This window comes from Mirounga leonina, unplaced genomic scaffold (assembly GCF_011800145.1).
Source record: "Mirounga leonina isolate KUSES-001 unplaced genomic scaffold, KU_Mleo_1.0 Mir_153, whole genome shotgun sequence".
Lineage (NCBI taxonomy): Eukaryota > Metazoa > Chordata > Mammalia > Carnivora > Phocidae > Mirounga > Mirounga leonina.
The window spans coordinates 13327684-13553487 of NW_023270387.1; the positions used below are offsets into that span (position 1 = coordinate 13327684).

General features: G+C 49.5%; 7 protein-coding genes and 2 pseudogenes across 16 annotated transcripts in view; 6 read left to right on the top strand and 3 right to left on the bottom strand.

Moving 5' to 3' along the window:
* Positions 1–3391: 3391 nt before the first annotated feature.
* On the top strand, positions 3392–19500 carry SIDT2 (SID1 transmembrane family member 2). 3 transcript variants are annotated; one of them, XM_035009009.1, is made up of 28 exons: positions 3392–3638; positions 4151–4525; positions 6145–6266; positions 6567–6731; positions 6823–6868; positions 7257–7358; positions 7469–7552; positions 8467–8566; positions 8761–8826; positions 9709–9802; positions 10158–10210; positions 10944–11015; positions 11169–11240; positions 11410–11472; positions 12235–12353; positions 12695–12768; positions 12869–12935; positions 13439–13512; positions 13639–13762; positions 13965–14082; positions 14572–14708; positions 14871–14979; positions 15235–15311; positions 15488–15534; positions 15809–15914; positions 16520–16630; positions 17850–17963; positions 18058–19500. In XM_035009009.1, the coding sequence occupies exons 2-28, from the start codon at positions 4343–4345 to the stop codon at positions 18118–18120; spliced, it is 2562 nt and encodes an 853-aa protein (XP_034864900.1). In that variant the 5' UTR covers positions 3392–3638; positions 4151–4342; the 3' UTR covers positions 18121–19500. The 3 variants fall into 3 exon arrangements, with proteins under 3 accessions (XP_034864900.1, XP_034864901.1, XP_034864902.1); XM_035009010.1 differs by lacking the exon at positions 11410–11472; XM_035009011.1 differs by lacking the exons at positions 3392–3638; positions 4151–4525; positions 6145–6266; ... (9 more) ...; positions 11169–11240; positions 11410–11472 and adding an exon at positions 11562–11798.
* Positions 19501–21422: 1922 nt separating this feature from the next.
* TAGLN (transgelin) lies at positions 21423–26586 on the top strand. Its single transcript, XM_035009023.1, has 5 exons — positions 21423–21539; positions 24845–25036; positions 25146–25323; positions 25583–25685; positions 26002–26586. Exons 2-5 carry the CDS (start codon positions 24857–24859, stop codon positions 26144–26146), a joined length of 606 nt encoding a protein of 201 aa, XP_034864914.1. The 5' UTR covers positions 21423–21539; positions 24845–24856; the 3' UTR covers positions 26147–26586.
* Positions 26587–27619: 1033 nt separating this feature from the next.
* On the bottom strand, positions 27620–51732 carry PCSK7 (proprotein convertase subtilisin/kexin type 7). 2 transcript variants are annotated; one of them, XM_035009012.1, is made up of 17 exons: positions 51629–51732; positions 49773–49892; positions 49169–49648; positions 48379–48513; positions 47612–47777; positions 46338–46428; positions 45493–45547; positions 44873–45011; positions 43933–44033; positions 41174–41341; positions 40371–40478; positions 39829–39931; positions 30494–30650; positions 29838–29932; positions 28916–29009; positions 28595–28712; positions 27620–28295 (listed from the first exon to the last, which is right to left on the bottom strand). In XM_035009012.1, the coding sequence occupies exons 3-17, from the start codon at positions 49634–49636 to the stop codon at positions 27930–27932; spliced, it is 2364 nt and encodes a 787-aa protein (XP_034864903.1). In that variant the 5' UTR covers positions 49637–49648; positions 49773–49892; positions 51629–51732; the 3' UTR covers positions 27620–27929. The 2 variants fall into 2 exon arrangements, with proteins under 2 accessions (XP_034864903.1, XP_034864904.1); XM_035009013.1 differs by lacking the exon at positions 51629–51732 and adding an exon at positions 51420–51441 and having other exon boundaries at positions 27930–28295.
* Positions 51733–53170: 1438 nt separating this feature from the next.
* Positions 53171–102151, top strand: RNF214 (ring finger protein 214). Of its 5 annotated transcripts, none has more exons than XM_035009016.1 (14): positions 53171–54047; positions 56312–56822; positions 57532–57591; positions 60982–61122; positions 64800–64939; positions 90393–90489; positions 90705–90793; positions 91362–91452; positions 91654–91752; positions 91995–92371; positions 92511–92643; positions 92840–92944; positions 93229–93324; positions 94216–102151. In XM_035009016.1, exons 1-14 carry the CDS (start codon positions 53932–53934, stop codon positions 94279–94281), a joined length of 2121 nt encoding a protein of 706 aa, XP_034864907.1. In that variant the 5' UTR covers positions 53171–53931; the 3' UTR covers positions 94282–102151. The 5 variants fall into 5 exon arrangements, with proteins under 5 accessions (XP_034864907.1, XP_034864910.1, XP_034864906.1 ...); XM_035009019.1 differs by having other exon boundaries at positions 56312–56357; XM_035009015.1 differs by having other exon boundaries at positions 93229–93427; positions 94216–94339.
* BACE1 (beta-secretase 1) lies at positions 94843–118826 on the bottom strand. 3 transcript variants are annotated; one of them, XM_035009020.1, is made up of 9 exons: positions 118096–118825; positions 104977–105065; positions 103295–103511; positions 102653–102790; positions 101617–101751; positions 100539–100640; positions 100031–100180; positions 99603–99774; positions 94843–98963 (listed from the first exon to the last, which is right to left on the bottom strand). In XM_035009020.1, exons 1-9 carry the CDS (start codon positions 118354–118356, stop codon positions 98722–98724), a joined length of 1506 nt encoding a protein of 501 aa, XP_034864911.1. In that variant the 5' UTR covers positions 118357–118825; the 3' UTR covers positions 94843–98721. The 3 variants fall into 3 exon arrangements, with proteins under 3 accessions (XP_034864911.1, XP_034864913.1, XP_034864912.1); XM_035009022.1 differs by having other exon boundaries at positions 94857–96544; positions 118096–118826; XM_035009021.1 differs by having other exon boundaries at positions 94861–98963; positions 102653–102715; positions 118096–118826.
* Positions 118827–120338: 1512 nt separating this feature from the next.
* On the top strand, positions 120339–120577 carry LOC118013070 (annotated as a pseudogene).
* Positions 120578–120744: 167 nt separating this feature from the next.
* On the top strand, positions 120745–121589 carry LOC118013482 (annotated as a pseudogene).
* A 4316-nt stretch (positions 121590–125905) lies between these two features.
* On the top strand, positions 125906–189476 carry CEP164 (centrosomal protein 164). The gene is made up of 32 exons (XM_035009027.1): positions 125906–126008; positions 131286–131403; positions 135719–135830; positions 143774–143978; positions 151069–151224; positions 151638–151772; positions 153026–153097; positions 160389–160757; positions 161716–161796; positions 163688–163771; positions 167289–167374; positions 168276–168443; positions 169327–169473; positions 173589–173789; positions 176985–177116; positions 177198–177414; positions 178392–178469; positions 178702–178833; positions 179168–179290; positions 180340–180483; positions 180917–181000; positions 181149–181217; positions 181543–181718; positions 182037–182163; positions 182440–182507; positions 182954–183161; positions 184178–184285; positions 184839–184953; positions 185408–185755; positions 186500–186566; positions 187402–187530; positions 187706–189476. Exons 2-32 carry the CDS (start codon positions 131322–131324, stop codon positions 187800–187802), a joined length of 4320 nt encoding a protein of 1439 aa, XP_034864918.1. The 5' UTR covers positions 125906–126008; positions 131286–131321; the 3' UTR covers positions 187803–189476.
* A 30479-nt stretch (positions 189477–219955) lies between these two features.
* The window catches only part of DSCAML1 (DS cell adhesion molecule like 1), a 321326-nt gene continuing 315477 nt past the window's right edge, over positions 219956–225804 (bottom strand). The window contains exons 26-31 of the mRNA XM_035008726.1: positions 224189–224219; positions 223938–224056; positions 223502–223654; positions 222683–222877; positions 221944–222255; positions 219956–220431 (exon numbers count right to left, since the gene is read on the bottom strand). Of these exons, the coding sequence (XP_034864617.1) occupies positions 219956–220431; positions 221944–222255; positions 222683–222877; positions 223502–223654; positions 223938–224056; positions 224189–224219 (1286 nt within the window). The remainder of the gene's footprint in view (positions 220432–221943; positions 222256–222682; positions 222878–223501; positions 223655–223937; positions 224057–224188; positions 224220–225804) is intronic.

Below are 225804 nucleotides of genomic sequence, written 5' to 3' on the forward strand. Positions count from 1 at the left end.
TCTGATGTTGATTCCAGCACATGGCCGCAGGGAACAGGATGCAAGGCCTGAATGTGGTGTTCACGTTTCTCAGTCTGAATGGTGAAAGCCCAGGAAACGAAAAGTGGCTGATGTGTCTGTGGCAGAAAATTTGCCCCCTCAGTCAAAACTGCTCTTCCTGACTCCCCTCCTACTCGAGATAGTAGTTCAGGATGACGAATGCAGCCAAGCCCAGCTCCCCTGCGCTGCATTTAGGAGGTAAATGGACATAAGACATGACTCTTGAAGGGTCAGAAAGTTTAATTTGCCTACGATGCCCAGTGCAGGGACTTACACAGAACTTTCTGACACAAAGTCCTTTCTCCATAGTACCGTGAAGCCATGTGACGGGTTTGAGACCTGAGCCCCAGAATGATGGAGTAAATACTCTGATTCCTAATCTGATACACATCCCATTTTCACTGTCCTTGGAGAGATGACCAAACCCAAGGGCAGCCCTGAGAAAGAACAGCACTTGCACGCTGAAGAGAAAGAAGGGCTGTACAGTGTTCTTGCGCTGCGGCTGCTGGGCAATTCTGTTTGAGCTCCGCGTGGATACACTGAGACCCTTTTATGGTCGTGATGAAAACAGGGAACTTAAGTCCATTTCCTTTAGAGGGCTTGGTTGTGTAACTTCTTTTTTTTTCTGGGTAAAAGTTACTTAGTTCTAAAGTCGGGTTTGATCCTGGCACCCACCCACAGGCACGGCCACTCTCGACCCCCTGTGGAAAGCTGGGAACCTCATCAGCTGCCTGGTTAATGGTCCTATTTCCTAGGTCTTTTCTGCACTCAGGATCGGTAGGATGGCCCACAGGGAAATAGAAGGAAGTCATCTGAGCATTGTGACCCCACCCTGCCCTCATTGCCAGGGCTGGGGTTGGGCTTTTTTTTTTTTTTTTTAAGATTTTATTTATTTGACAAAGACACAGCAAGAGACGGACTACAAGCAGGGGGAGTGGGAGAGGGAGAAGCAGGCTTCCCGCCAAGCAGGGAGCCCGATGCGGGGCTCGATCCCAGGACCCTGAGATCATGACCTGAGCTGAAGGCAGACGCTTAACGACTGAGCCACCCAGGCGCCCCATGGGTTGGGCTTTTTATATAACATGGCAGATAATGCAGTAGCTGGACCAGCACAGAAAGCCCAGGGGCCTGCCCCAAGGCCTTGACGTCTCCTCCTTTGCTCTCATAAGTCTGGCTTTGAGACCCAGCACTGCCCTTTTATGCTAACTGCTGTAGCCGACAAAAAGGCCTTCTCTCCTCAGCACTGCCAGACCTGAGAAAGGACCTATTCATAACTGGGTTTTGCTGTTCCCTCCCTAGGGGGTGGGGCAGAAGGGCTGAGGAAAGTTCTGCAGACCTGAGAACTGCAAGAAAGTATGGGGCTGCTGCCCTCCTACCCTGTTTGAACACAGAGGGTGCTGAGGATTCAAAGGTTAAGCCCATGAGCCCTTGCGAAAGGGAAGGATCCCTTCTGGGTTTATTTAGATAGATTTCTCCTAAGATACTGCTAGAAGAAAGGGAGCAAACAAATACCAGCAGTCCCAGTCCCAGTCCCAGTTGTCTGGCCTCAGAGCAGTGGTTCTCAAAATGTATTGTGCATATCAAGCTTCTGGAGTGCTTGTAAAACCCAGATTCCTGGGCTGCACCTCCAAAGACTGCAATTCAGCAACTGTAAGTTGTGTCTGGATATGCATTTTAAACAGGCCGGGCAGGGTTGGGGGGGAGCACGTTTTGCCCCAAGGCCTAAGAGGCAGAGTTGGAATGCCCCCAGTCTGGGCTTATTCAGTACAGCCCCCGGACCAACCAGCCTATAGCTGAGACTAGTGGTTCTCATAGCACCCAGGAAAGTTGCAGAAACCAGTTAAATTACGTCAAGCTAAGTGGGGAGCTCAAACTCAGAGTGGGAGTATTTTCTTTGAGTTCCAGATTTACTGGCAAGATGAGGAGGAGTTCACTTGGAATGTGGAAATCCTACATCGACTACCCCAACTGGGCTGCTGACTGCATGGGCTTATAATGAAAAATCTTCCTGTTATCCCGAGGGTCCTCCGATTCAGGTTTGTCTAGACGTGCTGGAGTCTAGTAAGCTACTCACTACCTGTCTGCACAATGAGGGGTTGGTCGAGGAGTCTACTAAGGTTCCCTTTGGTCTGACTTTCTAGGGTTCTCCGGAACCTGCAGCCTGCTTCTGATCTTCATCCTCAAGTGTGACTGCTTGGGCAGGGGGCCAGGTCTAATTCTTGCACGCACCATTTGCCTAGTATAAAAAGAACAGTATTTGCACGTAGTAGGTGCCCATTAAATATGTATTGCAGGAATGAATAAATATTTATAATTGGCCATGAGATAAAATAGTCCTCGTTGGAACAAAGCCCAGAGAATAAGGCAGGGGCAGGAGCTGCGGCTGCTGGAATCTTGGGAGCAAGAGAATTTTCACAAGCCTCTGGCGCAGGTGGCTTCATCCGGGTGTCTGCCAATTTCAGAGGTGGCCATGTTCTTTCTTTTCCTTTAAACATATCTAATTTGTCTTAAAAACCCATGTGCATAGTAGAAAATTTATACATTTTTAAAAGGTATAAAAACGTTTTGAAACCATCCACAGTCCAGTGATTTTTCTTCTCTTTTTGGTACTTTTCTATACTTTTGGAATTAGAGGAAAATGACACATGCCATTTTAAAAATCATCTGTAATTCAAAGATTTTTCAACGCTTTTCTATGCATGCCTACGTATTTGGAAGCCAGACCGTTGATACAGTGTCATATTGTGACTTCTCTGCTGACATGTTCCTCAAAGTCTTAAGCATCATTTTCGATGGCTTCATGATAATAGCACCTTTAACCATTCCCTCATTATGGACATTTAGGCTGTTTCCTTTATGCTTTATATTATAAATATTGCAATAATAAGCATTACTGCCTACCCATTTTTTTTTTAAGATTTTATTTATTTATTTGACAGAGAACACAAGCAGGCAGAGAAGCAGGCAGAGGGAGAGGGAGAAGTAGGCTGCCCGCAGAGCAGGGAGCCCGATATGGGACTCGATCCCAGGACACTGGGATCATGACCTGAGCTGAAGGCAGTCGCTTAACCGACTGAACCACCCAGGCGCCTGCCTACACATTTTTAACCTGTATTTCTTATTTCCTTAGGATAGAGTCCCAAAAGTGAAATTACTCTGTCAAAGAGTATAAAGCTCTTTAAACTTCTTGAAACACGGGCCAAATGTTTTGTAGAAAAGTTTTCATCGATTTATACTGAAAGTCACTAACTCAATGAGCTTTTTAGCTGCCTCTTCAGAGAAGAGGAGAAAGCCCTGCAAGCTTCCAGGCCTCCCCGAAGCCTCGCGGCCGCTGCAGTAGAAAGTAAGAGGACACAGAGGTTCCGTCTGTCGTTGTGCCTCAGCCATCCCTCCGCCGGGAAGGCGCCCGTCCTGTTTCCTGATTGAGTTCTTCCTTTCTTAATGGCCCAAGGATGGAGGATGTTGGTGGTAAAGGCAGTGAGGGTGGAGGTGGATCCTTACGTTTGAGCAAAGAAGACTTTGTCAACAAGAATCCCACACTCGGAGATCCTTCACGGAGACATCCGTCTATTCCAACCAAAGTGAGCCTCCAGAGACGGGTAGGTTGACGAAAGAGGAGGTGGTAGCAGGATAGGAGTTCGAGGCGGCTTCCAGCTGGAGGGCTGTGGCCCCTTTAAGGCGCAATCCGGGGCTTGGCCCTTTAAATCTGTGTCAGTTTCCCCTGACGTCAGCGGGCGGGCCGGCCGCCCTGCTGTTTACCGCCTCGCGGCCCGGCGCGGTCCCCGGAGTTGGGAGCCCCGGGGCTGCGGCGGCCGCCCGCCCTTAAAGGGCCCGCGCCCCCAGGAAACGCGCCGCGCCGCGCGGCGTCGGGTCGCTGCCACCTATCACGCTCCTCACCCTCAGACCCTCCTCCCTCCCCGGCCGCCCCCGCCGCCGGCTTCCGTCCCTCCCTCCCCTTTCCCCGGCGTCTCCAAGCTCCCAGCAACCAGCCGCCCCCCGGCTCTCCCGGCCCCCGCCGGCGGCCGCGGGGTCTCCGGCCGCGCTCGGCCCCTCGCGAGCTGGCCCGTACCCCACACCCTCCCCTCCCTCTCCCGCCGCCCCTGCTCGCCAGGCCCCCTAGGAGCGTCTCTGCGGCTCCGGGGAGGAGACGTTTCCTAATCTCAGGCCGGGGTTAAAGTTCTGGTCCTGGTGAGATGCTGGAAGCTGCGGCCGGAGCCGCAACCCGTCCCGGAGGTGTTCTGTCGCCTGTCACCGTCCCCAGCACTACCGCCGCCGCCGCCGCCGCCGCCGCCTTGCCGGGGCCATGTTCGCTCCGGGCTTGCCCTTCTTGGCGCTCTTGGTGGCCTCGGTCGAGAGCCATCTGGGGGTTCTGGGGCCCAAGAACGTCTCGCAGAAAGACGCCGAGTTTGAGCGCACCTACGTGGATGAGGTCAACAGCGAGCTGGTCAACATCTACACCTTCAACCACACTGTGACCCGAAACCGGGTGAGGGCTGGGCTGCGCTGGGCTGGGGGTTGGTGGTGAGTGGGTGAGCGGACCAGGGCTCCGCGAGTCAGTCAATCCTCTACTCTTTTAGGAGGCCCATGAACGCCACACCCCACCGGGTTTCCTTTTCCCAGAACCGCACTGGACTCTCTTGACCAGTCCTCCTTGCTTTGCCACCAGCGTCTCTCTGAAGCTCCCACTGGACAGTTTCTAAAGTTGTCTCCTTCCCATCTTCTCTTTGACCCCCTCCTTTCCACCAGCTGTGGTCTGAGCAGGGCTGGTCCAACACCCCAAATCTGATAGCCTCACTCGTCAGGGTGCAGGGGGAAGCAGGCTAGCCACTGGGCTTGGCCCAGAAAACCCCAAGGAGATGAGACAGGCCGACTGAAAGGCTCTGCCCAGCCAAGTTATAGCTGAGACTCCCCAGGGAGATGAATGCAGGACTTCCCAGCTCTCTTTCTGCCTTAGAAAACCAGCTGGCCTTGTAAGTGGAAGGTGGTGGAGATAAGACCAACTCCAAGGGGGATGGGAGGAGAGAGGAAGTTTCTGTCCAATGAGGAATCTACCTCACCCTGACTTTCTCTTTCATTTTTTCCCCAGCCACGAGTTAAATGTTGATTGAGCTAGATCTAGGAAGTCTAGACCCTGGGCAGAGCTGAGATTTGGAGAATTCTTGCAGCCTGGCTCTGTGGTCTCCTGCCTAACACTCTCCATGATGGGGTTTACTAAGAAGGGGTAGAGCTGATAGTAGCAGTCTGATTATTTTTCAGGATGGGGCGGGGTCTGCCTTCTGTGCCTGTTTCTCTGAAGTTTGATGTCCTCCTGCTTGGAGTCCTTTCTTCCTTCTCCCCCATAACTGGGGTCATCCTGAGAGTTATGGTCTTCTACCCCTTAGGGAAACGTTGCCCTAGGGCTTGGGTCTCAGCAGCCCAATACCAAGCATTACCAGGATTGATATTACTGGCTCCCACTGTTCTGTGTATGTTCCTCCATGTGCCAAGGGTGAGAGTGTCTGCATTTTACAGAGGGGGATATCAAGGCTCAGAAGTGTGAAGTGACTTCTCCACAGCTCTAGCCCTTGGTCAGAGCTAAGGATAGAACTTGGCTTTCTTAGCTTTCCACAGTCTCTTTCCCCACCTCCCCACTGGCTCTGGCCCCCAGATTAGTTGTTGAGTGGGGGCTTCCTGGCTCACAAGGAAGAAAATTGAGGAACACTTCTTGCTCTCCTGTGTCCCCGTGTCCCTATGCGTGGATATCCCAAGAACATGGATAGGTATGGGGTATCCTGCGGATGTCCAAGGTCTCCGTTGTGTTTCCTTTTGGGAAGTGAGGCCCTGTAGTTGTGTGGATCCCATTGCCCTGCACATACCTGCCAGCCAGGACAGGGCCTCTTCTAAGAGCTTCTCTAACTCGGGGCAAATCCCTCCTGGAGACTGGGGCTGATGTGGCAGAAGAAGGGGCATAGCTTGCTGCCCAGCCTGACTGGGGGTGGTGGGGGGGGGGAACAAAGCGGTCAGCATGACGGAGGGCAGGGCTCAGTGTCTGGAGCCATGTGTCCCGAGGAGCCGAGGTGGAGTCCTACAGGCTTGACTGAGGGGTGTTTCCGTATCATTCTGCAGACAGAAGGCGTGCGTGTGTCTGTGAATGTCCTGAACAAGCAGAAGGGGGCTCCTTTGCTGTTTGTGGTCCGCCAGAAGGAGGCTGTGGTGTCCTTCCAGGTGCCCCTAATCCTGCGAGGGCTGTGAGTAGGACCTGGGGGTCAGGGAGGGGGGTAGGCTTCGGCCAGGCCAGGCCCAGAGCCTCACCCAGGGCCTTATCCAGGGCCTCAGGCCACCCAGGAGCCCCTCTGTTTCTCTTCGCTGTTCCCTGAACCAAGGGGCTGCTCAGTGGCAAGCCTGCCAACTTGGAGCTTGTCAGCCTAGCTGGGTTAGGAGTAGGGAGAAGCTGGAAAGCAGAGTGGGGGAGTTGGGGCCTTGCTCCTGTGGCGTGGCTTGCTGGCTGGGACAGTAGTAACGTCCTGGCTTTCTGCTTTGGGCTATAGGTATCAGCGGAAGTACCTCTACCAAAAGGTGGAGCGAACGCTGTGCCAGCCTCCCACCAAGAACGAGTCCGAGGTCCAGTTCTTCTACGTGGATGTGTCCACCCTGTCACTGGTCAACACCACCTACCAGCTCCGGGTCAGCCGGATGGACGACTTCGTGCTCAGGTGTGCAAGGACAATGCCAGGGGACCACGGGCCTGGCCTCCTTGCCAAGCTCAGGGAGTGACCGTGATGGGGGGGGCTTTTCTCCCTCCAGGACCGGGGAGCAGTTTAGCTTCAATACCACAGCAGCCCAGCCCCAGGTAAGATTTGTCAGGCAACAGACCCTTGGGAGGAGAAGTGGTTACATGGGAGTGGGAGTGGTCGGCAGACCCTGCTGGGAATCCCAGGTTGGCTGTCCCCTCGCCATGGAAGGACTCTGGCCCTGAGGTGGTCAGGGGACAGGCCGCGTGGGACTTGCAGAGGCATGGGGTCTGGCCGCCACCTCTCCTCCTTGCCTCTTGGGACACTATCCTGAGTGCCCACCTGAAGTTGAGGGGAGTGATGTAATAGGGCTGCTTAGGGTCAGGGTCCTTCTCCCCAGAGAGCTTCCACTGCCCAACCCTGAGAGGATATACACTGTTCCCTTCTAGAGGGACAGAGAGAGCATCCTCATGAGATGGGTCTCTCCCTGCCCTCCTGTGCCCTCAGTACTTCAAGTATGAGTTCCCGGAGGGAGTGGACTCGGTGATTGTCAAGGTGACCTCCAACAAGGCCTTCCCCTGCTCAGTCATCTCCATCCAGGATGTCCTGGTAAGTTGCCTGCCCTTTCTTGCTCTCCACCAGCGGGTAGCAGGGCTGCTAAAGAGGGGGCCCAGGGCCCAGGTTCCTGCCCATTCGCCTCTCCCCTCTTCGCTCTGTAGTGCCCTGTATATGATCTAGACAACAACGTAGCCTTCATCGGCATGTACCAGACTATGACCAAGAAGGCCGCCATCACTGTGCAGGTAGGAAATGCGCATGGCCCTGTGGGAGATGTAGCCAGGTGCTGAGCTTTCCAAACCCTTGGTCCTTCACCCCTACCCCATTTCTACTCTACTGATAAGACTGAGTCTTGGCCTGCCAGTCCCTGAGGTTTGGGGCTCTGCAATTTATGTGAGGGTTGAATCATCATCCCAATCACCTTGGGGAGTAGGAAAGAGCAGAGTACCCTTTCTGGCTGTCATATCTATTTCATTCACTGTAATGATAGCTAAGAGAGGGAAAGGGGGGGCGCCTGGGTGGCTCAGTCCGTTAAGCATCTGCCTTCAGCTCAGGTCATGATCCCAATGTCCTGGGCTCGAGTCCTGCATCAGGCTCCCTGCTTGGCGGGGAGCCTGCTTTCTCCCTCTGCCTGCCATTCCTGCTTGAGCTCTCTCTCTCTGTCAAATAAATAAGTAAAATCTTTAAAAAAAAGAGAGAGAGAGAGAGAGAGAGAGAGAGAGGGAAAAGGGCCCTGGCTGATGCTGAGTGTTGCCCTTGGTGAAGGCTAAAACCTGTGCTGGGGGCAGGGTGTGCAAGCCATATTATGTTCACTTCACAACATGTGAGTTGCAACTCTTAGGAGGCAGTAGGGGCCCCTCCACTTGTTCTCCTGGCTGATGCCCAGACCGTAATGGGGCACCCATGGGCTTCACGGTGGTAGGTCATACACACATTTGCTCACCTGGCTAGAGCATAGGGTCATGGTTTGGGCTCTAGAGCCAGATAACTCTACCACTTACCGGCTGTGTAACCCTAAGGCCTAATAGGGATAATGATAGTACTTATTTTGTAGGAATCTTAGTGAGGGCTGAGTAAAATTATGTGTGTATTTTGTTGATTGATTTTGATGATGATCGATGGTGATGACGGTTTTATCATCATCATCATCATCTTGCAGCGCAAAGACTTCCCCAGCAATAGCTTTTACGTGGTGGTGGTGGTGAAGACTGAAGACCAGGCCTGTGGGGGCTCCTTGCCTTTCTACCCCTTTGTAGAAGGTACACGGTGTGCCCTGGCCTGGCCAGGGTTGGGGAGGGCTCAGTCGCTCCCCGGGAGGTAGAAGAACCTGTGTGGCTGATGCGGGGTGGGGTTTCTGCCGGGTTTGGGGTTTTGGCCCTGGACTCTCCCAGGCCTGGTCCTACAAACTTTAGCCAAGCTCCAGGCGGCTACTTGTTTGACATTTTGCTTCCAGATGAACCGGTTGATCAAGGGCACCGCCAGAAAACCCTGTCCGTGGTGGTATCTCGAGCAGTCACGTGTGAGTGTGGGTGGCTGAGTGGCTCTGCCTCTCAGACCTGGGGGAGGGGGAGGGAGACCTACATGGCAGACTGGCGGGCCTGGAAGGGGGAGTGTTCTTGGCACCCTTCACGATGGGCGGCCCAGAGGTGGGTCCCTGAGTGATGTGGTAGAGTCGAGACTAACAATTGATGTACTGAGTTCCTGTTCTCTCTCCGCCCCTTGTGAGCAGTGCAATCTCACTGAGCCTCAGTTTCCCTGTCTCTATCGTGGTGGGTAATAGGCTCTGTCCCGGGGTCTTACCAAGTTGTGAGGTTTAGCACAAAATTAGCAGGAAAGTAGTAGGCCCCTTAGTCATGCTCGATAAATATTTACTGAGTGATTGGATGGAGCCCTTTGTAAACTGGAAAATATAAGATAAAAATAAGGGATTGTAATGGGAGGGGAAAGAAGCTGCCTCTCTTGTATGGATTCTTCATCCAACAAATATTTATCGAGTACCTTCTGTGTGCCGGGTGTTATGCTCTGGCTGAGTCCTCTGGCTCGCAGCATTCTGAGAGCTATGAAGGGCAAAGGACAGGTCACTGGGACCACAGGACAGAGCAGCTTTCCTGGAGGACACAACACCCCCCCGCTCCCCGAGCTGTGTTTGGAAGGAAGCTGTGTTTGAAAACAGGATGGAGTTTTTGAGGAAGAGGGAGAGGAGAAAATTCTAGCAGAGGGAGCAACAGGAGTGAAGGCAGGAATCATGTCAGAGTTTGGCATATTTGGGGACCTGCCTGTTGCTCACCCCACCAGGTCACTGAGGGAAGAGGTGGGGGGAGCTGTGGCTGGGCCCTCGTCTGCCGTGACGGGTGGTCTTGGAAGGTTTGGTATGCTCATCTTCCTCCTTACCCCCCGACAGCTGAGGCCTATGTTGGTGGTATGCTCTTTTGCCTGGGCATATTTCTCTCCTTCTATCTGCTGACTATCCTCCTGGCCTGTTGGGAGAATTGGAGGTAAAGCGGGGCTGCCGGGCGTCCCCCTTTACTGGGGTGGGTCGAGCAGGGGAGCTGGCCTGGCAGGATTTGAGCCAGCCCGGGGTCACGGTCCGCACCATCATGGGGCATAGGAAGACGGGTCCTAACTTTTAGGGTCGGTGGTCCATGGGCCTCTCCTCTGGAAACCAACCCCTGCCCTCAACCTCCTACCCAAGTAGGGAAACCGCGCATTGCTTCCCAGCCTGGGAGGAACCTTAAGATCACAGATGGAGGACAGGGTTATGGGGTGGAGAGGGTGGAAGGCAGGCCGGCCCAGCATTGGAGGGATCCTCATCCTGCCCCTCTGGTTTGCCTCTGGATTCTGTTCCTGCAGGCAGAGGAAGAAGACGCTTCTGGTGGCCATGGACCGAGCCTGCCCCGAAAGCGGTACCTCCAGAGGGCCTGGGCAGGGAGGGCAGAGTTTGCTCTGTGCTTTGCTGGATGGATCCCTTGGGGGCTGGAGGAGGAAAGGCCAGCTGGGGCTTCTGGATATTCAGACTGGGAATAACACTCTACAGATGGAAACGGGCCTGGGCTGTTGTACCCCTGTGACCCTAACGTGCCCACCTTAACGGCTGCCACTCGATTCATTCTCTGGGTCTGGCTACACTGTCTGCCTCAGGCGATGTAGCTCACCGTCTGGGCGATGATTAACTTTTCATTCTCTTTCCTTTTCTTCCATCCTTCCCTCTCTGTCTATCCTCCTTCCTGCTTGGGACCTTCTCTCTCAGCTTCTCTCCTTGGTAAGCTCCAGGTGCTGTGGGCAGAGGAGCTGAGGTCCAGAATGGGGGAGGGAGCGGACACACCGGGGTGTCTGGGTGGGACCTGGGCAGGCCGATGCTCGCTGTCCTAGCTGGCCATTTAGACCCATCGATTCCTTGACCTCCCCCCCCCCCACCATAGCAAGGACAAAGGATGGCCAGGGTTTCCACGGGGACACAGTGGGAGGTTGGGGCAGCCTTTGGCGGTGGGAGCGAGGTGTGTTTGTCAGGATAGGTGCTTATTCTTTGCTGCTGCCGTGGCCCCTCCGTGTCTCTCTGGAGTCTTTCTTCTCTCTTCTCCTTGGCTTTTGGCCCCTCTCTGTTTCCAGAGCTGAGGGGACCTCGATTTCTCCTTGCAGGTCACCCTCGGGTGCTCGCCGACTCCTTCCCTGGCAGCTCCCCGTATGAGGGCTACAACTACGGCTCTTTTGGTACGTGTCGGCGCCAGAGGTTGTCCTTGCCCACTCACAGCCTGGCCTCCTTGGACGTCCCCCTCCAAGGCGGCAGAGTGGCAGCGGGCCCCTCCCAACCCCAGCGTCCCCGCGCCCTCCCACCGGCCTCACGGCGTCCCGTGTGCCCCGCAGAGAACAGCTCCGGGTCCACGGACGGCCTGGTCGACAGCTCGGGCACTGGAGACCTGTCCTACGGTTACCAGGGTGAGTGAGCCCGGCGGGGCCGAGCAGGCTGGGTGAAGCGTGGTGAAGGGCACCAGCCCCTTCTGGCAGGCGCTGGCACCGGGAGAGGGGCTGCTGTCTCCTCACCCCCTCCTCTCTCCATCTTGCCTCCTTGGCCCCACTTCCCGGTAACTTTCCCTTTCCTTTGAAGGGCACGACCAGTTCAAGCGGCGCCTCCCCTTTGGCCAGATGCGGCAGCTGTGCATTGCCATGGGTAGATGTGGGGTGGGGGGGTGCTGCTCCACCAGTCAGCTCCTGCCAGGGGGCCAGGGAGACGCTTTGTGCATGGCTTCCCCATCTAATGCCAATAATCGCCCGCTCTTGTGTCTTGTGAGAGAAGCAGGCACTGGCCTCGATGCTGGTGGGCTGGCACCCAACCGCCCCCAGGCCGGATGTTGTGGTTTGCTGCCAAACCCTCACTCCCTGGCCTGCCGGGGTAGGGCCCATGGGCAGGGGTGTCATGTCCTGGCCTCTGGGGGCTCCGGTCAGGCACGGTCGCAGGAGGAAGCTTCTGAAGGCACCGGAAAAGAACAGGAGCAGGTGCTCTTCCTAGAGGCAGCCTGTCACCCTTGCCTGCACCCCAGAGCCCACTGGGTCTCTACCCAGTGGGGGCCAAGGCAGTGTCCTCTCAGAACCCACACGGCTGGGCACCTAATCAGCATGACTTCTGCTGAATTCAGTCCTGTTGCTTGTGTCTGGGGCCCAAGGTCTGCTCAGGGTCCTGGCCTGGAAGTCCTACTTCAGTTTGGTGGCCCCCTGTTCGGTGGCCTCTTCCCAGAACCCACCCTTGTTCCCCTCAAGGACTTAGGAGCACCCAATACCTTTGCCCTGGGCCTGAGCCCACCTCCACCCCTGCTCTGAGCCCACAGTTTGCCTCTTCCCACTGCCCAGTAATTGTGACAATTGCCCCAGGTGGGTGGGGACAGACCTTGGGCTCTGTGCCTACTGGTTAACTCTTCCCTCCTGCCCACCCCAGATCGCTCCCTAGACCCTGTGGGCACTCGGCCTCGCCTGGACTCCATGAGCTCTGTGGAGGAGGATGACTACGACACATTGACTGACATCGATTCGGACAAGAATGTCATTCGCACCAAGGTCCGATGCCATGCGGGCTGGCCCTGGCCGTGGGTTTCCCAAAGAAAGGAGATTCTGTGTTCAGGCCCCAGCACATCTCCCTCTGGGGTGACACCTTAGGGGAACAAAGGGAAAGAGCTCAACTGGGGCAGGATTGATTCCAGGGGAAGCCGACTCTGCTCCCAGCCCTTCCAGACTAATCGGCCAGCAGCAACGGGGTGGCCTTGAGCCATGCCCTGCAGAATTATGGCCTGTGGGAGGGGTGGGGGTACTTCTCATGTCCTCCTCTAACCTGGGCAAGAGGGGCTTCTCCCAGTCTCCCGGGCGGTGGGAAAGCGGGGCTCACTCCAGCTTCTCCCCAGCAATACCTCTACGTGGCCGACCTGGCACGCAAGGACAAACGCATCCTTCGGAAAAAGTACCAGATCTACTTCTGGTGAGCGGGCCGCGGGGGCCGGGCTTCCTGTTACTGGCAGGGTGGTGTAGCGGCGGCGTCTCGGGTCCTGCCTCCTCACCGCCGCCCTCCCACGCCGCAGGAACATCGCCACCATCGCTGTCTTCTATGCACTTCCTGTGGTGCAGCTGGTGATCACGTACCAGACGGTAAGCAGCTCCCCTGGGCCTGTACAGAGCGCCCTCGCCCAGCGTCCCAGCTTGGGGCTCTGGCGTGCGTACAGGTCGTAGGTCACAGGACCCGGGTTCAGATCCTAAATCTGCCTCATGGGCTGGGTGAGCTGAGCTCCCTGAGCATCAGTGTTCTCATCTGCAAAATGGGGCAGCACGCAACAGTGACGGCACTTTCCGCAGCTTGTCACAGGGCTTACGCAACTAGGCCCATGTGACTTGGTAGGTCTCGGTTTCTCTTCCCTTTTCTCTGTGCTGTGAGGCAAGACCCTCTGTCACGGTCATGCCCCATGATCTTGGGCTCCACCTAGCACTGGGGGAGGGGGGGGCAGTGAGAGAGGGCTGGCCGGGAGCACCGATGTGCCCGCGAGCCGCTTGCCGCGTGGGACTGTGTGGTGTGGCCCGGGCTTGGGCCTGGCTCCCTCTCGCCTGGGCTCTGGGCCGAGTCAGGTGCTTTAGCAGCCCCTGCCGCTCCCCTGCAGGTGGTGAATGTCACCGGGAATCAGGACATCTGCTACTACAACTTCCTCTGTGCCCACCCCCTGGGCAACCTCAGGTGGAGATCGGGGCTCAGCTAGGGTATGGGGGGAGTGGGGGCCGGCGCTCTGCCCAGAGCTGCCTTAGGTGGGGAAGAGGCCAGAGTATGGGGCCAAGGCCAAGCGCCCCCTGTCGCCCCTTCCAGCGCCTTCAACAACATCCTGAGCAACCTGGGGTACATCCTGCTGGGGCTCCTCTTCCTGCTCATCATCCTGCAGCGGGAGATCAACCACAACCGGGCCCTGCTGCGCAATGACCTCCATGCCCTGGTGAGAGAGCACCTGCCGCTGAGGCCGTGGCTCCAGGCCCTTCTAGCAGGCCGGCCCCGCCCGGCCCTGCCCTGCCCTGCCCACATGCCTCTCCATTCCTCTCTCCTGCTCGCCCTCTCTTCGGTTCTGCCCTTTCTCCCTCCGCCCACCCCCCCGCTCCCTCCTGCCTCACCTCCTCTTTCCCTTCACTTCTCCCCAACAGGAATGTGGGATCCCAAAACACTTCGGCCTGTTCTATGCTATGGGCACAGCGCTGATGATGGAGGGGCTGCTCAGTGCCTGCTATCATGTCTGCCCCAACTACACCAACTTCCAGTTTGGTGAGTGGGGCCTCCCTCTTCCCCGGCTGCACCGAGAGCCAGGCCCTGCCTGAGGTCCTCCCTGCCGGGATCCCCAGCACTCAGCCCTGTGGGAGACTCCGGAGCTGGGCTTCCTGTGGGCACACATGTCCTAGTTTATAGAAAAGAGGCAGCTCGGTGCAACCGCACTCGTTCGTTGTGTGTTCTATGGAAAGGCACGGATAAACACCGAGAAAACGAACATAATTGGGCTATGGTCCCTGACCTCAGGGTGCTCAGACTATGGCCCGTGTTGTCAGGGGAGGTCAGGCTGGGTGCCGGCCAGGGGGCGGCGGTGCGGTGTCCTAGGGACAGTTACGGGACTGGAGTTCAAATGTCAGTGCGCTGGCTCCGTCTGTGGCCACGAGAAGGCGTGGGAGCTGTCTCTGCCACCCGGATTCTTGGGGCTGCGGGCCCCCTGCTGCGGTTCGGAGGATGTGCTCACAGCTCACGTCCCTGTCCCCAACGCAGACACGTCATTCATGTACATGATTGCCGGGCTGTGCATGCTGAAGCTCTACCAGAAGCGACACCCAGACATCAACGCGAGCGCCTACAGCGCCTACGCCTGCCTGGCCGTCGTCATCTTCTTCTCCGTGCTGGGCGTGGTGAGGCCCTGGCCCATGGCGCCCGCCCCGCCGGGGAGGTGCACACGTGTGCGCGCACCCGCGGCCCCTGCTCCGAGCCCCGCTCCTCGGGAGGAAGGGCGGGCTAGGGGAGCGGCTCTCCTCAGCGCCTGCTCAGCCCTGCCAACGGCGGCCCCCCGACAGGTGTTCGGCAAAGGGAACACAGCGTTCTGGATCGTCTTCTCGGTCATCCACATCATCGCCACCCTGCTCCTCAGCACCCAGCTCTATTACATGGGCCGCTGGAAGCTGGGTGAGGGCATGCCCGGGGCAGGGCGTGGAGGGGGGCAGCTGGGCCCCACAGAATGAGGGTTCGGTGGCCTCGGGGACCCAGACTCACTGCCGACTTTGGGTTCTGCCCTCTGGCTGGGGGCCCTGGAAGAATCAGAGTGAGGAATTAGATGAGGGTTGGCATAGCCGTGCCCTCTGAAGGCCTGGGCTTCTCTCTGCTGCGCGGGCCAGGGGCCGGGGAAAGAGGGGTGCCCGTCAGCACTTGCCCTTCTTGCAGACTCCGGGATCTGCCGCCGCATCCTCCACGTGCTCTACACAGACTGCATCCGGCAGTGCAGCGGGCCCCTCTATGTGGTACCAGCCCAGCTCCCCAGCCCACCTCCTCCATCTGCTCTTGTCCCTCGGCGGGGGGGGGGGGGGTGCCGCTGAGAGCCCAGGGGAGGGTGGGGACCGGCTGACTTGGGCCTTCTTCCACTTTTCTCCCTGTCTCTCTTCCCCCTCTCAGTCCCCGTGTCTCTGCTTCCCTCCAGGACCGCATGGTGCTGCTGGTTATGGGCAACATTATCAACTGGTCACTGTGAGTCTGGCCATTGTCTGTGGTAGCCTGGCTGGGTGGACAGCTGGGGACTGGGCCAGCCACTGGCTGCCTTGGGGTCCACAGACAAATTCTAAGCTTTGGGCGTGAGAAATGGGGGCTCAGGAGAGAGATGTTGGCACCTCGGGTTCTAGAATTTCTGTGGGCCTCTGAACCCAGGCTCACATCATAATAAAATGTGAGGTAGGGGTGAGGGAGAGCCCCTTTCTTGCTCTTGGCCCTCCCCTGCTTCACCAGCTCTTCCTCCCTTTGCCAGAGCTGCCTATGGGCTCATCATGCGCCCCAATGATTTCGCCTCCTACTTGTTGGCCATTGGCATCTGCAACCTGCTTCTGTACTTCGCCTTCTACATTATTATGAAGGTGAGTGGGGGCTGCTGAGCCTCCTCCGCCAGGTGCCCTGCCTTTGCAGGACGGAGCTGGGTACAGCCTGCTTCAGGGTAGCGTTGAGAGGGAGTGGGAATTTTTCCTTCATCTCTGCCAATGAGGTCTAGGAGGGGAGAGGCCAAAGTCTCTTGCATGTATTCCAGCTGTATCCAGAGACCCTTCCCTACTCCAGGAATGGCCCTGCAGGAGGGAAGAGCCCCATGCGGTGCAGAGGGGTTTGAGCTGGGGCTCACCAGGTCTGCAGAGGCAGGGGCCTCTGACGGCCGGGCGCTTCGCAGGGACCCTTCTGCCTTCCAGTTTTGAGAGGAGCCTCTGCCCAAGGAGAGCCCCCTGGCCAGTGTACCCCGCCAGCATGGGGCTCTGTGCACATGGAGGCCTAGCCAGGGTGGACATCAGGGGTGAGGACACCAGGCTGCTGGTGTGGGGCAAGGTAACTGTGTAGCTATTCGAGGTGAGGGTGTGAATCTAGGAGGGCTTCCTGAAGGATCCATCCTGTATGCTGAGAAGTGGCACGAAGGGCAGGCAGGGAAACGGACTGGGCCAGGGTCTGGCCCTCAGGCTGTTCTTCCCTCCCCGCCCAGCTACGCAGTGGGGAACGGATCAAGCTCATCCCCCTGCTCTGCATTGTCTGCACCTCCGTGGTGTGGGGCTTTGCACTCTTCTTCTTCTTCCAGGGACTCAGCACCTGGCAGGTGAGTAGCGATCCCGCCGGGAGGGTGGGGAGTTGCCCACAGGCTCACTGTGAGCCGACGAATGGCCACTTCTCTTCACAGACATCGTTTGTGAGCGCTAACCATGCTTTCACAGCTGCCTTCCCACTTCACCCTCCTGACATTCAACATGCCAGCATGGGGGGTTCCCCTCATTTTACTTATGAGGCAACTGAGGTTCAGAGAGGCCAAGGGACCTGCCCAGGGGCACACAGCCCCCGAGTGGCACAGCTGGGGTTTGAAACCAGAAGTACCAGGCTCTCCCCTCTGCCTCATAGGCACCTGCCATGAATCACGTTTCGATTCTGTGATCAGAACCAAGTCTGGCCGAGTCTCTGCCTTTGAAGTACTTATAATCTAGTTCAGGAGAGAGAGAGAGACCATCAGTTCCTGGACTGCTCTTTGCAATATAATACACAAGGCAAAGCATATAGACAAGACGGGAAGGGGGAATGGACGCGAGGACAGAGGAGGTCCAGGAAAGCTCCCTGGTGGAGGCAGACCTTGCTCATGGCCCTAAAGGCCTTGGGTGATGAGAAAGGGCCCTGTGGCCCAGCGATGCTGTGACCGGAGTCATGACCCAGAGGCAGCACTAGACGAGGCAGATTCGGGGTCAGCGAGAGCAGGAATTTGGGAACTGAGTGAGACTGTGAACTCCCGAGGGCAGAACAGTCGCTGTCATCTCAGCATTTGGCACGGACGGCCCCAGACACGGTGCTGTCTGGTCGGTGTTGGTTGGATAAGGTTATGGGGGAGCAGGGAGGACCCTGAGCAGCCTTAGGTCGTGGCCCACAGTCATGGCTCCTGTTGTCCTTGGGCGGGGAGGGGGGGTGACCCGCCGAGAACGCTCTGGAGAACGAGTGAGCCTGCAGGTGCTGATTCCAAGGCAGGGACCCAAGGTAGGAGGCTTCCGAGGTCTTCTAGCGTCTCGAGGTAACTCACCCCGCTGCTTGGATACAGGGCAGAAGAATCGGAGGGAGGAGGGTCTAAGGGAAAGGAAAGGGCAGAAGCCAGCATCCTCGGGGAGAAATCTGCAACAAAGAGCCGATTCTCAGATGTGGGAGACAGGGCAAGGGTGAGTCGGGAGGAGGGTGCGCGCGCCTGGCGCCGCAGCAGGGCGGATGCAGGGAGCCGCAGGCCAGGTCTGGCCCCGGTTGGGTGGGCCGCGTCCCAGGTGGCTCTCCCCGTTATCCCTCCCCAGAAAACGCCTGCGGAGTCACGGGAGCACAACCGCGACTGCATCCTCCTGGACTTCTTTGACGACCACGACATCTGGCACTTCCTGTCCTCCATTGCTATGTTTGGGTCATTCCTGGTCCGTGAGGCTGCCCTGCCCCAGCACGGGGGTGGGTAGAGGCCCAGGTTGCCTGGCGGCCTGCGCCTGACTCGGCGTCCACCCCCCCCCCCAGGTGTTGCTGACGCTGGACGACGACCTGGACACCGTGCAGCGGGACAAGATCTACGTCTTCTAGCAGGAGCCAGGCCCCTTGCTTTCCTCACAGGGGCCCCCGAGCTCCTCTGCCTCACTGCCCAGAGCCTCCGTAGCTCTGGGGGTGTGAGTCCCCGCCCTGCGGCCCAGTGTGGGTGGTGGCGGGACAGCGAGGTCTAGCCCACGCTTGGCCTGGGACAGTCGTGGCGGGGGCCGTGAGCCCTGCATCTGCCCTCTGCCGGGGAGGAGGCCTGCTCCCCTAAAGCCCCAGATGTTGGCCACTGGCTTCTGCTTCTCAGTGTTGAGGGCCTCTCACGGGCCCTGTCCATTGGCTCTCCCATCTGTCCCTTTGCAGGAGGAAGGAGGGAAGTGGTGTTGCCCTGCCCATCTCATCTCTTCTGCCCGTCCTTCCCTTCTCCAGGAGCCTGTGACCCCAAGCCCTTCTTCCCGAGCTCCAATCCAGGGCCTGGTTGGGCCTGATTCTCTGTCCTGCGCCAGGGTCCCACCGCCCTTTGGGCTGTCCCTGACTGCCATCACTGCCCATTCAAGTCAGGATGAATGGGGGTGAAGGATTTTGGAGGCCAGCCAGCTGGTGCCAGGCTTTTGGTGCTAAGGCCTAAGAGGGGCTGCAGGCAGTGCAGCCTCCCCCCTCTGACCTGTGCTTGGGACCGGCTCTGTAGTAGTAAGAGTCAGTCCATGTGGGAGAGTCGCCTTGATTTGAGGGGCTGAATTCAGAGGTCACCTTCCTATCCCGTCAGCCCCCAGACTGATGTTGGCACCAGGATTGGAGGGAGAGACAAATTCCCCCCTTCCCTTCCTTTTTCTTTCCAGCCCTCCGTCCTGCCAAGCCCCAGTTGGGGGCCTTCCAGTGCCATTGACACTGCCTAAGAATGTCCAGGGGCAAAGGAGGGGTACATGAGGCACCCAGCTTCTCCTGCCTCCTCACAGCCGTGGGAGCCCCGGTGCCTATCTTAGAAGGAGGCTCAGGAAGGGACACGATGCTCCCCTCAGTGTCCCTGGTCCAGCCTCACTCTAGGACCCAGGGCTGGCTTCTGTGTTTCCGTCCTGTCTTCGGCCAAGTTTTGTGTTAGTCACACACACGTATGTGTAGGAAACTTTGGAGTTTACACTGAGTTGCCCCAGCTCTGGGCCCCTAGCTGCTCTGGTCCTTCGATCCCCGTCACCCTACCTGGTCCATTCCAGATGCCAAGACTGGGGGAGGCCAGGTTGGGCCTCTGCCTTGGGGATGGGAGTGTGTTTTATTCTGCCCAACTTGTTTTTATAGCTCTCCCTGGAGCTGGGGAGAGGAGGTGGATCTGGATCTCTTTTCAGAACTCCATTTAATGTCTGTTTCCAGGCTGTGGTTGCATTTCTGTTTTCTATGAATGAGTCTGCATTCAATTAAAGAAACAGCCAGACGCGGTTCTCGGGCCCCTGTTTGCTCCCCCGTTCTGGGTGGAGGTGTTGAGAAGCAAGGGTGGGACAGAGGCCCTCCATTTCCCAGCTCTTGTGGTCTGCCTTTCTCTTTTCAACAAAAGAGAGTCTCCCTTGTTTTCCCCATGTGTCCTCGAGTCCCCCGTGTCTCTCCTCCCCTTTGAGCAACTGCATCAGCTCAGGAAACATGTATCAGGGGCCTGCTCCGTGCCAGGCACCGTGTTGGGCAGTGAAGATGGTGGAGTGAAGAAGTTTTCACGCCGCCGCCGCCCCCCCTTACCTGGCAAATGGCAGAGCCTCTGCCCACTTGGCCCCTCACCTGCAAATCAGGCCGGCTTCCCTTCTGGCCTGAGCCTCTCCCAGCCTGGCCGGCTGCGAGTGCGCCCAGTGCTGCCTGATGTGACTGTAATGGCCAGGAGAATGCAGGCCAAGGCGGGGCTGGTCCTCGGGGGACCCAAGATGGAGACTGTATGGTGGCTAAAGGTGCACGCAGAGGGCAGGCGGGCTCCCAGAAGAGGGAATTTGGAAACGACCCTAGAAAGTTGATTTCGGTTCCAACAGGCCTAGGAGGCCAAGATCTGGGGGGCCAGGAAGCTGGTGAATTCAGACCTAAGCAGAGGGGCACTGCCCTCTAGATCCCCCGCCCCTTCCCCTGCACTTCCCAGCAAACACCACTGGGGGGCACTCCAGCTCTGCGTCACTGGGCTCAGGCGTTAGGAGGCTGGCTGTGGTGGGCGTCCCCTCCGCCGCCCACTGCCCAGTGCCAAGCTCAGCTGCCCCTCTCCTGGAGGGTGTCCAGGGTGTGGTGGAGAGTGTTAGCTCCTCCCTGCCAGGCCGCCCTAGGGAAAGGGGTGGGGTGCCCTCACAGTGGGCAGCCCAAGAGACCCCACTGGTAGTCTCACCTTCTTCGGGTACCCTTTCCCCAGACCTTTGAGGCCAGGTGCAAGCCACATATGAGTGGGTCTCCTTCCAGGAGTGATAGAGCCCAGTCTGTTCTCTAGGGTAGGTAGGGACTGTTCCACAGGGAGGGAGGGAGGATAGCAGCCTCTGAGCCTCCCGCCCAGTGTTGGTGTCTCAGCCCTGCCAGGCCTTAGAAACCGCCTGGATAGGAGTCAGGGTGGACTGAGCTGCCGCTGAGCCCCCAGATTCCACCCGCAGCTAAAGCAGGGAACTCAAGACCCACCCCCACCGAAAGCTCTCAACCTGAGCAGGGTGGGACAACTGAAGGAGTGAGTCTGCCAGCCAGTCCCCTCCCACACGGGGGCCAGCAGGGACACCCAGCTTCCGCCACTCGTGCGCCCCCCCCCCCAACCCCCCGCACGTGGCCTGGAGCTTACTCAGGCACTCTGAACCTGTTTCTTTATCTGAAAATGAGGTTAGTAATTATGCTCCCACGATATAGCCCTGAGGATTAAATGAGAGCATTTGCAAAGCATTTGCCTGGCATGTCATAGGTTCTCAGTAAAGGTTAGCTCCTATCTCTAAGGAGAGTGAAACCCCCAGGACAGGGTGGCTGGTTGGTCCACCACCAGCCTCAGGGATGGATTCCCCACAGCTCTTTCCCCTCTCTCTGGCCAGACCCTTTTGAATTTCCCCTGCCTTCAAACTAGGGGGCAGGGAGCAGTGAAGAAGGAGCAGCCCTAAGTCCAGAGAGCAGGGAAGGCCTTCATGGTCCTGTCCATAAAAGGCTTTTCCCCGGCGGCTTCCCGGCCTCGGCAGCTCAGCTCCGCCCCGCCCGCTCCATCTCCAAAGCACGCAGAGAATGTCTCGGGCAGCCCCCGGCAGACTGCTCCAACTTGGTGTCTTTCCCCAAATATGGAGCCTGTGTGGAGTCACTGGGGGGGCCGGGGGTGGGGAACAGGCTGGGTTCTTCTAGCAGGGAGGGGGCCGAGGGGTGAGCCAGCGGGGGAGGCTGACATCACCACGGCAGCAGCCCTTTAAACCCCCCACTCAGCCAGCGCCCCATCCTGTCTGTCCAAGTTCAGACACGGAGAGCTCCTTCCCTCCTGCGAGCCCCGAGGAACCCCTGTAAGTGCATGTATCCCCGGGTTGGAGGGAAGGTAGGCTAGGGCTTAACGGTAGCAGTGGGTATACTGGGAACAGGGCCCTCAGAGGTCCTGGTCTCCAGCTCCTCGGCTGGAGAAGGCCACCCTCTCCATCAGCGGGCATTCCTGATCTCCAGATGGGGAAGTGGTCCTACTTGATGGGGGTGGTGAGGTTACTAGAATCCCATATTGCTTGGACTGGGCAGCCTCAGGCTGGTTGAAATGTTTAGGATGACTTGGCTGATGCAGACGGATTGATGGTGAAGACCCTGACGACGGGTGCGAGGGGGACTCCCCGTATTCAGCCCTTGTCATGCCTATGGGGTGGGTGATGGGCTCGAGGTGTTGGGTTAGACACAAGGCTCTGTTTGGTGTCCATCTAGGAGGCTGTACAAGGAGGCGAGGAGGTGTGCGAATACATCAGTGCTGGAGAGCAGGGGCCCACGGGCGGGTACCCAGGGCCTGAGCAGCGAGAGAGAAGCCCCGGGGAGCCACTGAGGCAGCGGGGAGGTCCACAGGCAGGCGTGGCAGGGCGCGGGGACCTGCATGAGAGCCGCTTTCCGGACACAAGGCTCCTTCCATCCTCTGAAAATGGGAGGTGACCCCACTGCAGAGAGAGGGGTGAGGGGCGGGCCCTGCGGGGAGCTTTGCAGCGTTGGCCTGAGTGGGCCTGGGACCCTGGGCCCTTCCTGAAGGGTCTGGCTGCTTCCCGTTCCTGCCATGTCAGAGATCCACAGATGCTCGACGCTCACTCCTGTTAGCTGTGTCTTCTTTCGAAGAGAGAGGGGGCCCAGGGGTCCTGGAGAGACCCCTGGTTCTGCTAGTTGTTGTGGGGTCCTGTGGTAGCAGGTGCACGCTGCCCCTTCACAGCTGGACTTTATTCTTTCTCTCAGGGGAGGGGAGGGGAAGCTGACAGGAGCCACAGGGCAGGAGGATCAAAGCGCAGCCAGGCTGTTCTGCCTGTCCTGTCCCAGGAGGCTTTATCTAGAAAGGCCTCTGGGTGGCTTGGCCGGCAACCCTCTCCCTCTCCTCTTCCCTGGGGAGGTCTTGGTCAGAGGACTGAGAGGGATTTCTTGGAATTCTCCACTTCAAGACTCTTCACCAGGAGGGAGAAGGGTGGGGGTGGGGTGCCTTTCATCCCCCTCCCTGTTCTGATCAAAATCCAAATGTTGTCTCTAGAACTAGGGGCTGCAACTTTGTGTCCTTGTCACCGTGAGCCTCGATACCTTCACTGTCTGCTCTGAATCTCCTAGACTGAACGCTGGTGGGGGTGGCGGGGGGTGGGGGGCACTCTGCTTCCGTCCTGTTCCTCGCAGGCCCAGCCCACCGTCTGGGAGGGAGGGCAGATGGGAGGGCAGGTGGGGTGGAGAGTGCCAGGAGGATAGGCTTGTGGAAGGTGGTGGGTGCTTGGACCCTTGGGACGCATGCTGCCTGCCTGGGCTGGTGGGGTGAAGGCTGAGCCGGGGCCAGGATGAAGGATGGGCCGAAGTCACCTGGTCCCAGCTGACTTGTGGGTTTTGACCACTAGTCTTTGACCCCCAGTGATTGGGAGGCAGGGTGTGAGACACACGGCAGGGTGGGGAAGGAAGGGGCTGAGCTGTTTATAGGGAAACAGAGCAGAGACTGCTTTTGGATTCCCTGGGGTCAGCTGGAGGGGGAGATGGGTGGTGGCGCCCTCTGGGTCTTTCCAAATCCGAGAGAAGTGAGTTGCCCAATAGCTGGAATTTAGATGAATCCATCTCGTGTTCTTTGTCTCAAGCTTTGCTGTCCCCTCAGGGGATGACTTGGAAAAGGAGTGGAGGGTGGCTGGGAAGAACGCTGTTTCAGTCCCTGGGTCAGGGGCCGGCTCCCCCAGGTCACCAGCAGGAGGCGATGCTGGGAGGGAGTCCCAGACAGTGCCTGGGTGAAGGCACAGCCCTCTGAGATGGATCACATCCTCCTCCGTGCACAGATGGGGAACTTGAATGCAGGAAAGTTGTCAGCTCTGGGGGAAGGAAGCGTAGGGCAGCTGACTGGGGACCATGGCAAGTGAGGACGCTCACTCTGCTTTCCACGGTGGTGAGTGGGGAGAGGGTCTGATTGTGGCAAGAGAGGGAGTCGGGGAGCGTGCGGACTACCCCCATCCTCAGACCACTCTCTCCCTCCCAACCTCTGACCTCTCCGAGGCCAGGTGATGGGTCTGGCCTCATCTGGTCCCTTTCTCGGAGGGCTCTCCCAGGGAGCTCTGGGCACCACCCCCCGTGACACCTGGAGCTCTCCCGAGCAGTGCCAGCCCCAGGCCTTCAGGACAGCAGCTGCTGCTGGTCTGCACAGGGAGGGGCTCCCCATGTTCTGGCTGGCAGATTCTTGGCTCTGGGATGTCCCCCGAGGACTCTGGCTCCTCGGTTACTCAGCTACTAGAGTGGCGGGACCTGGGGCACAAGGGAAAATCCATGGGTCTAGCAGTTCTTTCTCTCCTGGCCCACCTGAGGAAGTGCAGCTTCTTGGCCAAAGGCTCGTGGGTTTTGCTGGCTTCCTAGACCTTGCCAGAGGTGGGTAAGTGTGAGCCTCTTCGGCAGCTGCAGGCCAGAGGCCGGGCTGATCTGGCAAAGAGCTGGGTTTTGGAGTTCCAGCTTTGGGGCTAGAGGATAAAGTGGAGGGAGAGGTAAGAGAACTCTGTAACTTAAGGCAGAACCCACAAACCACCTCACGCCTACCTGGACAAAGAAACCTGCTGCTTTATTTTGGCGCCAGGGGGAGGGGGGCAGTGCGGCCTCCTCTGGAAGGCATCTCCAGTGCCTCTGTGGCCAATCTTGGCAAAGAAAGAATGCTCTAGACCAGCGCTTGTCAAACTCTGGCCCATACGCTAAACGCAGCCTGCTGCTTGTTTGTGTCAATAAAGTTTTATTGGATCAAAGCCATGCTCACTTGTTTACGTATTGTCTAAGGCTGCTTTCATGCTACAATGGCGGAGACCATATGTCCAGCAAAGCCTAAAATACCTACTACTCTCTGGTTGTTTACAAAAGTCAGTTTACTGATCCTTGCTCTAGACTTCGAAAGATCTGGTCTCCCGTTTCTCTGGTCCCTAAGTTCAGAGAGGCTCCCTGGACAGAGGGGATGATGGGCAGTGCCATGAAAACAAAATGAGGATACCAGGGGAGGTAAATACATGTCTAGGATGGATGGGCACCCCCCCACGCCCCGCGCGTCCCCCTAGGAGCTCCAAGGCCTGCCTAGCACAAGTGAGAGCAGAGCCGGTTCTCTGATCCCCTGACCTTCTCCCTTCTCCGGCTGGTGCTGCTTTAGCTCTCCCACAACATGGCCAACAAGGGTCCTTCCTACGGCATGAGCCGCGAAGTACAATCCAAAATTGAGAAGAAGTATGACGAGGAGCTGGAGGAGCGGCTCGTGGAGTGGATCATAGTGCAGTGTGGCCCGGATGTGGGGCGCCCGGACCGCGGGCGCCTGGGCTTCCAGGTCTGGCTGAAGAATGGCGTGGTGAGTGGCCCTTCACAGGAGTGCGGGGGGGCTGGAGCTTCACCATCCTGCTGGGCTTGTGGGGCAGGCGCCCCGGGCGGAGAGCCACGCTGCCTTCTCTGCCCGGCAGGTTCTGAGCAAGCTGGTCAACAGCCTGTTCCCTGATGGCGCCAAGCCGGTGAAGGTGCCCGAGAACCCTCCCTCCATGGTCTTCAAGCAGATGGAGCAGGTGGCTCAGTTCCTGAAGGCAGCTGAGGACTACGGGGTCACCAAGACTGACATGTTCCAGACTGTTGACCTCTTTGAAGGTACAGAGAGAAGAGGGGTGGAGGAGGCAGGTGGAGGACAGGAAGCTGAGGCAGAGAGGACAAGGGATGACCCAGGCATGCCACGACAACAGGTCTGCAGAGTGGGAATGCCAACCATACTCAAGGGCATCCTAGGATCTACGGCAGCCTCCTTAGCCCTTGGGGTTGGCCAGTTTCTGGAGAGGCGGGGCAGGCCCTGCCATGGAGTCCCGTGTACGTGGTCCTGAAGGTTACCCCCCACCCCTTTTTCTTCTTCCAGGTAAAGACCTGGCAGCGGTGCAGAGGACCCTGATGGCCCTGGGCAGCTTGGCAGTGACCAAGAATGATGGGTACTACCGTGGAGACCCCAACTGGTTTATGAAGTACGTGGCCACCAGGGGTTCCTTGTGCACTAAGCTTGTGTCTCTGTGTGAGATGGGGGGTGGCCTGGGCTAACCGCTAAGCCAAGGGAGGCGGGGCAGCAGGGTCGGAAGGTACAAAGTGAAGGTCTAGGCGAGGGGGAAGATGGGTCCCGGCTGCTTGCCAGTGTCCCTGGCCCCGGGGGGCAAGCTAGGTGAAGGAAGCAAGAGAAGTGAGATGGGGCACATGGGATGAGGCTAGGAAGTGACAGAGGAAACAGAACCCAGGTGGAAAATGTGCAGTCCCGGTGAGTCTTTATCCTGGTTTCCCCGCCTCTAGGAAAGCCCAAGAGCATAAGAGGGAATTCACAGAGAGCCAACTGCAGGAGGGCAAGCATGTCATCGGCCTACAGATGGGCAGCAACAGAGGGGCCTCCCAGGCTGGCATGACAGGCTACGGACGACCTCGGCAGATCATCAGTTAGAGGGAGAGGGCCAGCCCCCGGCCCTGCCTGTCCCCAGCTCGCCGGCCGCAGCCATCCTGCCTAGCCTGCCTCACCCACACCCGTGTAGTTCCTTCAGCCCCGGCCAAGCTTCGAGGCTCCGTCACTGAGCAAAGGTGACCGCACTTGGGCAGCTCTCCCCCACCCCTCAGCCTCAGCCCAACTTCTTACCCCGAAGCACCACTCCCCTAACCCTCCTCCCAGCTCCCCTACCGTCGCCCACCGTCTTTCCTCATCCTGGGCCGGGCAGGGGGGAAGGATGTGGGCCGGGGGTAGCTGGGCAGGGGGCAAGTCCACCATCCTCCTTGGCAGCAGATGCCCATTGAAGGAAACCCAGCCCAACCTCCCCCCATTTTTTTGCTGGAATATTTTGGGGGTTGAAATTCAGAAAAGAAACAAATATATACATCAATCTTTTCTCAGGCCTGGCTGGCAGAGTTTGATTTGCCCTAGTCACTTCTGGTTGCAGGAGGTATGAGCAGGCAAGAGGCAGGGAACATTTACGGGTGTTCCTAGCCGCCAGCTCTGAAGGACCCCCGAATTCTAGGATCCCAGGGGGGTCAGCTTCCTTCAGAGGCCCAGGCAGAGGAAGGAAGAGAGTGGATCTCAGGAACCGGGGACCGAAGGCCAAGAGGAGCGACTTGGCAACTTTCATGAGCTCTGGGAGGCAGATGAAAGGGGATGGGGAGCGGCAGAGTTGCGTGGAAGGTTTTTATTTTGGAAAAGCTGTGCAGAAAAACATTCAACCAAATGTTGCTGTGAAAAGAGGAACCCAAATCTTAAGCGTAAAAAAAAAAATTTTTAGATCAACCAACTAGCTCAGAAGAGGGGAGGAGGCCCAGGCCGGTAGGAGTCCCAGCCGGTCAGGCAGATGGCTGGCCTCCGGCGGGTAAGGCCATTTCCCTGAGCGCTTTGCAGAGGAAGACAGGGTGGTCGCAGAGCTGGAGTGGCAGTGGCCGACCCCTGTCATAGTCCTGCTGCAGACCCACCTAGTGAAGCCGCGCAGGCCCTGGGGAGCTGCGCCCATCCGCGGCTTTGCCAGGAGCATTGTACCGATCCTTCAGGATGGAGGGTGGGGGGCGATGGTGAAGGAGTCAGGGGTGTGTTCAAGGTTGGCTTCTGATCAGGGCTCAGGGAGGCAGCTGCTTTCAGGGCGGGTGTGCTGGGCTGAGGGCTAACTGCCATACCAGTAGGTCTGAGGTTCCAGGCGGAGGCAGAAAGGGGGGGAGGGAGAGGAAAAGACTGCAGTTTCTAGGTCCTGGGTCATTAGAAGGACAGGCATAGATCCACGGGCTCTTCTCAGCCTTCACCCCAAGCCCTCTTCCCGAGGGACCCCGGTGACATTTCTGTGGAGAGGCTCTTCTGGCCATAGCAGGCCCTGTCCCACCCATGCATGGGTGAGGGTCCCTATGACCCACATCACCAGCTTGCCCAGGAGAAATGAGGAGGCAGGCCTGCCCAACTGGGGGGGGGGGCGCGAGCCCTTGTCCAAGACCTTGTCACCAGAAGCTCCTGTTCAGTCGGAGGAAGATCCAATGGCGTGGCCACACTATTCTCTGGCACGATTCCTCTGTCACTGCACCTTAAGAAGGCCCTCGCCCTCCCTGAGTGTAGTCAGAGGGTGCTCTTTCGGCCTGTGGATTCCTGATGTTAGCATCAGGGCTGCCTTCTCCCCAGAGCTCCCGGGACTTCGGAGCAGCCTTCCAGGCTTCCCCAGCTTTGGGAAGGAAGAACCTGTCCCATGTCGAGCCTGTTGAGCCTTGCATCAGCAAATCTGCTCCTCTTTCCCCTGCAACAGGTCTGGGGCTAGGTGATGATGAGGGCAGTTCAGGGTACTCCTGTCCTGGGACAGGCCCCAGTCCCCTCGATCCAGCAGGTCTGGGGCAAGGAGATCAGAGGTGGTGGGAGGGCCCTCACTTTCTGTCTCCACTGCATCTGGATCCTTGCTGTTGTAAAGTGGCACTGATTCTAGTTCTGTCCCCTCCTCTCTGGCTTTTTGGCTTCGTTGGGGCCAGTGGCAGGGTCCATTCCTACAAACTTGGTGAGAGGCCACATTCCTCTGGCTCAGGTATATTTCCAGCATGTAGTAAAGGGTCCAGAAGATGGCAAAACTGCCCACCAGCACCAGAGTCTGGGAAAAGTCAAGCACCCAAGTTAGGGATGGTTTCCCAAAGTCTGTGGCTTTTCTCAACCCAGAACAATGAGCTCAGAAAGTCTGTCACCTTCCAGGGACTGCCTCTCCCGCCCCAAAGCACTCGCCTCCCCCACCCAAGGAGCGCCCTCTCAGAGCTAGCTAGTCGAGTGGGGACCCGGCCAGCTCCTCCGAACCCCCCACTTCTCAAGTCACCTGGAGTACCCCAGCAAGGACTAAATCCCCCAGGACACTCCTGCCTGCCCACCCGCCTGGAGCTGGAGGCTGGGCCCTCGCACCTTGAGGGTGTTAGGGGTGATGGTGTAACCGTCCTCCTCGGGGATTTTCAGCCCGGGAGGGCAGGGCAGAGTGAAGCCATCATGCAGGTATTTTCCACTCATGGCACTTTCTAACAGTCTGTGGAGAACAAAAGAGATGAGGACGCCCTCCTGAGCTTGGTTCTCCCACCTCACACCTGGAGAGGGAGGATGCCCCACAGCAAGAAGGGGCGGGCGTGCTGCGGGTTCCCAGGGAGGTGGAACTCCCTACGTGGCCTCTTCCGGCCCCAGGAGCTGCCCCCCCCCCCCCCCCCCCCCCCCGCACCTGCACCTGGCACCCACCTTTGCCTGTCCCTGATGTCCACTGGACTCCACACAGAGCCGTAGAGGGTCAGCTGCCACTGCCGGAGGGTGCCAGCCCTGAGCAGCTCGTCTCCTAGAGCAGCAAGCAGGGCAGTCGTGAGGCCCGCCCCTCCGCCGGCCGCGCCAACAGCCCCGCCCGCCCCGCCGCCTGGGGGCACTCGACCGCACATCTGCCGCCGCAGTGGTCTGTGTCCCACGGCCCAGGGGTTCTGCAGATGTGCCTCGCGGGGGGGGGGGGGGGGGCCGGGGGGGGGGGGGGGGGGGGGGCCTTCAGGGATGGAGACGGGGAGGCTGAAAGGTGTGACTCCGAAGCAAAGACGTTCTGCCTTTCTCTCTTCCATATTTTAGGGTTTCAGCTGGGATTTTGCTTGGGAAAAAAAATGTCCTTCTACTAAATTAAAGAAAGGTTTGAAAACCAGCAGTCTAGTGAATACCTAACTTGGCTGGAAGCCAGGAGAGTTGGGTTCGGTTTCCAGTCTTCTCACTGGAATATTGTATGACCTTGCACCAGTCCCTTCAGACCTCTGGGTGGGCCTCAGTTTAAAAACAGCAAAAAAACAAACAACAGAAAACAAAAACAAAAAATGGCGAAACTTAGTCCTGCCCGTACCTGCCTACCAGGGCTGGTCGAAGGATGGTTACATGTGAAAGGACTTGAAATGTGTTCAACAAGGAATTTTTGTTGCTATCCTGCGGAAAAATGGATCCGTCACGTCTCCAAGGACTATGCGAGGTAGTATCAATGGACAATCTTAGATTTCAGTGCCCATATTTTGGATGGGGTGTATTTCTTGGCATCTACCCTGTCGGTCCAATGGCAACCCTCGGTCTCCTCCGTGGGATGGTTTCTGCGGGGACTCTGAGCTCCAGAGGGACCAGACGGAAGGGCAGGCAGCCTTACCTACATCCCTGATCACGAGTCTGTAAGTCCCCTTTGCTCTTTCCCCCCAGCACCGCACAGTGGAGAAGGTCCAATCACTGAAGCCACTGGGATCTCTGGGGGAGAAGAAAAGAGGAGAAAACCCGGAAGGCGTGGGGCAGGAAACCGACCCTTTGCCCACAAACATGATTTCCTAACTGTAGTAGCCATCAAGACATAGCCGTTGTGGCCTGAGCTACAGCCACTGGGGAGCGTGCCACAAGGGGTCCCCAAGCGCTGTCCCTTTCCCAGGGCTCCCCTGAGATGAGGGACTCCTGTCAACATGTCCTAGTGGGAAAAGCAAATGTAGAGAGAGCACAGGCCGGGGAGCTCGAGAGATCTAGGCTTAGTGTTACTTCCTCAGGCACTTACTAGCTCTGTGACTTGTTTCCTCTTTTGTAAAAGGAGAGTAAAGTCTCCTCTGCATCGTTCTTGTAAGGATTAGAGAAAGTAAAGGGCAGTGCTTTGCTCGTTGTAAGCGACTTCTACAAAGCAGGGAGGAAATGGCTTCCCGCTGCCCTGGCCAGCCCGTGCCAGGACAGCTGAGGACGTGCCGGCGCCCACTTTCCCTCTATCCTTTCCTTGCCAAGGCCCTCGTTGCCCAAAAAAGCTCAGAAGGCACGGGCAGGCATACGTACGAGTCCATGCTGCGGGGGGCGCCGATAAGGGACATCATGCCACTGGGGCAAAACAGTTTCAGTTCCAAGCTGCCGCGTCGTGGATGAGTGATGGAGACGGTCACTGCCACATGCTCGAGTGTCTTCAGCCCCGACATCTCCAGGTCCGTCCTGCTGACTGTGGGGAGTCAGGCTGGGCAGCTGGGAAACCGGCCCCATCAACACTTACGCCCTCACTTCCTCCCCCCACACACAAAGGCACATACTCACCGAACCCCATACACACACCTAACGCAGCCCTAACTGGGACCCAGTGCGCGCGAGTAAACGGGATGTCGTGGCCACTTTCGAGGGGCTGACAGGCTAGTTTAGAGTCTCATTGGGAAGATCACATATTCAAGACACAATATAAGAACCAAACAGAGCAGCTTCCACCATTCATTCATTCAAAAAAGAATTTACTGAGTACCTCCTGCATTTCAGGCACTGTACTAGATGCTGGGGATAGAAAGTAAGTTGGACATGATCTCTGCCTTCTACCTGCAAGTGGAGAACGAGATGGTGTGAGGAGTACCTAACAGACAGGCTCTAGGCACAGGGCAGGGGGACCGTCCGCAGAAGGAGATGAACGCAGACCAGTAGAGTGCTGGTAGGCAGTGGTACGTTCCAGGAGGGGAGACAGTCCAAATGTGGGTGGGGAACGAACGAGTTTCATACGGAAGGCAGTACAAATTTCTAAAAAACTACTCAAGTGAATACACTTGGAGGAAATCCTGCTGAATGAAAAGAAGCCCACCTCACAAGGACACAGAGAGCGTGACTTCTGTTGTGTAATACTCATGAACGACACAAGCGTGGAGACGGATGCCAAATGAGTGGCTGCCAGGCACGTGGGATGGGGCCGAGGGCGCGGGCACGGCCACAGAGGGGTGACATGATGGAGTCTAGTGAGGCTGGGGTGTTCTGGATCTTGGCTGTAGTGGTGGATACATGAGGCTACACGTGTGGTAAACCTACAGGGAGCCCCGCCCCCACCCGGACACACACACTCGTACAAATAGGAGTGCGTGTCTGGCAGGTGAGATCTGAATATGCTTTATGGACCATAGCAATGTCCTTGTACTGGTTTTGGTACTGGACCAGAATTGTTTCAGACATTCATACGGGGAGAAGGGTGCGTGAAACTCCCCTGAGCACTGCTTTGCAGTTCCCTGTGAATCTACAGGTATTTCAAAACAAAGTTTAAGAAAAACACAAACGACTGAAGGGCAAGACTCAATTGGGGAATATTAAAAAATTAGGTGGTTGGGGCGCCTGGGTGGCTCAGTCGTTAAGCGTCTGTCTTTGGCTCAGGTCATGATCCCAGGGTGCTGGGATCGAGCCCCACATTGGGCTCCCTGCTCGGCGGGAAGCCTGCTTCTCCCTCTCCCACTCCCCCTGCCTGTGTTCCCTCTCTCGCTGTGTGTCTCTCTGTCAAATAAATAAATAAAATCTTAAAAAAAAAAAAAAATTAGGTGGCAAGGAGAAACAATTCTTTCTAAAGCACCTCCTCCACGGATCCATTCTGACGGGCGAGGCGGAGACCAGCACCTGCACCTTCCAGGGAGAGCATGCACAGCTAGGATGGAAGGAGGAGAAGCAAAGGGCAAGAATCTGTGACACCACCTTCCGTCCTTCAGAGGCCCCCTGCCCGCTGGCCTCCTGCTCAGCCCCCTACTCTGCGCTCGCCACCGAAACGCACCGGCCCCCCCCTCGGCGCTCAGGTGCTCAGGGGGCTGCTGTCCCGCATCGTGACCTCATACTGTTTATCTCCTCGGTCCACCCCACGTCCGCACCCACTTCCAAGACCACACCCCAGGCCTTGTCCTTATCTGGGACTGCCTCACTTCTGAAGGGTTTAGAAACTCTCATTGTGGGTTTCATCAGATAACAATGCAAATTAACTGACGGCCAATCAGGAGAATAGCTGAGCAAAAATGACAACAAAGAAGCTCCCCCACTTCCTGATAACATGTTGGGAAATAACAATCTTGACCTCTCTCTGGGTACAGATGTGTGCACGAGTGAATGGCCTTTCATTCCATCTGGCAAGTCTTCAAAGCCCATGCCCCACCTTCTCTGAAAACAAGGACATCTCTCCGCGTTCCCCACACCCTTCTTGATCCCTTCCTTCATTTCCTTGAGTGCCATCCAGCTCCTCTTTTCCTAGCGTCTAAGATCCCGCAGCTCGGCTCTCCAACACCCTCTTGTTTACTCTCCCAGGCTCCTTCGTTTTTTCCTTTCACGTAACTGGTTGGCAAGAGTCCAACATCGGACCAGCCCCATTAGCCATCTTCTTGGCTGGATCTTCTTGCTTATGTCTTTCCTACCACAGATGAAAAACAAAAACAAATAAACCCTTTCTCAACTCTTCACTTTCTTCTGCCCACTGGTGTGAAGAACATGGGCTCTGGAGCCATCCAGACTGGGTTCAAGTCCCAGTCTGCCCTGTCCTAGCTCAGAGAACTGATTCCTTATCTAGAAAACTTGGATAGTAACAGTACCTACTTTGTAGGGTTGATAGGAGGATTATATTAGTTCGTACACATAAAGTACTTAGCACAGTACTGAGTATTAAGACCATGTAAGTATCAGATATTACTTTTCCTTTACTGGTAAAGTTCTTGGAAAAGATGTCTACATTCACTATCTCTACTTCTTACCCTCCCATTCATTCTTAACATTTTTTCCTGTCAAGACAGTCTACATGGTTTTAAAAGTAAAAGAACAATTTCCTACCCCATTCCTCACCACCTTTGTGAGCCACTCCCCAGAAGCAAACACTTCTTATTGCTTTTGGTTGTTTCCTTCTGGGATCTACCTTCATGTTTCCAAATAATAGGCATGTGTGACTATTTCATGGTTTATCAGTTTCAGACATTATTTATCGACTTCTAGTTAAAGCAGATGAGGATTTAACACCACACCCAGACCTTCTTCCTACCCTGCCCTCCCCTCCATCCTCTCAAAATAATTACATCACCACTTTTAGTTAATCTTTTGTTTCCTTACTATGACCCTATAAATATCATATGGAATTTAGCCAAGTAGTATATAATGATTATATTTCATTTTCTGAACAATTTGCTGATGTCCCCTCTGGCGTTAATAATTGCCCTGTTTTTTGGTTTATTTCAACTCATGTCCCCCATTACTCATTCTTCCCAAACTGCATAACCTATCTGAATACTATTTCTTCAAATGAACAAACAGATCAGAAACTCCCTCAGTGCCACTTTCCCCCGGAGACTCCATCTCTGGCTCCCTGTCTCCTGTTCCTATCCGCTGCCCCTGGGTTGGGATGTTCCTCTCCTGCCTTGGGCTCTGTCTCCTCTCTGTCCACACTCCCTCTTTTTCTCCCCCATCCTCTCCTTCCCTTGGTTTATCCTTCCTTGTAGAACAGCTGCCTCTCCCAGCAGTTTCAGACAATGTCTGAAAGTATCCTTATTCTACTTTCCCATATATCCCTCCCCGTACTTATCCCATATCCCAGGATAATCAGTTCAGCTGAGTTTTAGTGACTGAAAACAATCATCCTCAGGATTTGGAGGTTTTTGTTTTTTTTTTTTTTTTCAAATGGCTAGTGATCCCTATTAGCCTGAAAAAAAATTTTTTTTTTCCAGGGCGCCCGGGTGGTTCAGTTGTTAAGCGTCTGCCTTCGGCTCAGGTCATGATCCCAGGGTCCTGGGATCGAGCCCCACATCGGGCTCCCTGCTCCGTGGGAAGCCTGCTTCTCCCTCTCCCACTCCCCCTGCTTGTGTGCCCTCTCTCACTGTCTCTCTCTGTCAAATAAATAAATATTAAAAAAAAATTTTTTTTCCCTCAATTGCCAGTGATCCCTATTAGCTTAGAGCCAGTTGGAAGCTCTAAGCATGGGTGGAGTTTTATACTGGTAGGCTTCCCTAAAGTTAGTTGGCCTGGTACCTGACTGGTTCATGGAGAAGCCCTCCATATCCGCATCTCCAAGTCTTTCGATGAGGGGTCCTTCCATTGCTCCAGAGAGGAGCCACCGATCTCCTGGCTGCCAGGGCCTTGGGATCTGGGCAGCTGGCTTGGAGGGAAGGGTCCCCCTCTCCCAGGACACTCCCTGTCCCTGGAGAATAAACTTCCCAACTCCTGCTGGCATTGGCATAGGGAAGGGACATCACCTGGCTGCCAAGGATGGGAGAAGGTGCCCTGGCATCTATCTTTTCACCGATCCCTATTTTCCACCTCTTACTTCATCTCTGTCTCCTGGAGCACATGGGACTTCCAAGTCCTGAGGCCATTGGCACTGTGTGGCATGAAGGGGCTTATTTCTTAGTATCATCCTTGCAGGCATTTGGTATGCAATTTCCTCAGCCCTGCTCACTTCTCCATTCATTTTTCATCTTCCAAAAATGTGAAGAAATCTCTCATTTGCTGAGGTCTCTCTCCCATTCTCTTTGTCCTTGTGCTTATACAATTTTCATTCCTTTATTCTTATTTTGGTGAGGTTTTGGGAGAAAGAGGAAATAAAAGAACATAACAATTTGCCATCTTTAACCAGAAATCTTCTCCTGCCTCCATGAATTATTCAACCAGGTACGATGGAGCTTTTGCCCCTGTGAGTACCCAGAAACAGTTCTCGAGGGCACCAGGGGCCTGTGTGGCAAACCCTGGGCCGCCCCTTCCGTCCTTGTCTCCTTGCCCTCTCTCACTGAGATAGCCCCAAATTCCCACGATACCCTCCTCCTGACTTCCTCCTACCCCCCACCCCCACCGGCCCATCTCATCGCTCCTGTTTTCCTTCGGAAGCGGCTTTCCTTGGTCCACGCCTTTAATGTAGTCTGTGTCCCAGGTCCTCTTTTATCCTTTTCTCCTTTGTCAGCCCACCAACCCTGGGGACCTCACTCTTCCCCAGGCCTTTTCTTCTCTTTTTATGCTGGTGACTGCCAAATCATTGCCACCAGTCTAGACCTTTGAACTTATTTCATCAACCACTTTCTGGATATAACCTTTAGATGTTGCCCCAAGAAGCTGCAAACAGCAGAGCCAGATTCCAGGCCTTGGTACTTCATACTCCCCAGCCCTTGCCCAGATCTGTTCTTTGGCCTGGGTTTTTCATCTCATTTGATGACAATACTAACTAGACAGTTGCTCAAGCTCAAAAACTTAGAAATCTTTTTATATATTAAAAAATATAAATGCTCATATAAATATATTTATATATACATTCATATTATATATACATTCTTACTACAGAAAATTCCAGGCATATATAAAAAATGGAACAGATGTTCTCAACACCTAACTCCGATAATTATCAATATATGGCCAATCTTATTTCATCAATGGTCCCCACTTCTTCCCCTTCCCAGAGTGGTGTGAAGGCATCCCCAGGCACCCTGTTATCTTACCAGCAGAGACTGAGTATACAGCTCTAAAAGACAAGGGACTGCTCTCCTTCACCCTTCCCTACCAGCAACTGGTGACAACTTATCTTGAAGGCTCCGCACACACAGACTTCCAGGCCAGGTCCCTGCAGTTCTATCTGGCCCTGCCCCTCACACCCCTGCCCCAGACATACCACACGACTCGAAGCTCCCCGAAGCTCTGTCGACTCTGCATGTGTGGCCCCTGCTGTCTGGATGTCCCTCTCCTCCCCTCTTCCCCCAGCTCAGGTCAGTCCCTGGCTTCTCCGAGAGCCCTCCTGTCTTCCCTGGGTGGGAGCCGTCTCTGACAGCCGTGTCATCTCTACCGCAGACGGGCTGCCTTCTGCCTACCAGACTGTGAGCTTCTGAGGGCAGGAATCCTGTCTTATCTCTGAATCCCCAGAACTTAATACAGTGCCTGGAATGAGGTACGTCTCGCATTAGCAGAATGAATGAGTGAATCAATCGAGAGACATTTCAGAGAAATACGTGAGAGACTCCATTGCAGGGGAATGGACAGGGGAAGACCTGGGGAGAAGCAAGGGATACAGAGGGGCTGACAACCCCAGAGCTTCCAGCGTGTGAGTCTAGGGAATGGCAATGGCTCTGACAGAAAATGGGAGAAACCTGGAGAGCAAGCTGGCTTTTGAAGGGTGACAATGAAATCTGAAATGTATATGTGACGGGCCACGTGTTGGTGGGATACCCAACAGCGCACGGTGGCGTAGGCATAGAAAGCTGCAGGGAGATACTGGTGGCATGGCTGGAGGAGAGCATTAGCGTGGCAGACAAGGGGCTCACGGAGAGTCAATGCCATGTTCCAGAACATTATGGAATAGAATGGAATCCAAAGAGAGCCCTGCGAGAGCCCGTCTGTGTTAGGATGTGTGAGGGGGTATGCTACATGCCCTTACTGGTGCGGACAGAGACTTAGGTGACCGTGCATATGGGGCCGCTAGAACCAAGTGAGGTACCACATTAAATGAAGGAATACTCAGAATAGTGCGTGGTTTGTAAAAAGCATTCAAGTCATTTTGATGATGATCATCTTAATATTCTTATTTGACCTTTGGTAAGTCATGGTCTTTTTCGACTCTCACCCCTTGGCCAGAAGGTCCTGGGGCTCCCTTTGCTCGTGATGTTGCGGAAGCTATGATAATCTCTAACCCTCCCACTGTGAGGGATCAGAGGAAGAGACTGTGAGCTAAGAATCACTTGTGGAGAGGTGGTAGCTGAAGTCATGAAAACCACTGCACGACGGAGGGAGACACGCAAGGGAGGAGAGAGAACAAGGGCGGAGTCTGAAGAGGCACTCCTGGTCTGGGAATGGTGACCGAGCTCACAAAGGACATGAGGACCTCGGTGGAGAAGCCAGGAGAGGGCTCTGGAGCAGAGGAGGTCGTGGAGGCTGCTGCCAGGGCCCCATGAATAGGGTCAGAGCCGCAGAAAGGTCGAGAAGGGTGAACTCTGAACTAGGCCCTGGGCCTGACCAGGGAACGTGGCACTGTGAGCAATGAACCAAGTCTTCAGTGGTGGAGAGAGGGGGTGATAACAGTGAGCAGTAGCTTTAGTTCATTCACTTTTAAGGGTTCCAGGTTAAAGGCCACCAGGGACTTTCAGTTGTTTCCCGGTAGGTGACCCGAGGATGTGTGACGGCAGAACGAAGAGTCATTGGAGACGGAGAGGGTGGGTGACGGGGGAGGTGTAAGTGAAGGAACAGGACTCTTGCCTACGCAGAGGCTTAGCCAGTTACCCTCAGGCTGCAAACAGGATGAAAGGGCAAGCGCAAGGGGTTTCAGGAAATTTCCTGAATACATGCAGACTCTCTTGTGTTGTAGACGCTCCTCCCAAATCCCACTGTCCCTCCTACCCTCTGGTGGAGATTTCAGACCCAGAGTCAGATCTAAAGGAACCAAGGGGCCCCCACCCCTGTTTCGCCCTCATCCTATCTGGCCCCAGCACTGCACTGCCCAGTCCGGCAGCCACAGGCCACGCGTGGTTATTCATTCAAATTTAAATCTAATACAATTAAAACTTAGCTCCTCACTCACATTAGCCACATTTTAAGTGTTGAATAGCCTCATGCGGCCAGTGGCCTCTGAATTGGGCAGCACAGATAGAGAACATTTCCATCGCTGTGGAAAGTTCTGCGGGACACCACTGCTCTAGAGTCTTAGCAGTACTGCACCCCCTCTGTTCTCTCAGCGACGTTCAGCTCCCTGCACCCGACAGAAAGTTCACTTTGGGCCCTCAGACACCGATTCACCCAGGTCTTGGGAGAAGAGACCAAAGCTTGGTCACAGGGGCGTATCTGTATTAACTAGACTCCCTTCGGCGTCCGAGCGTGCCCACAAGCTTGTACTTTCCGTCCTGTCTGCTTGGGGGCTAAGCGGAGTCCCAACAGAGGGGAAGGCACCTTTGCTGAGCTCAGAAACTCACAGCCGTCCTGCCTCCTGCCCTCCACACTAGAAAACTCGGGGCCTACGCCTTCTTTTGCTTCACCCTCTCTTCCCACTACCCCATTTCCCACTCTCCTCGGCGCAGGACAACGTGTCCTTGCTTTTGTGCTTCCCAGTGACAAACAAGCGGTTGCTGGGAAGGTCTGTCACATGCTGGGGCAATGTTCCCTGGTCAGTGGGAAGCAGAGGATGATGAGGCTGGAAAGGCCCCCAACCCTCTTCTAAGTCAACTCCCATTTGACAAGTGTGCCTATGCATTACTTTGTTACTTAAAGGACAGAGGGGGAGTCCTGGGTGAGAGGTCCCAGTTAAAAGGCACGCCATCTCCAAGACCCATCAGTGCAAAGCCCGGGGGTTCCGACTGAACTGCATTCCCAGGAATGTTCCTGCACTTCTCTGCCTTGGCTGATGCCCTTTCCAAGATAGCATTCCTTTTACGGAAAACGCGATGAACCGGGCCCATGGATTTCCTTCCACGTAGAGGGAAGCTGGGCAAGTGCTGGCCATGGTTAGGGAGAGAGACAACAGAACCCTTCTCAGGGAGATCTCCACCCGAGGGAAGCTGTCCTTGCCCCTCCCTTCTGGGCTCCCTTCTTTGGCCATTCCTCCTCTGTTCTTGCTCTGGTTTGATCACTTTCTAGGAGCAAACCGGGGTAAGTGAGCACGGAGTTCTAATTTGGGCCCAAAACATGGCATGCTTCAATCTTCACAAAAAATAAGCAAATAACTCTGCCTGCCAAAATTCTTCAAGGGAAAAAAAAAAAAAGAAACCCCCCCCCAGAGCTGGGAGTAGGGAAACTCTCACACGGGAACTCGGGGGAATCTGCTGACAGAGGCCCAAGCATCCCCATCCAGCTTCCCTCTTCTCTGGGAAGGGGTCCGACCTCGGTGCTCGACGCAAACCCCATCTCTGGCCCGAAGCACTTCACACAATGCCACTGACCCTGGGTGTGATGGAGGCGGGGCAGGAGACAGACAACGGCACCCCAGGGAGACATCCGCACCCTCCTGTCCCGCCCTGAAACACACCACCCGACTTCTGTATCACCCAAGCCGGAGAGTCAAAGGACGAGATTCATTTACTTCATCCAAAGGCCACTGGGCTGAAGAGGATTGCCTGGCAAGCTCCTGGCATGGGAGTCAAAGCAGCGTGGTTCAAGTCCTGCCTCGTCTGCTCAAGTCCCAGGGCCACCCCTCCCCCCCTCCTGCCCTTCTAACCGGTTGCTCAGCAGTTCCTTCCACTACTAGTAACTCAGGAGAAAGGTCTTATTTAAGCAGCCAGGGGGCCAGCCAAGTCAGAAGCAGCAACATGTCCTAAAATGGTCAAAGAAAACTCCACAGGTCTGGCTGGAGCTCAGCTCCTAAAGGAAGGGGGTAGAATCGGGCAGGGACTAGGAGTTTGACTTCCCGGGCACCCCGCCCCAAACCTCAGGCCCGAGATTAACCCCTTCTGCTGGCTACTTACCATTCCACAGGACCTCCAGTGAGTGGGGGGACAGCGGGATAGCCTTGTTCTCTTTTAACACAGGGCTGACATAGGAAGCTAAGTAAGGGACAGAGGTCCAGATCTATTAAAGGAAAGGGGTGGTGGTGAATGAACAAGACGGACCACACACACTCATCCACTCGATCCTTAGGGCCCAGCTGTTCTTATCTTTCCTCTCCTCATCACCTCCTTTCACTCCTGAGGCTCCTGCTGACACCCGGGAGTGCTCCCCACGGCACCGAAACACAGAACCAGAGCGAGCGGCTGGATCCAGGGTGCAGGAGGAGAACCAGAGCACCCTGACAGCCCCAAGCTACACTCTCTACCAATAGTTGAGAAACTTCAGTGAGAATGTTGAGCCTGCTTCTCTGTTTGAAAAACGGGTATCAGCTGGCATGAGGGTAAACGAAATGAAGAACATTTATTAAGTACCTATGACGTGCCAGGCAAGGTTTTAGGCATTTGGCCCCCTCCCTCGGTCACTCCATGCAGGGGTCCCTGCCCTGCCAACACCCGTTCACCTTGGCAGCGTTAACGAGTCTCCAGGCATTGAGCAGGCCAAATCCGTGCTGGTGGCTGTGGCTGAAGCCAGCCTCGTTGGTGACCCAGTCGGCGCGGCGGTCCTCGTACTGAGGGAACAGAGGTCCTGCTTAGTCTCTCGGATTCCCAAATACACGTGGCCCTCGGACAAGTTCAAGGGGCGCTAACCCCCTCCTCCCACAGTGGAAAATCCATGTGTAACTCTTAACTCCCCAAACCTTAACTACTAATAGCCTGCTGCTGACCAGAAGCTTTCCTGCGAACAGAAACAGCTGATAAACACAAATTTTGTATGTTACATCTATTATATATTGTATTCTTATAGTAAAGTCAGCTGGAGAAAAGAAAATGTTATTAAGAAAATCTTAAGGAAAAGAAAATACATTTATAGCGGATCCACATGTCGTTCAAGGGTCAACTCTAAGGTCAACCATGTAACTCTGGCTTCCTTGCTGGCCCTGCTGGCTGACCCAGGCCAGACTCTCCCACTAAGGCCGCGAGGAATGGGTTCCCCAAGGAGAGCTGGGACGAAAGGTCAAAGCCCCATGATGTCACCAGCCCCCGGAGTAAGGGAGCCCAGAGTACTCCTCTGCAGGTGAAATGGCTCAGGCAGAACAGGCAAGAATGAGTTCAGGCCTGCGATCTGGATGGGGTGCCCACACCTGTTCTGTACATGGGCAACTCTGAGAAGCATCTGGCACCACACTTTCGGGTGAGCCTGAAGCCTCCCGCTCCCTGCAAGTCCGCGGAAGCAGAAGCGGGGGGAAGGCTGCGAGGGTCTCACCTGGGTGGCTGTGAAGACAATGATGTGCTGGACGTCCCGCCACGTGAGGCAGGGCCGCACCTGCAGCATCAGGGCTACCATGCCCGCCGCCAGGGGCGCTGCGGCGGAGGTCCCTGTGTGGCCCTCGGTGCAGCCTGTGCCCTTCTGAAGGTCCCAGTCAGTGGTCACCTGGGCAGTGGATGGGGGGCGGGGCAGGGTTAGACACGGAGTTCCCAGGTGCTGCGCAGAGGGGGATGGGGGACGGGCGCTCAGAGTAAGCCTGTCAGGTGGGCCCTTCCTTTGTGAGAGCTGAGTCTCTGACCAGAGGGAGGCCCGCTAGCGGGTCAGGACAAAGGAGATCCTTAATCCTTCGAGGCCCCACCGGACAAGCTCTGGAGAACTGAGAAAAGATGAATAAAGACTAAAGAGCTACTTAGAAGGGTCTGGTTGTGGGCAGAAAGGAGATGGAGCTGTGGGAGACGCCTCAAGTGCAGAGGACAGTTTTCCCGATTCCTGCTCCTCTGTAACGGTTTCCCAAATTCCCCACCCCAACCCTCCAAGCCCCGCAGCCATGCTAGACAGAGGAAGTGGCCAGGGGAGCTCCCGGGCCCCAGCTGGAGCTGGGACAACAGTGACGGCACCATTCAAGGAAATCCAACTTGGCAGCTCAGCGACAGGGGCTGGAGTGACATCAGTGGGAACAAAGGGAGTGTGTTCCCAGGACACAGTTTCCTCTTGTGTCCTTGCCCACCCCGTGAGCTCAGCGTGGGCTTCATGTCTACACGGCCTGCCCGCCCTGGCCCAAACTGCCTCACCGCTCTGGGCCTGGTGCCTCAGTGTGGTTCCCATGAGCCCCCCTTCTCTACCTGTGGTTCTGAGGTGGGAGGCGACAGTGGGGGTGGGGGTGGGGAAGGAGAGTTACCTCGAGGGGAGAGATGGCCTCAAGTTCTCTTGATCAACCCTGGACCCACAAAGGGTTTGCCTAAATCTGCTCCACGATGTGGCTCTTTGGATCTAGGACATGGTGCCAATGTTAAGACTAGAGAATTTTTTTCTTCCAGGCTTCTCTTTGGGTCAGATACCAGGGTGCTGACTTCTGCCAAGAACTGCCCTTTCTCCGTTGTACTGACTGCTTCCCTCCCAGCTGTTAGAGCAGTTGCCAAGAGATGTAATTTTCACTCCCACACCGTGCTCTCCCAGAAGAAAAAGGAAAAAACCCTCCAAGTTGTAGTCTCAATGAGACTGGGAAGGCTGGTCTGTGCCAGGGAGCAGATGGGGTTTTTCCTCTTAAGGAAACAGCGTCACGGGGACAGTCTCGTGTGTGGCTGTGAGGGCGGTGAACATGCCAACGGCGGCGGGAGCCACGGGCAGCCCTAGGAAAGTCCAGGGGAGCGCCCCAGGCACCCCGCAGGGGGACAGCACATGCTCATGCCCTGCTCCCAGGAAGACCGCTGCCCCACACAGCTGGTCACTGAACAGACCCTGGCAACAGGCGGTTTCCAAGGCAAGGACATCCAAAAGTTGGGAGCTTGGCTAAACAAACTCTCTTTTCATTTCTGGACCAGTTACAGTTCAGAGGGAAGGTGGAAGGTGGGGAGTGGGGCATGAGGGGGAGGGGAGTTAGGAGAACAGCCAGGCACTGCTGAGCACCGGTCACAGCCATGCTAGGGGAGGCCTTCCTGGTGAGTGGGTCCCCCGGTTTCTGCCAGGGCACCAAGCGCATAGTTTGCTCCTGCTCTTCCTCCTCACCCAGCCTGGCCTGGGTGGGGGAGGTGCGGTGCCCTTGAACCGGACCCCTGACTGCTGGGCAAAGCCCCTCTGACATGTTCCCTTTAGCCCACTCCCTTTTTCTTTCTCTCTGGGCGGGGGAGGCTGAGGGCCACAGGCCCAGGGCCTTGGAACTGTGTGTTGGCCAGAAGTCACTTATTGGCAAAACTGAGTATCAGTTTTGGAGAATGAATGTGACCCAGCAGGAGGACAAAGCGGCCTGATTCCCAATGGCCCCAGAGAGACATCCATACCTAGGCCACTGGAGAAGGACAACCCCAGGCTCCAGCCCAGCTTTTCCCTGGAGCTCCTATCCCCACAGCACTCTCTTCGCGTCAGCAGGGACAGGCAGGGAGCTCTGGGTCCCAAGCCAGAGACCTGGCCTAAGCCTGGTGGGATGGAGCTAAGCCAGCTGGGTGTGGGCATCAGACCCTGAATTCTTTAAAAGGCTCCCCAGAGTGAGAAGCCCCACTCCCCTGCTCCGATCTCTTGTTAGATAGGGCTCCAATTCTAGCTCCAAGGAAAGAACTGTTTCTTAGGCTGAGAGACGCATTTCCCAGACTCCTTTTCCCGCCCATTCCATGAAGACAACCACTGGCTTTACTCCTGATGGGGAACGTGACCAGAACTCACAGTGTTTACGTAAGGGCTAAAGAGCAGTGGAATGAAGATTTTTTCCCTAAGCCCACAGGAATCAGCCAAAGCCCAAATTCTACCAAAGGGAGACATTTCAAAAGAGTTCTTTAATCAGTGTGATGCGTACTAGTCCCAATAGCAAAATATATATTTGTAAGTTAAAATGTTAAAGGTAAAAACCATGTGCAGGTTTGTTTAGGGTCCTCAGCTCTGATTTCCCAACAGTGGCATACCCTCTGAGACCCAGATCTGCTAGGGAAGGGGGAGGACTTGGAGGGGCGGGCGGGGAAGCATGGACCCAGAGAAATATGGCCGTGCTGCCTGAGAGATGTCTTGTGGGACAGGGGCAGGGAGTGCAGGGCCCAGGAGGCACTCACGATGCTCCGGAGCATCTTGTCCCCACCACTGAAGGTGACCGCCAGCATGGAGGCACACTCCTCGGCATAGAAAGGCATCCGTCCCTCCTCATCCACAGCGCCTGGGGACAGGGTAGGGGAAATGAGAGCTAGGGGCCTGATGATATCAGAGTTGTCATCTGGGAGGCTGTCCTGAGTTTAAAAAATGATCTCTGTGGCCCAAATGCCTCGGCGGGCACGCACTCCTCACCTGAAGAGGCAACCTCAAATGGCAGAGGGGATTCTGGGCCCTAACACCATTCTTTCAGTAGGCTCCATGTAAAACTGGGAGGGGGGGCTCCACTCTATAGCTACTCATCTGTTCACACATTCATCTTCCTCCATATTTATTCACTTATTAATGATCTACTGTGGGTCCCACACCGTGAGAGGCATCAGGGCCACACGGAAAAGGCCACAGTCTTGATCTCAAGGAGCCAAGTCAGGAAGCAAGTAGGGTAAGTAAATACAGCCGGGGCGGCAGATGCTGTGGTGGGGGGCACCGGTGCGAGGCATTTGATTCAGACTAGTGGGGGTCAGGGAGGGTTTCAAGCAGGAGGCAAGGGGCCCGTGGGAAGAGAGGCTGGAGTGGAGGCCTGCCAGAGGATGGGCTGAAAGTGTTCCCGGGGTATGGTGACATCGAAGGAGGGCCCTGAGATGCTCCGAAGCAGGGCTAGTCCCTCCTTAACTATGACCGGGAAGAGGAGAAGATCGTGCTCATACAGTCAGACACCATGGAAGCCAGGGCACGCCCCAAATACACAACCCTCCACCCTCCCCACTGAGGGACACCCCCCCCAAGATGTGAGCCTTCTACCACACAACCCGTTCGCCACTGAGTCCCACGCACACCAATGCAGAGCCCCTCACCACGCAGTGGCACACACATGCTCTCACGCACACAGACCCGCCAGGCCGCTACCTATGGTGACGGTGTAGATGGAGTTGGCATAGCCATCGTAGTTGCAGTTGTCGTTGTGCTGGCCCCCGTTGCCGCTGGCCACCACAAAGATGCTCCCAAAGCCCCGGCGGCCAGCAATCACCCCATGTTGCAAGGCAGCCTGAGGAGCAAAAAGGTCCTGCGTCAGCTGAGGAACTCAAAGACCTCCACCGTCCATACCAGTAGCCTCCTCCCCTTCTAGAAAGAAAAGGGGAAAAAAGCCCAAAGGCACTGGGGCAACGGGGAGAGAGATTTAAAGATGGAAACAAGAAGGGGAGGGAGCTGTGAGTTGAGCAAGTGTTTGATGTGAGTTCGCTGCTTATCAGATCCGGTGGGGCCAGTGATGGGGGAGGTGGGGGTAGGTCACAAAATCACAGGGAAACAACTCAAGGCACTGTTCCATTTCTCTAAGAACTGGTGTCCCCCACGCTCCCCCACCTCCAGGTTAGGAGGACTCGCCCAAAAGGAGGTGTTGGGGCTGGATGCCATGAGTCTGGCACCACAAACGGGGGTAGGGTGGGAAAGGGAGAGACTTGCAGTAGTTCTGGGACCTGAATGAAGAGGGTGTCCCGGGTCTCGCAATCTTCATGCAGCTCAGTTACCTTTCCAAGCTGATGGGGGCCATCCACTGTCTTCCCATCATCATCGGGTCCCCAGCTGTTGAGAAATACACAGAGGGAAGAGCCAGAGCCCCATTATGGTGGCCCAGCCAGGCCTCCCAGTCCCAACTGACCACCCCCCTGCCTGAGCTCTTCCTGTCCTCCCAAGCATTCCAGTTCAGGCCCCCCATGATTAAAGACACAGGGTGCAAAGGTCCAGCCCTCACTCCAGAGTGGAAAACAGAAGTATGTGACAAGGTTCTTTGTTTCCTTAGAAACGTTCCCAGTTTAGGACTACTTTCACCTGCCCCTAAAAATCCTTTCTCAGGTCCTACGGAGCAGGAGACAATACATATTGGTAGAGAGGGACAGGAGGCCACCCATCTCCTGATCTCAGACAAGGCTTGATGGCAGAGCACCCACAAAGGAAGTACTCCATCTGTGTAAGTTCCTGGGTAAGTGAAATGTATACTGTGGATGATGTCATGCATTTAAGGGGGGTGCTGGTTGGGGTGCCATCGGTGCCGCTCCCCAACCATCGCCAGAACCCGAGGCTGCGGGTGCATTCACGTGTGTAGGGTGGCGGGAACCGGTGCTGGGCATTCGGCTGGGCTGTGGTGGGGGAGGAGCCCTTCTGAGCTCACGAAACAGGTGAACACGGGGCAGACCGGCGTACTCGTCATTTGGGAACCCGATGACTGGGGTGATGTGGGGCGTACGATTGAGAACCCAGCAGCCGGGGGTCTGGAGAGAGAAGAGTGATGGACTTGCGGGCTGAAGCTGGGAGGACCCCGGTCGGCACCTGTTGCCCTGCCGTGTCGGAGGCTTTGTGCCCGGCTCTGCCATACCTGCAGCTGTAGATGTCGTTGATCTGGTAGTGCTTGTTGAATGCCACGGCCTCCATGCTGTCCGTGAGGGGCCCGTCCAGTACCCGGATACCTAGGCAGTGAGGGCCCCATCAGCTCCTCGACCACGCGGGTCCCCCCGACGGGGAGCTGAGTGGTGGCGAGCCACACGTGGAGACTTACTTTTCCCTCTGAGCGCTCTGGTACCCTTGAGGTTTTATACCATGTGTATGTACCAGAATGTTTTTTTTTTCTTCTTTTTTTAACAGAATGCTAAATCTTGGATTTTAAGGATCATGCGGGCTGGTGGGAAGAGGCCTGGGCTAGAATGTAGGTAGCCAAGGTTCCCTTATTTGCATCCTTAATCACATAGAGCCCCGGTGTGGTGCTTGACACATAGAAGGTGTCCAAAAAATGGTACTCATTACCATTACTGCTCCATGGATGCCTAATTTCACCCTCTGAAATGGGGTGGGTCACATCCTGGTGGCCACGTAGGGACAAACGGAGCTTTCAGAAGGGACTTGGCTCTGAAGTTTCTTGCTCACTCTGGAGCTCATTTATGGAGAGGGCTGCTGCCCTCTGCTGGAGAGTAAGAGGAATATAGCCAATCCGTTCAGTCTGCAGGTTCCTCGCACTTTTGAGCAGTCTGGGAGGGCTCCCCCATTCAGGCCCTTCACGTTCTCCCTTGGTGGACAAAGACTGAGAGAAAGAGCCTTAGAACAAGCTCCAGTGGGGGCCAGAGCTGCTCAGCTCTCCTGAAAGCAGGGAGTGCAGACAGCAACCATCAGAAGGGCTGGGAGCTGGAGCGCTAGGAGATGGGAGGGGCGTCTCCACAGACAGACCGGAACAAGGAAGAAAGGCAGGTAAAAGGGTACTTGGGAAATTACGAAAATACAAGTATAACCTAGATAAGGAAAAGGAGTTATTGTTACAGTGAGTCGGGTCATTTGATGGGATGTAACCACGATCAGAAAAAGGGGGGAAGTGACTGAGTGGTTGGGGCTTGAGGCCTCTGTCCCACATCAAGGCCATTCCCCCTTTTATCTGTTTTATATAATAGGGTTTGCGGCTAATGACAAGTTTGAAACACCACTGCACTGAACAAAATCAATGAACTGATATGTCTGACAGACACCTATTACAAGCTTACCCTTTGCCCAATGCCAGGTGTGTTGAGAGTGGGATCAACGCGGTTCAGCGCTCAGGGGAGGGGCAGGCAGGGAGTGAAGACCATCACCACGGGAGGAGCCCACCGAGGCTAGAGCAGAAGGTACCTGCTATGCGGCTCCCGTACGCCACTCCGACCGCACAGAAGCTGTTGTTGGGCACTGCGGCAATCTCTCCCGCACACCTCGTGCCGTGGTGGTTGCCGTTCTCCACATCTGGGTGTGGCATAGGGTCAGGGTCGTTGGAGTTGAGGTCATAGCTGCCCTCGGGGCTCTGAAACATTGGGAGGGACATGTGGTCATTCACAGGTTGTAACGGGTAGGTCCTGGAGTCCAGGGGGAGAGGAGACCTGGGGCAACCTGGGACTTTGGGGCTCCCAGCCAGCGCAACAGGCCCGTCTCTCTCTCTCAGGCTGCAGACATGAGAACAGGACACGTGGGGCAAAACGGAGAAGTGCCACAGGCCTCAGCAAACTTCTCTCTTGTCCATTATAGAAACAGGCCCAGGAGATGGCTCCGTGGCTTGGGAAGCCCAGGATAAAAGAGACTTAGAGCTACCTAAAGACCAGGCTTTGGAAGAGGAAGGTGCTCAGAACTCATGGGGAGAGGGAAGTTGCCTCCAGGGGCCACTCCTTACTGCCCAGGGTGGGGAGCAGCAACCAGAACCAGGAAAAGTGCCACTTGGAGTCCTCTTCCTGGTCTTAACTACCAGACTGGAATGCTGGCTGGGGGAGAGGGGAGGACGAAGAACACCATCCCACATCCCAGGCCCTTTTGGGTGGCCCGGGGACCTGTAAGAAAGGGGGCCAGACTGGGGCCGTATAAAGAAGGGGGTAAGACGCGGGAGTCGGAGGGGGCGTCCCAGGGCCACTCACGTAGTTGGGTGCGATGTCCTGGATGGTGTGCTCCACTCCGTCATCCACCACCACCACGGTCACCCCTCGCCCTGTGACATTGCGTTCCCACACACCTGTCACATTGATGTCCCTGCCGGGGCTCCGCCGGTTATTCTGTAGGAGACATGGGGTCAGGAGCTATTTCCAGAGCCTTGGGAGCCCAGTGACACATGATGCAGCTCACAGACAGATAAGTCAGAGCTAGCTCGGCCACCATCAAAGGGCCGGGCAGTGGCTGTAGACCAACAGGTCTAGGTGGGGACAGAGGGACAAGGGAGGGCTTTGCCACCACCTCGCTCTCCAGAAGGCCTGGCATCATTCACCGGTGATACAAGTGAAATGGTGGCAAGGACAAGGGTTGGAGGATACAATAATTAGGCCGTATGATGTATAACCTATGAACATTACATAACACCATGTGGTACCAAGTGTTCACCAAGCGCGAGGCACACATATATGAATTCCCTTCTCCTAGCCAGAACTCCACCAGGTACATAATGTTACGATCTTCACGTAAGTGACGGAGCAGGATCTGAGCCCGGGCAGCCTCGCCCCAGCACCCACCCCCTCACTTCTGCAGTCCACTGGCTCTCCAGAAGCGAGCACAGGGAAGGTGGAGCCCGAGGGCAAAACACGCCACCGAAGCCAACAGAAATGTGTCCTCAGGCAAAGGATGGGGGCCACGGGAGAGTAATACAAAAGCCCTCTAGAGAACAGAGCACCCCAAACTTCTCCGCCTGGGAGCTGAAGACAGCTGGGTCGGGCTTACCAGGTGCCACTGCTGCGGGTACTTGGGGTCATTGAAGTGGACGCTGCGCTTGGCCCGCTTGAGCAGCCTCTGCTCCGAGTGCCAGTGGACAGCTTCGTGCCCGGCTAACACAGTCTCCGCCCGCCGCCGGACGGCCTCCGCCGGCAGCTCCTGCTGCTGCCCGGTCGGCTGGACGAGGAGGTAGTACCCCTGGAGCTCCCCGATGCGCCCAGCGTTCAGCAGCCCCGCTGCCCGGGCCAGGGCATCTGCCTTCTGCTCCAGGGTCTCTTCCGGCCCCTTGCCTTCCAGGCTGTCCAGGTGCACGGCCCAGCTTAGCCCCCCTGGGCCCTGCGCTCCGGGCCCATGCGTCCCTGCCAGGCCCATGACCCAGGGAACCAGCAAGAAGAGCCCGGCCAACTCCAGCCAGGGGCAGGCGGGGAGGCCCAGGGGGGCATCCAAGTGTGGCACTTTCTGCCTCCCCTTCGGCATCAGAGCAGTAGGCTGCAGACAAACATAGAAGAGACCTTCTTCCCTTATTCTGAGCAGACATCAATCTTCCCCCCAGCTGACATCTCAGCCCAGTTGTCCTCGGGGCCGACTCTCCACAAGGGTGCCCCAGTCCTACCTGGACTCTGTGTGAGGCTGAGCTCCTGGTCTGGCTAACCACCTCACGCTCATTTTGTGCAAATGGAGAAAAGGCATCACTTTCACCGAGGAATGTTGGCTCTGAGCACAGACTGCAGACCTGTGAGTCCCAAGAAAAGAAAAAAGAAAAGAAGAAATGGTGTCATCCCAAACCCAGTGGAGCCAGCAGAGGCTAGCCATGACCTGTGACCAAGGGAAGTGGCCAATGATCAAGTGTCATTTCCAGGGATCTCAAGTGGGTTGTAGACTGGCAGAGAAACCCTACTTCTCATCTTAACCATCATGCCACCCTCTTTTCTGTGTTCCCCAGAGGCCCGGAAGAGGGCTTGAACTGTTGCCCAGACACCCTCCTCGAGAAGCAGATAGTCCTATTTCCTAGAAGTCGAGGTGAAGCTAACTTCCTGATTTCTGTATCTCTGACAGATGCCAGCGAGGTAAGAGTAGGTAGGAAGCAGAGGAAATGGTGAAAACCCGAGAATGCAAACAAAACTGAACAGGCCTAAAAAGCAAGTGGGCAAGCGGGAAGGAAGAAATGATGGGAGAGTTGGAAAGCAGCACCAAACTCGGCTCTCCTTAGGCATGAGCTTGGCTGGGTGGCTTGCAAGTGAGGGCTCAGGCTCTAAACTGGGGCTGGCACCCATGGTTTGATTTCAGAAGGGCCAGCTTTAGAACTGGTGGGCAACTGTGGTTCCAGGGACGGGTGAGGTGACAGCAGAACGTGTGTGTACCTATTGGCAACTGGGCCTCTTTAGAGTCATCTGCTCTGTGCTTGTGTCACCCTGAGGCAAGGCTTTGTACCCACACACACCCAAAGGGATCCAACTTAAAACGTGATAGAAAAATAGGTCTTGGGCGCCTGGGTGGCTCAGTCGTTAAGCGTCTGCCTTCGGCTCGGGTCATGATCCCAGGGTCCTGGGATCGAGCCCCGCATCGGGCTCCCCGCTCCACAGGAAGCCTGCTTCTCCCTCTCCCACTCCCCCTGCTTAAGTTCCCTCTCTTGCTGTGTCTGTCTCTGTCAAATAAATAAATAAAATCTTAAAAAAAAAAAAAAAAGAAAAATAGGTCTTTTACTGAAGTCTCTTTGGAAAGGGAGAAGACAACTTAGGTCACCTGACTTTTCCCTCCAAAAAACTGCCTTCCACATCTCCTTAGGCTCCCGGGCACATTCCCTCTCAAATTCCTCCCCACCCTCCAGTAGCCTCCACCGTCCCAACATACAAGGAGGCCTTTCCCAGACCTCACCAGGTAGAACACCATCTTGCGAGACAGCCAGGTAATGCCCCACCTAGGCAATCCCCTTCAAGTCCCCTAGATCCCACTACATTTCTGGAAGAGAAGAGAAACCTGACCACCACTTCCTCCTCTCCCTCTGGCAGAGCAGGACCGTCTCCCATCCCCACCCTAGGTTTCTGGGAAAGGAACCTTAAATACTCTCTGAAAGCAGCTCACAACCTCACCCAACTGCTGTGCGTATCTTTACGGCTCTTAGGTGCCAAGGGAGGAAAGAAAGAATATGGGCAGCCCTGAGTCCTGGGAAGAGCCTGTCCCAAGAGGCTGCCCTCCTCGAAGCCTCCTCACCAGGTTCCTAGAAACCAGGTTGCGTCCCAGGTCAGTTTCATGGACTTACCTCTCCCCGGCCTCGCCTGGCCCGTGCACTGTGTCCTTCCTCTCAAGAGGGACCCCTGCTACCCTGGGATCCGTGACCCCGGTGTCCCGACTCCGGGGCTCCCCCACGCCGGGGCTGAGGGCGCCCTCCGTGCGGCCCCCCGCGCCCCGCCCCCGGCTCTGGGCCGCTCGGACTGCCCCTGCCCCGCCCCCACCGAGTTCCCAACTCACCGGCCCGGCCGCAGCTGCCGCCGCCGCCTCCCTGCGGAAACTCGCGGCTTCCCGGGAGCCCGGGGAGCCAGTGACAGTAGCATCACTTCCGCCCGGCGGCGCAGCCAATCAGCGGCGGGGCCCCGGCCCGGATGAGCGGCCCGGAGCAACCGGCGCTAGGGGGCCGCCCGCTCCGGGCATCCTCCGCCGAGAGAGGGGCGTGAGGGCGTGGTGGGCTCCGCTCGCCTGGCCCCACCGCCCCGAGTGGTCGGGGCGTCCTCAACGGGGGCCCTGCCCGGAGGGACGATCTTGCCCTTCATGGCGTCCTCTGGAAAGGGCGTCTCGGTTGCGACCTTTTAAAAACACCTCGTTCCTCTTCTCTCTCTGATCGCCATGGCCCCGACTCTCCCTGGGACCTTCCCAGAGGGGCTCCTCCCTCCGCCGGGTCTCCTTCCTTCTCGCCGTCGCCTCTCTTCCTCCCCGCATCCCCGGGAGGGTCCCCTCGTATGTTAGGGGGCTACCGCGGAGTCCGCGGCTCCGTCACGGTGCCGGCGCTGGCCGCCAGAGGGCGCCGTCGGGGGCGGCGAGGTGCCGTCGCGGCCGCTCCCCTCCCGGCCGAGCCTCGCCCGCTCCTCTCGCGCCGCCGGAAGTGGGAGGTGCGGCGCGCGGGCCGGCGCTCGACCCCTCCCCCCGAGGCTCGGCCGCCCCCTCCCCCCGCTCCGCCCGCTCAGGTGCGTCCCGTCCCTCCCCCACTGCCTCCCGGGGGCGCGGCGCGGGAGGTGTGTGCGGGGCGGGCGTGCGGGGGGGGGGCTGCGACGCCGGGGGCCGGGGCCGGGGCGGGGGGTCGAGGCGGGGGGGAGTGGAGGGGGCCCGTGCGGACGGGGCGGGGGTCCCGGCCTAGGAACGGGACGGCGCCGGCAGCGCGGTGGGCGGGGGGGCGACGGAGAGGTGCAGGGGGCTCCGGCCCGAGGAGGCGGCGGACTTAGCGGTGCCCGGTTGAGGCGGCCGTGGCCACCCGGCGCCGCTTCCCCCATTGTCCCTTTCGCGGCCGTGCCCCGTTCTCCCCCAAGCACCCGTCGCTCCCGGCGTCGCCGCCTCGCTGGCGGTCGCCGCAGGGATTCCCTTGATACGTTCGACTTCCCACCCCGCGCCGCAGCCTGCAGCCCGACGTACCTGCCCCGCTCACCCTTGGGCTGTAGTGGCGGAGTCTCACGTAGGACCCGTGCCCTGCGGTTCCGTTTGCCGGGCACCGAGGACCCCCGACCCTGGGCTCCGTCGGGGCAGAATGTTTGCACCCGAGGGAGCAGTAATGGCGATTTGGGCCCATTTTCTCCTAGGAGCTTTGTATAATGGGGGAAACTGAGGCACGGCGGGGTTCCCTGGCCTGTGACTGAAGTGTTGACAGAGCCCGGTCTCCATACTTGCCCAGGGCGAGCTTGAAGGTTCCGGGCGGTGGGGCGGGGTGTGTGTGTGTGTGTGTGAATATCTGTGTTGCTATTAAAATAAAAACAAGAACTTTAACCCTATGTTACACCCTTCGGCCCCCCCACATTCTTTCCCCCCCGCTTTGTCTTCACCGTAGAGGGCCGTGAGTTTGTCCTGCCACACAAAGGATGACCTTTTGATCCAAGAAAGGCGTCAGTCCTGATTCCCTGACTTGGATTACCCTGTTTCTCAGCTTCTCTTTCTCTTAGTGGAGTACCCAAGATTCTTGTACTCTTCTGCACCCCTGCAGTAACTTTGAAGAGTCTGTATTTTTCTCAGTCAGTGATTCTCGAACATTTCCCATCTGTGGGGAGCACGCGGACAGTAAAAGATGCTCCGATTGCCCCGCATAGTATGGTTTTTCTTCTCACATTCGAACACCTCCAAAACACTTCACTTAAATGAACAGATAATGCTTTTAATGATTTAAAATGTGTAAGATGTTGTGGATTATTGGGGCCCCCAAATACATTCTTTGTAAATAATATTAGGTAAAGTAGGCATGTGGACCGATTGGAAGATTCTCACAGGCTGTAGTCTGTTTTAAATGACTGCATCTCTGCCAAAAGTGGAAAAGCTTTGCTCAGACTCCTAGATATTTATATAAATACGGTGATTTCCTAGGATCAATGTCCACTTGGGCCTCTTGTGCCCAGTGGCTCTTTTAATACCTTGCTACACAAAACTCTTGTTTAAGTATTTTCTCCTAGGACCCAACTTTTTCTCTGTGTTGCTTTCCTGGAATAACTCTGTGGTATGGACGTTCTGAGGGGGAAAGATACACTTGTATTAAAATTTGGAAACTTGCAGCCTGTAATTTGTTTCTGAATGTGCAGAGCATGATGGCAGCGGCGTCCGAGGTAGCTGGTGTGGTGTCCAATGCCCCCAATCCTCCAGAATCCTCTTCTAGTTTATGTGCTTCCAAATCAGACGAAGGTCTCCCAGATGGTCTAAGGTAATGTGCGCATCCTTGACTGGGAAGATTTCATTTGGGCAAGGGGCTTTTGAGATGGCTTCTTATGGAAGCGTAGATGGGTTTTCCTCTTTTGGGCTCTAGTGAGTAGTAATGCATGAGAGTAAGCTTTTTAAAGGTAGGGACTGTCTGATCCGTGTGTGTATTTGTGGTACCAAACACAGCGTCCGGCACTTAGCAGGCATGCTGAGTGTTTGTTGAGTCAATAGAATGAATACAGGGGGTCAAACTCTTCTGCAAATGCTAATATTTCCCCACCCTTTTTTACATGGGCTACATATGTTCATTTAATTGTATATTTATGATATAATATCTATGTCTATACCTACGATACCTATACGTTTATGTTATGATTATGTATATTATAATGATATTATATATCATACCTGTATATTTATGTCTTCTGTATTACATAGACTTATAGATGTGTATACATATACATACATAAAGCACATACATATTCATACATACACACAGATATATGTGTATCTGTATTATCTCCAGATAAACAGATAGCTTCGTTAGTATGGTTTACTGCTTCACATAGATATTTTGCCTCCTCTCTAAACTCTTGAGGGCTGAGTTATGGTTGCCCAACCTTGCATCTTACAGTGCTTAACACATAGCTATGTACAGTGTTGTACTAAATTGACTGTATATTCCACCTCAACTCTTTTCTAGAGTACCTAGGACCTAATATAATAGATAATACTGTACTAATAGTTTTATATGTATTAACACATTTAATCCTCATAACAGTCGCAGGAGGGAGGTGCTAATATTATTATTCCCATTTTTAGGTGAGGAAATTGAGACACAGAGAGGTTAGTAACTTGCCCAGGGTTGCCAAGCTACATTGGAGTCAGGGTTTGAACCCACGCTTGTCCAACTCTGTAGTACCTCCTAAATACTGGTTTAAATGAAGAGAGATTTGTTGGCGAAGGGGTAATGGGGAAAAATGTTAAGTAAGCCTAACCATCAACCTGGATCTTCATTTTATAAGTAGAGTCAGCCACATATTCCCACTAACAATAATGGCAGCTAGGGTTTACTGAATATTTACTGTGCCAGGCTGTGTACTAAATACTTCAGATGCATGATTTCATGTCATCCTCACAACAGTCCTAGTAGGTGGGTCATATTTCTGTTTTACAAATGAAATTAATTAAGTTACCGAGAGTCATTTACGTGGTAAATAGCAGAGTCAGGATTTACACCCAGGTACTCTACTGTCTATGCCAAATCAATAATTTAAGTGTCTCCCCCGCTTTCCCAGGTAACTCTCAGCAAGGAATTAGCTAGAGGTGTTTATAAAGGTGTTCATATCCCAAAGACACTCTTGGTTGTTTTATTTTGAACAGCATGTGCTATTGAGGAAAGGAAGGCACCGTGACCTAAAGCCTCAGTCGTTGCTGGCTTGGGGTACTTAAGGGCATCAATTGACAGAATCAGTTTTTTAAAAAAAGAAGGGGCAAAGAAATTTAGCACAGATGTAGTCATTTTTCCTGGGTGGGAGGCGTACTGTTGTAAATGTTAGATGTCACTGTAAATAGGTTTTAAAGATCTCTTCAAAAAGCAATACATTAAGTGGCTGTGACAAACGACAAAACAACTATTCCAGTGTTTATACATGTGTATGTATTTGTCTGGGGTAAAATTTCTACTGACAGCTTCAGTTTCGAATTCAGTGTCAGTACCTCAGACACCCTGAAGTGGGGATGCTGTGCTCTGGAAAACTGTCGAGGAACTTAAGAGGTGGTTCTGGTCAAAGATCTGTATGAAGAATTTGAATGAAAATTATTTTTGTGAAACGTGAGAGTGGAATAAAAATATTTTTTCTAAATTAATATTTTATTTGTTAGAACACGAGGTGTAACTAAGTCAGTACAGCTAACTAAATGAAAATACTCTAACGAGCAGCAGGCTATTTCATTGACATTCTCCAAAATTATTCAAATTGGACCTCGGAAATTTGGGGCTCATCAGAGTCATTTATGTGTGTTTATTTATGGTCACCCGACAGGAAATGTCTGTTTCCAGCTCCCAGGTTCTAACCAGCAAGCTCTACTCCCTGCATGTGGGTCAAAATCGCTGGACAAAGACTAAGTTCCACGTCATTCTGATAATTTGAGGGGCTTAATGTAGTCTGGTTTTGTTCTTCTAGTCATTATGTTGAAGATACTATGTATTTAATCTTCCTTAAGATTGGGTGAAGAGAGAAACTTTTTATCTTATGTTTTTGATAGCCCCAAAGACCCTGCACAGAAGCACAAGAACTCACCTCTGTCGAGTGTAAGTAGCCAAACGATAACCAAGGAGAATAACAGAAATGCCCATTTGGAACACCCAGAGCAGAATCCTGGTTCATCAGCAGGTGACACTTCAGCAGCGCACCGGGCGGTTTTAGGAGAAAACTTGCTAGCCACAGCCCTTTGTCTTTCTGGCGGTGGGTCTCAGTCTGATTTGAAGGACGTGGCCAACACAGCAGGAGAGGAGGGGGACACATGCCTCCGGGAGAGCCTCCATCCCGTCACTCGGTCTCTTAAGGCAGGGTGCCATACAAAGCAGCTTGCCTCCGGGAATTGTTCTGAAGAGAAATCCCCACCAGCCTCCATCCTAAAGGAAGGTAGCAGGGACACAGGCTTGGATTTCCGACCTGTGGTGCCTCCAGCAAATGGGGTTGAAGGAGTCAGAGTGGATCAGGATGATGATCAGGATAGCTCTTCCCTGAAGCTTTCTCAGAACATTGCCGTACAGGTCGAGTATCCAGTTTCTACTACTAAAATGGCATTTGGGCTATTTATTTATTTATATATTTATCAAGGGTAGGAGACCTTTCTTCATAGGAAGGTGGTGGAGAACTACTCTGTCTCTCGTTTTTTTATTGGCAACTGTCATACGATTTTCATGCCGTGCTGTGGGATGTCATCCTTCCAGTGTTCAGTAAATAATAAAGCCAGGTGTCAGGGTCTCATCGTGGTGACTAGGAACTTTATGACCTACATATAAGCTCTTTCACTGACTAATTGATGAGTGTAGGTCATTAGCATTCATATTTCCCATCTTTGTCCTTGCAGGAGGAATCCTTGTTAATTCTCTGACCTACATCTTAAGAAGTACAGTGTGTCCTGCCTCCTAGTGCTTGGTGTGCTTTGTTGTAGGAGGAAGGATGGGCACAATAGGTTGTAGGGGGTGAAATTCTTATTTCACACTTGAGGCTGTCTCTCTGGCAGTTCTTGGGTCTTGTTCAGGTTCTTTTGTGGGATAATGTTCGATGCAATATACATGTCAGTGTCTGTTTGCCAGACTTACAGTTCTTCTCTTGTTCAGAAGCCAAAAAGGGGAATGCAGAAATTCAGCTGCTTAGTTACTTGTGACAGATTTCCTTGTAAAATTACGAAAGAGTAATTTTGCCTTTTAAAATGTCTCTGAACAGTTCTGAATATAATTGTTTCTTTCTTTATAGACTGACTTTAAGACAGCCGATTCAGAGGTAAACACAGATCAAGATATTGAAAAGAATCTGGTGAGTACTTAAACTGTCACAGTGAATATACTAGACCGTTAACTAAGACTATCTAGAGTCATATCATCTCAGCTGGAAAAGGTGCAGGAATCTCCTTTTCAAATCCCTAACAGATGGTCAGCTAACTTCTTTCTACTTGATCACTTCCAGAGATGGGAAGCTTACTACTCATAAAGCAGCCTGTTGCATTTGAAAAAGAGCTCTTATTGTTACATCTTGTTCGTAGGTGAGGATAGCACCTCTCATACTTGTTAGAGTGCTCTCCTGAGCCATATAGACTAAATCCAAATCTTCCTTTACTTGTTGGCCCTGTGTATAATTGAAGTTTTTTTATGCCGCTTCCTCTTACCCCTCAAGTCGAATCTTTACAGAAAAAAACATTCCCAGACATTTATAACATTCTTCTTTTCTTCATAGGATACATTTTCCAGCCCTTCCATCACCCTGGTTACTTTTCCGCCTGGACAGGTTCCATCTTATCATTGTTGCTTTGAAAATGTGATCCTGAGAAGTAAATACAATAATCCAAATACAGAATAATGAAGTCACAACACAGTGGGGTTCTCCTTCTCTCTATCATTCCAGACGCTGTTTGTCAGGCGCTCAGACCCTTTTCTGTGGTGCTCTGCTCAGAGTGTTGAGCTTTCAGGTCTTTTTCTGCTGTACTGTTGAGTCCTGTCTTCCCTTTTATTCCTAGTAATTAGGTTTTAAAACCTAGTGAGCTGCACATTTATCTTTGTTAAAATGGTCTCTTTGATCTATCTCTGGTATCTCATGGCAGAAACTTCCACCCTTAAGAATATGGATATCAAAGTTTATATTTTTTGAGAGGAAGGATGATGCTGGGAAAGGCACCCTAGCATCAGGAAGAGGTTTTTAGGGTAATATGTGTTAACTGAGTGAGAGAGAAAGTGCTTATAGCAACCAGATAAGAAAGTGGATATTTGGTCAAGTTGAAGAAATTGAGGAGCAGATGGAAGGAAGGAAGTTATGGGAGTACATTAACCAGATGAAGTGAATAAAGTTTTTTAAATACAGGATAGCAACTCGGGGTTACTCATATAATAGGCAGGTAAAAAGATCCTAGAGATGAGCAAGCTGATGGAGTTGTGCTGGGTGAAAACCAAGCTAGAAGAGAAGTCCCAGGGAAGGGGGGGTGATTGACCTTTTCTTGAATACTTACTCTAAGCACATTATTTTGTCCGCATAGTTCTATGGTGGGGTTCTGATGACAGTAGCAATCCAAGCGGGGGCAACTAAGTTATAAATAAGCTTTAGCATCAGTCTGATGCAGGAGTGGAAACTAGCAAGTCATTGGGCCAAAATAGGCCCAGGATTATGTTTTATGTGGCTGTATTCTTTTGGGTACTGGGATGGCCCACATGCCTTTATTTTATTTTATTTTATTTTATTTTTTCAAAATTTCCTTTAAATTCTAGTTAACATACAGTGTAGGCCCACATGCTTTTAAAAAGGCAGTGGAACTAGGCAGGTGTTAAGTTTGGTGGCAATAGAAGAAACTTGGCTCCTGTTTTGTTTCCCTTTTTGTGCATTTATGGTAATTTCCCACTGGCTGCATTTGAAATTGTACCTTCTGGTCCTTGGAGCCAATTAGACACTGATGAAATAGTAACTTTGGCTTGTTAAGATGAGATGCTATGGATCAAGTAGTTTACTATATAGCTTTTCAGTTATCTTTTTGTATGTACTAATAGTATGTACCTTGAGACTTCTTTCCATGAGACTAGTGGTGTTTTCCCCTGGCCTGTGTTGTCCTAAAGAAGCATTGTAGACAGAGAAAGTACCACAAGGAAATAAAGGGAAAGACCTATGCTGAAGAAAGTAAAGATTCCTCTTTTCTACCAGTTGAATATATTGGTTCTTAACCTTTCTTTAGCTTTTCTTGGGTTAAAGTCCTCTTTTGGAATCTTTTGAAAACTTTAATTCTCATCTCAGAAAAATTTATCCTCCCTCCCACATCCCCCTATTTCAGAGAGTTCAGAGACCCCTGAGGCCCATCCATAGATCTCAGGTTCAGAATCCCTGTAAAGACGTGAGACTGGAGAGTCATCAGGGGCCTTAGTCACATTTCAGCACCTGGTCTAAGGACTAGCTTATCTCAGAGCTAAAGTCCCATTTTTTTTTTTTTCCAGATTTATTTATTTATTTTAGATAGAGAGCACAAGCGGGAGGGGCAGAGGGAGAGGGAGAGAGAATCCCAAGCTGTGCTGAGAACAGAGCCCTATGCGGGGCTGGATCTCACGACCCTGAGATCATGACCTAAGCTGAAACCAAGAGTCGGACGCTTAACCGACTGTGTCACCCAGGTGCTCTGCCGAAGTCCCATCTTGAAAACTTAGTTTTTATTATCATAATGTAATAAGTTTTCCTTCATTCACTTCTAAAACCTGTCTTTTCTTTGAAAATAGTTATCTTTTAATGATTAAGTTCAGTTGAATGCTCTTGGTTTAAATTTTACATGGGCTGCCTTATACCAAATGTGTTTTAAATTGAACGTCTCTTAAGTTTTAGCATCCCTTTGAAAGGTAGCCATCACTTTTCTTGATTTACGGATATGGGCAGGCAGAGCTGAACTGTGGTCCTCAGAAGCCTTTCTTCTACTCTTGCTTTACATGAGAGCTTGCTGATTTGCCCAGTCTGAATACCATGCTCCCCAGACCTCTTTAGCGGATCTGTCCATTTTCAGCGCTAATGGCCAATAAGGAATCCTCTTTTCTGGATGCAGTTTTGAGTAGGTGATCTGTTTTTGTTTTTGTTTTTTTACCCATTCATTTCTTCTTGCTCTGATAAAATGCCTTCTTCCTCTTATTCCCTAGAACAGTGATTGACAAACTTTTTCTGTAAAACGTCAGATGGTAAATGTCTTAGGCTTTGGGGCTCTGTTGTAACCATTCCACTCATTGTAGTGTAAAAGCAGCCTATAAGCCATTGGGAATGGCTGTGTTCCTATAAAATTTATTTATAGGGGCACCAGGTGGCTCATTGAGTGTCCGACTCTTGATTTCGGCTCTGGATATGATCTCAGGGTCGTGGGATCTGTACTCAGCACAGAGTCTGCTTCTCTTCCTTTCCCTCTGCCCCTCCACCTGCTCATGCACGCGAGCTCAAGAGCTCTCTCCCTGAAATGAATAAAATAAGTCTTAAGAAAAAAATTCAGATAATGTCTGGATTTGGCCCACAGACCATACAGGGGGCTGTATTTTAAGATTTTTTTACTTTAATTAACTTAAGTTTATATAGCCACTCATGGCTAGTAGTTAGAATGTTGGACCCTGGAGCCTAGAGCTCTGCACAGTGCCTTGAACAGGAACCTGGTGTTTTTTGCAATTAAATTGGGGAATTAAACTTTTTTTCTCTTGTTACAAATAGGACAAAATGATGACGGAGAGAACGCTGTTGAAGGAACGTTACCAGGAGGTCCTGGACAAGCAGAGGCAAGTGGAGAATCAGCTCCAAGTGCAATTAAAGCAGCTCCAGCAAAGGAGAGAAGAAGAAATGAAGAATCACCAGGTACCCTGCTTACGTTAAAGTCTGTCAATAAGTATGGCTACACTCCCTAATCAAACTGTAATTTTGTTTCTGAATTAATAGGAACAGAAGAGCAATATTTATCTTTTTAATGGTTGTCTTAGAATTTTAAGGATAAAAAGAACCTTTGAGGGCATCTTGTTCAAACTCTCAGTTCTTTTTTTAAGATTTTATTTATTTGAGAGAGAGAGAGAATGTGCACACCCTTGAGCCAGGGGAGGGGCAGAGGGAGAGAATCTCAAGCAGAATCCCCACTGAGCACGGAGCTCAATGAGAGGCTTGATCCCATGATCAAGCTCAGGTCATGACCTGAGCCAAAACCAAGAGTTGGACGCTCAACCGACTGAGCCACCCAGGCGCCCCCATACTCTCACTTCTATTTAAGTTTAGAGAGAAAAGTTAATATATTTTGTTGACATAGCTGACTGTCTACCTGGAAAACCATGTAATTAGACTCTTATATTAAAAAACATAATTCTAATAGATTAAAAATCTACATATGAAAACTGGAAAAAATGTAAGTTAAAAGAAAATTTAGGAGAATGTTTATAAAACCTCAAGTTGCAAGAGTCACTTTAAGCCAGGCAAAAAACCCAGAAGCCATAGAAGAATGAATCAATTTAATTATGTATAATTTAAAACTTCTGATATGGCAGATGATACAAAAAACATCATAAGATCAGTGTTAGGGGCGCCTGGGTGGCTCAGTTGTTAAGCGGCTGCCTTCGGCTCAGGTGTTGATTCCAGGTCCTGGGATTGAGCCCCGCGTCGGGCTCCCTCCTCGGCGGGAGGCCTGCTTCTCCCTCTCCCACTCCCACTGCTTGTATTCCCTCTCTCACTGTGTCTCTGTCAAATAAAATCTTTAAAAAAAAAAAAAAAGATCAGTGTTAGATTGGGAAAATATTTGTAGCACAACTGATGAAGGGTTTAATATCCATATCCGTGTTCTGAGACTCCTACAGTTTCATGGTAAAAGTCAAATACTCTAAAGAAAAACTAGGAAAGGTTATTGTATAGTTTCCTATTGCTGCTGTACCAAACTACCATCAATTTGGCAGCTGAACACAACACAGTCCTATAGGTCAGAAGTCCAACATGGGTGTCACTGGGCTAAAATCCAAGTATTGGCAGGGTTGCATCAGTTTCTGGGGACTCTGGGAGAGCTTACCTCTCCCTGCATTTCCAGCATCTAGAGGCTGCTTGTATTCCTTGATTCCCTTCTCCATCTTCAGAGTCAGCAAATTTACATCTCTGACCACTCCTCCCTAATCACATCTTCCTCAGATTGCAATTGAGAAAGGTTCTCCATTTTTGAAGACCTGCGTAATTAGATTGGGCCCACGCAGATGATCCAGGACTGTCTCCCTGCATCTGGGTCTTTACCTTAGTCACACCTGCACAGTCTCTTTTCCCATGGAAAGAAACATAATCACAGGTCCCAGGGATTAGGTTAGATTAGAATGTGGACATATTTTGGGGGAAGGGGTTATTACTTTGCTTACAACAGTTGTACATGGTGGGGCGCCTTGGTGGCTCAGCCAGTTAAGCATCTGCCTTCAGCTCAGGTCATGATCTCAGGGTCCTGGGATCAAGCCCCGAGTTGGACTCCCTGCTCAGCGGGGAGTCTGCTTAAGATTCTCTCCTTCTGCACCCCCCCCCATGAGCTTGCTTTCTCTCTCTCAAATACATAAATAAAATCTTTAAAAACAAAACAATTATAAATGGTAGTACACAGAAGAGGAAAAGCAAGTGCATAATAAATATATGAAAAGAAGCTCAGCCTCAGCCTCACTGGTATTCATTCATTTAGCAAATATTTTCTGAGTTCCTTATCCAGGCTCTGCAGATTTAGCAGTAAAGGCAACATAGTCTCTGCACTAAGTGCTTATTTTAGTTGGAGGAGGCCAACTGTACAAACAGTAGAGAATGGGAGTTAGGAAAATGTTTCTTAAAACGATTAGATACCATTCCTCTCTCCCCCTCAAGAGATCGGCAAAAATGAATTAAGTTATCAAGGGTGAGGAAAAATGAACCCTTTTCAGACATTTGTATATGAATTGTTACAGCCTTTTTGGAAAAGTTACTGAGAATTGTCAGTTAAGATTTAAAATGTACTATGACCTAGCAATCATATTATTAAGTCTTTTTTACAGAAATAGAAGTTTTTATAGGAAAGTGTAGATATACAGAGTATTTATTGCAGTATCGTGTGTAGTTAAAAAACACTGGAGTCAACTTGATGGACTCTTTACATAGAATGGTTGGATAAGTTGGATATATATATACACATTACGTCATATACTGCTATTTTTAAGTTAAATCTATATATTTATTTTACTTTATTTATTTATTTATTTTTAAAGATTTTATTTATTTATTTGAGAGAGAGAGAATGAGAGAGAGCACATGAGAGGGGGGAGGGTCAGAGGGAGAAGCAGACTCCCTGCCAAGCAGGGAGCCCGATGCGGGACTTGATCCAGGGACTCCAGGATCATGACCTGAGCTGAAGGCAGTCGCTTAACCAGCTGAGCCACCCAGGCGCCCTATTTTACTTTATTTTTTAAGATTTATTTATTTATTTGAGAAAAAGAGAGTACACTTGAGAAGGGGAGGGGTAGCGGGGAAGGGGAGAAAATCTCAAGCAGATTCCACCCTAAGCATGGAGCCTGAGGGGGCTCAATCCCACGACTCATGAGATCATGATCTGAGCCAAAACCAGTCAGATGCTTAACCAACTGAGCCACCCAGGTGCACCAAGTTAAATCTATATAGACAGTATGCTCACATCAAGTGAAAAAAAGCAGGATGCAGAATAATGTGTATAAAGTCATCTCATGGGATGCCTGGGTGGCTCAATCGGTTAAGTGTCCGCCTTCAGCTTGGATTGTGGTCCTGGGGTTCTGGGAGCGAGTCCTTCATGGGGAGCCTACTTCTCCCTTTGTCTGCCGCTCCTCCTGCTTGTGCTCTCTATCTCTTTCTCTGACAAATAAATAAAATCTTAAAAAAAACAATCACCTCATTTGGAAAAAACACAAAAGCAAAGAAATACACATATAAGTATACGTGTTTGTGTGAGAATAAAGATGTGAAAGCAATCAGATAAAACAGTGGACATATTAATTATGGGTGGAATTGGCATGCATTAGGGAGTGACTTAACTATCACTTTTTTATTATTCCACTTCTTACTACAAATATATATATTTTTGTTAAAGTAAAAAAGGAACCAAACAACTCCTCACACATAATAAAGTAGAACCTTAACAAACAAAACAAGACCATTTTTGTTGAACATAATGAATTCCCACCCCATACAAGAATGCCTTTCTCAGCATTCTTAACAGGTGTTCATTCGGCCTTTATCTGAACACAGGTATTGGAAGGGTTATTGCTTCTCAAGGCAGTAAATTCCATTTTTGAACAGTTTTGATTGTTAGAAATTCTTTCTCCTGCTGAATTGAAATCGGCTTTATTGTAACTTTCTCTCTTACATCTAGATACTGGCTTTCAGAGCTACTCATCAACCCGATTCCTTCAATTCAACTTGAATTTACTCAAATCAATATGTTAATTTGTGTTAGTTGAAAATAACCTTTAGACCAAAAGAACTAATCCATTTCCTTCTTTACTTGTGTGTGACTGTAATTATGGGGGACTCAGGAGATACTAAAAGCTATCCAGGATGTAACAATAAAGCGAGAAGAAACAAAGAAGAAGATAGAGAAAGAAAAGAAGGAGTTTTTGCAGAAGGAGCAGGATCTGAAAGCTGAAATCGAGAAGCTTTGTGAGAAGGGCAGAAGGTAAATGATGCTGTTAAGAATAAAACCCCTGTGTGCATGTATATATTTGTGCATAAGCATCCAGTCTTGTTTATGTGCCTAGTTTCTTTTCTTTTGGTCTAAGTTTTATTTGAACAACAAGTACACAAATAAAATCCTCTAATGATTTTAGCTTTTTCAGCACCTTGTGTTAGATTCAGTAAAAAAAAAAATTTCAGATTCAATAATACCTTGAAATAATAGCAGCTGATTGTTGGGTCCTAAATATGATCAAGATTTTGAAATGCATCTAACACCTGCTTCACTTGCTTTGATCCTGATTTTTTAGAAGTTCAGGCTGTGGGAATACTTTGATTATGTTATTCAGCACTAAAACAAGTTTTAAACAGTAACATTTTAAGTAAGCCTTTGGAAAGAATTATTTAGTGGATCTCTGTTCTCTTCTGGGTACTACAGCAAGAGCAAGGTGCGCATAGAATTTGGTCAGATTTTGTTTTCCAAGATTCTTAATGTGGAAATCAAAATAGCTGTGAACCCTGATGATTTTATTTAAATTCTAAAATGTGCTTTTATTTATCAAGAAAATCTTGGCCTGCTCGAGTCAGAGCTCTAAATGAAAAGTAGCAAGCTCATTGGTTGAATCATTTTCCAATTATGAAAGATGGTAACTGTGAAAGGTCAACATGAGAAAGAACGTTTGGGAAAGAGCCTAAGGACCAATCTGTTTTGTTGAGAATCGAATGATAATGCTTCAAAGGTGGGTCAGTTGTCCATGGTGATCCATCCATGCATCAGCGATTATGAAGTGTGCTGGGAGCATAACGCTATACCTGGCATTGTTAGTGATTGAACCCCCTGCTCCCCCCCCCCAACAACATGGCCTCTGCCATTGTCTTCACAGGCTGGGAGGAGGACAGTGAAACAGAGACATGAGCGTGCAAGCAGTTTAGCAGCAGTCTTAGCAGAAGCTGGGAAGGTGAATCCATTATGACAATTCTAGGCTCTGTGAAAGATTTTTTTTTGATGTGTACTCTATACTCTTAAGGTATCTCTGACCACTTTCTCTGCCTTCTGATTGGATAAGCCCAAATGGTGATTGATACTAACAATTTGCTGCTCGTGGTCTGGGAGATCCAATTGGGCTTTTTTATGTGTCACTAGTGTCAGAATGACACTTTCTGTCATGCTTTTTGTAGAATGTGGGTTTCACTTTTCCAGAAGTAGGGGGAAGAAGTCTTCTGTGTGCATCTTTGTTCTAGCAGTGATGCGGGTTTTGTTCTGCATTCCAGCATCCACAGAAACTGTGGGCACAGAGATTTTGGGCATTGTATTAGTCTGTTCAGACTGCCATCACAGAATACCACAGACTGGGTGACTTAAACAACAGTAATTTATTGTCTTAGGGTTCTAAAGACTGGAAGTCTAAGATTAAGATGCTAGCAGGGTTGGTTTCTGGTGAAGTCTGTCTTCCTGGCTTGCAGACACTGCTGCCTTCCTGTTCTGTCCTCACATGGCCTTTCCTCCGTTTGTGCATACTCCCGGTGTCTCTCCTCTTCGAGTGAGGACAGCAGACCTGTTGGATTCGAGCCCCATCCTTATGATCTCATTTAACTTTAATTACTTCCTTAAAGGCCTCATCTCCAAATATAGTCACATTGCTGGTGAGGGCTTCAACAAATGAATTTGTGGGGGACACAGTTCAGGCCATAACAGTCATGTTTCCTGTTTATAGCTCTCATTCCGTCAGCCAACGCTCACTGAGTGTCTACTGTGAGCCAGACAGTATGGGCCCGGAGAATAGAAGGCCCTCGTGGAGCTTATTGTTGAATAGGAGAGATGACAAATAGATAATTACAAACTAGTATAATGATACCATGGTAGTGGTCGTATCGGAGTACGTAGAAGGGGCATGGAACCCAGACGGGCAGGGGGAGTCAGAGGGGGATTCCCAGAGGAAGTGATTTCTGGCACTGAATCCTGAAAGATAAAGGGGAATGTGAACACCACATGCAGTGCATGATCCTTGATTTGATCCTAGACTAAACAAATAACTTTCAAAGAAAGAGTTACAGGGGTGGGGGTTGATACAGGGAGGAATTAGTTGGGCAAGGAATAGGGGAAAGACATTGCAGGCAGGGGGCCTACAGACAAGAGAGAACAGCACCTGAGCTGTGGGGAGGTGGGGAGGAACAAGACCAGTGTGGTAGTGGGAAGCCGGTCACAAAAAACTGTATCGTGTGTTCAGGAGTTTGGGTTTTTCTCTGATAGTGATACTGAAAGATTTTAAGGGGGGAGGGGTATCAGAGGAGGAGTTCTGCGTTTTAGATAAATGACTTTGGCGGGTGGAAAGTGAATGGGAGTAGTGTAGAGGACCAGTTAGGAGACTTACCTGTCAGATCCTGCCTGAGAGTGACAGTGGCCCACACTGCGGTGGCCCTGGCTGGGAGGAGAGAATTTGACATGTATGTTATATAAAGGTGAATTTACAGGGTGCCTGGGTGGCACAGTTGGTAAGTGTCCGACTCTTGGTTTCGGCTCAGGTCATGATCTCAGGGTCGTGAGGTTGAGCTCCGAGTTGGGCTCTTTGCTCAGCGAGTCGGGCTCTGTGCTCAGCATGGAGCCTGCTTGGATTCTGTCTCCCTCTCCCTCTGCTCCTGCCCACTCCCTGCTCTCTCTCTCTCTCTCTTTCTCAAAAATAAATAAATCTTTTAAAAAAGGTGAATTTACTCAATAGAAATCTGCTAAGTGCTTTGTACTCTTTGGGGGTAGTCACTATGTATTTTAATGTAACTATAATTTCTAAAGAAGACACCCTGAGTTAACAACAACAACAACAAAGCAACCCCCCCCCCCAAAAAAAACTAAGGAACTAATACTCAGTTTAGTCATGTATTCGATGATTTTCTCCTGGATACCTGGTTGCTTGTCGTGGATGTTGTCTTGCTTTCGTGGGACACTTCCTAATTCCCAGCTTATATCCTTGAGGATTATTGCTGGCATGAGGAAGGTGAGGCTTCCATGTGAGTGCTCTTCCAGGGCAGAACTTCTTTTTTAAGATTCCTGCCTTTAATAGTGACTCATTGAGAATGGCAGCAAGTAGGACTCTTCCCTAGTAAAAGATGGTGAGCTTGAGCTTTAAAAGACATTATCAACTGATTCATAGAAGTAGCTTGGGACAAATAACAGGAAAGCAGAAATACTAAGCATCATTCTTCTTCTTTTTTTTTTTTTATTTATTTTTTATTTTTTTTATTTTTTGTTCTTATGTTAATCCCCATACATTACATCATTAATTTTAGATGAAGTGTTCCATGATTCATTGTTTGTGCATAACACCCAGTGCTCCATGCAGAATGTGCCCTCCTCAATACCCACCACCAGGCTAACCCATCCTCCCACCCCTCATTCTTCTTTTTTTAAAAATGTTCTGAGCATGGGGCACCTGGGTGGCTCAGTTGGTTAAACATCTGCCGTTGGCTCAGGTCATGATCTCAGGGTCCTGCGATCAAGCCCTGCGTCGGGCTCCCTGCTCAGTGGGAAGCCTGCTTCTCCCTCTCCCTCTACGGCTCCCCTAGCTCATGCTCGTGCTCTCTCTCTCTCTCTCAAATAAATAAAATCTTGAAAAAAAGTGTTCTGAGCTTGCCTGATGAACTCATATGATAGAGTGATAGGTAAGTAGCACATCAAGGGACTTACTGTTGGACACATTATTTTTTTTACTTATGAGAGAGAGAGAGAGAGAGTAGGGAGAGGAGCAGAGGGAGAAGGACAAGCAGACTCCACGCTGAGTGCAGAGCCTGACATAGGGCTCGATATGAGGACCCTGAGATAATGACCCGAGCCGAAACCAAGAGCCAGACATTCAACCAACTGAGCCACCTACGCACCCCTGGAAGGCATTACTCTAGATGTCATTTAAGAGTCTGCACTAAATTGAAATCAACAGTGTGCATGAAGATTCATTTTGGAAATTTCTCACCAAATGCTAGTTTATTTAACTGGTATGTGTAAAAGCCCTAGCAGCTTGCGTAGCAATCAGTAAATCTGGTGAGCATTTCTTGGGTGCAAAGCAGTGAGCCAGGCTGTTGCAACATCCTGTATTTGACCATAGCTGTCCATCCTTCAAGCAGTCTGCTCGTTCCCAGTGAGTCTACACTTTGACCACTTGAGGTCTTCTTTCTTGTTTGGAAACCTCACTCCATTTCCCACCAGTCTTTCAGCTCCCTGGAAGCATGTCTTTCCATAGCTAGCCTCAATGCACGGTCCACTGCTTGGGTCACTCCCTTAGTGTTACCCTCAATTCTCTTTCCTCTCATTCTTCTGTAGTACTCCAGTCCTGGGTCAAGTCAGCCGCCTGACGTCTCTGGGCTGCTGAGTGCTGCTGGACATAGCCCTCAAACTGTGTCTGGGGTCAGAATAAGTGTCTGACTTCTAACATCACTGGAATCCTCGAGACTCCTTCTTCTTCTGAGGGCTGTCCCAAACTTCTACCTCCCTTTCTCAACTTCGTCTCTCCATCATTTCTCTCCTTAGTCTTAGCAGATGATCTTGCTTTTTATTTCACGGTAAAAATAGAGGCCATCAAGTGAAACCTCTTTCAGTTTCCCAGCTCTCAGCAGACACATCCATCCTTTCCTCCTGTCCTTGTATCTGAGTCTAAACTTTGTACCTGTACGTGAATTCGGTTCACTCTTGATGCTGCCATTTGTCCATAAGTGGCCGTACTATGTACTGCCTGCCGGAACTGAATAACCAAGAGCCATCCTAAATTCTCTCTTAGCCCCTTTTCCACCACATCTGCTTTTACATTCTTAATATTATCTCTTTCTTGGGATGCCTGGGTGGCTCAGTTGGTTAAGTGGCTGTCTTCGGCTCAGGTCATGATCCCGGGGTCCTGGGATCGAGCCCTGCTTTGGGCTCCCTGCTCTGCACGGAGCCTGCTTCTCCCTTTGCCTGCTGTTCTCCCTGCTTGTGGTCTGTCTATGTCAAATGAATAAAATCTTTAAAAAAGAATTATCCCTTTCTCTCTGTTCACGCTGACCCTGTCATTTCAGGATCTCATCAGTCCTAGATCACTGAGGTAGGCTACGAAACTTTCTTTGCCTCCACTCTGCCTCTCTTCTCACTTGTCTAATACACTGCTAACCGTAGAAATCTTTTTCACATCCACGTCTGATAATGTTATTTCCCTGCTGAAAATTTTTCATAGTTCTTGATAGCTTTTGGGGTAAAGTTTCAGCTCTTTAGCTGAGTATAGAAGGCCCTCAGTTACCTAGTCCTTGTTTATGTCCTTAGCTGTACTGTTGACTGCTCCCCCAAACAACTGTTGCTGGTTTATACCTACTGCTACATGAATTCGCTTAAAACTCAGCCTGTATTATCTGCTCTAGAAGCTTTCCCAGATCCTCCCCTTCTCCCCTTCACACATCGTGACCATTTCGTTTAGATGACCCTCTTCTGTACTCATTAGCATGCTGAGTATACCTCTGTCTTAACACATACTTCTGATGGTCTTTTGGTTGACTTGAATGCCTCCCCCATCATATAGTTTCTTGAGAGTGTTTTGATCCATTGCTGTGTAAAATAGCCATCATAAAACTTAGTATCTTAAAACAGAATAATTTGTTATTTTTCACAGGTTTTTGGGTTGTCTTGGATGGACGGTTCTGCTAGTCTCTAGGGTCATTCCTGTAGCTGTGGTCGGACGGCAGCTGGGACTGGAACATCCAAGGTGGCATCATTCATATTTCTGGTACCTTGGCAGGGGCACCTGGAAGGCTGGGCCTAGCTGAGACACGGAGAGGGCTAGGCCTTTTCTCACTCTCTCTCTCCATATTGTCTCTTCCCTCTCCAGGTGGTCTTTCCAGCAGAGGGGCCAGATTTCTTTCTTGGTGGCTCAGAGCTCCCAAGAGTACCAAAGTGGAAGTTTCTAGGCTTTCTCTAAGGCATAGACTTGGAACTGGCACAGTGCTATTTCTGTGACATTCTTTTGGTTAAAATGAGTCACAGGGCCAACTCAGACTTAGTGTTGGAGGGGGCTGAACATGAACACCAGCAGGCCTGGTTCATTGGGACTGGTCCATGTTTGGAAATCTGCTGCTGCAGCAAGTTAACACATCTCACTTAACTTTTTCTGCTCAGTATGTGTGAATATCTTTTAGATATGGGGAATCAGAGAGATTATACAAGTAGGAGATGCATACTTAGAGGTGTCTTAGAAATATGCAGGATGGATTTTGGGGGAAGAGTGAGACTGAGACATCAACAGGAAGCACTTACAATAAACTGAGTTTCTAAGGATCATTATAAGACTAGTGATGGTGGAATGAAAAGGAAGAAATGGACTCCGGAGGAATTGATGCTTGATTATTTTAGAGATTAAGGCTGGGGGAAGTGTCAAAACTAACTTCTGTATTGACCCTGGGTAACTATGTGCCACCTGGACAGTAATTGGGAAATGGAATCCACATTCTAAGTTCTGAGGGTAAAGTAAGTGATGTGATGATGTGAGATATGCAAGTTAAAATCCTCAGGCGGCCATTGGAAGTGGGACACTTGACTAGAAGAGATGCTCTGTCTTGATTTGGAGTTGACTGCGTAGAGGTTGTAACTATCTGAAACTCACTGAAAGTGAGTTTTCTGTGGGAAAAAGCATAGAGTAGGGCTCAGTTCTTAACGCTGAGGCACACCTACAGTTTGGGAGTACAAAGAGGAAGGGAAGGCAGAAAGAAAAGGAAACAGCTTAGAATAGTAGTATAGGGCTTCAAAGGGGGAGGTGCAGAACAGTGCCAGAAACTGCAGGGAAGTACATGAGAACTGGGTCTGAGTAAAGGCCATTGGTAATTACTGGGTGTAACCAACAGGGGTTTGTAGGCAGAGGAATTCTTTTCCCCCAATATTTTATTACGAAAATTTTTAAACACTAGGAGAAGCAAGAAGTATTGTCCATTAACACTCACCCCCTAGATTCAGCAATTAACATTCTACTAAATTTGTTTTAGCAATGTCTTTCCATCCCTCTATCCGTTCATCAGTCCATCTTTTTTTTTCTTTTCAAAGCATACCAGAGTAAGTTGCAGTCATCAGTAACTTCACCTTTAAATCCATAAACGTGCATATTATTAATTAGAGTTAAATATTATTTGTGTTTCCTTTCTTTTGGTAATAAAATATATATGCAGTTAAATACATGAATCTTAAGTGTGCCATTCCATAAGTTTTGACCAGTGTCAAATGCCTGTGTAATTCAAACCCATTAAGATACAGAGAACTACCCTTAAACCAAATGGTCCCCTCATAGACTTTCCCAGTCTTCTCTTGTCCCATCTTCCAAAGACAACTGCTGTTCTGATTTTCTCATCATAAATTAACTCTGCTGTTCTAGAGTGTCACATAAATGAAATCCTACAATATGTACCCTTTTGTGTAGGACTTCTTTCATTCAGCATAATGCTTCTGACATTCATTTATGTCTCTTTATTGTCGAGTGGTATTCCTTTTGTTAATACACCACACTTTATCCATTCTCCTTTGAGGGGTCATGTAATGGTTTCTAGAATTTGACTATTATGAATAAAGCTGCTGTGAACAGTTGAGTATGTTTTTGTGTGAGCATATACTTTTATATTTCTTGGGTCAATTTCTAGGAGTAGAATCAACAGGTTGTAGGGTAGGTATATGTTTAGTTTTGTAAGAAACTGACAGATAAATTTCCCAAGTGCACATGCCATTTTACAGTCTACCTACAAGGTATGAGAATTCTGGTTGCTTCATATCCTTGCCATTCAAGTGGTTGTATTTCATTGTGGTTTTATTTGGCATTTTCCTCATTACTAATGATGCTGATCACTTTTCCATGTGCTCATTGGCCATGCATATGTCTGTTTTTGTGAAGTGTCCGCTGCGATTTTTGCCCCCCTTCCTTTTTTTTTTGGTTGTTTTTAGAAGTTCTTTGCATATTGCAAATATAAAGCCCTTTGTCAGTTATATAGTCTGTGAAAATGTTCTTCCACTCTCTGACTTAGCTATTATTCATTTTTTTTAATTGAATGTTTTGGAGAAGTTTTAATTTTAAGGCTGTCTAATTTATCAAGTTTTCTTTTATAGTTACTGCATTCTTTGTCCTGAGAAACCTTTGCCTACCCTGAAGTAGCAAAGGTGTTCTCCTCTGTTTTCTTATGGAAGCTCTATCATTTTAGCTTTTATCTTTATGATCCATCTTGGGATAATTTTTGTACATGGTGAGAACTAGGGGTTGAGGTTCATTTTTTGAGGTTCACGTGCCTATCCAGTTGTCCCAGCACTGTGTGTTGAAAAGACTTCCCTTTCCCCCATTGGAATGCTTGACACCTTTGCCAAAAACCAAATGACAGTATGAGTCATTTGTATAAATAGTGGGTCTATTTCTGAGCACTATTCTGTTGCATTGGTATATTTGTCTATCTTTATGCCAAATCATGCTGTCGTGATGATTATGGCTTTATAATAAGTCATGGTCAGAGAATGTAAGGTCTGCTTCTTTTTTGAAGGTTCTTTGGAGTTTGCACTACCTTTAGGTCATTTGCATTACCATATATGTTTGAGAAATAGCATGCCAGTATCTACAAAAACAAAACCCGAACTGGTGAGACATAGTTCCTTTGAATCTGTAGATCAATTTGGGGAAAATTGACATCTTAGTAATACTGAGCCCTCCAATCCATAAATATGTATCTGTCAGTTTATTTAGATCTTTATGTTAGCAACCTTTCAGAATTTTCAGAGTCCAGGTCTTACACAACTTTCTTTAGATGTCTAAAGAAATTTGTTCCTAAGTATTTTATGTTCTTTGATACTATTTAAGTAGAATTAAATTTTCAAAAAAATTTCAACTGTTTCTTGCTAGTGTATAAAAATATAATTTATTTTGTATATTAACCTCATACCTGCTACTTTGCTAAACGTACATATTAGTGTCTTAGTTGTTTTGTGGATTCCTTAAGGTTTTCTACATAAACAATTATAGCTTCTGCGAATATACAGTTCTATTTCTTCTTTTCAAATCATAAGCCTTTTATCTTTTGTAAACATTAATACACTGACTAGGACCTCCAGTACTGTGTTGAATAGAAGTGGTAGAGTAGACATACTCACCTTGTTTCTGCTCCTCATGGAGCAGAATGTTTAGTATTTTACCATTAATTGGGATGATAGCTATAGGTTCTTTGTAGATGCCCTTTATCAAATTGGGGAAGTTCTCTTCTGTTTCTAATTTTCTGAGAGTTCTTAACATGATTGGGTGCTTAGTTTTGTCAAATAGTTTTTCTGCACCTATTATAATTATTGACTGGTTTTTCTCCTTTACTCTGTTAATATGGTAAATTATATTGATTTATTTTCAAATGTTAAACCAGTTGTCCATTCTTGGGATAAACCCCCTTGGATAAGATATGTTATTGTTTTTATATATTGCTGAATTCAACTTGCTATTATTTTTAGGGATATTTGTGTCTATACTTACTGAGGAATATTCTACATTTTTTTATTTTTAAAAATGTAATTATATCAGTTGCTGAGGGGGTGATGTTAAAATCTCTATGATTATAGACTTTCCTCTTTTTCCTTTTAATTCTGTGGATTTTTGTTACGTATATTTTCAAGTTGTATTGTTAGATACATACACGTTTATGATCGTTATATATTCCTGATGAATTAGCCATTTTATCATTATGAAATGTCTCTCTTTATTTTTGTCATATTCTTTATGTTAAAGTTTACTTTTTTTTTTTTTAAAGATCTTATTTATTTATTTGACAGAGAGAGACACAGCGAGAGAGGGAACACAAGCAGGGGGAGTGGGAGAGGGAGAAGCAGGCTTCCCGCCGAGCAGGGAGCCCGATGCGGGGCTCGATCCCAGGACCCCGGGATCATGACCTGAGCCGAAGGCAGACGCTTAACGACTGAGCCACCCAGGCGCCCCTATGTTAAAGTTTACTTTATGTGATATTAATATTGATACTGCAGTCTTACGCTTATTTTTTACATGAGGTATATTTTTCCATCATTCATCTTCAACCTGTCTACATTTTTATGTGTCATAAAGATAGCATATAATTGAGGGCGCCTGGGTGGCTCAGTTGGTTAAGCGACTGCCTTCGGCTCAGGTCATGATCCCGGAGTCCTGGGATCGAGTCCTGCATCGGGCTCCCGGCTCAGCGGGGAGTCTGCTTCTCCCTCTGACCCTCTCCCCTCTCATGCTATTTCTCTCTCTCTCTCTCAAATAAATTTAAAAATCTTAAAAAAAAAAAAGATAGCATATAATTGGATCTTTCTTTTTTATCTATTCTGACAAGCTGCCTTTTAATTAGAGGCTTTAGTCAGTTTATATTTAACATAATTATCGATATGGTTGAATTTAGGTCTACTCTTTTACTATGTAAATTGAATATTCTTGAATATTTTTTAGAATTTTAATTTGGCCTTTCCTTCCACGAATACACATCTGTTACATTAATTCACTGGTAGCATTTGTTATAAAGAAAAATTACATGCCTGATGCTTATTTTGTATTAGAAAGACTTGTAATTTTCTTTTTTTCTTTTTTTAAAGATTTTTTTATTTATTTGAGAGAGAGAATGAGATAGAGAGAGAGCATGAGAGGGGGAGGGTCAGAGGGAGAAGCAGACCCCCTGCCGAGCAGGGAGCCCGATGTGGGACTCGATCCCAGGACTCCAGGACCATGACCTGAGCCGAAGGCAGTCGCTTAACCAACTGAGCCACCCAGGCGCCCCTAGAAAGACTTGTAATTTTCTTGGTTAAGGTATTTGGGAAATTTTCAGAGTCTTAATTGTAGAAACTTAGAGTTATTATCCCTTAGATTTTTGAACAATCGAAGATTTTTAGATATAATATACATCAATAAAAGGCACTTATTTTAAGTTGCATATAGATGAATTTTTACAAACTAATCATGCATATAAACACTAACACAATCAAGGTCCATGCTCCTTCTCCATCACTGCCCTTTCTTCCCCTCAGTTCTCAGGTAAACACTTTGTCACCATAGATTACATTTACATTTTCTAGAAATTTGTGTCTAGCTTCTTTCACTCAGCCTATTTTAAGGATTCATCCTTGATGTCATCATGGATATGAAATATCTCAATAGTTTATTCCTTTTCTTTTTTTAAGATTTTGTTTTTTATTTTATTTATTTATTTATTTTTTAAAGATTTTATTTATTTATTTGACAGAGAGAGACACAGTGAGAGAGGGAACACAAGCAGGGGGAGTGGGAGAGGGAGAAGCAGGCTCCCCGCATAGCAGGGAGCCCAATGTGGGACTCGATCCCAGGACCCTGGGATCATGACCTGAGCCGAAGGCAGTCGCTCAACTGACTGGGCCACCCAGGCGCCCCTAAGATTTTGTTTTTTAGAGCAGTTTTAGGTTTACAACAAAATTGAGAGGGAGGTACAGAGATTTTCCATATAACCCCTGCCCCCACACATGCATAGCCTTCCATTAATCAACATCACTCATTAGAATGGGACATTTTTTACTAAGGGTGAACCTATCCAAAGTCCATAGTTTACCTTAGGGTTCACTCTTGGTTTTGTACATTCTGTGGGTTTGGACAAATGTATAATGACATATATCCATCATTATAATATCATACAGAGTATTTTTCACTGCCCTAAAAATCCCCTGTGCTCTACCTATTCATGTTCCCCTTGCACCTTTCCCCTAACAAGAGCCACTGATCTTGTTACTGTCTCCATAGTTTTGCCTCTTCCAGAATGGTACATGGTTGGAATCATACAGTATGTAGTTATTTAAGATTGGCTTCTTGCACTTAGTAATATGCATTTGAGGTTCCTCCATGTCTTTTCATGGCTTGATAGCTCATTTATTTTTAGTCCTGAATAATATTCCATTGTCAGGATGTACCACAGCTTTTTTATCCATTCATCTGCCAACAGGCATCTTGGTTGCTTCCAGGTTTTGGCAGTTATGAATAAACATAAACACGCTGCTGTAAACTCCATGTGTGGTTTTTGTATAGACCTAAGTATTCAGCTCCTTTCAGTAAATACCAAAGAGTGCAGTTGCTGGATCATATGGTAAGAGTATGATTAGTTTTGCAAGATACCAGCAAACTGTCTTCCAAAGTGGCCGCACCATTTTGCATTCCCACCAGCAATGTATGAGGATTATTGTTCCTCACATCCTTGTCAGCATTTGGTGTTGTCAGTTTTGGCCATTCTAATAGATGTGTAGTGGTATCTCATTGCTGTTTTAATTTGCATTTTTCTGATGACAGCTGATGTGGAACATCTTTTCATATGCTTACTTGCCATCTGTATGTGTTCTTTGGTGAGGTGTCTGTTAAGGACTTTGGCCCATTTTTTAAATCAGGTTTATTTTCTTATTGTTGAGTTTCAGGGGTTCTTTGTGTATTTAACAGTCCTTTATCAGATGTGTCTATTGTAAATATTTTCTCCCAGTCTGTGGTTTGTCTTCTAATTCTTTTGGTACTATCTTTTGCAGAACAGAAGTTCTCAATTTTTTAAAAGATTTATTTACTTATGGGGGGGAGGGGCAGAGAGAAACTTAAGCAGACTCTGCACAGAGCTGGTCACCAGGTTTGATCTTACAACCCTGAGATCATGACCTGAACTGAAGCCAAGAGTTGGGTGCTCAATTGACTGCACCACCCAGGTGCCCCCGGACATTTCTCATCTTAATGAAGTCTACTTTGTCAGTTATTTCTTTCATAAATTGTGTCTTTGGTTTGTATCTAAGAAGGCATCACCACACCCAAGTTCAACCAGGTTTTCTTCTATGTTATCTTAGGAGTTTCATAGTTTTGTATTTTACATTTAGGTCTACAATATATTTTGAGTTAATTTTTGTTAAAGGTGTAAGGTCTGTGTTTAGTTTCACTTTTTGCATGTGATTGTCCAATTCTTCTAGCACCATTTGTTGAAGAAACTCTTTGCTTCATTTATTGCCTTCATTCCTTTGTCAAAGATTAGTTGGCTGTATTTATGAGGGTCTGAAATAGGCTCTTTATTCGGTTTTATTGATCTGTTTGTCTGTTCTTTTGACATTACCACACTGTTTTGATTACTATAGCTTTATAGAAAGTCTTGAAGTCCGGTATCACCAGTCCTCCAAAGTGGTTCTTTTCTTTCAAATTGTGATGGCTAATCTCAGTCTTTTGCCTTCCATATAAACTTGAGAATCAGTTTGTTGACATCCATAAAATAACTTGCTGAGATTTGGATTGGGATTGCATTGAATCTATAGATCAAATTGAGAAGAATGGATATCTTGATAATGTTAGTTTCCCTATCCATGAACATGAAATATCTCTCCATTTATTTAGTTCTTTTTTAAATTTTGTTCATCAGAGTTTTACAGTTTTCCTCATAAAGATCTTTTATATATTTTGTTGGATTTATACCTAGGTATTTCATTTTGGGGGGGTGCTAATGTAAATGATACTCTGTTTTTAATTTAAAATTCCACTTGCTCATTGATAGTATATAGAAAAGCAATTGACTTTTGTATATTAATCTTGTATCCTTCAACCTTACTTTAATCTATTTGTTCAAGGAGGGTTTTTTGATTCTTAACAATTTCCTATATAGATGATCATGTCATCTGCAAAGATATTTTTGTTTTCCTTTCTAATCTGTATACCTTTGGTATCCTTTTCTTGTCTTGTTGCATTCTTCTAGACGATATTGATGAGTGGTGAGAGGGACATCCTTGCTTTATACCTGATCTTAAAGGGAAAGCTTCAAGTTTCTCACCATTAAGTATAATGTTAGCTATAGGTTTTTTACAGATAGACTTTATCAAGTTGAGAAGATTCCCTTCTATTTCTAGTTTACTGAGAGTTTTTATCATGAAAGGGGGATTTCATCAGTGCTTTTTTTGATAGGATCTGTGATTTTTCTTTTTTAGTCTTCTGATGTGATGGATTATGTTAATTAATTTTTGAGTGTTGAACAAGCTTTGCATACCTAGGATAAATTCCACTTGGTCATGGTTTAAATTCTTTTTATATTTTTTTAGATTTGATTTGCTAATATTTTATTGAGGATTTTTGCATCTTTTTTTTTTTTTTAAGATTTTATTTATTTGACAGACACAGCAAGAGAGGGAACACAAGCAGGGGGAGTCGGAGAGGGAGAAGCAGGCTTCCCGCCGAGCAGGGAGCCTGATGCGCGGGGCTCAATCCCAGGACCCTGGGATCATGACCTGAGCCGAAGGCAGACGCTTAACGACCTAGCCACCCAGGCACCTGAGGATTTTTGCATCTTATGTTCATGAGAGATACTGGTGTGTGGTTTTCTTTTCTTCTAATGTCTTTGTTTGGTTTTGGTATTAGGATAATGTTGGCCTCATAGAATGAGCTAGGCAGTATTTCCTCTGCTTCTGTCTTTTGAAGGAAATTGTAGAGAATTAGTATAGTTTTTTTCTTTTTTCTTTTTTTTAAGTTTTTTTTTTTTTTTTTTTAAGTAATCTCTACCCCCCAGTGAGATCGCTACCCTGAGATCAAGAGTCACATACTCCACCAACTGAGCCAGCATGTGCCCTGGTTCAATTTTTTTCTTAAATGTTTGGTAGTATTTACCAATAAACCCTCTGAGCCTGGTGCTTTTTGTTTTGGAAGGTTATTAATTATTGATTCTTGAATAGATACAGGCATTCATTCCTTTTTAATGCTGAGTTGTAGTCCATTGTGTGAATATCTCTGTGCAGTTGTTCTAATATAAACTGGCTCCTCTTCTTCCTGGTGAGAAGTCAGTGACCATTCATATTATTGTTTTCCTCTATGTATTATGTCATTTTTTTCCTATGGCTTCTTTCTTTCTTTCTTTTTTTATTTTTTTAAAGATTTTATTTATTTATTTGACAGAGAGAGAGAGATAGCGAGAGCAGGAACACAAGCAGGGGGAGTGGGAGGGGGAGAAGCAGGCTTCCCGCCGAGCAGGGAGCCCGATGTGGGACTCGATCCCAGGACCCTGGGATCATGACCTGAGCCGAAGGCAGACGCTTAACGACTGAGCCACCCAGGTGCCCTCCTATGGCTTCTTTCAAGATTTTCTGTCTTTAGTTTTCATTAGTGTGACTTTGATCAGCCCAGGTGTGATTTTCTTCATTTTTTTCCTGTTTAGGGTTTTCTGAGTTTTTAATCTGTAAAGTTATGTCTTTCATTAAATTGTGTGAAATTTTCTGACATAATTTGTATATATTTTTTCTGTCCCATTTCCTCCTTTCTTTCTGGGACTCTGCTTTCACATGTTAGTCCCTTTGATATTGTCCTATAGCTCATGGAGGCTCTGTTCATTTCTTCACTATCTTTTTTATACTGTTCCTCATACTGGGTAACTTCTCTTGATGTATCTTCAAGTTCACTTATTCTCTCTTGTATCATTTCCATTCTCTTAAGCCCATGCAATGAATTTTGTAATTCCAGTATTATACTTTTCAGTTCTGTCATTTCAATTTATTTCTCTTTTATAGTTCCTGTTTCTGCTGAAAATTCTTATTTGTGCACTCCTTGAGAACATATTTTTTATGTCCTTTTGCATAGTTAAAGTAGATGCTTTAAAATCCTTACCTGCTGATTCCAGCATCTTGGTGACCTTGAAGTTCTTGTTCATTGAGTTTCTTTTTTTGTTGACCAGGATGTGGAATCAGAAGGATTATCCTAAGAAACAAGCATGAAAGGTACACACTATCTATTTACATGAAGTTATAGGATAGACAAACATTTAGTGAGAGAAAGTAGATCAATGATTGTCAGTGGCTCAGGGTAGAGGGAAGAGATTGATTGCCATATAGTAAATATTCAGGCTTTGCAAACCATAAGTTTCTGCCGCAACTACTCAACTCGGTTGTTGTAACAATGAAAGCAGCCATGAACAATATGTAAATAAAATGAGCATGACTGTGTTCCCTAGAAAATGTTACTTATAAAAATAGGTGGCAGCCTAAATTTGACTCACAGGCCATAGTTTGCCACCCCCTGCTCTTGACTGTGGATCATGTTTCCTGTTTCTTTGTATATGGGTAATTTATGCTTGAATCCTGACTATTATGAATATCGTAGAGACTCTGGATTTTGTTCTATTTCTCCAAAAGTCTTGGTTTTTTTAAAAAAAAAAATTGTCATATTGGGCTTAAACATCATACCCTTATTTGATGGTCAGCAGCTGTGGTCTCTGTTAAGTTTGTTTAGCTATAACTGGATTCCTTAGAATCTCTTCTGTGCATGTGTGGTTCAGGGATCATCCAGATATTTGGGCAGGTTTGTATTCAGAATGGGGGGCTCCTCATCTGTAACTGTTTTCTTTTTAGGGTTTCCTACTCATTTTCCAGTTGTTATGGTAGTTTGCAGTTTTGTCCTTTAGTTTTCAAGCATGTAAGCCTGCAAGGTTTCTATCTGTTTTAGCCATCAGCACAGTTGGCTAGGGTTTGCCCTTAGGCAAATAACTGTAAAAAAGAGGAAACGACAGTGATACCCACTTCTTCCAGTTGTCAGATTGCCTCCAGTTTATGCCTGGTTCTTGTTTGCTGTTTAATGCCTTCAGATAGGTGCTCTTTTACATTTTGTTTAGAATTTATAGTTTTTGACCTGCAAGATGTTGGTCTGTTAGGAGCAACTCTGTCCTTACTAGAAGTGGAACCTCTGCAGATTTAATTTGTAGGATAATTCTGCCCACATTAGGTTAGATAGGCTAAAGTATAGATCAGCTGGTGTCAGGAAGACAGTTTCAGCCAGACAAAATGAAGGCCTGATTTAATTGGCAAAGGAATGGAAAGGGGGGGTATTCTGAGGTAGGATTGATAAGATTTGTTGACTCTTACAGAGAGAGGAGGTGTAATGACAACGAGATGTCTGAGATACAGAAATGGTGACTATAGGAAGGGGAACGGGGCAGTGGCTTGGGGGTGGGGGTTGCAGATTCTTTTCTTTTTAACTGCAATTTATGGAGGTTATATGATAAAACTCATGGAGGTTATATGATTAAATGCACCCATTTTATTTATTTGTTTGTTTGTTTATTTTAAATTCACTCATTTTAATTGATGTATACAGTCATGGAATCCCCACCAGAATCATGATATACAATATTTCCACTACCCCAAAAAGTTCCTTCATGATTCTTTGGAGTCCATTGCCTCCCCTCCCCTGAGCCACTGGCAACCACTGATCTACTTTCTCTCACTATAGTTTTGCCTTTTCTAGGACTTCATGTAAATAGAATCATACAATATATATAGCCTTTTGGTCTGTTTCTTATTTAGGATAAAGCTTTTGTGATTCATCCATGTTGTTGCATGTATCAATAGTTTATTCCTTTTTATTGCTGAGTAGTATTCCATTATAAAATTATACCAAATTTGTTTATGTATTAACTAGTTGATGGACAATTGGGTTGTTTCCTTTTTTTTCAATTTTTAAACTATGATAAATAAAGCTGCTCAGGTGTTTCTGTGGACATGTTTTCTTTTCTCTTGGGTAAATGCTTAGGAGTGGAATTGCTGGGCCATATATTTGCTTAACTTTATATGGAACTGCCAAACCATTTTCCAAGGTTGCTTTACTATTTTGCATTCCCACCAGCAAGTGTATAAGCATTCCAGTTACTACATATCGTCACCAATACTTGGCATTACAAGTCTTTTTAGTTTTAGGCATTTAAAGAAGTGTTTAATAATATCTCATTGTGGTTTTAGTTTGCATTTCCCTCATGACTATTGATGTTGCACATCTTTTCATGTCCTTATCTGTCATTTTTCGTTTTTTTTGGTTAAGTATTCATTCAAGTATTTACCCATTTACAAAAAGCATGTCGTTTTCTTATTGAGTGTTCTTGATACAAGTTCTTTGATCAGATTTGCATTTTGCTGATGTTTTCTCCCTGTCTGTGACTTGCCTTTGCGTTTTGTAACGGTGCCTTAAGTTTGGTGAAGTCCAGCTTTCCTATTTACTAGTTTTTTCTTTTGTGGCTCATGGATTTTGTGTCCCAAGAACTCTTTGCCCAACCCAGACAAAAATCAATTTAATTAGAAGAATGACATTGTTTACCTTTTTGTAAGTCTCTTTTTAGTGGAAGAAGCTTAATTCTCTTATCTACTTCTACATGTAATCCATTGCGGTATGTGGTTTGATTTAAGTATGTGACGAAAATCTGGTCATAACACAGATTAGGTAGTTGAAAAAGTGAGGAGTTTTTAAAAAAGATTTAAAAAAATTTCTTGGAAGTTTTTATTTATTTGAGAGCAAGAGAGAGATTGCACTCAAGCCGGGGGATGGGGGGAGGGCTGAGAGAGAGGGAGAAGCAGACTCTTCGCTGAGCATGGAGCCCGATGCGGGGCTTGAACCCAGGACCCCAGAATCATGACCTGAACCCGAAGTCAGACGCTTAACTGACTGAGCCACCCAGGTACCCCTAATAGCCTTTTTAAAATAATTGTGGATATTCTTTTTTTATAGTACCCCAAAATTGGACTGGTTATAATTTCTTAAAGGTTAGTTGAGTCAATTGGCTTAAGTTACACTTTAAGTGGATCTTTTAATTGTGTTCTATCAGGGAAGACAAACTTTTCCTTCTGCCCTACTGGGTTTAATGTCTGAGGCCTGCAATTAAACTGACAAAAGGGAGATTAACAGGAAAGCAGTTTCTCTCTGCACCTTGTATGCATGTGGGAGAGTTCAGTGATGAGTAACTCAGAAGGGTGGTTGGAATTTGGGGCTTACCTGCCATGTTAATAGGTGGAAGGAGCAAGGAGAAAAGCACTTAAGGGAAAGCAAATGACTTCTTAGGAGGGTGGGGAGAAAGGGCACTTTACGGGGCTTTTTGGAAAGATAAATGGCTTTTCAGGAGAACAAACAGATTAAAAAGTTTGTGATAATATTTGTCTATACAGGTATGAGTGGTTTTTCTCTCTCTTTCAGAACCATAAAACTCCCCTGGAGAAGGGATTTAGGGTAGTTGTTATTCACATTCTCTCTCCTGGGAGTAGATCTGCTCTGAAGAGGAATTTATGACATCCTTATTTCCCAGAAGTTGCTGCTTTTTAGGCAGATAAGGGAAGCTCCCAGAAGGCTTTTTTCTGCATCTGTTGAACCTCAGATGTCTTCAGCTTAAAAATCATCTTTATGCCAACTCTGCGGTTCCAAATGGGTTTCACAGTGGATTTGGTAACAAACACAGTGCATTGATAATTTGGAAAATACTGGTTTAGAGTTACTCAGACCTAAGTGTTGACAGGTTTTATTATATAGCATTTAAGGGATCTCGTTTGTTTATGTCACTGTTGACCTCATCAGAAGAGTCTTTAAGTAGTGGGGATCCTTCAAGCTCTCGGTGGCTTGTATAGATTTTCCAAAATTCTAATTTTTGCTTGAAAGCTCAAAATTGGTTTTGGGTGATAAATACTGTCAGTTGTTTTCTTTGCAATAGCAAGAGTACTTCATTCATTTTCAAGAACCTAACTGCCAAATACTCAAGTTCAAATTACCGTAGTTTGTCTCTCAATTGTTCTTTTAACTAAAAATGGTGTTTCATGAAAAAAAGAGGCTAGTTCAACTCACAACTCAAATGGTCTCACAAGTGCTTTTCCATGAGACAACCGTATACTTGGGCATGTAGCATTTTATCAAACAGAATATTTTGAAAATGTGTAGTTAGAGGTCGGGATTTAATAAAATTATTACTTTTGTGGCTTCTTCATAACATCCTTAACTAAAGCTTAAACCATGACAATAAAAGGTCATTCAGCTTAGATTATGGGAGCATCACTTGTGTTTGTTGCCAGGAATTCACAGACAGTATTATCTCTGATGCTTAGTTGGTGCTAGTACTAGATGAATAAAACCAAAATAGCCAGTCTAATTGCAGTTGTAGATTTGTCTGTTTGTGAAGTGAAATTACAGTTCTGCAGATGAGATCTTAACTCTCACTTCAAGTTCCTAGCAAAATCTTTAATTTGATGAGTTACTGTGTCGTTAAAAAGTGACATTGCTGTGATTTATTTTACTGACTTTTCGTCCAGCAGGCATGTAGCAATGTCAGCTGGACAAGTTTGTGCTTCTCCGGTTAATGCAGTACAGTAATTTCCCCGGGTAAGATGCTTCAGTGGCTTCTTCATTTCTGGTTTGAAAGGCTTTAACGATTTTTATGAATTTTAAAGACTTCATCACATCTGCATTTAAAATAGTTCTTTTTTCTTTAAATTCTGAATGATTGATCTCAAAATGTCACTATAACTTAACTGGCACAATATAATTAGAAAATGTTCTGTGGCTTAAGATACAGTAAAGTAAATTATGAACATCTATAAAGTCAAGGGAAAGCTGGCTTTTGTCATACTTTGGTTTCTTATTTATAATTTTGCCCAGTTTCTTTGGAGTAGATTCTTTCTTTCCATGAGTCACAAAACTGTAGGCCCCTGCATCTTTTTTAGGATCTTTTAGATGTATACATTGCAGCTATGGGTTGAGAAAGTGAGTCTTCTACTCTCCCTTTTTTGAGCCAATGATTCATTTTTCAATGTAAGAGGAAAATACAAATAAGTTTTCTTGTATTTTAGAAAAAAAATGTTAAATTCTAAAGTAATACGTTTTATTTTTTTAAAGATTTTATTTATTTATTTATTTATTTATTTAAGAGAGACAGAGTGAGCATGAGTGGGGGGAGCAGCAGAGGGAGAGGGAGAAGCAGACTCCCTGCTCAGCAGGGAGCCTGACATGGGGCTCGATCCCAGGACGCTGAGATCATGACCGAAGGCAGATGCTTAACTGACTGAGCCACCTAGGCACCCTTAAAGTAATACATTTTAGATTTAACTTAAAAACAGAGAAAATTTTCAAAAATTAAAAAGAAATATTACAAAAACAAATTAACAGAAAGTACTTGTTTCTGCCCAGATGCCTGGAGAACTTAAAAATTACGGTGATTATTTATTAGACAATGATGAGATTATAGAGATTATAGCAAGTATAACTGAAGATAGCTAGTAAAAGCACAACAGAGGTTCTGAGAAGGAAAAAAAATTGAGAGCTTAAATTATGCCCTAAACCTACTACTTTAGAACGTGCTAGAAAACATGAGAATACAGAAGCATATATTCCATTAGCCATCAGTGACAATACCATCATGTGTCATGGTAGCCTCAGGAAAATCCATTGTAAATTTGCAAGAGGATGGGAGTGACAGAGGCAAGTAACTTTAGTGTCATTATGAAATTAGTTTTTGCTTCATAGACCAGGGCCTCTAAGGGTTTTGGGGACTGTGGACTGTGTTTTGCAAACTGCTGTTCTAGGTGACTTCTTCCATACTTAGGGCTCCACTGCTGTCTTTATGGTTGTGACACTCGTCTGTATCCCCAGCCCAGACTATATCCCTGAGCCTTAGACTCGTGTGTCCACTGCCTGCAACTTTCTGGACCTCCCTCACCTGAGTGCTCTCTTACTCTTTGGCCTTTGCCCATGCTGTCTATTCTGCCCAGAGTTTCCTTGTTCCCGTCATTTACCTGGCAAACTATTAGACTGTGAGTTTCTTGGGGCAGGACCTGGGCATCTTTATATCCCTAGGTTTTAGCACAGTGCCTAGCACACTATGCTGCTCAGTAGATGTTGTTGAATTAAATTGAATCAAGGAAGAATTCCAGCCTCATAAACAATAAATTTGCAAATCCACCCTGGGGTAAAGTTTTCTGCTTATGTCTGATGTCATGCATTCTATATTGGTTTGTATCAGTGTTAGTTTTGGAGTAAAGGATTTTATAACCTCTACTCCTATATATTAACTTACTCAACAGTTTCTGTTTTGTTTCCTTTTGCCTTGCCTAGAGTATAATATATTCTGAAAGGAGGGTATTTGGGCTGAGGACACAAACATTTTAATTTTTAGCTTTGTCTCTGACCGTGGAGAGTGTTTCACCAGAAACTTACCAGCTTCTGTCCATTAAAATCATCTGAATTCCACCACGCCTTGTGGAAAATTCATATACATAAATTTAGTTTCTCTGAAGGAAGATGTTCTACTGTCCAAATGAGAGAACTAACATTTACTAAGTTCTTCCTATATGCCAGAGACTATTCTGTGTGTTTTACATACATTAACTCATTTAATATGCATAACAGCTCTTTGGAAGGTAGACTCTTTTGTTATCCCCATTTTATATTAGGAAAATGAGGCACAGAAAGGTTAAGTAACTTGCCAGAGGTCATGTAGATAGTAATGGGGTCTAGATTTGAACTCAGAGCTTAGTTTGGCTCCAGAGGCCATGCTCTTAACTACTGTGAGTAGCTTCCTCTTAAATCTAGATACATTACTTTTATTGTTAATCTGTGTTAGTACACATGCACAGATGCTTATTATTAGTTACATTTGTCAATTAGTTGTATTAGTTATAATTGTCAAATTGAAAATAACCTAATAGCCAAATAGATACTAGTGTATGTGTACAATGGATGGTTATTTAAAAATCAAATTTTTGAAGAATACTTACTGCTATGGAAAAATACAATTGAAAAAGTAAGAGAAAGATCAGTTTCTATTTGAAGGCACACATAATGGATTTATATGTGCTATATACATTCATCAGTATGCAAATATTTATTTTAAAAGACTGGAGGGGCGCCTGGGTGGCTCAGTTGGTTGAGCGACTGCCTTCGGCTCGGGTCATGATCCTGGAGTCCCGGGATCGAGTCCCGCATTGGCTCCCTGCTCGGCAGGGAGCCTGCTTCTCCCTCTGACCCTCCCCCCTCTCATGTGCTCTCTCTCTCTCATTCTCTCTCTCTCAAATAAATAAATAAAATCTTAAAAAAAAAAAAAACTGGAAAAAAAGTATAATAGTGATTCTTTGTATTACAATTGTGAGAAGTTAAATTAAAAAAAAAAACTTTAAAAATAACATTTGTTGGACAGTTCCCCTAAATTTAAAAAATACTTTAAAAATAATATTTGTTGAATACTTCCTACATTAATAGGTCCCATATTAAATTCTTCATGGGTGTTTTCTCAGTAAATTCTTCCATCAGTCCCATGATGTAGGTAGTACTCATTTTTCAGATGAAGAATCCTAGAACAATTAAGTAACTTGTCTAGGGTCATACAGCTAATAAGTTGGAACCTCTATATGAGACTCTTTCTGTTTTGTATTTTCTAAACTTTTTATAATTTATATTATTTACATGATCCAAAACAAAATTAAATTTTAAAAAGTATGCAAAAATTGGGAACTACAAGTCAGACTTACACAGTCTGCTAGGATTTACTTATTTGAACCATTGATTCCCTAAACTAGCTATGCAAAATAACAGAAGTCTGGGACTTGGAAGAAATTAGACCGGGCATTTAAAAAGTTTAAATAGACTCACTGGTTTCTCTTCTATCAAGAATTTTTTTTGACCATCTACCATGGGGAGCTGATTATTTTTCTAGCGTGGGTTGCAGGTCTGATGCATATGTTATAGGCTAGTTAACATATGGTAAAGCTGAGCATTTTTTATTGTTTAAGAATTCTTTATTTTTGTTGTGCTTCCTAGTAGTTCCTTTTGTGTTGTTGGATCCCAGGGTGGATGTGGCCAGTGCCCAAAGGAGAAGATTAATGTGTGTGAATATGTGGAATGACCCCATGGACATGGTAGAAGGATTTTTTTTATAGAAATATATATCTATAGTTGACAAATGTATTTAATGAAAGTTAGAGATACTCAGTGACCATCTATAATCTTCAAGAATAACATCAATCACAGAAGGCAACTGTCATGTTTTTCTACAATTATCCCATTGTTGAGGAGTGACTAGTAAGCTAAATGGATCACTGATTGACCCCACAGCATATTTCACATGTTCTGATGGTAAGAGAATTCTGACTTCTCATGTGGTTTTTAACTTGAGGAATATGTGTCATAGCAGGAAAACACAGTTACCTATAAACCTTTGTCTAAAGAATTATTAGAGAATTCTTTTTTTAAAATTATTATGTTAATCACCATACATTACATCGTTAGTTTTTGAGGTAGTGTTCCATGATTCATTGTTTGCGTATAACACCCAGTGCTCCATGCAGAACGTGCCCTCTTTAATACCCATCACTCTTTTGACAGGAGGTTAGTTTGGGAGGGACAACACATAGCGGTTAAGAAAGAAAATGCCCACCTGATCATTTCTATTATATGAATAAACCTTGTCAGTAGAAGGGCAGACTCATGGTAATGAATCAGTGAATGAATGTGTGTGTGTTACTTTATCTATGAAAGAGGGAGCAGGGATACGTGAGTGCCTCAAACACAGACTTAAGTGGATCGCTCCCTTTCATCTATGTAAGGCTACCACTGGAAAACAGAAGAGGACTGAAGTTGTTTATTTTACTGAAGAAAAGTGGGAACCATTTTTCTTAAGATACAACTCTTCCCAACCTTTTCTTCTTCTTTTCGACTTCTTAAAATTCAGTGAAAACATTTCAACATTTTCATATTCTTTCCACTGATCTGGGTGATCCTTTGCTTTCCAGCCATAAAACTTGACTGCAATCCAGTGCCATGTAACGAGCTCCTCTTGCTGGCTCTGTTCTTTAGTCCTGAGTAGGGTGTTTGACTGTCCCACATTCTGCAAGACCCCTGGGAACAGACACACCAGGCGGTTGGTCACCCTGACCCTGACTGTGTATGTTACATTGTAAGGATGGGGCGGGGAGGGTGGCGTGAGAAGGGAGGATGCTGATGGAAAGGTGAATTCCTGAGGTGTGAAGAGAACAGTTTTTTCTTCAGAAGAATGTTTACTATGGCTAAGAAAACATGAAAATCAGTAAGCCAGTGTCTGTGTGCTGAGGAATGAATCAGGGCTTACTGCATTAGACCTGAGTATTAAATGGATCTCTGTGTTTGGTCCTGCATTCTTCATACCTATACTAAAGGACAAATGGGGATATAAGAGGAATACCATAATGATTCTGAGCCTTCCCTAAACATAGAACAGTCTGCTGTCAGTGGGTTTTGGTCCTAAGTACACTCTTTCCTGCTCTGGGAAACCTTATCTTAGCAAATGGAGAAGTGAACATTTTTACCTTTTTTCTTTTTAAGATTTATTTGAGAGAGCGAGTGAGCGAGCACAAGCAGGGAGAGCTGCAGAGGGAGAGGGAGAAACAGACTCCCTGCTGAGCAGGGAGCTTGACCAAGTGGGGCTCAATCCTGGGACCCCAGGACCATGACCTGAGCCAAAGGCAGACCCTCAACCAACTGAGCCATCCAGGCACCCCATATTTTTACTTTCAAATATAAGGCCTTTTTGCAGTTACAGACTACTTTAAACATTCTTCGTCTAGATCTATATTAATACTTAGAGTAAAACTTCCTGTAACATATCTGCTAGATCAATTTCAGGTTTTACTTTTGCCTTGATGTCCCTTAGTGATCTTGTCTTTGTCCCCTTACTCTTGTTCTTGGTTTCTGACCTTACAGAGAAGTGTGGGAAATGGAACTGGATAGACTCAAGAATCAGGATGGTGAAATAAATCGGAACATTATGGAAGAGACAGAACGGGCCTGGAAGGCAGAGGTGAGAAGAGCTCTGTGTGGAAAGCCTTGATTTGGGGCTTCCAGATAGTATAACACTCTTTGGGTATAGTGTTATACCACTAAGCCATACAAGTATTGTACTTTATAGCCACTAAGCATTTGTTTTAACTAGCTGGGGGAAGCTTCATGTATGTAAAATTAATAAAGTGTGTGTGTGTGTGTGTGTGTGTGTGTGTGTGTGTGTGGTTTCCTTAGATCTTATCACTAGAGAGTCGGAAAGAGTTGCTGGTATTGAAACTAGAAGAAGCAGAAAAAGAGGCAGAACTGCACCTTACTTACCTCAAGTAAGTACCCTCCCATCCTAGAGTTTTAATGGTCCTGCAGTTTTGTGTTTTCTTGGTGATTTTTTTGGTTTGGTTTCGTTAGTTTTTTGAAACCCGAGGCCCACTAGTCTGGCACTTACTCTGTCTTCTCAGGAATTTCAGGGCCACCTCTGTCTGCACAGTAGCCATTGTTCAGTCATTTCTCTTCCCATATTTTATAGTTTTGTATTTTTTATTGTATTGGTTCCAACTGGATAAACAATATCTCTTATGGTGTCAAAGCATAACAAATATCTTTGGAGATTTGTTTCTCATAGAGTCATTTCTCCTCTTTCTGCCGTGGAATCTGGAGGACCCCTGTGACATTTCCAGGCGGACAAAAGCCCTCTTTCTGTGGTTGCTCCTCTTTCTCTAATAATTGGTTTAAAAGATGCCAGAGTGAGAGTGAAGCACACAGACCCCGGCCTCCTCCTATACCTGGTCTGACCTTTTCTCACCAGGACCGCTGACCAGCCACTGTCCTGCTATCTCAGAGAGTCAGGAGCTGGCCTTGCTCTAATTCTCTGAATTCCTGTTGATTTCTTGAAAGGTCAACCCCCCCAACACTAGAGACAGTTCGTTCCAAACAGGAGTGGGAAACAAGGCTGAATGGAGTTCGGATGATGAAAAAGAATGTTCGGGTAAGTGTTGTACTGTGTGATCTTTGAGTCAGGGTTCAGGCTGTGCTTAAACCTGTGGTGACCAGAGGGACCTTGTACATCGTCACTGAGGGGCTGCTCCACCCCTGCCTTTGCTCTCCTGATACTGGAAGGTGCTCTCTTTCTCAAGAGGCTTACTCAGCTCAGCAGAGAGGATGATCTGCTCCTTTCTCTCTTTTCTAGGACCAGTTTAACAGTCATATCCAGTTGGTGAGGAACGGAGCCAAGCTGAGCAGCCTTCCTCAAATCCCTACTCCTACTTTGCCTCCACCCCCATCAGAGGTGAGAGGGATGGAGTGGGGGAGTCTCCCTTTCTGTGCTGGTGGCACGGCCAGAGTCTTCTGCTTGCTCCTTTTATGAAAAGATTGGTTTTACTCCTGGTATTATTTATTATAACATTATTATTGGCCATTATTATTGTTGATCTTATTTGGCATAAGAATTGCTCACTGATTTCCGCTCCAGATTCGTAAACTTTCATTTTCTTCCTTTCTCTCTTGTCCTCCACCTCTCTCGCTCTACAGACAGACTTCATGCTTCAGGTGTTTCAGCCAAATCCCTCTCTGCCTCCTCGGATGCCCTTCTCCATTGGGCAGGTCACAGTGCCCATGGTTATGCCCAGCGCAGATCCCCGCTCCTTGTCTTTCCCAATCCTAAACCCTGCCCTTTCCCAGCCCAGCCAGCCTTCCCCGCCCCTTCCTGGCTCCCATGGGAGAAACAGCCCTGGCTTGGGTTCCCTCGTTGGCCCCCACGGTCCACACATGCCCCCTGCTGCCTCCATCCCGCCTCCCCCAGGCTTGGGCGGTGTTAAGGCTTCTGCTGAAACTCCCCGGCCCCAACCAGTAGACAAACTGGAGAAGATCCTGGAGAAGCTACTGACTCGCTTCCCACAATGCAATAAGTAAGTATCTTTCAGGACTAATTTAAAAGCAAAAAAAACGTGTCGGAGAAATATCTGTGGGTCAAAATAGGGGAAGTTTCCTGGAGATCTCTCACAAGGACGGCATAGAATCTCTCTCCCTCAACATGTGGCTGCTTAGGGCCCAGATGACCAACATTCTTCAGCAAATCAAGACCGCACGGACCACCATGGCAGGCCTGACCATGGAGGAACTGATGCAGTTGGTAGCGGCCCGCCTGGCCGAACACGAGCGGGTGGCAGCCAGTACCCAGGTGAGAGCTCAGACCTGCTCAGCTGTTGGGGAAGAGGCAGGTTTCAGAGGCACTGGGGGCGGCCCATAGCACTGCAGCCAGAGGTCTCTAGCCTGCTTTCTTCCTTTGCTGCACTGGGAAAGAAATGATTTATTTTTGTTATCTGCTCTGTCGCTCAGACTTTCTCTCCTTACTCTGACATTGTTTCTGCCCACAGCCCCTCGGTCGGATCCGGGCCTTGTTCCCTGCTCCGCTGACCCAAATCAGTACCCCAATGTTCTTGCCTTCTGCCCAAGTTTCGTATCCTGGAAGGTCTTCACATGTAAGGCTCTTTTTCTTTGAAAACTGGGTTGTGGAGAAGCTGGGGGGTGAGGAGGGAACAGGTTTACAGATGCAGTGCCGGAAGAAAAACTACCCTCTCGTCAGCTGGGTTGTTCGCAGCCCCAGCTGAGAAAATGCAGGTACTTCTGGCAAGAATCTGTATTTGAACTTTCTTTTGGTGTAAAACCTTTTGCGACATGGAAATAGGAGATGGCATCATGGGCACAAGAGGCGAGGAGACCCAGAGGTTCCTTACTCTTTGGCCATCCCTCCTCTGTCCTGCAGGCTCCAGCCACCTGTAAGCTGTGTCTAATGTGCCAGAAGCTTGTCCAGCCCAGTGAGCTGCATCCAATGGCGTGCACCCATGTGCTACACAAGGAGGTGGGTGCTACGGACCTTCTTCTTTCCACTCTGTTTTCGGAATTTTTCTGGAACGTGTTGCTGTGTATCAACTCATCATTAATATCTCAACGTGAGGTTTTCAGTAAGTTGTGGCTTAAACAATCAGCAGATTTCAGAATGCTGGCAGCTAGGATCTCCTAGCTTCCTTTTACCCCGTTCTCTTTAGGGGACTGGATCAGCAGTACATCCTGGAGCACTGATAGGTCACTTTCTTGGAACACTGACAATAAGACATACATATCTAACCATTGTTTCGAATATAGCATTGTCAGGAGACTTTGCTTAGACAAGAAGAACGGAATAGGGAACATGAAGATGAGATTAGTAAATCCATTAACAGAATAGCTTGGAGGTCTGCCTGTAAAGGATTATCTTCACAAACTGACAGGTTATTCCTATCTTGGATTATGTTACCAGACAGAGTTAAGTCTTTCAGCAGCAGGGATGATTCCTTCTTTGCTATTTTGTTTTGTTCATTTTCATTTTTCAAAAGGTAGAAACTGGATTTACATCTAAGTTCTTAGGAAAAATCCTGAATAAGATTTGAGGGTGGTGGGTATTTGGAGTTGGGAGTGCATCTCAGCCTAAACAGATCATGAGAAGGGGAAGGCCACCCCAGATATCCAACACAGAGCAGCTTCACACCATTCTTAGCTGATTGTTAATGTTCCCTGTAAGAAGAACAGGTTCCCCTGCTCTGAAGATTCTTTTGGGGGTAAGAGCCAATGAAATAGCCCATCTGGTCCCGATGGTAAGAGCCCTTCTGCCTTAGTATGCGTTCCTCAGACCAGTGAACCTCAGTGGCACACTCTCCCCTCCTTCCCTCCATCTTTCCGGATAAACCTGAGATATGTCTTTCTTCCTTTCCAGTGTATCAAATTCTGGGCCCAGACCAACACAAATGACACTTGTCCCTTTTGTCCAACTCTTAAATGATGGACCTGACTGGGGAGGAAGAAGAGGAGAAACTGATGTGAACAGGAAGCGCGGGTTCAAGATTTCTAAAACTCTATATTTATACAGTGACCTATACTCATGCCATGTACATTTTTATTATATAGGTAATGTGTGTATAGAAAGTCTGTATCCAAATGTCCGTAAATGAAAGTATGTATATTATGCAGAAATGGTCTCTCCCTCTCACCTTGCAATTCCTTCGGGGGATGCAGATTGTAGGTAAGATGATGTTTAGTTTGCCCTTGAAATTATGATATCCTTGCCTGGGGCTGTTTTCAAGTACAATATAAAAACCATCTAGGAAGCTGCTGTTGCCCTAAGGCCATCCTGCTTTGATTTGGCTCAGCCTCTAGTTCATTTTCTTAAGGCTCATGTATGCAGATTTGAACCCTGGTGCTCACCTGCTGTCCAACCAGATGCCTTGCTTACTGAAAGCCTACGGAAGCCTCAGTGTTGTTCTAGCCACTCGACTCCAAATGGATAAAATGAGACTGATTGAGGAAAAAAAAAATGTAACCCTAATAGTTTGAATTTTCATTGAATATTTTACTGTGTTAACGCTCATTATTTGCACATAGACATTAGGTTTACAGAATATTCTGTTTTACATCAGCAAAATTCACAGTCCAAGAATACCAACATAACTGGGTCCCATTTCTCCCATGCCCCCCAAAAGCTTCTGTCCATCTGACTTCCTGGATAGGCCTCTCTTTAGAAACTAGCACAGCCCACAGATCTTTCCTGGGCCAAACCATCCCTTGCTGCCACTGACTTGGCTTCCGATCAAGCTCTGACAGACCAACCTTGTGAAGGCCTCACCTCTTCCCCTTTACTTCTGGTCTCCTGGTCAGTTAGTCCCCCTCCCCACTGAAGGTTAAGGCAGTTGGTTCACAACCAAGTTGTTTGGTGACCTTGGGTGAGCGCTAGGCAGGCACTGGGGTGAGGAGATGTCTGTGCAAAATTACTTGCAGAATGATCTTGGGATGCCAGATTTTAATTTTTGAAGCAAGAAAATTATGGGGGACATGTTTCCTATCCTGGGAAAAATGGAGGCCAAAGTGACATGAAGGGGGGTTGGAGTTCAAGTTTAGAAGTCATTTGTTCTATAGATAGCTGTCTAGAACGAGATCGCTTTCCCACCTCTGCTTATTGAGCACTTCTGGTGTTTAGGTTTATACCTGTGAAAGCTGTGAATCTCTGAGAGCTTTGACTCTTTTCCTGTCCTTTTTTCTTTGCTCCTACAGGAAATGGCTTCAGCTTCCTTCTCTTTTGGATTAAACAAGGAAAAACTTAAGTGTTAATTAAAAAAAAAACCAAAAACACTAGCTCCAGGGGAAGGACATCATTGTATTACCAACAGCTGAATTGTTCCCGTTCTGGGACCTGGACATACTTCCTGGTGCTGGCAGCACTGTCCGGGTAGCAAACACTTTCCCTTTCAGATCCAGTTATATTCCCTGCTCTCTGCTTTTGATCTTTTCCTTCTTTGTCCTTCGTCTTTGCCTATCAGCCTCTTAGACGTAGTCCTTCCCTTCTTTTGCCTTACTTGCTCAGCCTTGTTGACTAGCATCATTTTCAGGAGCTGGACTTCCCAGGACCTCCTTGGCATCTTGTAGGGTGATTGAAATGGCCTGAGTTCTCACCTCTGTAGAGGTCAGGTGACTCACTTTCTTTGGTTAATGAAATATTAATGTCTCCAGTTTGGTAGCTATCATGAACGGAAATGTGGCAAAATGGAAGACCAGTTCCTTTGTTCTTTTCATTTGGGGGATTCATTTTTTTCTCTTGCAATCAAAAGATTTTCTCTCTCATCAACTTTGCAGTAGTAGCCTTTAGGCCACTAGCAATATTTTTCAGTATTACCTAAAAATCTAGAAATTAGGAATGGATATAAAGGCTATTCTCTTTTCCACAGATCTTTGAAGCCAAAGGAATATAGAGAGAAGAAAGGAAGAAGTTGGGGGGGGAGCTTATCCGCTTCCTAGTAAAAGCCCCTTGAAAGCCAACTAAAGCAGGAAGACAGATGTTTTGGGGAGCTGTGTGCGAGAGCTGGGGCCTCTGTGTTGCTCTTTTCTCTGTCTTGTTCGGGATCAATCAGAAAGCAACATTTAAGTTTTGGCCACCCTTGTTCTCCCTTCTCCCTCTGTCTCCTGGCCTGCAGGGGTAGAAGCCATGCAGACTGGCGGGAAAGGCCTCTAATGCAGTGAGTAGAGATGGGACAGTCGCTTTTCAGGAGTCGACTCTAAAAATAGAGATAGATAATACATATTTTTACAAGCAAGAAGCTGTTGTCGAGATTTTTTTTTTTTTACACTTAGAGTTAAAGTTTCAGGGTAGAAAGGAAGTAACGGTAAAAAGAAAAATAAGTACAAGTTTTTTTTTAAAAAATATGACAGTGGGACTTAACTAATGAAGGGGTTGAGTATTATGCCCTGGAAAGAGCTGGGGAAAAGCCAGTTTTCCCCAACATGGATAGAAATTATAAAGCAGAATGTGGCGTTTTTATTACATGGTAGCAATTCTGGAAGTTTATTTACACAGTAAGTTCCGAGCTGGAAACGGACACTCTCCAGTCTTCCTGACAGTCTCTGTGGTTAGGGGTGTTCCCAGTCGGCCAAAGCAGCACCAAGTACAAGGGGAATGAAGAGAACCCAGATAAAGAACTGTGATTCAATATTCTTGTTTTATTGGTTTATGGCTTGTGGGCAGCTGGCCGAGGCCAGGGTCTCCAGAGGCCCTCCTTGTATTTCCCTTTCCCTCATCAGGTAATTCCACACTCGGCAGGTCCCATCCCTGGAAGCAGTGTGTTGACAAGCTAGCGACAGGACCCGGTGGGTATACGAGGAGAATCACGTCTTCCACTAACCCTGGTATCAGAGTTGACTGTGTTAGAACTGATCGGGAGGAAATGAACTTGGTCCCCACTACCTAGCCCAAGAACCAGCCTGGGTACCCAAGTACTATTCGGAGTGGGGAGTAAGGAGTAAGATAGGGGAGAAGGATGGCATCCCCTGAGGGGCTCTGGTGGTGAAGGAAGTACGGAAGCCCTGAGGCTGGCAGCCTTTCTCTAGCAGCCTTGTTATCGAAGGCAATGATGCTAGAGCCAGAAAGCCCTGCGTTTCTGACACTGGGTGTAATACTAGTGCCCCTGTGGGGTGCCTTAGCCAAGTAATGGAGGGGACATCAGAGAGGGTGAGAAGGCGATGAAACCGCTCTGTATCGTGTGGAGATCTTACTACTACTTACTGCTGAACAGGAAGAAATCCAGGCAGAGGCACCAGGGCATCAACCCTGTACCTTCTGAGTGAACCTTGATGATTCTGCTTTCAAGGGTTAAGAAAGAGAGGTCTCCTGTGTATCCCTCTTAGCACCTCAGCTGCAGAGCTCCAGAGGAATAGGGGTTTGGGGGTGGGCGTGAACACGTAAGCAGGAAGACAGAGCCAGGCCCTGCTCTATTTGGTGTGTTCCAGTTGCTTCTCATAGGGCACCTGGGGCTGGGGGTGGGGGGTGGGAAGTGTCAGTGTTAACCTAGCGTGTGTGGAGTAAAGGGTTCAGGTAGAGACAAGTGGAATCATTCAGGTAGAAATTCATTTGTTAGATGGAACTTCTTAGTGGGCACTTTTCATTTAAGAGAGTTAAAAAGAGCTTTTTGCTAGGTAAGCCCTTCTTCCCAACTCACTTTCGGTCAGGCTACAACCACAGAAAAAACATCGGGCAGCGACGCCCATCTTATAAGATGGGCTTCTATCTTGGAGATGCAGTCTGAAACTGGGACTGGCGAGTGGCCGTGGTTCTGCCTTTTCTAGCTCTGATCCCAGCTGTTCCCTGTCTTTGCGCTCCCTCTCCTCTCCTCTTCCAACCGCCCTATCTGTACAAATATTCAGTCTCATTTTTAATTCACGCGGCAATCTTTGTACCAATGTTAGGCTTGTTTCTGCAGTCCCTGTCACTAAAGCAAATCGCAAACCGTGCGTCCGTTCCTACTGACTTTGGTCAGGGAAGCGGCGTTGGCCCTTTCTCTGCCGAGGGTACGGCAGAGAGACGCTCACGGGGGTGACTTGGCTGTGATGCCACTACTTCTGGAACTAAGAAGAGAAGACTACTTCGGGTTGGAGAATCCAGAGGGGTGGTGGGCAAAGGTTCAAGGCTGAAGAATTTCCCAACTCGGGCTGGAGGTGACCACGAATATTCCCGCCACCAGAGTGCTGCTTTCTTCCCTCTCCCGATTCCTACAGGTGCCATTCCTGTAACCCACCGTGCCCGCCCGCCCTTCTTTTCGGGCAGGGCAGAGGCATTTGGTGGGTAGGTGAGGGTCTTGAGGTGCTCTGGCCACCAGTGCCAACAGTGCGTCCTGCTCGTGCCCAGAGTGAGCCCGCAGGTGCGGCCAGGAGAGTCCCTGTCTCCTGCCCGTGGGCCGCCTCACTTCAGCAGGGAGATGTCGTCGGCAAAGTCACCGTGTTGCTGGCGCAGGCAGCGCAGGCAGCGCCACTGGCACACCATGAGGCAGAGTGGCAGCATGAAGAGGGCGCAGATGGCCGCCATGACGTAGGCTATGGTCATGAGGGTCGACTCGTCTGTCTGTGGGATGTTGTAGCCACAGTCTTCCATGTCCGGGGTCATAAACGGGCCTTCCACTGCTGCCGTCCTGAACTCATCATGCACTGGAGAAAGGGCAAACGCGAATGGGCAGCTCTCACCGTCACACAGCAGTTTGGGTCACAGAGCAAAAAGAACTTCCTGGTAGGCCTTGAAATCAGCCCGCGAGGAGGCCCTAGCATCTCCTCCCTTGGAGATATTTAGGAGCAGGCCAGAGGAGCCTTGCTAGGTAGAAGCACGTCTCTCCTCCCGGGGCACTGGGAGCAACAACCCTTTCCTGGATAACCATGCGGCAGGAATGATACCTAAAGGTCAGTCTCCTGAGTTGACCAAAAAGACAGCCCCGTGTATTCCTAGTACACTCACCGGCTTCCGCCGGTACCGAAGACCCCGCCGCCGTTCTGAAGGCACACCCGGCCCCATCGTGTAGCAGCCCACGGGGCCCGGGGATCTAGAGCTTCCCTAGGGGCCGAGGCAGCTCTTGCTGGTCCGGGCCTCTGGCGGAGCTACAGCCCGGGGAAGGCCTCGCCGCGCCGGGCACACGGACAAAGCATGGGCCCGGACGCTAGCTTTGACACCGGCTGTTGGCTCTGCCTCGAGGCAACTGTGACTACCTCCCAGGCTGACAGGGGCCCAGGGATCCTAACTGCCGGACAGTGAGAACACGGACAGACGGAGCCCACACCCTCCCCCCTGGCTCTTACCATGACAGGCACTGACGGCAAAGCCAATTCGTTTTCGGGCCCGATCAAAGATGACGTAGAAGCCCTCCATGATCACAGCTCCCATCACAGTGCCCGTGGAGGACTGTGAGATGGCGAATTTGTAGCAGTCGTCTTGGGACGTGGCCACGTCTTCCACTGGCCGCAGGTATTGCTAAGGACAAGCAGTCAGAGGGAGAAGGGTGTCCTCCTCGCTGCATCCCTCCCCCTCCCTGCCTCTGCCTTCTAGATCTCTGTGCCCAGGGGCCGCTCTTCCCTCTGCCATCCCCGAGCTCTGTGGGCTTGCTTTGTGCCGCAGGACGCTGCTGTCTCTTGTCTTCCACGTTCTGCGAAGCCACGCCGGCTCCCTGTCTCCCCGTGTGAACCGTGCCCTCTTCCTGGGACCCCACCAACTCCGGCTGGGGACATACCTGTGGAAGGATGGTGATGCGGAAGGACTGATTGGTGACCTCGCCCATTAGGTAGAGGGAGATGACCGGGAAAATGTTCCAAGGGGTGGTGCCTGCCTGCCAGCATACCAGCTGCTCCCCCAGCCAGAACCCGTCCGGAAACTTCTCCGTCTGTGTGGCCAAGAAAGGGTAACAGTGAGGAAGCCGCCTCTTCCGCCATCGCGCTTCTCCCACTTTCAGATAACACTGGGCTCTCTTTTTGCTTTTCTATGGACTATCCAAATTGGGGAAGGGCACACTGAAACCCAAGAATTAGGGGAAGAGAGCTGGAGGGTGAGGCCAAAACTCTGTACCAGGGGGCCTGTGGAATGAGCAAGCCGAGGCCCATGAAAGAGACTCGCTCTGAAGACATTTAAGTAGAAGGATCTAAGGGTAGACAGCTTGTCCCTTGTTGAGGGGACAAGGGACCTTCATGGACTTCCTCTGACACTGCATCATCTCTTGGACCCCTGCCCTGAGTCCCACTGACCGAGGAGGCTGCCTTGATGGATTTGACAGCAGCTTCAAACACTTTCTTGGGCAGACGAAGATTGGTGGTGCCACTGTCCACGATGCTCTTGTCGTAGTTGTACTAGGAGGGAGAAGAGAGGTTTAGAAGAGTCAAAAGCCTTGTGTGATGCTGGGCTCTGGCCGGAATCAGAAGGGGGGATCTGACTGCTTGGGGTGGCATCCTGGCTTGGCACTTCTCTTAGGAGTGTACCCTTGGGCAAGTTGTTCAGCCTCTGTGCCTCCGTTTCCTCGTCTTTAAAATGAGGATAATAACAGCACCTACCTCAAAGAGTTATTATAAGGATGAAATTAATACATGTGAAGTGCTTAGAATGGTGTCCGGCACGTAGGGAGCGTTCAGTAAATGCTAACTCTTAGTATCTTGGGTTGGGCAGACATTCTCCAAATCTTGAAAATAAAAATACCTTGTATAGTGCTTTTAACTTTTCATAGTCCTTTTATATCTATTCTCTTTGAACATACATTAAGAATCTAGGTAAGGAAGACCCAAATGGTTGAGCTACCGTTTATTGGGAACTTCTGTGTGCCAGGCACTGGGAGAAACAACTTATTTTCTCTGTCTTCATCACAATCTCTGGAAAAGCTGTTTTTCCCTCTGTTTTGCAGATGAGGAAACTGAAACACAACCTAGTAACTTGCCTGAGGGCACATAGCTAGTAAATGGCAGAGCTAGGAACCCAGGTCTTCCCAGTTCCAAAGCTGGACGCTTCCGCTACATCATCCCACACTGCCCCGCACATGACTTGCCCAAAGCCGTCAAGCAAGGCAGTGACTGTGGAGTCCAGACATGCTTTTTTTTCCCTTACCAGACTATAAGCCCCAAGGTCCCCTTGCAAGTGCCCTGCCAGTCCCTTGCCCCCCAACTTCAGGTCCTGCTGTGTCACCATTAAGCTCCCAATTGTTCTGGGCTCAGCCCCCAACCCTTTCTGCAGGTCCTACTCCTCTGCCTCATCCTCCCAATCTCATAACTCAGGGTCTGACCTCATGCTCTGTTGCCTCCCCCTTCCCTTTCCCTGGGTCCCCCTTGGTGGTGTTACCTCCTTGCAGTCCATTTTCAGGTCCTGCCCGTTGATCTCCACCCGCACAATGATGACCTCGTAGTACCACTCCCGCCGGATGGGTGTGTACCAGAGGCTGCCCGTGTACAGTGAGTGGTCGATACCTCCGATGATCTAGGGACAAAGGGAGGCAGGTACCCGTGTCCCGGCACAGAGGGACAGCAAGTCACCCAGAGAGCAAGCAGTGGGATCAGAGATTTCTGGGAGGGTAGCAAGGCCCTTCACAGGCCACCTTTCTCATCTTCCTGCTTCTAATCAAATCCTGTCCCAAAGTGATTTGTAGTTTCTTAAGTGTTAAGAATATATCAGGGGAAGACTTTACAGGATTTTAAATTATTTGTTTCAGAGTCTCACAGCCCTCAATATAAAGTTATTTAAACTTAAACTGGCACAATAAATGTTAAATGAATGATTATTTGCTTCTATTTCAAGTTTTATGTTCTCTGCGTGTTGGAGATGGAGAACCATTCACCAACTGTCCTAATTAATTAATAAATAGACTTTTAACTCCTTACATCGCTGCCTTCTGCTCATCAGACTGAATCATCTTAATTTGAGAGGTCTTATTTTCTTTCTTCTTTTTTTTTTTTTTTAAGATTTTATTTATTAGAGAGAGAGAACGAGTGGTGGGGGCACAGAGGGAGAGGGAGAAGCAGACTCCTGGCTGAGCAGGGTGCCTGATGTGGGGCTCGATCCCACGACTCTGGGATCATGACCTGAGCTTAACCAACTGAGCCACCCGGGTGCCCCGAGAAGTCTTATTTACATTTCCTTTGAAGTTCCCTAATCATTTCATCCTTTCCAAGTTTACCATAGGTACCTGGAATCCTTTCTGGAATAATGCAAAGAAGAAAAGGATGGAAAAGGAAAAGTGGAGGTGGGGAGTTTAAAGAGGTTTCTCTTGATTCTAAGTAGTGGAGCCCAAGACTGTGCGGTAGCTTAGAGGGAGGGGAGGCAAGTGATACCCATCCCTCTGCCCAGTGCTAGAACCTCCCCTCTCCTAGGACCTACTCACCATGCTCCCTCCAACTGAGGCCAGCACTTCCGACTGGTTGAGGGGGAACCCAGCACCACAGAGCTGCAGGGAGAAGAGGTTGGGAACGTGGGTCTGCTTTACCAGGGAGTCAAAGAATGGCTCCAGGGAGTCATCGGGCTGTGGCAGAAAGAGACAAGGAGTGAGGCCTCACACAGAGGGCCCTATGGAAAGAGGCCAGCTTCCTGCCTAAACTGGAAGGCAAGAGCAAAACTTGGGGGATGTTCCTTGGGAAAGACTGTCCTGAAGTACTGCGATTTGGCAGAGAGGGTTAGCAAGAGACACTGGCACAGTGCAAACAGGAAAGAGCTATAGAATCTTTGATCCCCATATGCTTAACCTGTTTCAGGTTTGGCGGGGTGGGGGGGTTCCCTTATTCCTAAGATCTTGGGAGTCGGTAGAAACCAGACTCTAATCTTGCACCTGTCACAGCATCCCTCAGTATAGTCCTGGCCTCTGCAGGGACGAGATTCAGACTGCCACCCTGTCCCCCTGCTAACTAATCCTTTAGGCTGATCTGTGTCCCTCCCTTAGTCAGTTCCCCTTCTCTCCGAGCCCGTCCCGGGGTAACATGCAGTGTGCGGTGCAGACACAGGGCCCCGAGCTCGGCCTTGCTCCTCTCACCCTGGCGATCTCAGCATAGGCCAGCCCCAGGATGCCCTCCCAGTTGGAGCCATTGATGAAGAACTTGTCTGATTCAGTGATGGCAGCGATGTTGGCGCGCACAGTGACGTTGGGGCCATGGGGGATGCTCACCAGGTCGGTGCCCAGCTCCCCCTCCCACTTGCCCTGGGTGTAGGGCACATAGACGCCCTTCCGGAGGTCCCGGTATGTGCTGGACCTGTGGAGAGGAGGCAGAGGTCTGTGGGGGCGTGACCGCAACACTTGCAGGGGGACCCAGCATCAGACCTACTCCCGAGGCCTCACCTTATCTCAGGGGCATCCCACATAAGATAAGATGCTTTCAGGCTGCTCAGCAGAACATCCCAGATCCATCACCCAGAACAGAACGTACAGTAAGCTTGCAAACAGATGAGGGGAGCTGTGGCTGGGGCTCACTCTCCTGTCTCCACAGCTCCTATCCCTAGATCTCGAGCTCAGGCCCTGCGGGGAACAAGCCTAGGCTTTGTGTATTGTGCCCGCTGCCGCTGAGGAACAGCTAGCAGGCATCTCTTCCTCCCCCCGGCTCCATCAGGCTCCCAGAGAAAAGGGGCCTTTGACTGTCGCTGCCTTGGGACCCGGTGGTACCATCTGAGTGGTAGAGAAAGTGCCAGGCGCGGTGAACGTGCAACCTCTACAGCAAGTTCTTCCAAAGGAAGAGTTGGCACAGCATCTCAGCAGAGCAGGTAAGTATTACACACCACTCGTATGGAACATGCGCATCAGCACGGGACACCCTCGCCCGTGTCTCATTGTGCCACTATCCAGGCCTTGTGTGTGTGCCTGGTTCGGGGTGGGGCGGGCAGTGATGGGACTGGGACAGGGATCCGGAGTGAATCCCTTTCCTGGGTCCTCACCACGCCCCACTCCCTGTCTGCTTTCTTCCGATAGGGAAGGCTGAAGATGTGGCAGGTGGCTTTGGCATCTGCCTAGAAGTCCAAGAATGGGATGTAAGCCTCTCCTCACAGATTTGCACACACAGAGACGCCTCAGACACTAGATGTCTTCTCGCCACTTCCTGTGTTTACGCTAAGGAGGCTCCCACATCATTCCTCTTTGCCTCTTACCTTAAAAACCCACTTCAACCCTCCCTTCCACCGGTTAGCTAGATCCGGCTGATGGAACTCTGGGTGGTGCAGGGAGACATTTTAGCTGTCGGGCCCTGACACCGGTCCAGGCAGTGGGGCTTATGGAAGGCTCTTGCTCCACTCCCTTGAACTCTGCAGTGCCACCCGCAGCAGCCCCGGGCTGAGAGCACGGCACGGGGAGCGGTCACGGTAGCCTGCTCTGCCTAGACTTTGTTGGTCTCGCCGGACACCCGACAGCCATTGTGGGGGGTGCGGGGTGCGGATGAAGTCTCCAGGCAGAGAGAAGAAGACCCTGAGATGGCTCTGGGAGCACTGGGGCTCCTCTCCTTCCTTCTTTCCCTCCCCAAGGAAGCTGCCCTGTCTCGGTCCTGAAGAACTTCCTGCTGGCCCCTCAACCTACCCTTTCCCATAGTAGACCTCCTCAAATCCCCCCTCTCCACTCTTCTCTCCTGGAAAGGATCTGAGGAGCTCCTCTTTCTCCCCGAAGCCCTCCCCTGACCCTTCCGGGCCCTGGATCCTTGGGAAGCGTTCTTCTCTCTAGCTCTCCCCAGGACTCACAGCTGCCTCTGGTAGTAGCGATGTAGGAAAGGGTGGGGGGCAGCCCCCACTGCAAAGTTACTGCTGCCTGTGTCCACCAGGATGTTGAGCTGTCAGAGAAAGGGGAGAGAAAGATGTTATCAACGTGAGGCTCTGGGCTCACTCCCTTCATTGTCCTTCACTCCACGGGCAACAAGGTCTCCCTTTGGAATGGCCAGGGCGAAGCTTCTAGGATGCAGGACTGGACAGCCTGGCACCTGCTACCACCATGACCACAGACAGAATGTGGCATCCTCTGACATCCTCAGCATGGCCTCTTGTCTGCTCCTGGCTTCGCTGTGGAATCCTAACATTTTCTGTGTTGTCAAAGCCACGTTATCTCTGCGTCTGTGTGGTTTTCATTTCTCTTTTCTCTCTACCTTCAGACTGCCCTTACTCACTTCGGGTACCTGTCCGATTCTGTCTGCGGGGCTTGTGCCTTGCCTCCTTCTCTGGTCCTCCTAGGAAGCATATCACCCAGCGGGCAGCTGGGCTCGCATCCCCGTCCAGCTTGGAAATGCTATTCCAGGAGCTGGCACTGGCCAGGGAAGCTGCGGGGACCAGGACGGCATCATCCTGCTGTTTCTGACCCTGCCTGCCAGAATGCGGCTCCCCACGAAGGGCTCCCCTTCTGTCTCTGAGGTGACACAGGCCTCTGAGTCCTACTATCAGAAAATAGTAGGGAGCAGGAGCTTCCTCTGCTGTCACGGTGAAAACCCATCTCGTCAGGGCCCTGGGTTTTGGCTCCGTGAATCAGGACAGGTGTCTTCCCAGTGCTCCTTGCTGTGCAGCTCCTTCGAGCATTTCTTCTTTCTTGACCCTCCTTTCTCCTTCAACCGCCTGATCCCTCCCTCGGCCCAGAGCCGCGTTCTGAATGCCAGTAGCATCCTCACAGGCCAGAAGAGGAGATGCCCCTGTCCTCAGAAGCACGGAACCCTGAGAATTCAGCCCTCTCGTGCTGACTTTTCATGCCCATCAGCTCAGCGGCTCCCCTGACCTCAGGGCCCTTTTACTCCCGTGTCCTCTCTCCTCAGTGCAGTGAAATCAGCTGACCTCAGTTTTGGTGCAGGCTCTGACCTCGTCACCTTGGGCAAGTCACTGTGCTCCTCTGGGCTTCAGGTTCCTCCTCCCTGCCAGGTCCTCTGGCTCCTTCCCGCTCTCGGTGGCCCTTGTGGCTCTGTAGGCCGCCCCTCCCCCAATGCCTGTGGAGGCCTCCTGGCCTCCCCGTGTCCCCCAAGACGCCTCCTCTGGTCCCCACGGTGGCCCCAGCCCTCTGACCCCGGCCCGCCCTCCTTCCCAGCCCCCCACTCCTGGCCCGGTTCCCATCCCCCTCCCCGCCCTTCTTCCCCATGCCCCCCCCCCCCCCCCCCCCCCCCGCCCTCTCCAGGGTCTGTGGGCGGCCACCAGCTCAGCGGGCTGTGCTTTCACAATCAATAGAGCTGGAGGCGCAGCAGTTCCGATTTCAGTCAACCAGGTTAATGATTAAAACGGCTTCTCGGCGCCCCCCCCCCCACCTGCCAGGCTCTGCTCCCAGCACTCAGGTTGGCCTCATTCTTACAGGGATCCCTACTATCACTGGACCCCAAAGAAAGGGGGTCCCCAGAGCTGTGCAAGAGAGGGCTCCCTGGAATGTGTGCCTGACGGGCTCCAGGAAAACACGACCGCCTTTTACTCTGGCACAGGGCTTTTTTTCTGAGGCCCCAGCTGGTCCAGGCCTCCCCACTGCTCTCCCCTCCTGCAAACCACTCCCTCCCGAGCTAGGAGGCCCAGCCTTTCCCCGCTGAGGAAGGCCTCCCCCTTCCACCTCAAAGCGGGTCAAGCCCAGGGCGGAGTGACCCCCACCCATCCCTACCCTGGGAGTTCAGGCCCTGTGCGCCCACCACCCCCTCTCCACCTGCCACAAAAAATGGGAAAGCGAAACAAACAGCCGGGATTCCCTCCTGAGCAAATGGCCAACTATTTGCTCTTTGCAAAGTGCTCCTGGCTTCTGGGAGAAGGGATTCCTGGTCCCGTCCTTGCAACATTTCTTACTCCAGCCCCGGGCAGGTTTTCTCCCCCTCCTGCTCCCCATAGGCGGCTGAGCCCCCACTCCTCACAACACGGGGCAGGTAAGGGCAGCCTGGAAGAGGAGTGCTGGTGGTTTCGGAGCCGCCAAACCTTAGCGAGGGATGCCTTGCCTCTTCCTGCTCCGGACAGACGCTGTCCGGTGGGACCTCCCTCATCCCCCCCAGCCGGTCCTTGCAACTTGCCCGTGGCCACGCCCGCCGTCCTTTCCCTCCGCTGGCCCTCCCCTGCTCGGGTGGGCGCCCCACCCTGGGAAGTACCCGCTTTCCCTCGGCTAGATTCACCACCGGTCCACCCCCCGCCCCCCCAATCCGGGTTCCTCCTATTGGCATTTACAAATGCCCCAGTCTCTCCATTAAAAAAACCTTCCTTAATGTCACCTCCACCTCCAGCCCCCCTCCCCTCCTTCACAACCAAAGTTCTCAGCCAAGCTGTCTTCATTTCTTCACCTCCCACTCGTTCCTCAACCCATTCCAAAGCCGTTTCTCCGCTGCCCCTCCCTCCACTATAAAACAGCCCTTACTACAGCTACCAGAGACTTCATGTCACCAAATACGAAAGATATTTTCAAATCAGGCCTCATCTGCCTGTGAGGACTTCTTCCTAGAAACACCCTTCCCTGCCCCGCCTCCCCCGGCCTGGGGGATGTCCTCCCACGGCTCTGACCAGATCTTCTGTGTCTGCTTTGCAGGCTCCCTTCTCAAGGGCTTCGGCCCTCTTGCTCGCAGGCTCTGCTCTCCCTCAGCCACCTCCCCTGCGGCCACAGCTCCGAGTATCACCTCCCTGCCCACCACTCCTAAGCTCAGAGCCCTAAGCCCTTTCCTTCCCTTGCAGCTCCAGAAGCACAGAGCAGACTCCCTCAAAGATAACCTCAAATTCAGGATGTCCGAAGCTGACCTTCCACGGTCCCGCCCATCTGCCTTTTCCCCGTGTTCGCTGTGTCAGTGGATGGCGTCACTGTCCATCTGTTCTGTAAGTCAGCAACTGGGGGGACGTCCTAACACTTTACTCTTCTTCACATCTCTACCCGATGCATCAAGTCCTGTCCAACTAACCTTCTCAAAAGTCTCGTAAATGTATTAATCTCTGGCCACCTCCCTTGCCGCCCCTGGGCCACGTTCTAGAATATCATAATAGCTTTTCAACGGGCCTTGGCACGTCCGTCCACCCTTGACCTCTCCATCCTGTCTCTGCACTGTGGCTAGGGTGGTCTTTTCAAAGTGCAAATCTGACCGTGTTGCCCTTCCGTGTCAATCGTTTTCCTTTGCTATTAAAATAAAAATGTAAAGCTTTAACATTTCCTACAAGGCCCTTCATTGTCCGGTCCTGCCTGCACATCCAGCCTAGTTTGTCCTCTACGCCCCAGCCCCCTGCTCACCCGCTACACCGGCCTTCACAGGTCCTCAGGCCAGCCATGGTCCTCCCCCTGGAGACAGCTGCGTAGAGCATTCGCTCTGCCCAGATATCTTCCTCTCCATGGGCAAGTTTGTCTACTCATCTCCCATCATCCCAAGCTCAAAAGGGAAAACTTCCTAAGGGGGAAAGACCAGATCATAGTCTCTTCTTAAAGTGCTTGCATAGAAAGTATCATTCTGTAGCTTCACATTAAATCTCACCTCCCTTGTATCTAATTTTTAAAAAACCATCCTTGTATCCCTAATGGGTATCACGGTGCCTGGCAATAAGTATTACTCGGATTAATGGCTCAAGGAAAGAAAAGGGAAAAGAGCTACTCTATCCTGTTTGTTGGGTGAAGGAGAGATCCTTCAGTGGCTCCCCAGCTGTGGGTGTTTTTAGGTGTGACTCTAGCTCAGACCTGCGCTCCCTTCACCAGGGCTGTGGTTTGACAAGGATGCCTGTCTTCCTGTCTTCGGGTAGACTGGGGTCCTGGAGCCATCTTCTTCTCCATCCCTTGGGGCCAGGCAGACTCAGAGGAGTCCCTGTAGCTATTGTATTTAGATCCTCAGAAGATCACAACCTGGGGTCAGGGCTAGGTCACAGCCAATCACTTAACAAACAAATGTGCCCCCGGGGGCCTCTGAGGGAAGGTGGCTTCTTGGGAAGTGCTAACAAGCCCCACAGGGAAAGGTACACCTGCCCACTTCACTCTGCAGGCCAGGCTCCCCTGGAGGAGTTTTCAGCAACAGATCTTGGGTGATGAGATGGGTGTGGAGCCCATGAGTTCTGGGTAAGCTCTCTGTTCCCCAGATCTCACATGTCTTGGCCCCAGCTCTCACTAACAGATAGGGACAGCTCAGATTATTCTGGATGAGAAGAGCCTTCAGGAGTCATCTGTTAGCCTAGGGTGATTCTGAAAGATCAACTCTGAAAGATCTCTAGTTACTAAGATCCCAACCTCTCTTGGTAGCCTATCCCAGGGCCCTAGGAGGGGGCTTTAACTCTAATTCTTCCTATCAAAGAGGAAGTCTCTTTCCTTCTGTGTGGGCCTCTGAGTTGATGGGGGAAGGGCTCTTATACTCTTGTCAAGCAAGCCTTTTACCCAAACCTGAGATGTAGAAGGCTTTCTTCCATTTTACAGAGAAGGAAATGGACATGTGGAATGAGCGGGCCACTTGACCCATCTTACACAACAATCCACACAGCTGGACAGGAATCCGCTGGTTCTAACCAACCCCACATCTGGTCTTTCATGTCCTTGACCTTCCCGTCTCTCACTTGGAGAGGAAGTATATGGTTGATTGCTACACTAATGAATCACACACCCCTGTATCCAGGCCCTTGTGTGATCCCCTCTGACATTGACACTAGGCTCGGTCATGTGACTGCTCTGGCCAATGGGACATCAGCCAAGGAGGAAAGCAGAGGCTTGGTCAGGGCCTGTGCACTGGGGATTCCTCTTGGAATGCTGTCCTGAGACTGCATGGTGAAGCTCCATCTTGCCTCCTTGAGGATGAAAGATTTCATGGAGAAAGAGGTCCAGCAGGCCCCCCGCTGGCCCACCAGCTGAATGCAGCCATGTGAGTGAGCCCAGATAAGACCTGGAGAAGAGCCACAGCGAACCCACACCATCCTGAAAACCAAAATGGCTCGTTTCCAGCCACCAAGTTTTGGAATAATTTGTTACACAGCATCAGATACCAGATACACTATCTGAATTCAAACCTGAAATCCTTGTCCTTGGGGGCATCTCACCAACCATCGGTCGACTCCAGTGAACATTTCTCATCACTTTTCCCCCTCCCTCACCATGCTTCTCATGCTTCTCAAAAGCACGAGGCTTTCTCAGCTCTGCACCTTTGCGTACACTATTTCCTATGCCTGGAATATTCTCTCCCTGTTTTGTCTAACTTCTAGTCATCTTTCAAGTCACAGTGTAAATATCCTTTCTCCCAAAGGTCTTGCCCTGATGCCCCCAGCCAAGATAAGGCTCCTTGTCCTGCAGGTCCTCAGTAACACCTGTGCTCCTTTGTATATCGCTCATCAGACCTTTAATCATTTATGTAATGTCTGTCCCCCATACTATGAGCCCCACAAGGGTAGGGAGCCCGTTTGTACCGTTATTATCTTACTTGTCCCTAGCCTTCCGCAGGAGCTCCATAATGATTTTTTTCCAGTAATTGCCTCATTTCCTGCAGTTCCCTGTGACCCTACAGATTCTTGCTATTCATTCTCAGCCCCAGGTGCCTCGTAGGCATAATTTAGTCTGGGACTGTGTATGGTGACAATGATAACTGATGCCCACCATACCCATGACGTTGGCTGGATTATCCACGCAGGTTCTTAGACCAAGGACTTCCTTGGTCCCCGAGCCTGGAGTCAGCTTCATCTGCTCTCCTAAGTGGATATTCCCAGGCATGAGCTTGCCCAAGCCTGAGAAAAGGGAGCAAGGAAGGACAAGAGGAGCCTAACGTCAGCAGCTGGGAGTGGCTGAGGGCCAACAGAGCACATAGCTCCTGCCTCTAACTGAGTCCAGTGATTGGGTCCCATCCAGGTTCCCTCCACCTTGACCACATTGGCTGACCCACTGGAAATCCTTTCCCTAGACATATCCTCTGCCTTCCACTTCTCTCTCCAGGCTGAAGCTGACAATTGATACCTGGGGGCAAGCAGGCTCCCTGGTGCCACTTACCTTACTTTGGGCTTTTTTTTTTTTTTTAAGGAATTCTAAGGTGGTGGGGTCACCCCAAACCTTATCTGATGCACCCTTCTCCCTTTGGACAGGATGCTGCATGTCCCCCAGCGTCAAGCCCAGCTCAACTAATATTTATCAAGGCTTCCTATTCAAATGATATGATGGATGTGAACAGTCAAAAAATGTCCATGTCTATTCTTAAAGAACAGATCTAAGACGATGGGTTTTCTATTTTTTTTTTTTAAGCAGCAGAACCCTTTTCCAACCTTATGTAGGATCCCAGTGTACCAAAGAGAAAAAAACAAGAGTTGTTCTTTTGGAGAGAGAGGTTTTGCTTCCTCGGTCTCTGTCCCCCGCCCCGCGGTGGCTCTTGAGGCAGCTCTGCAGCGCCTGCAGCCTCCACAGAACCCCCTGGAAACCCCCCAGTCTGTGAGGTCTCACAGCAGCAATCAGCTACCTGCTTTTCATTGTCAGACGGCAAGTCCCTCCTACCGTCTAGTCGTGTCCTATGCACAGGTTGCGGTGGCTTTAATCTTCTCTTGTTCTGTCCTCAGTTGAAAAGATAGCTGATCTCTGGCAGAAGCCCAGTCTCCTCCAGGGCACCTGGGTCATGCTCAGTACAGGCTTGTTTGAGCCATAGGGAGATGCCATCGCTCATGCCTTGTGCTATTCGGCAAAAACTCTACAGGCACTGGAAAAGAGTCGGTGGGGTTCACCAGCCCCGAGAGGCCAGTGCAACCTGGACATGGGGGGTGGGGGGGATACAGTGGGCAGTGGAGAGAGTAGCCACATGTTGGTGGCAGCCCAGAAGACCTGCTGAAACGGGACAGGCTGGGGTGGCAGAGGCAGGGAGCTCAGCCAGTTTGCCGTGGCTTTGTCAGAGTCTTGGGGAAAAAAGACCGGGGAGTCCTGGCTCCCCCAGTCAGCCCCAAGACTATTGATTCATCATTGCCCTCAAAAGGGAGCACCTCCTCCCTCTCAGGAACCGCTGGCTACCGCACCTGAGCATGTGGCAAGCGAGCATCAGTGAATGCTTCCCAGCCCTCTGGGCCCATCCTGCCAGGGGCAGCTCGGGGCAGCTCCAGGACTGGGAAGAGGGTCTGGCTCCTGCCCAGAACTCTCCACTGCCCAGGCCCCCAAGAGAGCTGTTCCCAGAAGAGAAGTTAGTGGTCAGGTATGGCAGATTCCCTGAGAGATGTTTCTCTTCCTGGGTTTGCAACCACAGCTTTCCGCTTAGCTCTTTATTGGAGACACCCAAGAAGGGTTCTTGACCTTCCACCTTAGAGGGAGGTCCCAGTCTTTCCCATGCCCCCCACTCGCAGCTGAACTCTTTCTCTCCTGACTTGAGGAGGCAGAGGAGGAGAAGTGTGTGAAATGACAGTGTGAGAGTCCTAGCAAAGCCTTCTGTGCAACCTGAGGGGAGTTGTGGTCTCAGGGGCTGGGTGGGCACCTTAGAAGTGGGATCTTGTGTAATCTTGCTTTGTCTAATTTGGATGGTGGCTCTTTGAGGTCAGTGGTTTTCAACCTTTTTAGGAAAGCAAGGAAGGAAGGAAGGGAGGAAGGGAGGGAGGGAGGGAGGGAGGGAGGGAGGGAGGGAGGAGGGAAGGAAGGACCTGGAATTCCACTGTATAAAAACAATAAAAGCTGACTTCTGGGCAGGGAGAAGAGGGAGGGCTTGGTAATGGGAGGTGTGAAAGGTCCAAAGTCTTGCCTCTTAACCTTCCTCCTAACCTCCTTCATCCTTGAGGTCCCTTTATAGAATCCCACAAATCACAGGGTGAAAACCATTCAAGGGAGAGGTGGGTGGAAACCCAGTTGGCCCTTCTTGGTTTCTGAGACCCTGAACCCTCACAGTTTTCTACTTCTCTGATCATTTTCTCTTGCTCCCTTGAGCCCCAGTCTACATTCAATATTCTTTCCCTAATCATTTCCCCCCCCCCCCCCTTTTCCCTCCATTCTCTCAAAGAACAAGCCCATTTGCTAACTTGGCTTCCAAACCACCTCTCTGCAGGTGACTCCAGAGTCCACCTGTCCAGTCCTAACTTCTCTCCTGGTTTCCAGATCCCCATGCTCAGCTAGTTGCTGGATCCACTAATAAGAATGGCCCACTGGCATTTCAAAGGTAACCAACATGTCCCAGACTGGAGAACACAGGAAAGAACCCAGTATTTGGACTTGGAATCCAAAGACCTGGATTTGAACCCCAGCTCTGTTTTCCTTATCTGAGTCTCTTTGGGCAAACCCCTTAGTCTCTCTGCGCCTCAGTTTCCTCACCCCCCAGTGGACATGCTAGTAGTTATCCCTTGCAAGTAAAGCAGAATCATAAGCATGGAATTTTGATGACCTATATTGTGCTTTAAAAGTCTGCTCCTTTTGTTGTATTCCCTGATAAAACAGAGAGGTTCCAAGGCGGGGAACCTCTTCTCTTCCCTCTCCCTCCCCAGGAGCAGAGAACATCTGGTTGAACTGACATGTGAAGGCTGGATCTCTGAGGACCTCCCCTCCTTTCTGTCCTCACTGCCACCAGCATCTTTTGGGCCCTTGTGCCCTGACTCAGGTCCTAGTCTCAGGCTCTAGATTATCCAGCTATGTTCCACCCTGGAGTTGTTTTCCTCAAACCAGAACGACACTAGACCATTGCCCTTCTCATATACTCAAAGGGACTCTCGCCTGCCTGCAGAATACAACCCAACCTCCACTCCGCCTCCCAGCATCCCTGCCACAACTCCCAGCTTCTCAGCCCAGCCCATGCATGCCTCTCTTCATAAACCTTTCTCTCCAAATAGCAAAGCTTTCTCATCTTTCTAGGCCATACTCAAATGCTACCTTTCCCAGCAAGCCTAACCTAACACCCTGTCAGTAGTAACTGCTTCTTTCTTTGCACTTCTAAGACTCACTGTTCTTTTTGCACCAAATGCTTTCGGTCTCGTATGATGTTTAGCTGTTCATATGAGTCTCACACCAAATTGTGAGTTCTCCAAGGGCTGGGGCAGTGACATCATTTTTCTCTTCTGCGCACAGTAGGTGCTCAACGAGCATTTGCTAAACTGCATTGACTACCACCAGATTTCAGTCCAAACAATCATTATTATCCTGGGTTTGGAGGCTGATGCTCATCCCATTATAATGAGATGATATCCTTTCATTTAAGTGAAAAGGATGAAAGTGCTTCTTTCTCCAAGAGTTCCAGTCCTGCACTTAGAATTGCCCATCGAGAGTTCTCTTTAGATGTCTTACATTTTATTTATTCACTCACTCAACGTTTTTTAGGTGCATGTTCTGAATCTGCCGCTATCATAGATATTAAAGAGAAGTAAGACACTGCAAAAAAAAAAAAAAAAAAAAAACCTTTTTAAAAGACATTGTCCTCTAGATCTTGATGTTCTGGGAGGGAAACAAATACAAAAAAACAGTTATAATATGTTCTATACTACTACTTAAGTGTAGTAAGGGACACATGAGCAGGTGTCATGGGAGAATGAAAAGGAATGCTCATGATAAACCCTCTCATCTCCCCCCAAGATGCATGGGCAGGTGGCTGGCAGAGTAGAAAGATCCAGATGACAAAGGGTCTCAGCTTACGGGCCTGTCTCCTGGCCAATTATTTAAACTTTCACTCCCCATTTCTTTTGCTAGAAGTCACGAGGGGTAAGACCATTTGTATATATTGCAGGAATTACTGTCAAGGAGAAAATTATGTAGAATATATTTGAAAACTTTACATAAACTGCCACCATAAATACAAGTATATAGTTGTATCCCAGTACTGATACACCAACTCCTCCTGCCAGTTGTCCTGGTCCCTCAGATGGTCTTGTTATCCTCCGTTCAGCCCAGATCAGGATCATGAAATCATCTCATGCCTTCTTCCTCACCCTTCACACCAGTATCCCCAAGTCCTGTGTCTGGCTGCCTTGTGACATTCCTGCATCCTGGTCTTCCCTTCCCTTTCCGTCTTATCACGGCCACATGCTGTCCTTGTGGTGAGGCCTCATACCTGGATTGCTGTGACAGAGCCCGCCGCCCCTGTACCTCTCAGTCCCACTCTTCCTCAAAGTCAGATGTCTCTTCCTAAAAGATTGCTTTCCCCATGTCATTCCCTGATACAAAGAAATTCAAGCTTCTTCTGATATCTGCCGACCCAAGCCCAAACCTTAGAGCTTCATATTTAAGGCTTTTGGCAATTGGGCTCTATCCTATTTACCCAAACCTGTAGGATTAACTCAACTGGGTTTCTCACTGTCTCCTGAACAAATGCGCATGACTCATTCTCTCATTCGTTGTGGCTTCTTCTGGTCCCAGGGACCCAGGCTAAGGGCGGGGAAGCAGTGGACATTCGAGTTAAGTGCAATGAGAGTTCAGTGGGACAGGTGCTATTTCCCCGCTGGGAAGAGCCACCCTCCTAACCATCCTTCAAGATCATGCTCACAGCACACCTCCCCCGGGAGGCCTTCCCTGATTTTACCTCCTGCACACCTACAGCACTCATTCTTTGTATGACTGCAGATCAGTGCTTCTCAAATTTGAGCCATGGCCCCCCAAATTTTAACTCAGTAGGTCTGGGATGGGGCCAGAGAAGTTACCTTTGTAATAGGCTCTGGTGGCAAGGGCCTGGGGGCCTGCCTGTCTTTGGGTGCTGCTTTGGATTCCCTTGTCCTGGCACTTACACTTTCATGCTCGACACTCCTTGTGGGCAGAAAACCTATCTCCTGTCTCTTAGTGGATCAGCTCTCACCCCCCGCACCTAATCACCTGGCATATAGAAAGTGCTCTGCCCACCAGGTCCTCATCTGGTGCTCACAACAGCCCTACCAGGCAAGGAGAAGGGGCCTCCTGCTCGAGACTGCTGGGGAGAGAATCGAAGTCACCACAGAGTATAGACTGGCTGGCGTTGTCTCGGGCTCCCAGCCAAAGGGTGACCCAGAGTCATTCCCACTCTGGGCTCCCTGGTAATGGTTCCTTGGGCCAGCATTGAACTATAGGCCCACTTTCCCTTTCTAGGAAGGAAGGGGAAGGAACTGACATTTGTGGGGCAATTACTCTCTGCCAATTTCCGGGCCGGGGGATGTACATACGATCTCAGGGGTCCAGCAAAGACCAGTACCTGTCCCCCCAGTTCTACTGTGTGAAACGTGGTGGCCCAGAGCATTCAAGCTCTTAGGGTCCATTGCATAGCCCAGAAGAGGCAGACAGGGCTGGAGGAATTAGCAGAAAGTGACTTCCTATGTACTAGAGGTCAACCGTGTGTCCGGGTGCAGTGTTCAAGGTGACTTCCCCTCCACAGTCCCATTTAATCCTCCCGAGAACCTCGCAAAGGAGATCTCATTTCACCCATTTTGGAGACAAGGCACCAGGCTCAGAGGGGTTGCATAATTTGCCCCAGGCTGCACAACTGAGAAAAGGAAAAGCTGTGGGCAGTGGAGCTGGAATTCCTGGTCTGTCTGGTGGCTCCACAGCCCCTTTGTGTGTCGGTGCCCCAGGGTGTTAAGCCCTAGGACAGCTTCTCAGTAGCAGACACCCAGGGGGTTGCAGGTCTCCACATCCCCCTGCTATCTGATCATACCTAGCCTCCTGTTGGCCCCGGTGGCTAGGGGCCTATCGTCACACTGATCTGAGACTTTCTGGGGAAGTTACAGTACTCAGGAAAGAGAAGGGGTGAATAGGGGAGACCAGAGCCTTGCATCAGCTGGGAGGTGGGAGGTAGGCCTGGGTGGCAGGGACCTAGGAAGACTCACTTCTGTCAAGTATTTGGGGGATGGAGGTTTGTGTTTCTCCCAGATCCAGTGTAAGAGCTGCCTGAGAAGTTCAGAGAAGTGTGGCTCTTCCCTCTCTACACGTAAACACTCCCACCTTCACGGACCCTCCCAAGGACAGGCCTCCCGGACACAGATCCCACAGATCCGGGGGAGGGGGGTGGCTCCCAGCAATGTGCAGGCTCAGATTCAAGGTGACACACACCAGCACATGCACAACCGTCCCGCCACCCGCGCCCAGGCCCACCCACAGAGGAGGCAGATGTGCCCAGTGGGTAGCCACAGCACCCCACCCACATAGGCACGGAGGGTGCCACCTCCACCAGCCACCTTGCAGGTCCTGTGGAGGACTGGAAGGAAGGGGAGGGCTGGCAGTGTTTTCCTCACGCTGCCATGCTCCCTTCCTGCCCCCCCCCCCCCCCCCCCGCGCCTATGGGCTCACAGAAGGAGTCGCATTCTTAGAAGGGGGTTCTGGCTCCTGGGCTGCAGTTAGTCCTTTCCCCAGGCTCAATTCAGTCCCCTCTGGCCTGTGCTCAGCGGCATGGGGAAGGGGAGGGGCTGGGGTGCAGAGGCACAGGGGGAGCGGGAGGAGTTGGGAGGGGCTGGGGAAGCAGGAGTCTGTCCAGGGCTTCTGGGCTCGAGTGGAGGTCAGGAGGAGCTGGGAGACCTCGCTTTTCTGTCCCCGTGCCAACCCAGACAGTGGGAGCAAGGGTCTGCTCCAGCTCGTGCCAGGATTCCTGGGTCCTCAAGGTGCTGGGAATGATGGTCAGAAGCCCAGGTTCCCGGAACACCAGAGGAGGGGAAAGGGTTGGGTGACCAAGATCCAGAGTGCCAGGGTTGGGAGACTCAGGCTTGGCAGGGCTGACACCTGTTCACAGTGCCCCTTCCCCAGGCCAGGCTCCCCCACCGGAGTGTTTGTCTTGTCCCGAATCCTTACTGAGGGGTAGGTGTGTGAGGTTAGGGTGAGCGGAGGGCAGTCAGATGAGGGAGGCGGGGAAGCCTGTGAGGGGAAGGGAGGTGGGAAAGGGGAACTTTGGGGCTGACTGCTACCAATGGGATCCCAGAGGAAACATCTGGGAGAGGGTCCCTCCTGCCCGCACCATCCAGCCCATTTTAGCAGGGGCCAGCATGCTGCACCCCGCCCCCCCCCCCCATGCAGGAAGGAGGGTAGGGCTGGCCTGGCGACCTTACCGTCTGCGGGGGGCTGCCCACGGTCATCTCCACGTAGTAGCCCTGACCGGACTTGCCCCTCAGGTTGTCCACCATCTCCACAAAGCTGCCCCTCCGGCCGGGCTCCTCCGGCTCCTCCACGGTCTCCCGGGGCAGCCGCAGCCCCAGGGGGGGCGCCCCCAGCCCGCTTCGCAGGGGCAGCCGGATGCCAGGCTGGGTGCAGTGGGCAGGCAGCAGTCCCGAGCCCATCCACAGCAGGAGCCAGGGCAGTGCTTGGGCCATGGTGGGCCTGGCCTTCGGGGCCCTCTGGGCTCCCTCCGGGACCGCGTCCGGCCCTGTTGCTGCCCTCAACTCTGGGTGCTGGTGGTGGCCGCTCAGGACAGTGAGCTGCGAGGCATCAGGGCTCCGGAGCCTGCAGGCCCCTCGCCGGCCCCCCGGTGCAGGCTGTGGGGATCGGGCAGGAGGAATCCGCAGAGAGAGAGGGGAGGAGACGGAGCCGAAGCCGAAGCCGGCTACATCTGGCCAGCGGCGCCCAGCCTCAGCGGCGGGCTGGGAGAGGACGGCTCGGCCCCCCCGGGCGGCTGGGAGGGGCGGGCATGGCAGGTCGGCGGCCGCGGGCTTCTCGGTCCTCGGGCTGGCCGGGCGGCGGGCAAGGCGCAGGGGCTCCGGGCGCCCGCAGCTGCGTGTGCCGGTCAGGCCACCGTCATCCCGCTCCCAGCTCCTAGCAGGCTGGGGAGGCGGAAAGACTTGTGGCGGCGGCTGTCAAAGCCAAAGGGTTTCGCTCTTCCCTGGGATCGCTGGGAAGTGTAGTCTTCCCATGGCCGGCAGCCCAGCTTCCGGGGCTGGCGAGGGGTCTGGGATGCCCTCTGCCGAGGCGGAGTCCACCCTGCAGGACCCTGGCGGCGCGGGAGGGGCCGTAGAGAGAGAGTGGCGGCAGACCTCTCATTCGGTCATTTCCTTCATTCTGCATTGATTGAGCACCCGCTGCATGCCAGGCATCCTTCCAGGCACTGGGGCTATACGGAGAGAGAAAATGCACGTGCACCACACCAGACGATGTGGCATTGACGGGTAGGGACTTGGGGGGCCATCTGGGGATCTGGAATGACTGGGTGCGAGGAGGAGGTATTTAATTTGAGCTGTAAAGAATGGGTGGGATTTGCACGGGCAGAGATTGGGGGAGCAAGAGTAAGAGGGATAGAGGGTATTCTAGGCAGCCAACTGCATAAGCAAGGTGCAAAGGGGAAAGTGCAGGGGCGATTTGTCTCCACTGGAGCCTGCAATCTTGTGGGTCTTCTCTCACCTGAATCTTTCTGTGCCTGTGATACTCTACCTGCCCTCACCTCCACCCCAAATGCCGTGAGTCCCCAAGAGCCTCCTCATTTCTGGGCTGCCAGTCAGACTCAGGACAAACGGCTACTGTCAGCTTCAAAGTGTTATCACTCGGAGAAGTGATATTAACCAGTGAGAGCTTAAAACAAAAAGCTTCAGAGCTCTAACAGCTTAAAGGAGAAAAGCCATACGATTATATCAACATATTATTTTTTTTAAAGATTTTATTTATTTACTTGACAGAGAGAGACACAGCGAGAGAGGGAACACAAGGAGGGGGGAGTGGGAGAGGGAGAAGCAGGCTTCCCACCGAAGAGGGAGCCCAATGCAATGTGGGGCTCTATTCCAGGACCCTGGGATCATGACCTGAGCCGAAGGCAGACGCTTAACGACTGAGCCACCCAGGTGCCCCAAATCAACATATTATTTAAGCAGTGTGGAAAGCTGTTGTTAAAATTCAGTAATTCTGATAAAAATGAAGGGGGAACTTCTCAAACAACCTAACAGAAAAATCATTGAAAACATAATAGTGGAGAGGCTGAACTTACTCCCATTAGAGTCAGGCTTAGCCAAGGGAAGGTCATTATCACTACTCTTCTCCCACGTAGTTCATACATTTTTTATTTTAATTAATTAATTAATCTATCTATCTATCTATCTATCTATCTATCTATCTATCTATCTATCTATTTATTTATTAGTAGGCTCCACACCCAGCTTGGGGCTTGAACTGATGACCCTGAGATCAAGAATCCCATGCTCCACTGCTGAGCCAGCTAGGCACCCCTCCCACAGAGTTTAGGTCAGCCTAGCTAATTGAGTAGGATGAGAACATGAAACAAGTGCTATAAATACTAGAAAGCAAGCAGAGTGGAGTGAGTGGTCGCCAGAGATGCCTGACGTTCTGTTCTGAGGTGCGGCCAAGGAGAGCGATGGAGCCGGCCAGAGACTGCTTACACCCGAGACGGATACAGAACAGCACGTACCAGAGGTGGAAGTCTAAGTCAGATGTAGAAGGACAGCCTCGCTGAGCCACCAAGAGTGTCAGTCGTACCCAAGGCGATGTCAGCAGCAGCAAGTACCTGGGGAGGATTTCCAGGTGCAACCGAGACAGGCATTCTTAGCTGAGACACCAAGAGGTGGTGAAAGCAGGATTGGAATATCCAGGTAGCTGATTTCCAAGTAAAAAACCAGGCTCCATCTACCATTTGAAGCTTCTGCCCCAAGTTTGCACTGTTGGTAAGAGAATCTGCATCATACCTTTATCTGGACCCTTCCCTCAGGTCTTAAGGATCCTGAAACCTTGCTGCAGACCTTGGATTTGGTGGAACAGCAACCATGACTGTGGGAAAGAACAGCGAGATGCTGCAGCACATTGACTATAGAATGAGAGGTATCCTGCAAAATGGCCAAATCTTCATTGCCAAGATTTTTTTTTTTTTTAAGTAATTTCTGCAGCCAACCTGGGGCTTGAACTTCCAACCCTGAGATCAGGAGTCACAAGCTCTACCAACCAAGCCACTGGCACATTCATTGGCACCTTTAAGGCTTTCGCCAAGCATATGAACTTGATCCTCTGTGATTGTGATGAATCCAGGAAGTCCAAGCACAAGAATCTGAAGCAGCCAGACAGGGAAGAAAAGCGGGTTTGGGGTCTGGTGTGGCTACATGGGGAGAACGTGGTTTCCATGACTGTGGGGGCACCACCCCCCAAAGATACTGGCATTGCTCGGATACCACTTGTTGGAGCTGCAGGAGGCCCTGGGGCGCCAGCGGCTGTTCCAACTCCCCAGGCTCCTGTTGGGTTAGCAGGCCCTGTCCGAGGGGTTGGGGGGCTGCAGGGAAGAGGTGCTAGAGCAGCTGCGCAGTTGTGGCTCCCGCCAGCAATGCTGGAGCCCCAACTCAATACCCGTCTAGATGGGGGACCCCACCCGCTTCTGAGAGCCGAGCAACACCACCTCCAGACCTTGTGGCCCCTCTACTTGGTATGAGACCGCCCATGGGCCCACCAGTTGGGTTCCCCATGCTCGAAGGATGCCCCGCTCAAGGCACGCCCCCTTCAGGAACGAGACCCTCTCCACCAGGAATTAGAGGTCCACTCCCCCCCAGGAACGCATCCACCAAGACCCAAGGATACTGTCAATCCTTCTAAGTCACATTTTCCCCTGCAGTGTGTCTTGTAAAACTGTGTAGAGTGTCTGTGAGATTTTTGTTCCCTCTTTGCGGCATTAATATTAGATAATAAATGCATGGAGCAATTACAAAATCTATCAGAAAGCAAAGGAATGCTTACTTGCAGATATGATATGAGTAGAAAATCTTAACCCACAAGGTGATTAGACACAAGTTTAAAAATAAAAATCGATTTTAAAAAATCAATAGATCAATGTATGCATGGAAATTCTGTATATGATGAAGATGACATTGATGCTACTCAGACATAAAAAAAAAAAAGAAATCTTGCCATTTGTAACGATGTGGATGGAACTAGAGGGTATGATGCTAAGCAAAATAAGTCAATCAGAGAAAGACCGTTATCATATGATCTCACTGATATGTGGAATTTAAGAAACAAAACAGAGGATCATAGGGGAAGAGAGGAAAAAATTAAACAAGACAAAATCAGAGAGGGAGACAACACCAAGAGACTTTTTTTTTAAAGATTTTATTTTATTTATTAGAGAGAGAGCATAAGCAGGGGGGTTGCAGGCAGAGGGAGAGGGAGAAGCAGGCTCCTGACTGAGCAGGGAACCTGACTCGGGGCTTGATCCCAGGACCCGGGGATCATGACCCGAGCCTAAGGCAGACACTTAACCCACTGAGTCACCCAGGCGCCCCCTAAGAGACTCTTAATCATAGGAAACAAACAGGGATGCTGGACGGGAGAGAGGTGGGGGGATGGAGGTAACTGGGTGATGGACATTAAGGAGGGCACATGATGTAATGAGCACTGGGTATTATATAAAAAAATAAAATAGAAAAATAAAATAAAAAAATAAAAAGTACTTAGATCATACAAAAAAAAGATGACATTCATATCAAAAAGAAATTGATATATCTTTCAATAACTGTTTTTGGGACAATTGGCTATCCATTTGGAAGGAAAGAAAACGAAATCTCTATCTCACGTAAAAATAAATTTCAGATAGATCAAAGGGTTTAACATGAAAAATAAAACTACAGAAAAAATAGAGGACTATTTAATATTCTTAGTTAAAGAAGGTCTCTCTAACAAAACTCAGAGTTCTTGTTTTTTTTTAATGGGCAGGTTTGACTACTTGAATTTTTAAAACTTCTGTAGAATCACTTCTGGTATTCCAAGTCTGGTTCTTCCACTCAGAACCTGGGAGACCCCAGGCTAGTTCCTTATCCTTTGTAGGTCTCAATTTGTAAAATGGGGATAACAGTAGTACATACCTTGTAATGTAAGATTTAAATGAGGTAATCCATATAAAGCACTTAGAATGGTGTCTGGCATACTGTAAATGCTCAGTAAATTTTAGCTATTAGTGTTATTATCACTACAACATTTACAAAATGAAAAATGACATTTACAAAGTTAAAAGATAAGTCACAGAGTAGGAGACATTCCTATTATGGAGACATTCATATAATAAAGAGACAAAGGGTTAATGTCTATAGTATACAAAGAGCATCTACAAGTCAATAAAATCCCAACCAACGTGGCTGAAACATGAACAAAGAATGTGAATCGATAATTAATAGAAAAAATTCAAATGGCCAAGAAACATTTGGGAAAAAGTTCAACTTCATTAATAGTGAAAGAATGCAGTCACAACAACATTTAGATACCATTATTGATTGATTGATTGATTGATTGTCTCTCACACCGGAAATTTTTGGTGTTGGTGAAAGTGTTGGTTGGGCTAAAATTGTTCCGTTTTTAGAGAGAAATTTGGCAATGTCTATTAAAACGTAAAAAATGTAAACTCTTTGAGCAATGTCACTTCTAAGATCCTATCCAATGAATACAATGTATTCAGCATGTACTTAATACCGACACTTTGGAAACAAAATGAATGATTACCTGTAGGGGAAGGAGACATTCATTTAATGGAATCCTACTTCACCATTATAAAGAATGGAGTAACTCATTATGAACTCACCTTGAAAGACATTAAGTGAAAAACACATTGTAGAACAATATGTACATTATGATCTCATTTCTGCAAAAATTAAAAAAGATGCACGTGTGCATATATATGCATGCATATAAATTTACATTTGCATAAACATTAAAAAGTCTGGAAGATAGAAACCAAAATGTCAACAGTGGTTTCTTCTGAAGTGTGAAATTCCTTCCTTCAATTGGTTTATTTATTCATTCAGCAAGTGTGTATCGAAAACCTACTACATGCTAAGCATTGTTTTAGGCACTGTGGATATAGCAACAAATAAAATGGACAAAATTCCTCTCCTCATGCAATTCACATCTTCCATAGGGAGACAGATAGTAAAATAAATAAATAAATAAATAAAATATATAGTGTGTCAAATGGTGATATACACTATGGGGGAAAATAAAGCAGAGAAGAGAGGTAGAAGGGCAGTTTCCAATTTTAAATATGGTGGATTGAAAGAGTAGAGGGAGGATTTCACATCTTTATATCCTTAAAAAATTGTAGGGTTAACAAGGGTTTTTCTTTCTTATTATGTGGGTGATTTTCTGTATGTTACAAGTAAACAGTATGAAAAGAGAAGAAAAAGTTCTAACAGTGTAATTTCTGACTTGGGGGTATGGCATAAATTTTGGGACCTATTTTGTTTTCTTCCTCCCACATATTTGAGTGCAGAAGCTAACCTACAATGGATAAAATTCTCTGTCTTCCTCACTCATTGGGTATATTACTGGCATATCAATTGGTGTGTCATTTTTGTTATTTTCCCCCAAAGATTTGCTTTTTTTTTTTGATTTGCTTTCTTGATTGTGTTTACCTAAGAGCATTTTATAAATTGGTTTGCATTTCAAAGAACAAACCTATAGGGCAACCTGATAAAATGCAAATTGTTTATCTGTGTGGGGTAATCCCACTAATCCCTTGGTGACCCTGATTTTATTAGCTCTCCCCATGAGATAGAAAGGGACCCATGTTAAGGAATAAAAGTTAAGAATTTTGATGGCAATTAAAGTCAACTGGATTGATTACAAGTTCTGGGACATAGAGACCAAATCTACCAATAGTTTTTTTGGGTCATGTTTTGTATAAGGTCTGTGGTGGATGAGGGGGTGAGCCCTCAGAGTCCTATCCTAGTCGGTCCCTCTTGCCCCTCAGGGAGACTTTTAAGGAGTGTGGAGAGGAAGGGGGGCAATGATTTGTCATCTGCCGGCAGAATAAAGGAAGTAGAAGCAGAGCTGCCACAGAAAGAGCTGAAGTTAAACAAGAAGAATACATTCTGGATGTCTGACTTGGGATCTACAGGGACAACGACCTGAGTTCCGCATTCTGGGACCAGGCCTAGTGGTTTTAGGAGTTGGTAGGAGTTGGTAGGAGCCAGATCCATTTCCACAACAGAACTGTCAGGATCTGCTCTAGGTGCTTCATTCTCTCCAACTGGAAAGTTCACTTTTCTGCCCCCCCAGTTTCCCATTGGTGTAATGGCCCTCTTAACTTCTTTGCCCCCATTAACTTCTCTAGGAGATTATGGACACTTGAGGGAAAAGATTTGCCCTCCACCTAAGCAAACTTAAGCTCTTTGGGATTATATTAATAGCAACCCTTTTGCCAGAAAGAGCTGTGCAGGGGGCTACACATTGTGCCACTTTCTTCTTCTTCAGAATTTAAGTCATCTCTACACCCAGCGTGGGGCCCCAACTCACGACTCCAAAATCAAGAGTCGCAGGCACTCCCCACCCCCACCCCCACCCCCACCCAGCCAGGAACCCCTGTCACTTTTTTCTTCCTAAACACACTCTTTGAAATACTTACGAGAGATGTTATCATCCCCAATGTTGCAGACATTCAAACTGAGCCCTGCGCTCTGGGTGAAAAGGTAAATAACGGAAACCACAGCTCTTAAATCCTGGTTAAGGGCTCACCGATTTCATCTGAGCACAGGGAAGCGTTTTCTGCGGCGGTGGGGGAGGTGGTCTCCCCTTACCTGTTTATTAGAGACTCAACTGGTTACTGATGATCAGTGTCTTATTCACCTGATATTAATCACACTACTTAAACAATGATGACGAATAGATTGCCTTAATTAATTCGCGTTACCATAAATACTGTGAATGACTCTTTCCTGCCGGAGGAAGAAATTCCTCTCCTAACAACTTCAGAGCTCTCTTACGACCCCCCAACTAACTTGGACTACAACTCCCATCGTGCAACGGGAAACGTGCATAATTTCTCCGTGACCCGACGGGACCTATAGCCAATCCAGTGCCAAGGTCCTCGTTCAGCGACCTATTGGCTCCGTGTAGAGGCGGGACTCTCAGTTGCTAGGTTGGTACCCTTTCCGGAAGTGGTTGTTGGCCCCTTCAGGGCAACACCCCGGCGTCCCTGGAAGCGGGGAGCCGGGGTGGTGCTGGGGAAGCCGCGCAGAGCCGGGAGCGGTGGCCCAGTGCTTCCCGGGGCGGGGGACAGGTGAGGACCTCCTCCAGGGAGGGGTCGGGTGGCGGGGGAAGGAGGGAAGCGGGAGAGTTGGGACACACTCGTGTGTCCGCGAGCGGGAGGAGCACGAGTGTGGGCGGGAACTGGAGGGGGAGGTTGGGAAGGAGCGGCCGGACTAGGGTGCATCCATCCTGAGTCTTTCCGAGTGGCGGAAGGGGCGCTGGGCTGGGCTGGGGTGCCGGCGGGGAGCGAGCGGCGCCCCCGAGCGCCAGTGACAGCGTGTGAGCTTGCTGGGGCGCCCGTTTACTTGTCCTGTCCGTGGTTGGAGTGTGAGGCCCGGCCTCCGAGCCTCGCTCCAATACCCCTCTCGTGGGGAGGCTTCCCGCGTGCCCGAATCCAGGGCTAGCCCGACCTTTTGCAGTCTTTGGGTCAGCTGGGGAAGTCAGGAAGTTTTGGAGGTTTGTTTTTCCCTTCCTTTCCTTGTACTGATTTAAAAAATCTACCTCCTCCACCTGGAATGGCAGCCTTCACTTGGCTTCCATGACTCCTCGCTCCCGGGTCTCCTAACTCTTTGCAGGCCTGTCTTTTCTGCTCACCATAGGCCGCAACTGGGTGATTTCCCCCGCAAGTTCAGTGACCGTCTATTTAACTACGGTGAGCTCGTCACACCCCTTTCCTGAGCTCAGACCTGCTTACTGATCATGTCCAGCTGCATGCCTCCCCCACCATCCTAGCCCCCCGGATCTGTGCCTCCTCTTGTAGTTCCTGTGTCAGTGAAGGACTTCACCGTTCACTCAGCCAGGTCTGCACCTGGAATTCATTCATAAGATACACGCAGCAAACATTTGCTGGGCATTTCTCAAATTCTAGGGAGTGTGCTAGGTGGGGCTATTGGGCAAGGCATAGAAGCCAACAGATAATCCCATACTGGTCTAAGTGCCCCTGATTTCCCTCCTCCCTGTTCTTCACTTGCTGCAGACTTCAAGTCCTGTTATTCTGCCTCCTAATACCCTAAGCATCTGGTCTTTCCTTTCTTTCTCACAGCCACCGGCTTAGTTCATAATTTCTTGCCTGTGCTTTCAGGAAAGCTTCCTAAGTGGTTGCTCTGCTTCTGTCCTTGCCCTCCTGAAATTAATTAGTTCTTAGACAGCTGTCAGAATATCTTGCTAAACTGCAGATCTGATCATGCCAATCTCCTTTGTGAAATCCTGTGCTGGCTCCTCATCACACACAGGATACAACCTAAGTCCTCCCAAGCCCTTTATAGTGTGCCCTGGCCTTCCACAGTAGATCTCTCTCCTGCCGCTTCTCCCATTGCGCCTTGCGTTCTGGTCGGGTCAGAGTGCTTAAGACCTCAGGCTTTGGGGTCAGAGAGACGTGGGGGCAGCATGCATGTTATGCTGTGCCCTTTGCTATCTGTGAAGCCTTGGGCAAGTTGTTCTTTTTTATTTAACCTTGCTGAGCCTCACTTTCCTTATTTGAAAAACGAGGAGAATATTTTCTACCTCTTGGAGAGGACGAGGTGAGATGATGTATATATAGCATTAGTACGGTTCTTGGAACATAGGAAGTGTTCAATGAATATAAACTTTTGTTGTCATAATGAATTCTCTGTGCCCACAGTGTTCTTCCTGCCTCTTTGCCTTTGTGCATGCTGTTTCTTCTGCCTTCTATTCCCTTATCCTGGTGAGCTCCTGCTTATTCTTGAAGAGCCCTCTCATTGGTCCTTTACTCTGATGCTTTCCCTGATCTTCCAAAATAAGGTTAGTCATCCCTACCTTGGTTTCCTGTTGTACCTCCTGTTACTTAAGGTGCTTCACACATTTTACAACCACGTCTTTATGTGTTTGGCTTCTTAACGAGGCTCAGCTGGAGTTCAGGACCTTGTGTAATCGGGCTTGTAGCCCTAACAGCACAGTGCCAGCCCATGGTAGGTGTTCAATAAGTGGTCACTGAACGTTGGAAAGGCCTTCACTTACATTCCCTGGTACTCGATCTGTCCCCTGGAACAAGGTAGAATAGGGCTTTCAAATATGTAAATAGTTACAGTAATAACAACTCACATTTATTGAGAGCTTACTATGTTTTAAGTATTTTACATGTATTGAATAATTTATTTTTATTATTTTTTTAAAGATTTTTTTATTTATTTGATAGAGACACAGCGAGAGAGGGAACACAAGCAGGGGGAGTGGGAGAGGGAGAAGCAGGCTTCCCGCGGAGCAGGGAGCCTGATGTGGGGCTCGATCCCAGGACCCTGGGATCATGACCTGAGGCGAAGGCAGATGCTTAACGACTGAGCCACCCAGGCGCCCCTTATTTTTATTTTTTTAAAGATTTATTTTTTCTAGAGAGAGAGCCGGTGCAAGAGTGAGTGTGAGTGGGGGAGGGGCAGAGGGAGAGAGAAAATCTCAAGCAGACTCCCAGCTGAGTGTGGAGCCAGACATGGGGCTCGATCTCATGACCCTGAGATCATGACCTGAGCCGAAATCAAGAGTCAGAGGCCTAACTGATTGAGCCACCCAGGTGTCCCCCATGTATGGAATAATTTGATTCTCACAACCCTTTGGGATAGACCTTGTTATCTCCATTTTACAGATGAGAAAACTGAGACAGCTTGCCCTGCTTGTAAGTGGCAGAGCTGGGATTCAGAGCCAAGAATGTTCCCAGACCCATGCTCAGTTACCACTACATAATCACCTCTCGTGTCTCCCGCCTTCTCCCCAGTGCCTTCTTCAGTAAGTCTTTTCTCTGCTGCACTTTCTCTGTAACTGTTCCAGCAGAGTGGAAGAAATGCAGACACAGGGAACTCTCATTATGCATATGTGTGTGTAAGTATGCTCTGTTCGCTTGCAGGTGTTTTTATTCCTCATCGCATCTCTAGTGCCAGCAAGAAGTAAACTTAGTAGGTGCTCAGTAAATATTCTCGAGTGAATAAACGATCTCTAGTGGCCATTAAAGGCATAGGACTTCTCTTCCCGCTACCTTCCTCATCCTACAGTTCCTGTCCTTTTGCTCCTGCCCTTACCCACATCCTTTCTTAAGGCAGACAAGGCAAAGAAAGGAGGTAGAATATAGCCCACCCACATCTTAATTTTTTTCTGATGGAAGATTTGTTTGATGTTGGAATGATCCATGAATTTAGGTTTTCCTGGTTTTTCCTGACCTTTAAATATAGCTAAATAGGTATTCTGCCACAAAGAGATTTACTTGCCCCATGCTTTCCCGAGATGGGATATGTCTAGGGATATGTGACATCTCTCAAATGTGGGATTTCTCAAATGATCTGAGATGGCTGATACAGTGCCTTGTAATAGATCACTGCCCTGTTGGATTGAATGATGGCTAGCCTGATGTCCCCAGAGATCCTTTCCCTTTCCCTCTCCTCCCTAACTCAGAGAATTCAAGATTCCGGTGGCTCCTTAAGCCACATCAACCACCTTGGTTTCTGGTACCTTTCTGCCCTGCTTTTCCAGAGTCGGTGACCCCAGTTCTCTCTGACTGTGTGTGGAGGGAACGTTAGTTCTGCAGGGTGTTATGGGTTCTTCGGGTAGGAAGCAGATCTCCACTTGGGTTGATGTACTGCAGAGGAGAACGCTTCTTCCATTAGCTTGTCTTCCTGAGGCACGAAGTTAGTGCTTGGAGGTGTCACAGTGGGAATGAGAGGGGGGCAGAGCCTGACTCCCTTGGCTGCAGTGGGCTGACACAGGCAGCCATCTCTCATGAGTCCTAAGGCAAGATACCTTCCTTGCTCATCTGTCAGCTGTCAGGGTACAGAGAGGACCATAGTAATGGTCCCTCCTATATCCTGTGCTGTTTATCAGGGGTCCCTCTCTAGGGGTCTGGGGACAGATTCAGAGCCACCAGATCGGGCCATGAGCACTCATTAGAGGATGCATCCTGACCTTTTGGATGACGGGGTCTTTCTGCTCCCTTGCCCCACTATAAGAGGGCTGTGTTGTGTTCGCTGCTCCCGGTGGAACAGTGTCAGCTTCTGAAGAGGTCAGGCCCTGCTTCTCTAGGTTCCTGTCGGTCACATCAGGATGGCGACAGCACTCCTAGCAGCATCACAGCCACTTTACAGGGTGACTTGTCTCTGCATCATCGGGAGCTTCAGTGTGGGAGCTGCCATAGGGAAGAGTTGTGACCCGGGGTCCTGAGGTAGTTATAGGAGGAGGGATTGGAAGGGAGGAGCAATTCTAGAACAGGGCCAGCTTGTCAGTTGAACAATTCGACGCTGTCCCATCCCTGGAGCTACAAACCTTGGTTTCCAATTGGAAACTTTCCACCCCCATCCTCCTTCCTGGTCCTGTTAAACCTGCCATTGCGGCATCTGTCCCTTCTGCCTTCTCTCTGCTTCTGCCCTCGTTTAAGGCCTCGTCGTCTTTCCCCTGGATGGCGGCCTCCTCCGTGGTTTTCCCGACACCAGTCTCATTCCCCCGGTTCTGCCATGCCCCTCCTGCCAGCCTTCTCATCCTAGAAAAAGGCCACTCTGTGCCACTTTCTTTCACCAAAGCCCTCAGTGGCTCCCCTCTGCCACAGGGGAGAGGCGAGGCTCTTTCGCATGGTCTGCACGGCTCTCTGCCGCGACCTGGCTTTCCACCCCAGCCCCTGCTATGCCTGCTGGTGTCCAGCACTCCAGAACCGCTTGTCTGCACCCGACGCCCCCTTGCCTAGAACACCTCCACTTACACGACTCTTGACTGCCTCTGGTCCTCAGCCCCTTGAAAAAGCCTGCCTTCCTCCCTTCAGCGGGAATGTTCCTTCTCTCTCAGTACCTCCAGAGCAAGATGGTTTTATTCCCCTTCTGCCTTCCACTGTTCAAGTTGTGTTTGCTACTTCCACTAGATCGTAAGCTCCCTGAGGGCATTGCTGAATGCAAATAGGGATGTGTGTTGAGACAGTGTGACTGCACTGGGATACATTGGTATATGGGGGGGAGGGGCTGTTGCTAGTTCCTTTGGTGTTTCACTAGGGTTTTCTAGCAGGGGGTCCTATACTGTGAATTATTTCTCCTGTGTTGGGGGGGGGGTATGAAGTCAAACTCTTGAGAGGGCTGGGTTTCCAGATCTTTTGTGACCCACCGAGTGTTCAGCAAGTCTTTGGGAGGTGTGTCTCAAGGAACTTTCCCAGGTGCAGAGCCTAGAAGGCCTGAGTTCTGAGCTGTTGGTCCCACCCGTCACTGTCCCTGGAGTTGGAAAATCCCCGGCTGAGTTGGCTTGCATGGTCTGGTCTGATCCAGGTGCTCCATGACGCAGCTCCAGTTTTTCCCCTTTTAAGCTGGGTCACTGATGTTCTCTTTGGGTGCAGGTCTTTGGGACCTAGGTGTTCGAGCCCAGACCAATCATGGCGGGAAGACCCATCCGCATAGGAGACCAGCTGGTTCTGGAGGAAGACTATGATGAGACCTACATCCCCAGTGAGCAAGGTAAGAGGTCTGGGGTGCTCTGTAATAGTTCTTCGAGCGCAGGAATTATCTCTGATTGAGCTTTGTCCTTCTAATACGAAGTACGCTATGTGTGCAGGGCCTCTCCGTATATTTGGTTAGATCAGGGGTTGGAATACTGTAGTTCATGGACCTAACCTGGCCTGTTGCCTTCTTGTAAATAAAGTTTTATTAGAAAATAGCCATGCTTATTTGCTTATGTATTGTCTGTGGCTGCTTTCATGGCACAAGGGCAGTGTTGAGTGGTTGTGACAGAGCCATGTCACCCACGAAGCCTAAAATATTTACTGTCTGGCCCTTTACAGAAAAAGTTTGCTGACCTTGGGTTGGATCAGGGATTAATTTAATTAAATTTTTAAATTTTTGTTTATTTATTAGAGAGAGAACGAGCAGGGGGAGAGGAAGAAGCTGAGTCCCCCTGAGCAAGTAGGCTGGTGTGGGGCTCTATCCCAGGACCCTGGGATCATGACCTGAGCCAAAGGCAGATACTTGATCGACTGAGCCACACAGGCGCCCTGATCAATGATTAATTTTAAATGAAAATATAGGGGTGCCTGGTTGACTCAGTCGGTAGAGCATGCGACTCTTGATCTCGGGGTTGTGAGTTCGAGCCCTACATTGGGCGTAGAGATTACTTAAAAATAAAACCTTAAAATAAATAAATAAATGAATGAATGAGTAAATAAATGAATAAGTAAATATTTTAAAAAAGAAGTCCATCTTAAAAAATAAATGAAAACATAATAGGGGATACCATGAAATACAGCGTGTCCTGAAGCCAAGGGGGACCCAATTTCTTAAGAAGAAAACTAAAGCAGTGTTTTGTTTTTAACAGCAATAATAACAGAATTTACTGACTGCTCCTCTGTGCCAGTCTCTGTGCTAAGAACTTTACATGTATTTCCTTTGCTTTTTTAAGTTTTTTTTTTTTTTTTTTTTAACTTATTTAAGTGATCTCTATACCCCACGTGGGGCTTGAACTCACAACCCTGAGATCAGGAGTCGCATGCTTTTCCAGCTGAGCCAGCCAAGAGCCCTACGTGTACTTCCTTTTCAACCCTCGCAGCAGCTCCATCAGTTAGGTAGTGTTATCATTCCCATTTTACAGATGAGGAAATGAGGCACAGGAAGGTGAACTAACTTCCCTTCAGGCACAGGTCTGCTGAGCGGTGCAGCCGGGACCCGCAGCCAGCTGTCCTCAGGAAAGGGCCCGCATGTTAGCCTTCCTGTTTATGCTGTAGAGCATAAACACCAGAGTGTTTGCACCAGAGTGTTCTTACAGTGTAAAGCAGATCATATTAGGGCTCTGCTTTTAGTAATATTCTATTATATTTAGTATAGCCACTTGCCACAGGCCCTTTGCATCTGGTCTTCTGCCTGAGTGCTCTTTCCTCAGTGCTCTGCATGGCTAGCTCCCTTGTCTCTTACAGGTTTCAGTTGTGTTCCATTCTGAGAGGTTTCCCTTGACTCTTTCCAAAGGAGTGCCCCCTCCACCTTGACGTTCTCTATCTCATACCTCATTTACTTCCTTCATTACCTTTATCAGAAGATTTAATTCTTTGTGTATTTATTGATTTACTTCTTTAATGGTAGTTTCTTCTCCTAGAATATAGACTCCATAAGGGCAGAGACCATTTCTCTTATTCACAGCACATAGGAAGCACTCAAAAAATATTTGTGAGATCTGCGAATAAGTTAGTCTCTGGCAAGCCAAATTCCAGCTGGTCCTTTGAAAAAACGCTTTTTCTTCCCTAGTCCCCAGGTGTGTCAACCTCCACATTCCCCTGAGATGACCCAAACTGGTGATGCCTTTCTGGCCTGGGCTATTGTCATCTGAAGCATCGATGTATTTATTTCATTATTCCTGGGGCCTCTGGTGACGTATTCCAGTGGTTAGTTCATCTATCTTTTTCCCTGTAAGTAAGCTAGCTCTTAGCTCAGTACATACATCTCCCCTGTTCCTCCAGATCTCTGATGAAAGAGCTTTCTAAATGCTTTCCAAAGGAGTATAACGCAAGTCTCAGAGTCCATTCATACATAGCAAAATTGGAAAAGAAACAACTGCCTTCATGTCATAGGAGAGAGCATTCAGAGTGGAGAACAAGGCTGCTCAAGTATCATCCCACTTTCTCAGCGCAGATGTCCCCTGGCCCCATGCAGAAGTCACTGCTTTGTCTCTGCTCCCGTGGCACACAGTGCATATCTCCATTCATGGTTTAGACTCCGTCGTGTGTCAGTAAGGTCCTCAAGGGGCTTCCTCTTCTCTAGTGCAGTCCATGCTAGTTGATTGAGTGATGACCACTTTTGCAGCAAGATTTTGGAAATCTTGGGAGAGCTTGTGTCCCAGTAAGGCTGCCCTCATTCAGGATGGTTCTGGCTGTGGCTGGTGGGCTTCTTCCCCAGGCCCCTGCCACACTGATGTCTTGGTCTTTTTTTTTTTTTAATATTTTATTTATTTATTTGACAGAGAGAGACAGTGAGAGCAGGAACACAAGCAGGGGGAGTGGGAGAGGGAGAAGCAGGCTTCCTGCTGAGCAGGGAGCCCGATGCGGGTCTGGATCCCAGGACCCTGGGATCATGACCTGAGCTGAAGGCAGACGCTTAACGATGGAGCCACCCAGGCGCCCCTGATGTCTTGGTCTTATTGTTTTGCCTTTGTCATCCTTGGCTTCAGATTACATTCTTGGAGTATGGCGATAGCATGCTTTGATTCAGGTGTACCATTTGTAATTTAGGAAGACAAAATTATATATGTTTATTATTTATATTTAGAGACATAACACCTGCTCACTTAAGAAAATTTAGAAAGTAAAGGTGAAGTAGAAAAAAGGTTGTCTAGGAAGAAACTCTGCTTTTCCTTTACTCTCACAGTCAAAATGCTGGCACCAGATGTGTGGGGATTTTCCTGACACCAGCTATAGGTCCTACAGTTCAGTTCAGTTCTGACACTGTCTGCCTGGAGAGAGCATCCGATCCCACAGGCTAAGGGCTCAGTCCCACAAGACTGTCCTTACTTCAGATGTCCATAGCAAGTCCCAGGCTGTCCCTGGTACTTCTTTTTTTTTTTTTTTAACAAGATTTTATTTATTTGACAGATAGTGAGAGTAGGAACACAAAGCAGGGGGAGTGGGAGAGGGAGAAGCAGGCTTTCCGCTGAGCAGGGAGCCTGATGTGGGGCTCGATCCCAGGACCCTGGGATCATGACCTGAGCCGAAGGCAGACGCTTAACGACTGAGCCACCCAGGTGCCCCTGTCCCTGGTACTTCTAACCAACAAGCTAGACACCAGAGTCCCATGCTCCCCTCCTTGGGTTAGATAATTTGCTAGAACAGGCCACAGAACTCAGGGAAACACTTAAAACTTCTATTTGCCAGTTTATTATATAATAAAGGATATCATAACAGATACAGGTGAATAGCCAGATGAAGAGATACTTAGGGTGAGGTCTGAGAGGGTCCCAAGTGCAGGAGCTTCTGTCTCTGTGGACTTGAGATGCGATATCCCTCTGGCACGTGGTTGTGTTCACCAACCCAGAGGCTTTCTGAGTCCCATAGTTTAGAGATTTTTATGGAAGCTTCTTCATCAAGTCATAATTGATCATTAACTCCTTTTCCAGCCCCTCTCCCCACTCCAGAGGATGGGAGTGAGGCTGAAAGTTCCAAGCATCGTCTTCTATTTTTTTTAAGGTTGATTTTATTTATTTATTTATTTATTTATTTATTTATTTATTTATCACAAGCATACGAGCAGGGGGAGGGGCAGAGGGAGAAGTCGGTTCCTTGCTGAGCAGGGCTGACACAGGGCTCAATCCCAGGACCCCATGGATCATGACCTGAGCCCAAGGCAGATGCTTAACTGACTGAGCCACCCAGGTGGGCCCCTCCCCCCTTTTTTCCAAGATTTTATTTTTAAGTAATTTCTACCCCCAGAGTGGGGCTTGAACTCACAACCCCGAGATCAAGAGTTGCATGCTCAACCGGCTAAGCCAGCCAGGTGCCGCTGTAAGTTCCAAGGTTTAATCATGGCTTGGTCTCTTTGGGGACCAGCCCCCATCCAGGAGCCCGCCCAGAGTCACCTCACTGGAAGAAAAGATGCTTCTGTTACTCAGGAAGTTCCAGGGGCTTTCGGAGCTCTGGGTCAGGAACTGGAGTCAAAGGCTAAATAGTAATAGGAACTGGGGGCAGAGACCAACATGTGTATTTCTTATTATTGCACAAGGTTGATTGTGATTTTTTTTCTTGTTTCCATCCACATCCCCAACTTTCTTCCTTTCTCATCGTCCTGCCTCTTCTTGCAGAAATTCTTGAATTCGCCAGAGAGATTGGTATTGATCCCATCAAGGAACCGGAGCTGATGTGGCTGGCGCGGGAGGGCATTGTAGCCCCACTACCTGTGGAGTGGAAGCCCTGGTAAGTTGGCACGCATGCGGCCTGCTGGCTTCACCTCTCACGGGCACAGGGAGCCTGGCACTGGAGGTCAGCTTTCATTTGCCACCTTTCGAAGCCTGTCCTGCATAGAGTTGGGGACAGCAGTTGGGGACAATGGGGGCCATTCCTCCGTTGCGCTGCCTGATGCTTTGGGTCTGAGCTTAGGCCGACTTGCTGGTCCAGGGTCCCAGGAGCTGCTGCCTTGGGTCAGGTCCCACAACACCAGCATCTGTTTTCGACACCCTGGGGAAGTGTCATTGTTATTCTTTGCAGACTGCTACTGAGAGTGACAATATTGAGAGCCCCTCAGCATGTCCACGGTGGATCCTGGTGCTAAGAGGCATTGTAGTGGGGCCACACAGACTGGCAGGGATTCTGTCTCCCTTGGCAAACTGTCCCTGACTTTGAGTCGTGGATTCGTTCATATTTTCAGTTTCGTTCTGAGCTCTCTGGATGGTGGGGAGCGGACTCACTCAGCTTGTCAGGAAACCAGGTTGATGGTGAGGAGGCTAACGGAGTCTCGCAGTTGTTGCCAGCACATCCCCGCCTGAAGACCTCATCCTGTCCCACTCTCGGGGACAGTGATGCGTGTTCTCCGTTCTGCAGGCCTGCTGTGTTCTCCTCCTTGTCACAGGCGCCCCGCATGCCAGCTTGCCTCTTAAAGTGTGTGCTGAGTTTACTTCCTACCGCAGCTGGCCATTTGCCTGCCCTTGTCCCCAGCTAGTGCCCAGGTGTCTTCTGGGGTCTTCCCTTCTGCTGGTCCTGTACAGTTTTGTGAGCAAGGTGTAATTATTCTGTTCTTATCCATACCATTCGATGTGTTGGCCAAGCTTCAAAATGACTGCAACTGTGGCCTTATCATTCCTGCTGAAGAATCGTATGTAATCCTTTTAGCTTCTCCTCCCGTGGCGGGCTCCCTGTTCTCTTGATCTTTTCAGCTGTGTTTCCTTGGATCTCCTCCAGTTTCATGACATCTTTCTTATTAGAAATCCATCAGCACTATGCACAGTATTCCCGGTGCTGAGGATGCACAGTTGTGTTTGTAGGATAAGTTCATAGGATAGTGGTTTCTGTTTTGTTTCCAGTATTGGCCCTGATACCCACATTTGCCTTATCTATTTTTTTCAAAGATTTATTTATTTATTTCAGAGAGAGTGAGAGAGAGTACACGTATGGGGAGGGGCAGAGGGAGAGAATCTTCAAGCGGACTCCATGCCCAGCATGGAGCCTGCCTCGGGGGCTTGATCCCACGACCCATGAGATCATGACCTGAGCCAAAACCAAGAGTCAGACGCTTACCTGACTGAGCCCCTCAGGCGCCCTGACGTTTGTCTCACCGATTAATTTCTATCTTCTCTGTCTTTGTTTTTAAGTTTATACATATGTGTGCTGTTTTGCTTTTGGATCCTTTTTTCTAATGAGAAACCACATGAGAAATATAATCAGTATAGTAATACCTTAATGTACACACACCTATAGCTGCAGTGTTTGTAAAAAGTAAAGTGGTGGGTGGAAGGAAGGAAACCGTCATTGGTTATGGGCCAGCCATGCGCCATGCTTCGTGCCGGCCGCCTTCACGGTCCTGCTAGTGGTGGCCGGCGCTCCCTCAGCCTGTGAGGGAGCATGAACTCTTCCGCAATTTTTAAAATACCATAAGTCATTAAAATTTAATGGAACATGCCATCTTCTACCCTTTCAATTGTAAGAGTAACTACTGTTAATTGGTGAATTCCGTCCTGGCCTTGAAAACACACCCCACCCCACACACATGGTTTTGTTTGTTACACATAAGTATGTCCTATATACATTGTTGCTCTTCTCTGTCATTGTGTGGTCCACCTCAGCCTTTTAACAGCTACACACTTTTCCATATATAGATGTGCCATAGTTTTTAAAAATCCCAATTTATTTAACCACTCTTATATTGAAGGGTGTTTAGATTTTTTTCCAAATTGACCCTATGTGTGGGTCTACTTCTGGTTTCTCTGCTCTCTTCCACTGATCTGTTTGTCTACCTTAACACCAATACTGTAAGTACTGTTTTGATTACTGTAGTTTTACTATGTCTTGAAACCATTTAGGGTAAATCCTCCAGCTTTGTTCTCCATTTTCAGAGTTGTATTGTAGGTCCTCTGCATTTCCATATGAATTTTAGAATCAGCTTGTCATTTTCTACCAAAAAAAAAAATCCTGTTAAGATTTTGATTGGAATTGCACCGAATCTATAAATCAATTTAGGGAGAATTGACCTCTAAAATTATATGGAGTCTTTCAACCCCTGAGCAGAGTCTGTCTCCATTTATTTAGGTGGTTCTTTAAGAAATGTTTTATAGTTTTTAGTGTACATGTCTTGCCCATATTTTGTTAGATTTATTCCTAAGTAGTGCGTATTTTTGATGTTTCTGTAAATGGTATATTTTAAAATTTCAGTTTCCTATTGCTTTTATATAGAAATAAAATTGGTTTTTGTATATTGATATTGTAGCTGGCAGCCTTGCTAAACTCACACGTGTCAGTTCTTTTTTTTAAGGTTTATTTATTTAAAAAAAAAAAAGAAAAAAGTTATTTTATTTGAGAGAGAGAGAGAGAGTGCTCTTGGGTGCACAGGTGAGCTGGGGGAGTGGGGGGAGGGAGAGGGAGAAGGAAAGAATAGACTCCCCGGTGAGCATGGAGCCCAAAGTGGGGGTGGGGGTGGGGGGTTTAATCCCATGACCCCAAGATCATGACCTGAGCCAAAATCAAGAGTCTGACGCTCAACCGACTGAGCCACCCAGGTGCCCCATGTATGTCATTTCTAATATTTTTGTAGATTACATAGGATTTCCTACATACGTGATCACGTCTTTTGTGAAAAAGCCATTTTTACTTCTTCCTTTCCAATCTGGATGCCTTTTATTTTTATTTCTTTCCTTACTGCACTGACTAGAACCTCCAATAATAGAAGTGGTGACAATGGACATTTTTGCTTTGTTCCTGATCTTAAGGGATTGAGTATGATGTTAGCTGTAGGTTTTTGTAAATGTCCTTTGTCAGGGTGAGGAAGTTCCCTTCTATTCCTGCCTTACTAAGAGTCTAAATCAGAAAGGAAATTGGATTTTACCAAATGTTTTTTCTGCATCTATTGATAGGATCCTGTGGGTTTTTTCTATTTCGGTCTTAATATGGTTAATGATATTGATTGATTTTCAAATGTTAAACTGACCTTACATTCCTGGGATAAAGTCCACCTGGTCATGATCATATACTATCAGATTTGATTTTCTAAAATTTTGTTAAGTATCTTTGTTCTAAAATAATAGTTTTTGTTTTTTTTTTAAAGAAAGATTTTATTTATTCATTTGAGAGAGAGACAGAGAGAGAGAGAACATGAGCAGAGGGAGTGGCAGGCAGAGGGAGAAGCAGGCTCCCTGCCGAGCCAAGAGCCCGATGCGGGGCCTGATCCCAGGACCCCAGGATCATGACCTGAGCCAAAGGCAGACGCTCAACCATCTGAGCCACCCAGATGCCCCCTAAAATAATAGTTTGAAGGGGATGAGGTAGGTAGAGTTTGGGTATTTTTTTTATTACCGATTACCAATTTTATTTATTCATTTTTTGTTACAAGTTGAGACCTCTTTTCTGGCTCAGAAAGTGATTCTGTTTATGTAAATGTTCTAGGCGTTCTCGATAAGAATGTAGTATCTCATTTTCCAACATAGGGTTCTATAAATACCCATTATATCAAGCATGCTAGGTATGTTTATGTCTTCCTGTATCCCTAGGCACTTTTGTCTGGTCTCAATCTGAGTAATAGTTTAGTTGAGTACAGAATTGTCTGTTGAATTTGACCAGCCCTTGGCCAATATTATGTACCATGATCTTCTGGTTTTCCTTGATAAGACCTATTTTCTTAGTCTCATTTGTTGTTCCTTTGTGGGTAGTAAATCTTTCCCCCCTCTGGTTGTTTTTATAATTTTATTTTTATCTTTGGAGTCCTGTAATGTCACTGCAGTGTATCAGGTATGTATTTATTTTTTTTCCCTCAGTTTAGGATTTGGGTGCTTTCTTTCTTTGAGGACTCCTGTCTCTCTTCATCCCCCTTTCCTCCCCTAATTTAATGATTCTTCAAATTCCCACAAGTTCTCTTATGTTCTTTTCAGTATGTCTGGTTTTTGTTTTTTGTTTTTTTTTTTTTAGAGTTCTGTTCTTTCATTATGGATTCTACTCTTTTTATCCCTACAGTAATTTTAGATGTAGTTAATTTTAGTCTTCTTTTGATTATTCTGCTATGCCAAGTTTACTAATGCTTCTCTTCACTGGTGCTGATTCCCTTTTACCGTGAACTGTCTTCCCATGGGGCTTGTTAATTATTTATTGTGAGTTTTGTGAATCCATCTTCTATAGAGTTATTTTCTGTGTTTTATTCCTAGGTTGTTGAGTGGCTTTATGATAGCTTGTGCCAAGGGTTTTTTCAGTGGGCGTTAGGACTAAATTTTTACATTAATTTTCCGATTTGGGATTTTCTTACCGCAATTTGGACTCTATGTGTACATGTGTCTTGGGGTTTTAATTTTTCATGGAATTTGATTTTGCCTGCCTAGACCTGGATTGGGTGACATGCTTCCTCCCTCCACTAGGTTCTTCTATTCATGGAATGAGCAGCTTTACGGGCCCAGCAATATGCAAGGGTCTCATTCCTATTTTCCAGATTCGTGAAGGCCTAAGGCCATCTTCTCAGTCTGTCACTTGGCATCAAAACCCAGGTTTGAAGGGTCTCTATCCAGGTCAGACACCAGCCTTGACCTGCCACTTCTCACACGTACTAATCAGGCTCCACGTTTTCTTTCTGTTTCTGGCCGCTGAGAATTTGGCACCAGGTGAGGAGAGGTCAGATGTTTCCTTCAGTTTGGTTAAGCATGTTGCCTGAGATTTTGTGTGTGTGTCTAGAGAAAAAAAATTTAGAATTTGAATCAATGTGTTAAGACATGCAAAATTTAAATATTGTTAGTTAATCCCTAATTACTTTCCATTGCAGTTTAACCATCCCTCCAATAACAGTAGATATGGTTCATTTAAAAATATTATCAGTTAAAACACTGTTAACCCCCCAAAAATGATCAGTACAAAAAAATTGTCAATCCAGGGACAGGAGATTATACCTGATTGTTTGAATTTGCATTTCTCAAATTGTTCATTGAGTTGAGCTGGCCATCTGTTGGCCATTTGCTTATTTTTTTTTTAAAGATTTTATTTATTTATTTGACAGAGACAGAGACAGCGAGAGCAGGAACACAAGCAGGGGGAGTGGGAAAGGGAGAAGCAGGCTTCCTGCTGAGCCGGAAGCCCGATATGGGACTCGATCCCAGGACCCTGGGATCATGACCTGAGCTGAAGGCAGTCGCTTAACCAACTGAGCCACCCAGGCGCCCTAGCCATTTGCTTATTTATACCCTTTGCCATTTTGTCTGCTGGGACGCTTATTTTTTTTTTTTATTTTAGAGAAGGTGAAACTCTGATTTTTCTGTGTATTAATCTTATACTACTGCTTCTATTATTTTCTTCCAGTCTCCTGTCTTTTAATTTCTTTACTCTTTCTTTTATCACACTGAAATTATACATTTTTTTAAAGTTTTTTTTTTTTCCAGGTAATACATACATAACATAAATGTCCTGTTGTAACCATTTTTAGATAGACAGTTCAGTGGCATGAAGTAACATTCACAGTGTTGTGCAAGCATCCCCACCACCTAGTTCCAGAACTTTTTCAGCTTCCTAAACTGAAAGTCTGTGCCCACTCTCCCCTCCCCCAGCTCCGGGTAACCTCTGATCTACTTTCCGTCTGTTTATTAACCTATTCTAGATCGTATACCCACAGTATTGGTCCTTTTGTGTCTGGCTTATTTTACTTAGTCTCGTGTCTGCGGGCTTCATCCATGCTGTCGTCCGTGTCAGTACCTCATTCCTTTTCAAGGTGGAATAAAATTCTCCTTGTATGTCTGTGCTGCATTTTGGTTATTCATTTGTTTGTCAGTGGACATTTGGGCTGTTTGCACCCTTCTGCTATTTTGCGTAATGCTGCTGTGAACATGGGCTTGCAAATATCTGCTCGAATCCCTGCTTTCGGTTCTTTTGGGTGGAATTGCTGGGTCATATGGTAGTTCTATTTTTTAATTTTTAGGGAACCGCCATACTGTTTTTCATGGTGGCTGCACCCCCTTCCGTCCCCACCAGCAGTGCACAAGGGTCCGGCGTCTCCACATCCTCGCCGACACCTGTTCTTTCCTGCTTGTTTGGTAGCAGCCATGCTAGTGGGCGTGAAGCGGTATCTCCCTGCGCTTGTGATTCTCACTTTCCCTGATGGTCACTGAGGTTGTGCGTCTTCTCATGCTGCTTATCTGTCATTTGTTATCTTCTTATCTGTCATTCCTGATATTTTTCCTGCTTATTTCTGCATGTTTTCTCTTTTATTGGAATTGAGTTGAGCTTGTCAAGTTTTATAAGGAACCTGATGGGGATTCTACTGGGATTGTATTGGATTTATACATTAATTTGAAGATTATCAGCATGTTTATAGACTTTTTTTTTTTTTTAAAGATTTTTATTTATTTATTTGACAGAGACAGAGATAGCGAGAGCAGGAACACAAGCAGCGGGAGGGGGAGAGGGGGAAGCAGGCTTCCCCCCGAGGAGGGAGCCTGATGTGGGGCTCGATCCCAGGAGCCTGGGATCATGACCTGAGCCAAAGGCAGACGCTTAACGACTGAGCCACCCAGGCGCCCAGACTTTTTTTTTTTAAAGTGGTCTCTGCACCCATTGTGGGGCTTGAACTCAGAACCCCAAGATCAAGAATTGTGTGCTCTGCCCACTGAGCCAGTCAGGCACCCCCAGACTTGAGTCTTCGTATTCAGGAACATGGACTGTCTCGCCAAATGCTTTTTCTTTTTTCCTTTTTCCTGACTTTTCAGTAAAGCTTTATAAAGATTTTGCACACTTTGGATTTATTCCTGGGTATTGTGTCTTTTTATATTGCTATTGTGAATCTGTGGTTTGTTTTTTGTTTTTCTAATAGCTGTCCCAATGGATTATTAATAGATCCCCCCTTTTTTTTTTTTTGAGACTTTATTTATTTGACAGAGAGAGCACAAGTAGGTGGAGCAGTAGGGAGAGGGAGAAGCAGGCTCCCCACCGAGCAGGGAGCCTGATGCAGGGCTCGATCCCAGGACCGTGGGACCATGATATGAGCTGAAGGCAGCTGCCCAACCGACTGAGCCACCCAGGCAGCCCTGAAACACAGATTCTTGAAATGCACCTTTTACATTATTTTCTTTTTCTTCTTTTTGAAAGAATGTGGGGGGCTGGGCAGAGGGAGAGAGAGAATCTTAAGCAGTCTCCATGACCCTGAGATCATGATTTGAGCCGAAGTCAAGAGTTGGATGCTCAACCGACTGTGCCACCCAGGCGCCCCTACGTTATTTTCTTCTGTTGTTGATCCCTACTGGCTTGGATTGTCACCTCTTGTGAGTTCAGGGTCTTCTGCAAAACCAGGGTTTTCACAATGCCTCTTCTTCCTTACACCATTTATAAAAATATTAAGCAAGTTCAAGCCTAGAATATATCTCCAAGATCCCATCGCGTCTGTACTTATCCATCTAAAACCAAATTTATTCCTACTCCAGTCTAGCATGAATTCCCAGGAACCCCAATGATTATACGCCTTCTTCTAGAGAAGTCCTTAGGTATCCCAATCCTTTGTTCCTATCTAAGTTAGCTCCTGTCTTAGCCACACGGTACCCTTCCATTCTGTGTTAATCCTCCCCGTGTCCTCCTGTCCTCCCCTCTTCTCTCTCCTGCCCCTCTCATGCCGTCTTTCTTCTCCATCTTTCTTTTTTCCCCTAAGTAGCTGTGGGCCTGAGCAGGGACTAACTCCTGACCTCTGCTCTCCACAGCCAGGACATCACAGGTGATATTTACTATTTCAACTTTGCCAACGGGCAGTCCATGTGGGACCATCCATGTGATGAGCACTATCGGAACTTGGTGATCCAAGAGCGGGGGAAGCTGTCAGCTCCTGGAACCATTAAGAAGAAAGACAAGAAAAAGAAAAAGGAAAAGAAAGACAAGAAGGACAAAGAGACCCCCAAAAGTCCGCTGGTGAGTTCGTGGCTGCCAGCTCCCAGAGAGGCCAGGGCTGAGACCTCAGGGGATGTTCGAAGCCTCTAGGTGTTTCCAGCTGGGAAGTTAAGAACAGCACCAGTGATTTCTTCATAGTACATCACCTTCATTCTGCCTGTCTCTGGCAAATTTTCCTTTTAGCTTCTAGAAATTCTTACTGCCTCTAAACAATTCCTTTTATCCCCCTTGGGAAGCACATGCTATGTAGCAGGATTAGTGAGCGAGAGCAGTCTGCGGAGCATGGTGCTTTGCAGCAGTCCAGGAAGTGGGGTCATCCGCCCCTCTGGAGAGTGGGGGGCCAGGGGCACTTGACGGAGAACTCAGATGAGTGGAGTGTCTTCCCTCTCCTTTCAGAGCCAGGCCTTCCCAGTGTGGTGCAAATTCCTAGCTGTCAGATGTAGCCCTAATTCAGTTGTCAGAACGCCAGTGCCTTCCAAATTCAACGAGAAAAGCTCTGGGCTTTATCTGCTCCTGTGGATCGTCTTTTTGGCCGGTGTCCTCGGTTAGTGGTGCATAATTGAAATTTGACGGCAGCGTGATTACCTTGGTCTCGGGTAGCTTTTTTTACTCGGAGTTGAAAGCGCTTATTGTTTTATTTGTCCCTCCAGGGTGTCTGAACTTCAGAGACAGAGTTATGGCCCTGAATTTATGGGTAGAGAAGCAAAGAGTTGGAACCATCCTGACGTGAGGCCCAGGGATTCTTCACCCAGATGGGGGGCAGGCGTGGGGCAGGCGTGGGGCAGGCGGGGCACGTTGAGGAGAAGGAGGCCCCATAGGAACCCAGGCCAGCCAGGTGGGGAGCACTGAGAATATCTTTTCAACCCTCTCATTTGTCCAGTTGATTTGCTTGCTGTCTGTAGTCTGTTTCCCGCCATGCTTAGTGCTTGCTTCTCAGTGAAGGTTTCGTCCATCTTCCTTCCCTCCCCAAGGCATCAGTTCTGCCATTGGATGGTTGCTGGTGAATTTGTCTTTTTCAGCATTTCCAAGTTCTACAGATACTCTTCCCTCCTTCCTCCCTGTGCACCCCCGTCCCCCACCATGTATTGCTACTCACGATTCCAAGAAATAAGATAACAAGCCCATCCCTCCAGAGAGAAAAGAGGATGGGTAATTTCCAAATTGGTTGAATTTTCTGATGTTACGTGTTTGAAAGGCCAAAGATGGATAATGGGCTTTTCATTAGCACAGGACCACTTTAAATGATAATCAGTCTGGGCAGACTCTGGCATGACTAGGTGAGAGAGGGAATGAGGCGAGGGTTCTGGGGTAGAGGGTTGGGTGACAGAGTTCTGGGTGTGTGAGCAAGTGCTTGGAGCTCCCCGTTAAAAAGGATTCCTTTGTGGTTTCAGGAGCTGAGGATGATTGGATAGCCCTGGGCTGCCAGTCTGGATCTCAGGGCTCAGGACAGTGCCTCAGACCTGGGTTTGTCCAGAGGGCAGACCTGAGCCACGTGGGTGACCTGGGCTCATGTGGCTTGGGCTCTCTGGTGGTGTGCATGCATAGGCCGGCTGGAGCTTAGTGTGAATGTTTGCAGGATGAGGTCTTTCTTTTAGGGTTTCTTTGAGACCCAAGATTCTCTGACTGGTGTGGACCTCTCTTGAGCAGTACCAACTCGCGTCTCTGCTGGAAGACCTAGATGGAATTCCCAGGGCTCAGCTCACTGGCCATGTTTCCCTTCTCTCCCTTCTTGGACAATTTCTGGTGGTCTTTGGTAAGGCAGGTGGATTTTATGAAATTCACCAGTCACAGAACTGAGAGCCTGATGATACCTTAGGGATAATCTGGTTGGTGATTCAGACCTTTGTGATTGGTGAAGCCCTGTCTTCCAGTCAATTCCTCCGTGGAGGTCCAGCATATCAAGAAAAAGTGAACCTTGGGGAGTAGGTCCTGGTGACGCCCCTTCCCCATTACCTGTACGCTACAGTGGCCTCCGGGGTATCCTGTGGAACCAACCGGCAGGTTCCGTGAAGCAGGGGGGTAAACCATTGATCTAGTCTAGCCTCCGCTTTATAGATAGGGAAACTAGGGCCCAGAAAACAATGAAGCCCAAGGGAGTTTTTAGCTTTTTTTTTTCCCCCTCTTGGTTTGTGTTTTCCTTTAAATGGAGGGTGGGTTTCTGCTAAGGGCTTGCCAAGGGCTGAGGTAGCAAGTATAAATCAGAAGTGCTTTGTCTTCGTTTTCTCTGCATGTTTATGTACCCATCTAGGAAACACAGCCCGAGCAGGGACTTCTGCCTTCTTCCTCCCTTCTCCGTGGCCCATCCCCTCTCCCAGCACCTGGGCTTGCTGATCTGGACCCAGACCAAGAGATGCAGGCTAGAAGTGAGGGCTCCTTTAAGAAAGGGAGGAGCCCCTGCGTGCTGGGTGACACCCCCTGGCCTCTCCTGGGCACCCTGCCCAGCAAGCTACAGCCACTCTCCAAAGGCCAAGCTTCTCGCAACCACCAGATCTTTGCTGACGTGGAGAAAATCTTAGGCAGGGCCCCAGCCCAGTGCAGGACAGAATTGGGTGATCAGCAGGGTCTGGGGAAACCCCAGAAGCCGACAGAGAAAATCTATCTGGGGTTTTCAGACCCTGAAATAGAAGAGCTGGAACTGAGGACCAGACAGCAGAAGCTTAGCGCTCTGGGCCCTGAGAACACCAGGCCCCTCCAGAATGGACAGGATGTGCTGGAAGGCAGGAGCCAGGCCTCTGTTCACTCAAAGCTTTCTGAAACCATCACCGGCCTACAGCTAAAAGGGGAGCAGCATGACCACCACATCTCCAAACGGGGCTCCACTGGCCCCAGGGGAGACAAGAGCCAGAGCCCCATTCCCTCACCGTCCCCTGAGGAGGACCGTTCCCGGTCCCTGTGTTCCTCTGACCACGTGCCGCCTACCAGGAAGAGCCGGCTGCTCTTGTTAGATAGCGGCCCAGCCGACGGCCTGAGCCGGCAGGGCATGTCTGGGGAAGGTGGGAGCGTGGGCAAGGGGAAGAGGAGGAAAGAGCCCCCGGGACTGTGGATGAGACAGGTCTCCAAGCTTTTCAACAAGGACACCCCCGGGAACTGCCAGGAGGCAGGACCCGATGACCCCGAGATTCCAGGGGCCACAGCTAAAGACCCGCCTCAGGAGCTCTTCCTAATGCCGCCTGATCCTCTGGCGTCAGAGCTGGCCCAGAATGGCCCTTCAGGGAGTGCCCCTGGACGCTCCCCTGCCGGTGAGGAGAGACAACCCGCCGGGTCTCTAGAGCCCCCCGAAGAAGACAGGAGGCCTAGTGGGTCTGAGCCTGACTTGGAAAGCAGCAGCCTAGCTTCTTGCCTTGGCTCTCAGATCCTGGGTGAGGTGAACCACTTCCCTTGGGACCTGCAGAGCTCTCCGGGGTCTGAGCAGGGTGTGGGGGGTCAGTCAGGTCCCAGAGCCAGAGAGCAGCACTCCAGCCCCTTCCTGGGGCTCCAGTTGTCCCACATGCAGAGCTCTGCCGATGAGGAGTCAGAGAGTGAAGACTACTCTGAAGATCAGAGATTCTACCAGCACATCCTGCAGATGGTCAAGATCTCCAGGCAGCTGGAGGTCCTGGGTCTGCCTGAGAGCATGCAGGAGACGCCATGTAAAGGTATCGCCAGCATGGTCTGTTGCATGGCGGCCGAGTCTTCCAGGATGTCTAGTGAGGGTGAGCACGAGGCCATCAGAGCCATGGAGAGGGACTCAAGGTTTCTGGCCTGGGGGCCAGAGATGCTGGAGCATCCTCAGGAGGTGGCTCTTGCCCCTGCTGGGCAGGAGGTCTCTCAGCAAGCCTGTTTCCAGCCAAGCAGCAGCCCTCTCAGGCAGGGGCTAATCGAGCTGAGTTCCAGCAGAGGGCTTGCTGCAGAGCCAGGCAAGATGCAGCTTCTCAACCAGGTAGGCTTTCTAGCAAGTATGGCCTGTGGGCCTCCATGAACTTGGCAGGGAGAGAGCAGGTTGAGCTGACATCTTTACTCAGCCATCAGGCCTGCTTTCCTATTGTTTGCTCTCCCCTGGTAACTACTGATCCCTTAACTACCCAGGCTGGCCATCTTGTGGGCTGACGTATATTTTGTGTTTCTTGTACCCATCACCTGCTGGACAGTGGCTGAGGGGAGCTAGCCTTCCCTTCCCTGGAGCTGACTTAGTTCATGGGTGGGTCACAGGCTTGGCAGATGATCAGTTTTGAAGGTGAGCAAGGTGATGCCGATCCTGGCACTCAGGCAGGATTTGGTACCTTCCCAGGATTTGGGAAGCCTTTCCCATTAGCTGATTATGGACAGAGGCTTCCCAAGTAGACACCCTCCTCACAAGCTTTCAATTTAGTCCCTTCTTGGAATCACATAGAACTGGAAAGTTAATACAGTCACGGCAGGGGGTGGGGGGCAGGGTGCTGGAGCCCAGAATCTCTCTACCATCCAGTGAGCTGCTTCTGCTCCTTGCTTCCCAGGGGGTCCCAGGAACCACGTGACTACCCTGCGTCAGGCTTGTTCAGACCTTGTTTGTACCTTTACTTCCTCCACTGCGGGGATTTGACATTGGATTGTGCTTTCCCTGTCATTCTGACCCTTTGTCCCTTTAACGAGTCACACCATATTCTTCATTCAGAAGAAGTCAAGTTGGAGCAGAGACCACGGGGGTCAATCTGAATTTCCCCAGCTATTCTGCTGTCACCCAGTTGTGGCTTTACCCAGTTGTTCCCTCTGGTTTCTAATTGCTGGAGTGTCCTGGTTCTCTGTTAGCTTTAATAACTACTGTAGCACGATAAATACCAGATAAGGGGCAGATGATCCTGAAAGTTTTAATTAGTCCAATGGCAGCAAGTTTATCCCCCCTGAAGGACAAGACCATGCACAGCCCATAGAGTTAATGGCCAGCTCTAGAAGATGACCAGCTAGGAGCCAGGGATGTGTCATTTCCCTGCCAACCACTGATTTGGTAAAGGCCTGGGAGAACGGAGCTCTCAGCATGCCTGTCTCCCTCCCTCAAGCCCCCGGCACGCCCGCAAATTAGCCATGTGAGGAGTCCATACTTTTCTGTAAATAGTGTGGGAGGAATTTTGGTTGCTGATAGACTGGGGCTGGTTGGGAGGGCTGAAGTCAAGAGGAGCAGACCCATTTGCTCCCAGTTTACCTCAGAGAAGCTTTCCTGGGCTCCTTTTTGGCCACAACCAAGAGGTGGTGTAAAGTACTGGTTTGGAGATTGCCCTGGGTCCAGTCCCGTGTTTGTGCTCCCCGCACCCCCCCCCCCCAGCCCCTCAGATGGCCCTGTGACTGTGAGTAGAGGTCTTCATCTCCACCATCTCCATTTGTAGGGACTCTGGCCCGGGTTGTCGTGAGAACAGGAGAGATGGCATGTAAGGGCTGAGCCTAGCACCTGATGCTGGGTTATGTGGGCCAGTCTGATTGTTTCTGCCCACCGGAAGTACTCTACAGCAGGCCAGATGGTTAGGCAGTGATTTGGGAGTTTAAAAGCTCGGGAGTGGTTCTTATCCCCCTTTCAGGTGAGCATCTGCTGCCCTTCCCACGCAGGAAGGGGCCCTGGTCAGAACCTGCCCAATGGTCTGGGCCCTTCAGCCCAGGTTGTAGAGGAGATGATGGGCCGCCTGCACGTTCTCAGCCTGACCTCCTCTGGGTTCCCCGTTCTCTCTTCAGTCCCCTTGGGATTAGAGAGGAGTGGTTTTGTGTTGTTTTATACATTTTAAGTTTGAGCAATGAATTTTAAAGAGCTTTTTGTAAATTGTCCCCAGAATGCTCTCCTTGCCCCTGCTGCTCAGCCCGATCTATAGGAATGTGAATCCCTCTAATGGCCATTCCATGTTGGGTAGCCCTGAACCACTCCCACATGCTCCTCATGTTCATTGTCTCTTTTGAACTTCCCAACAGACCTTAAGTGGTAAGACACCCATCATCTCTGTCTTGCAGTCGAGTAAACTGAGTACAGGATTCTGTGAATGAGCTGAGGTCTTGCAAACTCTGACTCCCAGGTGGTTTTTCCCATCCTCCCTAGCCAGAAGCCTTCATCTGGCTGGCGTGAGAACAGGGAAACTGGTCAGTCCTTTGAGCAAGGCTTCATTCAGCTACCTTCCTTGTCAGTGGAAGAGGGGAAGGAGAGTTCTTTCGTCATTCATGTATATTTTTTTAAAAGATTTTATTTATTTATTTGAGAGAGGAAAGAGGGAGAGAGAGAGCATGAGCAGTGGAGAGGGGCCGACGGAGAGGGAGAAACAGATTCCCCACTGAGCCCGAACCCCAATGCAGAGCTTGATCCCAGGACCCCGGGATCATGACCTGAGCCGAAGGCAGATGCTTAACTAACTGAGCCACCCGGGCGCCCCCATGTATTTTTTCTGTAGTTGATATGTATTTTAATTAAAGTAATACATGCCCGGGACGCCTGGGTGGCTCAGTCGGTTAAGCGTCTGCCTTCGGCTCAGGTCATGACCCCGGGGTCCTGGGATCGAGTCCCGCATCGGGCTCCCTGCTCTGCGGGGAGCCTGCTTCTCCCTCAGCCTCTGTCTCTCTCATGAATAAAAAAAAAAAAAAAAAATCTAAAGTAATACATGCCCATATTGAACAAAGTCAAATAGTACCAAAAGGCGTGTAACGAAATAGTTCTCTGGTGTGTGTACCCCTCCCCAGAGGCAACTGCTTTCTTCTGCTGTGTACTTCCACATTTGTAAATAATGTGCTTAGACTGCTTTTTCTTGGTTCATCAGTTTTAAACTTCTTCTATTGAGACTTCTCATCCTGGTAGATGAGGCTTTTGTCTCTGCCCTCCCTGTCCCCCCACTTCCTATGTGGCTTCTGAAAGGGGAGCAGAACCCGCTGCGGCATCTGCCAGATGTGAGCAAACCATTCGCTGTGCACCAGCAGCGGAGTTAGGAGAATCAGCAAGCCAGCCTGTGATTTCTCACACAGTTGGCACAATGGTAATTTCTGGATGTTGTGTTTCATTAGCAGCCTCTGAACGGAGGTGGTTTAAATTTGAGCGGGCAGGATTTAGATGTTTTATTTTTATATCTGTCTCTGGCACTCTGAGAGCCATGTGGTTTCTTGGATTTGTAACAAGATGTTTTGTGTTGTCCAGGCCCTCGGCTCCTCATTAGCCCCAGTCCATGTCCCTCCTGGGGGCCTGGCTCCCTTGAGAGGCCTTGTGGATGCCCCGGCCTCCGCTCTTCGTGGATCGCAAAGTGTGAGCCTAGGGAGCTCAGTGGAGTCTGGTCCGCTTGGAGAACTCATGCTGGTAAATGATTTCTCTCGCATTCAGTGTATTTAGTGACCCTGGGGTCTTTGTGCGCCATGCTAGGAACGGTGGCCCATAGATAAGAAAGAGAGGGCATGGGCCGAGTCCTCAGAGTTCATGGGCAAATTGGGAAGCTGGGAAGGCAAATCACACTTGTGTGATGCTAGACGTGGACTCTGGGCTGCAGAGGATAGACCCACCGGGGCGGGGGGGAGGGGGAGGGATTGCAGTGCTCATTTCCCAGTTCTTACAGCTGGGGCAGTCAGAGTCAGGAAGGGATCCATGTGAGCTGGGGTTGCTGGGGTCAGCTTCCTGGGCTTGGCCGACTTGTGCTGGGAGACATACAAAGAGAGTGGGGAGAGCATTCTGCAGGTCCTTAGCACGCCCCTTGACTTTCCTTCTCTGCTTTGGAGCCTTCACAGGGTCTCAAGACTTCTGCTTATACAAAGGGTCTCTTGGGCTCCATCCATGAGGACAAGAATGCTCTCAGCCTCTTGGCTTTAGGGGAGGAGACCAACGAGGAGGATGAGGTGGAGAGTGACAACCAGGTAATGATGAATCCTCTTTCTGCCTTGGAAACCCTTTGTGCTATTTAAAAAAGAATTTATTGTAGTCAAATATATATCACGTATCAAATATATATCATGTGCAAGTTACCATTGTAACCACTTTTAAGCGTGCTGTTGTGGACATTGCTGCTATAAACATCAGGGTGCACGTACCCATTCAGGTCCCTACATTTGTATCTTTGGGGTAAATACCCAGTAGTGCAATTGCTGGGTTGTAGGGTAGCTCTATTTTCAACTTTCTGAGGAACCTCCATACTGTTTTCCAGAGTGGTTGCGCCAGCTTGCATTTCCACCAACATTATATGTTAAAAAAAAAAAAAAAAAGATAGCAAGAAGGGAAAAATGGGGGAAATCGGAGGGGGAGACAAACCATGAGAGACTATGGACTCTGAGAAACAAACTGAGGGTTCTAGAGGGGAGGGGGTGGGGGGGATGGGTTAGCCTGGTGATGGGTATTAAAGAGCACTTGGGTGTTATACGCAAACAATGAATCATGGAACACTACATCAAAAACTAATGATGTAATGTATGGTGATTAACATAACATAATAAAATTAAAAAAAAAAAGTGTAACTCCCCAAGCCCTCTCCTCTCCCCAGTCTGTGGTCTCTTCTGTTCTATGTTCTGTCTTTGTTTTTGTTTTTTTTTTAAAGATTTTATTTATTTATTTCACAGAGAGAGAGACAGTGAGAGAGGGAACACAAGCAGGGGGAGTGGGAGAGGGAGAAGCAGGCTCCCTGCTGAGCAGGGAGCCCGATGCGGGGCTCGATCCCAGGACCCTGGGATCATGACCGGAGCTGAAGGCAGACGCTTAACGACTGAGCCACCCAGGCGCCCCTATGTTCTGTTTTTGAATTTGCCTCTTCTGGATATTTCATATAAGTGGAATCATACAGTATTTGCCATTTTGTATCTGCTTGCTTTTACATAGCATGTTTTCAGGCAGCGTCATGTTGTAGCATGCATGGCCGAATAATCCATTGTATGAACAGACCACGTTTTGTCTAGCCGTTCGTCTGTTGATGGACACTTGGGTTGTTTCCACCTTTTGGCCAACTCTGCTCCTTTAAAAATAAGTAAAATGATTTTCCAGCCCACAGCTTCACTTCTTGCCCAATCCATGTACTTTCTAGACCTGACCCAGACAGTGTAACCAACAAGGAGCTTCTTGGCCCTCACCCCGGGCTGACCCATTTCCTTGACTTACCACCTGTAATCATGTTTGTTTTCAGAGTGTCTGCAGCTCAAGTGAGCTTCTTAAGAACCTGCACCTGGATATTGGGGCACTGGGGGGTGACTTTGAGGTAAGAGTCTGAAGCCCTGCAGGCAGATGCCTCCGCCTGGTCTGTCCCTCCGTCCTTCCTAAGCTTTTCTCCTTGGGGGATACACATTTGGAAAGAGAACTGTCTTGTCTCAGTGCTGTCTAGATGGGATTTTTGGAGTTTGGGGAAGCACAAAGGGGAATAGGAATCCATTCATCCGCGCATTTGCCAGATAACCACCAGTGGTTGAATGTTGCCATGTGAGGCACTTTGCTGGGGGCTGTAGGTCCTGCAAGCCTAAGTTAGATGGGATTATTGCCCCCTGGGGGTTTGCGGCCTCACCCAAGAGAGGCTTCCATTCCCAGAAAACAGAGTAGAAGGCGGTGAGGCTGTGAGGGAGGTGAGATGGAGCACCATGGAGAGGAGAATCTGGGGTCTCCAAGCTCCATGGATCAACCAGGCAGGGCTTTGTTGAGAAACTGCCACATGAGGTGAGCCAGGAAGGACGGTGGGCAGGACTGGCCGGGCAGAGGTGAGTGGGGAGAGAGAAGCCCACATTCAGGGCCCTGCACGGGCAGAGGCAGAGGGTGCAGGGCGAGGTTGGGGAAGGTGAGGGTGTCGCCTTTGGCTGGAGTGCAGACAGAGCGCCTGTGGGAGACGAGTGGGAGATGGTCTGTGGGGGTAGCTTGGGCTGCATCACGGAGGCCCTAAGTGCCAGCTGAGGAGTTTGCCCTGGGGTCCCCAGGCACTGGGGGCCATTGGAGGTTTTGAACAGAGGTGTGACATCCAGAGTCTTCACAGTTGTCGAACGTTGGCCACTGTGCTGGGCCCTGTGGAGACACAGAGGTTGGTAAGATGGGTTGGGCTGGCCTCATGGAGTTTGCAGCTGGAGAGAGAGAAAGGACAACAGGTCCTCGGCGTTTAGTGAATGTTCACTGTGGTGTTGACTGTCTAGGCAGCCATAAAGCAGGGCGGTGTGTGCAGAGAGCTCTTGCTGGTACAGGTGGCGGGCCTAGGGGAGATCTGAGGGGAAGGACGTGAGTTGCCTGGAGAGCAGGAAAATCTTGGAAGAGATGACATTTGACCTGGCTCTTAAAGAGTAGGTAAGTTTTAGACATGGGGGTGTAAAGGATATTTTGGGCAAGCGAACAGCTTGAGCAAAGGCGCAGGGCCTGAGAAGTGCAGACTGCGGATGGGAATAGCTTCCAGACTCTCCCCACAGTAGTCCTGTCACTTCTAATCTCTGTACCCCGGTCTGTCCTCCATCGCCACCGGAAAGTTCTTTACAACAAACAAAACCCAAAACTCATCATGGTGTTATAATACCTACAACCCCCCAATGTGGTTTTATAGTATGCCCTTTGTCTAATGTCCAATTTATTCGTTTTTAGCAATTAAGATTTCCCTCAATATTCCCACGGTATTCATATAACCAGTAAATCATGATGTCAGCAGCTCAGATTTCCCCAAACTTCGAGATATTGATTGCAAGCTGAATTAAGCTTTTCATAAGTCTAATATATAAAATTCTTTCACATACTTGCAACACTTTCAAATGAAACTGATCACTCATGTTTTATTAGAAGGATCGAAAAGCTGACCAGTAAAGCAAAAGTGCCTGTATCATGGATTTAAATTTGTTTCCTTATTATCTCTTACTGTGTTCTTATCCCTTATCGTGCTCTTATTGTTTCTGACTCGTACTTCTTGGTCTTCAGCTCACCTCAAGAGCCAGGGTTAACGTCTTGGCGGGTGGAGGTTGCGGATGCTGGCCCACAGGCCTGGAGTTGTAGCTGGGTCTTCCTGGGTGGTCCAGCTCTAGCCATAGGGCAGACTCTGTTTTATTGTTATACTTCTTCTCGGAACTATGTCCCCATTTTTACCCTGGAGACTGTCCACATTTTTGGCAGTGCCCAATCAGATACATTTTGATTGTGACTTCAACACTTTCTGTGAAATGTGACACTGTGTTCCCGAGTGTCCCATCTTTATCATCAGCCTGATCTGTGTCCACTTTGAAACTTGTGAGTGGGGCCTGGTCTCTTTGCATTCCATTCAAAGCCTTCAGTGTGTTTGGTTCCCTGAAATGACAACTTTGTTTCTTCTCATCGGCCATGAAGGCCTCATACTGCCAATGTAATCAGCAGCTCAGGTTTGGAGCCGAGAAGGATGACCATGAGCAGGAATGGAGCATCAAGAGGACTTAACTGGCTCTCAGAGAAAGGAGAAAGTTCCTCCATGAGACTGAGCAAATTGGGAGTAGAGATTCATGTGTATATGGCCAGCACTGTCCCATGCCTGGAGCATAGGAAGGATGTGGGTATGTTTTGCTGAGCGGCTGAGAGAACCAGGAGAGTGAGCCCCTCTGGGACAAGGAGGGGAATCCTGCAGATTGTGTTGTGCTCTGTGTTCTACTGTTTCCTTCCCTTGGCTGTTCCAGGCCCTGGGAAGATTGTTTGGTCCCTGCTGTCCTCTGGCCGATTGAGGATCCCGCTGTGGATCAATCATGATGCACTTGGACTCTGAACTTGTTAATTTTTACTTCATAATGGATTACAAATGTCAACAAGAAAGGGATCTTCTTTGACACGTCATGGATTTCCAGAAGCTTCCCTTCTGACAATTCTATGTTTCTCTGGGGGAGTGGGAGCTTTTAAAACATATTTTTTTTATAACCTCTTTAATATAAATAGACAACCCAGTGTGATGGGGGGAAATGTCTGGAGTGGGAGGTGTATTTAACCCTGTCTCTAGCATCCCAGCAGATCTCATTCTTTTTTGCCACAGGGAGTGTTGGGTTCCTGCGTTCGAACCCCAGGTAGGAACTAGGAGGGCTTTTCCTGGTGTGGAAGGTCAGTGTTGAGGATAAACAGGGGTTTCAGGATAGACAAAGCTGCCTCTGCTTGGACCGCACCCTTTGAAAATGGTTTTTGTCCGTGTTTATAGAGCTTGGATCCTTTGAGCTACCCATTTCTTCCCGTTCCTGGGCATCCTGGGCAGCTGTAGATGGAGGGCTCCTGCTCTGGTGTGTTCTACCCTGTCTCTGTGCTGTCCAGTCACTTTGCTCGTGATTCCATGAGAGGGCAGTAGGATGGCAGGAATGCCTCTCTTTCTCGCTCTCACACTCTCTCTCCCTCTCCCTCTCACCCTCTCCTCTCCTCTCCTCCCCTCTCCTGCCTTCAGTGTAAACCCATTTCTTGTCAATTATAGAATCAAAGAGGATGACTTCACGGACCAGACACTGAGAATGGGTGTGAGTGAGGATGGGAGGCAGCAGGGTGGGTGAGCACGCAGCATGTGGCCTGGTGGAGCTGGTGAGAACCCATCCTCGGCTCAAAGGAGAGGGAGGCAGCTGGGCTTAGAAATCACAGGATGATGTCAGTGTGATTGGGAAGTGCTAACAACAAGCAGTGCAAAGAATTGAGACCAACTGGGTGGGAAGGAGATGTGGTGAATAACCTGACTGATGGCTGGCTTGGGGGGTTCTACTCCCCCATCCTCCACTCTCTCCCTCCCAAGCCCGCCTTTGTGCTCTAGGAATGAGGGAACTGCAGCGTCGGAGACCTCATAGCTTTTGGGGGGTATGTTAAATATTCATGAAATGCTCTTGCACCGCCTTCCTCATGCAGATGACAAGGTTGTTTTTAAAAAGGCAGCAGATATTTGCCTTGAGATACTCAGGGGCCTGGGGCTGTGACAGGAGGAGAAAGAAGGAGTCTGAGCACGGATGAGCGGAGAACAAAGTGGTGCCGAGGGTGCGGCCCCCGCCCTGGCCTGTCCCCCCCCCCCCCCCCCCCGCCCCGAACACCAAAGCAGGAGACGGTACACTGGGGCCTGCGGTGTGCATCCTGGGCAGGCCTCGGCTTGCACTGTGATGAAGAGCAGGGCCAAGTGAAGGGAGAGGGGTATGGAGTCAGAATCATTCTCCCCGATACTCTCAGTCAGGCACTGTGGGCCATCTGCAATAAATGTCTCGTCTCCCTCTGCTATCCCAACCCGCAGGACCTACCTCTGGCTGTTGAGTTGTTGCGCTTTGTTGACACGGGCTCAGAGAAGGCAAACTCCTTTATAGTAGCCATATTTTAATATCTTAATGTTTAGGTAGACAGACTAGGATAAGCTCCATCATGGGAAAATCTTCTTTTGAAGAATATAATCGTGAGAATGGCACAGAGTTGGCCTAACATTCTTGTCGCCTGACTGCTTTCTCTCATGCCTAAGAATGGGAGTCTCTTCCTGCATCTGCTGTCCTCTGACTTTTGAAAGGTTACTTGTTTTTCCCTCGTCTTGAATATTCACAGTTAACATTTGTTTAGCATTTTTCATTTAATAAGCACTGTGACAAATAGTCTAAACCCTTTGTAACTTGTGAAATGAATAGTTCATCTCCATTTTACAAAGTCGGAGCTCCTAGGCCCACACGACACACTCATTTTAAAAAATTCAATCAACAAGTATTTGCTGTGCATTTATGTGCCAGAAACTAGGCACTGAGGATGGCAGGGAGCTGACCTGGTGAGGGAAACAGAGGGGAAATCAGCAGTGGTGTTACAGTAGTTGTTGTGACGGGACCGGAAGGCTCATCTCAGGACAGCTGCCCCGGGGGTCAGGGAGGGCTTTCTGGAAGACGTGATACTGTGAGGGCCAGTGGGAGTTTGTCCGGGTAGATCGTGTGTGTGTGTGTGTGTGTGTGTGTGTGTAGAATGTGCATGGCATCTCAGGAGCAAGGGGCAGTCTGCCTGGAGCTGGGCCCTGGCAGGCAGCTCTTGAACACTGGAGGGCCCCCCAACAACCTTGGGGTGCCTGCGGATACAAGCAGTGATTTTGTGCTGTGCTGTGCAGTGTGTGTTGGTGGAAGAGGAGGCAGACTGGGGAACCCGGGCCTTCCTGGTCGCCCTCTGAGCTTCTTCCCTCAGCAGACCCTCGAGTGAGGCTGGAGGAGCAATTTGGTGGGGCTCAGAGTGTGACCGTTGGCTAAATAAAGTGAAATAAGGAAAAAATAAATAAAAGAACACGCACGGCCAGGTAGTGAAATGGCACCAGGTTCATCCACAGGCGGGAGGATGCGTGCAGGCTGTGGCTGCCCGTGACCCTTGTGAAGCAGGCAGGGCTGGGCGGGAAAGGCTCTGGGCCATGTGAGCAGATGTGGACTTTATCTTGAAGGCCGTGGGTGCTGTTGGTGATCTGACCCTCCTCTGTCCCCTAATGCAAGGTCTGTTGCTCTTTTCTCTTCATGAGATGAGCACGACACGGGTGGATTGGCTCTGTCAGACACCCCTCCGTCACCCTGAGAAACTCCCACCCCCTGGGGGTCCGTGGAGCCCCTCAGACTGGGTACTGCCCCCCAGCTGCATGCTGGCCTCTGTCGCGAGGATTGGGATGAGCAGGCCTGGCCTCACTTTGCTCCTCCTGCTTTTGAGGAGGAGGGGCTCACCTCCCCCCTTTCTCTTAGCTCAGTGGTCACAGCGGATTTCTCCCAAAGCCGCAGGCTACGGATGTTGGGAAGATGGGCAGCCCTGGAGGGTACCCTGCCTTCGAGCTGCCAAGGCATGAGGGAAGCCTCCCCTTCTCTCTTTCACTGCCTGTTTTTCTCCCTGGGCCTGGGGCCGGGACAGTATCACCACTGTGTCCGGTGCCCTTTGCTTTGGGCAGCAGAGGCTCATAACCAGGGCTGCCTGGGGCATTTCACTCTTCTCCATACTCAGGGCAGGATCTATGTCTTGTTCCTGTATGGGTCCCCAGGGCAGTGCTTGGCACGTAGAAGGCATCCGGGGAATGACCATGTGCGTCTCACAGTAAAACATTAGTGGAACATTTACGGGACACTTAGGGTCCGCCGGGCACTGTTCTCCGTTCTCTAGCTCACTTAGTGTTAACTCATTTAATCTCTCCCCAGACCCAGTGAGATAGGTCCTCCTGTGTCCCCATATTTTAGAGGAAGAAACTGAGGCACAGAGAAGTTAAATAATGGGCCTCAGGTCCCTGTAAGGGTGGGGATTTGAACCTAAGTAGTCTGTCTCTGAAGCTGAGCTCTGAACTGCTCTGCTTTCCTGCCTCTCTTCACCATCCTTGGAAAGTTTGGGTTGGCTGGTCAGTAGGCGGATGGGCGCGTCTTCGGGTTCAATAGATCCTTTAACAGATAGCATGGATGAATGCTGTGTTCAGAGCATCTGCGGGGACCTCTGGACTCCAGTGACCAGGCTCCTTGCGTGAGTCTCCAGGGTGAGGAACCTGGAAGTGTCAAAAGTCCCTGCTCAGAAGTCGTTCACACCAGCAGCCCAAGTGATGTTTTCTGGGAGGAAGGCTTCTCTGAACCCAGGAGAGAGCACTGGCTGTATTTCGAGGAAGGGGTTTCTTTTGTTACTTTGGCTGGCATTCAAGGTTTTTCTAGTCTTTAAAGTGGGGTTTGTGCATGAGAACCAGGCAGCTGGACAGGGTGCTCCTATTGAGAGACGCTGCCGAGGGGACCCTAGCAATAACAGCCTCAAGCTGCGGCACCTTTGATCCAGCTTGGCTCCAGGGCTGTGCTTATCCATAGAGAACAACGGGCCTGGGAGCAGGACCATTTCTGGCAGACGTGGGACTCTGCGGTGCAGGCCAAGACTTTTTCAGAACCAGGCAGAGGCCTGAGGCTTTGCCTGTTTCAGCCACCCCCATCGTGCTCCCCCGTCACAGGTCAGACCTGTGTTCCGAAGGTCTCCCAACCCCTTTATCTTCATAGCCATTTCCCCCGGTAAATCTTGTCCTGGCTTCTGCTTTTCGGAGCATGCAGCGGAGAGGGTGGCTTGTGCAGGGGAGGCTTTAGGGGGAGAGCCAGCCTCGTCACTACTGATGAAGGGCACTCTCCTTCTGTTATTTCCCTGCTGCCTTTTAAAAATGGAAAAAACAGAAATTTTAGACTTTGGTACTTTTATGTGATTTTCCATCATCATCATCATCATCGTAAATACATACTGACTTTCTAAAAAGTAAATACTGACTTCTGAGTCTGCAATCCTGTGATTTGGCTACTGGGGCTGGAATGAGACATTTATTCCTTGAGAACATGGTAGGCGGTGATGGAGTTCAGTGCACTGGTTTCCACGCCTGTCAGTGGATGGGGCCGGTTGGGTGTCTGTAAATCACCACAGACATTTAGATTCGGTAGATCTGGAGTGGAACGAGGAATCTGGGTTTTAAATAGCTGTTGGGGTGTTTGATAACCACTGGTGTCAGAGCTGGAGCGCTGGCCCGTACAAGTCAAGGAATGACAGTTCCATTTTGTTCCAAGTCTCTGAAATCATTTTATTAATTCTTGATGCCTCCTTGTCTGACATGGTCTGCTGCTTCCCAGGAGTCTCCGAGAACAAGCCAGCCAGAAGAGAGGAAGGATGCTTCTCTGGATTCCGATGCTGCAGGGCCCCCCACTCCTGGCAAGCTCCTCAGCCAGGGTGCAGACAGCAGTCTGAGCAGCGCTGATGGCAAAGGGCAGCAGGGAAGAGGGGCAAGTGCTTGGCTCCTGGAAAAAGAAACGGATGAGGAGAGTGATCCTGGGATGTCCAGGAATGGGGTGGACCCTGGGGGCAGTCAGCCTGCCAAAGCCAACGAAAAGGAGGCACCAGAGGACCCAGCGGATGCAGGAGAGGGGGATCCCAGGAAGGGAGAGGCCGAGGCCGTGGAGGAGGCTTCCGACCCCAAAGAGAGCAGATCAGACCAGAGCAAGGTAAGTCGCCCTGTGCCCCAGAGACTTGCTGCTCCCTCCCTGTGCTGCGCTCTGAAGCCCCGTGCAGATCCTTGTCCCTACAGCTTCGCTTGCAGTCCCTGCAGTGGGCTGTCACCAGCAGCCAGAACCCTTCATGGTGACACATCTGCCCAGACCCAGCAGGCAGCCAGAGCCTGACTGAAACTCCAAACTTGCTGGCATTAGCAACTCAGTAGAAATTTGCCTTTCCATTGGCACCCTCCTGGGACATTCTTGTTCTTCTGTTGTACCTACTTTCTCATCCTGCCTCCCCCCTTCTACTTCTTGACACCAGCCAGTCAAAGTTGCTGTAGTCTGCGTTTCTGCAGAGTTTCTGTAGAGAGGGGAGGACACTGAGGGGGTGGGGACCAGGGGAGTACTTGGCCCCAGCAGCAGTCAGTTAGGTTACCAGAAAACTTCTCTGATGGCATGGGAGTCTTGCTTTGACAAGACCGGGCCAGTGACCCAAATGCCCACAAGTACTTCCCAGTGCCATTGGCATTTTCAGTTTTCTGTCCCTTAGTCCTGCTCCTCTTCCAGGTAGATGGTGAGGGGGTTCATTTAAAGAGCTTTAAGCAGCTTCCTGGGAAAGATACTCTCATTCTGTTTTTTAGGACAGCATGAACCTTCCCTACTGCCAGTTTCCTAACTGTCTCCTTTCCACTTTACTTGGCTCTCCTTACATGTGTAAATCCTTGTTGACCTCAGTCAGAATGTGGGCTCAGCTGGGCTGTTCGGCCCCAGTGAGGTGGGGGGCTGATGCATGTGTCCAGAAGGAAGGGGAGGGTCCAAGCCCTCTTTCAGGTTTTCCAGAAGAGGTGGACTTTGGTGAGGGCTCAGCCCTGTGTTGGCACCATGGCCCGAACAGCATTCCCTGGGTGGTGATCCCCACGCTCTGTGCTGTGCTCTGGGTAACTTCTCGGTGGGTCTGTTTCCCCAGAAGTCGGAGATTAGTGAACACGTGAAGGAGCTGCAGCTCTTGGACTCCACCGATTCTGACCCCAAGTCCTTCCTGGGCCTGGTGAGTCTGAGGTGGGGGCAGCAGAGTGGGGTGAAGAGCGTGGATTTGTCAGTCCCTGTGGTTCATTTGCCTGGCATCACACAGCTTGAAGTGGGGATGTTAGAATTCAGACTTGGGTCTCGCCTCACTCTCGTTTCTCCACCCATCAGCTAAGAGTAACGCTGTCTACTTCATAGGCTTCTTGTGAGAAGAAGGTGAGGTAAAGAATGTAAAGCGTTAGCCTATAGACCTCAGGTAACTATGAGCAATCGTTACTCTTTCTTGGGTCTGCAGTGTGAATTGTCTGGGAGATATGTGGTCTAGAGCCTCTGGACTGTAGCAGAAACATTACATGAATCTAGGAGGTTAGAGAGAGTGTGTGTTGTGCGTGCGTGCGCGTGCGTGTGCGTGCGCGTGAGTGTGTGTGTGTGTTTATGGGATCACCAAGCAATGGCAAGGACCAGTCCTCAGGCTGTAGCTAGGAGGGATGCTGGGCTTACATTTCCAAAGAGAAGACATTGTCCTGGAATGTCAGCATGGATGGATGGTCGTTCTTTCCCAGGCGTTCCACCCAGCCTGCTGTCTCCTGGCTGCATTTGCCAGGTCTGTATCTATGGGGAGTAGTTGAGGGTGCTTTTTGGCAGAACATCACCTCTGGAAACCATGCTCCATCTGTTTGGAGGAGGCAGATCAAAGGGAAGGGATTAGCGGGAGAGGGTCAGGGATGAACAGTAATGATAGGAGGGGGTGTGGAGGAATTAGGAGGCTGTGTGCTCTAGCCCCTCATTGAACCATGGGCTTAGGAGGCAGATGGCAGCTACATTAAGTGGAGTAGAACTCAAACTGAAAGGAAAATGTCTCCAAAAAAACAAAAACAAAACCCACAAGCTAGGAAGGGCAGGCGGAGAGTCACTGTTGCCAAAAAGCATCATGAAGAATAGCCATGTCCTAGGACTCTTGGAAGCAAGGGCTCCATCTCCCCTAAGGGAGTCCCCGTGTGGAGAAGTGTGTCTATCAGCGTTTTTCTTCTCTATGGGAGTGGATGGAGGAAGCCATGGGACAGCAGGACCAGACCTAGGCCTGGGCCTCCTGCCATTTATCAGGGCTGATGACAGAACTGTCCCTATTAGCATGCTGTCAGGTAGCAATCCTTCACTTAGCCCTGCAGGCCTCTTAGGCTCGGAGGGGGCAGGATCAGGGTCCTGTGGCAGCCAGAGGGCGGCAGGGAGCTGGCACTGGTGTAGGCACTTGCTGTCCGTCCCCAAGAGAAGCCTGCGGAGGGAGCACCACTAATTAATCCCCATTGTCCGGAGGGGCCCTGGAGAAGGGGAAAAGAGCAAGCGGTGATCAGCCCACCATGCCTCGCTTCCAAGCCTGCTGGGCACTTTGGCCTCCCTCCTGGCACCCTGTTTGGGCACCAGGAGGGTGAGACAGCTGGAAAGTGACATGCTTGCAGCGTGTGTCCTGCAGAGAGCTTGGGCTTTGGAGTCAGCCCAGGACACATCTGACCCACCAGCCCCATTGCTACTGAGCTGTGTGACCTTGGGTGAATTGCGTGTGCTCTCAGACCTGCTTCCCCGTGAGAAGCCATAAGAGTATCAGTCTCATGGGCTTATTTTTTCCCCTATGGTTTTATTATGAAAAATTTCAGACATACAGAAAAAAGGATTTTCGAGTGAATACATATCCTTACCACTTAGAGTCTACAGTGACCATTATAATTGCTGTATCATACCTTTCTGGACTACTCATAGTGTTATTTTGAAGATGAGAATAGCTAGTAGATGTGGAAATGTTTTGCACAGTGCCTGGCCCGCAGTAGGCACCTTGCTGGAAGGCGGGGAGGCAGAGGAGAGGCCCTGGTGGATGCTGTGACGGGGGCAGCATTGACCTCCCCCTCCACTGTCTCTAGGACTTTGGTTTTCGCAGCCGGATCTCGGAGCACCTGCTGGATGTTGACGTGCTTTCCCCGGTCCTGGATGGAGCCCCCTGGGAGGTGAGTCTCTCTGGGTGGCAGATAAGCCCCAGCAGAACCCTGCCCATCCCAGGGTACATTTCTGGAAGCTCCCTCCCTTCTAATTCAATAGGGCCTGGCCCTGACTGTGCCTGCGATGGGCTGCCAATCATTCCCGCTCTTTGCTGCTATGAATGAAGTCATCCTCCCTCCCCGACCGCAACATAAATCTATGTGTCTATCCGTTTATTTAGCAACTGAGGGTTGACCACTTGCTCATGTGCAAAGTACTATAGACTGTGGATTTCAAGGCATTTTACGACCTGGCCCATTCAGCCCCTGCAGGCTCCTCCTCAGCCCACCTGCCACACACCAGCCGCCCCCACCACTCACCGTTCCTGGGGCATACCACCCACTTCCTTCACTGCTCCACCTGCCCTGCTGCTTCCCCTTTTGTCCCAAGCTCTTTCTTGGTCTTGGAGGCCCACCTCTGATGTCACCTCCTCCAGGCAGGATGAATCGTTCTGTCCCTTTGCTCCCCTTAGTGCTGCTTCTTCTGTTTTATGGTTCTTGGGTCTGTCTCCTAGATGTAAGCTCTGTGTGGGGACATCTGGCCCCCAGAAAGGTACAAAGATGACTCAGACACAGATCCTGTCCTTATGGAGCCTTGAAGCCAAGAAGGTCATCCTTTCAGACTCAGGGCTCCATTCCCCCATTTTTATTACGATCGCCCCACTTTGTTATCTATTTTACATTTTAGTTTGTTACATAGATTGGCCTGTGGTTTTTTTTTCCTTGAAAGTGAGAGAGGGCGCTCTCTGCTGAGCTTGGTGTGATTTGTAGGGGGAGACAGTAGTGAGTTGAACACTGGAAGGAGCGGGGAGGGGGGGCCGTTAGCTGCAGGCTCTGCCCAGGCTGATGCCATGAGCACTGGCAGCCCTGGCAGGAAGCCTTCTGCTACAGGCACTGGGAGGTATTCCCAGGCAGGATTTCTATTTTTTAATGGAATTTGGGGGAGCTGGCTTTTAGTTCAGGCCTTGCCCTTCCTCGCCCATCCAGATGGTACCGTCGGCCCCAGCAGCTGGGGCTCCGGCTGCCAGTGGAGAGGCGTGGGAGGCTGTGGGTACAGGGCTGGGGACACAGCCGTAGGCCAGCCCAGCCAGAACCCCATGGGTGAAGATGGAGTCTCCTATATCACTCAGCATCAGGGAAATCCAAATCAAAACCTCAATGAGATACCACCTCACACCAGTCAGAATGGCTAAAATTAACAAGTCAGGAAACGAGAGATGTTGGCGGGGATGTGGAGAAAGGGGAACCCTCCTACACTGTTGGTGGGAATGCAAGCTGGTGCAGCCACTCTGGAAAACAGTATGGAGGTTCCTCAAAAAGTTGAAAATAGAGCTACCATATGATCCAGCAATTGCACTACTGGGTATTTACCCCAAAGATACAAAAGTAGGGATCCGAAAGGGTACGTGCACCCCTGGATGTTTATAGCAGCAATGTCCACAATAGCCAAACTGTGGAAAGAGCCAAGATGTCCATCAACAGATGACTGGATAAAGAAGATGTGGTGTATATATATATATATATATATATATATATATATATATATATATATATACAATGGAATATTATGCAGCCATCAAAAGGAATGAGATCTTGCCATTTGCAACGACGTGGATGGAGCTGGAGGGTATTATGCTGAGTGGAATAAGTCAATCAGAGAAAGACCTGTATCATATGACCTCACTGGTATGAGGAATTCTTAATCTCAGGAAACAAACTGAGGGTTGCTGGAGTGGGGGGTGGGGTGGGAGGGATGGGGTGACTGGGTGATAGACACTGGGGAGGGTATGTGCTCTGCTAAGCGCTGTGAATTGTGCAAGTTGAATCTCAGATCTGTACCTCTGAAACAAATAATGCAATATATGTTAAGAAAAAAAAAAAAAGATAGCAGGAGGGGAAGGATGAAGGGGGGGAAATCAGAGGGTTAGACGAACCATGAGAGACAATGGACTCTGAAAAACAAACTGAGGGTTCTAGAGGGGAGGGGGGTGGGAGGATGGGTTAGCCTGGTGATGGGTATTGAGGAGGGCACGTTCTGCATGGAGCACTGGGTGTTATGCACAAACAATGAATCGTGGAACACTACATCTAAAACTAATGATGTAATGTATGGGGATTAACATAACAATTAAAAAAAAAAAAAAAGATGGAGTCTCCTGCCCTACCTCTCCCGTTAACTCTGATGTCCCAGAACAGACGGGGCTCCCGTCAGCGTGACAGAGGGAGCATGGGTCCTCGGATGGGGACTGGCCCTGGTAGAGCTGGGTTTTTGTGCCTTAGGCTAGGGAGAGGGGAGGAGCAGGAACAGGGGGGCTGGCATTTGTGGGACGCCTTCTCTGGGCCAAGAGCCGGGCTTTATGTACATGAGCTAACATAATCCTCACCATGAGCCCTGTGAGCTGCAGGTTACTGTCCCAGTTTATAGTGGAGGAGACAGACTCCCCAGCTAGAAAGTGATAGAGCAAGAGCTCGAGTCCAGGCCGACAACACTGCCATCCCCCTGAGGCCCCACCCCTGCAGGAAATATTTGAACTTCTCAACAATAGCCCTCTTTTTCACCAGCTTGCTAGATTTGCCTAGACACCCAAGCTTTAAAATGAGATTTTTGGGGGGCGAGGCACCTGGGTGGCTCAGTTGGTTAAGTGTCTGACTCTTGATTTTGGCTCAGGTCATGATCTCAGGGTTGTGAGATCGAGCCCTGTGTTGGGATTCACGCTGTGTGTGGAGTCTGCTTGAGATTCTCTCTCTCCCTTTGCCCCCTGCCCCCGCCCCCATGAGATTTTGTTTTTTTGGGTTGCGTTTTTTTTTTTTTGGATACATGGTGTAATCAGTGCCTGACTGGGAAGGGGGCATCGTTGGCTACTGATGGGACCTGGGTACTTTGGGGGGTCCCGGAGTGAAGCAGTGGAGCACCTTATCTTCCTCCCTTTGGGTGCCCAGATGGTATCTTTTCTGTCTGGAATATAGCGCGCTCTCCTTTCACCACGTCCCCATCTCTCCAGGGTCCTTCCTCTTCCACACATGCTTGGCTGCTGCCTCAGTCACTTCTGCCCATCATTGCAGTGTCTCTGTCACTGGTGCGGCAGGGCTGGGCCTCTGTGCATTTGAGGGTTCACGGATGTCTCAGCTTTCTCTTTGCAACTGGCAGTGAAGGCTTCCGATGACAGGAGGCAGGATTTTCTTTTTTGTATGTTTTCTCCTGTAGTCTCTGGCTTCTGGCTCTGCAGACCATGGCTGTGGCCTCTGGCTCTTCCTCCCTAGGCCAGCCAGGCCAGCCCTGGCAGCAGCTGTGAGCCTGGGGGCTTAGCCAAAGCCCTAGGGGGGGCCATAATACAGTAGAGGGGCCTTCTCTCTGTGTCCCGAGTGGTCATCCTACTCAAGAGCCACCTCTCAGTACTTCCTCCTAGGTGCAAGAATTGGTTGGAGAATTAAGGCACTCAAATGCTGACCTCCCCAGTATGCATTTTCCCCTGCTCCTTGCCTACAGGCCCAGAGGCTGGGAAGAGAAGACAAGGATGGCAGCCAGTCCAGCCAAGATGAGCTGCAGAGCAAGCAGTCCAGAGGCTCGGAGAGGTACAGTACGTGGGAGGCCGCCCTCAGGGACCTTGGGGATGGGGTGGACTTGGGCAGAATGCCTGGCTCAGTGCGCTCCTGCCTGAAGGCAGATGGTGAGCTGACCGGATGGCCTCACAGAGTCTGTGTGCGTGCACACACACGTGTACACGAGCATACCCTCGGATTCTGCACCGAGACAGGATGTGGGTACATTGGGTGGGACTTTGTGCGGCGCTGTGGGCCCGGGCTGGAGGAACTGGCTGGAGGGTCAGTACTGCAGCTCGGAGCTGTTGCCCTGCCACATCAGAAATGGCTGCAGCCAACTGTGTGTGCATGTGCGTGCACGTGCAAGAGACACACAGACAAACCGGGAGGGAGAGCGGAAAGACTGGGAGAGAGAGACAGGACCTTCCAGCTTCTGAGGCTGGAGCCACAGTGAGAGGAGAACTACCACCCTGGACGAGGAAGTGGGGCAGTCATTCTGCTTTTTGAGCCTGGAGGAGCTAGCAGCCTTCCTAGGAGCTGCAAGCTACAGCTTCGTGCATTTTCTGTAGTCTGACCATTCCAGTCTGGCTTCTCTCTTTCTCCCTATTTTCCGCTCAGTTCTTCCATCCCCGCCTGGCCTCAGTGATGGTGAGCGCTGGGAGTGGACACAGCTGTGAGAGGGCCCAGCTCTCACCCCGGGACGGGCAGATGCAGCACAGGGACCCGGGAGGGCAAAGGGAGAGCACAGTGGGGAGGTTCCCTTTTCTGCTTTTCTGGCTGCTTTGCCTTCCATGGCTCCCTGTGGATGTAGGGCCGGGGCTGGGGCCCTGTCTGGGAGGAGGAATGGACCCAGATCCACATACCACACTCTCCAGTTCTCTCCCTGCTCTTCAAACAGCAGACCTTACTCTGCTGCTCTGGCTGGTCTGACCAGGTTGTCTCCTCCACTTGTGCCTGGGAGGTGGCACCAGAGTCCCCTTCACAGCCAGGCCACCGAAGAAGGGCCTCCGCAGGCCTCTGAGGGGCAGCCCAGGCAGGAGCACGCAGAAGAGCCTGGGGAGGACTTTGCAGTCAGCCCCATCCCGCCTGGTTCCCTGCGGAGGTAAGGGGGAGCTGGAAGCCTTCCAGGCGTGTAGTTGTGGGTGCAGGGGCTGAGAGAGGCTGCTGGGGGTGCCTGGAGAGGTGGGGAGCTGGGGTGGGTTCACAGGTTTCCACTGAGTGCCCCACGTGAGCTGGGGAATGAGGAAACCTGCTTCTTCCTAGTTCTTAGTCTATAGCTAAAATTGGGGTGCACCATCTGATTAGGGGAGCCTAGAAACTCTTGAACTAGGAAGCATCTCCTGTGATCCAGCTGTCTTCCTGCTAGGGGCTCGGGCAAGACTATCTCCCATCTGGGCTGTGCTGTCAGGGGGGCATTTGTCCCAGTCCCCACCTGCCCGTGCTCCCCACCCCTTAGCAGTCATCCCACTTCTAGTTCTACAGCAAACCGAAAGAGAGCCCCATTTTGTGCTGGGCCCCTGGGGGAGGGAGGTGCAGAGTCCTAGGCTTCCCTGAGGCTAGCTGAGGGGACCTTTGTGCCCCAGCCTGGCCCAGAGCCTGGGTTGCATTTGCTAGTTCTTCTGTTCCCCTGGTGAGAGGAAGATGCTGGTTTTAGAGCACATTCAGTTGGAGTGAGTCACTGGGGGAAGCCTAGCAGCAGCGATATTCGATGTTCGGTGCACAGCATCCACTGACCATCTGCTGTGTGCAGAGCCACTCCTTGGGCGCCGTAACCCTTCCGCAGCCCACACGGACGTGTCTGTGGCCTTCAGTGTAAATAGCCGGGGAAGAGGCGGGGGAGGGGGGGAGAGTGAGGCCTGAGATAGGGACACTTAGTTGGGGCTGATTTCCCTTGTCCTCAGGGCTCTCTGACCCTGAATGGGTGCATCTAGAGCGTCTTGCCTTCCCACCAGCTTTAATACAGTTGCTTCCTTATTGCTATCAAGGGAGGAGACCCCAGACCCACCTGCCGCCCACGAGAGGGGCAAGGAGCAGCGCTCCCAGGTCACGGAGCTGGGCCTTGGGCAGGAAGAGGCCAAGGAGCCCGAGGAGAAGGTGGCGGCCAGCCCTGCCCCGCCAGTCTCTCCAGAGGCGTAAGGGCCAGTGTTAATGTCTGTCCCCGTCCTCCCTTGTGTGTGCTTTGCTTTAATGCCCACCACTCTTGGGTGGTAGGGAGGGGGTGGAGTCGGGGGAGACTGAGTGTGCCCTTTGTTCTGTGTGCCGCTTTGAGACCCCAGGCAGCTGTGAATGAAGGTGGACGTGAGGGCTAGCAGAAACCCGGTAATCCTGTTTTTCCCTCTACCATGCACTGTTTTTCACTTTCTTAGCAACATTTTATTGAGGTATTTACATGAAAGTACATAAATCTGAACTGTACGAATCAACAACGCACGCCTACACGCAGATCAGAGGTAGAACATTTCTGTCCCTTCAGAAAGTTTCCTCATGCCCCTTTCCTCCCCGCGCACCGCCCCAGGTCACCACGCTTCTGGCTTCTGTCCCCTAGGTTTGCCTTTCCAGTTCTCCAGCCTGACATAAATGGAATTATACCATATCCGGATAGGCGTTTTGGGCCTGGGTCCAAGGCTCACCTCCGTTGTTACCCACGCCCTTCTAAAACTTAGAGACCATTGAGCTTTCCTCCTCCCATTGTCTCCTTCCCCTCTACTGCTTTCACAGATGAGGAGACTGAGGCTCGCAGTGAGGGATTTGCCCAATATCACATCGCTGGTGGGTTGTCTAACCAGGACGAGGCTCTGGTCGCTGGAGCCCTCGACTTCCTACTCAGTGTGCGGCCACTGGTCCTTTTTTCTGCGTGGAGAGACAGGAGCCAGGGTTATGGGTTTGTTGCGTCTGTGAACCAAGTGCCACAAAAGGATTAGGAATCGGAGCTGACTGTTGAGTAGGGACGTGTTACTCACAGCTGGCAGGGCGCATGAGCTCCTGACTCTTGTCCTCACCTCCACACTGTGCAGTGACGCAGGGAAGGGGCAGCCCCGCGTTTCAGGTAGTGACAGCTCTGACACTGAGGAGTGACAGGGCTTTCCCAAGTCTCCTTGGTGGCTGTGGACACCGGGGCAGGGTGCTTTCTATGAGGACAGGAGACAGGACCCTCTGGGCAGAGGTCAGAGGGCGTCTTCCTGGCAGCTTAGGGATGGAAGCTGGGCGGCCAGGCCCCTCCTGAGCTGTCTGGGTTGATGAGATGCGCCCCCTTACTTTGTGTTTCTTCTCCCAAACTGGTGAGGCCGCCCCTGCTGGGTCTCAGAGACACATTCCTCCACCACACAGTTTCACTTTACTAGCATGCTTAGGGAATGTCTTCTGTTCCTTTCCTGAGTCTTTTCAGGCCCCATAACTTCCCTGTTACTTGTCTTCACAGCTCCGTTTCTGTGTGTTGTGAGGAGTAGCTCTGTGTCTGGGTCTCATTTGTACCTGTGGGATTTTAATTTATGGAGGTGACTGAGTGACAACACAGGCCAATGCCATTAAGGAAGAATTTATTACTTATGTTTCCAGAGAGAAAAGGGTGTGCCACGCCATGCTAGGCCACAAGGGGAAGGAGCAGGATGTGTCAGGAGGCAGAAGAGGCGAGAAGGGAGAGCATGGCCCAGAGCCTTTATTGGGGTTTCCGTGGGAAGGAATGGGCAAGGCAGGGTAAGTACCTCGAGTGAGTGTGGGATTGGATAGTTTGAACAATGTTGGCGGGCTTTGGGCTATGGGGGTGGCCCGCCAGTTGCCTGGTTCCGGGCCCAACCCTGCAACCCTGCGACCCTGCTTGATTTGTGATTTGGTGTGAGTTCTGGAAGAAGATGCTTCTGGTGTGGTGCCCTGGGGGATTGGTTGGTTTGCATATGAAAGACACGTTCCCTGCCATCAGTAAGAGCAGGCTAGTCCTGGGACCCGCCTTCTCTCCTCTACCAGCAAACTTACACAGATATCAAAACATCATAAAATAACAAAAAACCAAAACCATGATTCATGCAGTCTGTCGCCTTTCATAGATGTTGTCAAGCTGGATCAGAAGGAGTTAGGGGCAGAGGTCGGGCCAGCAAGCAGCCGCCCCTGTGTGTGCTCTCTGCGGCCTAAAGGCCTGGGTCCGAGAGTCAGGAATAGCCTCCCCTTGGTGATCCCGGCACCTCTCATGAGGTGTTTGTAAAAAGGGGGTAAACGAATTTAAACCACTGGGCTGAACGTGAAAGGGATGGGATCTCTTTAATTGCAATTTTAGGGGCGGTGCAGCCAGTCGAGAATGTCCTGGGCACCACCGCCTCCTCCCTCCCCACCGCCTGTCCTCCCCACTCCTTCCCTTCCTTGGTGGCCAGCCTGAAATGATGATGCCCCTACGGAGCGTCCTCTTGGCCGCTGCCTGTTGGAAACTGGGTCTGTCTGATGCTGACACCTGAGGAGTGGCCTCGAAATCAGACCCGCCTCTTCCTCTGGAGGCTTCATCTTCCCTGTTGTCTCCTCAATCAGTCGGGCCATCGTTGACGGCCTTGGACCAAAGCGGGGCGTTAGGGACACTTAGAGCTCTAAAACGGGGACAAGGGGAAGAGCCTGCTGGAAAGCAGCCCCCTTCGCCTGGGTGCTTGCCCGTGCGCGTCGCCTGGGTGCACACTGCTGCGCCATCTGAGGTCCCGTCTTTCTGCAGCATCTGTTCCTCGGGCTCCACATAGCTACGCAGCCCACAGGGGAGACAGACATTCAGAGGTACCATCTCAGGGGAAAAAAAGATGTTTTCAGCCAAGGCTGGAAATGAGTTGGAGGGTTGATGAGGCGCAGAGCTGTGGGGGGAGTTTCTCTGGAGAGCAAGACTCTCAGAAGAGGTGGTGACAGTGTCTCTTAGATCCGCATCAGTTGGGCTGGGTCAGGGGACCTGGAGGAGAGCCGGGAATGGGAAGGGGGATGGAGATGGGATTGAGAGCAGAAGAGAACTGAAGGCCTGGCCCAAGGCTGTTTCCGGTCTGAGTTAATGATTTTAGGAAAGGGGGAAGGAAAGATCTTAATGGTATTTCAGAGACGTCAGGAGCCTTTTATGTCTTCCTTCTCTCTCTGGGCTCAAGGGGCCCAGACGGAATTCCAAAGCCCTTGTTTTCTTTGCTCTTCTAGTCTGATCCCGGCCACCACCTTCCATCTGCTGCAGTGAGGGGAAGGCGGTCCTGCGTCCCCTCTTGCACTCTTGCGCCAGTGCTCCTTGGTGTGGACCGTGCCCGTGCCGCTGACGGGGCTAGCGTGCCTGGCCTGCCGTGCCTGCGCACTCTCGGGGAAGGGTGGTGGTTGTGTGGCGAGACCAATTTCTAACAGAAGATGAGGGACCTGGGAATGCACACAGGCTCTGGCCTTTAGGAAAGCTGCTCCCAGAGGCGAAGTACTTTATCCCTCTTACGCTTTCGTGCCTCCAAATGTTCTTGGGTTTCTTTCTGGGCATTTCCTTCAAGAACCCTCATTACTTCATAGACATCTTTTCCACCAGGACCATTATTCCTTATCTTACCACCCACCTTATGCATCCAGGTTAGCACTGAATTTCTTTTACCCGTTTCTAAGCATGGAGTTAACTCTGAGCAGATGAAAACGTGGCATCATCAAGGAGAGATGGAGCAGGACATTCTTGGTGCACTTTTGCTACTGGCTTTGGCTGAGGGAACAGTCTCCTGCCTGGCTCCCTTGGCCTTCCTGTGCCGGACCTCCACGGACTCTTCTGGGTGTCAGGGCTAGGAGACTTGCTGCTGCTTCTGCCTGTGTTCAGTTTGGGAGGCAGAGAGCAGCCTCTGGGGACTCCCCGAACTGCTGGTGGGTGCCTCGAGTAGCAGGCAGAGCCCTAGTGGGGACACAGGAACAGGGCCATGAACCATCCTGGGGAGGACTCCATTATGGGCAGAGCTTCAGTCTCTCCCTGTGGCTGCCAGGTCTTGAGCCACATCTTCAGGTTTTCACATTGGGCTACAACCTGCCAGGTCCCCCAGAGCCTAATATGGGCTACCCTTCTCTCTTGGCCCCTGGGGCCTTAGCCACAGTGGGGCTTGCCCTGTGAACAGACACTGCCTATATCTTTGAGGGGCTAGCCTTCCCACTGGCCCGGGGGTGGCCTGATTTGCATATGTGATTCCTGACCCCTGGGCCCTCCGTGAGGATTCCTTGTGTGTTGTTCTGGATCTGTATAACAGGTGGATATTAAATCTGGTGAAATGCTGTCCCCCACCCTTGGCAGGCGATCTACGGAGCCTGCAGCTCCCCCAAAGCAGGCTTCATTGAAGGCCATGGAAGAGGCCATGGCCCAGGACCTGGAGCAAGACCAGAGGCAGCTCCTGGAATCGAAGCAGGAGAAGATGCAGCAGCTGCGGGAGAAGCTGTGGCAGGAGGAGGAAGAGGAGATCCTCCAGCTTCACCAGCAGAAAGAGAAGTCTCTCAGGTCCTGCCCCTCCCCTTAGGCAAGCTGCCGGGGCCTCGCAGTGACATGGGGAGCAAGCGACCCCCCGTCTCCCGCCCCGGAGACCCGAGGCCCCACCGAGACTCCTCCTCCTCCATGGCCTGTGTGGGGGAAGGGGCTCCCTGGTTCGTCTTTTCGGGAGGGAGTTGGGAGGCGTGATAATAGTGCAAGTAGCTAACACTTTTTGAGAGATGGCCCTGGTCCCTGTGCTTTATATCTGGTAATTGGTTTAGTCCTGAGAGTGACTCTTACGGGGTACTGCTGTCAGCCCAGTCCTGCAGGATCTGTGATACAGATGAAGAGACTGAGGCATGGACAGGCTAGGTGCCTTGTCCAAGGTGTCGAAGTTACTGAGCAGTGGAGCCAGGTTAGCCCAGGCAGCTGGTCCCTGGAGCCCGTTTTCCTAACCACTACGTTGTCCTCTCTCTCAGGAGTCAGGGCCCTGTTGGGACCCAGTGAGATTGGTGGGGACCACATAATACAGTCTGAGGTGCTATTTCCCAGAACCCAGAACTTTCTATTTGGGTTCCTGCTCTTTATGTAGCTGGCTGGGATGCCCTCAACGAGTAAGACACTTAAGGCTGGGCTGGGTCTGTGTGGATGAGATGATGTGTACACATCTGTAAACAAGCTAGAGGTTATTTTTACAGGAAAAGGCCATCCAGGGCTGGCATGGCAGCTCCAGAGTCACCAGGTCCCTGGCGGTCCTTTAATTTCTCTGCTGCCTTTAAGTGCTGTCTACTCTCAGGGTCTCTTCAGAGTCCAGCGTGGCTTCTGGATCCCCAGCCATTGTGTCTGGGCCTCAGGCGGGAAGGATAGGGACAGAGTACAAAAGGGGTACCTTCCAGCTCATTTGGTCCATTTTAAGGTACTTTCTTGGAAACTTCACCCAGTAACTTCTGTTTATTCTTAAAGAAGTTCTCTTGGAAAGTTTACTCAATAATTTCCATGCGTATCTGATGAGTTACCCCTGGCCACCAAGAAAACTGGGAAATGTAGTCCTAGAGTTGGGTCTCTTTACCTGACCGAATAAAAATCAGTGCCCCTATAGGAAGGGAGCGTGGGAGAGTGGCTATTGAGAACGTAGTCAGCAGTCTGTCGCAGGCCCAGGGCGGGACAGAGGCTACAACAAGGTGTTAATATATTTTTCACTTACTTGGCAACTTAACTAAAGGCTAAATCTTTTCCTCTTGGACAGAACATCCAAAAGTGGTAGACTTATTTTTATATCATACATAGCAAAGAGTGCATAAAATGTTTATGCTTAACTTCGACTAATGGAAAACCAACACCCAGCTACCCAGAGGACCGGGGACAGTCTCTCTCATTAGCCCAACACAGGATCTGCTGACCCAGGGCCCATCCTTCTATCACCCCTCCCGGATCCCCTGCCAGGCAGCACCTTCCTCTTCCAGCCAAATGAAAATTGGGGCAGGGGCCTGCCTAAACAGGGTATGACTTAGCTGATCTTAACAGGCAGAGCCTAGGAGGAAATCCTGGTAGTGTCTCCCTGCCAGCCCACCAGGCTCTTCCTCTCTTCCTGGCCACCCTGGGCACGGCTGACTGTGCTTTCTGTCCCTCGCCAAACCCCCAGCTCCAGAAGGCCGCCAAGAACTCTCTTAGGTTGTGGTGAAGGCTAGCATGCCAAAAGTATCTGACTCAGGGCCTAAAACATGGTAGTTGCTCAGTAAATGGTAGCTCTTGATTTTATTTCCAGTTGAAGTCATTGGTTTCAGTGGCCTTCAGGAAGTGATTTTTCTGTAGGCAGTGCCTTGTCAGACTCGCTATGAAATAGTTTATTGCAAGAACCCTGTTTCTGCTTACACATGAGCCTTTCTGAGGCCTGGGGCCATCTGTGCTGGGCAACTTCCACTTGGTAGAAATTTCTGGAAGCCACAGCTGACCTCGTAGCGGATACTTCTTGAATGAGAAGGCAGGCAGGAAGGCAGGAAGGCTGACCCTTAGTTTCTTTAGTTATAAAACGAAGAAATTGAATTTAGTTGTGAGATGAAGAGAGACGGTTGTAAATGAAGGATATAACCTCTCAGGGCCCTCCCAGCTCTGACATCCTGTGGTGATGTGTGGAAAATGGAGCCATAGAACAAGGAGAAAGGGTTTCCGGGGAATCTAGGAGAGAGGATTTTTATTTAACTCAAATTTTCTATCACAATGGAAGAGAGTAGTGGTGCAGGTAACTTGAAATAGAAAATGACCCTAAATCTGTTTTGGCTTTGGAATTCACCAGGAAGCTTTTCAAAGACATCGTCTTCTGAATCGTGTTTTTCTTAGGCTTGAATTCCCCAGTGCACAGCACACAGCCCCAGGTCCTGTGGGGGCTGCGTGGGCAGGGGGATATCTGCCTGGGATGAAATGTTCACTGTCGTTTGTCCGTAAATAAGATGTCCCTTATGGATCATCGGCGCTTATAGTTTGGGGCTGGGTGATGCTGTTCAAATTCCACAAACAGTTATGGAGCACCTACTTCACGTCAGCTACTGTGTTCAGCACCGTGGATATAAGACTTTAAGACACGATTCTTTCTCTGGAGAAGCTCCCAGACTTGTAAGGAAAAGAGACACACAAAAGATGAAATTACTGTGTGTGGTACAGAGCGGCCTGGGATTAGGAAGGGCCTCGCAGAAAGGCTAAAAGGAACAGAAGGGCTAATTTATGAACTTGGAGAGACTTGGGAGACTTCTCTGAGAGGAGGAAGCTGGGTGTTGAGCGGTGAATATGGCTTTGTCAAATAAGGGAATTCCCGGGGGAGGCACCAGCACGAACAAGGGCCAAGAGGCGCGGAGGAGTGTGGTGGGGTTGAGAGGCGGTGGCTGGAACCGTTGATCAGGTTGTAAGTGAGAGGACGCGGCACCAGGGCTGGTTGGGGTCGGACTGTCTCTGTCCTCGAGTGAATGCCGTGCCGCGGTGTACCTGTGGGCAGAGGGGAGCCTCTGGCAGAAACGCTGTTCTGGGGTCAAGCAGCCTGTTGTCCTCTTGCTGCTGCCAAGAGCAGGAAGCGTTCGTGGCCCCCTCTTTCCCTGGAAGGTGTTAGAGGGAGGCAGCAGGACCCAGATTTAGGAAACTTCGCAGGCGAGCTACAGGCTTTGGGAGGCCGAGAGTTGGAGATTACAAACAGAAGAGTGGTTCCTCCAACAAACTTGCCTTTCTTTTCCATCCCAGTTACCTGAAGGAGCAGCTGCGGAAGGCCACCGAGGAGGAGGAGACTCAGATGAGAGAGGAGGAGAGCCGGAGGCTGTCCCAGCTCCGGGCCCAGGTGCAGTCCAGTGCGGAAGCAGATGAGGGCCGCATCAGGTGAGCGCACCGTGGGCTGGCCGCCCCTGGCAGTGCCCCGAGTGCACAGGCCCGTCCCATTCCGTCTGTCTGTCCGCTCAGGGCCGAGCAGGAGGCTTCCTTGCAGCGGCTGAGAGAAGAGTTGGAGTCTCTCCAGAAGGCTGAGAGGGCCAGCTTGGAACAGTGGAGCAGACAGATGCTGGAACAGCTCAAGGAAGAGGTGGAGGCCTCGGAGAAGAGAGAGCACGCTGCCTTGAATGCCGAGAAGGAGGCGGCTTTGCAGCAGCTCAGGAAGCAGCTGGAGGGGGAGAGGAAAGAGGTGAGCCCGCAGCGTGGAGCCTCCCGTTGGACATGCCCCTGGGCTGCCTGGAGAGGGGCCAGGCGCCAGGCTGGGCGGGGGGGCCAGGCACAGAGGAGGTGTCTCCACAGCTGGCGCGGGACTTGGAGACAGTGGGTGGGCTGACTGGGCCCGCCACCTCCGCGTGGGCCCCGCTGTCTCCGGGCAGGTGCTAGCCCGGTTCTGCATGGCACAGGGGAGGGGATGGCAGGTGTCCAGGGGCTCTGTCCAGGGCCGGCACTAGCTGGGTGCTGTCCGTGGCAGTGAGGAGGGTGGAGGGGGAATGGTGTATGGATTTGGGAAGATTTTGTGACTGAAAGAACTTAGATCAGACCAGAGGTTCTGAGAAAAAGGTGGCCTGTCCCCATCCCTGTCCCGAAGGGGCATCTGCGATGACCTTTCGTCTCTCCGGCTGTAGAGAGATTGCACACTCAGAGGAGGGTTTTCTCCTTTGTCTGTACTCCCCATGTCTCCAATCCTTTCTGTCTCCTGATGGTCTGTCTCTAGGTAAGAGTAGGAAGTAAGGAACAGTCAGGCCACGTGGAACTTTTTTCCTTGGGTGAAGGTGAGCTTCAGCTTTTAGATAAGGAGAGACTACAGGAGGTGGGGGAGGGCGTCCCTGTCTCACAGGTGTTCAGGCCAATTGTGCCAGACCTCCAGCCTTCATAGCCTCGGGCCCTATTCATAGGCAGGAGCGTGACCTGTGTACCTGGGGCCTAGCCCAGAGGGGCAGGGGGATGGGAGCGGTGACCGCTCCACTCTGGCCTTCATTTCCTACTCATTTGCTAGTTGCAGCCTTTAGGGACGGAGTTATTTTGGGGGAACAAAGATGTGTCTCTGCGGTTCCCCTCGGTCCTTTAGCTGGAAGGGAGTCAGGCATGGTCTCCCTTCCTCCGGGGTCAGTGCCCGGCCAGCCTTCCCTGCCCCCCGGCTGTCACAGGCCCCTTGTTGCTCCCCAGGCCGTGGAAGCGCTGGAGAGGGAGCACCAGGCCGAGCTGGAGCAGCTCTCTTCCTCGCTGGAGGCCAAGCACAGGGAGGTGAGGTGCAGCCGGCCCTGGGCTGCCAGGCAGAGACTGTGTCCTCCTCCCTCAGCGAGAGCCTCAAGGCCCCTTCGCTGCCGGTGGGCAGAACTCGGCCCCATGCCTGCCCCTGGGGCAGGAGCCTCCCTCCCACTGAAGCCCCCTGGGGATGGGTGCTGGGCCCCTGGCGAGTCCCTGAGGTTGCTCTACAGTGCTAAGTGGCCCGTTCCCTGTGCTGGGGTCTCCTCAGGTTGTCTCCAGCCTCCAGAAGAAGATGAAGGAAGCTCAGCAGAAAGAGGAGGCCCGGCTGCAGGAGAGCCTCAGTCGGGCAGAGCAGAGGGCTCATCAGAAGGTTCACCAAGTGCTTGAATATGAGCAAGAGGTAAATGCTGGTGGGCTCCTTCGACCTTACGTGTACCTGTCCTGGGCGCTCCGTCCTGGCCCAGGGGCCTCTGCTTTGCTTTGGAAGGCTCAGCTGGGGCTAGAGTTCTGGTTGCATTTCTATGCCTCCGTTCCCTTGAGGTTGGGCGCTTCTCCACCCCCGCGCCCCTGTACGTAAGCGGGGAGGGGTGCTGGGATGTGGTGCCTGCACGTCACGAGTCATGCGTGTAGGGCACTGGGGAGGCGTGCGTGTACTCCACCTTCGAGTGCCTCAGTCCCCATGCGCTGGTCCACCCTCGGGCCTGCATGTCGCATCCCCGCTGCCTACCCTGCAGCTCAGTGACCTCCTGCGAGAGAAGCGCCAGGAGGTGGAAAGGGACCATGAGAGGAGGATGGACAAGATGAAGGAGGAGCACCAACAAGTGGTAGCTGAGGCCAGAGAGCAGTATGAAGCCGAGGTGACTTGCCCCTTCCCCTGTGCACACATTCGGCGCGTGCAGCTGGCGGTCCTTGGCAGCTGGGTGATGCCCTGCCCTGGTGCAGCCCTGGTTCCCGGTTTACTCCAGCAGCAGCAGGCGGCTGCCTTCCCTCCCCGAGCGGCTGCGGCTCACAGATAACCGAGTTCGTACCCTGTGCTAGCACTGTTCTCAGCTCCCGATGTGTGCGGACTCATTTAGTCCCCCCAACACCCCGAGGAGGTGCGGACTATCGTGACCTCCAGTTGGAAAGTGAAACGGAGACTCAGGAGCGCAAGCACCTTTCCCAAGGGCTCTGGGCTAGTAAGTCGAGGAGCTGAGCTTCAAGCCCCGACTGTCTGGCTCCCAAGCCTTCAACTTTAACCACCCCAGCACCATGCCATCAGGGTTAACCAAAATTCCAGGACATCATAGACTGGCAAGAGGCAAACACTCCTTAGAGCTGATCTGTCTGTGTTCAGCCTTCCCCCCCGTAGGTGAGAATGTGGCACCACACCAGCTTGGCTGGCTCACACTGGGGGTGAACAGGGGTGGCAGTGGGGCCTGACTTTAGCTCCCAGCTGGGCCTCTGCCCGGGATGTCTAGGCTCCTGTTCCCGTAACTGGAAACCGTGTCCCGGCCTGTCTGTACGGTCTTTTCCACACAAAAATAGCCGGCCTGTGATAAAACGTAGCTGGTTCCCTTCCCAAACCAATGCGGACCTTGCTGAAGAGCAGTGCTAATTTATTAGTGACCTCTCTTCCCTCGAGGAAGGACGCTGTGCACAGTGGACAGCAGGACAGGCAGATTTCCACGGCGGGGGGGTGTCTCATGGCATCTGAGCAGTGTCTGCTTCCGTGGCAGAGAGGGGTGCAGGCTTTCTGCGGGGGGAGGCCTGGGCGCTCCTCCATGCTCTCCTCCTCGAAGAGCTGGCCCTCGGGAGCCACTGGGGTCCCCAGCCTTACTGACCCGAGGCTGCCGGGAGGGGCCGTGGCTTTAGGGGTGTGAGGGCCGCTGCAGCTTCCCCGCCAGCAGCCTCCCCTTCTGGGCAGGAGAGGAAGCAGCGGGCGCAGCTGCTGGGCCACCTGACCGGGGAGCTGGAGCGCCTGCGCAGGTCACACGAGCGAGAATTGGAGGCCGTGAGGCAGATGCAGGACAGGCAGCTCGAGGACTTGTGGCGTCGGCACCGGGAGCAGGTGGGGGCTCTGGGCAGTCCCGGGGGACCAGGGTTGGTGAGCCCCCTCTGGCACCTCCATGCAGGAGAAGTGCTGGGGGCAGGCAGCTGGGGCAGCCGCAGATCTGAGCCTTGATAGCTTCAGGTGCGGGGGTCTCTCACAGGCCAGGGCACGCATGGTCCTTTGTTTTCTGGGCCAGCGAACAGCCCCGGGCTTAGAGGAGGTCAGCCCCCATAGGACCCTGGGTTTGGCGCCTTTGTCTCTCCTTGCCCCCATTGGGAAGACACAAGGTGGTACTTTCCTGGGGGCCTGCAAGGGCAAGTGGGATGAGGCTGAGCCTTAGCTTGGAGGCTGTGCTATGGAAGGGTGGGTCCAGATCTCCCTCCTGCCCCCTCAGCTCATGCCTTGCACTCTTCCTACACTTACATCTTTCACTCTACCTATTTCTGTGCAGGAAAGGAAACTACAAGATTTAGAGGTGGAACTTGAAACCAGAACCAAAGATGTCAAGGCCAAATTGGCTCAACTGGATCTCCAGGTGAGAGAGCAGGAGTTGAGGATAGCATCTCCAGGGGCCCTGGACCTTGGAGTGGTAGCGCCCCAGGGAGAGCTTGGGGCCTCCTGCTCCTTAGACCCAGGGCGTCTGGAGCTGGCCAGACAGCCCCATTTCTTCCCCACCCCCGCAGGAGGAGACCGCCCGAAAGGAGCATCAGCAGCTCCTTGATGTGCAGAGGCAGGTGGCGCTGCAGAGCGAGGTTTGGCTGGCTCCCTGTCCTCCCTGTCTCTGCCCCGTTCCCTTTACCTTCCCTCCCTCTCCCGCAACATCCCACCTTTTGCTCACCCGATCTGTCCCGGGCTTTAGGGTTCCAGATGCTGTTGGCAGGATGCCACAGCTAGCCCAGCTGGGGAGCCCCAGGGGGTGGGGCTGTGGAGGGCGGCAGAGGCCACACACCTCCCACCCTCGGCGCAGTGACTTCAGGGTGCTTGAGTTCCACGCTCGCTCCCATGCTCCTCAGGGTCCCTGTGCTGCTTGCTGCCTGCCTTGGTCCCGCATGTCTCCAGGTGCTTCTGTCTTTTCAGGAAGTCACAGCCAGCTATCAGCACTTGGAGGAGTCAAAGAAGGAGCACACCCACCTGTTGGAGTCAAACCGACAGCTCCAAAGACTCCTGGATGAGCTTCGGGCCCGCAAGGTGGAGCTGGAGTCCCAGGTGGATGCACTGCAGACCCAGAGTCGGAGGCTGCAGAAGCACCTCAGGTGGTGTGGGCACCCTGCCCTCGGCCTCCCCTGCTACCTGCCCTCTGACCTACCTGGGCCCTGGCTGCTCACGGCCCAACTATCAGGCAGGGGTGGAGCCAGGCAGAGGGGCTTAGCTGCATTTGTAGGGAGTATGGGGTGAGAGCTATGAACAGCGGGGGTCTCTGGTTCTACCGGTCATGCCCCAGTCCTGCTGTCTCCCTAAGATCAGGGCTTGAGGCCCACCCCAGCAGGCATGATGGTGTGCTGCCCGCCCTGCTTCATCATGTGAGCCTGTCTCCCCCCTGCCCCCCAACCCCACCTCTACCCCCATCACAGCGACCTGGAGGCTGAAGCTCAGAGGAAGCAGGACACGCTGAAAGAGCTAGCAGCTAAGGAGAGTAACGCCTCCCCAAGTTCTGAGCCAGATCTCCACATTGAGGACCTGAGGAAATCCCTTGGGACAGTGAGTTTCTCTGTGCTGTGGAAGGGACAGGGTGGTGGGACTGGGGCGGTGCTCCAGGAGGGGTCCTGGCTTTGCTTCAGAAACGACCTTAGCCTCCTGTCCTTAATAGTCCCAGTTCCCCATCTCCATCACTCAAATGATACCTGTACACGAATGGTGCCCAGCAGCTCCCCCAGAGCCATTTCTGTATTTAGGCCCCTGGGAGGGGCTTTGGGGGTCCTCTGAGCCGGCAGTGTATCTGATATTCAGTGGGCCTTTTCTACTGTGTGTCCTTAGAACCAGACCAAAGAGGTATCCTCTTCTCTCTCCCAGAGCAAGGAGGAGACCAACTTGTCCTTGGACAGGTGAGTTCTGGTAGCCTTAGTTTGGGTCCAGGATTCCATGAAGGGGTGAGTGCCTGCATCACAGACCTGGGGTGATCACCAGTGGGGCTTGGTTCGGGGACGAGGACCCGAGGGACCGAGGGAATTTCTTTAGCAAGCCAGGAAGGTTGACCCATTGTGACCACTGACACAGCATGCTGGGGCCTGCTGCCCTCTGGTTGAAGATCAAGCTGACGGGAGTGTCTGGCCATTTATCTGGAGGCCCCAGGCCCAATCCCTTTAGAGGCAGGGTGGGAGGACTCTGTAGCATGCTGCACACTAGAGTGTGAATACTTGTGTATTCATGCCCAGCCTCGTAGTCTGTGCTCAGGCTGGGCATCTGTCGGGGAAGTGCTCAAGTGGCCCAGAGCAGCTCTCAGAGCGTGTGTGCTTTCCCTTTCCAACCCCTCTGCCCTGCCCTCCCGCAGCGTCCAGCACTACCTCTCCGCCGAGGGGATGGCCCTCCGCAGCGCCAAGGAGTTCCTGGTGCGGCAGACCCGCTCCATGCGGAGACGGCAGACGGCTCTGAAGGCCGCCCAGCAGCACTGGTGCCGGGAGCTGGCCGGGGATCGGGAGGATGCCGCCGATCCCCCAGGCGCCAAGGCCCTGGAAGATGCGCGCAAGGACCTGGAGGAGGTCAGGGGCCTTGAGGCGAGCCTGCCGGTCCTGCGGGGCTGGGGTGGGGGGTGCTGGGGGCAGCCAGGGCAGCCGTGGCTTCTGGTAACTCCGGGTTCCCCGCAGCGTGGTCACATCGGCCCAGGGCCACTGGACAGGTGCTGCAGGTTATTGAGCTCCGTGAGGATGAAAGCACCTGACATTTACGTGTCAATGCACAGTGTACAATGCTTTCTTCGTCCTCACGATGTGCAGGGCAGTGGTGGGACTCTCACTTTCTAGGTGAAGCGTACAAGTAAGGTTTTTAAAATTTCACATCCAGTGCTGTTCTGGCCCGTCACCCTAAAGATGTGGTTCATAAGTGAATCTTCTGAGCACACTAGGCATAAGGCTGAAGTGCTTGTCTGATAGCCTAATTTCCAGGGAAAAGGAAGAGACTTCATGGTGCCATCTGAGGGCCTTGGCCAGCAGCTCAGGCCTGCTCCCTTAGAATTCTGTTGGTGCCCGGAGCTGGTGCAGGGCAGGCTTACCAGGGGCATTTGCATGCTGCCCTCAGGCCCTCATTGCTCTGCTGCATGCTGAGAGGGAGGGCGGTGGGGGCAGGGACAGTAATAACCCTGGGGTAGCACGTTGTAACTCTCTGAGAATGTGTTAGGTGCGGGCCCAGGGCTCAGCATGTAACTACCTCATTGAATCCTCATGACCCTAGAAAACTAGTATTTCGGGATGCCTGGGTGGCTCAGTCCGTTAAGCGTCTGCCTTCGGCTCAGGTCACCATCCCAGGGTCCTGGTGATCGAGTCCCACATTGGGCTCCCTGCTCCACGGGGAGCCTGCTTCTCCCTCTGCCTCTGTCTCTCATGAATAAATAAATAAAAAATCTTAAAAAAAAACCCAAACTAGTATTTCTCTTCTTGAGAGGGCAGTCCAGAGAGGTGATTTGTCCAGGGTTACCCAGCCAACAACCACACACAGAGCTGGGACTCTAGCACCTGCGCTGAGACCCCATGTCTGTCCTCCCCTTTCTCTCTGGCGGCAGGAGACCAGGCACCTGGATGAGATGAAATCGGCCATGCGGAAGGGCCATGACCTGCTGAGGAAGAAAGAGGAGAAGCTGAATCAGCTAGAGTCATCTCTTCGGGAGGAGGTACAGCATGGTGGCCACGGCCTCCCTCTTCCTTTCCTGGGCTGCTGTTGGGTTCTTTGGTCCCGTGGTGGGGGGAGCTGGGCCTCTGGGGCTCCTGGGCTGGGTTGCCGAATACATCTGTGCAGAACAGTCCTGAGCAGACCCGGAGCCTCTTGCTGCAGGCTCTTGAGAGGCACTGGCCCTGCCCTGCGGGGGTTCCTGAGGAGAGCTGGGCCCCGGGGTTTGGAAATAGGCTTCCCTCCTTTTCCTGCGGCCTCCTCCACGGTCCTCTGGACACTCGAGGCGTGGGTGTGACAGGAGGGAAGCCTAGGTGGAGCCATCTTGCAGGGGGAGTTTGCTGGGGGCAGGGGCTCTGGTCCTGGGGCCCTGCTGCCTATGTGTCAGCCCACTGTGTCCTCCCAACCCCTGCTTCCCTCCTCCCATGCTGCAAGGCAGCCCGTAGGGTGTCCCTCTCCCAGAATTTTGGGTCCCAGAGAGTCCGGGGCCGTCACACGGACAGTGGGCAGAACACAGAGGGCAGGCACCAGTACTCACTGCTGCTCGTACCCATCAGGCTTTAGATGAGGACACGCTGAGACGAGCTTCCACCAAGAAGGTGGTGACATTTGACCTCAGCGACACGGAAGACATGAGCAGTTCAAGCTCCGAATCCCACCCCCTGCCTCACTGTGAGTGGCAGTGCCGGCAGGGGGAGGACCATGGTATCCGTGGAGAGAGGGGGGCTTGGGGGGGGCCTACTGGGAGCCAGTGTCTGGAGCAGGCACTCAGTAATGCTTGGGAGGAGTGACCCCAGTGGGGTTTGCCAGCACACAGGGCAGAAAGGGTCAGGGGCCACCTGAACATGCAGAGACCTTCCGGTGCCTTCTGCGAGGTGTTCTCCCTCTGCCACTCTGGTCTGCAGTGGGGCAGAAGGCCATCTCCTCTCCCTTCCTTGCCCGCTCCCTGGAGAGGCTTTTTCCCCCTCAGCCAGCTTCCAGTCTGCGCCCTCTGGAACACAGAAGCCCTGCCGTCCCTCTGGCCCCCATCAGCCGAGGGGCTGTGGTCCACAGACCAGGAGGGCAGCCAGGGTGCTGCCGTGCCTGGGGCCGTCCTAGGCCCTGAAGCTGAGTCCTTCCCTTTTAGTCAACCTGACTGCAAGTGCCACCTTCCCCTACAAGTTCCAGTACTTGAGCAGCTCCCTGCAGCGGATCAGCAGCCAGCTGAACGGTGTCCTCAGCATGCTGGGCAGTCTCAACCTGCAGCCGCCACCACCCCTCTTCGCTTCCACACCAGCGCCCACCCCGCCCCAGGACCGCAGGAGCACCTCCATACCCGCCTGCCCCTCCCTGGCCCGGGTCTCAGCCTGGCCGCCAGCGGTGCCCACATCCACCCAGTGGGCCTGGGACCCCGGGCTGGGCTCCACGCTCTCCTCCTCCGTGGCTCAAACAGTGGACGACTTCCTGTTGGAGAAGTGGCGCAAGTATTTTCCAAGTAAGCCTCCCTCCCTTCTGCCTCCTCTGCCGGCCCCTTGCCGCCCCCAGCTTTGGCATGGCCCATCCCATTATGGGAGGAAGATTTGCTGGTGACCCTGAAGCCACAGGCTCTGTGAGTCATGACGGTTGACCTGGAGCTTGGGCTGACTGCAGCCTTTCTGATGGGAGCTGGAGCTCAGCAGAACCTAAAAGGTCATCCCTGTCCTCATTGTAATAGCTGCCATCTTGTGCCTTGTGTGAGGGGCCACGCGTGAGTCCTTCTAACAACCCTCTGAGGTAGTAATATTTATCCCCCCCTTACAGATGAGAAAACTGAGACTCAGGTTAAGGGATATGCTCCAGGGTACCCAGGGAGTAAGTAACACACTGGGTTTTGGCCCCCCGTCTCTATGACTTCAAGATTCTGCTCATAACCCCTTGGCCATACAGCTTTGCCCTGGTTCTGGGCGAGGGGGCCTCACCTGGTCTCTTAGTCCTGATGAAGAAGGTGAAAAGCCATAAAAACACAAGTTACTTTGGGGAAAAAGTTACATATCTGTCTTAACCCAAATAGAAAAGTAAATTAAATTTTACAAATAAACAGGACAATTCCTGTCTCTTACCTGTCTCTCACCTCCAACCACTGAAACTTGCCCTGTTGTTGTGTGTCTGTGGGAGGCGGGAGGTGCACTGGTGAGCTGGGAGGTGGCCTGCTGGGACTGGCTTCCGCGACTCATTTCTGGATGATTTCCTCCTTTTCCAGCTGGAGTCCCGTTCCTCAGCAGCGGCCCTGCCCCACTGGAGAACAGGCTGGGTTATGTGCCTGCCAGGTAAGCCTCCCTGGGCAGGCAGCACCTCCCAGGGGAGCAGAACTCTGGTTACGTTGTCCAGAGAGCTTGGACAGGTCCCCAGGCCACAAAGTTGCTTGCCTGGGTCTGAGGTGCCTCTACCACCACCGGAGAAAAGTCTTACTCACTGAGGTCCCAGTGGCGGCCGGTCTCACCTGGCCCAGCTCTGGGAGGAAGCTGCCTGCTAGCCCCTGCAGGGAGAAATCAGCCTTGGCAGGACCCTGTTCCTTCCCCTGGCCCTTCCTGTCCTTGAGCATGGCTTTTGTCTTTGCCATTGAGCTTGTTGTCTGTTCCTGCAGTCCTGCTGAGCAACATCTGGAGTGAGAAGGGGCACCCTGGGGGAGAGACAGATGGGCAATTACTTAAACCTGTTGTTAATTTCCCATTCATCTTCTTCCTTGCCAAATATATCCCCTGCCCCCCCTCCACAGGCCCCCAACCATAAACACCCCCACTTACCCTTTGGCCCACTCAGGAACTGATGCTGGGCAGGTATTGGAGTCAACAGAGGGGAAAGCTTTTGCTGGTCAGATTGGCTGGGACTAGGCCGATGTGGGAGCCCTGACGTCAGGAGTGTTCACCCAGGGGAGGGGCCGGGGGGGGGGGCACCACCTTGTCTTTGGGGAACTGATGCTCATCATTCCAGAAGGGCATTCTTGCCAGCAAAGGAAGCTTGGAGTTGCTAAAGCCACCCCGCGAAGGCCCTGGCTGGTGTATGGGGTGTGTGGAGAGGAGGGAGAAGCGGGTTGGCTGTCCCCTTCCTCCAGTCCTCTTGCCTCCTCTCTCCCTCTCCTCACGCCGGCCTCCGCCTTCCCAGTGAGCAGCTGCGCCTCCTGCGGCGGGCCCATTCCCACGGCTCCAGCCCTGAGGCAGGCAGCACAGACTTCCAGAGCATGATCGAGGCCAACCGAAAGTGGCTAGAACATTACAGGAATGACCCCAAGTTGTATCCTTTGGTCCCCAAGTCTTGATCCCTTCCTGCTGTCGTTGCTGGGATGGCTGAGGTGGGCTACAGAGCTTGTGTTTGTGCCCGGGGGGGGGGGGGGGCAGCGGTCCAAGGAGGACCCTGTTTGGGCCTTGGCCTGACTTGACTGCAGAGTTTTCCTTCACCTCGTGGCCAGACAGCTCTTCTCTTCAGTGCCCAAGCCGGCAGCTACCTCGGGCCTTCTGCAGCTGGGCCTGGATGAGACCAGTAGCCTGAGGTTGTATCGCTACTGAGGACCCGAGCCTCTCCTGCACCCAGACCAAGTGCCTGAGGATCTGCCTGCGCTCTAGTCCTTCTGAGAAAGCTTTCTCCTGCCCTATTTGCTGCTGCCTGCCCCACTCAGAGGAACCCGGCGGTGGGGCCGGAAAGGATGGTACCACTGGAATACCATAAGCCTCCCCCCTGAGACCATGCATCTCAGGCTGAAGAGTGTGGACTTCTGTGAGCTCCTGCCTGGACAAGGCAACACCGATGTGGGGCCATCAGAGCCCGGGCACCTGCAGGAGGAGGTATTAGGAATTGTCTTCTGAGGCCAAGGGGCCTGCAGGGCACTCTGTGCTCGGGACTCCTGCGGTTATGTGTGTATGGTCCTTAATTCACCAGAACGAAGCCCCCCAGCATGTCTGTACCCTGGGACCAGGCTCTAATACCTCAGCCTCAGAGAGATCAGACCCTTTTCTTTTTGGTAAGTCTCCTTTCTTGAGCACTCTATCTCAGGATTGGGCCCAGAGCCCTGCCAGAGGTTGCTGAAAGTTGGCCCCCAGACGTTCTGCTGCCTATCCTCCCTCTACTGGCTCTGTGCTTTCCTCAGGGGCGCTCCCTTCCCTTCCCTCGGGCTTCCCCCCCCCCCCCCCCAGCTCGAGTCTCAGGTCACAAGCACACAACTTTGAAGAAGCCACAGGAAAAGTCTGGGATGGCTTTGGGTCTGCATCTTGGTTTTCTGGACCACTATGGGGAGAGTTGTGGGTTCTTGTTTTCACGCCCCTGGCAGCCCTCCTCCGGGCTGGGCCGCACTGGGCCTGGCTCCCTGCGGTTCCACCTCCCGTCAGAGGGCTCCTTGGTGGGGGGCGGCTGTAGCGGATGTTCTTGGACATCTGTCCTGTCGTTTAAATAAAATGCCCCCGTGTTTGTCTTGAAAGCTCTGGGGTCGCCCCTGCCTCTCCACGGCACAGACACCAAGTCTCTGCCAGGGACTAAGAAACTTTCTACCCCACCCCAGACACACTTTGTAGGCATCAGTCTACCATAGAGGAAAAAAAGTCCATTTTGCTCTTTGGCTCATCCCATGTGCTTCGGGGCTAGCGCACGTATTACAACCAACTCCGGTGACAAGCCTGTGTTTTCTACATCAGTTAAATCCCTGCAGGTCCATTTGCCACAAGGTAGTTTTGTGAATGCGTCTCCTCTTTGAAGGCCTTAGACACCTAGGAGGTGTTCTTAAGAGGGAGGAGGCAAATTTACTCATGACAACAAGCCTGTAATCTAGGTGTATGGATGAAAACCCAGAGGCTCGGAGACCCGGAAGGGCCTGAGGTCCTGAAGGAAGTCAGTTGCTGCCCAGCGCCAAGCCCCCGGCCCCATCTGTGCTCCCTGTCCCTGTTGAGTGGAAGCCTTGGGAAGTGCTGATGTGCTCCATCTCTCCCTCCCCCTACCCCTACTGGGCCACCTACCAGCTGGAGACTCGTGCCATCTCCCAAAGGCCATTTGGCATTGTTTGCTGCATGCACACGAATGAAAGCTAAGCCCCCTGATGTCCTAAGCTGGCAAAGTTAGGTGGGTTTTGTTTTCTGCTCCAGTGGTGTGAGCAGCCAACATAGTTTTGGGTTTGTAGCAACAAAATTGCTGGGAGAATCAACCGAGAAGGCCATGTTTCATGGATTTGCATAAGAAAACCAACTACAAATTAACCCAGCCTCCTCTGTGTCCTAGCTGCTCTGTTGGAGGGAGGGAGGAAAGATGCTCACGTGTGTCCAGTACCTTCCGTGTGCAGGTGCTTTTAAGATATCTCATTTAACCCTCTTAACCTGTGAAGTTGGTATTATCTTATAGATGGGGAACTTCAGGCTCAGAGTGGTTAAATGACTACAGCTCAGGTTCGCCCAGGATTTGAACCTAGATCTACACCTCTCTAAAAGCTGAGTTGTGTTGAGCCTGCTCCCCTAGGTCAGCACCTTCTGTCGTCCTGACTCACAGAACAGTCCTGGCCAGCTTGCTCTGAAGACCTGGGTCCCAGGGAGGGAGTGGCTTCTAGCTGGGTGAACAACCCCCCACCCCCACCGGGCCAAGCTTGACAAGGGAGACTTTTTCCAAAGACTCCAAAACTGCCCCATCTCTCCCCTTAGAGACTGTAAAATCTAGCTGGGGAGTCTAGAATCCTAGACCTGGTAGCTGAATGGAACCTTGCAGATGATGTTCAGCTCACTCATGTTTATCGCAGCAGGAACAGCCTAAAGAGATAAGGTGAGTTACCCAAAGTTACAGTCAGGGCATGGCAGAAGCAGGACCAGAACCTAGGAGTCCTGCCTCCCAGCCTGGGGCTTCAGGAAAGAGTGTTTTTAAAAAGATACTTATTTTGAACAGGCTACATGTTCACATGGCTCTGTATTCAAATGACACAAAAGTCAGTCCATCCATGGGCCAGGCTTCTCCTTGAAGGTTCCTTCTGGAGATTTTATGCAAATACAAGAAAAGAAGGGGCAGTGTTTTTATCTTCTTCCCTTTTACTGGTGGGGTAAGAGTCATTCCTAACCTAGGATCAGACAACCTCCCAAAGCTCTTTTGTGAGATGTCCACTGATTATTTTCTTAGGGGAGCAGTGTTGGGAATGGCAGCCCCCCAGCCATGCCAACTTCCACACCAAGTGGCAGCCTGGGGAAAGGATATAACCCTGGCCTTAGGACACCTGGGTGTACCTTTGGCTGGAACACCTACAACCTGAACAAGTCCTTTCCAGGTCTGTGTCTCCCCTGGTTAAAAGCTCAAAGCCTAAACCCACATTCTAGGGATGAAGCAGGGTGGCTGCCTTGGGTGGGGAGCTGCTCTTATCCAGAGGGAGGCTGGAAAGCCCTCAGTGGCCTAAGAGAGGCTCTGGTGGGGAGGGTAACCGGTGGGGGTTTCCAATCCCACCACCAACTTTTTTGCGGGGGGAGGTGGAGAGTTGAGGATTAAAAAATAGAGCCCCTGGCATCACCAGTGTCCTGAAGAACGGGAAAGTCCCTTTGTTGCTCCTTTCCACTTGCATCTCCTGCCTCCGCCATTGAATCTGCCATCTCTAGCAGCTATGTTCCCCAGAGGGCCCAGCAAAGGGCCATGGAGCACTGCTGGCCATGGTGGAGGAGAGGGGTGCCTGCTCTTGGGAGGTAGGGACAGTGCGATGAGTTCCACTCTCACAATTAAAAGCAGAAGGGGCATGAGTCAAACAAGAGTTCCCACTTTATCCTCAGTTTTCCTATCTGTAAAATGGGGTGACCTATCCCATAAAGTGGTTGGGAGGATTAAAGAAGTTAATCTATATAAAGTCCTCAAAACCATGTTCAACGCATAGTAAGGGCAGTGACCTCCCCAAGATAGCAACATAGGTCATTCCTGACTTCACGCCCCTTCATAAGAACAACTAGCAACTATTCACAGACAAGACACCACTGAGAATCCTAGAGCACAATGCCGAGGTTGAAGCATCCCTGCAGCACAGAGACCAAGACAGACTGCATTGGAGGAGTAGGAGAAGCGGCTTTACTGCCCCTCCCCTAGGCCAGGGTAGCACCACGCTGAGAGGTCCCCCTGAACCTACGGTTCCTCCAAGGGAGAAGAGTTCAGGTTAGATATCCAGTTCCCCCAGCATTGTGGGTCACTTTGTGGGAGCCCCTACTGTGGTTTCACCCCATGGGGATTGCAGGGGAATCTGTGACGTAAATGGGGAAGGACTTCCAACAACCAGCACTTAGATCTCAGCCAACCAAGTTCATACTTGCAGGGCCCAAGTAGTAATCGCAACCAGTGGCTTTATTCAACTGCAGAACCAAGTTAGCGGTGCAGTCTGACCGGGGAACTAGGCAGGGGGCAGGTCTGCCTGATTCGGGTCCTCCTCCTCCTCAAAGAGGAGTTTGTAGGCGCTGTAGCCTGGTCTGCCTGTGCCCAGGCAGTAGGGCTGGGGAGAGCCCTAGCAGTTGTGGGATGTGTCTCCCGGCCCCTCCTGACCAGAAAGCCTGGTTTGGGATAATTTGAGAGTTGCCTGAAGAGGGCTCTCCAAGTCCCACTGAGGCTGGAGAAGCTGAATCATGGCCGCACTTGCTGTGGAGCACGGTCCTTGGCCCCATCTGAGAGGAAGGGCTGGCAAGAACACCTGGAATCTTCTGCATAACCCAGCCACACTTGAGCCAAGAGGCAAGTGTGCAGAACTGACCACCCCTACAGCAAAGCTAGTGGCCCGGTTCGGTCAGGGAAGCATGGGTCAGCTTTAGTCAAGACCGCAAAGAGCCTTAACGGCCTTGGAGCTGCTTCTCCCACTGCACCTCGGCAGGGAAACTAAATTCATAGTTCCACTTACAGCTGAATACAGCCTTCAGCCCACATGACTAAGGAGCCTTACCAGAACACAGAGGAAGCTGCACGGCCCACCCAACAGCCCTGTTTACAGTGGCACTTGAACAGAGAACATACATAGCCTGTGGCTTTCCCCATCTGCAGAACAAAATTGGTGACCTCATCTGACCAGGGTATTCAGTGCACACTCTTGCCCGATTTGGGCCCCAAGACTGTGAACCATGCAGACTCTGGGTTTTGTCCTGCTGCCTGGCCAGGGCAAGGAAGCAAATTCATAGCCTCACCTGCTCCTAAGTATAGTACCCAGTCTTAGAAAGCCTGGACACAGAATTTAGGCAACCATGGAGCTCATCCTATAGCCTCACTTGGGCAGGGAAGCAAGCCAACAGTCCTATCCAGCTGTTTTCAGCCAGTGGTATACCCAACACCCTTATCTCAGAGCTTAAACAGTTGCCTTGTCCAAATAATAGACCCTAATAGCAGGCTTCACCTACCCAAGACATTACCAGCAGACTTGTCCAGAAGCCCAAATTGAGCTGACCTTTGAAATACTATCTCTGCCAAAGCAAACCTGCAAAGTCTGGAAGAGAAGACCACTTACTCAAATGCAGATACCAACATAAGGAATCAAGGATCATGAAAAATCAGACAAATTTGATACAACCAAAGGAAACAGATAAAGCTTAATAAGTTACTCTAAAGAAATGTCAATCTAGGGGCGCCTGGGTGGCTCACTTGTTAAGCATCTGCCTTCGGCTCAGGTTAGGATCCTGGGGTCCTGGGATCGAGCCCCACGTTGGGCTCTCTGCTCAGCAGGAAGCCTGCTTCTCCCTCTCCCACTCTCCCTGCTTGTGTTCCCTCTCTCACTATGTCTCTCTCTGTCAAATAAATAAAATCTTTAAAAAAAGAGAGAGAGAAATGTAGATCTAGGATCAAAGAATTCTGAAGAATCCTTTTAAAGTAGTTTAATCTACAAGAACACATAGACAACTAAATAAAATTAGATTAACAGTTCATGAACAAAACAAGAAGTTCAACAAAGAAACAAACCATCAAAAAACCCAAACAGAAATCTTAGGGCTGAAAAAATACAATAACCACACTGAAGAACTCAGTCAAAACTTCAAAAGTAGACCCACACAGGCAGAAGAATCAGCAACTTGGAAGATAGGAAGTTTGAAATTATCCAGTCAGAGGAGCAAAAAGAAAAACAGGGGCGCCAGGGTGGCTCAGTCGTTAAGTGTTGCCTTCGGTTCAGGTCATGATCCCAGAGTCCTGGGATTGAGCCCCACATCGGGCTCCCTGCTCGGTGGGAAGCCTGCTTCTCCCTCTCCCACTCCCCCTGCTTGTGTTCCCTCTCTCACTGTGTCTCTGTCAAATAAATAAATAAAATCTTAAAAAAATAATAATAAAAAAGACTGAAGAAAGCCAGTGGGGCTTATAGGATACAATGAAAGGAAACAATATTCATATTATGGGAATCCCAGAAGAAGAGAAAGGGACAGAAACTATATTTAAAGCAATAATAGCTGAAAAGTTCCTAAACTTGGGGAAAGAAATAGACATCCAGGTCCAAGACACCCAAAGGACCCCAAATAGGAACCCAAATAGGGTTACAGTGGACACATTAAATTACTAAAAGCTAAACACAGAATTTTATTTATTTTTAAAAAATATTTGAGAGAGAGAGAGAGAGCATGTGTGCATGTGCTCCTGTAGGGGGAGGGGCAGAGGGGAAGAGAGAGAACGAGCATCCCAAGCAGACTCCCTGCCAAACACAGAATTTTAAAAGCAGCAAGAGAAAAGTATACACAAGTGACCTTCCATAAGACTTTTTGGCAGACTGTGCAGCAGAAAATTTTCAGGCCAGAAGAGAACAGGATGACATGTTTAAAACTTGAAAAGGAAAAAACTGTCAACCAAAAATACTATACCCAGTAAAGCTCTTCTGCACAAATGAACTAGGGATGAAGACTTTCCCAAACAAAAGTTGAGGGAATTCACCAATACATGTGCCTTCCAAGAAATGATAGAGGGAGTTCTTTGAGTGGAAATAAAAGGACACTAATTAACATCATAAAAACATAAGGCATTGTAAAATTCAGTGATAATGGTAAATATATAGTCAAAGTTAGATTCTGTAATATGGTAAAAGTGGTAGATAATTCACTTACAACTAGGGTTTAAAAGTTACCAACAAGGTTCTGGTCTAGGATGGCAATGTTGGAAGACCCTGAACTCACCTGCTCCATGGACACAGCAAATCTACACCTATTTATAGAGCAGTTCCTTTTGAAGAACTGAGGGCTGACTGAACAGCTTCTGCACAACAAAAGATAAACCATATAGAGAATGGCAAGAGAGAAGAGACACAATTACAAAGGGAGCCCCCACTCCCTATGTTGTGAACTGCTGTGGGGAGGGATAGGACTGAGGGACCTGGAACAGATTTTTCTGCCCTGGGGCACAGAAAAAAAAAAAAAAAGCCACAGTTTAAAAGGGCAACTAGAATAAAGGAACCACCCCTAGGACCTTGCCAAATGGCTGCGGAGCTGTTGGAGCTCTCTCTGGGTGGGGAGGGGCTTATGAACACCATTGTCCATGTTTCCCCTTAGTCTTGTAGCATAGACAGGAGCAAAGTCTGGGCACCCTAGCTGGCCTACCACCTTAGCAAGCACCAGGGCCCTAGCCCACACCAGCCCCAACCATCCCACACATAGGACACCTCCAGTCAGTGCTCACTACAGCTCTAGTCATTGTGTCAAGGTTATATAGGCACAAAGAACCTCAGAAGACTCCAGGCCTGTACCATTTCAGCTCCAATAGCCCTGTCAGGTTACCCCCTATGATGAGCACCTTGGGAAATCCTGCCTTGCACCCATTTTAGCTTCAGCTGTCCTCCCAGGGTTCCCTCTATGCAGAGAGCCCCAGGACCTCCCTGACCTGTATCTACTTCAACCACAGTTGTCCTGTCAGGGCTCTTGCCCAGAGAGCCCTGGGACTGCCCTAGCCTATGCCCACTTCAGCTCTGACTATCCCACTAGTGCAGTCCCAGCACAAGTGCCCAGGATCCCCAACCTATACCAGCCTCAGTTCCAGCCAGCCAGCCAGCCAGCCAAAGTCACCGTGCACAGTCTACACAGGGATGACCATACAACAAGACTATTTCTTCAAGTTTAGGAGAAGTGGCTCTTCCACCTGATTCAGAAAGAAGAACAGAAAAGCAAAATGAGGAGACAGGAATATGCTCCACATGAAAGAATAAGACAAAACCTTAGGAAAAAACCCTAAATGAAACAGAGATAATATGCTTGATAAAGAGTTTAAAGTAATGATCATAAAGATGCATATCAGACTGAAGAGTGGAATAACTCAGTGAGAACTTTAACAACAAGATAGACAATATAAAAAAGAATCAATCAGAGTTGAAGAATACAATCACAGAAATAAAAAGTACATTGGGGGAATCAATGTTAGATTAGTGGAGGCACAAGAATGGATCAGTGATCTGGAAGACAGGATAATGGAAAGCACCCAAGCTGAACAGCACAAAGAAAAAAAAATTAATGAGGATAGGTTAAGGGATGTCTTGGACAACACCAAGCAAACAAACATTTGCATTATCAGGGTCCCAGAAAAAGAGAGAGAGAAAGGGGCAGAAAACTTATTGAAGAAAGCTGAAAATTTCCATAACCTGGGGAAGGAAAGAGACATCCAGTTTCAGGAAGAACATAGTTCCAGACAAGATAAACCCAAGGAGGGCCACACCATGACATATAATAATTAAAATGTAAAAGGTTAAAGAAGAATTTTAAAAGCAAGAGAGAAGCAAACATTTACATAAAGGGAAACCCCATAAGGCTATCAGCTGATTTTACAGCAGAAAGTTTGCAGGCCAAAAGGGAGTAGTATGTTATTTTCAAAGTGCTGAATGGAAAAAACCTACAACCAAGAATACTCTACTTAGCAAGGTTATCATTTAAAATTGAAGGAGAGTGAGTTTCCCAGAAAAGTTAAAGGAGTTCATCATCACTAAACTGGCTTTAAAAGAAATATTAGAGGGATTTCGTTAAGTGGAAAAGAAAAGGCCGTAATTAGAAAATTATGAATAAAAAGATGTAAAATATGACAATAAATGCATACAATGTGGAGGGGTGAATAAAGTTTTTTTAGAATGTGTTCAAACTTAAGTGACCATCAACTTAATACAGACTGCTATATACTTAGGATGTTATATATACACATCATGGTAACCACAAACCAAAAACCATAATAGTTAAACAAGAAAGAGAAAGGAATTCAAGCATAAAACCAAAGAAAATAACCAATCACAAGAAAAGAGAGCAAGAGGAAAAAAAAAAAAAAAGAGAAAAACTACAAAAACAAGAAGCAATTAACAAGATGACAATAAGTACATATCTATCAATAACTTTAAATGTAAATGGTCTAAATGTTCCAATCAAAAGACATAGGGTGGCAGAATGGATTAAAAAAAACAAGTCCCATGTATATGCTGCCTGCAAGCATTTCAGACCTAAAGACACATACAGACTGAAAGCAAAAGTATGGAAAAAGATATTCCATGCAAATGGAAATGAGAATAAAAAAGCTGGGTAGCATTCTTATATCAGACAAAATAATCTTTATTATTATTATTTTTTTAGATTTTATTTATTTATTCATGACAGACAGAGAGAGAGAGAGAGAGAGGCAGAGGGAGAAGCAGGCTCCCAAGGAGCAGGGAGCCCGATGCGGGACTCGATCCCGGGACCGTGGGATCATGACCTGAGCCGAAGGCAGACGCTTAACCATCTGAGCCACCCAGGCGCCCCCAGACAAAATAATCTTTAAAACAAAGACTGTAACAGACATAGAAGGGCACTGCATAAAGATAAAGGGTCGATCCAACAAGATCTAAAAATTGTAAACATCGATGTACCCAAAATTGGAGTACCTAAATACATAAAGCAAATATTCACAGACAAAAAGGGAGAAATTGACACTAATACAATAATAGTAGGAAACTTTAACACTCCACTTATATCAATGGCTAGATCATCCATGCAGAAAACCAATAAAGCAACAGCGTCTTTGAATGACACAATAGACCGGATGAACTTAACAGAAGATATACAAATGGCCAACAGACACATGAAAAAAAGGTCAATGTCACTAAACATCAGGAAAGTGCAAATCAAAACCACAATGAGATATTACCTTATACCTGTCAGAATAGCTTGAATCAAAAAGATAAGAAATAACAAGTGTTGGCAAGGATGTGGAGAAAGGAAACCCTGTGTACTGTTGGTAAGAAGGCAAATTGGTGCAGTCACTGTGGAAAAGAGTATGGAGGTTCCTCAAAAAATTAAAAATAGAAATGCAATGTGACCTAGTACTCCCACTACAGGGTATTTACTCAAAGAAAACACAAACACTAATTCAAAAAGATATGTGCACCCCTCTGTTTATTATAGCATTATTTAAAATAGCCAAGATATGGGAGCAATCCAAGTGTCCATCGATAGAGGTATGGATAAAGAACATGTGGTCTTATATACAATGAAATATTACTCAGTCATAAAAAAGAATGAAATCTTGCCATTTGTGACATGGGTAGACCTAGAGGGTATTATGTTAAGCGGAATAAGTCAGAGAAAGATAAATACCATATGATTTCATTTGTGGAATCTAAGCAACAAGACAAATGAATAAACAAACAAAAAGCAGAAAAAGACCCAGAAATACAGAGAACACACTGACGGTTGCCAGAAGGGAGGGTGGTGGTGGGGGGTGGGCAAAATGGGTGGACTGAGAGTTACAGACTTCCATTTATGGAATAAGTCACAAGGATAAAATGTATATCCTAGGGAATATAGTTAGTGGTATTGGAGTAGTGTTGTATGGTGATAGACAGTAGCTACACTTGTGGTGAGCATAGCATAACATATAGACTTGTTGAATTACTATGTTGTACACCTGGAACTAATGTAACATTGTGTGTCAACTATACTTCAACAAAAAATAAAAGAAACAAATGTAGTAAAAACCATAACTATAATAATCTATTAGTTACACAATGTAAAGAATATATAAATTGTAACATCAATAACCTAAAATGTGAGAAGAAGAGATAAAAGTGTAAAGCTTAGAAATTTATTGAAGTTATCATTAGTTTAGGGTGTTCTAATTTTACGAGAGTTTATGTAAGCCTTATGGTATCCACAAGGGAAAACCTATAATTACACAAAAGAACATGACAAAGAAGTCAAAACATATTGATATAAGACATAAAAACATCAAAACAAACTAAAAAGCAGGATAAAAAAACAATGAACAAAATGGCAATAGTAAGTCCTTACTGTTAATGATTACTTTAAATGAAAACAGATAAAGTTCTGCAGAATGGCTGACTAGATAAATAGACAAGCAAAAAACAAAGTCCAATGATATGCTGCCTACAAGAAACCCACTTTAGCTTTAAAGACACAGAGACTGAGAGTGAAGGGATGGAAAGATTTCAAGCAAACTTACTGTCCAAAAGGCAAGGGTAGCTATATGTATATCAGATGAAATAGACTTTAAAAATGGTCAAAAGTGGGAAGGATGGGGTGGCTGGGTGATAAACATTGGGGAGGGTATGTGCTATGGTGAGGGCTGTAAATTGTGTAAGACTATTGAATCACAGACCTGTACCTCTGAAACAAATAATACATTTTATGTTTAAAAAAAAAAAGAAGAAGAAGATAGCAGGAAGGGAAGAATGAAGGGGAATCAGAGGGGGAGACGAACCATGAGAGACTATGGACTCTGAGAAACAAACTGAGGGTTCTAGAGGGGAGGGGGGGGGATGAGTTAGCCTGGTGATGGGTATTGAGGAGGGCACGTTCCGCATGGAGCACTGGGTGTTATGCACAATCTATGAATCATGGAGCACTACATCAAAAACTAATGATGTAATGTATGGGGATTAACATAATAATAAAAACAAACAAACAAAAGAAATACAGATCTGCTGTCTAAACAAACCTCTAACATTTCAAGAAATCCCATGGAGGCACAAATAAACTCCCTGGAATAATGAAGCAGCACAATAACTTACTTTAATAAAACCAGCCTCTGAAAATAAAAAATAAAAAATAAAAATAAAAATGGTCAAAAGTGACAAGATCATTATATAATGACAAAGGAGTCAATGTATCAAGAAAATACAATAAATGTGCCCAACACCAGAGTATTTCAATACATAAAGCAAAAACTAAGAGCTACAAGGAGAAATAAAGAGCAACACAGTAATAAATGGGGACCCTAATGCCCCACTCTCAACAATGGATAAATCATCCAGACAGAGAATCAATAAAGACACAGCAGATTGAACAATACTATATACCAAATGGATCTAGCAGACATACACACAACATTCTATCCAACAGCAAAATACACATTCTTCTCCAGTGCACAGGAAACATTTTCCAGGACAAATGATATGTTGGGCTGCAAAACAAGTCTTAGCAAATTCAAGGAGACTGAAATCATACCAATATCTTCTCTTACCACAGTGGTATGAAACTAGAAATCAATAACAAGAGAAAAAGTGTAAAATTCATGAATACGTGGAAATTAAACAACACTCTCCTGAACAACCAATGGGTCAAAGAAGAAATTAAATGGGAAATAAAAAAATATCTTAAGACAAAAATGTAAATAACATACCAAAACTTATAGGATGCAGCAAAAGCAGGTTTATGAGAAAAGTTCATAGCAGTAAGTTCCTACATTAAGAAGAAAACTCATACACAAACAACCTAGATCTACACCCTTTAGTTAAGAAACTAAACAAAGAACAAACTGAGCCCAAAGTTAGCAAAAAGAAGGTAATATATAAAGATTAGAGTAGAAATAAATGAAACAGAAACAGAAAAACAATAGAAAAGATTAACCAAACTAGGAGTTAGTTGTTGAGAAGATAAACAAAATTGACACTCCTTTAGCTAGACTACCTAAGGAGAGAAACCTAATTAACAGAATTATAAATGAAACAGGACACATTACAACTGACACCACAGAAATACAAGGATCATAAGAGGCAACTATGAACAACTATATACCAACAATCTGGGCAACCAAAAAGAAATGGAAAAATTCTAGAAATGTACAAACTGCCAAGACTGAATCAGGAAGAAATAAAAGTCTGCACAGCTAATCACTAGTAAGGAGATTAAATCAGTAATAGAAAAAATTTCTCAATGATGAAAAGCCAAGGCTGGGTGGCTTCACTGGTGAATTTTATCAAATATTTAAAGAATTAATGCTAGGGTGTGCCTGGGTGGCTCAGTCAGTTAAGTGGCTGCCTTTGCCTGAGGTTATGACCTTGGGGTCCTGGGGATGAGCCCTGCATCAGGCTCCATGCTCAGGGGTGAGTCTGCTTCTCCCTCTCCCTCTCCCCCCAACTCATGCACATGTGCACTCTCTCTCTCAAATAAATAAATAAAATCTTTAGAAAATAATTAATGCCAATCCTTCTCAAACTCTTTAAAAAAACCGAAAAGTTGGGTACACTTCCAAGCTCAGCTTGTGAGGTCAGCATTAACTTGATACCAAAGAAAAAGATACTATCAGAAAAGAAAACTATAGGTCAATATCCCTGCTGAATATAAATGTAAAAATTCTCAATAAAATACTAGCAAACAGAATTCATAGAACACTAAAAGGATTACTCACCCAAGTGCGATTTATGCCTGGGATGCAAGATGGTTCAACATATGCATATCAATGTGATACATCACATTAATAAAGATAAAAAAAGTCATGCAATAATCTTATTAGATGCAGAAAAAGCATTTGACAAAATTTAACATCCATTCATGATAAATCAGGTAGGGAAGGAATGTACCTAAGTATATTAAAGGCTGTATATGGTAAGTCCATAGCTAACATCATGCTCAATGGTGAAAGGTTCAAAGCTTTTCCTTTAAGATCAGGAATAAGACAAGGGTGTCCACTCCCACCACTCCTATTCAATATAGTACTGGAAGTCCTTGTTAGAGCCATCAGGCATGAAAGAGAAAAGGCTCAGCATTGTTAAGGAAGAGGTAAAACTGTCTCTATTTGCAGATGACACGATTTTATATAGAGAAAATCCTAAAGACTCCACCAAAAAAACTGTTAGATCTAACCAATAAATTCAGAAAAGTTTCAGGATACAAAATTAACATACAAAAATCAGTAGCATGTCTATACACTACCAACAAATTCTGTGAAAAATAAAGAAAATGATCCATTTACAATAGCATTGAAACAATAAAATACTTAACAATAAACTTAATCAAGGAGGTGAAAAATCTCTACTCTGAATACTATAAGACATTGATGAAAGAAATTGAAGAAGACACAAATAGATAGAAAGGTATTCCATGTTTATGAATTGGAAAATTAATGTTAAAATTTCAATACTACCCAAAGCCATCTGTAGATTCATTGTAATCCCTATCAAGATTTCAGTAACATTTTTTACAGAAGTAGAAAAAACAATCTTAAAATTTATACAGAACCACGAAAACCCCTGAATAGCCAATGCCATCCTGATAAAGAACAAAGCAGAAGTTATCATACTTCTTGATTTCAAGATATACTATAAAGCCATAGCAATCAAATCATCAAGTGAGATTTATTGTGGGGAATACAAGGATAGTTCAATATTTGCAAGTCTGCCAAAGTGATGCACCACATTAACAAAATGAAGGGTAAAAATCATATAATCATCTCATTAGATGCATAAAAAGCATTTGGCAAAATTCAACATCCTTTCTTGACCAAATCTCTCAACAAAGTGGGTTTAGAGGGAACATACCTCAACATAATAAAGGCCATACATGAAAACCCACAGCTAACATCATACTCAATGGGGAAAAACTGAGCGCTTTCCTTTAAGATCAGGAACAAGACGAGGATATCACTCTAGCCCCTTTTATCGAACATAGCACTAGAAGTCCTGGCCACAGCAATCAGACAAGAAATCAAAGGCATCTAAATTGGTAAGAAAGAAGAAAAACTTTCACTATTTGCAGATGACATGATACTATACATAGAAAACCCTAAAACTCCACCAAAATACTATTAGAACTGGTAAATGAATTCAGTAGGGTTGAAGAATACAAAATTAATATACAGAAATCCATTGCATTTCTATACACTAATAATGAAATAGCAGAAAGAGAAATTAAGAAAAATAATCCTATTTATAACTGCACCAATAATAATAAAATATACAGGAAAAAACTTAACCAAGGAGGGGAAACAAGTGTACTCTGAAAACTATAAAACCTTGACGAAGGAAACTGAAGAAAACACAAACAAATGGAAAGATATTCTATGCTCATAGATTGGAAGAATATTGTTAAAATGTCCATACTACCCAGAGCAATCTACAGATTTAATGCAATCTCTATCAAAATACCAATAGCATTTCCCACAGAACTAGAACAAATAATCTTAAAAATTTTATGGAACCACAAAAGAGCCCAAATAGCCAAAGCAATCTTGAAAAAGAACAAAACTGGAGGCATCATGATCCCAGATGTCAAGATATACTACAAAACTGTAGTAATCTGTATGGTACTGGCATAACAATAGACACATAGATTAATGGAACAGAGAGCCCAAAAATAAACCCACAATTATATGGTCAATTAATCTTTGACAAGGAGGCAAGAATATGCAAAGGGAAAAAGACAGTCTCTTCAACAAATGGTGCTGGGAAAACTGGACAGCCACATGCAAAGAATGAAACTGGGTCCCTTTCTCACACCAAACACAAGATAAACTCAAGATGGATTAAAGACCTAAATGTGAGACCTGAAACCACAAAAATCCTAGAAGAGAACACAGGCAGTAATTTCTTTGACATCGGCTATAGCAACATATTTGTAGATAGGTCTTCTGAGGCAAGGGAAATAAAAGCAAAAATAAACCATAGGGGCTACATCAAAATAGAACACTTCTACACAGCAATGGAAACAATCAACAAAACTAAAAGATAACCTACTGAATGGGAGAAGATATTTGTAAATGACATATCTGACAAAAGGTTGGTATCCAAAATATATAAAGAATTTATACAAGTCAACACCAAACCCCCAAATAGTCCAATTAAAAATGGGCAGAAGACATGAACGATATTTTTCCAAAGAAGACATACAGATGGCCCTCAGACACATGAAAAGATGCTCAACATCCCTCATCACCAGGAAAATGCAAATCAAAACCACCATGAGATAGCATGTCACACCTGTCAGAATGGCCAAAATAAAAAACATGGGAAATAACAAGTGTTGGTGAGGATGTGGAGAAAAGGAACCCTCATGCACTGTTGGTGGGACTGCAAACTGGTGTAACCACTGTGAAAAACAATATGGAGTCTCCTCAAAACATTAAAAATAGAATTATCATATGGTCTAGTAATTCCACTAGTGGGTATTTAACCAAAGAATATGAAAACACTAATTCAAAAAGAGATATGCACCCTTATATTGCAGCATTATTTACAATAGCCAAACTATGGAAGCAGCCCAAGTGTCCATTGATCGATGAATGGATAAAGAAGATGTGGTATGTGTATACAATGGAATATATCTCAGCCATAAAAAAGAACAAAATGTTGCCATTTGCAACAACATGGATGGATCTAGAGGGTATAATGCTAAGTGAAATAAATCAGAGAGAGACATGTGATTTCACTCATATGTGGAATTTAAGAAACAAATGAACAAAGGAAAGAAAAGAGACAAACCAAAAAGACTCTTAACTCTAGAGAACAAACTGGTGGCTGCCAGAGGGGAGGTAGGTGGGGGGATGGGTGAAATAGTTGAGTGAATTAAGAGTACACTTCTCATGATGAGCACTGAGTAATGTATGGAAGTGTTGAATCACTATATTGTATACCTGAAACTAATATAACATGTATGTTAACCATATTGAAATTAAACTAAAAAGAATTATCCTTGCCTTATTCCAAAAAAAAAAAAAAAAAGAAAAAAGAAAAATATAAATGTAAGACTTGAAACCATGAAAATCCTAGAAGAAAACATATGGAAAAAGTTCCTTGACATGAGTCTTGGCAATGATTTTTTTGAATAGGACACCAAAAGCACAAATAACAAAAATCAAGAATAAATCAAGCTAACAATGTTCCGCACAACAAAGGATATAGTCAACAAAGTGAAAAGACAACTTATGGATTAGGAAGAAAATATTTCTAAATGATGTATCTGATAAGGGGTTAATATCCAAAGTATATAAAGAACTCATACAATGCAACATCAAAAAACCAAATAATCCAATTAAAAACAGGCCAAAGACCCAAACAGACATTTTCCCAAAGAATATGTAAGGAATGGCTGACAGGTACCTGAAAAGATACTCAACATCACTTACGATCAGGGAAATGCAAATCAAAACCACAATGAAATATCACCTCACACCTGCTAAAATGGCCATGATCATACAACAAATGCTGGCATGGATGGGGAGAAAAGGCACCCTTGTGTACTGTTGGTGGGACCATAAGCTGGTGCAACCACTGTGGACAATAGTATGAAGGATTCTCAAAAAACTACAGGTATAACTACCATATGATCCAGCAATTCCACTTCTGGGAATATATGCAAAAGAAATAAACACACTAACTTGAGGGGTGCCTGAGTGGCTCAGTTGGTTGTCTGACTCTTGATTTCGGCTCAGGTCATGATCTCAGGGTTGTGAGATCAAGCCCTGTGTTGGGCTCTGTGCTCAATGTGGAGTCTGAGATTCTCTCCCTCTGCCCCTGCTCACACTCACACTCTCAATCTCTCTCCCTAAAATAAATAAATCTTTAAAAAACCAAAAACCATTGAAAAGATATCTGCATCCCTGTGTTCATAGCAACATTATTTACAATAGCCAACACATGGAAACAACCTAACTGTCCATTGATGGATAAATGAAGAAATGGTGATCTATATGCACACAATGGAATATTATGCATCCATAAAAAATGAAGACATCTGTCATTTGCAACAACATAGATGGGTCTTGACAGCGTTATGCTAAGTGACATAAGTCAGACAGAGAAAGACAAAATACACCCATTTTGAACATCTATTATTTTAGCCTGAGCTTGGGACCAATGTCTGGCTCCAAAGCTCTACATTATGCCTCCAAAAGACCTGGGTTCAAATTCTGGTTGCTATTTACTAGTGGGGCATCTTTGGGAAAGGATTCTTCTCTTTAGGCCTCAGTTTCCGCATCTGTATAATGGGGCTGAAAATAACCTCACACTGAGAAAAGTCATGAAATAGCCCATGTCAAGCACCCTGGTAGAGCACTCTGTAAACTGCAGACAGCTATGGACATATAAGCCATCAGCAAGCCTCTGCTGAACACGTCCAAGGGCAAGGCAGCTCAATCTCTGTCAACCTCCTGGAGCTGACAATCGTCTCCTTCCTGTGACCCATTTCCTTGTGGAGAAAGCCAGTAGTTTCTGGGACATAACTGCATTCTCTCTGCTGTAGCCAGAAGGGGAGGTTGGGGGGGTGCAGTGCTGAAGTCCTGCCCAACCCCCAGAAACCTGTTCCTGGGGATTTTAGGCTCCCAGAGGAAGGCTGCTACAGGGTGGGACAGAATCAGACAGAATGGCCCTCCAACTGCCACTAACCACCTCTCTGCTTCGGCCGAGTGACTATCCAGAAGCTGGGCCTCGGTTTCTTCAACCGAGGACGGGATGATTACACCCACTCCAGGGAAGTCCACAGACTCTGTCCTCACCCCATGCTGCTAAAGTAGGTGCTTTCTGAGCTTTCCTCCAGGGAAGCCTCTGTCTATTCCTTCTCTCCCTCCTGGTGTCTTGGATCTCTCCCTGAGGTCTGGCTGCCCAGGGGCCCGCGGCTGGCTGATTGAATTCTGGTTTCCCTGAGATCTGGCCCCTGAGAGGATGGTCTTCATTTTGCTAGTCCTCACTTCGCAGTTAAAAGCATCTTTACCGGGCGCCTGGGTGGCTCAGTTGGTTAAGCGACTGCCTTCGGCTCAGATCATGATCCTGGAGTCCTAGGATCGAGTCCCGCATCGGGCTCCCTGCTCAGCAGGGAGTCTGCTTCTCCCTCTGACCCTCCCCCCTCTCATGTGCTCTCTCTCATTCTCTCTCTCTCAAATAAATAAATAAAACCTTAAAAAAAAAAAAAAAGCATCTTTACCTGCATTATGGCCTTCCGGTCTCTCCAACCTGGCAGCTCACGGACTCATTTCCCATTTCACAGAAAAGAAAATGGAGGCCCATGAGGGTGAAGCCACTTTTCCAGAGTTAAAGAGTTGGAAAAGGAGCAGTGAGCGTGGATTCCCCATTCCTCACTTTTCCCTCACAGGGCTCAGCACAATTCCTGCCACATAGCGTGCAACACCTGCTGCCTTCCAGGGGTTCCCTGGGTTTCTGTAGAGTCCCAAGAGGCTTGGTGAAAGCTGGCTTTGGAATTCAAACCTGGCTGTGCCTCTTGCTAGCTGAATGACCTTGCGCAACAAACCCAACCTCTTTGGCTTTTTTCTTAGCCAACAAAATGGAGACACCTCTTTAGGGCAAAAATTATGAACACCTTTGTTTTGAGCCCCTTCTCACTAACCCCCAAAAAGGATTCCTGCCTTGCTTGCAGCTTCTCCCACCTCTCATTGCCGCTGGGCCCAGCCTTTGTTGTTTTGTAATGCAGCGTTGGGAGAAAGGAGAGTGCAGGGAGAAGACCACTGAGAGAAATGGAGCCAGAAGGTCAGAGGTAGTGAGCGCTGTGAGTGCAGGGGTGTGAGGACCTGGACAGAAGAGCAGGGTTACTGTCTCTTTCCACTCACACTTCTGACACCAAACATTTGGGGTTTTCCTATACCAACAACCAGTTCTCCAACTCGGGACACCAACTGGGTGTCCCAATGGTTTCATTCAATTCTGATGCTCTCTGGAGTTAACAGACCTTCCAAGTTGAAAGCTCAGTCCCACAGGACTCAGCTCAGTCCAACTGCCTTCTGATGCAACCACCAGGCCTCCTGTACTTCTGATTGATCAACTATCAATCAGGGGTTTCCTCTTTAGGTTAGAAAACTTGCTAGAACAGTTCATGGAACTCAGGGAAAACACTTAACAATGTCCTTTCCAACACACCATAATAGTAAAGGATACAAATGAATACCAGATGAAGAATGACAAAGGGTGAGGTCTGGAAGGGTCCTGAGCATAGGAGCTTCTGTCCCTGTGGAGTTGAGGTGCACCATCTTCCCTGAACGCAGATGGATTTACCAACCCGGAAGCTTTTGGAACTCTGTTGTTTAGGGTTTTTATGGGGGTTCTACCACATGGGCATAACTGATTAAATCATTGTTTACTAGTGACTTGCTCAATCTCCAGCTCCTCTCTCTTCCCTGGATGTAGGGGGTTGGGGTGAAAATTCCAACCCTCTGATCACGTGATTGGTTTCTTTGGCAACCAGCCCTCATCCTGAAGCTATCTAGGGACGTACCAAGAGTCACCTCCTTAGCACAAACTCAGCAGTGGTTGAAAGGGGCTTATAATAGAATAACAAAAGATGCTTCTCTCACACCTATCACTCAGGAAACTTCAAGGGTTTTTGGAGCTCTGTGCCTACAACTGAAGACAGAGACCAAATAAGTATTTATCATATCACAATATTACAAAGGTGTTAATGGGTGTTACTCTCAACTATTCATTTGGATCCTTTCAGGGTCATAAAACAAAAGCAGATAACTAGTTATTTAAAACTTTACTTTTGGTTCCTGGGCTAGTTCTTTGACCAGCTCCACTTCTCTGAGACTGAACCATATGGGTTTTTGTGTTCACAGGAGTTACGCTTTCTTACAGGGTCATTGTAAAGGTATGAGGGTATCCATGTTAAGTGGTTAACAGAGTGCCTAACACATAAAGTCTCAACAAAGCAGCAGTTATTACTATATTCTATCGTATTGTGTTTAAGATTTATTTATTTAGAGAGCACAAGCACAAGTGGGGGGAGGGGCAGAAGGAGAGAATCCCAAGCAGACTTCCCATGGAACATGGAGCCCCATGAAGGGCTTGATCTCAGGACACTGAGATCATGATCCAAGCCAAAACCAAGAGTCAGATGCTTAACTGACTGAGCCACCCAGGTGCCCCTGGATTGTTTTCGTCTAGCCTGGGACAGCATGCTAGGAGAATCAACATTTCATGAAACTTCTGTATCCACTGATCCTCCACTTCCTGCCCATTTTGCCCCCTTTTTACCCTTCATGCATCTCTCTAACACATGTCTGCTCCTTTAAGTAGGGCACAGTCCTGGGTGCAGCTGGGAAGTAATGGGACCATCCTCTGCTCTTGGGGAGCTTATCAGCTAGGAACAATGTTTGAGTACCACATGTGGACAGCTTCCATGTTGAGGAGGAATAAGACTTGTTCTGTGCCCTCCCGCAAGGGGTGGTACCGAGGCCATTGGGTGAAAGTCGGAGGGGCAGACTGAGCTTAGTGTGAGGGAAGCTTTGCTAGCAGAGATTTCCAAAGGTGAAGTGTGGCTTGGGAAGTGAGGTGTCCTCTATCAGGAGGTACAAGTGAAGGACAGATGACCCTTGTTGACTGCAGAAAGGATTCAAAATTAGCATGGAAGCCTGGACTTGGTGACCTTGAAGGCCTTGGCTCCTAAGATTCTCTGATTCCTAGAGATACTACAACCAAATGTGGATCACCTCCAGGGTAATGCAGAGTTCGCAGCTGCTCCCCCTTCTGCCTGGGAGCATTGCGGCTCCAGCCCAGAAGATGTGGATTCCGGGAGGAAGGACAGAGCCCTGACTGGTCCTCCCAGCCTCCTGTCCTATGCACACAGCTGCCCTCCCCTTCTCTGAGCTCACCAGCTGCTGTTCCCCAACCCATTACCTGCACAGATATAGGGGGAAGGGAAGGAGACACAGGGTGGGAGGTTTGCCCTGCATCTAGATTGTGGAGGGAGGGTTTCCATGGGGAGGCAATTTCCCTTACATCTCCTGCATAAGGTAAGATGATGCTAGCTGTTGTAAAGATAAACCCCCAAATCTCGATGGCTTAATTCATTGTAAGTTTATTTCTTGCTCACCTAAAATACAATTGACATTAGTGGGGTAAAGGAGCCTCTGATCTGCACAGACATACAGGAACCCAGGCTGACAGAAGCTCTGGCATCTTCAGTCAGTGACTTCCAAGCTCACCTTGGGCACGGACATCCAGGTGGAGAGAGAGGAGGGTGGTCAGGGAGATTTTCATAAGCCAGGCCTGAAAGTAGCGTCCATCACTTCTACCCCATTCCAAGTCAGAACTTGGTCTTAGAGCCATATCTAGAAGTCAAGGGGCTAGGGACTGTAGTCACAGGCAGGGCAGCCACTTCCTGGCAACAAGTGCTCTGGGAGGGGGAGCCTGAGGCATTGGCAGGCCGCTACCTGTCCCTGACATATCCTCTTACCATAAGCCTCCCTCCTCAGGCCTCTGCCAATTGGCGCACACGTCCAATAATGAGCCCCTTGAGCTCAAGGACAGCCTTGGCATCCCCAGTGCTTAGCTCAGTGGCAGGTCATAGGCAGAGCTTTGGATTATCTGGTGGGTGAACAAAGGCTTGGGTATCATCTTGCTTGTTAAGAATACAGATGCCTGGTAGAAAACACTTTGGCAGTCCCTCAAAAAGTTAAACCTAAGTTATATCCTCTTGTTGGATTGACCCCTTTATCATTATGCTGCCCTTGTCTATTACAGTCTTTGTGTTAAAGCCTATTTTATCTGATAGAAGTACTGCCATCCCAACTTTCTTTTGGTTTCCATTTGCATGGGTCATCTTTTTCATCCCTTCACTTACAGTTGGTGTGTGTCCTTACATCTGAAGTGAGTCACTTGTAGGCAGCCTATCGATGGGTCTTTTGTTTTTTTTTGTTTTATCTATTCAGCTACTCTGTCTTTTGATTGGAGAATTTAGTCCACTTACATTAAAAGTGATTATTGATAGGTATGTACTTAATGTCCCTTTGTTCATTGTTTTCTGGCTTTGCAGTTTTTCTCGGTTCTTTTCTTCTTTTGCACTCTTCCTTTGTGGTTTGAGGAATTTCTTTAGTTGTATGCTTAGGTTTCATTCCAATTATCTTCTTTGTATCTGCTATAAGTTTTTGCCTTGTGGTCATGAGGTTTACATATAACGACCTATGTTTATAACTCTATTTTAAATTGATAACAACTTAAGTTTGAATACATTCTAAAGCTCTACATTTTTACTCTTCCCCCACCACATTTTGTTTTTGATGTCACATTTTACATTTTTATCTTGTGTATCCCTTAACTAATTCTTGTAGTTATTTTTGCTACATTTGTCTTTTAACCTTCATACTAGCATATTTATGCACTGAACATAGCTGCACCTAAACACAGAAAGCAATGTGATATACCACATTAACAAATAGTTAAAAATCATAGGATCATTTCAATAGGTAAAGCAGCAAAGAAAGCAAATACAAATAGACCTGAAAGAAAGACGGCAATACAATAATAGTGGGGGACTTTAATACCTCATTTACATCAATGGACAGACCATCCAGATAGAAAATCGAAAAGGAAACACCCACCTTCAACAACATTAGACCAGAAGAACTTAACAGATATCTACAGAACATTCCATCCCAAAGCAGCAGAATAAACAATCTTCTTAAGTATATTCTGGAATATTCTCCAGGATAGATCACATGTTAGGCCACAAACGAGTCTTAATAAGTTTAAGAAGACTGAAGTCATACCAAGCATTTTTTCCAATCATAATAATATGAAACTAGAAATCAGTTATGTGAAGAAAATTCACAAATATGTGGAGATTAAACAAATGGTTATTAAACAGCCAGTTCGGTCAATAAATTAAAAAAATTGAGACAAGTGAAAATGGAAATACAACATACTAAAATTTATGGAATGCAGCAAAAGCAGTTCTTAGAGGGAAGTTCATAGTGACAAATATCTACCTCAAGAAACAAGAAAAACCTCAAACAGCCTAACTTTATTCCTCAGGGAACTAGAGAAAGAAGAACAAATGAAGCCCAGTTAGTAGAAGGAAGGAAATAACAAATATCAGAGTGAAAAATAAATGTAATAAAGACAATAGAAAAGATCAGTGAAACTAAGAACTGGTTCTTTGAGAAGATAAAATTGATAAAATTGATAAAATTTTTTTAAAGATTTAATTTACTTATGCATTTATTTGAGACAGAGAGAGAACGCAAGTGGGGAGAGGGTGAGGGAGAGAATCCCAAGCAGACTTTGCACTGAGCACAGAGCCATGGCATGGGGCTTGATCCCACGACCCTGAGATCATGACCTGAGCCAAAACCAAGAGTCAGTTGCTCAACTGACTGAGCCACCCTGGCATCCCTAAAATTGACATACTTTAGATTCACCAAGAAAAAAAAAAGAGGGCTCAAAAAATAAAATCAGAAATGAAGGAGGTATTAAACTGATACTAAAGAAATACAAAGGATTGTAAGAGACTGCTATGAACAATTATACCAACAAATTGGACAATTGGTAAGAAATGGATAAAGTCCTAGAAACATACAACCTTCCCAGACTAAATCATGAAGAAACAGAAAATCTGAACAGACCAGTTTCTAGTAAGGAGATTGAATCAGTAATCAAAAACCTCCCCAGACACAGTGGTCCAGGACCAGATGGTTTCACTGGTTAATTCTACCAAACATTTGAAGAATTAACACCAATCCTTCTCAAACTCTTCCAAAAAATAGAAGAGTAGGGAATACTTCCAAAATCATTTTGTAAGGCTAGCATTATCCTGATTCCAAAACCAAACAAGGACACTGCACACACACACACAAAAAAACAAAAAAACCCCCAAAACTACAGGCCAATATCACTGATGAAAATAGATGCTAAAATCTTCAACAAAATATTAACAAACCAAATTCAATATGTTAAAAGAATGATCAATCAGTAATTTGATTTGATCAAATCAATGTTGATTTGATCAATCAATCAATAAATGGGATTTATTCCAAGGATGCAAGGATGGTTCAACATTCACAAAGTCAATGTGATATACCACATTAACAAATAGTTAAAAATCATAGGATCATTTCAACAGGTAAAGAAGCATCTGAAAAAATTCAACATCCATTTATGAAAAAAGCATCCAACAAAGTAGGTATAGAAGGGACATACCTCAACATAATAAAGGTCATGTATGCCAAGCCCATAGTTAACATCGTCCTCAAAGGTGAAAACCTGGAAGCTTTTTCTCTAATATCAGGAACAAGACAGGATGCTCACTCACTCTTGCGACTTTTACTCAGCATGGTAGTGGAAGTCCTAATCAGAGCAATTAGGCAAGAATTAAAAGGCATTGTATGAAACCACAAAAGACCCTGAATAGCAAGCAATCTTGAAAGAGCAAAACTGGAGGGGTCACAATCTCAGATGTCAAGATACACTACAAAACTCTAGTAATCAAGACTGTATGGTACTGGCACAAAAATACATACATAGGGGCGCCTGGGTGGCTCAGTTGGTTAAGCGACTGCCTTCAGCTCAGGTCATGATCCCAGGGTCCTGGGATCGAGTCCCACATCGGGCTCCCAGCTCAACGGGGAGCCTGCTTCTCCCTCTGACCCTCTCCCCTCTCATGCTGTTTCTCTCCTGCTCACTCTCTAATAAATAAATAAATAATCTTAAAAAAAAATACATACATAGATCAATAGAACAGAATAGAGCCCAGAAATAAACCCACAATTAAATGGTCAGTCTTCGGGCGCCTGGGTGGCTCAGATGGTTAAGCGTCTGCCTTCGGCTCAGGTCATGATCCTGGAGTCCCGGGATCGAGTCCCGCATCGAGCTCCCTGCTCGGTGGGGAGTCTGCTTCTCCCTCTGACCCTCCTCCCTCTCCTGCTCTCTGTCTCTCGTTCTCTCTCTCTCAAATAAATAAATAAAATCTTTAAAAAAAAATAAATAAATGGTCAATCTTCGACAAAAGAGACAAGAATATTCAGTATAGAAAAGATAGTCTCTTCAACAATTTGTGTTGGGAAAACTGGACAGCCACATGCAAAGAATGAAACTGGGTCACTTTCTCACACCACACACAAAATAAACTCAAGATGGATTAAAGACCTAAATGTGAGACCTGAAACCACAAAAATCCTAGAAGAGAGCACAGGCAGTAATTTCTTTGACATTGGCTATAGCAACATTTTTGGAAATAGGTCTTCTGAGGCAAGGGAAACAAAAGCAAAAATTAACTATTGGGGCTACAACAAAATAGGACACTAGCAATGGAAACGATCAAAACTAAAAGACAACATACTGAATGGGAAAAGATATTTGCAAATGATATATCTGATAAAGGTTTGGTATCCAAAATATACAAAGAACTTATACAAGTCAACACCCCAAAAAACCAAATAGTCCAATTAAAAATGGGCAGAAGACATGAACAGTATTTCTCCAAAGAGAAAAACACATGAAAAGATGCTCAACATCCGTCATCACCAGGGAAATGCAAATCAAAATCACTAGGAGATATCACGTCACACCTGTCAGAATGGCTAAAATTAAAAACAAAAGAAACAAGTATTGGTGAGGATGTGGAGAAAAGGAACCGCCATGCACTGTTGGTGGGAATGTAAACTGGCATAGTTCCTGTGAAAAACAGTATGAAGGTTCCTCAGAAAATTAAAAATAGAATTACCTTATGATCTAGTAATTCTACTAGTAGGTATTTACCCAAAGAATATGAAAACACTAATTCAAAAAGAGATAAGAGATATGGATACACATCCATTATGTGTATTGTAGCATTATTTACAATAGCCAAACTGTGGAAGCAGCCCAAGTGTTTGATAGATGAATGGATAAAGAGGATGTAATATATATGTAGAATGGAATATTACTCAGCCATAAAAAAGAATGAAATCTTGCCATTTGCAAGGATGTGGATGGATCTAGAGTATAATCCTAAGTGAAATAAGTCAGAGAAAGACAAATGCCATATGATTTCACTCACCTGTGGAATGTAAGAAACAAAACAAATGAACAAAGAAAAAAAAGAGACAAATAAAAAACAGACTCTTAACTCTAGAGAAAAAACTGGTGGCTGCCAGAGGGAAGGTGGGTGGAGGGATGGGTGAACTAGGTGAAGGGGATTAAGAGTGCACTTATGGTGATGAGCATTAAGTCATGTAGAATTGTTGAATGACTATATTATACACTTGAAACTAATATAACACTATATATTATATAGGAGCAAAAACCAAAACAAAAGTAATAAAAGACATCCAATTGTTAAAGAAAAACCTGTCACTTTGGCAGATGTATTATATACAGAAAACCTTAAAGACTCCACCAAAAAACTGTTAGAACTCACCAAAGAATTTGATAAAATTGACATACAGAAATCTTTTGTGTTTCTATACATTAATATTAGGAAGAGAAATTAAGAAAGCAATCCCATTTACAACTGCATCAGAGAGAATAAAATATCCAGGAATAAATTTAATCAAGGAGGTGAAAGACTTGTACACTGAAAATTGTAACACTGATGAAAGAAATTGAAGAGGACACAAATAAATGGAAAGACGTACCATTGTTCATGGAAGAATTAATATTGTTAAAATGTCCCCTTTACCCAAAGCAATCTAAAGACTCAATGCAACCCTATTCAAAATTCCAATGGCATTTTCACAGAAATAGAACAATCCTGACATTGGAATTGAATTACAAATGATCTGGAACAGTCAAAGCAACCTCGAGAAAGAAGAACAAAGCTGGAGGCGTCATGGTCCCTGATTCCAAACTATATCACAAAGCTATAGTAATCCAAACAGTATGGAATTGGCAAAAAAACATACATAGATCAATGGAACAGAATAGAGAACCTAGAAATAAACCCACACCTATATGGTCAATTAATTTACAACAAAGGAGGCACACATATAAAATGGGGACACAGTAGTCTCTTCAATAAATGGTGTTGGGAAAACTGGACAGCCACACGCAAAACAAGGAAACTAGACCACTATCTTATGCCCTCCACTACTGCATGATCCAGAAATTCCACTTCTGGGTATTGATTCAAAGAAAATGAATATATTAATTTGGAAAGACTTAGGCACCTCTATGTTCACTGCAGCATTTATAAGAGCCAAGATAATGGAAACAAGTGTCCATTGATGGATGAATGGATAAAGAAGATGCGGTACAATGCCCAGTGGAATTCTATTGGAATACAATGCAATACTATCTAGCCCTGCAATAGAATGAAATCTTGCCATTTGCGACAACCTGGATAGACCTTGACGGCTAAGATAGACCTGTGTGCTAAGCAAAATAAGTCAAAGACAAATACTGTAGGACTTTACTTCTATGTGGAATCTAAAACAAAAAACCGAACTCATAGGTACAGAGAACAGATTGGTGGTTGCCAGAGGTGGGGTTTGGGGTAGGTGACATGGGTGAAGGGGATCAAAAGGAAAAACACTTCCAGTTATAAAATAGTTAAGTTACGGGGATGTCATGTGCATGGTGACTATCGTTCATACTACTGTGTTGCATACTTGAAAGTTGCTCAGAGAGTAAATCTTGGAAGTTCTCATTACAGTAAGAAAAATTTGTAACTATGCATGGTGACAGATGTTAACTAGACTTATTGTGATCATTTTGCAATGTATACAAATATTGGATCATTATGTTGTACACCTGAAACCAGTATAATGTTATAGGTCAATTATACCTCAATAAAAATATATTTTCTTCATAAAAACATTAAACATAAAAAATTTTTAAATTTTATTTATGAGAGAGAATAAGCAGAGGGAGAGGGAGAAGCAGGCTCCCCACTGAGCAGGGAGCCTGACTCGAGGCTCAATCCCAGGACCCTGAGATCATGACCTGAGCTGAAGGCAGATGACTGAGCCACCCAGGCACCCCATAAAATTATCATTTTATCCAGAAATTCCACTCCTAGTTATATACCCAAAGAATGGAAAGCAGGGATTTGAACAGGAACTTATATACTGATGTTTATGCAGTAGTATTCATAATGGCCAAAAGAAACAACCTAAGTGTCCAATAATGGGATTAAAAATGTGGTCTATACATATAATGGAATATTATTCAGGCTTAAAAAGGAGTGAAACTCTCAGACATGCTACAACATGGATTATACTTGCAAACATACCAAGTGAAATAAGCCCATAGAAAGGACAAGTATCGTATGATTCCACTGATAGGAAATCCCTGGGGTAGTCCACTTCACAGACACAGAGTAGCATGGTGTGGCCAGGGGCTGGGGGGAAGGGGACATGGCAGTGAGTGCTTAATGAATATAGTTTTTGTTCCAGAAAGTGACAACGTTCTGGAACTGGGTCATGGTTGTGGTGAATGTACTCAGTGCCACGGAACTGTCAGCTTAAAAATGGATAAAAGGGAAATTTTATTGTGTATCTTTTACTGCAATAAAAAAATACAAATGCTCGGAGTGCAGGCCCACAAACGGTGATTCAGTCGGACCTGAGCAAGCTCTTCAGGTGAATCTGATGCATGACTAAGTTTGAGACCCACTAATCTAGCTCTGGTTGTTGGCAGAAGGAGAGGGCAGGGGAGTGGTCTCTCTGAAGGCCTTCTAGAACTCTAGTGTGCATGCGCATCCTCTGGAGATTCTGCTAAACTGCAGATTCTGATCCAGTGGGTCTGGGGTGAGGCCTAAGAATATGCATTTCTGACAAGTTCCTGGGGATGCTGATGCTGTGGACCGTGGTTTGAGGATCAGTGGCCTCATCTGGGGTGGACAAAGGAGAGGTCTGGAAAGGGGCAGGCAAGTGTGTAGGATGATTGCTCCAGGTGCAGAGTTTAGCAGTGACTAAATGCGGAGCGAGCGGGTGGGGGTTTGGCTGACTTGGGAACTAGCTTTCCGGTTTGGTTTAGACAGGTGGGCTTGCAGTTTAGCTAAAGGGCACACAGAAGTCAGAGATCAGCACACAAAACTGTGTGGATTCTCCACAAGTCTGTGGAGTTTTATAGTTAGGGGTCCAGCTTAGTGGACTGCAAGTTAAACTGGCTCGTTCACCTTTCATTCTCTGTTGCTTCTCCAAATCCATCTCATCCTGCCTGGTCCACCGCAGCCCCCAGAGCGGAGTCCGTCCGTCTGTCCGTCCGTCCATTCCTCCCTCTCACTGTCGCTCAGCAGAATGAAGTTCTCAGGCTCCCCAGTCCATCCAGCCCAGCATATTGGCTCACCTCCCTGTCAGTCACTCATAGTTCCGCATGGGCTGCCTTTGGACAGTAAGTCCAGCTGCTCCCCCTGGTCCTGGCAGACAGCTCATCTGTCCTAGGGATGGAACTGAAACTCAGCCTCCGAGCAGAACACGGGGCAATGTGGCTCTGGGGTTAAGGAATCAGACAGCCTTGGGCTTGGATCGGAGTTCACCTCTTCCTGCTCCTCTAACCTTGGGTGAGTTACTTAACTCCCTGGAGCTCCTAGTTTCCCCCTGGGCGGATGGAACCTGTGACACCTACCTCCCAAAGCTGCAGTGAGGTTACACGGGCCAATTCGAGGAAAGTGTTTGGCTCAATACCTGGCACATCACGTAGGGTCGGGCTCTGTAATGTATTGTCTTGATAGGGGTCCCCTTTGCAACCTCAGGCAGGTGGCTCCATTCTACTCTAGCCTCTGGGGATCTGTTCACTCCCTCATGCTGGTCCGAGTTGGGTCTGATTCGTGTTTCCCCAGTGTCCAGTGCAGGTGTGTGTGCGGGCACGGGAGTGGGGCTCTCAACCAAGTTCTAGGAAGAACGCCGGGGCTGGATCACTGTGCTTGCAGTTTGGGAGGTGACCTGCAGATGGCGCGCGCAGCCCTGGGAGGAGTCCTGTCCTCCCACAGATGGAATGTGGCTGGGCTGTGACCAGGCGTCTGGAATGCAGGCCCTTCTCACTATCCTCATTACCGCTGTTAGCCGGTTCTCCCAGCTGGGTCTTTGGCTCAGGGGCTGAGATGGAGTTTCCCCTTGGGCCTAGCAGTCACCAAGGAGCACAAGGCCTCTGCCCTCTGCCCTCTCACAGCGCCCACCGCCTTACCGTGCACTGGAAACAGGGGCAGGGCTCCTCTGTATCCCGCACGCCCTGGGTGCTCCAGAGTGTGTGAGGAGTGAGTCGCTTTTTGGAAAGTGCTTCTATTAAAGGTCGTGCATCCCAGGCAGGGTCTCGCTGCGGCCCAGAGGGATAGGGACAGCCCACCAGCATCCTGCACAAACCCCTCCCTCCCTCTCCAGCCCTCCGGCCCCCTTCCCAGTACCTCCTCTCAGCTCCGGAAGGACAGCAGGTCCCAGACTCACCTTCCTTCCAGATGCCCGATCCACAACCCAGCCTTGACTTGGGGCACTGAACCCCCTTTGTACTTCTTAGGCGCACGTTCTTTTCAGCCGGGGGTTCCGGCCGTGGTGGAGGGAGGAGGGAGACCGTGACCTGGGGTCTTTCCCTTGCCTCTGTCTACTCTAACCTTCACGTCCTTGGAGGCCCGGCCCACACACCCTCTCGTGCCTTTCATCAGATACGGCCCCTCCGCACACCTGCCTGTGTGCACGTTTCCTTGCACCTGGCAGCCTGATTGCCATCTCTTCCAAGAGCGGGCAAGGTACCTGGTGGGCCTGCTGGCCCGATTCTCTTTGGTGGAGCTCCATTTCCCTCCTCATGAGCCCCTTCCACGTCTCCAACCTCTGACGACCTCACTCCTGCTCTTTGGCCTCGTCTCACGCTAACAGCCTAGAACTTCAGGCCCGACCCCCAGGGTATATAGAATCTCTTCCTCCCCCTCCCATAACTTAAGGGCGCACGTGTGGTTTGCCTACATTTACTTCCCTGGTACACTGCGTCCTCCTGGAGGAGAGAAGCCGGCAGACACCTGCCCTCCCTCGCCCCCGGACCACGCTCCCCAGAGCTCTCCACAAGGTTGCTTCTATTTTATAGATCACGAAACTGGCCCAGAGGGGTTCAGGAGCTTGCTCAGATTCACACAGCTGGCCCCCTTTAGGCCCCGGCACCGATCTGAGAACAGGTGCTCAAGGATGCACGTTGGCTAATTGGAAGCCTTTAAACAAGTTTAACCTGCTGAGCCAAAGCCTGAACTTCTCAAAGTCTCTCCACAAGAGATGCACGGGCCGGTATAGGGGCCTTTCCTTCCTCCCTCCCTCCCCACTGGCCCTCGCCAGATGGGAAAAAAGCTACCGCGTAGAAACATAACCTTTATTGCACACGGCGCTGGGTTTTTTTTCATAGAAAAAGGTATTAACACATAAGCATCTGCAAATTGAAGCAACTCCTGGTTTTCTTGGAACAGTGAAATCGCATGCAGTGTCTCTGAGTTGGGATTTTGGTCTTTGTCAAAACCACCTAGATTGAAGGGAGGGTGAGTGAGTCGGAGGGAAAACTTGCTGAGTCTTTGTGCCTCTGTCTCAAAATAAGGTGAGAGAAATATATAGATATATAGCTTGTCGATGCGCTCCTATCTCCCTATATATGTATATATAGCTCTCCACGCGTATTTTGTGCGGTCAGGGGGTGGGGGTTGATTTGTACTGTCAAATTCTTTGTGCCCTGGCTTCATGGAGAAGAAAATAGTTTCATTTGTACAAAAGAGTTCTATGTACAAGCGTTCACAACTCGGGGGCTTTTCTTTTCGTTGTTGGTTGGTTTCTGTCAGTTAATATAAATAATGCAGGAAAACAGCCAAGTTGGTGTGTGAGGGCCGGAGGTGCAGACAGGTCCGAGCGTAGGGCTGCTTTTCTCGCTGTGCCCCTACACCAGGGTATAGGATTTGGAGTAGGCCCCTGCCCCCTGCTTCTGAGACCTCCCTACCCCCGATGTGCTCATCTCGAGAAGTGAGTCCCTGGAGCCCCCCATTTTGGTGTGTGGGCCCCCGGCCCGCGGAGGCTCGGTGCTGGGGGCCGGAGGGGCAGCGCTGGGGGCAGCTGGGGGCTCGGCAGGGGTGGGGCCGGGAGCTGGCGGGGCTGTGCCGGCTGGGGGTGCTGGCATGGCCAGAGTCCTCTGAGGTAAAGTGGCTGTGGCGGCGGCAGCAGGGCCCCCCGGGTGCGGGAGGCCCAGGGGCTTGCTGGCAGGGTCCAAGGTCAGGTGGCGAGCCTGGGTGTGGTAGGTTCGAGCCAGGTTCCGGACGGAAGCCTCTCGGGGTGGGACCACCGGACAGGGCTCACGGCCATCTGCCTTTCGGAAGAAGGCCTCCGACTTGGCGTACAGGGGCAGGTTACAGTAGTCACCTGGAATCAGAAGCAGAAAATGCTGGCGGCAGAGGCCTCTGGGCACCCGCTTGCTCACCCACCCCCTCCTCCCCGGTCTTGTCCCTGATCTGACCTAGGAGCCCCTCCACAGGCTCGGCAACGAAGCATCCAGAAGGGATCAGTTACTTGACCTCTCCGAGCCTGTTTCCTTATCTGGGAGAGGCAGCCCATCACACTTCCCGACGGGATTACTGGGAGCGGTGAGTGAGATAAAGTGAGCAAAGTGCGTCAACACGGTGGTTGGCACGGACAGTAGCTGCTCACTAAACCGATGGCTTCTCGCTGAATGGCCCCTACCGGCTGCTCAGCTTCAGCCGGTGGACAGCTCCATTTCGCAGCCCGACTTCCTGGGAGCGAGGGCTGTCAGAACAGTTTTCCTTACCCCGAGGAGGGAATGCTCGTCACTCCCCACATGGAGCCCCATTCTGCCTTCTGAGGACCCGCACAGCATGGGCCCCCGCCACCCCCACAGCAGCCTGCCAGATGTCTGGAGTCAGCTACCTTTCCCCATCCCTCTCTTGCTTTCCAGGCGGAGCGCTCCTGATTTCTTAAACCGCCTCCATATGACAGGCTCCCGGGACATCCATGTCCTGATCCCTCTGCTCTGTGAGCATCCCCACCTGTAAATGTGCCTCTAAGCTGTTGACCGTGCCAGGAACTTTCTCTACATGATCTCATTCAGTCCCCACAGACCCCTGGATAGCTTACTACCGGCCCACGGTTGGCAAGTGAGAAAACTGAGCTTCAGAGAGATTAAGTAATTTGCCCCAGTCCACCCAGGCAGAAGGGGCGGGGGCGTCATTCAGGGTGGCTGATCTCCAAAGTCCTTGTCCTTAGTTACCCTCGGCTCTTCTCTAGATGACCCCGAGCGCCCCCTGATTAGCATGGCCACTACGCGAGACCAGACCCCGCATGGTCTGACATGGTACGGTGTGGTCCCAGTGTCTGCTGATGGACCCCCATCCCCACGCCCTCAGTGTTCCTACAGCTGTCCCACCAACCCTGAAGGGCATATGCTCTGGCCAGGCCCCTGGCGTCAGACAGCCCCCAGTCAGGCGAGGTCACTGCCCACGGTGAGGTTTGGCCCCCGTGGATCAATGTTGAATGGCATTGAGACCAGTGGCCACTGGGCGGCAGAGCCCCGAAAGGCTGTCCCTCCATACTGGCGCAGCCTCAGAGTGAAGGGAATGATCGCTACGTACCGAGGGCCTGCTGCGCGCCAGGCCCCTGTAGCATTTCTGGTGCCAGCTACGACAGTGCGGAGGACATGCGGTCATTTGCATTTTACCACTGGAGAAAATGATGATCAGAGAGGCTAACTGACTTCCCAAGGCCACGGAGGTATTAAGAGGCTGAGCCAGGAATATGGATCCCGATCCGGACTCTCCCGGGTACTTGCTCTGCATTGCCCACACTGTCAAGGAGCCCTGCCAGGCTGGGGATGCCAGGGGAGGCAGGGGGAGGCAGGGGGGAGGCGGGCCGGGCACTCACTCTTGTTGGCCCGGTGCGGGATGGGCACTGCCACGTTCTTGCCTCGGTCGGCATCCTGGGGCTTGGGCGGGGAGGCGGTGAAGCGACAGATGCCGGGCTCCGAGGGTGTGCTCATGGACGTCATGCTGTCGGCGTTCTCGTTGGTGCCTGTGGTCATCTGGTCGGAGGAGCTGTCCGAGATGAAGCACTCGGTGATCTCGAACTTGGCATGCTGCAGCTGCTCCTCCAGCTTGGCGTGCTCATAGGCCCGGGCCAGCTCCTCATAGGTGGACGAGGCGCTCTCAGTGGACACCATGCTGTTCCGTCCTTTGTCTGGAGAGACAGAAGGCGCGGAGTGAAGAAGAAATGAGGGGGTTGTGGGGAGGAGGGGGCCTCGTTTACAAATGAGACCAGACTGAGCCATTCCCCTGCCCTTGAGCCTGGCAGTCCTCTCGGAAGACCCCACTCCCACCCTGGGAAGGCGGCTTTGGGGGCAGAAGCAGGGTCTTTGGCAAACAAAGCGCAGAACATCTTCCACTCTTGAAAACAAGACCCACCCCCTGGAACCCTGGGCTCTTTCTCCAACGAACATCACATGTATTCTGACATCTTTCGGGAGAGCAGAAGGAAATCCTTGACTAAGCAGAGCTCAGCGAGGTGACTGGTGCCTTGGACCCCATGAGCTGGTGGGTGGAGGTTGGGACAGGGGAGGGGGAGCTGCAGGAGAGAGAGCAGGATGCAGGCCCGGCCCCGGGCTCACCTGTGTCCTGGGACAGGCTGGCACTGTAGCTGTCACTCTCCGTGACAGTGACCCCGTGCTGGGACCCCACAGTGCGCCAGTCAGAGGCGAGGGTGCGGGCAGGGGTGGAGGCCTGGCACTTGGTCAGAGTCCACTGGCTCGAGTACCGGTTCCGGGTGCTGTGGGCTGCCTTCACACTCTTCCTGGACACTGGGTCTGCACAGAGAAAGCCAGAGCTGGCACCCCCATGGAGGGCACTCAGCCTCGGGCTCCTGGCATGTACCCGAAAGGCAGTGGGGAGCAAGGGAGGGGGCAGAGGCAGCCACAGAAGCACCCGGGGGGTGCTGAGCATCCTGCCTTTCCTGACCGCACAGCTGGCCCCCCAGGGGAAGAGCAACGGTGGTGAGGCGTGGGGGCAGTGGGGGGCCTCCTGGTCCTCCCCCCCACCCCATCTTTCCCTTCAGCTTGGGGAGGAATGTCAGCCCCTCTCCTGCTGCCTCCTGTGCATTCACTCCCTACAGCCCTTGATGCGTTCTACACTTATGTCCAGAGTCACAGTGCTAGAGGCAGAGGCCCTTGGAGAGCAAGAACTCCCAACCCTCTCTCAAAATGTCTAGGTAAGGACACGGACGCCCAGAGCGATAAAGTTGGCAATATACCCAAGGTCACAGCTAGGAAGTCTTCAGGCAAGGTCTGGAGACTAACTCCATTGCTCTTTCTGTTCTTCCATGCTGCTCTGAGCCTCTCCCCCCCCGCCCAATCTTTTTCCACCTGTGCTCCACGCTGTGCCCAGGTCACCCTGTTTGGGAGGAGGTCTGTCTCCCTGGGGACAAGGCATACTGGTGCCTGGCCGGATGTCAGACATGTCGATGAGGGGTCCCGTGCTCTGGATGAGGGCTGGGTGGTGCAAGGAGACACCAGTGCAGAAACTCTGTGGGTTGACAGCTTGGCTGAACTCAGCATCCGTCACGGGGATGGTGGCTTTGTCATCTCCTGGGGGAAGGAGGACAATGAGTACGAGTCCTTCTCTTTAGGCTTCCCAAATTTCTTTTTGTCTTTATCCAATGTTGAGATGCAGGAAGGACGGAATAATTCTTTCCATGAGACAGGCAGAAACTCAGCCCTCGAGAGAAGCTTCAGTGAGTTCCAAGGTTGCCGAGTGGGGATGGGGCCGCCGCTAGAACCCTGGGCACTGCTGTGAGGGCTGGTGGCTGCCCTTGGTGGGCTGTGGCCTGGGGAAGACGGGGACAGAGAGCTTGTGGCCCCTGTCACTCACCCAGCTGCTTGATGCCCTCCTTGTCCTCGATGAGCAGCTGGACTCTGGGGATGTCAATGTGTAGCCTCGGGCCCTGAGGTGGCCCCTTCACAGGGGTGTCAAAACTTCGGTTGTTCTTACTGTGGGGAGAAGGGCCAGAGGTGGTTGACTCAGCAGCCACAAGCGGCTGGGGCGGGGGGAGGGTTTTGCAGGACAGTGGGGTCTTAGAAGCCTGTCCTCTGCAGGGGAGGAAACAGCGATGTGGCACCTACCTTATCAACATTTCTGCCAGACTCTTTGCATCTGCAAAACAGTAGAGAGAGGGACTGGGTGAGAATGGAGTCTGAGAGGGATGAAAACTGGAAGAGGGATGAAAACTGGAAGAGGCATGGGGAACAAGGTGGGAGAACTCCCTAAACTGGGACCAGGGCTGGTCTCTTGGGGAGAAGAGGAAGAAATGAAAGGACCTCTAAAGTAGTCTAACATAGGATAAGGTCTGACGGCTCCTGATGCAAGATTTGGCTCAGGTCTGTTTTCCTTTCCTCAGATTTTTATCTAATAGGGAGGTCCTTCCCAGAGGAGAGGGTATATAAAGTGCTCCATCTGTTTCCTGAATTGGCTCTAATTAAACAAGACAACAGCATGGGTACCAGTGGAGGGTCTATCCTCAGTTATCTGCTGGGAAGAAAAGAGAGTGGAGGATGATGTAGAGGTGGTCAGTGGGCATCCCCAGATGACTATCAACCAAGACGCTTTATTTCTTCCTCTTGGGCACCTGTCCCCAAAAAGTCCATGGATGAATTTGGGGGTCCCTGCTTTGTCTCCAGAGGGGCCTTGAATAGGATCAGGATCTCAGGTTTGGAATCGACAAAGAGAGAGAGAGAGAGAGAGAGGGAAGCAAAGGACCTAGATAATCCATTAGACCTCTGATGAGAATGAGAATCATGAGAATGATCTGTCAGAATGAATCTAGCTGCACTGGGTATTTACCCCAAAGATACAAATGTAGGGATCCAAAGGGGTACATGCACCCCGATGTTTATCGCAGCAATGTCCACAACAGCCAAACTGTGGAAAGAGCCAAGGTGTCCATCGACAGATGAATGGATAAAGAAGATGTGGTATATATATACAATGGAATATTATGCAGCCATCAAAAGGAATGAGATCTTGCCATTTGCAACGACGTGGATGGAACTGGAGGGTGTTATGCTGAGCAAAATAAGTCAATCAGAGAAAGACATGTATCATAAGACCTCACTGATATGAGGAATTCTTAATCTCAGGAAACAAACTGAGGGTTGCTGGAGTGGGGGGCGGTGGGAGGGATAGGGTGGCTGGGTGATAGACATTGGGGAGGGTATGTGCTATGGTGAGTGCTGTGAATTGTTCAAGACTGTTGAACCACAGATCTGTACCTCTGAAACAAATAATGCAATATATGTTAAGAAAAAAAAAAAAAGAAGATAGCAGGAGGGGAAGAATGAAGGGGGGGAAATCGGAGGGGGAGATGAACCATGAGAGATGATGGACTCTGAAAAACAAACTGAAGGTTCTAGAGGGGAGGGGGGTGGGAGGATGGGTTAGCCTGGTGATGGGTATTGAGGAGGGCACATTCTGCATGGAGCACTGGGTGGTATGCACAAACAATGCATCATGGAACACTACATCAAAAACTAATGATGTATGGTGATTAACATAACAATAAAAATTTTTTAAAAAAGAATGAATCTAGCTGCATGTATGTATCCAACCATCGACTCACCCACTCATCCATCCATCCATCATTGATCCATTTACCTATCAATCTATTCATTTCTCCACCCACCCATCCAGTCTTTCATCCATCCATCCATCCATCCATCCATCCATCCATCCATCCATCCAT

What these genes read in the sequence shown, in the direction of transcription:
- PCSK7 (XM_035009012.1), bottom strand. Translation starts at nt 49,636, where the DNA reads ATGCCGAAGGGGAGGCAGAAAGTGCCACACTTGGATGCCCCCCTGGGC. An exon ending in ACTGGAGGTCCTGTGGAATG is followed by an intron (nt 30,651 to 39,828) that starts GTAAGTAGCCAG and finishes GACTCCCCACAG; the next exon opens with TCAGCAGGACGGACCTGGAG. An exon ending in TCACCCCTAACACCCTCAAG is followed by an intron (nt 28,296 to 28,594) that starts GTGCGAGGGCCC and finishes GACTTTTCCCAG; the next exon opens with ACTCTGGTGCTGGTGGGCAG.
- RNF214 (XM_035009014.1), top strand. Translation starts at nt 53,932, where the DNA reads ATGATGGCAGCGGCGTCCGAGGTAGCTGGTGTGGTGTCCAATGCCCCC. An exon ending in AAGAAATGAAGAATCACCAG is followed by an intron (nt 61,123 to 64,799) that starts GTACCCTGCTTA and finishes TGGGGGACTCAG; the next exon opens with GAGATACTAAAAGCTATCCA. An exon ending in ATCCTGGAAGGTCTTCACAT is followed by an intron (nt 92,945 to 93,228) that starts GTAAGGCTCTTT and finishes TCTGTCCTGCAG; the next exon opens with GCTCCAGCCACCTGTAAGCT.
- CEP164 (XM_035009027.1), top strand. Translation starts at nt 131,322, where the DNA reads ATGGCGGGAAGACCCATCCGCATAGGAGACCAGCTGGTTCTGGAGGAA. An exon ending in AGGTGGAGAGTGACAACCAG is followed by an intron (nt 151,773 to 153,025) that starts GTAATGATGAAT and finishes GTTTGTTTTCAG; the next exon opens with AGTGTCTGCAGCTCAAGTGA. An exon ending in AGGCTGCAGAAGCACCTCAG is followed by an intron (nt 181,719 to 182,036) that starts GTGGTGTGGGCA and finishes CCCCCATCACAG; the next exon opens with CGACCTGGAGGCTGAAGCTC.
- TAGLN (XM_035009023.1), top strand. Translation starts at nt 24,857, where the DNA reads ATGGCCAACAAGGGTCCTTCCTACGGCATGAGCCGCGAAGTACAATCC. An exon ending in GACTGTTGACCTCTTTGAAG is followed by an intron (nt 25,324 to 25,582) that starts GTACAGAGAGAA and finishes TTCTTCTTCCAG; the next exon opens with GTAAAGACCTGGCAGCGGTG. An exon ending in GACCCCAACTGGTTTATGAA is followed by an intron (nt 25,686 to 26,001) that starts GTACGTGGCCAC and finishes CCCCGCCTCTAG; the next exon opens with GAAAGCCCAAGAGCATAAGA.
- BACE1 (XM_035009020.1), bottom strand. Translation starts at nt 118,356, where the DNA reads ATGGCCCAAGCACTGCCCTGGCTCCTGCTGTGGATGGGCTCGGGACTG. An exon ending in TGGGCAGCCCCCCGCAGACG is followed by an intron (nt 105,066 to 118,095) that starts GTAAGGTCGCCA and finishes TTTCTCTGACAG; the next exon opens with CTCAACATCCTGGTGGACAC. An exon ending in CCTCAGTTGGAGGGAGCATG is followed by an intron (nt 101,752 to 102,652) that starts GTGAGTAGGTCC and finishes CTTTGTCCCTAG; the next exon opens with ATCATCGGAGGTATCGACCA.
- SIDT2 (XM_035009009.1), top strand. Translation starts at nt 4,343, where the DNA reads ATGTTCGCTCCGGGCTTGCCCTTCTTGGCGCTCTTGGTGGCCTCGGTC. An exon ending in ATGGACGACTTCGTGCTCAG is followed by an intron (nt 6,732 to 6,822) that starts GTGTGCAAGGAC and finishes TTCTCCCTCCAG; the next exon opens with GACCGGGGAGCAGTTTAGCT. An exon ending in AGGCCGCCATCACTGTGCAG is followed by an intron (nt 7,553 to 8,466) that starts GTAGGAAATGCG and finishes ATCATCTTGCAG; the next exon opens with CGCAAAGACTTCCCCAGCAA.